The 288358-nt window shown below is 37.2% G+C and overlaps 2 protein-coding genes across 3 annotated transcripts; both read left to right on the top strand.

Annotated features, from left to right (window-relative positions):
• The first annotated feature begins 25760 nt into the window (after positions 1-25760).
• On the top strand, positions 25761-142805 carry LRRIQ1 (leucine rich repeats and IQ motif containing 1). Its single transcript, XM_088141859.1, has 27 exons — positions 25761-25800; positions 26697-26836; positions 28173-28284; positions 29250-29344; positions 31510-31630; positions 32294-32523; positions 34177-34251; positions 36282-37694; positions 38735-38887; positions 41130-41280; positions 45935-46128; positions 47535-47662; positions 58957-59030; positions 60110-60203; positions 64849-65031; positions 71631-72092; positions 79712-79910; positions 81477-81596; positions 88560-88649; positions 90643-90758; positions 91318-91413; positions 92013-92098; positions 102403-102504; positions 122956-123085; positions 126330-126390; positions 131872-131992; positions 142582-142805. The coding sequence occupies exons 2-27, from the start codon at positions 26702-26704 to the stop codon at positions 142713-142715; spliced, it is 4875 nt and encodes a 1624-aa protein (XP_087997985.1). The 5' UTR covers positions 25761-25800; positions 26697-26701; the 3' UTR covers positions 142716-142805.
• Positions 142806-164635: 21830 nt separating this feature from the next.
• ALX1 (ALX homeobox 1) lies at positions 164636-199301 on the top strand. Of its 2 annotated transcripts, XM_088141539.1 has the most exons (5): positions 164636-165084; positions 165835-165841; positions 170178-170513; positions 182937-183065; positions 198750-199301. In XM_088141539.1, the coding sequence occupies exons 1-5, from the start codon at positions 164858-164860 to the stop codon at positions 199062-199064; spliced, it is 1014 nt and encodes a 337-aa protein (XP_087997665.1). In that variant the 5' UTR covers positions 164636-164857; the 3' UTR covers positions 199065-199301. The 2 variants fall into 2 exon arrangements, with proteins under 2 accessions (XP_087997665.1, XP_007430897.2); XM_007430835.3 differs by lacking the exon at positions 165835-165841 and having other exon boundaries at positions 164636-165080; positions 170209-170513.
• The last annotated feature ends 89057 nt before the right edge of the window (positions 199302-288358 follow it).

The raw sequence follows: 288358 nt of genomic DNA on the forward strand, positions 1-288358 counted from the left end.
TTTCTACCTGGTGTAGTAGAAAGTACGGGCAAATCAAAATTAAAGTGGAAGTTATTTTTCTGGTAAGAAGCATTCTATTGTACAATACTTGTAGCTGTTAGTGGTAGATCTGACCCAATGCCACATTAGCAACAAGAGATTCAATTCTTGCAGTTCTTCAGAACTCGTTCAACTCAGGAATTGCACTAATGACAAGGAAGCCTACACAGGTATAAGCACACTATCTATGTTGATGGAAAAAAATCGCTCATGCTCTCATTTGATACATACCAAATGTATCAAATACACACACACACACAATTCTATATATATTACAGTGACCATATTTTCTTGGAAAAAATAAAGGACAAACCTGAAAAATGGACAAAACTGAAAAAGGTTCATAAGGATTAAAAAAAAATTGTTATGTTCATAACTGCTTTACAAAGGGAACCAAGAAAATAAATAATTAAATTAAAGAAATCTAAAGGACAGCTTTCTGAAATAAAGGACTGTCTCTTATAATAAAAGACGCATGGTCACTGTAGTATATATTGGAAGGGGGATTCTTAAAGTTCACCTGATTTTTCCAGTTCTGTGTTCTAAAAATAAAATGCTGTTTCTGTGACTGTTTTAGAGATGCTTATACCAGATTATTTTTCTTTGTCAATCTCCAGAGCAAAACTTTGATCGTATGTCTCCATGAGTTTTCAAAATGTGAAACTCCAGTGACATTAAAGGAAAACTGAGATATAATCATGTTATTTAAACCAAGCCAAAATTAGTGGTGGGAAATCAAACATACAGGCTTTGTCCTTCAAATGACACTTCCTACACAGACTTTTTAAATCACTTTATTGTCAGAAGACATCAGTTCCATAACATTTGTGATCAAAGCACTGAACTAGACTAGAAAGTTGTGTCTGTAATGAAAAGGAACTCCCTGCTGTTGAAATGCTGGTTTCTGCCTCGGACCTGAAACTGAGATGACATAAAGCTGGTTATCTGCTTCTTTAGTTACAACAGAATCCTGTCTTTGCATGCCATTGAGTTCTACTGCAGGTTGGAAAGTATATTACTAGGAAATTTTAGTCATGATTTTGAATTTCCAAGATGTATTCCTTGTTTTCAGATCCTGTTCATGTCTTTATTTCTGCAAGGTTGTTCTCACTGACTTTCTGCAATCTTCTACCACTGCATGAATTTCAAAAAACCAAGCAGTTTATTCTCTCTTATTTTTGTTTTTATTAGATGGCTATCAATCCATTTTCCTAGGACTGCCAAGTTTGCTTCAAAACAACTGTCTTATTCTGTTGATTCCAAACCAGAAGAAAGGAAAATAAAATGAAACAAAATAAAACCTAAATCATATTCATTTCAGTAATTGACAGAATGGAAATAACTCTGGGATATAATTGTGTCATCTGGTTTCCTTGATTTGTTTCTGCAAATGAAGGCGCAAGTTGAATCTGGGGAGATATCCTCTTTCAGCCTTTGACGATCAAGGTTTTATGACTCATAAAATAATTTAAAACTCCCAAATAATATATGGCTTTCAAGTCTCTTTATTTCAATGCAGGATATCCTTATAACCATAGTTGCAAGTATTAAGCAGCACATAAGTTTCTCCCCATTGTCAGGTACAAGTACAAAAAGCTGTAGTTAAGAATCTTAACACAACTTTTTAAAAAATAAAAATTTCTTTAGCCTGAGGGGGAGAAAATTAACAATTCTGTCCTCCCTTGTGTCAGGACAGAACTCACTTTGTATTACTGTCCAGTTTACTGATTCTGTCAATGTTTAAAATAATCTTAGGAACAGCCCCAATGATTTCATTCTGGTATTTTTTTTTTTTTTAATTGTGGGCTATGAAGACAACTATTCTCTACAGGCTTTTTTTAGGTTGAAGTATTTGTTACCCAAGAATAATATTAACAAGGAGCTCTGTCTAGATTATCTACTCTGATGTGGCAATATTTGTTTCAGTTACAAAATGTTGCAGCACAGAGTGTTTTTTTTTCATAGTACAGTGGTACCTCGGGTTACGAATGCCTCTACTATCGAACATTTCGGGTTACGACCAGCTTCGGCAGGAAAAAATTACCTCGGGTTACGAACCAGATCCGCAGCCATTTTCCCTGCTGCCACGCGGTCGCGGCTTCCTGTGGGTGAGGTCACGGTAGCAAGGAGACGTTCGGTGAGGCTTGTGGTGTGTTTTGCGGTGTTTTGCGAAGGTTTTTGGTGTGCGTGTTAGCATGGCTTCAAAGAAAATGCAGAGCAGGCTTGGCGGGAGTAAGGCTCTGAAGAGAAAATTGCCTCGAGTTGCGACCAAATTCGGGTGGAGGGCAGAATGGATTAACCGGATTTACATTGAACCCTATGGGGAAATTTGCCTTGGGTTGCGACCAAATTTGGAGGGCGGAATGGATTAACCGGATTTACATTGAACCCTATGGGAAAATCTGCTTCGAGTTACAACCAACTCAGGATACGTCCAGAGTCACGGAACGGATTAAGTTCGTATCCCGAGGTACCACTGTACCAGCACTCAGTCATACCTTCTTCAGGGACATTCAGTCCCCCTCCCCACCTTCTTTTTTTTTTTTTTTTTGCTTTCAGTATAAATGTAGGGAAGGAAAACACAACATTTCTGGATGAATCACATTTGGTCTTTGGAACTGTATATAATGGGCTGCATTTCCAAAAGTACTACATGGAGTAAAGACAAATCTTAAACTAATTTAATTCTGCTTACGTTTAAATTGACAAAAATAATTAGCATTATTATTTGAAGTCATGTATTAATAATTTCCCATTATATCACATTAAATTTTATAAGTTAGTAATAGCTCTTGGAGGTGTCTTGGGATTGTATCCAAGTATTGGGGGGTGGGGAGGGAGTGCATACAACTGCATACTTGATTAATCATCAATTTATAGAAGACAAAATGAGAATGAAATAAGAATGAAATAAAACTACAAAAACAGAAAAGATTGATTTGGGCAAGAAAAATATAGAATTAAATATGTTATGTAGCTTATAACATAGCTATACATTTGCACAGACATAATAATGCCAAGCAAAACTATAAGCCAATTAAGAACTCCTATTGAGTCCTTCTTGTCTAATGAGGACATAACCAGTCCAGATGAGTGACGAGTCAATACAAAACATCATTATTAAAAAGCATACCACAGCTATAGTTCTGATTACTCTTTGCCAGTTGAAGCTCCTCTAATTTCTGAGAACTTTTACCTCTCAGTCACATGCTTCCTAAAAGAGAGGGAGCTTGATGTTTGAGAATTTGGACAAGTGCAACCACCACCACCCAAGCTGCTGTTAATTGCAGGATTTCTAGTTAAGACAAATGCTTGTGTTTCTGGTATTAAAACAGTCTCTCAGTATACTGAATGTATCTACTAGTTGTTGGGATGCAGGCAACACTAGGTAGACTTACACAGTAGTACAGTATATGCTGGCTAAAGTATACCATAATTGACTGATATTCTGTGCTTACAGTTAGCAGAAAATATTGCATGTGGCACAGTAACCCACTCAACTGTCTTTATATTAGTAAAAAGTGTTGTGTGAAAATTTGGCTGTCCAAAGCCATGATGGAGGTTCATGTGTCCATCTGTTGATAGTGATGGCTGATGGAAGATTGCAGTTTAGAATGTAAGAGAAGTTATGGTAAACAACATGAGGAAAGAAAAGGGAAAGGAAGCAGGATAACATGTTTGTTAACCTAAGAAAAAGAGGAAGGATATAAATATGAAGAATGAAGATTGTCTGATTTTGTGACTAGAACTGATGAACAGATGCATGGAAGTGGAAATTTAAGATTAATTATGAATTAAACGGCTAAAATGTAAGAATTGGTGTCTTTCAGGTTTTTGTGAATGGGTATGAAAGTAGAAATTCATGGGTTGGACACAATTACATTCCAGGAGATCTACATTTCACACTGAGTAATGAAGCCCTTATATCTCTCAAGAATTCTATCATATCTATCTGGCAATAAACCTGGGAGCTGAAGTAAAATACATGTAGGAGACTGCGCCAGGCTGCTGATTTATAGATTTGGTCCAACTATTGCACCAGCTGGTTTGTTATCTAGTTTAAATGGTTAATCGTACTGGTCTACTTGGTTCTTGTTAGAGCAAGGTGTTCAGTGGTCAACCCTGTGGCAAGATGGTCTAGAAGATCAAAAGAAATTTTGCCTCTTTTGTAAAGGGAGTAGGTGAGTCACTGGAACTTAATGTCAGTTTTCTCCTGGCAAACTCAACTAGCAATAGATAAATAGGCACTCAAGTATATAGAAACTTCTGGTAAGTAGATTTATTATTAAAAAAAACAAAAACTAAACAAGCCATTACAAAAAATTCTAGTGACAGCTGTGTTTCAAATGCATTTGAAATTCAGTATACATACTGAATTTGATTTGATTTCAATATACATACTGAAATTAGGGTTCAAATTCTTGAATCTGTTTCTCTCACCCTACAACATAACAGACTAAAAGCCATTCTGTTTAGGAAAGGAGGGATATTTTCCATCTATTTGTTGTTTTGGTAACGGACTGAGTTTGTATCAGGTATTTGGTTGTGTCCATCTGCAAACTGGCTTTCACAGATGGGGAAAACAAGACAAGCGAGTAATTGGACCATTTGGAGATCCAAGAATGAATGAGAACACTGTTTTTTGAAGGGTAGAATTAAAATGAATTCTATACTTATTAGTATCCAACAAAAAATAATGAAAATAAAATCATAAAAGCTGCGAGAATATAGAAAAAAGGTAGAACGGTGGGTGCATACGGTATAACTGAAGAAATGTTAAAATGTGGATGTGGTCTGCTTATGGAGCGGCTCTGCAACTTGTTTAACATGTATGAAGACTACATCTGTGCCTGGTATTTGGAAGAATGTGGTTATCGTTCATTATACATGAAAAGATAATAAAGGTGAAGGCAAAAGCTACAATTTGTTAAGTGTGCCCGGGAAGGTATTTGGCAGAAATCTGATTGAAAGGATATGACAGTGAGCAATATCTGGGAAGTGCAGTGTGACTTTTTGCCATGCAGGCTATGCAGACCATATTTTTGCTTTCCACCAGATCTCTGAAAATTGTGTGAAGGCAAGAAAGGAAGTTTATTGTCCATTTGCTGATTTAAATAAAGCATATGATAAAATGAATAGTTAAGTTATGAATACTGTGTACAAATATGTAGTTAAAGGTTGGCTGCTGAATGAGGTAAGATGAGTATGTCTGCATGCAATTTAATTTCTTACAAGTGGTATGATGCAGCAATATATTTTTGGCTGTATTTATTCTCATTGACCATATCAAGCTACATGTGAATTAAGCCTTCTTTGAGAGACAGAAGGTATTCACTTCTGACATGCAGAGATACATGAACAGGAATAATTGTTCTCATATTAGCTATCTTGCACTTTTATTTTAGCTAAACCAGAAAGTTATAGTTATTTTTCCCTTAAAATGTAAAACATTATACTTATAGATCTACTGTTATACTACATACAGTCAGTTAATATTAAAGATCAATCAATCATATACATATGAGATTAAAAACAATGCCTTTGAATATAAGTCATTTAGGACTTCATGAAGAATGCCCATAATGGTTCATAACACATTCATGCATACAGTTTAAACAGCATATATTGTTTGCTAATTTGTGGGCAAAATCACGTTCTTCCTCATTATCGTGAACAGGCTTGCTGTTGCTACCAACTGGAAAACCTAAAAAGACGGCAAAAATTGGAGAAAAGATTTTTGTGTTGAATGATTGCACAATGGCACAATTCCTTTAATACCTAAGATAGTAGAACTCCCCAAAACCAAAATAAATGACCGACCCTTAAGCAAGTGAAATAAGTAATCCTGCACATATTTTATACATACTTAGAATGTTGATCCTATCTGTTCAACTAATAAATAATTCCTTTCTGGCTGCCAGTCCAGACCGTTTTTTTAAACCAGAATCAATAGCTAACATATTTTAAATTCTTTGGAATTTATTTTAACTATTACTAATTCTATTGGAAGTACTAAAATATTCACTAAATCAGAGAAGGATAACCATTATGTACAGGGCACAAATCTTCTTTTTATGACCCCAGAAGATCCTGCCATCAAAATTCAGATATAAATCACTGAACATTATTGAGATTTCTTTTCAATGTTTGGTTGGAAGCAGAAGAAAACAGAAAATAACTCACCTATTAAGCTTTGGATTGCCTTACCATTACAAACTCATATAATACACCCCAGAATAGCTTAAAACAGCCACAACCATTTCTTTAAAAAAAAAACCCAGATAAAGAAAATAATAATAATAATAATAATAATAATAATAATAATAATAATAATAATTCCTCAACTCTTGGCTTTAAATTATAATATTTGTCTAATCTATGTTTTTCTCTCTATGTATATCTGGCATGGAACCACAGTGAGTTCCAAAAGGGTATTGTTTAAAACACTTGACTGAAAATGTGTGGGCACTATATATGCATAATGCTATTATTTTACTATATGTAAAATAAAAAGTATATAGTATCAAGGTAATATATGTACTGAAAAATACCTTGACATTCATTATAATTTCAAAAGAAAATATTAATCTTACTTCCACTAATAGCAGTCCTGTATGAATTGAAATTAATAGCCAAATATTTTCTTCATACCATATCCTGATGTCTTTTGTACATCCCTGAGAAACAAACACAGATTAAATGAAAGCGATTTTTATTCCTTGATCAGCATTCCTTCATCAGAACCTGGTATTGAAAAATAACAGGGGAGGGAGAAGAAGATTCCAAAGGGAATACACAATGTTCCAATGAAATAGGATAATGTTTTCTACATGTATGGTTACCACCAATATTGACTCTTCCTAGTGACAGCGATGGGAAGTACCCACTGACAAGATTTGTGCGGGGAAAGCCATACGGCCACCAGTACTGCAAAAAGCTGAGTAGAGGCCCTCTATCACCAAGGGCAGGCAACATGTTGACAGGGAAAGTCATGGAGGATGGAAACTCCAAACCTATATCTTCCTCAAACCTAGCAAGTTGCATGGAGGAACCATCCACCCAAATTGCTATGACCAACCAACAGACAGTCCAGGGTACTGCCTTTAGAGGGACATTCTGATGGACTTGGAAAACCTGTTGAAGTTGTCACTTTGGATATCAGCACTATTCAGATGAATATGACAATAACGTGATAGAGGGAGGGAGGGAGATAAATAGATATTTATTCAAAAAACAAACTGTAAGTAAGGAATACTAAAATGGAATTAAAGTCTGCAGGGTTTTTTAAAAAAAAAATATTTAGAACCCTTTTATGGAGCAAAAAAAATGCAAAAAGGGGGGGGGGAACGCACCAGAGAACAGACAAAAAGCAAGCAGAAGCAAAACTTGGGTTAGATGTTTCAGCTATGAAGTATATACAGCTGGAATTCCATCTCAGGATGAGAACTATGGACTGGCTACGTTGGTTGAATTCTAATAGCGGTAGGTGTTATCAATATTGTATTACCTCCGGCATTCACAGACAATAAAAATGGATGTTCCTGCCCAGCTATTAAACTGTCTCCTATCAAAGAGCTTATTAAGTTTCTCCCATGTTAGGAAAATCACTGTATGAAATGGTCTATGCATTAAATTAATATAACCATGGAAAGATGCTAAGAAATGAAATATTTTTCAGACTAGAAGTATCACTGTAGGTTCTCTAACAACAGGTACATAATAGAAAAGCCTTCCAATTCTCACTATCATATCTGAAGCACCTTAGAACACTCTGGTCCTGATTCCACACCTGCAGTTAAAGTTACCACACTAATCACGTCTACTGCTGAGAATTTAGTATATGATAAACACTGATATCCATAATACTCCTGTTAGGAAATGACCAGTGAGATGTGCTTTTAAATAAACATACATGGGAAAGTACCATTCCCTCAACAGATTTGTTCCATTATTCCTAACATAGGTGATTCAACAATGGCACTGAATAATAACTTGGGAAAAGGCAGGTAAGTTAAGTTTAGAGAAGGAAACTATGTGTTTGTTTAATTAAAAATTTCAACTAAAGATATTTTTGAAAAATTATTCACTGTAATCTCTCCTGGTTGCTGTTTTGTTTAGTTTTAAATATTGAATTATAATGGTGCTGATCCAATAGGGCCAAACGAGATCAATTATCAAAATGTCCAACATTTAATAACAGCTCTAGAAAAATAGGTGCTATTGCAGTGATAGCATTAGCAGGGGAGGTGACTTAACTCTTCAGAGAAAAAACTAATTAGGTTAATTAAAGCCTTCCTTATGAAATTTCAGAGTGGAAAGGGTGATGGAAGAAACTTACCCTGGTATATATTGCATCTTGCACAGGATCACAAAACCATTTCATTGTGTTCAGTGTTGTGCAGGAACATGGTATCTGATCTACATGTTCTTTATGCTCATTTACTTTCCAATCTGTGAAATTATGTTGTCCACAACAGTGCAGCTGAAACAGGAGGAAAGAAAGCAACATCCTCAAAATCTTGACTCAACTAAAAGATGTTCAAGTCAATTATTCTATCATAATAAAGAAACAATCAGGTTTTCTGCATATTGTTTAAAACTCTCCTATTCCACTATTGATAAGACATAACCTATAATAGTTGGCAGGGATGGCCACAAGATGCCTATTTCATCCCCTGATCTCATGCCCCACACTAAACAGAACAAAATAGCATAGTGAGAACTATGGAAACTTTTATCAATCCTTTGAGATTATATGAGATCACCAAAATCATGCGGCAGAGGTAGCCCTTACGCAATGGTATTCAGAGCCAGAAAAGCTTATCAACCTCTGGTACTGAATTTAGTTTCCTATAAATGAGAAGGAGAAAGGGAGGCACATTGGAGAATTGATGCCTTTCTAACCTACTGCTTTTCAGGTTTTCAAACAGCATATTGGAAGCCAACAAGATTGGCTCAAAGCATTTTATTGGGCAAGATGGCTCCTTTCCCCTATTCACAGTAGACAAGTAAATTTTTAACACTGGAGATGAATAATGAGGGCAGAAACTTGCTTAGGGAGCCCATAGCATCACTGTCCTCTAACATCTTGACGCTTCTTGTTACTATGCAGCATTGTTGCCTGGGCAACTACCTCATTCTGCCTAATACTAGAGCTAGTTGTAAACAATGTAGACTCCCCCACCCTCCATAAAGTCATACAATTATAGCCCAAAGAATTGTGGCTCCCCAACACTAACTATTTATCTATCACCAACTTCAGCTAAAACATCCCAGCTTCTTTTTCAACATCCAGTTTCAAACCAGCTTTACATGATTTTTCAGACTTCTCACAGGTGTTGATCCTTGATAAAATAGTCTAATCTAATCCATTAAACTCCAACTGCTACACCCATCTTTCAGTTTTAGGTGCTAAACTCTATTTTAAACACACACACACACACACACACACACACACACACTCCTTTCAAGATATGGGCATCTCATTTGGTACAACAGGCATAAATGTAGCCATTGTTACTCACCATACGCTGGAAAACATCCAGAATATTCCACTGTTCTGTTTCAATTAGATGTTTATTCCCATAGTTAGAAATAAGTTGATCCATCTTAGCTTTCCAGCGGAGACTAATCTGTTAACAGAGGGTGCTTTGTATTGGGGTATGCTTGTTAATAGTCTGTTTTCATTGTAAATAGACTATAAAAAACATTCATAGCGTGGGTCTGTTAGACTGTATAGAATCTCTCTCACTCACTCACACCCTCACACACACATACACACACACATACAGTATTCACTTACAGGAGACATGGTGGTGATATGACGACATCACTGGAAGTGGTCAGGATATGTACTATTTATTTATTTGTTTGTTTTTATTTCAATTTGTATGGCCTCCCACTTGATATGTGACTGTGCAGTCAACAATCCATCAAAAATAACCATAAATAATTTTAAAAATGATTAAAAGCATTGCTTTAAGAGTGACTCCAAGGTGCCCAATAATGTCCCCAGAGACAAGTTCATCCAACAGACTGTTCCACTGCCTGGGAGAAGAACAAGGTTTTCAGTGGCTTACGAAAGATCAGCAAGGTGGGGCCAGTCAAACCTCAGGGATATGGTGTTCCACAGGACAGGTGCCACAAAAGAGAGGAACCATGCTTTCTGGATCCCATCTGATCACATTACAAGGGATCCAGAGCATGCCCACCTTGTCATATGTCATGGGAGGGGCAGATATAATTGGAGATAGGCAGTCCCACTTTTTGCTTTTGAAGTGTATGGAAGGGTTTAAAATAAAAACTCAAAATAAAGTGGTACTTTAAGCTTATTGAAAGATTAACAAAGCTAGTTTGCTTAATTTTTTTTTTCTTCAAGCAACTGAGAAATTATACTGCCAAATTTCACTGGCTTGACTGACAAGTGAGTGGGTTTCATGAGTCTCAAAGTGGGGCTACAGTTAATCTATGCTACAGACCAGGCTTCCCTCCAAATATGTGGACTTAAACTCCCAGAAGCCTTAACACTGACCATGGTTATCTGTGTATTCTGAGAATCCAAATCCACATATGGAATATGTCTAGGCTAGGAAAGACTGCTATAGACTCTTGCTATAGTCAATAGCATGGATTCTAAAATTCCTTGAGAATACTAGAATATGGCTGATTCCGATTAAGTGTGTGTGTCATTCAACAGTCCCAGGAGCTTCTGTCTTCCCTTATAATCTTTCCAAGTTATCTCTATTTTTCCTTGTCATTTTCTTTGAACAAAATTGGTTGAGAATGAAAAAGGGGATTATTTACACCATGTTGTTTGACTGGTATCAGTAGAAACCATCGCTTTGGAATTATCTTTAGCACTAGGCTTCTCTTTCTTTTTTTCTTCTGACTTGGGGACCTTCTTTTATATCACTCACAAAGTTAAGAGCCAGTATGGCATATGCAAAGTGTGCTGGACTAGGCTGGACTCCTACTAATGGAAAGTCAAATGAGAACAAGATGCCTTCAGAAAAGAGAAATAGGATTTTTGCATGCCAAGACCAAACTGCAAAATACAAAATGTGGTGACTTCTTATAGTGGGCAAAGCATTACATTCTATGCCGTGCTGAAACCTGGCTCATCAGAGACAGGAAGCGAGTGCACAAAATTACCAAATAGTTACATGTGGCTTCCTGGTGATGTAATCCAGCCAATCTCCGGGAAAAACAATACAATTTCTCTATACTGCTTACTGTCAGACCCTTTCGTTTTCAAGGAGGCGGCGGCGGCGGCGGCGGCTCCAAAAATGATTTTCTCTATTTTTATGTTTCTCTCATACCTATCTTGTGCTTCCTCTTTCTTAGCCACTAACCTGCTTTCCTCCAAGGGGACATTGTGAACAATTCAATCTGAACTCCTTCCTGTCAATAAACAGTGGCAGCTACATGATTTACCCAAAAGGTCAAAACACAAATGGCAGTGTGCATGTGACTTATGCGTCTTTAAAACATTTTCACATCACCCCCATTGTGCATATATCCTAAATGTATACACTTCTACAGAAAGGGATACCCCATAGGGAGCCACCTTAAATTAAGGCAGATCCATAGTGTCAGTACTGACAGGTTGCAGTAATGTAGGGGGTTTATCTCTTTCTAATCTCATCTGAAAACGCTAAGCCTGTTACCACTTTTTAGCAAATCACGTAATCCGCTACCACTGCAGCCCATCTATCCTTTGTTAATATCTACAATTATAGGTGCAACATAGCCAAAGCCAAATATCTTTCAATTCACACACTACATGTAATAATTCAGAGTCAGATAAACAGCTCTGCCAGTTTATCCATGCATATTTTTGCTGGATCAAGAACTGGCTGTAGCCATCTATTGGATGTGCACCCAAATATATTTAGGTAGGGCTCCCTCTGAAAATAGTTTAGAAACTGCCATTAGTTCAGAATATGGTAGTGAGATTGCACTAAAGGGCTGGTTGGTTCAAACATCATGTGCAAGTGGTTGTACCAGCACTGACTACCTCTTCATTTCTAGGCTCAATTCATAAATGTTGATTTTCAACTTTATGGCCCTTTTAACAGCTTAAGACCAGGTTCCCTGGAGGAGTTCTATAGTTTGCTAACGTGGGCTTTGAAGTGGTGGTGGTTGGGTTTTTTTTTTTTTTTTTTTTTTTTGGAGATATTCTTTTGTGGTATAATGCATGCTACAGAAAACAAAGTATTTTCAATAATGGCACTCTGATCATGGAATAATATCCTTAAAATTCATAATGGCTGTTAAATTTTCGGCACCAGATTATAAAGCCAGCCACTTTAAAACCTACCTCAAGCACTTAAAGAGTGCAGTTTTGCCTGTTATTCTCCATTGTGTGTATTTTACTTTAACAGTTAATTTTACATTGTAAATTGTTACAACCAGAATGATCAAAATAACTCTTTAATTCCTCTACTTCACCCCACTCCCCACTTTAGCTTTCCAGATACATGTACAGACACGATAGAAAAATAATATGTGATCTAAATAAATGGGGTTACATATGAACTGCATTAGGATATTCAAATTTGGAATACTACCAGAATTTCTCCCCTAGTCCTGTGCATTGCAACACAGTATATCTTTTCATAAAAATAGATACCTACCATATCCTTTCCAGTATACAGTAGCACAATTACAGCAGCTTGGATAATAATAATAAGTATAAGGAAGCCCATGTGCTGAAAAAAATAGCAATTTGTTTTTGTATTTACAGCAAAGTTGAGGACAGTGCACTATATCGTTCGTAAGTTCAGAAATTCTACAGGCAGTTAATACAGGCAGAGATTTCAGTTACAAGAAATGTTGGTTCCAGCAGCAAGAAACCTATTTGTTTGGAACATTAAGACCCTTAACAGTTTGGAACTACGTAGACCAGTGTTGTCCAAACTTGGCCACTTTAAGATGAGTTGACTTCAACTCCCAGAATTCCCCAGCCATGCTGGCTGGGGAATTCTGGGAGTTGGTCCACTCATCTTAAAGTGGCCAAGTTTGGACAACACTGACATAGAGTGGGAGCAGCTGTAGTTTTAAGCAGTAATGGAAAAACAAGTTCAAGCTCATTCTCAATGAACAGAAAGACTGAATTATTCAGGTTCTGTCAACATGTTCCAACAAGCAGTTCAAATTGCACAATGCTTGTGATCCCCAAGTGTCTGTCTATTTCACTGAACTAGTGGCTAGGACAAATTATTACAAGCCACTCTAGCAGGAGAATTTTAATTTCTCTCCCCCACCCCATCAATTACAAAACCAATGTTATGAATACTAACAATCTGCATATATTTCTAGTTTTACATGATAATCTTCCAAAGATAAAAATATATGCCTTAATTTTCAGAACTGTGAACCCAATTATTAGTGAAAATTAAGATGTTCTGGGATTTTATTACAGTCTTCTTTCTTTGAAAATAGAGAAAGAATGGTAGAAGGTGTCACAACACTTGTTTAAAAAGAAAAACAATATTTTATTTGAAACAGACATTTGACATGAGCAGAAATCTACCTTTTTTAGACATAGGAAGTTCAGGTATCATGCTTAGACTTCTTTCATCATCTTAAAGACTCTTTAAAGAGTTTGAGCTATGACAAGACAGTTTGAAGTAACAGATTGCCCTTTTAGTATTATTGTTAAATGTTTTTCCAGACTTTCAGTTTATAAAGAGATAATGATACAGTTGCTATTCATTGGTCATTGATTTATTGCATTTATTTAATTAAAACATTTTTACAGCCACCCATCTTAAAACTAAACTGGGTGGCTTACAACTCAACAATAAAAACAGAAACAGAAAAAACAGAAGCTCTTCTGCTTTGATGAAAGTACTTCTTAACACTCAACTTCAATCTTGAATTTAAAAATGTGGTTATCTATTATGTCATTGTAATTAAGATAAATATCCTAAAAGGCATATGGTTTCATACATATCACAAAAACTCACTAACCAAGTGAGTGTAACCAATATTGGCTTCATAAAACATGTGCGGCTGGCACATGAAACACAAAGCCAAAAACCACAACAGAGTGGCATAGTGATTAAGGTATTGGAGTAAGACTGTGATGAGATTAGATAGACAGATAGATAGATAGAACACACACACAAATAAAATGATTTGGAAGAAGTGCTTCAGACCTTGCACAAGCACAGCACTTCTTAATACACTAAAGCAGTCTGATTGTTTTTTCCAGGCATCCTTCCTGCTTTAAGGAGGCCACTCATTAAACTTAATAGGACTTATAAAGCAGCTAAATTTTATTTTCACCCTTACAGATTCAGCTGAAAAAAAGAAAAAAGAGATTGCTTTAAAGAACAGGAGAGGGGTGCTAATGTCTCCATTCACGTGAGATCCAAAGCACTTCTTCCTTTCTTCTGAATGTATGTGCACAATCTGTCTGCTTGTCTATTTATCTATCTATCAGGGTGTCCAAATCAAGATAGTGGCTGCACCCACATGATCAAAACTCGGTCCCCCTTTTATGTGCATCACATAGATGTCACATTTTGACTTTTTCGACCCCTCTCACACATGATCCTGCTATCTATCTACATTTGCTTTCCTCCAGCCTTCTGGAACCTGGCCAGTCTGCCAGGACTTCACTTAGTGAATTCACTGTCTGGGAACTGGGTTCCTTATATGCTCTGTTGAGCTGCCTCAACTAGACCAGCAAGAGCCATGTTATAGCCAGGCACAATGGGCAATCACCAGCACTCAGAGAATTATTAGCAATCAATAACACTCTGGAAATTGTCAGCAGCAGTTAGGAGTCAATCTTCAAGTGCTCCAAATGATCAGCAGTCTCTTCCTGGTTGCTGTATAGATTTTGTTTTATTTTATAGACTTCACTTTCTAATCACTTTCAGAAATTGCCTATTAACTATTCTAAAGCTGTTAGAGACCTTCAGAATTACAGGTTTGAAAAGTCTTCATTGGGTGAGTTTATCTTCAACTCTGAACAAAAGATAAAATGAATTACAAGCTTAAGAACTTAAAGAATTTGAAATAAACAGCAAAAAGCTAAATAAGATGTTGATCTAAGAAAGTTATAAATAGATTAAGAGTCCAAATAAATTTGGAATATTGACTAAGATTTTGGGATTAACTATAAAAAATAAACAACTTCTTGTGGGAAATAGACTTATTTTGTTATCCTGACAATTGCAAGTCTTACAAGATAAGTGATGATTTTAGAAACTGGACACTAGAGGAGACTAAAGATTTCAGGCAAATGAAGGGAAAAAAAACACATACACGAGCCTGATGTCAGTTAATACTAGGACTTACAGAATGATAGAAATTGTTATAACATTGGAAATACTAAAAGGAGATTGTTGAAGAATGGAGCCAGAAATTAGTAACTACAATATCAACACTGTCAGTAATGATGTCTGCTTCTACGGATAGACTATGTCCAAAAGATTTTAATGAAGGAATGACAGATGTGGAACAAATTTTATTTGAAAAGATAAAGTACAGAATGAGAAACTACAAATGACAGACCAAAAGAATGATTTGGAAAAGGACGCTTGACTGGATATACAAAAGAACCTGGATGAAATTTTAAAAATAAAAAGGGAAACACAAATGAGAAATCAAGAGAATGGCAATGGGATAAAGAAGAACTGATTTTTTTTTTCTTCCTAGTGTTTTTCTCGCAGGCTCAGGATCCGCTTTTTTTCAGGTCAACCAAATGTTGATCTGTTGGTTACGACAGGAATTGACCAACTGGCTTGTTGCCCAAGGCTGACATTGTAGGGTGAGACAGAGTGACTGGCCCAAAGTCACCCAGCTGGCTTTCATGCCTAAGGCGGGACTAGAACTCACAGTCTCCTGGTTTCTAGCCTGGTGCCTTAACCACTAGACCACACTGTCTCTCAACTGAAATCAAATCCTATGACAATATTTGGTTGAATTAAAGATTAAGACTGTTAGAAGTAAAAGGAGGGAATATAAAGTTCGTTTACTTGATCAAGGTTAAAATAAGACTTTTTTTTTTTTTTTTGCAATCTTCTAGCAACCATTTATGGACTTTTTGCTGACACCAGGATTGAAAAATTGATGTTACATGGATTTGCTTATAAATATGGGATGAGATATGGGATGGAGAGATATCTGTTCACTGGAGGTGAAGAGTTATTAAACCTGTATTTGTTGTGATGAAGGTTGGAAGTCACTTCTTTATATATTTCTTTTCTTTTTCTTTATTATATTTTTTTCTTCTTTTTCTTTTTTCCTGAATTTTATTCTTTCTTTCCATTCTCTTCTCTTTCTGTAAGTTTAGTTTGTATTAGTTTTTATTACTGTAATTGAAATTCTAAATAAAAATGTATTTTTTTAGAAAAAGAAAACAATTATTCACACACACACACACACACACACACACACACTTTTTTCCTCCAGCTTTGTTATACATAATGATTTCAATTCTAATGAATGAGAGGTGTTCATTCTGGTTAAGAAGTCTAAGCTTTACAACATGCCTCCATGACAGGTCAGATTACTGAAAGAAGGGAGTTGCCACTTATCTCCTTCCTGCTAAATCAGTGGCAGAAAGGATTTCTCTGGAATAAGGCTGGTGGTAGGTTATTCAGTTAGCCTTCCCCAGGAGTTGCAGGGAAAATGCAACTGGGGTATAGGAGGAGGGTTTAGAGAACCCTTATGAGAATCAGTGATGTTTCAAGGCACTATATCCCCTATTGCATGCATGCACACCATAACATGATTCACATACATTTAGGAGTTCTACTTACCATAAACATTAACCATCGGATTTCTTGAACACTTCCTAAGCATCCCAAGAGGCCAGTAAAAATAATTACAGAACCACTCACAAGTAGCACATGAGAAACAGTAGTTATCAGAGAATATTCTCCTGTAGATACTAATAGAAAATTCATTCATATTTTAATTACCAAATATGTGACATTAAAACCATCATACTTGCTAGCTTGTTTATATTGTAATGATTAGTGGACTAGTATAATTGGTCATGTGACTGCATGAAATAAGGAGATTTGCACACTGAAATTCCTTACTTTATATTGAGGGTAGCAATTCTAGAGGCTTCTAAACAAGGATTGCTATCTTGGAAAAATTAGATCTTTGTGCAAAACTAAACTTTCTGCTTGTTCCATTGCAAATATGGGCCACTCACAGCTCCTTGAGCACAGAAATGGATGCTGTCATCTTCGTCCCACTTCCAGCCTGTTTAAATGCATCCCGTGCCTGTCTTTTACAGCTACAATTCAAACCTGCTGTTTTCTGGCTTGAACAGTCTTAAGCCCTTCAGAGTGGTCTCCAGCTCTTTGTTCTACTCCATCAGCCCCGGTTCTAACTGGCTGTAGTGTCTGGCACATCCCTCCCATCCGGCATCTGATCATTCCAACATACAGCCATTTTGTCCTGGGCTACTGGGTAACTATGGTCTCTGGTAGTTGGCGGTTGCTTACTTTCTTTCTAAATAATCTTGCAGTTGATCCAATGACAGCTTATTAAGTCATTGAACTGTCCTCAATCCTAGAAGTTCCTGCTCCATCCAACCCTCATATCTTTTAGTAGACACTCTTTGGGTTTCTGCTCTGGCTGGGTGAAGCATCCTCCCCTTGCTTTCCAACCCCCTGCCAACAGTTCCGCAAAATTACTTTCCCTTTCATTTTTTCTAAAAAAAAAAAAAAAAGCTTCTTTAAGTTGTAACATAAGAGTGTTGCTACTTTGTTTCCATGAAGTTGAACAATCAGTTATTCCTTGCTACCAAGTTTCCTTGGACCTACAGAGGATCCTAGGAATGAAAGAACAATCTCCTCTCCATACCTTTGATTGTTGTAACATAAGAACAGATGCTAGAACGAGGAGAAAAAGAAAAAAAGGATCTGATTTATTATCAAAGGAAATAATCTGGGAAAGGGGTGTGCGAAGGCATCCGCGTGTGCAAATACCTGAGAAAGCAAAGGAAAGGCATGGGGCTAGTAAGGAGGGAGCAAACCCGAAAAGAAAAAGGCAAATGCCACCACCCAGGAGCCAGCCAGTAAGGTTTGCCTCTACTGCAAGGATGAGAAGAGCAAGAAGCAGAAGAAGACCAATCAGGTCTTGCAGTGGACATAGTCCGGACTGAGCCCCAGCCCAGGCCAATCCGCTGCAATCCGCTGCAATCCGGACTGGAATTTCTGAGATTTGCTCAAGAAACAGCAGCCGTGGGAGCAACCATGGGAGACAATGTAGAATTGCCCTATACATGCAAATAATTCCTAAAGTATTTCATAGCATATGCATTCCACATTTACTAAGACTACATTTCATTCTACCAGTGGGACCTATTACTTAGTTTTTAAATTTAATATTTAATCTAATATTTTTAAGCTTGTAGCATTCATCTCATGCTTTTGAATGCATATGGTTCATTCAGAGGCAATTTATTCTCAGTGGAACTGTCAGCTCCACCCTGCTCTTGCTTAAACAATCATTTCTCTTAGGATGAAAGAAAAATTAAGCAAGGGTATGTGATCCTGTCTGGACTAGCAAACACTCAGTGTCTGATTCATTCTTTGAAGTTATAAACAAATGAAAGGTGGGATAATTCAAGTCTAATTTCATAGGATAACCAATAATATAATAATAGGTCCATTATAATGTAGTCATGTAACATGGGTTGGATCCATGTTCTATCAAAATAGTGACTTGCTCCAGCCAAACAAACTTTTTAAAAAGTCTCATAAGCTTTATAACTAATTAAAGTTGTCCTTTCACAAGCATCTCAATGAAAATTAAGGTCAAAACAATAAGCACTGATTAAAACTGTGAAGCTGTAACAAAGTCATTCTGCAAAATTTTGTTTTGATCCCTCACTCTAAAAGAAAAAGAGAAAAAGGTGCTTTAAAACTCTTTAATCACCTTTAATCACTGCAGCATAGTGATCAAAATACCAGATTTGGACTAGAGAGACTGAGAATCTCTTGGATCAGTACTCTCAGCCCAGCCTATCTCACAAGGCAAAGTGAACTGCCCTAACCTCTCTGAGCCAAGGCAAATATAAATTAAATTTATTGGACTTTACTCATTTAAGAGGTTAGCACAAGACATTTGTTTCTATGTGCAATGTTGTATATGAAAAAAACATATACTGAAAACATTTGGTTTAATAACAAGTAAGATTCTGTTAAGCATTTCCTCCACTTGCCTTACTCATGCACACGGACACACACACTTGTGTGCATTTCTGGTTCCTGGAAAAACCATCTAAACCACCTGTGAGCCCTGCTGCTGTCATCTATCCATGGTCCAGGTTCTATCTATTAAACCATGTCACCTGGAGGAACCCAGGAGTCATGTCTTTTCTGTTGCTGTGCTTGCCTTGTGGAACAGCATCTTTCTGGAGATCCAGATGGCACTGACTCTACTGGCCTTTCACAGGGCATTAAAGACCTCAGTGTTCACCCAGGCTTTGGGCCAGGTGGTTAACTGTATGATTTTTTTGTCTTAGAACGGGAATTGTTCTTCAGTCCCAAGCATGCATTATAGCAATGTTTCTTAAAGTATAGTCCTAGGATCCCTGGGGATCCCTCAAGATCCTCTCAGGGCTCCTCAAAATCAAAATTATTTGCCAGCCTATGTAATACAATATTAAAATCCCATCAAACAATTGAGAGAAGCAGTAGCGGCAGCGAATGCACCAATTTTGAATTTTAATATGGCAAATAACAATAAAAATAACCCATGCAAAAGCTCTTTTGGGGTCCTCCATAATTTTTAAAAGTGGGAAGGGGTCCTGAGAGAAAAAAATTTAAGAAACACTGCATTATAGCATTAGGTTTAAAGCTTTATTTTATATTCTTTGCTATTGTTTTGGGGAGGAACTCAATCTCTGTACACTGTCACCTTCGTGAGATGGGCTGCTACATAAATACATACATACACACATTTTCAGGGGTAGAGCAGAAGGCTGAGATAACATCATGCACTGATTTCCTGATAGTTTTATGCTGTCCATTATTTCCTGTCACTTCAGAAGTTAGGTCAAAAAAGGATATGCAAATTTGAATACTATCAATACAGAATATGTCCATCATTGAGGGGAGGGACGAGGATTGATTATTTCATAATTTTCTCCATGGAAACTTCAGACAAAGGGGTGTCAAAGATGAGGACTGGGGACACGCCAGGTTTTTAGGATGCCCAGCTGAGCTTGTGCAGCCCCGCTGCATATTTCAAATGATCCACTGAACCAACTTCAGGGCCATAAGCCAGTTGTCTTTATAGGACAAAAGGCAAGTCATCCCCCAAATAAACCACCAGTTGTTGCTATTAAGTTACAGCAGACCTTGGAATTCTCTAAATGTGTTGGGGTTGCAACTCACAGAATTTCCCATCAATATGGCCAAAGAAATTCTGGAAGCTGCAGTCCCCATACATCTGAAGAGATCCAAGTTGGGGAAAGCTGAGTTAGCGCATCTCCCTTTTCCTCTAAATTAGATGTGGAATAAAGCACAGTGCATCAGTTCAGGGAGGAATTACCACTGCTTCTAAGAAAAAAGAAATACTGACATGAATGTTGGGCATCTGCTGAGTGGCTAGGCTATCTAACGTTGCTACTATTCATTATAGTCCATCATGAAACTGCCTTCTGGTCGTTCAGATAGTATTGATTTTCTTCTTTGAGACCTACAATAAGAGTCAGTATGCTGCCTGGAATTGCTATATAAGGAGCACCATAAAATAAGCCCAGTAGCTGCTACAGCATGAGAAAATTGCCCAGAACTTACGATGAGCCAATGGACATACATAGCTTGCAGTTTAAAATGATTTAAAACAAAGCCTGCATAAAATCATAACAAGTATACCAGCCTACAGGGCTCTCACTTGCTTTCTTTAAAAAATGGTTTATACTATTTAAATATTGTAACAGCAAATCATTCATACATTAAAGCTTGATATATTAGTAGATAGTGAAGCCAATGGGACTAAAATGTTGTAATCTAACTATGCTGGTTTTACAGTCCTCTAGTTAAAGCAGCCTGCTTTCTTTCATTGATTCTGAAAACAAGTTTACATGATGAAGGACATCATACAGTAACAACAAAGCTGGTAATTGCAGTTTTTTTTTTAATGTGACATACATTGTAACACAATGCTGCCACCTTGTGGGAGGTCAATATTGTGATTGTTCATGAAAAATGGAGCATAATTTTTGTCTTTTATTATATAGATTAAAAAATACACATATAAACACTTGTACTCACACAAAAGAGTAAAAAACTTGTTTCTATCAAGTGAAATCCAAAGAGTGAATATTAGAAGCATAAGACCTAATACCTGAAAATGAAAACAACATGTCTGAGTGATACTACAAGCAAAACGTATCATTCAATATTTGATCATCTGTTTTATAACATGCAACTGCTTCTTACCAGGAAAATGCCAATGAAGATATTTAAGAAATATTTTAGTATGAAGAGTTTGTCTCTTCTCTTTTTCATTTTTCTTTAAATGGCACCTGAAAATAGCAGTTAAACAGTATGTTACTGGTGCTTGCAACAAAACTGAATTGTGCCATACATTCAGGGTACTCTGAAAAATTGATACTTTAGTGTAATGTATCATATTTTTCAAACAAGTTTAAAACATTTTTTCAGTAAAATGTATCTGTGTTTTAATCAGAGCAAAAAATAAGTAAAAGGATCATATTTAATTCAAAAGCTTTTTTTCATTTACCTTTCTTAATTATGCTACAAAATTCAAAATATATTATCAAAAGACCTGACTAATTAAACAGATTTTTGGAAGGGGAGCAGTGGTGATAAGAGATCTACATGTTCCTGCTGTGTCCATCCTTCCTATCCAACGGCAAATATAATGATAAGTATTCTTTACAAATAAACTTTTGTAATTATTTCATGCCAATAATGGAAAGTTAAGCTTTGAAACGATATAAAAGCATTACATTAAGCTCAGAACATCTTTCAAAAATAGTGTAAATATTTGTAGTACTTTTTATATAATTAAATGTAAAGATGTACTGAACTTAAAATTCTAAAGTTTTAACAACACTGTTTTTAAAAGCAAATAATTAAGGGTCTAGTTCTACTAACTTCGAAGCAAGTTTCCTGAGATCAGTGGGACTAAATTCTAAGTATACTGTACTTTCATAGGAGAGCATTCAGAGTACTTTGTTGTCAATGTAACATTTACCATAGGATTATGTGTGATACAAACATTTGTGATACCGAAGCATCTTATTTGAGTTCTAATAGAAATTCTCTTTTTTATTGCTTTTCAGTTAATCAACAACAGTTTATTGTTGTTTATTAAGTATGTGGGATATTTTCCACATGGGAGTAACCACAATTATTCAACAATTATATTGCAACATATTTTATACAAAATATATCTATATAATTTATTTCTTATTGCTGCATAATTAGAATATAGCAAGATTCAATTAGTATTTGATTAGTATCAGTACTAATGTAGGTTCAGGTTACATGTCAGGAGGAACTTCGTCACTGTATGAGCCATCAGCCTGGGGAGCAATCACGTTAAGTGATGAGTTCTCCTTCATTGGAGGTCTTCAACAGAGGCATTGAAAAATGACATTGAATTTAAGAAAATTTAGTGACATTAAATGTAAGAAAATTCCCTGCACCCCAAAGGTAGATTAGACTGGGGGGGGGGAACCTCTCTGGCTCTCTAAGATGACTCTCCCCTCTTATTTTACATGACTGGCTGAGAGGCATACAGCACCATATTTCACATGTTTCAGCAGTGAGCCAATTCTATGACTTTTACCAGACTGCAATGAGGTGAAGTGAGGAAGGAACTGGGTGAGACAAAGGGAGCTTAATAGTACCAAAACATAATCAGGTAGTCATAGGATAGTCTTAATTACAACATTGTAATAGAATCATAGAGATAGGATAGACCTTAAAAGTTATCTAGCTAACCCCCCTGTTCAGCAGAGGATCCACTAGAACATCTTGGGCAAATGACCATCCAGCCTCTGTTTGAAGACCTCCAATTAAGGAGAACTCATCACTTAATGTAGCAGATTGCTCCCCAGGCTGATGGCTCATATAGTCATGAAGTTCCTCCTGACATGTAACCTGATCCTACTCCCTTTTAGTTTTAACCATTTGGTTCTAGTCCTGCTCTTTCCTATATGGCAATCCTTCGGATATTTGAAGACAATTACCATATCGCCCCTCAATCATCTCTTCTATAGGCTAAAGACAGATCTTTTAACCATTTTGCAAAGGACTTGGTTTCCAGACCCTTGGACACCCATCTCTGAAGTCACTTTTTGAACTAGGCACAGTATTCCAAATGGGACTTGACTAGGGAAGAATAGAAGGATTGCTTTTCATGATTTGAATTCCACATATTTCCCTTAATGCAATCCAAAATAGCAATGCACTTTTTAGCAGATATATTACACTGCTGGATATTGTTCACTTTTGGTCCTTTTCACATGTACTACTGCCAAGCAAGATCTTCCCCATCCTATAGTTGTGACTTTCAAGTTTTCTACCCAGTTGCAGAACTTTACATTTCTTGCTGTTAAATTCTATCCTTTTTGCTTCAATCCACTGCTTGTTTTGAATTTCCCCCTCCCCCACCTTCTAAAGCAAATGTCCTAGATCTGCATTATTTGCAAAATTGGTCAGCATTTTCCCAGTTCCCTCATCCAAGTCATTGATTAAAATGTTGAATAGCACAGGGTCCAGGAGAGAGCCTGTGGTACTCCACTCAATACTTTCCTCCAAGTTGGAGCTATTAATGAGGATTGTTAGAGTCCATCTAGCATAGTATCATTAAACCCATGCTTAATCAATTAACATAATTCACTAATTTCATAATATATCAGATTTCAAATATTTTTTCCTCACCTGCAAGGATACAAACTAAGGATATGGTGCTGCACAGGTGCTCTAGGTTTAATGTTCATTACAATATCTATGTTTAATACTGTCACAATCTATTACTTGTGTTGACTAGAATCACTTCCTTGTAACTATGTACATATCTATGGATATTTGTCTTTCAATACATTCATCCTCGCCTCCACACCCTCTTAGTTTAAAAAGAGAAAAAGAAAACAAACAAAAACTTAAAATGCTAATAAATTTACTTATGTGCCCCCAAAGAGAACATAGCAAATTAAAGTGTATGGCTTTCATTTCCATATCATACAATCAGTAAACATGTTCTATGTAGTTTTAGATATTGTACTTGTTTACAATTAAGCATGCATGCATCCATAATTTCTCTTGACCTTTTGGTCTCCAATGTTCTTACTGTGAGCATCATAGGAACATGATGTTTGAATCAATGTTTGATAAAATTTATGTTCTGAAATGATACTAGACCCTTATACAGATTATCATAAACCGCTGGCAGGAGACACGCTTCGAAAACATCATTAAACAGTTTAGAAATTGTTATGCTGTAGTTTAATTTAGGAAAAATATAAGGCAAAGAATTTAGAGATACCATGGAGGAAAAGAATTAACAATGTTCTTCGGTAATCATACTCATATCAGATAAATTGGTTACTTATTCATGTCACTTGCTGCAATCCTTATAGAATAATTAGAATCACATAACCCCTTAAGATAAAATAGCATATAGTAATAATTACACATATTATTTGCTTGGTTTATCATTGTCCAAACATTCAATATTATTTAAGTCCATTAGTTTCAATGGATTTAGAATACATTTGTGGGGGAAAAGGCCATGTATAACTGATAAACATTCAAGAATTCAAGAAAAAACTGATCACTCTCTGGAGAGAGGGAGAGAGAGAGGGAGAGAGAGATTTCTGAGCACTAGTAGGTTCAAGCTCAAATGGCTGGAAAAGCCACTGATGCTTTAAAACAAAGGAGGTGAAGTCTTTTATTGCACTTATATAACGCATTTTGGAAACCAGGGAGAAACACAGTGGCCTGGTTTGCACATCACAACAAATCAGTTTGTTGACCAAGTCCCAATTGGCTGGATTTTCATAATTGTTAAACTAATAACAATTGTCTTCATTTTCATTCTGAACTTCTTGATGTTATTGCTGTATGTTTGCTATTTAATATTACTGTTTTAAGCCACCTTGAGTACTCTTATAAGTAGAAAAGTGGGGTATAAATTTAACAATGTTTTGTTTGGGCTGTCTTGTACAAACTCAGAAAATGGTGGGTTATTCAATAAATTATAGCTTCAACCAACCAACCGCAATGCAACGGGGGAAGGGAACGAGTGGCTAACTGCTGGTCCCACCTCCGCAGCCCCACTACCTGGGGCTCGTAGGAGCTTGAATTAAGCAACAAATAGAAGGCAACAGATTCCCCTTTCCTGCTGAGAGTTACGACATTACGGTATTATTTATTATACAATTGTTGCTATGAGATTGTTTCTTAGCAGCCCAACTATGGCTGGCTGTTTTTCAGCAGGGAAGGGAGAGGGAGTCGAAAATCGGGGTAATGTTTCTGTACATGAAAGAACACGAAATTGCACAACAAATATGTATTTTGATTAGCAAAAAGGAGAAAAAAATTCTCCAAAAGTACAGCGCCGCTCAGCCCCAACGAACCAGTCGCTGCATACTCCACCACCTGCCTCTTCGCTTTCCTTCTGTTCCGCTCCATTTGGGCTTCCGTAGCAAAGGCGTATCCGCCCATGTCTCCTGTCACTATGGTTACACTTCCTGTAACAGTGGAGCTCTTTGCTCGGGAGTCTTGCATTTTGAGCCAGGTTGGTGTTTAGCGACGTCGGAAATAAGTAGAGATCAAGGGTTTCTGGATAACGAGGATAGGGATTTATTCTAATCTTCAAATCAAAGAACGTCATGGAATACTTTTTAAGCATCGTGATGGAACGGGACAGTCGTTACTTGAAAACATAGTCAAAACTATAACTCCCGGCATTCAACAGGATACTTCCAAATAAGCTTTTAAGGATTGCTTTTCAAATGCACCATGGAACTTGTAGTCCGTATGCACTTAGAAAAAAGCGGAGCTCTATGGGCAGGGTAGGCACGAGTTAATTGAAAATCTGAGATAGAGAAATAGAGATTGGATAGATAGATAATTCCATCTATCTATCTATGCCTCTGTAATAGTTACAGCGAGAAATAATAATTCCTTTCTGTCTGTTCATTTTTAACTGAATTGTGCGCATGCCGCCCCAAACCTGGATAGCCTGAGGTTGGATACGTTGTTGTTACTTTAATGTAAACTTGAATGCGTTGCCTCTATTTTTTAATAGATGGGAGTTGCAACTACACACACACACACACACACACACACAATGAGAGGAGATGAACTAACGAGCAGTTTACAGGTTATTAAATTAATGACTGGATAAATAAATATTCAGGCGGGGACTATCCCCTCCCAAATTTCGGTTTTTGCTTATTTAATTATTTTTCCTACCATTACATTCACTATTTTTCCATTTGTCTTGAGACATGTTCTTTTTATTTTAATACTGTTTTTTGTAATTAAAGGCATAATGACAACAGTAAATATAAAATTCAATAATTTTATATAAATAGTTATAGATTTTATATTATATATCCATATGGATATAGATAGATGTATGCACAAACATTTATATATATATTTGTTGCTTTTACTATGTTGCAATAGAAAGAATGGGGGAAGATTATGATGATGTACAAATTGAAGAAGAAATAGAACTTGAGTTGAGGAAAATTAGCTTTTCTTCATCTGAAGCAGATGATTGTGACACTGATTTATCAGCAGATTCTTCAAGTGATAGTGAAACAGTAAGTATTCCAGAAGAATAGGAGCAATAAGAGGATTTTACTATGTAAAACAAGATAATCTCTCATGTTTTATATGTGAGCATCGTTCCTAGGCTGACTGTTGAAAAATGAATGTTTACAGAGCATTGTGTGTCTGTGTATTGAGACATCTACAGCAAATCTTACAGATATTTAAATCCATATTTAAGATTCTTCCCCCCCCCACCCCGTGGGAGAGGTAGAATATCCTTGTTTTTAAAATTCAGAATAAGTGATATTTTTTAGGCAAAGAGAATCAGTGATGATTCTAAATAGTCATCAGTGATCTGTGATGGGAGAGGACAGTTGGGGCTGGGGTACATGACAATGTTTTCACACTGCTTCCCTGTCTCATTTTCTTCCCCGGAAGAATCTTATTCTCCTTTCAGAAATACAACTGATATTCTGCATATCAGAGAAGAAATGAGTGGTGGAGCTGGGGAACATAAATTTAGTAGGAAAGGCAATTGATAGGAAAGGCTTGGATATCATGGTAGGCTCTACAGAGGCCTTCCGCACACTTTGGCTATCTGTATATGAATTTAATACAGAATTCTGAGTAAATATACAGTACATAGATCACATATTTGGGACTTTGTAGATCAAATGGTCAATTACAGTTTTACCTAAAAGTGCACTGTTACAAAAAGTTTAGTTATACTTCCTTCAGTAATTTCTTTTATCTTAAAAAGTGAGAAAATCAAAAATATCTTTGAACTATCAGCATAGATAGGGCTAATTCAACTTTTCTTCCTTCCTCACTCTAAAATTACTATTCTATGTATCAGAGCTACTACATTTCAGCTGCAAAAATCTGAACAACTGGATGAAAGCAAAATGAGTTTTCTGAACGTTTGTTTCCATCTAATTGTGGTCTGGATTTTTGCATTGTAGGGTTCTCCTTCACTGAGGTGTGGCTGGATAGACATGGGTCAGAGATGCTCTAGTGGATAATGAGCAGGGAGTTGAGCTAGATGATTTCTGAGGTGACTTCTAGGCTATGATTTGTAACCTAGTAATTTCAGTTACATGGTAGTCTAGATAGGATCAGTAATATATACATCTTGGCTATTTTCCATTACATTCTGTATCTTGTGTCTTATGTTATTTTCAGTTGTTAACTATCCTTTAATAAATTGGAAAAAAAGGTATATCCACATTACACTGGATATTATAACTGATGAGCCCCCCCCCCCCGGCATTTCTCTATGTTTCATTAGTTCTAGCTTGCACATGTAGAGATAGATTGAAGAAAAACCTGATTTGAAAGTAATGATAGTAACTGTCAATTTTACAATAATGTAAAATCTACCTCTAGATTCCAGAAGAATTACCAGAATCAGTACTCCAGTATTTAAATTTTGTGAGAAGCAGAAGTCAAAATGCAGAAAGGCTTATGTTGCAAGATTTGGAAAATGTTGAAATCTCAAGTAAGTAGTGATTTAGTAAAGTGTTTTTTGATATGCTTCTGCCAATGTATTCTATAAAATTTCTTCAAGATACTATTTTGGGTTAGTATCTATATTCAACTATTGTAGCATATATTTCTAAAATATTAATTAGACCACTATTTTTATTCTGAAGCAGTATATTCTGAGGCAGAGTAATAGATTACTGTGTAATTTCTGCTGAATTGTCTACTCCCCCATTTGTTAGAACATACCTTACTTTCCCTGTAATTGGGTTTCAGGGAGAAAACTGCTGGTGAGTGTGTGTGGGCAGGGAGGAGGAATAATATTTAACCAACTTATCTTCTTAAGAGACAACACTGCAAATATCTTAGTGTTGCTGTTTTGTGTGAGATGAAAATAATTGTGAATTTTCTTCTTCTTAGTATCTCTTTCTGAAGTGTTTGTGTTATTTTTATATGTGTTTTAAAGAGGGAAACTTATTTGGCGTGGAGTATTATAATCTTTAATATGATGGAGATAGGAGGAATAATACTTTCAGGTAAACTGGCTATTACAGCAAAATAGGGAGAATAGGGTGGTGTTCTCCCTTTTTCTTGTTCGTCAGTGGATGAAAGTCCTGGGAGATTTTTGGCAATCCTACAGTTTGAAGTGATGATTTTGACTGACAGATCAGTGAATGGCAAGTTAATGATTAGCCAAGTGATAAAAAATAAAAATGAAACTGTTTCAAGATTAATGTGTTAACACTGTCACCCTAATCCTAAACATGCCTACGTGAAAGAAGGTGCTAAGTAGGTTGCACCTGCCTGAAGATGTCTGAAGTATTTCAGTTTTGTTTAATTGTGTTGTCTTTGAGTATAGAATTATGCTCACCAGAAATCTAACTTGCAAGGACAGAGATATTTCATCTGAATGTTCAAGAATAGAATGTCACACTAAAATTAGTGTTCTCAAAGTCTGAGTAAACGTTTCTTCATTTGCAGGTGATATTTATCGTATTGTTCCTAACAATGCTTCTGAATGTTTAGCTGAATTAGCTTCTCAATATAATGAAGATCCAGAAGAACTCAAAAGAAGGGTATTATATACAATTTTAATCCATGTATTTGATTTGATTTATATAAGATATAAACCCTGCACCATTTTATAGCACTTTAATATACTTTACTAGGTGAAATTGCAATAATTTCAGCGACAGCAACTTTTGCAGTCCTGTAATCAAATTATGTTGGTGACAAAGGAAACATTCAGCTGAATCTGAACAAGTAAACTGTTATGAGCTATTGCTTGAAACAGTGCATGAAACAGGTATATGAGGCTTTCAGGTATTGAACAGATGTTTTAATGGCTAATAATCTTTGCATAATACATCTTTAGAGTTTTTCTTTTTACTTGAAATTAAATTATGGTATTAATAGATAGCTAACCTCTCTTTGTTTGCTAAAAAGAGTTTAACTTAGTTTGGTGGGAATTAACTGCCTGATAAGCATGCATTGGATAGATTCTTTTTTTGTTTTTTAGACATTTGGGGCTAGATCATTTAAATCTTCATTCTCCCCCATCATCTAAATCTTCATCTTCATTTTCCAAGAAGTATGTTTTATTCACATAATCATAACAATACAGAATATTTTTCTGATATAATTTTCCCACACAATTTTAATTAGGAATTGAGTATAGAAAGCTATCTTAGATAATTGTCTCCTTCCATGTGTGGACCTCAACCTCATTCGTCAACCAGAATGACCATTAGCAAGAATTCTGGGAGCTCAGGTCCATATATTTAGAGCATTTAGGTTGGAGAAGACTATTATATCAATGAGATTCTTTGTTCATATAGTGATCTATTGGTGATAACAATTGTAGTGCAGTAGAGATGGGAACAGTCAGCCATTAAGCTATTATCTGTACCTAAAATAAAATTATATAAATTAGTTTTTATATTTAATCTTCAAACAATTAAATGAAAATATTTAAACTGACAAGTATCAGCCTAAGATCATTGAGTAGAATGCATAAGTAATGAGATTTTGATTTTATATTGTCTTTATTTATTTAATGGTATATTCTGTAATAACCTTTATTTGGAAACAAGGATACAGATAATAGAATTTTAAAATTTAAAATTATTTACATTATTAAAGGTTGTTTAGAGTTGTAAAACCTGTATGTATATTTTTTATCTTTAAATATGCCCACTTTTTATGACTTTCTCATAACACTAAGCCAGAGGTTGGTAATCTGTGACCTCTAAGTCCCTTTTTAGTGGCTCCCAGAACCCTCTCTGTTCATGTCTGTTGAAAACTGAAGCTATAGTTTCCTGGCATTTTAGGATGTAACACAGAGTTGTACAAGGGGTAAAATAGGTGTATCACAGTTAAAAAAGCTAATAATGCTCCAGTGTTCCACCCTGAAACCCAGTGTCACCAACATGTTTGATAGATCCCTCAGCCCCTCCTCAAAATGCTGATGTGGCCCTTAGCCACCAAAAGTCTTCCAATGACCGTACTAAGCCCTATTCTGATTGCTTAGCCCGAATCAGATACATATTTAATTTGGTTTACTTCTGAAACGGATGTATAGGATTGCACATATATTTAGAAATCTCTGTGTGAGAGAAAGTATTATACATATACATCAGCTCCTTATAATTATCCTTTTTATTATTTCAGCAATACTTTTTTTTAAAAAATGTAGTTGATTTCCTTTTGGTTAAAAGTTGTCACAGACTCAAAATAAATATTCCTATTTAGAAAAAGTAAAGGGATAAGATAAATTTTGACAGTTACAACAAGAATAGTGTATCATGTCATGATACCATAAATGTTTTGGTAACATCTTTTACATTTACATGTTTGAATATATCTTCATTAAACAGATACCACTATCTGGATAAGAAATCTTAAATAACAATGCTGCATTGCCTATGCATTTTCTTTCCCACATCCAGCTGTTGTGGTTGCACACAAAAATCCCTGTGAGAAAATTAGTGATATCTCTGACCAAACAAGAGTAAGGGAGCTGAATCCAGCTCTTTTTCCTACCAAACAACTGATCCATAAGAGCGCTACTTTTCTAACAGCTTTTTGTACATACATATTTGGATTGTGGCTGATACAGGTGCTCCAGAACTTTTCTTTTATAACAAACAACACTTTTTAAAAACATTTTTGATACAGTGAAAATCCTTTTATGTAGTAGTTTCATGATTTTAAGAAGTTCAAAATATTTGCTGGTTTTTAGGTATTATCTGAAATAGAAGATGAGGAGCAGCAGATGAGTGAGGCTCCAGACAATACTATTGAGTTAAAAAACAATCAGGATATTTCTTCTAACAAGATAGCTAATGGCTATTCTTTGACAGGTAAACAAACATGCAGTCAAGTTCTAACTGCATTAAAGTTGTCTTAAATCAGAATTAGGGAACATCTGTCTGTCTGTCTGTCTGTCTGTCTGTCTGTCTGTCTGTCTGTCTCAGAAGCCTATTTTTTCTCCCTCAGAGACTTAGATGGAATAGCAATCCCATGATTCTTTTCAGAATGGGTATCATTAAAAACTTACAGTATTGATTGAGGTGGAGGACAGTGCTTTCTATATCACCTTGCCCCATCTTAAATAAGCTTGTTCTTTCTTTAGTGTTGCTTTAATTGTCTGATGTGATGATAAACTTTTACTTAGCTCTTTTTTTAAAAAAAAGGTTGGTATATTAATAAATGTATAATTAACAATTGTCATATAATCATATTTAAGGGTAAAGGATTGTGGGATTAGAACTCTAGTTCCTTGCTATTAGCCATGCTGGTGGGCACCAAATTAGCTTATCCTAGTTAATATTTATATTTAGTATTGCAAATAACATAGCCTTTAGGGAAATGTTAAAATGGATTAACACAGACAGAAATAAGTGTCTATTTTTAATATCATGTAAATCCCATAAAATCATCATGCATTAATGACATAATTTTACTGAAAAAATGTTTTCAGTGCTATGTAATTTACATACATACATATATATATATTCTTCTAGATTCTGATGACATACCCATCAGCTTTAGTTTCCAAGAAGTTGAAGAAAAATGCAAACAGGAATATCAGTGTTGGCTGGAAAAGCAAAAAGTACTAGAGCTTGAAAAAATGAATCAATTGAAAGCTAAGAAGGACATGGAAATCTCTCAAAATGAAGAAGAGAAGAGAAGGAGACAACTACGTCAAGAAGAGCTTGAAGCTGAACGATTGAAGTTAGAAATGTTTCATGCGGTAATATATTAAGAATAAAGTAACAATATCTGTGGGTCATATTATGCAAAATATAGCATAACAACTGAATTTTGCAATGAACTGTTGCCGTGTAAAGTGTTCCTTTTAGCATATATAATTTCCTTATTTTTTTCTGCTCTTTCCTTGAACGGTCAGGACTCTGTACCCACCGAGTCCTTATTTGAATTTTGAAGATGTTTATCCCTTTGGGTTTTTGTTTTTGCAAGTTCTTGGATTTCTTGAGCCTGCCAACAATTTGTTCATATATGTAGATACTACCAATTTAGCTTCATAAGGATCAGCACACAGTATACTGAGGATACTGTTAGTAGCAAGCCTACATGCAACTTTTGTAGGTGATTTGATTCTTCACAATATGTTAGTCATTAATTCTTGCTTCTTTGTCAGCATTAACCTAATTTATTTATTTTAATACTGACTCACCTTTTATAATACTGACCTTTTGAGGTCAAGGTGTTGAGTTCCTCCTACTTTGCCCATAACAACTTTCGGCTGAGAGAAAATGACTGGCCGACAGTCACCCAATGAACATCTGTGGCTGAGGGTGGACTAGATCTTGGGTCTCCCTGCTCATAGTTCAATACCTTAACCTCTATACTGCTGTGGCTCTTAAGTGAAAATGATAACTTTAAAATGGTTTACAGGAAGGCAGTCAGACTGGCAACCATCTTTTTGATAAGTACAAAAGAGATCTTATTTATCTTTGGTAACTTCACAAATCAGAATTAAATAATCTAATTTTCAGAAATGTTATTTAAAGTATTAACAGCCAGAAGACTAGATTTATTTATTTGCCCATCTCACAAATAAAGTGACTTTGGGCAGCATACAAAGAATATCTGGAAAGACATCAGAATTTTGTAAACACTTCAGCTTCTGCTACTTTCAATTCTTTTCCAGCTTTCCCTCTTCCATTTCAATTTGTATAATGGCATAAATATATTTATAGTCATCTGAACTGACGGATGGGCATTTAAATATTCTAGAAGTTACAGTTTTTCCATTGGAAGTACCCATACGATATCTGTAAATGCCTTTGAAAAGCATTTTGAGGAAATGCTGTTTCTGATCTTATAACTTGGTTTTTTGAAAAATGGGCCCTGCAATATTTAAGTGTATAATTTGAGGCTCAGGAGTCCTACTCATATACATACCTGCCCTTTCTGGAGTAGTTCTTCTATTAATTTGTAAATGAAACCCATTCCTCATTCATTCATTCATTCATTCATTCATTCATTCATTCATTGAATGCAGAAATAGAATCCCTTCACTGAAATTGTGGGATTCTATTCACATAAGTTATTTTTAGTTGCTTATTAGCCTGGACTGCAAAATCTGTGTTTCTACTTGAAAATAGCATTAAATATAATCCTATAAGACTTATTAGAAATAGTCTGGGAAGAAATTAACTATATATTTTATTCTTCCCACTAAACATAATCCTGATATTTCAATATGGTTTTGATATGGGGAAGAGGGAAAAATGTTATTTTTCTTCTCTTGAAATAAATGGGAATACTGTAAATGTATTCCACTGTAGTGGGACCACATAGTGTATTGAATCCAAAGAATAACTAATTAGATCCCAATATTAATTAAAATAATGACAACAAAAGTCTATACTCTGTACAGCAACAACAGGCTATAATGGAAGAAGAACTGCTAAAGGAAGAACAGACTTGGAAAGAACAACTGAAAGAACATCAGGTAATTTAGATTCAGTTGAATGCTGACAACTGCTTATATTGGACATGCAATCCTATAATCTGCATGGTTTGGTTTATAGGTAATTTTAAAATCAAACTTTGAATGATTTGGAAGATGAAATCATAACAATGAGCGTATAGATTCCATCCTCCTCTTCTTATGTACCCCCTTTCCTTCCTAACTGATTGATTCTCAGTTTACTAACTGAGTAAGTTAGTAAACTTAAAGTTAGCAAACAATAGTAAAATTAGTTTACAATAGCAAGAAAATAGTAAACTGTGGTTTCTGCAAACTATAAGGCAGATGGCAGTCAGAATTTCAAACTCAAACTAGGGTCCAAACTATAATTCGAATTCTGATTTGTAGACATACTGTGGTTTGCTATGAACTATAAACTCAAGAGTATAAATCGGAGCACATTAGGGGAAGAATCTCCACATCGGTATCATTTCATATGAATGGGTTATAATTTTAAATCCTAATATATTTAAATGATATTTCAGCATTTGAAAATACGTTAACATTTTCACTTTTATAAAAATTTAGAGCTGTTTACTTTTTTACTTGCAAATAAACCTCTATGCTGAACAAATCATTCTGGATGTTAGCTTGATAATACAATTTGATGCATTTTCACCATATTGCATGATAGCCTTGGAGAAGTTATGTCAGTGACTGTTTTTTAGCTTGAATGTAATTTTTTTTTTTTAATCATGCTACTACTTTCCCCTGCTCCATGAAAAACTGGGCTGAATCTAAAAGAAGTTATTGGTAAGGTCAAGGCAGAATAGATTTAGCAATCCTATTAAGTCGGAAACTGGAGAAGAGTTTTAATCCAAATAATAAGCACAGAATAGGGAAGAGGCAAGAACATAGAGTTAAAATAAATGCTGATCGTTTGCCAACAGGTTTTTTTTATATCATAAAATCTTTGTGTAGCTGATATAATTTTCCTAATATCAACAATAAATTGCATTTTGGAATCAGTATTGGTAGAGTTACAAATTTTGTGTTTATTTTTATCATCATTGATTAAATGTATATGCTGTCCAACTCCCAGTGACTGGGTGGTTTACAAATTACTTAAAACATGAAACATGACAATAAAAACAACAAGAAACAAAAAGGGATAGAAATGGCAGAATAACAAACTGGATGGAAACAAGAGAAAGCAACCCATGTTAAAAGGAGGCTGAAGTCATCCTCACCAAAAGCTTAGGTAAAGAGCCAGGTCTTCAGGCCCCTTTGAAACACCAGCAGGGTGGGGGCTGTTCGAATCTTAGGGGGAACCTCATTCCAGAGGCAGGTACTGCTGCAGAGAAGGCACACTTCTGGGGTCCTGATGACACTGTTTAATTGAAGGAACTTGGAGCATGCCAACCCTGCCAGATTGAATTGGCCAGGCAGATACTATAGGAGGTAGGCAGTCCCTCAAGTAACCAGGTCCTATGCCACACAGGGTTTTATAGGTGACAACCAGCACCTTGAATCGCACCCAGAAGCAAACTGTGGCAACCAAAGCATGCCCATCACTGTTCACACTGCTGCATTCTGAACCAGTTGAAGCTTCTGGGTGGTCTTCTAGGGCAGCCCCACATAGACCACATTGCAGTAATCAAGCCATGAAGTGACCAGGGCATGAGTGACTGTTCATTTTGTTCCTCTTCCTCTTCCCCTCCTCCTCCTCCTCCTCTTCGTCCTCCTCCTCCTCCTTTAAAAAAAATCTAAAGTAGCTAACAGGGAAAATACTTATTTGAAAAGTTGATTTCTAACATAATTTTTCAAACTTTAAAAAAGAAACTCAAGAACACAATACAATATTAGGATATAAACAGCAAACATGGAGTGTAAATAGAAAATATGGTGTATATGTCCATATGTATACATAGACAACTTTCATTTTTTATCTTCAAGAATCCAGTGAGATTTGCACATGAGTAGATTCATCAGAGAAATAGTTTTAATGTTTAGCTATCCAAGTTATAGATGTGGTATTTCTTATAAAAGCGTCCTGTCTTGTTTGAATACAGGAATTAATTAACAAATTACACATACAAATAGAAGAAGAAAAAAGGGCTTTTGAAGAACAGAAAGCAAGAGAAAGGCAACATTTGGTGGAACAGCAGAATAATGCAGCTATAAAAATTCAGACAACATTTAGAGCTTTCATGGTGTACAAAAGATTTGGTCCTGTCTTGAAAAACAAGAGAGCAGAACGAGAAAAGGAAAGGGAAATGAAAGAAATAATGGAAAAGGAAATGAAAGAAAAGGAGGAAAGATGGAAGAGGAGGGATTTAGAAAAAATGGAACAAAAGGAGGAAGAAAGAAAGAGGAGAGAAGAAAAAGAGAAGGAAGAAAATGAAGCAAAGATTAAAAGGCTTGAAGAATATGTAAAAAAGAAAGAAATTGTGCGACTTCAACGAGAATTAATGATTGGAGAATTGAACAATGAAAAAAATGAACTAAAATTTGTGATAGCAAAGAATACTGAGTCTCAAAATATAACTGAAGATATTGAACAAAGTAAGAAGGAACAAGAAATAGAAAAAGAAAAAGAAGTTAATACAACTGAAAAAATCGAGAGAGGAGATGAACTTGAAAATGCAGTTAACAAAATAGAATCAAGAAAGGAAGGAAAAACCCTTGAAAATGCGAAAGAAAAAAAGGAAGGAGGAGCTGCAAAATTACTAAGTGGAATGGTACCCTCAAATATAGATATAGCTTTAGAAATAACAAATAAAGAAAAAGAAACGAAAAAGTTAAAAGAACAAGAAGATAGTAGTGACAAAAGAAAGCTAATTATGGAAAAGAAACATTCAAAACAAACACCAGACAAAAAGTACAAGGAACAAAATGAACATGAAACACATGAATTGATGAATGACGAATTATGCTATGATATTGGAAGAAGTAAAGATGAAGAGTTAAAATCAGGAAAGGAAGAACATCATAATGAAATAAATAATGAAGAATCATTGGAGAATAATGTAAAAAAAGGTTTAGAAACTGCAGAATTTCAGAAAAATAGCAACACAAATGCTCTTAGTGTTGAAACTAATATAACAGTTAATCAGGAAAGTATCATACATTACATTCATGTTCAGTTAGATTCTGGGGACACTGGAAAAATAGCTAGCTCTTATGCCTCAGAAAATAGTAAAATAGAGCTTGCGCCAAAAAAAATTCATGAGGAGGTTAATAATCAATGGGCCAAAGATGAGCACTTGGACAATTTCTTTGAACAACCACTTGTATCTGATTCTGTTGAAGCTAAAAGATTGGCCTGGATGAAATCATATAAATCCTGGTCTAGAGTTTATCAGGAACACCAGAAGAAGAAAACGGTTGAAAGAAACAAACCACGGAAATACTTATCCGACCAGATGCCTCCGTTGAATGCTGATACGATAATCCAGGCAGGCCCTTGGAATTCTCTACAACAGGTAAATCAATGCTAGAAAGTTATAAAATGCCTTGTAAATATTGTTAGTATTTCTGTATGGTGACTTTTGAAAGCTCTTAATAGCAACTTAGGGTTGTTCTAGTTGTTGCCAGAAAGTTATGCATATAGAAGGTTACAGGATTAATCTGCAGGTAGGCCTGGGATCTTCCATCTGAATGTTCTGGAGGGTCTCCTGTGCTCAGTATAGAGTTTTTTTTTTAATCTGCGCTCAGTCGTTACCGACTCTGCAGTGACTGCTTGGACGAGTCCTTGCAGTTTTCAAGGCAATTGTTTCGGAAGTGGTTTGCCAGAGCCTCCTTCCTAGAGCAGAGCCCAGCTGGTGAGCGCAGGAGGTGGGGTTTCCGTTGCTTCGCGCCCTTTTTGGGTGCACGCGGTTTTTCGCGCTTACCGGCAACTGCTCCCGACTCCTTTTTTGCAAGGCGCCGCCAGCATTTTTCCTCCCACCGGAGTGAGAGTCCCCATTTATCTACTCACGTAAGTTTTCGAACTGTTGGGTTTACAGGAACTGGGGAGGAAACAGGAGCTCACCCTGTTTAACACGAAGGCTGGACTCGAACTGCTGAAGCGTCGACCATTTCTGGCCGGCAACTTTCAGCGTCATTAAGCCGCTGCGCCACTGCGTCCCCCCAGTATAGAGTAGTTTTCAGTAAATGGGTCAGAATCTTCAATTAGATTGCAGTATATTTTAAGCTGATGAACAACATAGTGTCATATAAATATATTATTAGCCATATAGAAGTGAGTGCCTGAATGATTGATTAAAGACAGGTTCCAAAACTCAGGGGTAGGCAATATTGAATTAGGTGGGCAAATGGCCTGACTTGGTATAAATGCAATTTCATGTATTTTGAGTATTATTGTCTGCTTGATCAAAGTTAGAAATAATTTTTTCCACAAGTATGATTTTAATTTTTTCCTAACTATTTGTTCAGAAAACATGTTTGGCTGTGTAGAATTGCCATTTTTATTTTTGTACAATTCAAATGTTATCAGAATATATTTCCTATTGCATGTATGTAGGTGACCACAGTTATCTTTCAAGATTTGCCTGGTTGCAGTCTGTCCACATTATCACAATGTGAAAGGCTTCAGTTCTTGAGTCTTAGACGCTGTGGATTACTTGCCTTGGAAGGACTCAGCAGCTGCAAGGATTTGAAGTATATAGATGTAGAGGTACCATGTATTTTACTGTATGTTGAAGTGACCTATTTTAAATTATAACAGTCTACTCTAAATGCAGTGATTGAGCTGTAAATCTGATGTTTGCAGACTATAATTGGGTTAGCAATTACTTTTTATTTTTTAATATTTTAAAATTCATTTTAACATATATTTAAAAGTGCAACCAAGAAAAAAAGAAGAAAAATCAGAAAAAGAAAGGGAGAAAAAAGAAATAAAAGAGAAATTTACAAGCTGCTGTTTCAAAGTAACATTAGATTATTACTGGTGATCTTATATCAATTTAGCACTTTAATACCATGGTCAGTATCAAATAATAATTAATAAAGGCAGCTACGATAATAAGAATCATCAATCAGAATTAATAAAAGGAGTTTCTTTCTAATTTGAGAAAGCCTGTTCTTGTTATAACAAATCAGTCAAGCTCTAATATTTTAAAGCCTTATATCAAGAAAACTCAACTTTGGATGTGCTTCAAGTCGATGCACAGAATTATAATCTGTAAATGGTTTCCAGGTAAAATTAAATTCAGTAGTAGACTTATTTTTTAATACTCCCAGCTATTACTTTTTAAATCATGCTTTCAGTATGCATAACTTGAGAAATTATAATGCTTCCTAGTGTGCAGATCTCCAATTTTTACAGTATTTGAAGAGAATACGAGGCTCACTTTTCTATTAAAAAATAACACTGGCATTAGGACTTAGAAACTGAGAATTAACTATGAGATCATGCTTCTTCCCCCTCCACCCAAACCATTTCCCCTGAACTGGAGAACAATGTTGTATGTAACTGTGGTGATAATACTAGTTTAAAAAAATACCAGAAACATTCCCAAGCTTACTTTGAGAATCTTTATTTAAAACATCTAATACTAGAGCCAGAAAGAAGGGATTTGTATAAACATGATTTTACGGCCTGCCTCCGATCATTAAATTATTCTTGTTGTCTGAACTGGAACAAATCAGTAATGTTTATTGCAGCATGACTTAAAACACTGGCTGCTGGGAACAAGAGCGGAATGGGACTATTGTTTCTTCTATCAGTTTGTGATGTTCCCAAATGCATTGCATGCTGGACTAGATCAGCCTATGGCTCTAGTAACTCAACAGTTTTGGATGGAACTAGGTGAAAATAAGTTAACTTCTTTCCAGTGTTTTTTCCTAGTTTCACCTCATATTTCTCCAAAAAGAGAATGCTATCAGCAGTATCTGGTGAATTACATCTTGGGTGAGATTTATTTTTTCCAACCCAATGGGAATGTTGGAATGGAATTATGTAAAGGAGATCAGGACTCAATATGTCTGTCCATCAGTGCAATAACTCTAAAAATGGAACTAAATGTAACTAAGTTAATGTGTGGGAGAAGATGGCAATCCAAGAAGCATGGATCGGATTGGGGGCAGTGGAGAGAAAAAGAATTCAGAAAAAGCTTCTGATTCATTCCTATGAAAGAAGCACTTGGACAGTGACTCAAAATATAGCAGATTCTTCCATTTTAAGTCCCCCCCTCTCTCTCCCAGTCACAGGACACAGAGCAAAGCTATTATTGGAAAGAATTCTAGAAGCCACGCTCTGTTTGCATTCCCTACCTTGTTTTTATACTTTATTATTTGCTGCTTCAAAGCTACGATACACATATTAGAAATCAGAGTAATGTAGACAGTGCAATTTTTATAGCCTAAATTGATCAGATGCCAGAAGAATCCTATGAAGCATGTAAAATGTAATCATTGTCCTATAACTCATAGCAATTTTTTCAGAAATACTTATGTAAAGAACTCACAGTTGCACAACAAAAACAATAGTACTGCTTCAAATATTTTGCTATATTGTAGCAATCAATACATGAATATATTTAAATACATTTGAAATGTGAAAATTATGGCTGGAGACTTAAATATGTTTGCATCAGTGTTCTAATTTGAGAAGAATGTTTAATGTGAAAGTAGCACAATTCTGAAAGACACGCTACTATGTCTAAATATTTCTGTAAGATTATTATTGTAGTCAGCCTGATTTTAATGACATTTTATCTGTTTCATTGTAAATTAGAAACTGTCATCCTAAACCTGCTGACATAGGAATCAACTATACTTAACTCAGTGAAACTTAATTCTGAGCAGATGCTCATAGGATTGAAGCATACAATACTTTTTGTTTATTTGGAAATTCAAAGGGAAAAAAAAATAGTGTCCTTTATGCATTTGTTTTGCTTTATTTTTTCCCTAAATAGGAGAACAACATTCAGGTGATTAATTGTGAGAATCTAGAAAATCTCTGCATTCTAATTCTGAATAAAAATAATATTTCATCACTCCATGGTTTATATGGCTGCAATAATCTCTTGAATCTTGAACTTTCCCATAATAAAATAACCCGAATTGGTAAGATATTAATTATAAATAATAGAGCTGCAACCTTTAACATATTAATTCATGTAATTAAAATATTTTGTGTGTTATTAAAAATTAAATCCTATTACTTGTTGAAATCTGTAGACTCTTCGTAGCATGTTTTTTTTTTTTAAGATATATATATATATTGAATAGGTAGGAATCATTTAGTGATACTGAGTTCTCAAGTTTGGTCATGAATCTCTCCAAATTAATAATTTATTATGATGAAGGAAGAAGGGATTGCCATGTAATATTACAGGAACTCTGAGTAGTGGTGGCGGAGGGGCTCTATTCTGACACATATATTTTTTAATAGAAGATATGTTTGTCTTCATTTAGGTTTTAAGAGCGTGTTCTAGGGAATTTGGTAGCTTAATAAGTATAGCAGGCTTTGTTTATGAGATCTGTAAAGGCAAACAAAATACAGAAATCAATTTGCTCACTGCTGCAGACTATTATTACTATTTCTTTAGGGTATATAGCTCTGGACAAACTTAAATGTTAAATAGGGCTGAATGTGTTACCTACTGGGCACCTTGTGATTCTTCAGGTGGTAGAGCCCAGCTTACAACATTCCCATCCAGCTTGACCAGTGATCAGGAAAGATACAAGCTGAAATCATCAACATTTGAAGGCCAAGCAGTTACTGCTGTTACAGGAAGTTTTTTAAAAAGTGCTAACACCTGGCGAATATCTTCTCCAAATAATTTGGGCTGTTCCATGGCAAATTCATAAATATGGAAAGGACCCTGAAAGTATGAAGCTTAAGAAGTTCAACAATAGTTTCCAGTGTGAGCACATAGCTAGTCCATTCCCACAATTCACCATCAGCTGTTTCTTTTTGATAAAAGTGCATGGCAAGTTCTTTCCTATGATGAAGCAAGGAGAGTATCTTAAGTATTCATGGAGGAGGAGGAACTGTTTTTTATTATATTTGTTGGTCGCACAGTCAGCCAATTCTTTAGACTGGATTTGGCAATTTTATCCACCTATCAAGTCCTTCCCAAGGACCTCTAATAGGCAGATGTTGCTGTTTGATGGTGTTAAAGGTATTGTCACAGGATGTAAGCTGTTCCAAGTAAAGCTGCTTTCTGCAATTGACTGATGGTGATTTTGTTGATGCCAGTGGTGTGCCAGTGGTGCTCCAGATGTTTCAGTATTGCACCCAAGGTGCCTATTACTATTCGTACTATCTCTGCTTTCTTTTGCCACAGTCCTTATTATTATTATTATTATTTAAACTTGTATGCTGCCCAATTCCCAACAACTGTGGCATTGACTGAAAAAAACTTAGTTTTCAGTATTCCACCCACTCCTGTCTTTCTGTAATGTTCTCTGCTTTGTCCTTTTGAAATCCTCAAATCCCAATCTGCATGGATGGGATTTTAATGGCAGCTGTTGAAAATATTTGATTCCAGCTCTGAGTCTTTTTTTGATTATATAGAATAATATATGCATCTAATTTGTTAGTGTAAATCTGCCAATGTAGATGTGATCAGTCACAGTCAGAACATGCTCTATATCATCCCCCAACAATACCAAAAAAAAAAAAAAAATCCACACATAGATTAAGCGTATATGCAACAGACATAAAACTCAGACAAAACATGTACCACACATCCCAAGCAAAACACCAAAACAAACCAAACTAAAACACAGTAAGTAGAACGTTTTTTATTGATCCTTGCTACTCTAATTTTGAATTATTCTTTTGAGAGTTAGCCATGGTTCATATTATGCCTCAGTATCTAACTTTTATTTTTAAGTATGATTGTGTTTCAAACAGTCAACAGAGTCTCTTGAATTTAAGTTGTAAAGGGTGGTGTTTTGCCTTGTACATGCTAGACTTTGCATTATTTTTAATTCTTTAAAATACAACTTAAAGAACAATAAGAAAGGGCATAAGTTCTGATAGGCACTAAAGAAATGTTTTAATTGCCACAGGAACGCTCACAAGAATGCAGGTTAAACAATATTGGTTTTTTAATTATTTATTTAAATTATTTATATGGCCACCCATCTCATAGCAATTACTCTGATTTCTCAACATAATTCAGCTATAAGAATATTTAACACAAATGCATTGTGTTTATAAAGAATTCAGCCAATAAACTAGACGAATATGAGATTTTCACATAATAAAAAGGAAGCTGTGAATTAGAGATAAAATTTCAGTCTTCCTTCTATACAAAGTCTCAAGTACCCTTCTGTGTAATATTGTATCAAAATAGATGAATGCATCTGTCAAAAATACTTTTTATGTGAGAAGATGCTACATTTTCTGTAGTATGTGAAAGACTGTAGAGTTCAAAGGTTATAAAAAAGTTCTGGTGTTTAGTGAGTATATTAACCTTGAGAATTAGATCCTTTAAATTTTTAAAAAAATAACCATTATGCAGCCAATTCCACTTGCTATGATTTTGATTATTACTCATGTTAAAATGACATAGTTTTCTTGGCCACAAGCTTCTAATGAATGTTGGTGTTCATTAAATGTCAAATATCAGTAATCCAAGGTAAACCAACAACATGGAATTTGGGAGCAGAAATGATGGAGTCTACATTCAATCTGTCTTCAGTGCCAGCAGTGCTGTAAGGGATTTCTTGTTTCAGATAGATTTCCTTAGGTAGAGTATCTGAAAGGTTAATGTGAAAGTGGCATAATACGGATTAATGAGTCTTGGCTATGAAGACTACAGAGCCAACAGTGTAAAAGCCTCTTGTCCTGTCTGTATATACAATGAAAGCACTGTGCTTATACATGAGATGAGTCTGAGTAAGAAAGTAGATGTTCAAGAAAACCACTTCGTGACTGCTTTTCTGTCTTCATCAGCTGCTTTGAGGAGGTCTGCTTAGTAAGCTGTGTGGCTTATATTTCATGTTACACAGTAATATATTGATTGTTTTAGAAATGTTGAATCACACAAAGATATACTTGTGTTTCACTTCTTTCATGTCTAAGTCCTGTAGAATTTCCCAAAGGTATATTGGAAATTCTGAAGCTGTCACTTTAAAATAAAGCTTAGTAATATCTTAGTCACTTACTAATTTTTAATATTTCTTTTATTTTCTGCATCCTCTGAAACTAGAGAGCACCTTAGAAAACTGATAAAAATGTGTTTGTTAAGAAAACCTATTTGTTTTCCTGTCAGGACACCTTCAATTTCTAAAGAAAGTCTATATATAATATTAAGTATGTGATGAATCTGTCAGTTGTACTTTAAATAGAATAAACTTTTTTAAACTAGATTATGTGAGGGTACTGGATTTCTTCAGAATCAGTAACATTTTATCAGCTGATTTTCATCAATACCAAAGAGGATCAAATTTTCCTTCTGAAGACACCCCCCGAAGGCTGTTAGCTGCAGAGAACAAATGCCACATGGTTGAATAGAGCACACCTGTACACCCACATTTAATGATTTCGAGAGGCAATTTTCTTTTGTGCTAGGGCAACAATTGAAAGTGCTCTCAATGTCTTTTATTAATTATTTATAATAATGTAAAATCTTACCTACTTTGATTTTTGTAGTAAGACTTGGGGAGTGTCTCATTTTGTTGTAGAAATCCAAACCAATGCATAAGACAGGAAGATAATTGTTGTGGTAACATCTCAGGAGGTGTCCATGTAGGTGTGGGTGGACGTGCATTTGTGTGTATTTCTTTTCAAAGCGGAAGTTCAGATGAAATGGTTGAGCAGACTTTTCCAAAAGAAAAGGAAATATGCACAAATATGCACAAAGTGACTATTGGTTTTATTGTATTTTATGAATCCACTAGATGGTGCTGGTTAGCTTTTGAGGCCATTTTCATTTCAGAAAAAAATTAACGTGCAGTTTTTTGGATAAAATTAGCAGCATATCTAAAATGATTTCCCCATAAGTGAAGTGGGGAAAATTAAAATATAATCAATATTTTAGTTTTTACCTTCAATAATAGATTTTTTTCTCTGTTAAGAAAAGAAAAAAACTTTGAAATTTTTACAGTGCAGTGCAGCATGTTTAGTCAATAACACACAGGTTGGTGTCTTCACTTTTAACATTTTTCCCCTCTCTTTGTTCAGCACTGAGCTGAACAAATCAATCAATGTACACACATATAACATCCATTATAAATACCTTTTCCCCATCTTTTAAAATACATTATATTGTGTTGTGATATAATGACTGTGTGGTGGATTTCTTCTCATATAGTCATGCACAGTCATCAAGGCTAATGTGATTAGGATGTACCTGTCTGAAGGGTTTATGCAGACAAAATACAGATAACAGAAAGCATACTGATTCTCTTTACTGCTGTCAATTTTGGTAAGTTTTAGCCATGCAAGCTGGCATAAGAATTGGTTGAGGGATAAAATATAAATGCTAAACAAATGCATTTGTTTTCAAATTCATGAATAATATATTAGGGTATCATTCAAAAAATAGAAAATGAAACACATTGTGTGCAGGTACTAAGCTACTATTTGTTAATGGTTTCAAGAGAATTTGAATAATGATCATAGTATAGAAGATAGGATTTCTATAGACTAAACTTTTTGATAAAAATATTTAAACAATAGTACACCATTATAAATCAATCTATTTATAAATTCAATTAACTTTAATATGCTATACAATATTATTTTTTGTTTGGTTTTTAGGAGGGTTGGAGACATTGAAAAAACTCCAGCGACTGGTTGTGGATCACAATCAATTGATCAGTTCAAAAGGGCTCTCTGCTACTCCAACTCTACTATATATAGATTGCTCTTTTAACCATCTTACTCATATTGAAGGCATTGAAAACTGTGGTCTTCTTCAGATTCTGAAATTACAGGGAAATAACCTCAATGAGGTAAAAACCTGATGTTCTATGGTAAAACTATATGCCTAATTAAAGAAATCTAAACATTATTAAATATTAACTAAATATTAACTAATTTATTATAAATAAATATATTTTAGCTTATTGAATGTGTTTATGAGTAAATCCAATAACTCCAAATCAAAAAGCACTCATCCTTTGTTTTTGGATAATAAATTTTCATTTTGGACAAATTCTTTCCGGCTCAGAAAAGAAGGCATGTTTTTTTCAACGTTTGGGGTGTTTTATCATCTTGAAAAGGATTTGAACGTTTTCATCATTCAAGTACTCTAACATTTTATATTTAGTATTTGAAAAGGAATGTATAATTCAGAGTTCCATTTTATGTCCTGATTTATGTCCACAGCAGCCCTTTTAATGAAGCTGCATGAGTGAAAATTATCTGTGTTCATTGCACTTAATGATGTAAGCAGATATGTGGGGAAAAAGAATTTTGGACAGATATATATTATAGACACAGACATACATCTATATAGAGAAATACACACACACAAATATATGCACAGTACATGGACTATGCTTTCATTAGCTACTGTTGCCAAAGGGCTCACTGATTTTCTTTATACATGTTTGAGTATATCATGCGAATTTCACAGTGAGCAAAAAGAGGACTGAATATCAAATTGCCTATATGGTAATGTCCTTATATGCGCATCAGGTGTGATATTTAAAATACAATCTGTATTTTTGATTAAGTGTCTCAGAAGTATACCAGAGAGCCAAACAAGTTATGAGAAAGAGCAACTATAAGATGAAAACTAAAGAGTGTTCCCCTGTGAGAAAAGATTGCAGTAGCTGGGAGTTTGTAGCTTGGAGAGAAGAAATTTCAGCTTTCTTAAGGGAGGATTTTTAAGCTTAATTAGAACTATATGAAATAGATATATGACTTTAAATTATTTTCACCCCATCGTTTCCATTTTTCACATGTGTTATTTGTATATACAGTATAGTAATCTGTTTATCAACTGGGTATAATATTTATGGATCTGATTCAGTAAATTCAGTTCTTGCATCATACCTAAATGTTAATATGTCTCAAAACTGTGCTTGTGGTAACCAAAGTAACTTGGCTACCTTTCTCTGGAATTTGATGTAAGTAGTACAGTACTAGTGTAATGAAACACGTTCCCATTCCCTCACTTCACCTTTATATCAGAGACTTTCAGGGCAATCCTACGCAGGTTTACACAGACATAAGTCCCTATGAATTTGATAGCTTTTTGCTGTAATAATTGTATTTAGGATTGCTGCCATAGTAATTATAGCTGGTCTACAATGGTTTGTATTAAATAAAGTAGTAAGTAAAGATTATTTATGGAGAAAGAATTCAGCTACTCTTGCACTGTTTTGTTAATATATTACTAATTTATATTTAGTTCCCCAACTTGGACAATCATGTTTTGCTAAGAGAATTATATTTGGAAGACAATAACATCTCCACATTGGGAAAACTTCTTGTGTACTGGCTGCCTTTGCTACAGATACTGTTTATCTCACAAAACAGGTAAAACTAAGCATTTTATTGGCAGAAGGGAGTCACTGATCTATTTTTTAACAAAAGGAGGTGGGAAAAAACTAATACACTGCATTTTCCCCACTGATTGCCAGCATGAAACTGCAAGTTAATGACATCTTAGCAGTCACTTAACAAACAAACAAACTACCAAGTGAGCTGGCAGAAGAGTGGTGGAAATTGTTAGCTGGATTTCAGTGATTAGTATATAAGGCAGGAAAATACCAATTATCTTGGACTGAAGGCCACACTTAGCTTTGAATGAATTTTGGAACTTCGTATAACTCTGGGACATCAGATTTTGATGTAAACCGAAAGGATTGGCAGAATCTCAGTCTGATTTTTCATCTGCAAGAATTTATTTTCTACTAATGGCAACTGAGTAAGTTAAATGTAGGGCTGGTTTAGCCAAGATGTTGAAATACCATAAAAGCTAATTGAATAGTAAGAAATGTGGTAAGGGGAACTCATCTATCACAAAGCAATGTGATATATCCATTACTAAGTGATTTCTGTTAATGTTAATTATGGAGTTGTGATTCCATAATTGCCTGGGATAAAATGAAAAATGAAATGCAAATCTGGAATTTTTTTTTTTTAGCCAGGCATCTTTGGCAAGAATAGAAGTATCAAGTATTCACTGATTTTAAAATAAGAATTGTTTGGTTGGAAATATAAGTTAGTTACCTTTTTTAGCACTTGAATTTTTTATGTGCAAAAACAAACAAAAACCAAAACTCTACCTGGTTGATTAAACAGGGAGTCTTATAGAAATTAAATCTCCATTATTGTAAATAAATTGTCCTTCATGTTACTTTTTCATTTATTTACTACTAACATCCTTACCACAGTAACAGGATTTTATAATTTAAATTAGTAAATGTGTCATAACCAAAATTGTATTGCTATGGGTACACCCAAATCTTTTATTGTAAATACTGTACCTGCACTCTTGTAGCCTTAGAATTCTCTACACTGTAGTATTCAAACTACATATTGTAGGTACTGTGTTTTTAAAACAAATTAATGACACAGTACCCTACATTTAATTAATTTTTAGAGCTAAAGAATCTGTGATGAATTGATGGAAGACAAGCTCTGTCATTCCATGCAAATTCACAGCACAAACATAAGCATCGCTATTCATAAATCCAATTGTGTGCAATGTAACTTACTTTCAAGTAAGTGTGCATAGGACTGCAGCTTACATGTTTACTCAGAAGTAAATCTAAGTTAATTCAAAAGGATTTACTCTCAAAAAAGCAGAATACGATTGCAGTCTGAGTCTCAAAAAACCTTTGAAACAGGTGGGTTCTAATTAGGATTTTTTATTTTTTTAAATTTTTGTATTGAACATTATTGAACCCCTTTCATATTTATCTACTTCATTTTTTTCTGGTCTGAACAAAAGATCCTTCTAAGAAAAGAAGCAGATCTGGATGCATCTTTCTGACAGGGATATTTTCCAGATCTGCTTCTTTTTCAGACTTTCTTTTAAAGCTGGAAATATAAAAGCTTAAGCCCAGGATCTTCTGCATATAAATTATATGCTATACTACCAAGCTTTAGGCTGTCGTATATATTTCAGCCCCTGATACTCTCCCATACCCCCCTTAACCACTCTTTTTGATGCTCTGTGTTACAGTTGACAGCTGGTGAAGTGCTTCCTGTTGTGTGGAAGGAAGCACTTTGTCATAATAACTGAGCAGATATCTGGCTGACATTTCTAGTAGCAAAAACTTCCCCTAAGTCTGCTATATGTGTCAACATCTTTAACATAAATCATTTGGCCAAAAGTGAGAATGAGGACAAAGTGAATAGCCATGACTGTAAATATAGCTAGAATGGATGACAGTATCAGCAAAATGTTGATTAAAGCAGTAAAAAAGTAATATATCAGTAGCTGATATTTGTAGTTTCTTTATCAATATAACTATGTTCTAAGCAACTCCATATGCTTTTGCTATGGCATAAGTGATTGGATGTTCTATACAGAAAGGACTGAATGTAATGAAATAAGCTGTTGAAAGAAAAGCTGTTCTTTTGCTTTTATCCTACAGTTGAGGCAGTTGTGTGATTTCTTCCTGAGAGTGTGCACTGAGTGTTATTTCCTCTTTTGTTGATTTCAGGAAGCCCTTATGAATGTTAGGATTGTGAATCCATATATTTGTTAGGACTAAAGGTCCAAATAGGAAAGTCTAATTTGCAAGTGATAAATAAAAAACAAGTCTTCATCTTTAGTTTAGGAAGAATTCATTTTAAAGGTAAACTTTAATGCTGAATAAAGTTTAATTCTCAGAATTTTGATAGGTAATGCCTAAATATTTTTAGAGACATTGCTCGCATTCCAAATATGTATTTGAATGCAAACATTTGGGCAATGTGTCCATTTGACATCACTATCATTGTTAGAAAATTAAGAATTAATTCTAGAGGGATTTTTTCTTCCAAATTTCTGTAAATAATAGTTTACAGAACTAATTTGTACAGTTTCTAGTACAGAAATTATGGTTATGTTTACATATCATATTAAAGTATAATATTGTTTGCTTACTTGCTGGCTTTTGATTTAGCATGTTGTATAATCCCCCCAAATACTGCTTTATATTATGTGTAAACCAGACTATTATCAGCAAATCCTGGCTTAGTAATATATGTAACTCAGCAGGCAACTGGGTACACATAGTATATACAGTCAGGGTTTTCTAAGCTTGGTTGTTGAATAAGTCTAAATTGTCTGGCTTCACACAGCATACTAAGCCAGAAAGAAACAAACCTTTTGAGTGCTACAGGTAATTCCAGTTTCTAAGACTGAAAGAACTACGATTCTACTCAGAGAGTAGTATATGTTAGCCACAAATAAATAAGAATTGCACATATCAATTTTTGTCAACAAAAAGCAGGATCTTTTCATTGGAGTTTCTCAGTGATAGAGGATTCTCTGTGCATATAATTAATTTAAGCACCTAGTTCTCATCTTTCAGCATGCCATGTTTTTCAATTCTTTTGCAGTAACAGTTAATTTTGCTAAACAAGCTCATGTCTAAGAAATTAATGGCTTGTCAGAATTCTTATAAATATACCAGAATAACCTATTTTTGTAATAGATTTAAAATCTTATATCCCTAGCGAAGGCATCAGCAGGATCCATTGTTTTTGTCAAAATGATAAAAATAGTATCACACTGTCATAGTGTATGTTCCACCTCTTTGTATGTGCAAATGATGTCATGATACATATACAAAAGAAGCACAGTTTGCATCACAATGGCACCACACGGCTCTCATCATTTCCTTCCCTTGACACCTCTGCAGACACCTCTGATCACTAGTTATCCATTTTTCGAAGTCCTCCCTATGTTTTAATGATTTCCTCTCTTACACATTTTTTTCATTAGATTCTATTGTTGTTGTTGTTCAGTCGTTAAGTCGTGTCCGACTCTTCGTGACCCCATGAACCATATCGCGCCACGCCTTCCTGTCCTTCACTGCCTCCCTGAGTTTGCTCAGTTTCATGCTCATTGCTTCGGTGATGCTATCTAACCATCTCATCCTCTGCCGTCCCCTTCTCCGTTTGCCTTCAATCTTTCCCAGCGTCAGGGTCTTTTGCAAAGAGTCCTCTCTTTGCATTAGGTGACCAAAGTATCTGAGCTTGAGCTTTATTATCAATCCTTCCAATGAGCAATCAGGGTTGATTTCCTTTAAGATTGACTGGTTTGACCTCCTAGCAGTCCAGGGGACTCTTAGGAGTCTTCTCCAGCACCACAGTTCAAAGGCATCAATTCTTCGGCACTCAGCCTTCTTTATGGTCCAGCTCTCACAGCCATACATTACTACTGGAAAAACCATAGCTTTGACTATGTGGATCTTTGTCGGCAAGGTGATGTCTCTGCTTTTTAATATGCTGTCTAGGTTTGCCATAGCTTTCCTCCAAAGGAGCAAGTGTCTTTTAATTTCATGGCTACAGTCTCCATCTGCGGTGATCTTGGAACTCAAATAAATGAAGTCTGTTATTGCTTCCATTTCTACCCCTCCTATTTGCCAGGAATTGATGGGTCCAGATGCCATGATCTTAGTTTTTTTAATGTTGAGTTTCAAGCCAGCTTTTGCACTCTCCTCTTTCACCCTCATCAAGAGGCTCTTTAGTTCTTCTTCACTTTCTGCCATTGTAGATTCTATTACTTACATTTAATTACTGTTTCTTAGAGAAAGTAACGTATACATATTTTATATTATTAGCCCTGTTATCAGTTTCTGAAACAGGAGGTGCAGCAGTGCTGCTATCACCTGACTGAATCAGAACGTAGCCTAATCATTACTAGCTTACCACATAGCAGGTACTTTGTAGCCTGCAGCTCTCAGAACTGCTTATATGCTAGTATTTGTCATGCAAGAGCAAATCTTATATACCATATGTTTCTGTTGAGAAGGAGAGTTTTCTAACAACATCACCAGTAGGCGGAAAAATCTGAAGTGTTAAATATCTCACACTGAACCCAGCTAATACTGGTTTAGTCTGAAATTAAGAAATTAATTCCTATTAAGAGAAGTTGAAGGAATTCAGTATATTTAGCCAGAGAAGACTAAAGTGGGATATGATAGCATTCTTCAGATATATGTAGTGTTGTCCCACAGTAGGAGTGATACATAGGAGAAAGAGAGTAGAAGCAGAAAAAGTGCAAGGCAGAAGGTTCAGGCTAGGCAGCAGGAGGAAATTCCTGGCTGTCAGCCAGTGGAACATGCTGCCACCTGAGGCTGTGAGTTCTCCTTAACTAGGTCTGCAAACACAAAGTGGATGGTTATTTATTAGAAGTGCTTTAGTACAGCCTTTCTCAACTGGTTTCCACAAGAGATCGTGATTGTGGAAAAAAAATGTTTTAACTTCGTGCGCTGCACAATGCACTGCACTTTGCAGTGATAAGACTTTTTATACATGCAACCCAGCTGCTATCCTACCATTTTGCTGCTGTTATAAATGTTGTAAAATGTGGATTATGTAGGTGAGAAGTGAATTGTGTTGTGAAGTTTTCATATCTTTTGCAACTCTTATGCAATTATTTCAGAATTCTTTCAGGGTAAAAAAGTTGAGACAAGCTGCTTTAGTGGATCCTGTACTGAGCTGGGAGATAGACTGCATAACCTCAGTAGTGGATGCCCAGAGAAGTACAATATTAGTGGGTGACCCTCCTGGCCATGACTTTGGCACTGCCTCCTTCCTCCTCGGATGCATGGTGCACCTTCTAGCTGTGGATTAGGCAACATTTCCACTGGCACCACCTATCTTCTTGGAGGAAGGAAATGCTTTGACCTAAGCCTTACCACGTTAACATCGGATTGCAAGAGAGATGTGTCTTTCACAGCCTATGCAACTTACTCATAAACTGGGTATAATAAGGGTAATAGAAAACCTACTCTGTGGTGTTACTTCCTGTCCTAATAGCTTTGAGGAATGTGGCCAAAGAACAGCAGCCTTGGCTCCTTTGAGGATATCAGAACAAATGCATCACTCTTACAATTTAAGAATTGAGCTTTATTAAAAATAAAAAAGGTAAAATAAAATGTTTGTTTAGTTTGTGTAGCCAAATACCCAAACAATTACGGCTGGGTGGAATACGGCATTAGCAATCAAGCAGTGTTTCATATATCAGTCTCTCATAGCATGCTGTAGGGAGAAAGGACTCAGATCTGATGGGCAGGATCACAGCTAAGATAGTTGCAGATGGTACAAAACTTACAAGACTTGGGTTAGCCTAAAATCAATAACCTTCTGATATAAAAATCAGAGTCAGATTCTGAAACACATTCCAAATATCAGAATCCATAAAGTAAACTATCACACTTGAAAATAAAACAATGTAAATGCAAAATTGTAGGATTAAGACTTTTATTTTATCAGGAGGAAGGTTTTCCCTAGCTTGCTTCTGACTACTCCGATTCCCATAGATTGCAGCTCTTCAATACAAGTTTTAAAAGCACTTCCTCTTAACTCATGTTGACTCCCTAGAGTTGTCTAATTCATGATTTGCCACCACCTCTCCCCTCCAGCCAAGAGACAGTTAGCTCTGCTCTTCTGCAGGACTTGAGTTGTCCAATACCTATACCTAGAGTCTCTGCCTTCTCCCTGTGCTAAGCAGACCAAATTCCCTGAAGATTTTTCTCTTTACAAGAGAAAACCCTCCTCTACCTCCAGTCCCCAGAGAAGTTCAGCTTCACTCCTAACATAGTTCCCCCTGCTCAAGCATTGGTTCGTTCTCTGCCTCTTCTTGAAAGTAGCTTAGTAAGGCTATGTGGTTGTTTCCAGTTGCCATCTTGCTTATATTTTTCCAGCAATTTCTCTTTCTTATTCCTCCAAGTATTCTTTCTCCTTATTCTTCCCAGATGATTTCCCTCCCTTTTGTTTCAAGAAAAAGCTTTTTTGCCAGCACGGGTGGGAAGGAGGACCTGTTGGGTAAGCCCGGGCATGCCTGTTTAATGGTTGTCTGGTTGAATGGGGAAAGAAAGGTTTGCCTTGTCCCTCCTCAGTGAATGAAGGATTATTACCTCCTCCTCAGTGAATGGAGGATTATTAACTACACAACAGCCTCCAAGCTCCATTCTAATTCTCTGATTCTATAGTTCTATGAAATACCTGAAAGGATATCCAAAGAAGGTCACAATCTGCTCTTTTTTATTCCATAGAACATATATTTAAGTTACAGGAAGGCTGATTCCAATTGAATATGGGGGTGGGTGGGGGGCTTTATTGAGCAAGAATCAATTAACCAGAGAGATGTGTTCAAGAAACAATAGCCTGGTCTATTTTTGATCTCACGTTGAAGCCTTAACCATGTGTTAGAATTTGAACTAAAATATTCCTTTGAATTGAGGTGTTGCCCTCCTGAATATTTTGCAAAATGTACTTGCATGAACTATAATAGATTTTAGTTTATTCCTTTTTATAAATGAAAAGTTTATTGTCTTTTACATTTTATAAACTGTCCTATTCATATATCTTTACTTCATTGTTGAAAATAGATATGCTGTCATTATAAATAATCTAACAAGTCAATTCAAAGATCTAATGCTTAAACTTAGCTTTCTGGAAGAAAAATTTGTTGGCATCATAGAGAAGCTGCCTGCATCAATCAGGCAAATAGTAATTTTATTTTGGATTAAGGACATGTTTAATATGTTTATTGTAGACTTCGAGAATCTTTGTTCTTTTTCTGTTCTGCATATGTGTAATTTCAAGTTTATTTCAATTTTACTTTTTTTATACATGTATCTCTACTTGTCTTTGTCCTGGTTTTGTGACTGCTTTGGGTTTAAATGATACCAGAAAAAGGAAGCTATTGGATTCTTAAAAAATATCTTTTGCTTTTGTGTCGTCTTTGTAATTTATATCCTTTTAAAGCCCAGGGCTAGTGGGACAAGGTCAAGTGGTATTAAGTTTTCTGTAATGTCCTTTGTTTTTCTGGTTTGAATTTTCTTTTTTTAAAAAAAGGAAAAAGAAAAGGACAAAGACCGCCAGTGTAAAGGAAACTATAGAATGACAGACTGAAAAGGATCTTATTATTTAAAGTAGAATATACAATATGAATTTTAGATTTTTAAAAAAACAAGTTAAATATTGAATTCTCTACAACATACCACTCTAAATGCCAATATTAAAAAGTAATGTATGATGTGAAATTTACTAAGCAGAAAGTTACTCAAATTAAGTTATACTATTTTACCTTGGTCTATAATTTTACTGCATAGTCAATACTTATATTACTAAGCTAATTAAAAAAATAGCAGTACAGTCACCAGAAAATATGTTTGAATTGTAGATTAGGAATACCATGAAATCAAAATTCGACTTGACTGCTGCCAAACTGCTCCAAGTAATCTAACCTCTGTAATTCATGATGGCCATAATTTAGGTTTTTAGTAACAGAAGTGCTTGATTAAACACTTTGCTGAATATTACTGTTAATTCTTCTGTCTAAAATTACAAACTATCAGTCTGCAATTTTGAGCTCTGGTGAAGCATACATAACATTTGGAAAGAAAGGATAAATTGACCTGTATCTGAAGCACCTTACAAATTAACCATAGCCTATCATCGAAAAAATCTTTTAAATATTTGATAATATTTTTATTCTTAGTAATGACTTTTTATATTTTTATAATAACTATTTTTATGTATTTGTATTTGCATGTATTTGTTGTTTTATTGATTGTTGTATGCCGCCCAGAGTTGCTTTTTGCGAGATGGGCAGCCATATAAATGTGATAAATAAATAAATAAATAAATAAATAAATAAATAAATAAATAAATTCTATCTTCCATCATTACAGTTTTCTATTTATATTCGTTTATCTTTTTACAAATTTGGGAAAGGTAATAACATTTATCAAAAATAAATATCAATTTAAAATATTGAGCCATATGCAATGTATTTTGCCTCACCCCAAAGTCTACTTTGCAGAGTTCACAATTACACATAAAAATAGAATTTAAATACACTTTAAGCAGATAATTCATTACTGAGTTATTTTAATTGAGAAAAGCAGGGAAGGATTAGCAGAAAATCAGAACCTCAAAGGAAACTGATTTTAATCTTTATGTAATACCTGCAAATTGGAGGTAACAGAAAGTTATATTGCATTTAACTAAAACTTACTTAGAAATAATGGATTAGATATACTCCTTTTCATCATTGGAATACTTTCAGTAACCTTTTTCTGATGAAATTTCATGTACTTGAAATAAACAAAATGCAGTTTTTAATATTTAATACTTGCTATACTGTTCAATGAGATTTAGAACAAATCGATAATATGACACCAATATAGAACAAACAGAAGCATAAAGACAAAGGAGAATTAAGGGTTTGTGATGTTCAATCCAGCATATTTTCAGTTAATGAAACTTATTCCGAGACATTGATAAGCAAAGAAGAATCCTATATTGTGACATCTAAGCAACACAAACATTTTTTTAAAAAAAACTAAATACATTCAGTACACTACATTTTCAATGCATTTCATTTCTTTCTTTCTTTGCAAAAATAGCTACTTTGTAGTTATCTTACAGTTCAAAAATCTTCCAGATTGGAAAGAGTATATAATAATGCCTACATTCAGGCTTAAAATGTAAAAGACTTGATACAGAAGGAAAAGGGGCAGGGTAGGAGGAATAAAAACAAACTCAGGACCCATTTTCAATATATAGTTCTTATAATGATCTGCTGTGAGAAACAATCAAGTAACCTGTGGGAGCATCAGGCAGCAAAGATTCAAATGAAGGACTGGCAAATGTGGCTGAAGAAACAGTGGAATGTCTTCACTCTTTTTCTCCAGCTGCTTTGCAGCCTGTTCGGGTAACTATTCCTTGGAGAGGCATGAGTTTGCCTATAGTAATAGTTGTCTCTTCCATAGATTTGTCAAATGAAAATAAATAGTAATATTGTATAATTTTCTTATGTAGTATTATAAATGTTTTTAAAGCCTACCTTAAATTGAGCTTGACCCCTGTTGATTACACAGATACATCTACATTAATCATGTTCTCATCTACATTGTTTTCTTAGCAAAATATAGATGTAATTTGACATTTTGTTCTTCCAGCATGCTTTTTCAACTCCCCAGTCTAGTCTTCAGCCCTGGGATGCCCTGGTGTTCTCCCACTCAAGTACTAACCAAGTCTGACCCTATTTGGTTTTTTGGAGATCAGTCAAGATTAGATAGGAGCTGCCACCTGTTGTGATGTTTTCTTTGTTATCTGCTTTTCTTTAGACTGTGGAATTTAGCATTTCTTCATGATGTCTCTGCTTCAGATTTAAAAATGCTGTACTCAGTTGAAATGTTTTAAAGTGTTTTTATAATGTTATCGATTTTCATTTTCAGATAGGTATGCATGTAAAAGGGGTAGCTTTAACTGTCATAACAAAACTGTGTCCCCCTCTGAATTAGTTAAATTCTACTCTGTTTTACTTGTGGGGAGTATTTTTTTTTAATTATTATTCAGTTTTTGTCATCACCTCTTCAGGTGTTCCTCAGTGCCTCAAGCCATTTGGTACATAGGTATGGAGAGATTCATTGTAGAACAGATTAAAAACATATGTATTTACTCCCCAAAGATTTTATTAAATATCTTGGAAGCCTATTTGTGGGTTAGTAGAACAGAAGAAATATGTAACACAAGTATTGAGGCCTCTTGCTGACTATTACTTTTACTAAACATGTATATTGTATAGCTTTTAACTTTTATAAGAATAACATTAAGTGTAACATTCAACAGGAGGAACTGTAGCTCTGAGGTAAAGTGTGATTTGCATACAGATGTTCCCAGATTAAATTCCTGGGATTTCCAAAGATTGGGTCCCAGAAAGCTTCTTTTTGAAGGACTACTGCGAATAATAGCCAAATGGAGAAATAGAATATAAAATAGATTAAATCAAATGAATGTATACTGGAGCCTTATTTCATAAGATTCAGTTATCCTTTGTGTGTCTTCCTAAAAAATACTGGTATGTCAGGAAAGCCATTTACTCATTTAGTATGATGAAACCAATCAATAGTAAATTATGATGAAGTTATATTTTAGGAAAAGAATACACAAGGAGTTGGGATGTTATTTTGTTTAAAAACTTCCACTGGAAAAAAAATTCTAAACTCTTCAGGTACTACTACAATGTACATTTTTTAAAAAACATTTTTTAAAAAAAGGTACATAAAGATCTAGGTATCTAAATTACAGATTACTCACAGTAAGCTTTGGTGGTTGTTTTTCAATATTAAGCTTCCCATAAGTCTAATTGTGGGAGGGAGAGAGAGTAGCTAGTTCCAACAGATGTGAACATTCTTATTATATTTTTGGGCTGGACTAATTAAAAAAAGGAGACAACTTCAGGAAAGATGATACACAGAAACCTAGGTAGGGCGCATAATCAAGGATTTTACCATTCTTACTTGCTCTGACTATCCAGATAAAACAAAACCATTATAATGCTTGGCACTGCTTTTTCTAGTTAAGAAATCCCCCCCCCCCCAATCCATGGAGCTTCTTTATTCATCTGTAAGGAAATTACTCCATTACTTTGAATTCTGCAGCTTTTATACAATTGTTTAGACCCTGAAAAGTGTTACTTTGATATTAAAAGAGAAATGGCCACAATTTCAGATAGTGAATCTAGAAGTTGCTAACAAATGATGAATCATTGCCTGACTTTTAGCTGTGCTTGGCCTTTTATATGCCCAGTACCCAGAGGGTAGGTTTAACACAAATATCTATAAAACTGTTGGTTGTTTTTCTTCTAGTTTGACAGAACTTGTGCCTCTTTCTTCATATGTGTCATTGGAAAAACTAAACATGAGCAACAACTGCTTGCTAGGTAAGTTTACAAGATAAATAGGAAAAATTGTTTTCTGTTTCCAGTCCACTTTATAACTCGTACATGAGTTTGGTTGTTAATGTGTATATCAAAAAAGTCTGTAAAAGTTTGTTTTTCTCTTCTGGTTATATATGGAGTTCAGATTTAGCAGCTAGATTTAATATGTTCCTCATTTTTTAACACTGAGAACAGCATGCATTCCTGTTAGCTTTAACCATGGCTAAGGTTTGCATTATTCTATACTGTCTAATATTTATGGTTAAAAGGATTTGAGCCAAGTGTTTAATCCTTTTTAACATTGTATTTATCAGTAGACCTTGTATATCATGAATTACAGATGAAATTTAATCTTATTTAAGAATATTTAAAAAGTGAGAAAAAAGCATTTTGATGATTCCAAATTAGTTCTTCAACCCATAATCATATTAAAATATGTTATTTTTCAGCTTAGAAGACCTTTCCCTGTATTTCTAAGTTTAATTATCCATTCTGATGTAGATTAAATCATGTTTCTTTGGTTAAGCCACCTGCCTAAAATTATGTTGTACACCTATTTTGCTAATAATTGTTACATAAATGCTGTTGTATATACAATTGTTTGATTAGTTATTTATATGTTCAGGTGTTTTCACATAAAATTCACCAAAATTGGATGAATGACATATGTGTCAGTTGAAGAAAAAAGTCTGATGAAGCAACATTCAGTATACCAAAGATAAATGGTATACTCAAAGCATTCATGTCCAACCAGGATTCCAACAGATTTTAAAAAGAATATTTAATGGGATGTTAAAAAGAATAAAAAAATATCCCCAAATTAGGACCTAGAACCATCCACTGTCATTTGTTGCATTATGACACTGCACCAAAGTAATCCCAATGATTGTAGAATAATTAGAATGGAGTACACTAAATTAAAATTTAGGGATTTCACTTCATTGTCCACTAAAGATGCTTGGAAGAGTGTTCCCAGACATAAAAACTTCATTTTATTCAATATTAATTTGACAGTTTTTTGCTGTAATCCCTATTAATATATTTATAACTATTTATATTTGTTTTGTCCTTAACAAATGCAGATCTGAAGAGTGTCATTCAATGTCTTGAAAGCTGTGATAGCCTAAGAGAACTATCCCTACTTGGAAATCCTCTTCTTCAAGAAGAGAGCTGGAGGTAAGGAGAGAAGAGAAAGAGGGTATGAGATTTATGATTATTAATATGTGGATAGCTTTGTTATGTAGCATTTAATAAATTATTACTAATAATGTTAATAGAACAATATAATATGAGGAACGACTCTTGTATTTGGAACTGATTAAATTATAGGATAAAGTTAATAATTAGCAAAGTCTTTTCATGTTCCCCAATATTTTCTCTTGTCAGATATTTTATAGAAGTGAGTTTGATCAGGGGTTTTCAAACTTTTTCAAGCCGTGGAACCTGTTGGTTCAAAAAATAACTCTTGGAACTCTTGATCCTCAAAATGGCAACCATGATGTTTTTTCACAGGAAAATAAGCCCTGCCCTTTCCTCTATATCTTAGAAAAATTGCTATGGATCCCCCGACTGTGTTTGAGTAAACTTTTTTTTCATCCTTAGTCATTCACAGAGCCCCATCAAATTCTCATGGAACTCTAAGATTCCACAGAACATAGTTTGAAACATCCTAGTTTAAATGAAAGGGAAATGAGATGAAGATAAAGGTAAAAGCATGATGATCTGACAGAGCAACAGCATTTGTCTGGAGAAGTTTGTGATAAAAAGATAACGGTCTGTTCCCAGCTGTGTTGGTTACAATAATTATCACAAACCAAGGCAGTTCTGTAGGATGGAAGAAATATTAGTTACACTTACTCTTAATCGAAATGAGCATTCCTTAATGACAAATCAGCAATGCTTAATGACAAAGTTATCCTATTAGTTTCAGTTGAAATTAATTAATCTCTTTTCAAAACTCTTTCACTGGTAGCATAAAATAATTCAGAAGTGTTGAGAGCAGATTAATTCAAGTAATTCTTAGAACTTTTGACGGTTTAGAATTATCTGTTGATAGTTTAGAATTACCAACATGTGCAAAGTTCAAAAAAGCCAGGGGCTTTGTTTTGCTTCATTTTGTTTTATTTGCTAGCTGACTATATTAAATAGTTAATGATAGATTATATGGAAGTATTTACATTTGCCCTCTTTAGAAACTATTTCTTGACTTCTTATCACCAGCATTAACATTTGTATTGTTTTGTTTTCATACTAAATATATTTTATTCATTTCTGTTAATCAGAAAGTTGAAGCAACTTATATCTGAGCTCTGCTTAGGAGGATATTTTAAACAAACTAAGTTTAAATTGTATTAAATATGTATAGAAAAATTCAATTTCCTTTATACATTTATTTTCCAATAGTTTTGTTTCTTAAGCTTTAAAAAATTAGCCTATTTTAAACATATATTGATATTCTATAAATTCATTTATTCATAACTGGGGTGTTAATTTTCTTTTCAGTTATACATAATATTAATCTAAGCTTTGTTAATACATTCCCAATATCTCACTGTCCTGAAAGGCCTTTCATAATAAAATATTGACAATATGTACCCTGTTAGGTTCTTAGTTTATTTTATAAATCCAGCAATTTCTATTTATTTATTCATCTTTCCATACAGAAGTTTTTTTCTCAGTTTATCCCTACAACAATAAATCGGTGAGATCACTGGATTCAAAAATAATGACTGGCCCATAGTCACATTGGTTTCCTTCTAAGTGTATTGTATTCAGCGCTAGAATTCACCAGCTAATATGGCCCAATGAAATGTCTGCAAGCAAACAACCAAGCTTAGAGAGCACCAAGGACTCCACAGTTCAACCCTGAGCTACATATATTCTCTTCTATTGAAAACCATTGTTTCTTTTGTCATACTTGAACTAATTCAACTCCACATCATAATCTACTCTGCTTGATATCCTAATATACCTTTGTTTACTTTGTACATGTTAACATATTTGCAGTTAATATATTTATTTCTCCTGCATGTAATAATTTTCCTTATATGTCACAGAGAATACTACAATTCAGTAAAAATTTTTAGAGAAGCTCTGAGTGCTGCATTCAAAACTGAGGGTAACGTGCAGCAGTAGAGTTTCAAATTATGCATCTTTGCTTTATTCTGTATTTTAGTTTAGTTTACCTTAGCCTAATCTGATAGCTGTCCAATGTAATCTTTATTGGAATAATCATACATTTGTCTTTTTCAACAACTCATTATTATTTACTTCCTTTGCCCCCCCCCCTTGGGAGGGGATGCTATGCTAACTGTAGAAGGTAGAAAACAGGAAGTAGAAATCAACTCACTTTGTTTTTGAAGGCTTAGAACTTCCATTTCTGCTTTTCCACAACAATAACCTTCTTCTATATTGTTTCTGTCTAGTTCAGTATTAACTAGTAAGAGTGAAATAGGAATTGCCAGATGATCAGCAGCTTGAGTTTACAAACTACTTATGTGGAAGCATTAGTAATCATAGATAAAATCTATTCTTAATAATTTCCCTTGTATTCCATTTCCTGTTTATTTTCCTTTTGATTTTTCAAATAATTCAGTTCTTTTTTTGCAGCTGGATTGGTCTTCTGCCATTTTCATCATTTAGCTGTACAGTTTGTTTATACTTATACTTCCAACCTTTTCAGATTATTTTTCCATTATCTCTTTTTCCCATTGACCTTGGCTAACTCTAATTTCTATTACTGCTAATTTCCTGCAGGTAACAAAGAAAGAGGAGTGTGGGGGGGTAATTTTTAATCGGTATATTGTTCTTACTTTGGTGTACTTTTAATAGGTGATAAGTGTATAATTGCTATTCCACCTAAATTCAGTTTAAAATAAATCTTGAAATTCCAGAGTCATCAAGATCCTCCTACGCTGCTTGGCCATTTGAGCTTTCATGATCGGAGAAGAGATTAATTTATCTAATGGGATACTATAAAGTATGGATTTGTTGAATTCAGCATTGACTATAATTTCGAGCAATATGTTTCAATGAACTTTACATAACCCCTTGATACCAACAAAGGAATTACTTGTAAAATTTCCCAATTGGTTTCTTACTTTCATGTCCAGCCAGTGATAACACTGAAGAAGCTGAAGTACTGAGAAATCACTTTTTGGAAATTAAACCCTAAGATCTGTTTGAGCATTCCTAGGGGGAATATGTTTCATTGCAGTAATGATTAATAGAACCTCTTAAGTGACAGAATATTCACCAGGAAGTTTTCACTAAATGAAATATTGATTCAGCCGTCACTAGCAGAAACCCAGCTGGAAAAACTAGTGCTAAGATCCCATGGCTCTAAGAAACCATAGTTTCCAACATTAATCAACTTGATATGGCACCTTTTGAATATCTCATTATTCAGCATTGTCTCTAATATCTCCAGACGGCATATTCAGTTATTCGTTTAACATTACCATCTGACATGTATGCACTTGTGAAAAGGAAATACAGATTTTATATTTAATTTTTTTATTCAGATATAAATTGGAATTATGATTCTAATGATATATATTGAAACAAGGTATATGAGTCAGCCAGAATTTGAATCCATCACGTTCACTTGCTGGGGCTTAAATATGTGCTTATTTTTCTGTTCAAGTCTGTGGAATGTCTTTATTCTTGGCTAGATAGTCTAAATTTTCTGTGATAATTGATTGTAAAATCTGGCATAAGGGTCTATATTCAAGTTTAACCTGGAGGTAAGGAGGATTTAGTTTCAAGAGAGTATTCCATAATCTGTAAATCCTCTTCATGAAATATATTGACAAATACCAGTTTTTTCCATTTACATTTTCTGAATGGAGTTCTCCTATAGATGCTGTGAGGAAGATTGTTTTTACTTAATCCTCACAGAATCATCATTAGAAAGCGTTCTACAGGTAGTCCTTGACTTACGACCACAATTGGGACCAAAATGTCCATTGCTGAGTGATGCGATTGTTAAGTAAATTGTGCCCAATTTTATGACCTTTTTTGTCATGGTCGTTAAGCAAATCCAGCTTCCCCCACTTTGTTTGTCAGAAGCCAACTGGGAAGGTCGCAAATGGTGATAACATGACCCTGGGACACTGCAACCATTGTAAATACATGCGGTTGCCAAGTGCCCAAATTTTGATCACATGACCACAGGGATGCTGTGACGGTTGTAAGTGCGAGGACCAATTGTAAATCACTTTTTTTAGTGCCATCATAACTTCAAACAGTTGTTAAACAAATGGTCGTAAGTCAAGGACTACCTATATAGACCATCAAGTCCAACTCACTGTGGACCGAGTGCAAGAATCCAAAGTAAAGCATCTTCAACAAATGTCTAACTAGCATCTGCTTGAACACATCCAATGAAGGGGAGCCCGTCATCTTCTTAGTTAATTGGTTCCATTATTAAACTGTTTTTTGCTATTAGGAAAATGTTCAATTAGATTCTGTTTTCCTTTAACTTTAGGCATTATCTCATTTCCTGCAATCTGAGATGATAGAGAACATATTGTATTTTTCTTCTGTGTGACATCTCTTCAGTTGACAAAAATCTCATAAATAAGCAAGGGTTTATTTAATAACGGGACTAGCTCAAACATCAAAGTGCCAGTTTCAACTGGAGAAGCAAGCATTACCTGCAATGTTTAACCCTATAATGCTTCTCCTATTGAAATGTCAAATTCTGTTTGGGCAAAACATTGCTGCATTTGTGTTTTGAGGTTGCAGTCATGGATGTTCTATGTAACATGTTTCTTAAAGCTAACCTGTGCTAATGTTATGTTTTTCTGTCATTTTAAAGATGCTCCTTACTCAAAAATTTGCCCACTTTGAAAATACTTAATGATGAGAATGTAAGTTGTAATACAGAAATTTTTTTTGAAAGAAGTAAAAAAACCTTGAAGTCAGGAAGTTTTGCAGCATTTTGTCAAGCTCAGATTCAAGAAATTGTCTCAGTCAACAAAAAAGCTACAACTAGATTAACGTAAGTATTTACAATTCATTTCAAGAAATTATTTTTTCAAGCTTTTCTTTGTTCCTTATTGCTTATTATTGATCTAACAATATATACATTGGAATAACAGTATGGTAGAAAATTGATGAAAGTCTGTTTTAAGTTTTCATTGATCATGAATAGTTTCTGACCCCTTTTAGAAATCTTATCAGATGGATATAGCCTTCACAAGCTTACATGAAATAAAGTAACCTTTCTTCATTTCTACTTTCTTTATTTACACTAACCCATTAGAATTAATTACACTGAATTAAAGAATCCTAATGAAGGCCTGTGCAATCTAAGCTGCAACAATATCTAGAAGACCCATAGATATTAGGAAATAGATGGGCTGTAATCTTTTGCTCCCCTTCATGGATCACTGCCTTGTCGTGGCGAAGGGGCTTGCGTAACTCAGTGAAGCCATGAGCTATACCGTGCAGGGCCACCCAAGACGGACAGGTCATGACAGAGAGTTCTGACAAAATGTGGTCCACTGGAGAAGGAAATGGCAACCCACTCCAGTATCCTTGCCAAGAAAACCCCATGGACAATGTTAAAAGGCTAAAAGATATGACGCCGGAAGATGAGCCCCTCAGGTCGGAAGGTGTCCAATATGCTACTGGGGAAGAGCGGAGGGCAATTCCAAGTAGCTCCAGAAAGAGTGAAGCGGCTGGGCCAAAGCCGAAAGGACGTTCAGCTGTGGATGTATCTGGAAGCGAAAAGAAGGTCCGATGCTGTAAAGAACAATATTGTATAGGTACCTGGAATGTAAGATCTATGAACCAAGGCAAGCTGGATGTGGTCAAACATGAGATGACAAGATTGAACGTCGACATCTTGGGAATCAGCGAACTGAAATGGACGGGAATGGGTGAATTTAATTCGGGTGACCATTATATCTACTACTGTGGGCAAGAAACCCTTAGAAGAAATGGAGTTGCACTCATAGTGAATAAGAGAGTGGGAAAGGCAGTAATGGGGTACAACCTCAAAAACGACAGAATGATCTCAGTGCGTATCCAAGGCAAACCATTCAATATCACAGTCATCCAAGTCTATGCCCCAACCACTGATGCTGAAGAAGCTGAAGTTGACCGCTTCTATGAAGACCTACAACACCTTCTAGAACTAGCACCAAAAAGATGTCCTTTTCATCATAGGGGATTGGAATGCTAAAGTAGGAAGTCAAGGAGTAATCGGAATAACAGGCAAATTTGGCCTTGGAGTACAAAATGAAGCAGGGCAAAGGCTAATAGAGTTCTGTCAAGAGAACAAGCTAGTCATAGCAAACACTCTTTTCCAACAACACAAGAGACGACTCTACACATGGACATCACCAGATGGTCAATACCGAAACCAGATTGATTATATACTTTGCAGCCAAAGATGGAGAAGCTCTATACAGACAGCAAAAACAAGACCAGGAGCTGACTGTGGCTCAGATCATGAGCTTCTTACTGCAAAATTTAGGCTTAAATTGAAGAATGTAGGGAAAACCACTAGACCACTCAGGTATGACTTAGATCATATTCCTTGTGAGTACACAGTGAAGGTGATGAATAGATTTAGAGGATTAGATTTGGTAGACAGAGTGCCTGAAGAACTATGGACGGAGGTCCGTAACATTGTACAGGAGGCAGCAACTAAAACCATCCCAAAGAAAAAGAAATGCAAGAAAGCAAAATGGCTGTCTGATGAGGCTTTACAAATAGCTGTGGAAAGAAGGAATGCGAAAAGCAAGGGTGAAAGGGAAAGATATAAGCAATTGAATGCAGATTTCCAGAGAATAGCCAGGAGAGATAAGAAGGCCTTCTTAAATGAACAATGCAAAGAAATTGAGGAAAACAATAGAATGGGGAAGACTACAGATCTCTACAAGAAAATTGGAGATATGAAAGGAACGTTTAGTGCAAAGATGGGCATGATAAAGGACAAAAAAGGCAGGGACCTAACAGAAGCAGAAGAGATTAAGAAGAGGTGGCAAGAATACACAGAAGAACTATACAAGAAAGATCTTAATGTCCCTGATGTCCACGCTGGTGTGATCACTGACCTTGAGCCAGACATCCTAGAGAGTGAAGTCAAGTGGGCCTTAGGAAGCATTGCTAACAACAAAGCTAGTGGAGATGACAGTATTCCAGCTGAGTTATTTAAAATACTAAAAGATGATGGTGTTAAAGTGCTGCACTCAATATGCCAGCAAGTTTGGAAAACGCAACAGTGGCCACGGGATTGGAAAAGGTCAGTTTACGTTCCAATTCCAAAGAAGGGCAACGCCAAAGAATGCTCAAACTATCGCACAATTGCACTCATTTCACATGCTAGCAAGGTTATGCTCAAAATCCTACAAGCTAGGCTTCAGCAATACATGAACCGAGAACTACCGGATGTACAAGCTGGGTTTTGAAGAGGCAGAGGAACTAGAGATCAAATCGCCAACATTCGCTGGATCATGGAGAAAGCACGAGAGTTCCAGAAAAATATCTACTTCTGCTTCATTGACTATGCAAAAGCCTTTGATTGTGTGGATCACAACAAACTGTGGCAAATTCTTAAAGAGATGGGAATTCCAGACCACCTTACCTGTCTCCTGAGAAATCTGTATGCGGGCCAAGAAGCAACAGTTAGAACCGGTCATGGAACAACCGATTGGTTCAAAATAGGGAAAGGTGTACGACAAGGCTGTATACTGTCACCCTGCTTATTTAACCTATATGCAGAGTACATCATGAGAAATGCCAGGCTGGAAGAATCACAAGCCGGAATTAAGATTGCAGGGAGAATCATCAACAACCTCAGATATGCGGACGATACCACCCTAATGGCAGAAAGTGAAGAAGAACTAAAGAGCCTCTTGATGAGGGTGAAAGAGGAGAGTGCAAAAGCTGGCTTGAAACTCAACATTAAAAAAACTAAGATCATGGCATCTGGACCCATCAATTCCTGGCAAATAGAAGGGGTAGAAATGGAAGCAGTAACAGACTTCATTTATTTGGGCTCCAAGATCACCGCAGACGGAGACTGCAGCCATGAAATTAAAAGACGCTTGCTCCTTGGGAGGAAAGCTATGGCAAGCCTAGATAGCATATTAAAAAGCAGAGACGTCACCTTGCCGACAAAGATCCGCATAGTCAAAGCTATGGTTTTTCCAGTAGTAATGTATGGCTGTGAGAGCTGGACCATAAAAAGGCCGAGCGCCGAAGAATTGATGCCTTTGAACTGTGGTGCTGGAGAAGACTCTTGAGAGTCCCCTGGACTGCTAGGAGGTCAAACCAGTCAATCTTAAAGGAAATCAACCCTGATTGCTCATTGGAAGGATCGATAATGAAGCTCAAGCTCAGATATTTTGGTCACCTAATGCGAAGAGAGATCTCTTTGGAGAAGACCCTGATGCTGGGAAAGATTGAAGGCAAAAGGAGAAGAGGACGGCAGAGGATGAGATGGTTAGATAGCATCACTGAAGCAATGAGCATGAAACTGAGCAAACTCAGGGAGGCAGTGAAGGACAGGAAGGCCTGGCGCAATATGGTTCATGTGGTCACGAAGAGTCGGACACGACTTAACGACTAAACAACAACAACAACAATCTTTTGCTAATATCTGGTGGTCATCTGGATTTTTGCAGCCTAGATCTAGTAACTCTACTTAAGGAGCTTAATTAGTGCTGAATCTGTATTAGGACAAAAGTAGTATATTAAATGATACAAAAGGTCATGACATTATTTTCCTTCTGAAAAATATTGCAATATGTACCACTGCTATATGTGTGTTGCATATCATAGGTATGAAATACCCATATGTTCAATTATATAAGTGTAACTGTACTGTGCCTATGTAGAGGACACATGGGTAAGGGTACAAAATGAATGAAAACAAGCTGAATAATTGTTGAAAATTCTATAAAACAAACCTGCAAAGTGATTACTTAAAACATTTCAGTCATTTTGTAATATCATCTGTCTGCATAAGAATACTCTGTATTGTAAAGAAACCATAGTTATAGAGGAGAGAAGTAATGGCCTTGACGGACAGGAGGAAGAGCCGCTCCCCAGCCAAGAATGTAATGTAGTAAACATCTCAGACAAACCCCTCCTTAATTCACACAAAGATAAACAGAGGGACATGGGAAGCTCATTCAGACTTGCAAGATTCTGTTACTAAAGCTTTACAATGAAAGTAGTACTGACCTACATGACATTGGTTTCCTAGTCTGCTCTACCTTGAAGGGCTGACAGTAGTAGATGGGAATTTCAGTAAGGGAGATGTTGTTTTATGTGGCAGTCTGGTAATAAGAAGCTATTTATGCAGTTTAAATGTTATTCTAGCATTTTTCTTTAGCCCAGTTTTTGTGGTATGTCATATAAGAACTGCCAGTTTTTTTAATACACACACACAATTTTGAAGCTCATTGTATGTGTTAATTGCAAATCTTTGTTATAAATAGTATTAAAATGTTAAGGTATTTAGACATTAGGAGAATTCTACAAAATATTTGCACTTATGCAAAAATTTGACTAAGATTACTTATTTTTGTATATTTTTCAAAGCTGTACTCAAATTTGCTCTTAAGAGCAAATAAGAAATAAGAAGCAAATAAGAAAGATTAAGGCTATGATCCTAAACATACTTTCCTAGGAATAAGCTCCACTGAACATAGTAGTATGTACTTCTGAGTATCTGCTTTTGCTAAGTATCAGATTGGATCTCACTATAAAATTTAAAACTTTAAATTAAAAATATTTATCAAAATGTACCATTCCACAAATTAAATTAAGAAAAATATTTAAAAAATGCTTTATAAAGTATCAGGCTGTTAGTCCATCTAGCTCATTATAATGAACATTAACCACTGGTGGCTTTTACATTTTAGACATGAGTCTTTCCCTGTTCTCATAGAATTATGTATAAAATATGCTGAATTATAGAGCACTGGGTGTTCAGTTTTCTTGTGTTGTACATATTTTGAAAAAAGAAAATTGAGACAGTTTACATTCAATTAATACCCTTAACCATTATCTACTTTCTGTAAACTAAATGACTAGCAAAAAAAATGGACTTGTATATTTATATGAAATATGCTCGCCACCTTGATTTATATATATAAAAAAGCGGGATTAAAAAAAGCATCATCATCATCATCATCATCATTTCCATAGGGCACAATGGAGCTTTTTTCCCAAGAAGAGTCCATAGGATTGTAGCCTTAATATAATATTCCTAAAGAACAGTAGAAAACCCAGCAAGCTTTTTGGCTATTTGACATTTAATTAAGTAATGAAGCCCTGTAGATACAACCTGAAGTAAGTAAGCTGCCACATGTAATAATTGCCATGTTTCCTAATCCATTTTTCTACAACAGAGCCGTTCAGCTAAATTGTCTGGGATGTTCCATCCTGATTTCACATAAAGTGTGCTTACTCATGTTTAAGAATTATATGCTTTTTAAAATTAATTACTCTGCTCTAATAAAGGTCTGTCAGTTAATCTTTTGACACCTACTTGAAAGTAGCTATACAAAAATGTACTTCTGTTTCAATGTTTTGGCTTTCAACAGGCTCTTCTACAGAGGCTTGGAAATAAAAGACGCTAATGGAAGTTGAAACCCATTTAAACAGTCATAGTTTAAACAGGTGAAAGTGACATAAAAGGCTTCTAAAAGGAATTGAAACTGAAGAAATATAAACATTAAAACTCTTTATGAAGTTTAAAGGCCTTTTACAAGAAAGAGAGAGCAATAAGAATATTAGCAGATACACCAAGTTATATAGAATTACATAATATTACTGTATTATTTATTTGTCATGTCTTTTATTCTTTATGGAGATACATATATTTTCAATTCTTGAGTGTTCTTGTCTGCAAAGCATTCTGCTCAAAAGACAATCATTTGTCATCTCTTAAGTTGGAGAACACAATATAGTAGATAGTATTTAACTTTAAGTTGCTCATGCTTTCCTGTTAAATGCATATATGCTCTTTTGTTCAAAATAAGACAATTATCTAATTCACATAAAAGAATATTTAATGCTAAATTTTAGTATCAGACCATGTTCATGCTGCCTAGACATCGGTGGCACTTATGAGGGGCGGGGGAAAAAGAAGGGCAGACCTCAGCAGCATTGTAGCATCTCAGTGCAAACCCCAGCTTTTTTTTCTATATGTGTTGTGATGTCACACAGATGCCTCAAAGTGGCAGAGTTTGCAGTGAAAGGTTACAATGCCACTTTCAACAGAATGACACAAACAGCAAGTTCTTGTGGACACTACTTCTAGACGTTGTCAAAGCCTTACTTACTGGCCCACCAAGAACAGCAATCATTCTGGCTTGTCTAGGATATAAGGCTTTATCAGTAAAGCTCCCTAGGGTGATATATATGATTTCACCACAGTTGTATTTTAAGATATATTGATTTTTAAAATTATTTTAAGATACTTCTAGAAAAACCATTAGCTGGTGTATGCATAATGCATTTTCACATTATGTGCAATCTTGTAAAGCACTTTGGGAGAACAATATGCCTGAAAGGCAGGTTCAATGTTATTTAAAGTAAATAATAATAGATATGTTTTAACTATTCCTTCTCCAGAGATAAATTCTCAGAAGACTCTGTACAGCTCCAGTGTTGGTATTTAAGGAAGCTGATGAAACTTAGTATTGAACACCGCAATGCACATGAAAATGGAGTTCTAAACACTACGAAGGCAGAAGAACCAGAAAAACAGGCAGATCATTTGACTCAAGAAGCTGTTAAATTCATAAAGAAAAATAACTTCTTTATCTCTGGTGTAAAAGAAAATAAGCAGGGCTCATTGAATATGCCTGAAAGATGGATTACTTCTGGCCATACTCATGCTGAGCCTGTTAACTCCTTCGTGCCAGTGCCAGGAATAGAAGAAAATCAAGTATGCAGACAAAAGAATATTCAGTATTCTACAAATGACAGCAGGGAAAGCAATGCATTAATCAGTCCTAAGAGAAACAAATTCAACAAGCAAATTACAACCAATGAAAGAGGAAATTACCTTCAACATTCTGACAATTCACAAAAGTAAGATCAAAGGATCAAACTGTTTTTTTATGGAAACATAACTATATCTCTGGGTAATCTTAAAGCAGACAACATCATCACTGTAGGCATTTATGCCTACTTTAACAGCACATCAGTAATAATGGAAACACTTTAGCAGCACACCACCAGCAAGAAAAAGCAACTATCATGTTGCCTTCTATTTCTATTCTTTCTGTATTCTGTATAAACATAATTACATTATTCTACTAAGAATTGCAAATCATTATTTCATAAAGCTTATTAGCATAAGTAAATCACCTCTCCTTGAAACATTAAGGGAGCTGCATCTCTTGATTTGTAGGGTTGTTGCAAAATCTGTCCCTAGCACTTCACTTTTTTGGTGATCCCAATGGAACAGATGTCTGTACATGCATGCACAGAAAACCAGAGAGCCTTTAGCATCATGTTTGTATATTTATTTCTTCTATCTCAGTATTACTTCCTTCTTATCCCAAACTATCCTGAGAAAGAGAATAGTCTCTAGCCAACTGCTTTCTAATTCATTTTGCCCTAGATATTATTCTTATATTTTTAAAAACTGAATGAAATGAACATAACTGTCTGAAAGGGAAAAGCATGTTGAGTAACATTTTCAAAATAACTGAAATATAAAATAAGTATAGTTAATGAAACTGAGCAATATTCAGTAATTTTACCTGCACAACAAATTCCAGACTCCCACCCGCAAAATATGTTATATTATAGGACAATAGATTCAGTGATCTAAAGTGTCCATCTAACTGCCAGATAATGTCATTGCTGAATTTACCAATTTTAAAGGACCATCTTCTATACTATTGGCTGCAATGATGGCATGAAACTTATTGGCATTAAATGGTTTCAAGAACTCTTCTGGTTTATCTATTAGTAATGGAACAAGAAAAAATAAATGTCAGTGTTTTCTCTTTATTTTGTATATTGCCTTTTGTTTATTTGGTATTTTACTTGAAATATTTTTCACAAATATATAAATATCCTTCATAGGTGACTTGTTTATGGTGAATTTGTGCTGATGTCAATTTTTGTAAAGCAGTTATTTGGAGCAGATTTAAGTAATGTAATATGAATACTGTAGCGCACTGCTATTAGTCATTCTGCTCCTCAGCCTGAAGGGCTCTCCTTGTCTCTATGACTGCCCTCTTTGTTGCTTTCCTGGTAATGCCTATACCATAATGGTGAGCTATGTGGTTTCACTGTATCCATAATCTTCATAAGGTTGCTGGTGATATAAAACTGCAGAAATTAAGCTGGTTGATTGGTGAAATAGCATTTCAGAGAATTCATGGGTATTAACATGGACGTTTTCAGGAGGAGGGTAGATGGGCTGGCAAGGCTACAGTCTATGGTCTGATAGTCAGTTGTGGGGATAGTTCATACTACTGTTAATACATTTGTGCATGCTTTGTTGCTCAGTGTGGTAGTTCATGACAGAAAAATTGCACAGCAATCTTTAAAAAGTTTTGGATATGTTTTGACAACACCTTTTAAATTATGTGACAATTTCACATGATTTATTATGAAAAGAGTCCCATGTTTTATAGCTGATGTATGTGAAGTTGCTTTATATTAAATCTGAACGTAGGTCCACTTACCTCAGTATTATATACACTGATTAACAGCAGCACTCCAAAATTTCCAAATGAATTTTTTTCACATCCATCTAGAAAGGCCAAGGATTAAATGAGGGACAGCATGTATGCCAAACAGAGGCAGCTGTTTGGCATGCATGCTTTCATCTTTCCATTCATTTCTGAATTGAACATTCTGTAAAGAAATATATCTTTTCCAGTGTGGATAGGAAGAAATGGATGCACTTAGCCAAGATTTGGAGCTCATTTACTTAGTTGTTCAGGCATGTTTTCCAATCAGCTAATATAATTTTTGCAATATGTGAATTGAATATTAAATTCAATTTTACATTAAAAATAATTGTACATTAAAAATAATCTGATGGTGAGAGCATCTAAGGCCACATCTATTATTTCTGTTAGTTCTCATGAGTGAACGTCACATACAGAGCAGGTCTATCAAAATAGATTGAATTAAATTTGAGAAAAATGTATACCAGTCTACTTATTTTTTTCCAGTATGTAAGCCTATTTCACCTGTGATTAAAACCCTCAGGGGCTAAAAATCAAGGGAGATGTTTAAATCTTAAAATATCATCTGTTATCAGCCATAAAGAAAAACAAACTGCTACTTAATTCAGATCAAACAGACCCCCCTGATCAGTCAAAAGTCAGTATTTTGCTGACCCCTGCTCTAAGCGTATCAATCAACCCAAGATTCTACTTTATAGGTAATACACAAAATATTCTGGTATATTCTTTTGTTTATAAATATCTGTCAAATTTATGGTCGGGCACAGCCATAATCACCCCTTTTTCAGAAACTAACTAAGAGCACAAACTTCAAGGACTTGGTACTGCTAGATAAGCTGCTTTACATAGACAGAAGCTCAACATGCTGTAGAACACAGAAATCAAATCTTATATCCATATGTCAACCCCATAGTTTAAATCCTAAGCCTTTTTCTTCAGTCCTTTCAAGTCAATGAACTCTTAGCTGTTCTTTTCTCCACCTTGAGACTGGAATGCACCTGCTTAGTGTTTAAACAATGGCTCTCTCAAGTCTCAACAGTGCTGGTTGTTGTATCGCCAGCTTTAGCCTTTATAATAGCGTTTGAGTGTCATATGCCATAGAAGAAGGCCTGGTATAAGTAGAAGGGATACCGCCTAAGAGGAAAAATCGTGTAACCTTGCTTACTTAACACTGTGGATGAATACCCTAGAATCCTTCCAGTCTTATTAAATTCCATTCCTACTACAGATGATTGTAAAACATCCCTATGTGCATACACACACACACACATGAAATTTCCTTTAAAAAGAGCTCCAAAATAGAAGAAACTTCCTTTGCAAGGTTTTCATACCACATTGGCAAAACTCATAGCCATACTCGTCCTGTTTATTTAACATCTATGTAACAATAATGGAGTTTATCTGCATGCCTTGATAAGATAACATAAAATATTTAAAAACAGAAAAATATCAATTTCTAAAAATAAGATAGGATGTTGAAATATTATAAACTCCTAATTTGCTTTCTTTTGTTTTTCAGTAAATGCCATGTTGCTCACAGTTATATTAAAAGCTTGCATTTTAATTTTTTTCAGCAGTCAACACTTCCCATGAAGGAAGCTTCTTAGTTTTAATGAACCAGGAACTTCCTTCTTCAGTGGCTGTACATATACCAATCATTCTAGGACTGTTCATTCATTAGCTAAATGTATAACAAAGTTTCCCTTAAGTCAAGTTCTTTATCCATGGAGTCTTCTTAGCAGCATTATGTAAGCGATTTGCCACTGCTGCCTTCGGGGATATGTTTTCGACTTTCTACTCTACTTATCAGCCATGGAATTCCCAAGTCCCCTGTCCAAGTACTAACAAATAGGAATGTGCAGCATTTCTGATATAAAGACAAAAGGGTGCCACAGAGTGCATGGGGACATGAATTCCTTGCACCAAATATGACTTTTCCTGGGATCACATGGCAGCTGCAGAGAATAGACTTTTGATCCTGGGAAAGGAAGCAGATGCTTTCAGAATTTACACACAGGTGCTGTGTTCTTCCTCCTGCATACTCTGAAGTGCCCTTTCGCCTTCACATCTGAAGGGCTCCACAGCCCTATCAGTCAGCCTCCAAGATCATCCAGATGGCTAAGTGCTACAATATCTACAGAGACTTCAAGCTCAAAATGGTGCTTCAAGCTCAAAATGGAGAATTTTGAACTTTGAAAAAAACAGTGTTCTGAGAATTTTGTCCTAGGTTTGACAAATAATATCTAAGACTAGGAAAATAAGCAGCAGCCGTTATTTAAGCATGTACACAGAGGCTATTGTTGCTGGGCCACTCAACTCATCTGGGGTGAATAGGGTATGTATCAGCAGTCAGATGATTCTAGATCACCAATCCCAAACTTAAGAACTGATGGACTGCTCTCACCTGCCTTCTTACCTGATAGTTTACTGCTGAACAAACAACCAAAAAGATCCTTTGGTGTAGTGGTTAAGGTATCAGTCTAGAAACGGTGAGTTCTAGTCCCATCTTAGACACAAAGCCAGCTAGGTGACTTTGGGCCAGTTACTTTACCTCAGCCCTAGGAAGGAGGCAATGGCAAACAACTTCCAAAAATGCTGCCAAGAAAACTGCAGGGACTAATCCAGGCATTTGCCAGGAGTCAACGCTGATTCAAAGGCATAGAAACAATATTTTTTTTAAAAATGGGGAGATTAGAGATCCTGGCTGCATTTGAATATATTGTTGCATTTTATGCTTTGTGTTTTTTGCAAGCAGATAACTATTGATCCGAGCAAAGACCTATTTTTGTGCACAGTGCATTACACAAGAATTGCTAATAAGGAACTTAGAGTGTTCATGTTGTAAATTGTGAAATGTAAAGATTGTTCTTTTGCTTTTTGAGCTTTAGTGAGTGCACTCTCTGCATGTTCTTATTGATATTGAGGCTACATGTTATTGCAAAAGCTGTTTATTGAGTGGTGCAGAAGTGGAACAGAGATAAGCTTCAGGCTGATAGTGAGAGAAGTGTACTTTTTTTTTTTCCTTCTGATATTGGTATTAAAAACAAATCACATCATGGGTTAATTTTTTCTGGATTTCTCTGACTGAACAGGCTGAAAAAAAAAGTCATATCAACTCAAGTTTGATTCCTGGAGGCTGCATGGACAAAGGCTGCCATTTCAATCTTTTCTGAGCAATAATCTGTCACTCTTCCACAGATGTTACAATGTTCTCCTTCATCCCACCCATCCACTTTATCTGCTATCTTCACTTTCCTCTACTAGAATAGTATTTCTAGTCTGTCATTCATTTACATCACTTGAGTTCCTGCTTGTTGCCTCAAAAGAGCAGTTGGTCTTTATGTGGTTCAGGACCAATTACTTAATTCTTCTTGCAGTTCATAGTATCCATAGCAACCATCTTCAAATTCATAATTCAGAGGCATCTGTCTTCTCTCTCTGACTCTTTCTGAACATCCACCTTTCATAGCTGGACATTTCCACTGCAAAAATCAGTGCTTTGACTACTCTGATCTTTGTTGTCATCGAAATTATCTACATTCTCCATATGATTGTTTTCCTGATTACTTCTCTTCCATCTTGAGTCCAATAATGCAAAACTAATCTTCATTCCTTTGATGTCAGCTGTCAGTTCATTAAGCATGCTGGTTGACATTACTTTTGTTTTAATATTAACAAACCAGTTTTTTTCATTTTTCATTTTTACTTTTATAATGTAAAGTCATTACTTTCATGTAAAAAAAGTGTTATCTGGTTATCTGAAATTATTAATATTTGAACCACCAATTCTGACTCTAATGACAGAAACAGAAGTGATTGTTCAAATGCTAATAATTTCTGATTCTGATTAGAATTCATCATATCTTCCAATTCTGACATTCTTATATTTGCTGTTAAATAAGTTTAACAAATATGGGGATAATATGCATCGTTCCTTCACCCTTTTATATTCTGAAATATGCTGTTTCTCCAAACTCCATTGGTATCTGCAAGAGAAGCAAATGATGCATGCATAATGATATAATCATGCAAATGCTATGATTTAGGTATTTTAATCTGATTTCTAATATTTAATTATGGTATTTGCATGTTTACATCATGCCACATGTATTGTCATGTTGGCATCATCATAGTTTGCTGAAGACTTTACTTTACAACTCTTTTTAGCATATATTTACAATTTCCTTAAAATGGCCCATTTACAGAAGTTCACCAAGTCCAGTACTTCTTAAAATATCCAGTTTAGCACATTGAATTTCCACTTTATCAATATCAACTTTTCTTTCATTCATGCTTCTCACCTCTCACGTTCAATTATATGTGTCCTTTAACATTATGAATTCCTCTGTCAATAGTGACCCCATCAGTGATTAGACCTCCTTGTTGGAGCTTTGGTCTAGTCATGTCTTTGATCTGTTTCTGAAAGTTCAGGGCTTTTTCCAAGTAATAAAAAGAGTGCTTTCCAACTATGGAATGGTACCAAACTCATTTAACTGTTACAGTCATGCCAATACAATCTTCATGACGTCAATATACAAGTAGTTTGTTATTGCCTTTTTCCAGGGTTTATTTTGGAGTTCCTTCTAGGTGGATTAGTTTCCACCTAAAAGCCCTATTGTTCTCATCTTGGTTTTGGACTCCCCTTCCAACCTTCCCAGCAAGAGTGATCCTACCAGGAGCTGCCAAAATCACTCTCAGAGTCATTTAAGCTGCTGAGCCTTCCAGAGGCATCAGAGTGGTAATGACCTGACAGCTGGGGGGGGGGGAGAAGGATACTTAAATGGTTGTTTCTACTGTTTCCTTTGAAAAGTTAAACATGTTTTTAAACCCTTTTTTTTTTTTTTTTTTAACCTTTTCTGTAGGTCGGGAGATAAGTAACAGTGGACACAGGCTATTAACTCATTTGGATAAGGATTTTTTTTTAATTCCCTTTGTTCTGTATAGCCAAAACATATACTGTTCCAAGTGTTGTTCTGTATGGAGTACAGAACACTGGCATTTCCTTCACAGCCAGCATGAAATACTGAAAATACGCTGTTCCAAATTCAAAACAAAACAGTGTTCTGATTCTTACAACCCTTACTTTTTTTGAAATAAAATGAGCAAAACAGTAGACCACACTTTTGCATTATTTTTATGCTTGTAGAAGACCTAGGTACTAACTTTCTATGACAGCATGCTTAGGTATACAGTACCTATGTATATATTTATACTGGCCAACATTGTCAGGGGATTGTGAACATTAAAGTTGATCTTGGGATTATGGAGGGGAGAGGGAAATGGTCCCCAGCTGCCTCTGGTGGATACCCATGGGCAAATTGTTCACAATCCCCTGACTATGTTGGCCAGTATAAATATATACATATGTACTGTATACCCAAGCATGCTATCATAGAATGAATATAGCGTACTTAAAGAATGTTGTATACACTTGTCAGAGATTTTTGTATATTTCTATTACTGGTAACTATGTTAAAATTATTGTGAATGGAAGAAGCAGTTATGCCCATGGAATGCATTTTACATGCATGAATTTGAAATTTGCAATGCCAATTTATTTCTAGTTAACAATTAATTTACATTTGTAATGTACATCCATCTCCAACGTCAGTATCAACAATTATTTGGCATTAAACAAAATAGCATTATTGTAAAATGCCTGGAAAATAGTCCCATCACTCTTCCTCATCCTCTCTACTTCTTCCTTCAGCTTTGCATGAAGTAATTCTCTAACATCAAAGCTTTCTCCCATTCAATAGTCTTCTGTCTCAGGATAGGGAAGATTCTCTCCCAAGAGAGTATACATGGGGAAAAGGACTACACTGGGCTTTCTTTGCCAGTGTTCAATTCTTCCTTGGTTTCCAGTAAAGGCACATTTATATTTCTTAGATCTAATCTCTATTTAGTCCACAAATAGTATCCCATGTAAAAAAACAGCAACATAGATTTATTGGCAGAGCCTACATTTTTAATGTAATGTTTTTCTTTTATTTATAGCTCAGCAGCTACAATTATCCAGTCATATTGGCGAGGTTATAGAGTTCGTAAAGAGATCAATTTTTATACAAGGCTACATCTGGCAGCCACTGTCATCCAGTCTGCTTGGCGGGGCTACTGCATCAGAAGAAAGATTGTCAGCTGTGAAGAACAAAATAATCATTTCATGGATAGGCATAAAGCTGCTACTATACTTCAGGTTAGTGAGCTATGGTTGGTAATGTGTGCCCTCTCACCTCCATTTTGGGAACTCAGATAGCTTAAACAAATGCCAGTATAAATGGATTTAAAGGCATTTATTCAAAGAAATAGTAATTAGCTGTTGAATTTATGCGAACTGAAATATAAAGTTGCATTCATGGTAAGTCATTTTGGATAGCCCTCCTGTGGCCTTTCAGTAACACAAGTAGTTGGCTTGTGTAGCTCAAGTCTCTTTTGAGTGCTTCCTGATGGGTTCTTAGATTGTAAGAGCAAGCATCATTCACAGAGATTTCTACAAACCAGAGTCTTGAGTCATTGTGCTAAGTCTTTAAGCAGGGTTTCTCAGACTCAGCAACTTTAAGATGTGTGGACTTCAACTCCCAGAATTTCCCAGCCAGCATGCTGGCTGGGGAATTCTGGGAGTTGAAGTCCACACATCTTAAAGTTGCTGAGTCTGAGAAACTCTTTTTTAAAGTGTACAAGACTCTTCTTTTATCATTGTAGCAACAGACCACAGATTATCTTACCTAATCATACTCTATACATACAAATATAAATTTATTATTATTCAGTATATGGATTTTTCTAGCAAACTTAATTAGTTATTTGGAGGAGCAATTCTAAGTGTGGCAAACCAGCCCTGTCAATAACAGGAACAGTAGGATTACGACTTCAGTGTTTCATTTTTAATTTAATTTTACAATATATTGGGTTCCAATGATATTAATTTAATTAGAAATATTCTCAAATGCAGTTCCTAAGAGCTTTATGCTAGAAAGCAAATTACTAGGAATAGATGGGGGGGGGGGCTGTTATTAAAAGTAAATATTTGCACAAATGTTTAAATGTATTGGAGATTTTAAAAATTTTATTGGGAAATTTATTTGAAAAGTCTGCTAGTAGCAGAAATTCTTTAAACTATACAAAATTTATAAAAGTAGTAATAAAATTAATGCATATATTTATGGGATGTTTATTGTAAATCACTATTCCTGATTTCCCCTCCATGTAGGTTTTGTTGTATTTTATTTTTCAGTAGAGTGACAGAATTACTGTAAGCCTTTCCTGTAAAATAAATTGTAACTCTGAAAAACTATAAGTTGATAGTGAAGGTGAAAATGACTGGGCTAAGTTAATTACTGACATGCCCATATGTTGTAAGGTGTAATCTGTGTTTTTTTTTTTTTTTTAAGATTGGTCTTGGTAATATGAAAGTTATCACTTCATTCATATATATCTTCTTCCCCTAAACTTGCAGTGGGTCCTGAAGGAATTGTCAAATAATTAATTAGTTGACCTTGGTTTATAGTTGAGGGAGTTTTAGGATTCCATTCTGCTTGCTTGAGCCAAACCTCCAGAGTATTCTGAGCTCTAGGCATGTGCTGATATTTAATTTGTCTTCTAGTTTTAAATGTCACATAAAGTTCAAAAAACAGATCATGGAGCTATTGCTAGGGGAAAAAAAGAGTCTAAAATGTTTTATCTTTCTAATGGGATAACATAGAGAATCTGGATGTGGATTTGATCTATGGCCTCATATAACATGCTTTACATTTTTGTTTAGGCCCTTTGGAAAGGTTTCCATCTGAGGAAGAAACTGGCTAGTGCTTTGGCAGCTGTTAAAAATGATGAAGTTGAGGATGACTATAAAGAAGTCAATGTGGATGAATTTATTTTTAATGAAGTAAGTAGGGTAATTGAATATTAATTTCTGATTATGAGTCCTTTAATTAGTACATGTTTAAAAATAGGTTTCAGGTGCAAAAAAAGATGTAACATATATTTAAGTCATGTTGTTTAAATAATTAGAGAAATTACATTTCATATATTCATGTTAATATGCTCCTTCCTGTATCTTTCACTAAAAACTGATTCTTTTCTTCTCTCTAAACTATCTATCAGGGTAAGATTCAGACTGCTACCATAGTACAATTTATCTTAGCTCTTTTCATACATAGGCTCATTCCAGACACTTGTTTTTGGAAATGAAAAAGTATTTATTTCTTCAAACAACTGTCTCTGTTTTTGTTCCTTTTTAAACACAAACTCTTTCCATGGATGATATTGGTCTATTATAATGATAATTAATATATAGGGTATCCCAAAACTCTTAGTGAAATTTTAAGCTTTTAAAGCTTAAAACTGCACTAAGAGTTTTGGGACACCCTGTATTTAGATACTGTTTTTTTATTTAAATCATCCTATTATGTAAATAGGATTTTTTTTTTTTTTTTTTTTAAGTCATCCTATTATGTAAATCCCCTTCATGGATCACTGCCTTGTCGTGGCGAAGGGGCTTGCATAACTCAGTGAAGCCATGAGCTATACCGTGCAGGGCCACCCAAGACGGACAGGTCATGACAGAGAGTTCTGACAAAATGTGGTCCACTGGAGAAGGAAATGGCAACCCACTCCAGTATCCTTGCCAAGAAAACCCCATGGACAATGTCAAAAGGCTAAAAGATGTGACGCCGGAAGATGAGCCCCTCAGGTCGGAAGGTGTCCAATATGCTACTGGGGAAGAGCGGAGGGCATTTCCAAGTAGCTCCAGAAAGAGTGAAGCGGCTGGGCCAAAGCCGAAAGGACGTTCAGCTGTGGATGTATCTGGAAGCGAAAAGAAGGTCCGATGCTGTAAAGAACAATATTGTATAGGTACCTGGAATGTAAGATCTATGAACCAAGGCAAGCTGGATGTGGTCAAACATGAGATGACAAGATTGAACGTCGATATCTTGGGAATCAGCGAACTGAAATGGACGGGAATGGGTGAATTTAATTCGGGTGACCATTATATCTACTACTGTGGGCAAGAAACCCTTAGAAGAAATGGAGTTGCACTCATAGTGAATAAGAGAGTGGGAAAGGCAGTAATGGGGTACAACCTCAAAAACGACAGAATGATCTCAGTGCGTATCCAAGGCAAACCATTCAATATCACAGTCATCCAAGTCTATGCCCCAACCACTGATGCTGAAGAAGCTGAAGTTGACCGCTTCTATGAAGACCTACAACACCTTCTAGAACTAGCACCAAAAAAAGATGTCCTTTTCATCATAGGGGATTGGAATGCTAAAGTAGGAAGTCAAGGAGTAATCGGAATAACAGGCAAATTTGGCCTTGGAGTACAAAATGAAGCAGGGCAAAGGCTAATAGAGTTCTGTCAAGAGAACAAGCTAGTCATAGCAAACACTCTTTTCCAACAACACAAGAGACGACTCTACACATGGACGTCACCAGATGGTCAATACCGAAACCAGATTGATTATATACTTTGCAGCCAAAGATGGAGAAGCTCTATACAGACAGCAAAAACAAGACCAGGAGCTGACTGTGGCTCAGATCATGAGCTTCTTACTGCAAAATTTAGGCTTAAATTGAAGAATGTAGGGAAAACCACTAGACCACTCAGGTATGACTTAGATCATATTCCTTGTGAGTACACAGTGAAGGTGATGAATAGATTTAGAGGATTAGATTTGGTAGACAGAGTGCCTGAAGAACTATGGACGGAGGTCCGTAACATTGTACAGGAGGCAGCAACTAAAACCATCCCAAAGAAAAAGAAATGTAAGAAAGCAAAATGGCTGTCTGATGAGGCTTTACAAATAGCTGTGGAAAGAAGGAATGCGAAAAGCAAGGGTGAAAGGGAAAGATATAAGCAACTGAATGCAGATTTCCAGAGAATAGCAAGGAGAGATAAGAAGGCCTTCTTAAATGAACAATGCAAAGAAATTGAGGAAAACAATAGAATGGGGAAGACTAGAGATCTCTACAAGAAAATTGGAGATATGAAAGGAACGTTTAGTGCAAAGATGGGCATGATAAAGGACAAAAAGGCAGGGACCTAACAGAAGCAGAAGAGATTAAGAAGAGGTGGCAAGAATACACAGAAGAACTATACAAGAAAGATCTTAATGTCCCTGATGTCCACGCTGGTGTGATCACTGACCTTGAGCCAGACATCCTAGAGAGTGAAGTCAAGTGGGCCTTAGGAAGCATTGCTAACAACAAAGCTAGTGGAGATGACAGTATTCCAGCTGAGTTATTTAAAATACTAAAAGATGATGGTGTTAAAGTGCTGCACTCAATATGCCAGCAAGTTTGGAAAACGCAACAGTGGCCACGGGATTGGAAAAGGTCAGTTTACGTTCCAATTCCAAAGAAGGGCAACGCCAAAGAATGCTCAAACTATCGCACAATTGCACTCATTTCACATGCTAGCAAGGTTATGCTCAAAATCCTACAAGCTAGGCTTCAGCAATACATGAACCGAGAACTACCGGATGTACAAGCTGGGTTTCGAAGAGGCAGAGGAACTAGAGATCAAATCGCCAACATTCGCTGGATCATGGAGAAAGCACGAGAGTTCCAGAAAAATATCTACTTCTGCTTCATTGACTATGCAAAAGCCTTTGATTGTGTGGATCACAACAAACTGTGGCAAATTCTTAAAGAGATGGGAATACCAGACCACCTTACCTATCTCCTGAGAAATCTGTATGCGGGCCAAGAAGCAACAGTTAGAACCGGTCATGGAACAACCGATTGGTTCAAAATAGGGAAAGGTGTACGACAAGGCTGTATACTGTCACCCTGCTTATTTAACCTATATGCAGAGTACATCATGAGAAATGCCAGGCTGGAAGAATCACAAGCCGGAATTAAGATTGCAGGGAGAATCATCAACAACCTCAGATATGCGGACGATACCACCCTAATGGCAGAAAGTGAAGAAGAACTAAAGAGCCTCTTGATGAGGGTGAAAGAGGAGAGTGCAAAAGCTGGCTTGAAACTCAACATTAAAAAAACTAAGATCATGGCATCTGGACCCATCAATTCCTGGCAAATAGAAGGGGTAGAAATGGAAGCAGTAACAGACTTCATTTATTTGGGCTCCAAGATCACCGCAGACGGAGACTGCAGCCATGAAATTAAAAGACGCTTGCTCCTTGGGAGGAAAGCTATGGCAAGCCTAGATAGCATATTAAAAAGCAGAGACGTCACCTTGCCGACAAAGATCCGCATAGTCAAAGCTATGGTTTTTCCAGTAGTAATGTATGGCTGTGAGAGCTGGACCATAAAGAAGGCCGAGCGCCGAAGAATTGATGCCTTTGAACTGTGGTGCTGGAGAAGACTCTTGAGAGTCCCCTGGACTGCTAGGAGGTCAAACCAGTCAATCTTAAAGGAAATCAACCCTGATTGCTCATTGGAAGGATTGATAATGAAGCTCAAGCTCAGATATTTTGGTCACCTAATGCGAAGAGAGATCTCTTTGGAGAAGACCCTGATGCTGGGAAAGATTGAAGGCAAAAGGAGAAGAGGACGGCAGAGGATGAGATGGTTAGATAGCATCACTGAAGCAATGAGCATGAAATTGAGCAAACTCAGGGAGGCAGTGAAGAACAGGAAGGCCTGGCGCAATATGGTTCATGGGGTCACGAAGAGTCGGACACGACTTAACGACTGAACAACAACAATTATGTAAATACAAGGTCTCTTTTGAGTCATCTTTTCTATTGGTGATTTCATGGGTTTCTTAGTAGTCTTCCATCCATATACTAATCAGGACCAACCCTGTTTAGATTTTAAGATCAGCCAGTGTCAGCTAGCTATTAGTATCTAGCTGAGCATCCTTTTATGTATTCTTTTTAACATAAATTTATTTATTAATTAAACCAATTTATATAGCCACCCATCTCACCACAGGCGACTCTAGGCGCAGTGTACAACAAAGCTAAAAGCAGTCAATAAATACATTAAAAATATAAAAATAAAACAAAGAATAAAAGGATGTTAAAAATAAGGCAGCCACCTCACTAATTCCCCTGTCCCTGGGGTCCCCAGGCCTGCTGGCATATCATGTAATTTATATCATAAATATCATATAATTTGTAAGGTCCTTCATATAAGGTGAGATAAACTCCCATACTGCTGATTTTATTGTTTTTGGCCATCCAGAGTCATATGTTAGATGGGTGGACATGTAAATTGAATGAAATAGATAAATAATTTTAACTATGAAAAAAAAAATTAAGAATTTGTTAATTGTGTGTCAATATTAACTTTCATATTTTGTTTTTTAAATTTTAAAATCCAAATGCATACTCACTATCGGTGAGTATGCTTAACTATTATGCTTAACTATTCTGACAGTATAATTGTAGCATGTTGTAGATACCATCCTCCTTAAAGAAAAGAGTAAGAAATCGTTGTGCTTAAAGAAACAAACTCCACATATGCAGTGGAGCTGGAAGACTGAATTTTCTGTGCTTCAGATAATTTCCTACCTTCCCATAAGAATTGTCCTTGTTCATTCATGTTTCTGATCTGTTTTGTTACTTAATGTAATCTAATTTGTCAAGGAAAGGTCCTTTCCAGATATTGTGCTTCAAGGTGATAGAAGTACAACAAAATGCAAAATATTTATATAATGTAAGGTCAGAGCTGTATATATACATATGAGCTATCCTTTTAGTCTATGCCAGAGATTTAATAATATAATGCAGGGCAAAGCCACATTCCCTGTGCTGAGAAAGCTACTTAAATATGATGAAAACAAACAAAATGTTGGGTGGTTGTTGTTGGGTTTTGCTGTGGTAATCGTTGTTTTGGTCTCCTGGTTGTCATCGTTAGGAAAAAAGAGAAATTTTTTTTGTGTCACAATGAAAACATGGAAGCCTTTCTCTGAGCAGTATATTTCCATAACTTGCAGATGTCTAATATTTTTCCCTGCTGATGTTGAATATCATAAAACAAATGAGTTGTCCACCCACTGCAGCTGGCTGCGACTGGAATTAAATAACAAATAACTGTCTACAAGTTGGAACATTCAGGTCAAGAATAGTCTTATGAGTGGGTAGTTCTGTAAAAATTAGGAACCTGATCCAAAGTCAGTTTCAAGTAAGAGAGTGCATTAAGGGCAGAGTTTGGCTGCAGACCTTGGCTCAGTACTGGTCACACTTCATCTGAGGTGCTCCAGAAAATCTTTTCAAGGGTTACATTACCTTGTCATTAGAACTGACCAGTGAGCTAGATTAGGCAAAATGATATTCCCTAAGACTGACTTCTGATTGCTTTACAGACACCTCCATGTGATTATCTTAGCAATAATACAGAAGAAGTGGCTTGCCGCTGCCTTCTTCCAGAATGTTTTTCACTTCCCAGGCTAGTCAGGAGTCTTGGAGTTCTCTGGTCATGTCCCATTCAATATCAAGTACACCTGAATCTGCTTAATTTATGAGCTCAATCACTACTAGCACTGCCACTTGATATGTCAGTGATAGGGTAGCATTAATTAGTTCTGTATCTTATACATTTTACTATTAATTAGGCTACTGGCTAAAGAATATTCCTATCTAGAGGACCTTTTCACCTAAAATGTGGGCAAATTTATTCTTTTCTGAAATTGCCAAGAGCACCTTCCATACAGTCAGTATTAGTGTGGAAATCCTGGGCAGATGGAAAAGATTGAGTTGCTGTACTATGCTGTTTCAGCACCACCACTTTCAATGAATTTATAAAGTCTTGCTGTACTTTGTCAGAGTGCCCTAAACACTCTGGCTGGATGGGTTTCCGATTTGAGTGGCTGATTTGAGAGGCTGTTGTAAGTCTAGCATTGCCTGACTGGATGTGTGTGCTTCTATGCTTTGATAATACTTGCTCAGCTTTTACGTTGTAAACAAACATTATTACAAACATATCCAGTGCTCCTTCTTTTGAGATGATAATTTCAAAGGTATAGAAAAGGTAATACATGGAACTGTAACTTATTATGTACTTCTCTGGCTTTGCTATTTAACTGAAAATGGAGAAAGGGGGAAAGTATACATACTTCAGGGTACAAAACTGGAATTCTTTCAGGGTAAATGGTCTCCAAAGTCAATCATTGTAATATTTCACAGCTGTAAATTTCAAGTCCTAAACCTTGAAAGTAAGTTCAATAGTGAAGTAAATTCAAAATATGAATACTAAAAATCTGGCTTTTTTCTTAGGCATTGGGGCCACAATGATTAGAGTTTCTGTCCAGAGTGAAGTAGGAAGGTGGGCCTCTATTTGCCTAGGAATGTCTGTTGGATTTTAATTGAGACTGTTTATCTTGTTTTGTTTTTCTTTTTTTCTTTACTGTACACCTCCCAGAATTGCAGTGTTCAAATTGGGCAACCATATACATTCTTTAAACTAATCAATCAATCAATCAATCAATCAATCAATCCTCCTGGCAATATTTCTATAAGAATCATGTTTTTGTTCTTTTGTTTTTTCCTGTGTAATTCTACGTTTCACAAAATCCCAGAGTGAAATTACACATAGAAAAACCTGTAATATGCAGGAGATAATTTTCTGAGTTAAGTCTTGGCTCTGGCAATGTCTGAGGCTAAATACGAATGAAGAACAATTTAGAACCTAGATTACTCCCATTAGTATTACTATCAATCAACAGTAAATGTTTAAGTATATCCTTACTCCAAAATGATTCCTTATAGCTTCATTGAGTTTGACTGCCTGATAGGTGACATTTCTAATTTATGATCTAAGAACACTGAAAATCTCATGCAACATAGTCAAAATGCTGCTTGATTAAAGTTATCAAAATGAATTGATATTATGCTTGCACTATTAACTTCACTGACTTTTTTTTTTTAACCAGGCTGTCATAGAGAAAGAATGGCCAGCTTTGGATCCCACCCACTTCCTTTCACAAACATGGCTGTTCTCAGACCAGTTGCCCTCGCCAAAGGTAACATGTCACGGAAACTTTCTTCATCTTTGGCCTTTGTTCGTTCCTTTAGGAACTTGCTATACTTGGTATGATTAATATCACAATTTATTGACTGAAAAAACATAATTACTTTTAGAAGCCTTTAACTTCCTCCTCATCCCCAGATGTAATTTTTCATGTAGCTTTTCTTTGATTTGCTTAATTTTTTCCCCTTTATTTTGGATTTCTTTCAACACTTTACTTCACAGTAGCAAAAAAAAAAAAAAATGACGTGCCTCAGCTGCACATTTGGCAGTGGATTAAAAATTGCTAGTTGACAAAGCGCTTTAAAAAAATACTGAAGTGTACATTATAGAGCAACAGCTGAGGTTTTTCAAAGCATCTAAAAATCATTGAACTGTAATGTGTGTTAGTTATTTGATAAACTGAAGTGTCAACTTTCTTTATGTTCTTCTTAAAGTGTGTCTTAGCTTTATGTGTAGTGTGTTCCCAACAATACTTGTGCTCCAGTAGTCAGAGAATGATCATAAGCTGCAGACAGTAGTGCTTCGTATCCATTATTTTTTCTCTTACAAGAGCAATCAAGTTTTGCATCCTATTCTAAACACATGCCTTTGAGTGAATTCATTGATTTTAGGTGGGATTCCTATCCCAGTAAATGTAAATCTAAAAACACTGTAAAATGTATTTATAGTGTCTACTGGTGTTTTAAGACTGGAGCTTTAATTTAAATTTATGATACAGAAGCAGTTTAAACTGTGAGCAGTTTAAATCTGCTCACATCATAGGTATATTGGGATAATTCAGTGCATTCCAGATTGTAGTAAAATGACTGGATCCTGTTAAAGTCTGTGGCTGTGATCCAACAAAAGAGAATATGGGTATAGGAGAATGTTCCACAATGCCGGATGTTTCTTTGAAGTTTTCAGTTGGGCTGCTTCTACTGCAACAGAGGCCATTGTTTCATTAAAAATTTAAAATGCATCCTGCCTTTGCAAGATGCAGCTGTTATAAAAACCTCAAGCCTCTGACTTCACAGGGTTTTCTCTACATACACACATAACTTACTCATGTCAGATCCTAATAGAAGAGCAAACTGAAACATCATATTTTCATACCATGCCACTTTAGTGTGCTTACTTGCCTTCTCTTCCATATAAATTTTGCAATATCTTGTTCTTCCATAGATTTACTATTGTGTGAAAAGTTGATTTAACAGTGCTACATATTCCCAAAAGCATAATTTATAGGTGAAGAAATTTTCTAAATGATCTAAAAGATTTATATAGCAGGCTGCGTTAATTATGGCACCCAGATAAAGAAACTCACCATGTAAGAACACGTTCTGGAAATAACTTAACAGTGTGAGGTTACTTTGAATATAACCTGGAAGTTTCAGCTAATGAAAAAATGTAACTGCTGATCAATAAGTATTTTGGCTATGTTACATAATTGGATCTGGCTGGTCTGCATTTCTGGACCAAATTAAAAGTTGTAGTTTTACTCTTGAAAGTCTTTTTACTGTATGAGACCCCATATCTTAGAGGCCTCCTCTTAATTATATTCCCCATCAGGCCTTACTATCTATTCCACTACTGCAAGCTCAATTTTTAGGAGCAGTCCTTTACAGTAATTACCCCAAGGCAAGTGATTGCTTCCATTAGTGCAACATCACAACTCCAATTGGCTCAGAAAGAGCATTGCTACTTCCGTTTCAGTTTCTGTTTCAACTGATTGATTCAGTTAAGTTTTGATTGTCTTGAATTTATCTGTGGGGGTATTGGTTTCATTCTTAGAAATGGTTGAAGCTTTTTTCCCTATTGTAGGCTTATTGATATTAGTATTTTCTTTAATTATTAATTTGTTTGTGGACTATATTGGCCTAAAGTAGCCTATAAAAGCTTTAAATAAATGAAGGTGGTAGGTAAGTCAGCCCTTCTTTCATGTTTGTTTCATGTTCAAGCAAAAGTAAGATAACTATTGATTTAAATATTTTTTCTCTCTTTACAAGTACAACGAACCAGCAGGAAGTGAGGACAGCTCACTTCATTTAAAACATCCTCCCCATAAAATCTGGCAATTTAGGAAAGGACCAACATTGTCAGAAAACACCCAGATTAGCAATTGGTAAGTCAAATAAATTGCTTCATATGTTGTTGTATGCAGTTAATTGCACACTGACAACAGCCAGAATGAGCACTGGAAGAATAATTGAAAACTTCTAGATGCTTAGCTATTTTAATTCCTGCAATTAATTAAATTTAGAGTGCATGTGCTCATAACTAAAATGGAACACACAAAGTTCAGAATTCTAACTTTTCAGTGAGCCATCCTTTATTCATTAAGAAAAAGAAGCATAACAGTATTAAATTCTAAAATCCTAAAATTTCAAGAAACTAATTGAATAGACCTTAAATGCAGATATCTAATATAGAGAAAGCTTTGCTACACACTGTATTTCTTTGTAGAATTATCCTGAAATATGTTTGAAGTAATTGAAATATAAATATTTCATACAGATGTCTAACTCTTATTATTCTCTAGCATAAAGTTTTTCAGGAGCATTAGTATAGATTCTGTTTCTTAACTTCAGAAGATAATGGGAATTGGTAGCACAGCAAATGCTACAGAGATTTTAATCTGTTGTTGGACTAGCTTTTCAATATCTTTATCTTGCTCTCCTTAGGTCAGAGAAAAGCACTGCCTCACAGCTTTCTGATTTGAAGTCCCCCCAAAAGTTATCACTGAGATCTGAAAAAGAGGAAAAAATTTCAGAAGAATGGTATGTTTGGTTCATCTTAGCTAGTTTTTAATCATAAATGGTGGAATTAAAAGTATACAGTATGTTTAGATGAACAATTTGTACCTGTTGATGTTCTGATATAAAATAGTTATGCTATTCGGTTCTGCAGGATTGTCTATCTTCTTTGCATATGATGGCCAAACCATGAGATATTCTGAGTTTTCATCAGCGTTCCTAATAGTAACCATATTGTGAGGACTTATATGCATAGTTCAGGCCTCTGTGTTTATAAAATATGGTTTGAGTATCCATAAAATCAGAATTATGTTCTGTAGGTAGCATTGAAATATATGCAGCACGTTTATGTATTTCGCTGTCATGGACAGGGGAAATATATCGAATCCAAGAGCCACATGAATTTTCTTTCTGTGTACTTAACATTTTCTTTGCTTAGCTCCTGACTTTTTGTCTCATTGAAAAGCCACTCCTGAAGGTCACAAGACTGCCCAGAGCCATATTCAGTGTAGCAAAAGGGCTGTTGTTAGCATTCAGGAGTTGGCATTCAGGAGTTACTAGCCTGCATGCTTATTAAACAAACACCTATGTTTGCACATGGAGAATAATCTTCTTTCCTCTAGGGGTTTTAAAGACATTTCTACTGCACAGCTGATGCTAAAAAGAGCACATAAGATGAAAGCAAAGAAATCTAATGCTAAAAAAGTTGGTGAGTATTTATATAATCATCCTAATTATATAAATTGTGCATATTGACTTGCCTGCTTCTTATTTAAAATCAGCCTATTAAAATGTGGCATCTGCTAAGATGATTAATAAGAAAGAAAGTTCTGCTTAATTGTTGTTGATTTTAAAGAGACTTTACATAGCTAAATCTTGGTATTGCAGCCAGTTCACAAAACTGTGCAGAGAACAGAATACACAGTGACCTCACACTAACATTTTTTTCTCAATTTAGTGATGGTCAGTTGGATTATTTGTTGACTTTAAATATATAATTCAGCAGGCAATAATTAATTCTCAGTAGAATATGTTTTGGAGACTCTTAAGTAATACAAATATATATTTTTAATCTACTCCAAAATTACGGAGTTGAATGTTCTTCATCACTATCTGAATCTATAGGAATGGTTATAGTCCTGCTTTTTCTACTCAAGCAATCTATTTTCAGATTATTTCTACATCTTTTGTTCTCAAAATAGTATTTTTATGTTTTATTAATTTTAGAAATCCCAATTAAGTAATACTGGGTGATGGTTGATTGGAAAAATATTCAAGGACTGTTATCACCTATTCTTAAATATTTATCATACAAATCAGCCATGGTGTAATAACCCAGGATGGCACCTGGAAGAGTCACTGTATTTATGGAGTTGAGTTTTAATTAGAATGTATTTGGTGTGACTGACTGACTTTTGATTAATTTAAATGACATTGTAAGGAAGAATGAGCAGCCACCAAATAAGTTTAAAGATCTTATATTTCCCTCACCTGGAAGTGGTCCTAGTGGCAATGGTGATCAGCTTCGAGGGAACAGCAGCTGGAAACAAATTACAGTTGGGAGGCCAAAATGAGGCTGGTGGAGTGAGTCCTGATGGCTAGCAATACCAGGCTCTCGACATGGCTCTTATAGTAGTTTCATTTGGTTCTTGATTCTGCCCTCAGAGTTGGATAGATGTTTAGTTTTCCCATGTGAATGCTGACAGTTTGTGGAGAAGAGATATGACTAGTTTTTTTCTTTCCATCCACATGAATGTGGCAGACGTGGATGTGTTCTAGGGCCTGGGAAGGGGGTGAGGAGGGTAGGGTGGGGTGGAGTCAAGGGAGAAGAAGGGACAAGCAGTTCCATCAAGATCATAACAGGCAAAAAAAATATGATGGGAAGCTGAGGGTAGGCTGTTCTTAAGGATGATGGGACTGGTGTTTGAGACCTGTCCTACCTTACAGCCCTCAGCCTTCAAACTTGAGGCCAGGTTATTGGATCCTTGGTAGGCCTGGACTCTGATTGTTGCTTTTGAAAACCAGGTTGGTGTGCAATAAGGCCATCCTCATCTATAACCTTATTGTGGATGAGACAGCTGACCTGCTGTGTATAACTAAACCTGGGGTCCCCCTCATGGAGATATGTCCACTTGGGTTTCATGTGAGGCAGCAGCCACAAGTCTAGGCTGGAGGGTGAGGTGACAGTTGTCCATCTGGAGGTCTTGATGGCTTGCAGAGGCTCTGCTGCACAGATAACCAAATGTGAGACCATTTGGTTAAAGTTGAGCTCTACCAAGCAGTTGAGTTTGTTGCTGCTGTACCAGCCAACTTACTCACTGCAACATCCCTGCCTGAACTACTAGATTCCATCATCAGGTTGACAGTGGAGTCTGCAAGATTTATAATTTTAGTGACTTCAACCACCCCCCAGGTGGCATTGAGTCTGGGACAGCTCAGGAGTTCATGGTCACCATGGCAACTATGGACATGATCCAAGTCATTAAGAATCTGGCACACACTGGAGGTCACACACTAGATCCATTTTTTGTCTTGAGACATTTGTCACAATGGAGGACATTACCATTAGTGCGTTGCCATGGGCAGATCATTTCCTGATTGCTTTTCAGTTTGCTGGTGCTGCCCTCTGCCCCTCCTCACCCGAAGGAGATGGGATTTATTAGTTCATTCTGCCCCAGACAACCATGGCTCTGAGGGGTTCCAGAGGGAAATCTGGGGCTTTTCCAAGGATCTAATGGCAGGTTCATATGAAGCCTTGGTGGCTGCCGAGAATGGGCACATAACAAGGACCTTGGACTAGATGGAGTATAGGGACTCTCTTTGTGTTGATCCTGGGGTGCTCCTTGGTTTTTTTTATTAACTTCAGGAAATGAAATGCCAGAAGAGACCCCTAGAAAGCTATTGGAGGAAGATGAAGAGTGAATCCAACGAAGCACAAGTAACAGCCCATATCAGAGATTACATTGTGGTGACAATAGCATCAAAACATAGACATTTTTCTGCTCTTATGTCCACAGTCATCCAGCAGCCCTTTTTAGAGTAACTTGTTCCTTGCTGGGGAGGGACAAGCCACAGGATCACCTGAAAAACATTGAGAAATATTCTAGGCATCTGGCAGATAGAATAATACAGTTTCATTTGGAATGACTGGGCAAATCTTGTCAAAGTGTCAGAAGCAAGGTCTTGTGTGATTAGCTGGTACAGGTTTAAGCCTGTAACTCCTGAGGAGGACAGGATCCTGAGATCTACTAACTCAGTCACTTGTTTATTAGACCCATTCCTCTCCTGGTTGGTGAAGGTCACCTGCAAGGTGGTATGTGGTTACACCCATGCAGTAGTATCTGCTTTGCTGAGGGAAGGGATGGTCTGAGCTGCCTTGAAAGCGATGGTGGTGTACCCCTTCCTCAGTGGTTTAGCCAATGCTAAACCAAACAGTCTTGAACAATTTTGGTCCAGTTGCCAGTCTTTAGGAAAGGTTGTCAAGAAGTTGGCTGGTCTGCAGTTTCAGGGGGCCTTGGAAGAAACTGATTATCTAGACCCCTTCCAGTCAGGTTTTAGACCAGTACATAGTACTGAGACAGCATTGGCTGCATTTGTTGATGACCTCTGGTGGAGCTGGAATGGGAGTAGTACAATATCCTGGTTTTTCATGATCTCACAGTAGTTTTCAATACCATTGACCATGGTAGCCTTCTGAATCACTTGTGGGAATTAGGAGTGGGGGGCATGGTGTTGCAGTGGCTCCCCTTTCTTTGTAGTCAAGTCCAGTTGGTTTTGGCAGCAGAGAAGAGGTCAAGCTCAAGGCTCCTGATTTGTGGAGTGCCCTAGAGTTCAACATTCTTGCTCCTTCTGTTTGACACCTACATGAGCCCAGTGACTGAGGTCATATGTTGATTTGAGGTACCATGAGTACACTGATAATACCCAGTTGTACCCCTCAGCCCCAGGCCAACTGGATGATTTTGTCAAAGTCTTCTTCCAGTGTCTGGAGGCTTTGGGGGCCTAGATGGGGAGAACAGACTCAAGGTGAACTGTGACAAGACTGAGAAGCTGTGATTTGGACCTCCCAGGACCAGAGATAGTCCATCTTTAGTCTTGAACAGGGCTGTGCTTCCCCCTTCAGAACTAGTGTGCAATTTGGCAGTGTTCTTGGACTCAAAGCTCCTATTCAAGGAGCAGGTGGTAGATGTGACCAGGAAGACCTTTGCATAAATTTATGTTGTGCACCAATTGCACCCTTATCTGGATTGGGAAGCCCTTTGGCGAGACATGCTTTGGTCAGTTTGTGTGTAGATTATCGCTGTGTGCTCTATGTGAGGTTGCTTTTGAAAGCCATTCAGAAGCTGCAGCTGGTCCAGAATGCAGCAGCACTGGCAGTTATGGGCAGGCCCATGTAACACCTCTGCTTTGTGAGCTTCACTGGTTATCAGTAGGCTTCCAGGTGCTGGTTATTACCTGTAAAGTCCTTCATATCATAGTGCCTGGTTATCTGAAGGACTGTCTGTCTTTCATAGTTCTGCCATACAAGCAGGCAGAGTTGGCCTGCTCCAGGTCCCATCCATTAAGTATTGTCATCAGGTGGGACTCAGGAAGCTTGTCTTCTCTATTTCAGCGCCTGTCCCCTGGAAAAAACATTCCCCCAGAGATTCATTTGGCCTGCCACTGTGGCCTTATTTAAAAGAGTCCTTAAAACCTGGCTTTCCACCCTGATGGCTTGGGCTAGAGTGGATGGCAAGCCCCATGTGTGCTATGTCGCTCTTTTTAAAGATATGTATGTTTTTTTTTCTGGATGCTCATTGTTCTTTTCTCTATATTTTTACATTGTTTTAATATTGTACACTGCCAGAGTCATAAGGGAATTGGGTGGCCTTATAAATTTAATGAATAAATGAATGAAATACAATACTAGCCTTTCCATAACAAGTATTTTTAAAAGAGTAAGCAATTCCTGTGCCAGATAATCATATTTCCTCATAAGTGTTAGCCGTTATTGCCTTAATAGGGTTAGGGAAGTGTTTCATATTAATAATATATCAATCCCCTAGTCATACATATTAACTCAGAAATGTGTTCTAATTTTTTGTTCCTATAAAGCAAGTGCCTATAAAAACATTTACTTAAATTATTCTACTTTTTATACTTTTTTTTTAACTGGAAAATGTTGAGTGTTAGGTTGAATTGTAATTTCAAGTTTTTTAGTAACTCAGGGTCATTAGGTTGGGTCCACCCTCAAAAGACTATATAGATAAACACTCATCATCTTGACCTGTGCCCAGTCTTTTCCAACTGTTACAGGTTTCTGCAAATTGTTCCATTCCCTCCTTCTTCTAGACCATGCAAATCTGGCCCTTTTGGTGTGGTCCAGCAATTTTCTGGAAAGAAATCTTCGTGAACAGGGAGTGATTTATAATCATGTTCTAGATGTGTCCTGAAAGCCATTTGGACCTTTGGATCTTTTGAAAGCCTCTTTGAAATCCAGCCTTTTCCTGCTATTTGTTTGTTTGAATCTATTGTAAGCTGCCTATTCTGTTTATTGTAGGCATTTTTTTCCTAATGTCTCTTCTCTTCCCATAATTTCTCAAGATCTCTTTTGTATAAGTTAACTTTACTGATTTTTTTCATTCACTGATTTTATATTCTGACCAAACATCTTCCACACCATTCACGTAGGTATTCTGGGTATACCTACTCTCTTTAATTTTCTAAGTTTAACCTGTATATTTAGCATCAGTAAATCATGTTCCACTTCACAAAATGTACCTAGAAATGTCCTGGCTGATTGAATTCACTTCTCCATCTTTGTTTTTCTGTTATATAGTTAATTTGATTCCACTGTTGTTCATCCAAGTTTAGAATGTGCATTTATGTTGCATGAAGCAGGTGAACAACCACAAAACTCTATTAACTTGTTTCCAGCATTATTGTATTTTCCTAATCCAAATCTTCCTATAATTCCAGGTTCTTATATTTCTCTAACTTTTGCATTCCAGCCCCCCATTAGTAGTACTACATCCTTTCTAGATATTGTAGTTCTCATCTCCTGCAATTTGCTATAGAATATCTCAGTATCCTTCATCTTTGTGTCTGTAGTAGATACATACTTTTTAATATTAATAGTCACTGGATATACAGTAATCTTGTCATTTATTGGGTTATAGCTGAATATCACTGCCACTCCATTTCTTTATTGTGTAATATTGAAAATGGCCCATTCCAGTTCACCTGATAATATGCTCCTAAAACATCCACTTCAGTGTGCTTCATTTTCACTTTGATATTTTCAAGGTTTCCTTGATTAATGCCTTTCACATTCTACATTCCAGTTGTTTGTGGCCTTATAAGGCAAAGAATTCATGTTTCAGTACTGGTCCCATCAGTGACCAGATTTCCTTGCTGCTTTTATCTGGCTGTCATCACATCGCTCTTCCCCAGTAACCAAAGAAATGCCTTCCAAACTGGAGATATCTTCATCTACACCCAAACTCACCTAAATGTTACAGTCATGTCCACAGAGTTTCCTTGCCAATTATGAAGAAGTGATTGGCATATCCTTCTTCCAAGTTTGATTTTGAAGTTCATTCTCTAGGAGGGTTGATTTCTATCACTCCTACAGAGATTTGTCTCACCTCCCCTTGGTCCTGTTGTAGGTTACCCTTAGCTTCATTGCTCCCTTTTCAGTGGTGTAACAAGGGTAACCCCACTAGGAGCTCTCACACCCACTGGCATCAGAGTCATTTATGATACTGAGTCCTCTTATCACAATGGTTATCCCCTGCAAATGTTTACTTAGAGTGATTGATTGATCATGTGCCATCAAGTCATTTTCAACTCCTAGCAACCACATGGATAGATTTTCTCCATGATTACTTAGAGTAGGCTGAAACAAATAAATCTATGTTGAGAATGAGATTACTTGGATTCAAGCAATGCTAGAATGACATTGTATATACCTTTTGTGACTGAAGTACAGCAAAGATGAGGATACTCATTTTAGCATTTGGGTATTAAATATTTAATCCATTATCTCTAGTGTATACAGTAATCACCAAGAGCAAAGAACTAACTGTATGAAGATATTGGGCAGGTGAAGGAGGGATTTAAAATAGTACTTAAAAAGTACTATTTCCAGTACTGTTTTATGACCAGTTGTATGACTAGGCTTTACGCCTTTCAGAAATGTAATTTAAAACCTTGACATGTGACAAAAGAAAATTGTCTAGCCCCAAAATATGGCATAAAAAAATAGTGATTCTCATGGCCTCCTACCCTGTTCTATCACACTATTTAGAAAAGAAGAGAGAGGAAGAGAGAGAGTCCAGTTGAATCTTTCACATATGTACAACTTGGTGGCCTACATATCATTGGAGTGCATCATCTTTTCTCCATATGTGATCTGTTTTATGTTACTAGTGACTAATCCAGTCATAAATAGTTTTTTTCTTAAAGCATACCAAAGTCAGCTATTTTGTTTTTGTCATCTAGAAGGGGACTTCTGGATTTCTTAATATTAACAATACTGGCAGTACTTTTCTTGTATGTTTTCCTACTAAAAAGAGTTAACTTCACAAGTAGATGAGAATGTAATTAATATATAAACAGAGAGCAGCTGTAGCACAACAGTTAAAGAGCATCAGACATGAGCTGCCTAGAAATTACAGGTTCACATTTAAGTACAGTTCAAATAACCACTCACTGAGTGGTAGTCTCACCCATAATATGGAACTAATCATGCAGGTCATGTTAAAAGGATTACTGAGCAATAATACAAAATATATTTTAAGTACTTAAGAAAAGTTGTATATAAATAAGCTTGATTTGCATTAAAAAAACCAACCGACGAAAATAGGAGAGTTATAATGTAATCTTAATGATTCTATTATTTTATACAAGTAGCTAAAAATGATATATCAGGCAATTTCAGGTCTGTATAAGTTTTGGCTTAGATAGCAAGCCAAGGACATCTCTCTTCAAAATACATTTTTATAATTATCAGTAACTTAATCCAAGAATGGGGAATGTATGACCTTTTGTTGTACTTCACATCACATTAGCCCTAGCTAGAAAGGCCAGTAGTCATAGGTAATGAGAATTATACCTAAAAATGTAAAAAAAAATTTAGTACCTATTTATTTACTTATTTACTTATTTATTTATTTATTTACGTTATTTATGTACCACTTTAGCCTTTATTGACTTAGGCTAAATAACAGCAACAATAATTCATATATTATTAAAAATTCAATAACAATCTAACAGTTAATAATGAATAATACAAATATATTTAACCACTTGTGTATGTATGTGTCTATATATGCACATAAACATATGCATATGTATATGTTTTGGTGTGTGTTTTATATATATAGTGTGTGTTTTTATATATATATATATATATATATATAGTGTGTTATACACACACACACACGCACACACATTTATATGCTGCCTGACTCGCAAAGACTCTGGGCCTGTGGCTTACAGATCTGCCAGTATAGACATATACAAGATTATTACAAAATGAGCATATTAAGTGAAGTTAAGTACAAAAACGAAAGCAGATATTTGTGGGTGGGTGTTTTTAATACTTTGCAGAGCATTTGAATGGAATAATAAGTTAATACTTGCAACGTGACACAAACTAGATTTGGATTGATATATATACCTAGCTGTAGCCAACAGAATGTAGAGGGTCACAGATTCTGAAGCTCCCTATCTCAGCTTCTAGTCTTTTCTCATGAATCCAGCCAGACATAATTTCCACTCCAATCAATTGGTGGCTAAGTGTTAACTTCCACTGATTTTGTTTAGATTTTCTTGGGATTATATCTTTTTATCTGGACATTCTGCATTAAAACATTTCCAGTACAAATTATAATCTCTGTGTGGGAAATTACATATATGGTACATCTTAATTTATGAGTATAACCACATGTTCATGTCAGAGAAATCCAAAGTGGTGGCAGGTTTCCCAAAAATGGATATAGACAAGACAGATACTTATGCAATAATCATTTGCAGAATATGTAAAGGATATGCTGTTTCTTAATTCACAGTTTTCTCTCTAGGACTTTTATGCATTTCAGGCTTCAGAACTTAGTTTTAGATTTTCTTCTGTTTTTAAAATATATTCACATCCTTTCTATGATGTTCAAAATTACTTTCAAGAAACAGACCAAAATAAAACCAGCATTTTAAACATTCATCTTCATATATCAACCTACTCCCAAAATCACTTGGGGAGACTTAATTTACTGTTCCAGTCTCTGGTATAATGACTAGTACAAGCATAGCATGAATTAGTAGATAAAAAACTTTTTTGTGGATATAAAACGAAGAACTTCCCTTCTACCTCGAACCAATACATTTGCCTGGCAGCTCTAAGGACTGACAAGCTACAATTTAAATTAAATGCTTATAGTTTGTTGATATTGAATACATCTTTGACAACATTTTTTAATTTCAGTGAGAAATAAAGCAGTTGTTCACATTGAATGCAGAGTATTAACTTGAGTGAAAAATAGAATTAAAGTGACCAAGACCATTTGCATGCCACATTATTTTACTCAGTATGTATTTATCAATGTCTGAAAGCTTGCATGAAGGAAAATTAAATTCTGGCAAATATAAAGGTTGTGTGGCTTTTATCAAATGAAAGGGCTCCAGGTTTGCTTTCCATGCAAGTTGTAGTCATCTGACGGCTGAGTATATGCTTGTGGGCCAGTGCTGTTAGGTAATAGCTCAGAGGGCTGTTCTCCTTTAATCCATTACAGTTATGAATGTTTGTTGAAGTAGTTAAATAAGTTGTGACCACAGTTTAACCATACCAAATGTGTGCTGTGATTTATTCATCTACTGCATCCACTCCAACTACTTTTCTCTAATAAGAGATAATAGAAAAGGTGTTGGCATCATACCAGAACATTTCTAACCAAGAAGACTGGCAAAATATCAAATATTCTTTAAGTATAAAGAATGCCCAACTCTAATCAAGCAGTAGTGCATAATGCAACTCTTTGGCCTTAAACACCCATTATTATTAGCCATGACATATTTTATTTTTTAGCTTCTGAATTCCACTAATTCAGTCAGAGTAATTTTGAAGTTCGATTGGGAAGAGGAGCAGAAACTGTTTCAAGTTAAGCTCCTCACAAAAGGTGTGAGGAAGCAGCTTTTTAAAAACTCTGGTTGGACAAAAATTACTATGCTGCTATTGAACTGTTTCCAACTCTTGTGGAGTTGTGTTAGAGAAACAAAAGAGGCATAGATTCCTGTGGATTGTGGGCCGCTCCCCACGTATCCCAAGCCATCCTATTTTCAGCATCACAGCTAGTTGGATAATCCTAACAAACACTGAGAGGAAACCCTAGTATTTTGGAAAGAGGCTGCGCATGAAGACAAATTGAAAGACAGTGGAAAGTAGTCTATGAAGCAGCCATGCAAACTTGTATTGTATTGTTTCTTTAGCTTTAGCATCAGATGATAAGATATTTAGATTTTTAAATTTCAAATTAGGCCCCTTGATTCAACATAGCAGCAACCTTAATTAGTTGATTCCCTTAGGCTATAATCCTGTTCCTACTTACATGAGAGAAAGTCCCACTGAACTCATTGATTTTATTTTATTTTATTTTTAGTAAATGAGGGTAAGAACATCTGTAACTGAGTGTATATTTTGCACTTTTTTAACTTAGTAGAAAATACATGTTCAAACCGGAACACTCAACTATTAACTCAAATATATGTATTTTTATTACAGTTTTGTTTTATGATAGTAGTTTTCATATAACAGCCAAATTACAGAATAATTGTTTTAAGATACATGATTGAAATGGAGGTGCTTTAACTTTAATTCTTTAACTCTTTAATGTTAGAAATAGTATATTTTCCTTCCTAATGTAAAACCTACAAAGATATTCTGTTTCTCTTAATAAATGGCTAAAAGGCGAATACTTCTTTCAGGGAACGAATGAGCAAGATCTGACCTTTTGATTTTAACTTGTTCTTGTCGTCTAGACCCAGCTGTGCGCCTGGCGTTGTTCAAAAACAATGAAAATAAACATCCCCCTGTGAAACCACCAAAGAAGCCACAGACTACAAAAACTGGTTACCTTCAAGGTATGCAAAGAAGTTTCATTCTATTTATCTTTTTTGCTCAGATCTTCCAAAATCATGAAAGGCATACCAATATATGGATCAATTTCCTTAAAATACTTTGTTTTAGTTAACAGGAAGAAAAGCTTTAATGCAGACAATTTAAATCTGCTAATGATGCTGGTATACGTATACACATAATGTTCAGGTAGAAATTTTAAACTCTAATATCTCAGGAGACCCACTGAAGAGATAGCTTCATTCAAAATATATTTCTTTTATTTCTTGAAAGTTAGAAATAGAGAGTGGAATTTAACACCATCAGCAAGTACACATATGTTATCCGTTAAAAGGGTTGCTAGTTTGGAAAGGGTATGCCCTAGGAAGTGAAACAATTAGATTTTTTTAAATGTGTTGTTACACTGGAATATATCACCATAATGAAAAATCATAAGACATCTGAATATATGGCATGTTTCCTGAGTGATTCTTCTTTCAGTCTCTTTAACTGATCCTAATTTCGATGCTGTGGTAAGAACATATGACTAATTTATTTAATTAAACATGTTTTCATACTGCAGATTTTCTGGATTTAAATATTCTGCATTGAGTAATGTATGTCATAGTAAGAAATAAAATTGTTCATATACTATTAAAATATCACTGAAAAATAAAATGAACAGCTAACATTTTATTATCATTTTAATAATTATGTCCCTGTTTTGTTGTGGAAAGATATTTCAGTTCCCTTGATCCTTGAACAACTACACGGTGATTGACCTTTTCCCATGTATTTTTATATGAATATAATTGATCCCATTATTACAGTAACAAAAAATACTTAATAAGGGAAATAGTCAAAACTTTGTTTTCTGGAAATGTAGCATCAATCACATAGATGCATGTTATACTTCAGGAAAGTGAACAGATTCTGAGAAAAAAACAATGGAGCATATAAAATGTATTATACCAGGTAGAGAAAAAAATTGTTTTACGTTAAAAATGGTACCTACAGTTTTAATCTGTTTAGTGAATAGGAGGAGGAGATACATGTCTGTCCCACATCAGTCACCTAGTTGAATCCTTGAAAAGAAAACAATAATATTAGGATGTTCTAGTCATGATGACTAGAACATCCTAATTTTATTGTTTTCTTTTCAAGTATCAGTTTTTCTTCTCTTCATTTTTTCTTCTTCTTATCTTTTGTTTTATCCTGAGTGGAATGGGCAATACTTTGTCCATGGTTGCTATATTTTATTAATTATGCAAACCATTTTAAAGTACATTAAACAGCTAACAAATGTCCTTTTTTTTTTTTTTTTTTTTGCATTTCCTTTTGCTTTCAACAGTTAGGTAGATGGTGGCAAATAAGATGAGGACTTTCCATTTGTAGCACACTGACTCTGTATCGCTGGCTGGTGTCTTTATTGGTCCAGGCATTACAAATCCTTAAAACTCATATCCATGTAGTAGTAGTAGTGTTATTTAACTATTGCTGATCTGCTTAGTTTTTAATTAGCTGGATCCAGAGTTAGTCATGCTTATAGTAACTCCAGTTAAATCAGTGATAATTGTTAATTATGACTTTGCCATTGATTTCAGTGGATCGTCTTGTAAGCATGACTTTTTCTGGAATGGTTCTAATTATTCTGAATTCATCTTTATATTGTATTGTTTTAAATTGTCTATAGGCTACTCTGGCAGCTCTTCATATACCTGCTTAAAACAAATTGATGAATACATTACATTTTTTTAAAAAAACCCTCAACCTTAATGAATTGAAAGATTACAGAAAAAGGTTCTGTTATAGATGGACATATTGATAAGAAGAACTCCAGAAGGGAAATACAATTTTTGCATAGTCCTTTTGAGGGATTCTTTTTTTATTCAGTGGGGGGAGGATTAGTGGTTATTTGGTACATAATCCTAAAAATTAAGTAAATATATGTATGTATACTCTATGTAATGGAATATGAATGTTAGTGAATATGAACATTTAGTACGATATACCGTATTATGCAGCATTGTGCGTTTGTTAGAATGAGGAAGTATTTTCCCATTCCTCTCTCCTTTCTCTCTCTCTCTCTCTCACTCACTCACTCACACACTCGCACACAAGCACTTCTGACAAACCCCAGTCTTCTACTTTAGCAGCACACACACTGTTCTTGAAATAATGCACCAGTGGCTCAGTAATAGCTAGAGATAAATGCCAAGTCATACTACTGTAGTGTTTATCTTACACTGTTACAGTGTATATAGTAAGATAGCAAAACTGCCACATGGGGTGTGATGCAAAATGTGCAGGTCATATGAATTATAGGAATCCCATATTTTTGCCAGACGTTCATACAATAAAGGAACATAGTGATCTCATAATGAAACCTCATGTTTCACCCTCTTACCAGAACTGTTGCTACTCCATCTGAAGCTTTACCTCCAGATTTTGTCATTAAGCTCTGTTTTCTATGATACCTCTGTACATCAGTGCTTGATTTGTCTGGGTACCTGGTTCTTATCATAATACTTTGGCTTTGGCTTGGTCTTGGTCTTGGGTTTGAGTTTTAAACTAATTAGAGCAATTCTGGCTAACTTAAACTGTTATTTTAAAAAGTCTGGATCAAACATTGATTATTTTCACTTGTTCATCAAATCATAATTTCAACCAACTTGCATTCCTTAAATTCAGTTGTTAGAGGGAAATCTGGTTAATTTAAAAACAGACATAGATGCTTCTAGTTCCCTTGCTGCCATGTCAGAAGAAAAGCATGCAGAAGGAACCCATGAAGTTCTGCGTGCTCATATACATGTAGCGGTAGAACATCATTTAGGATTACCTCCTAACTGAACCAATTATGCAGACTTTTTAGAAAGATGAAACCAAACTAAAGATTGTGTATTAGGCTCCAAATTCTTTGAAAGAAGGACAAGATAAAAGTGCTCTAAATAAACAGATTCATATTTATACAGTCAATATGTGAATTAATAGTAAATTGGAAAGTGCCTTTGAGCATGTTTAGATGGGCTCTGTTTTATATTCACATGTCTCAGATTAGCCCTTTTATTTTGGATATTATACTGAAACAGGTTTGCATTTCTTTTGAACTAAGTAGCAACCTACTCTTTTCCCTGATCTAACACTATTAGAATCCTAAACTCTCTTTAGAATAGAATAGAATAGAATAGAATAGAATAGAATAGAATAGAATAGAAAGAATAGAATAGAATAGAATAGAATAGAATAGAATAGAATAGAATAGAATAGAATAGAATAGAATAGAATAGAATAGAATAGAATAGAATAGCTTTATTGGCCAAGTATGATTAGACATACAAGGAATTTGACTTCAGTGCAAAGAGCTCTCAGTGTATTTGCATAGCATCAGGAAATAAAGAATAATAAAAAATAGCGTTATATACTAAAACTATGCAGTCAGAAGAGGAGAATTGGAGAATAATAATACTGCAGCTATTGACTAACATATATTCATTTTTAAAAGGAGAAGCTATTATCCAACATATATTCACATTTAACAGAGCATTATCAGTCACATCTTAGCAGTCATATCTTATGCAGTGTCAATTGGTATGTCATGCTGCATTAATTAGGTGTTCAACAGACCAATGGCACGAGGGAAAAAATTGTTCCAGTGTCTAGATGTTTTAACATACGGTGCTCTGTAGCGCCATCCTGAGGGAAGAAGTTGAAACAATTTATGTCCAGGATGAGAGGGATCTGCAGATATCTTCTCCGCCCTCGTTTTAACCCTCACGGTATATAGATCTTCTATAGAAGGAAGCGGATTGCAATTATTCTTTCTGCAGACTTAACTATCCATTGGAGTCTGTATCTGTCTTGTTTGGTTATGGAGTCAAACCAAACAGTTATAGAGGAACAGATAACAGACTCAATGATTCCTCTGTAAAACTGTACCAAAAGCTCCTGAGGTAATTTAAACTTCCTAAGTTGATGCAGGAAGAACATCCTTTGTTGTGTCTTTTTGATGATGGTTCTGATGTTAAGCGTCCATTTCAGGTCTTGGGAGATTATAGGACCCAAGAACTTGAAGGACTCTACTACTGATACTGGGCTGTCGAGTATAGTAAGGAGAAGGGAATTAGAAGCGTTCTTCCTAAACTCCATAATCATCTCCACAGTTTTGAGTGTATTCAGTCTCAAGTTGTTATGATTGCACCACAAGACCAGTTGTTGAATCTCCTGTCTATATGCTGACTCATCACCATTTCGAATGAGACCAATGACAGTTGTATCATCTGCGAATTTCAGAACTTTGACAGAAGCGTCTTTTGAGGTGCAGTCATTGGTGTAGAGGGAGAAAAGCAACGGGGAGAGCACACATCCCTGAGGGGCGCCTGTACTGATTAACCGGGTACTTATTTATTTTGTTAAATATAGTCCATAGAAATAAAGTAATTTCCATAAATCCTCCAGAATACATACAATGTATAGTTTGAGTAAAATTTGCAGTATATGCATATTATCGGTAGCTTTGCCATTTTCCCTCTTCTGTTGGAATCTAAGTCATTAGCGTATTCCTTGATTTGTCTAAATTCCATTTTGTGTTATATAGAAAGTAACACGAACTGATGAGTGGCAATAAAAGTATCATGAATTGAATTTAACTGTATGCAATCTCTGTAAGTATCAGGTCTGTGTGTGTGTGTGTTAATATAAAGGTTTGGAGACTATACAGAGAGACTCTAACATATTTTTAAGTCATCTGGAACAAAGATTATGCTGTAGTCTAATGTTTCTATTATATCAAAAGGCTGATAAAGTTTTATCACATTCATAATTCCTCTGAAAGTAGAGCCTGCTTATGAATCTTCAAAATTAATTTCACTTAAAGATGATTTACCAACACTATGAAACAATATTAGCTTTTGGAAACCACAATATACTTTTTGGTTTATTAGTTTAGATGCTGCATTATTTTTAACTGGCTGGTGTAATGTCTCATCAATTATTATTACAGCTATAAAGCCTAAGATCACTGTCTCCTGATTATTAAAAACATTTTTAAAAAGATTTCAAGACAGAAAGGAATCTTTCACTCAAGTATCATAATCCTATAGCTTGTTTCTTATTATCTAGTGTGAGCTCACAGAATTGCACATTGAAATATTTTAAGGAATTAATGGCTCTCCACCAGTCCTTTAACATGTAAAATGAGTAGGTTACTTGTGTCCAGTACATCCAAAAAGAGCCAGGATAAAATAAACATAAAGAGTTAGATATCTTGGAAAAAATCTGTCATGGGTTTGGGTTAATCATCTCCAGAAGAAATTCAACTTGATGCCTGAAATGTAAGACTTCTTGGAGAACTCAGCAAAGCCTGAGGCAGTGTTGATCTGAAGGAGTGCTCTCCATGGGTCAGAGCTGCTTTGCTGGCAGAGTGCAAACCCAGTTCACAACAGCAGTGCTCTGAAAAGCTGTAAGACAGCAGGGCCCTTACATGTATTTGTTGAAGCTTCAGTTACATCGTTGAAATTGTCTGCTTTCTCATTGTTTAAAAGGGGAGGGGTGGTGGTTGCTCAAGTAAAACCTGTATCTCATTTTCTAATGCCCCATGAATAACAAGTAGAAATTGAAAGAGAGAGAAAGAAAAAGAATGGTGAGGAATGAAATAGTGTATAACTATAGCATCAGATTAAAATGTCAATTAATCAAACACTTTCATGAAACATTAGAGGTGATAAAATAAGACAGCATAGTAAGAGTGCTTTAATTAGCTTCCTAATATGTGCTTTTATTATCTGATGCTATATGGAGTGCTATTTCTTTGTTCCTTTCCCACTCCAGCTGTAGGTTCTCTTGACTTTGAACAATAGTCATTACTCTGCAGAGATATTAAATAGCTACTCAGCAAAGTAATGAAGGGTAGAAGGATTCAACAGATAAGGTCTATCTTAACAACATTAGGATTATATGGGAAGGAACATTTGTAGCTAGTGTCATCAAAATTCTACTATAACTCTCATTTTCTTCAAGCTCAGAGATGACACCTCCAGACCCCAGAAGATGGAGTTTTTATTTATATCAGGGGTTGAACTTCAGGATTCAGAAGATACATATGCTCTGGATGGGGTTGCATTCCCACGTAAGAAACAAATGCACAGTCTGCAGATCTTTCTAGATACAGTGCTGATATATTCAGCTTCAGATGATAAAGCAATCTACCTGGAGGAAGAGAGATATGGTTTAGGTAACTTTCAGGGCAGAACTATTGCAATGATCTGTTTTGGGAAGGCCCTTGAATAACAAGAAATTTAGCTGGCCTAGTATGTGGCTGCATGAACAGTTGCTGGAACATCCTTAAAGCCCTTCATTATTTCTCCTATTTAATCAACTTTGCTGGTTCCCAGTTGCCTTCTGAGCCCAAATCAAGAAAAAAAAATGGCAAACTGCTTGCAAAGCTCAGTGAATATAGCAATATAATTTTGGCATGTGACAAACTGATAGCCCAAGTTTTACATGGAACTATCTATAACATACAGTACAGACATTTACATTTGGTAATTTCTCTGAAAAAAAGAAATGCAACACACAAAGAACACAAGGAACAACAACATTACATTTAAGTCCATGAATGTTTAATTTCTCTATCACAAAGAATTTAAAAACTGCAATATATTTATTTACCGGGCAGGCAGCAGGCTTTTTCTTGTGTCCAGCTGATAGAATTTCTGGAGTCACTTACATTTCAGCACCATGTGGCCTCAGGCCCATGCACGTCATGTCACCCAAATAAGGCAGTAACTAGATCCAGCAGCATCTACATTAGCTGTGGATTTCTATCTGGATTATTAGTGGGTGGCTGTGACAGAAGATGCTAACTGTGAGTGAGCCTCCACTGGTGTACACTAAATGTGTGTACCCAGCAAGTAAATTACCCTCAAACAAGAAAATGTAAAGGAGGGGAACTTTTTGGCAGGAGAGAGGGAGATGTAGACTAGCAATGTCAGGTAGGAAAATATGTTTACCTCCATCACTCCACTTTATTTTTAACCAGTCTCAGCTACTTAACTAACCAATTAAAAGCACACAGTATTATTAACTGTGGGGAATGAGAGGAAGGCAGACTGGGTAGATAATGTTTGATTCAGCAGTGAATCTAATCTTTATAGTTGACTGTGATTTCCAATATGGTACCTAATACATAAATATGAGCCTAAATGACTCTCCCCCACTCCTATACCCTCAAGTGACCAACCAATGGCACCTGGGAAGAATCTGTGCTTTTTTCTTTTATTATTCTTTAATGCTTGTAAGATTTTTTTTTTAAGTTGGTCACAAAATATGAGTACATTCAAAAGAGCATTGGTTCAAGTTTGGGACAACACTTTAGAACATGGATTGTTTTGCTCCTAGCCAGGAACATGAAATGACTGTTCAAAGGTTAGAATATTCTGTGCTCAGAATATTTGCACACTCCTCTAAATTTTAGGCTAAACAGTTATCTCTGTCTATTATCTGGCATATATTCATAAACCTGAACATGTTTACACTGAATCCAGTGGGACTTCATAATAACTCTGATGTAGACATGCAGGTTGCTTACTTTTTGGATTCAACTATTAGACATTTGTGTTTTAAAAACAAATGCCTATTGAATTCATATTAATTTATTATTTTTTATTGCCTATAAAATTAAAGAGGAATTTACAGTCTTTATCAGATCATATACATGTGGTAATATATCAATTATTTAAACTTTTAATTTTATGCCCCCGTCATCTGAAACTCTGTTAATTTTTCTATATCCCACATAAATAAATAGAAGGGAAAGAAGAATGTTGACATATTTTATAGTGCATAAGGCAGACATTTGGAAGAATAAATCTTGAGTGCTGAAGCATTTCAAATCCTTTTCATCTGACCAGTCAGTGACCTGATGACTATTTCCTCCCCCTAAGTAAGGTTGTGACCCAGGTCTTAGAGTGCAAAAGACAGATAATTTTAGTAACAACTTAAAATTCAAATAGATTTAGCTAACAGGAGAAGGAAAGGGACAGGTAAACAAGTAAGAGTGTTTGAAGAAATATTAAATAAGATAATGCTTTTACATCTAAAAATTCTTCAAAACAACAAATAAAAATGCCATACTTTATTTTTATCAGTCCATTAATTGTCTCAGTTTTTACTCCTGACATGCTTATTTTTTACTATTTATCTATTTATTGTTATTTTGAGCTTAGAAATGAAATCAGATACCATTTAAAAATGACTTTTAAAAGGAAATAGTATATGTCCATTTACCTATCACCTTATAGGAAAGCTTTATCATCTTCTGTCATTCTTCAGTCTCACTCTTAAGCAATACCAAACTAATCAGTTATGTGCTTTGGAAGAAAAGCTCCCATTTTCATTGATGGACATGTTTCTTCCAATGTAAATGGCAAATAAAGAGCCTCATTCTAGACTGGGATTAAGAATGTGAAGGATTTAAATGCTGTTATTCCAATTACCCAGTTATTCAGTTGCTAAATAACTGAATAAATGCCATTTTGTTTGCCCTCAGTATTCTTATTCAGTAAAATGTATACCATATTCTGCATTAAAAAAAATTAGGTTAGTTAATATTTACCTTGTAAAGTTTATTAACTATTATTTGTACTGTACTTACAAAGTTTGGCTAAATAGTCTACCCCTATTTTTTTCATGTATGGAATTCTGATGTGAATGTTCTTTCTGTAAATTACAGATGTATGTAATAAAGGATTTTGATTTGCATTGGTGATTTGAAAAATACAACCGGCATGTGGAATTACTCTAGAAAGGAAGATTGTGTTCTGTTGTGTAATTCCTTAACAAGTATATATTGAAAAACTGGCAGAATATAAATTATTTTACGAATATGGTGGCATATACAGAACAATGAATTTTCAGTAGCTGACATATTGTTTAGTTGTTTCCCCTCAGCAGAGATTTTTGCTGCTGAGATCATTATGACATTGTACTATTATCCCATTGCCTGCAGTTTTTACTCTCTGTCTTTGTGAATACAGAACCGAGTCTAATGGGTTTGCTCAGTTGGGCAAATTTTGTTTTAAGTTCACAAAGGAATATAAATACTTCTAGAAATGCCAGTAAACGTCTAACTTAGCAATTAAATTCAATATAAACCAAAGGACTAGGATATGGAAGATTCTTATAAGGACATTTTATTGATGTTATAATGTCATTGATTCTAAAGTTCTTAAATAGAAATTCCTAATTTTTCTATCCTGTGGATAGGAGCTAAAGATGAATTGTCCTAATAAGATCAAAGGTCTACCACACTTCAAAGCATCTATTTATAATATATTTATGAATATTCTCCTCTTTATTAAGAAACAACCATTTATTTATTTGTTAGATTTGTATCAAGCTGGCATATGTAACATTCCTTCATCTATTTTTCCCCAATGGCTGCAACACTGGACTTGAGACTTCTAGGTTCTAGTCCAACACCTTAATCACTACACCATATTGATTGTATCAGAATGCAAAATTTAGATATTGAAATGTGGTCAGATATATTTTACACTTTCCATAAAATCTGCATAAATAGAAAATAGCTACTATAGTTTAAGAAATATTTATGAGAAATTATACAGTTACAAATGATTCAGAAATCATTTGTAATAGGATTGTATAAAAATGTACCTCCTTTATATTTCTCTAATGAGTGTTAGAGAATGTGTTTTATATAGTGTATGTTCTTCTGTTTGATTCTTCACATTTGAATCCAGTTAAATGTGCACTATGAATATAGCCATGTGTACCAAAGAAACGAGTCAGATGGTATTTCAGCAATTTTTGACAACTACTCATAGATAATTGCATTTCTGCATATGCATGACCAAAAAACAGGGGACTATTGTAGTAGAATATTTTAGGGATACATTTGAACTGGAGACCAGGAAACATTACGTCGAAGCACACACTGGTTTATTGACAGCTGTAGAGGCAGAGGCAGGCATAAATAGGGATGAGGTTATAGTGCCTCTTTATAGACATGTCAATTAGAATATATATGTGATTGGATAGGGCAAACAGGTATTTCACTTAATGTGCCTAGCGAAGTCAGTAAAAAGATTAGATGTAACTCTGAGGTAATGGGACAGGACTACAAAGACAATGGGATTTTGAAAGAACAAAGAGGCCATTATTCCATGAACACAGTTTCTTTCTAGGCAGTTACTTGCATTTGCTTTCCAAGACCTCTGCTCACTTCCCAGTGTCTTTTCCCAGTTTATCAGCATTTCTTGGCCTTCTAAATGTTCTGTGCCTAAGCTGACAGTGCTATTTTCTCCAGAAAGATATATTTTGGTAAAGGTTTTAACTTGGCTCCACAAAATCACCGCACTATTAAGGTCAGCTTTGACAGGTTTTTCAAAGGTGGGAGAAGACAAGGAAGACCTGTACTGAATGTTCTTGTTCCCCAACTGCTGATAAGTATTGCCAGCATATAATGTATTAACCATCTGTAGCTTTGAATCAGTATGATTCATTTTGCATGAGAAGACAAATGAGTTAATCCACCCAACAGTTTTTGGAGAGTATTTTTAGGGTACCTATTTCCAGAAATGTGATTTTGATGTAGACTTTTTCTTTTATATGTGGACAAAATTTAGTGAATACAGCAAACTATCAATAAAACTCTCACATAACAAAGGGGATGTCAACAATATTAACTGCTCATGCTCGCTCTCTCGCTCTCTTTCTCTCAATTACAATGGCCTGTAGCTATTGATTTTTATTTATATAGTGCATTACAGTAGTACAGGATAATAAATACCATTATAATTAAGAAGTGTTTTTATGAAATGAATAAAATTCATTTATTACAAAATTACTCTGTACCACTCTTAAGTCAAAACTAAAGCAAAGAATGTTAATAAGAATCCATCTTGTAGGTAAGAAAACTAAATAATTAAATAAGGAATAAAGTGAATGTTAGCAAAAAAAAAAAATCTGATTTAACCTATAGATGACCTAGTGCTGTTTGTTCAGATGACAGCTCTAAAAGTGTACATGGAATATTCCCTTGTAATACAATGATTTGCCGCAAGCCCTGACCTCACTGACTGTTAGGGAGCAGGCCTGAATTGGCCCTTTCTCTGATATTGTGACACTGCTTCTGTTGCCTCGATTGTGACCTCTGATTGAAAGGAACTCCTGGGACTTCTGTATAATAAGCATGACTCCTGACTCTTAGCCAGGTCTGCCTTCATAGATTTTTGTCAGGTTTTTCTAGTAGGCCAAGCTATTGCTGAAATTTACTTGAGCTGTCACAGTGCTCTGTGCCTTTGGTGTGCTCTTTGAAATCTTTTTTGACTGCTGTTATGGTTTTAAAGACATGCATCTTGTAAATATAAAAATATCATACAGTTATATAAAGTATAAGCTACTTTCTTATTAAGAGTGTGTGTGTGTGTGTGAGAGAGAGAGAGACAAAGAGACATAAACAAAGAGATTTGTTTTACCATTCTTATAGGCTGGGAGTGCTAAGACTCCCAGCCATTTACAATATTTCCATTCAAACAATAAAACCAATATATAAAGCAACAGTAAATAAAAACCAGAAAACTCTCTGTGCCCATTAATAGTAATCGTCTATAAATGAAAAGTACTATGAAATATGGGTTATATTCACCACCTTCCTAAATGATAAAAGGGAGGACACCATGTGAATGTTCAGAGCTAAGAAATTCCAAAGGGACGGAACCATTATTATTAAGAAAAAATCTCCTCCCTCCCCCTCCCCCCAAATAGCCCAACCCTTCACATCCGGATGAGAGAGGCTGCTTCTCGTTCTGGTTTACTTTGGTTTTTTGTTGCTGTTGTGGGTTATTTTTTAAATACTGCTTATATTGAAATACTACATGTAACCAAAAAAAAAAGACACCAATTTAGCATCTTCCATCATTATTATCTATATTTTTTCCCTTTAATTCTTTCAGAAAAACAGATAAAGTAGATATTAGTGTGAGGGGAGAAGTTAAGTAGCTCTTAGGGGTGCAAAATGTCATTGACGTTTCTGGTCCCTCAAATCTCCCAAGAACATCTTTCTCTCAGGAATTAGTAAGCTGGAGCCTCTAAACTACTTTTTTTGCAGTCTCTGAACTCCTTTCTGTCCCCCCCCCCCAGTGTTTAGTTATTCGTCGTTTTAGGTCAATAAATAGGTTTCAAAATGATAAAATAATATTTTAATCTTCCCCTTTATAGCCCTCAGCCCTGAAAAAAAAATGCACATAAAAATAAGTGAATACTAAAAAAAAAAAAAAAAAAAGTATAATCCTTGGTCAGCAAGTGTTGCTACCATGTTTTTGTCAACCTAAATGCATATTGAAAGTTTTGCCACTATTAAAACATCTAGGAAGTAACACAATTGTTTTTGTTACTTCTACATATCTTACAATTGACATATGTGACGCTTAGGCTGGTTCAGACATACATTCCCAGTTTTTAAAATCTATTTTAGAAATTCAGAAATTAGTGTCCGTCCCATATGCTGCTGCTTTGCCTTACTTGGCTTTGTCTTCTCTCTTTCAAAAATGGCTTCATGCTTATTCTGGATGACTGTGCTATTCTCTGATATATTAGAAATGGATAAATGCAATTCAATTGCTATTTAGGATGATTTCAATGCACGGTTTTAAAATCTAGATAAATAAATCAACATCTCATATCTCAATCAGATTAGGGAGCATCTACACTTACGCCAGCAAAAATCAGTGAAGGGAGGCAGCAAAATGTGGACTTGTAGAGGTATTATTCAGTTCCAGCTTGCTAAACCATAATCAGGCCAGGAATATGTGTCTGAACTGGGCCATTTCATTCTGACACATATACTGTTTAATAAAGCCATTAAATTGTAGTCAGGCTTACCTTCCTATGCAATGTCTTACAGGTCAAAGCTTTTCTGGTCCTTTGGGATAGATTATGCTACATTGTTGACAAAATCATAGGCAAAAAGCCATTTTCAGCTGTAATAAGATCCAAGATCTCTGAAATTTCAAAAGAAATACTCAAGATTAGGCTCTATCGATAGATTAAAGTTATGAGTCCTCCTACAATAATCCTTTTTTTGTTCTTTCAGGCATAGTAATTATTGCTGAAAGTGCAAAAATGTGTACTGGTGCAAATTGGTTTGCCCTAATCATTTTATATATGCAATACACATATCCTGTTTATACTGTGTATATGTTATACATAGATGTGAAGATAGCTTTATTCTAAGTGTACTCATTTCCCAGTTTACAGTATTGACTCTGAATCATTGTTTTAGAGTGTAATGGTACAATAAAAAAAAAGATATTGGGTAGATGTGATTTTCCTATTTATTTTTTTAGATATATAAACACTTTCCTTAATGTAAACTTTGTTTTCAAAGTCTCCAATCACTATGAACAAAGTATAAACCACTTACTTTTATAAGTAAAAATCTCAATTACTATGCTTTGCTTTCAGACCACAAATGAGATTGTTGTGATACCTATCTTTTTTAATGCAACCTCAAGCAAGGTTTTGTTTTGGTTTTTGTTTTTTTTAAATTAAATATAGATCTGAATGTTGGCACAGTAGTACAAAGCTATGAAATTCAACCAGGATGTAGGAACCGAATAACTGAACAACTACTTTCTTTATTAATCTTACCCTGACAGCAGTAGCACTGATGTTTTGTGTGGGAGGTAAATTATTACTATAAATCAGAAAAGTTAAATAGCTCTTTAAATCTTATAATGTATGTAGTTTCCATATATGCACATTTTTATTTAGCCCTTCCCCCCACCCCACCTTTGTACAAAGACTTATTTGGATTTTTTTTTTAATTAGTTTAGTTTCAGGGAAGATTGTTGTACTGAAACATCCATATTAAATAACAGTGTTAATTAATATTAGAAAATATTTGTTGTCATGTTTGATACAGATCCTATCATTATATTCAATATACTGAAAGTGTTAAGATTAATGTATTTATAAAAAAGAAAACTTTGAATTCTAATTTCGTTGAAATTATTAACAGAACATGTAAAATTGTAGATTGATAGTACAATCCTATACATGTTTACTCAGATATAAGCTCCATTGAATTCAATGGGATTTATTCCCAAATCAATCCATGTGAGTAGCTGGGTGGTGTTTTCTTTGTTTGCTAGTGTTTCTAATTAGCGCTGTGCCTATATTGTATGTTAGAAAGGATCATCAAGCCTTTTTCTATGGTTGGATGAAATGGGGTGTTTTTAAATGTGGATTGGCATCCTGAGCAGCTGGCCAAGAGAAAACCAGTAGGGAGTACAAAGGAGGATTTTATGTCTGTAGGCCAGATTCTCAGAGTAGGTTGCTGTAGTCTTTCTGTACTGCTTCTATAATAAGTATATATCTAAAGAATTGCACCACTGTATGTGTTGATAAAATTTTGATTTTAAAAGGGTATTTTTTCTAAAAAAGTGAATATGCTCCATTGAGTGCTATAGAACTTAACTCCAAATAGATGTACATATGATTGCACTTTAAATATGGATTACTAATGTACTCTTGATTTAATAATTATACCATATACTAATTCCTTAAATAAAAGGATTATTTTCTCCTGGTGTAAAAGTTAGATATGCTATTATTCAGTGTGGTTAGGATACCATATGAATATGATAAATTAAAACGCATTTTCTAGTAGCTATTTGTATGCTTAGATATGTCCATTCAGGTCTGTTTTCATAGAATTAACTTCTGCATGAAGAAGGATAAAGTATTTAAATCACAGTTTTAGCTAATGATCACCCGTTCACTACTAGACACATTACTAAATAATAGTCTGGAAGGATGAACTGGGAGCAACTGGGGTTATGACTGGGATTTCACATACACATTAAAATAGTCACACAACCACTCAATAAGCAAACTACAGAACTCATGCTGTTTCTTCCTGCAGTTCTACTTTCATTCTTTTATTTCCCTTTTTTAGTTCCATGACAATGTTTTCCCAAGATCCACTCTTGACACTACCAAAAAATGGCCTATCCCACATTCAGAACTCTCATCATACTTGTATCCTTCACTAATTTTCTTAATCTTTCTTAATTGTCTTAAACAAACATACCACTTATGCTTTATATTTATACAGCCAAAGCCTTTGAAAGCCAAATCATGACTATCCTTGAGAATGATCTGTGTCTTTCTGAAAAATAAGCATGTTCTTTAGAAGTGCCATTTTTCTGTCTCCATATATCCATTAAAAATAAATTCTCCATCAAATCAAACAAATGTTTTGGGTAGCTTACCCTGATTCTTTATAACTTCCTTCTCCAATGTTCTATACAATTGTGGGTATAACACTCCATTCCAATCTCCCATCAGGCACCAATTTTCATAGGAAAAATTTGTCAGTTTTTTCCATAAGACCTTTAAAATTTTTTTCCTTATCTTAATTTGGAGCATAAAATCCCTAAATTAATTGTTTTAATTCCCTGTAGCTCAACTGTACTCCAGCAAATCTACCATGTTCATCAGCCAATACTAATTTTGGTTTTAATTGTGGATTAACATATAACACAACTCTATTAACTTTTTTTGAACCTGCCAAAATAAATTCTTGTCCCAAATTCTTATAAATCAAGTATTTTATGTCCCTTTTTCTAATATGAGATACATGTAAACAAGTTACATCTTAAGTTTTTTAAATGGAGAAACACTTCTCTTCTATGGAGCATTTGCTCCATTTATAATCCACGTTAGCCATTTGTAATCCATAATTAAGCCAGTAGTTTAGAAAAGTCTATACCTGTGGCACCCAATGCAGAATCCCCTTTCTTAATCTTCCTCTGGATATGTTTGGCTTTTAGATTGTCTGCTCATCCTCCTCCAGGTCTCCTTTAAATTTTTTCCAGAAATTCTTTGGCTTTATGAACAGAATTCAGTCAAAATCTTTTCTGTTTGAAAGTAAAAATCACGCCCCCCCCAGTTTATCCCAACAAAACAAAATCTTCTTCTGTTTCAATACCTCCGTCAAAAATATATATATATATTTCTCTTGCGTAAAATTCTGATGGAAATTTCTTTTAATATAATTATATCCACATTGTCAATCTTCAATCTGGTATTAAAATGCCATTGCAGAACTTGATCCCTGGTCCTTTTCTTTGCAAAATGTACTAATACATCTCTTGGTATGTGCATAATGTGAATTTACACAATACACCTTATCAATCTCATCTTCAGCTTTTTCTTCTTCACAATTTAAAAATTCTGTCAGTGCTTGAACTACCCTTCTTCTAATATCTTCTCCTGAAATTTCTGGAATAGCTCTGAATCTCAGGCAAAATTCCTTCTTCCATAACTCCAACAAAGCCACATTATCCAGTCCTTTCTCCAACTCAAGATCTCTGCTTTATTCTCCAACATTTCCATTCTTTCAGTAACCTGTTTCACTTCTCCAGAGATTTGTTTCATCTCTCCAGCTATTTGTTTCACATAACTGTCCATCTTATCTATTCTTTCTTCCATTTTTTTTCCCAAAGTTGCAAATTTAGCTCCTAATCCATCAAACATTGATTTTAGTCAACTTAAAGTGACCATCTTCTCCTCTAACGGTTGCTCTACAGAGCCTCATCTTTCTCTCATTTCTTTCACTGCTTTCCTGGTAGCCATGATCTTTTAATTTGTTTTTCCCTTTGCACAAGTAAAATGGCTAGCCATATAATTAAATACAAGAGAAAGTAAACAGACAGTTCACACCCTCTGGTGTCTTTCAAGCTGGAATTGCAGGCACATGTCCAAGGGAACACAACAAGGATCAACTTACAGTCTTCTGTTTTAGAAACCCAGCCGATTAACAAGCACCGTTCAGCACAACAAAAAACTTTCCCATGGAAAAAAACAAACCATGTTACTGCAAATGGAGTTTTGCAGAAAAATAAACTTCTAACAAATAAATCTTTCCATTTCACTGTAAATAACTTTTAAGTCTTTTTTTAAATTCCAATTTTCATCCAGCCTTTTGCCAATAAATCAGATTCAAATTAAAGCTCTATTTCTTCCTTTAAAAATAGAGTCCCAAAAATAAGGATAAGCCCCAAGAGAAGGACTTATCTGCTGTGAAGGAAGGACTCTCTTAAGTTAAAAAAATATTATATTTTTAGTGTTTAGAAATGAGGTTTGGTCGGCTCTAGTGTCCATAAAAGGTTGCACTGCAGCTGCAAACCAAGGTGGATCCCCCGCCTCCTGGCTGCTCAACCTGAAAGCCATTCACAGAGCCTTCTCCATGATTGGCTTTTGAAGAACAGCCATCCGCAGGGCCGATAGGTTGATTTCTTGCTTCCTCCTTGATATGGAGCAAGTAAACAGCCAGTGCTTGCTGCCAGCCACTGATCAGTTGCAATGTCATCTACAGCAGGCTTCCTCAACCTTGGCAACTTTAAGATGGGAGGACTTCAACTTGGGGAATTCTGGGAGTTGAAGTCCACCTGTCTTAGACACCTAAGCCGCTATTAATCCCCACTGGAAGTACTTACATTGCAAGTCTCAATCTTCTATGTGCTGTGATCATTATCAGATGGACCCCATAGATATTGACCCCCGCTGCACATCAAGGCTTTGGTCAACCTTTCACAGAAGGTTTTTTAGTAAGCTATACACCAGCCTCATGTATAGCATTCCCTGCAATCAGTTTTGGCATATTTTGGTCAAGGCACCACAATCACAATAAAAATCTAGTTTGCTATGGAGTACTTAGTCAAATCTTTTTTCAAATAAAGATATATTACCCCTATAGTTGTTCTATAGTCAACAAAAGAGGGTAACCAATTAAAAATGAAATAAGATTATTCTGCTAAGATTTGTTCTTGGCAAATTCATGTTTCTAATCACTAAGAATATGCAAAGTTCTCAAATTTGAAATAATTTGAGCTCAAAATGCCCTGTTTTGAGTTCAAAACAGATTTTTTTTCCAAGTCTGAAATGGGCTGTTCTGATCAATCTGGAATTGTTCCAAATTCAGAATGGCCCATTTCAAGCTCAGAACACTTCAGAAAAATTAGCACAGCCAGTTCCAAACTGGAAATAACAATTTCAAAATGCTTTGTACACCCATAGTAATTGTAGTTTTCAATGTACCTTCAGAATGTTCTCTTTATGATTTGTCTAGAATCTTCCCAGATTCATTTTCAGAATGGCTGATCTGTAGTTCACTGGATCTTCTTTTTCCCCCTTTTTCAAACCAGAGATAACATTTACCCTACTCCAATCATTTGGCTCTTCACGAGATCTCCAGAATTTCTCAAAGATAATACCATATTTCTTTATATGTAAGAAACAATTTTATCTACAGTATAAGCTTATTGTTGCTGATGGCAAGGGAAAAAAACAATTAAAAATGGCCAAAGTACAAAAAAAGTCTTCCTTATTTCTCTTGAGACTTGAAGTTTTAGTAAAGGGTACTTTTCCTTAGCATATAATCACATGAAGCGATTAAGTGCTCCTACAGACTGTCCTGAATAGATTTTAGGAAGCAGGTGCTAGACATGTTACTTGATTCTGAGCAATGATCTAAGTTTGCAGTATAAAAAATCAGGAATTAATTAGGATGTTCATTCCAACACCTTTCACTAAGTGTTTTTACACATTACACAGTTAGCCAGAGGATTCAAGTTTCCTGGACTGACAAAACAAGAAATAAAGGACTTACTGTACATGTATGCATATCTAGGATATAATATCACATATTCCAATGTGAATTTCTTCATTTTAAATTGAGTTTTACCAGCTGCTGCAAGCTGGTAAAGTAACTTTTGAATGTCTCCTGCATTTCTGAAGCAATGTCTGCATAGGAGATTACCTCATTTCTGTCTGATGCTATATTTGGTTCACACATGTTTAGATGTTCTCTTCCTTCTCATCCTTCTGTATTACAGATTCATTCTGTTGGATAGAAGTATCAAATTTGGCTAGGATTTGGTATGCGCTATACCTAGTTTTCTCCCTCCTTATTTTGTACATCATTAAAGAAAAGTATGCAATTGTAATAGCTTTTAAAGTTTTACTGTTACTGTAGCCCATTGCTTATCTCCTATATTCTCATTAACTGCCCATTCCAATTCTCTGTGTTGATTTGGCTATGGCTAAGATAGAAGTAAAAATGAAAAATGGTATGATTCAAGGCCCAGGAACACAAAGGGGAAAACCAGAAAATACAGGGATATCTTGAGGCCCGCTGAGAACAGAAGAGAGTGCAGAAGATGACTAAATGGCACCGTTAAGAATGCCACAGGTCCTTCCCTTGAAGCAGAAGTTAAATCTCAGCTGGTTAAAGCCATCATTAGGAGGGGAACTGCTCTCTCTTATGATCTAAGGGAAAATCTCTATGTATACAGTACGTAACATAAATGGTATTATAGAAGCAATTTATAGAAGCTGACTTATTTATGTATTTCTTTAACTTTTTCTATTATTTTCTATCCTTTACTATTTTCTTAAAGGCAATAGTAAGAAATAGTAAGAATTCTCCTTTAACTAATACATGCACAGATACCTTTTGAGCTTTGTTTCTACATGAAGGATCATTTTGTAAATCTACATTGTAGTAAGATAACAAAGAACTTACATGATCGATTGCAATGTGCTCTACATGCGGCTGCCCTTGAAGCTACAGCTAGTTCAGAATGCAGTGGTGCAAGCAGTAATGAGGGCCTCTCAGTGTGCCCATGTGTCACCACTGCTGTGTGAGCTGCATTGGCTGCCGCTTGACTACCAAGTGCAATTCAAGGTCTTAGTTATTACCTATAAAGCTGTGTATGGCATAGGATCTGGATACCTGAGAGGCCACTTTCTCCAATCGTTTCTGCCCACCCAGTATGTTCCAGCATAGTGGGTGTACTCCAGGTCCCCTCCATTAAATGTTGCCATCTTGTGGCACCTAGGAAACATACCTTCTCTGTTGGGGCCCCCACCCTATGAAACAACATCCCCCCAGAGATGAGGATGGTGCCATCTCTCCCAGGATTCCAGAAAGCTTTGAAAACCTGACTTTGGTCCCAGGCCTGGGGTTGATGTTTGTTATTTGTTTAATGGCCCCTGTTTTGTTTTGTGGATTTTGTTATTAGAGCATTTTAGTCCAGGCTGCCTGTTGATTTAATATTTTTAGCTGTCTTTATGTCTTTTTTAGTTTTGTGAGCTGCCCAGAGTCCACTGGAGTTGGGTGGCCAATGAATTTAGATAGATAGATAGATAGATAGATAGATAGATAGATAGATAGATAGATAGATAGATAGATAGATAAATCTCTAACTCTTTCTGTTTTATTATCTATTATTATTTAAGTCCTATCCTATGAATACTATTAATTATAAACAAATCCCTTTAAATCCAACGTGATAGATCCAACTATTCCATAACCATGCCCAGAATGTCCATTTTGTTTGTTGGACAAATAATTTTTACAGGTCAGTACTCAATATATTTCTCCTCCACAGGTAATGGAGAAGAATTTTCTCACACAGATTTCTCAACAGAGAGGATACAAAGAAGTAAAGAACGTACATGCCAATGGCTTTATACACAAGTTTGGGATTATGAAGGAGCTAGTCCCAGAAATGAAAAATGGTGAGATCATTGCTTTTGTTTGGATTTTTATAATATATCATGTAACACAAAACCCATCTTAATTGTTCTAAAAGAAATACACTTTTTCCCCCCAAGGGTACTATTGTCAAGTTCGAAATGTGCTCCTGTTAAGAATTAATTTAATAAAAATTTCTTCTCATTCTGCCACAGCTTTTAAGCTATTGCTATGACATGCCATCATGCAGTATCTCTTCAATATAACCATGAACATTTTTTTTTTCTGTCAGAAACTGAAACATTTTCATGAATAATGCAGGACAAAAATATTTTCCTATACTTTTCAAATTATGGAATGCATTTAAATTATTATAGCTTAATAGCTAACCAGATACACTAAGTGATGCATTGATATGCTAAAATGTGGCAGGTGATGTTTTTGAACTAAACATGGTCTAAGTAGGAGAGCCAGCACCAAAGTGAAGGACTACATTTAGGAGAAATATAAAGAAAAGGAGAATAGTTAGGTCAAAAATAGAAATATTTTTATTCCTTTAAAAATCCTGTGAGTATTCAGGTTTCTATAGCTGACAAACCACTTTTTATTTCTATTGCTTTTCTTTGTTTAGCTGTTGTGTTGTTGTTGTTTTTAAATTGGAAATAAAATACATGTAGTCCTCACTTAATGACTGCAATTGGGACCAGCAACTCTGTCACTTAGTGACACGGTTGTTAAGCAAGACATCACGTGACTGCAACAGACTTACAAACTCACTTCCACCGCAGTTGTTAAATGAAACATCACATGACCATGACTTGCGATTTTACTGGCAGCTTTTCCATTGACTCTGCTTGTTGGAAGCCAGCTGTGAAGTACACAAATGGTGATCATGTGACAGTAGAACACTGTAACAGTCATAAACGCCTGCTGGTTACAAAGCACCCAAACCTCAATCAGGTGACCGTTAGGAGGCTGTGACGGTCATAAGTGTGAAGACCATTCATAAAGTTACTTTTTCAGCACTGTCGCAACTTTGAACAGTTGCTAAACTGGGCAGTCGTTAAGCAAGGACTACCTGGTAGAAGGGTATATAACTTCAAGAGTATCAAATCTGGGCCTGGTCATTTGGGCCTTGAGTGAGAACTCTGTGTTGATTCACTCAATGATTCATTTGTTTGTTTTCTTGGCTGTCCATAGTGTTCTCAGCAGTGTTCTCAGCAGTGTTCTCCAACACCAAAGTTCAAAAGTGTCAACACTCTTCCATTCCTGCCTCTTCAAAGTCCAACTTTCACTTTCATAAAGTATCACAAGGAATAAACATGGCTTGCACAATTCTGTTCTTTGTTGGTATAGACACATCACAGCATTTGAATAACTTTTCCAAAAGTATTTATTAATAATGTCAACATGTTGGACACGCATTGCATTTTGGGTGTAATTAAGAAAGTTATTGAAGGAATTACAAACTACTGATGTTTACTACTTCTAAAATGGGAAATCATAGAGTTGGAAGAGATCACAAAGATCATCTAGACCAATCCTCTTCAGTGCTGTGCTTTACCAGTACTCAGGTTTAAAGTGAGCAGGTACTTAAAGTGACCATTTCAAATGGAAGGCAATACCAAATCCTAATTTTATTTGGGTTTCTTTGTTTAGAACATTTATGTACCACCTGCTAATGGTTTTGGGTAGCTGGCAAAAATACAATAAAAACAATAATAAAGGTATAATATATGTTTCTCTCCCTTTTCTCTCTTTCTCTCTCTCTCTCTCTCTCTCTCTCTCACACACACACACATTTGAAACAGTAAACTCATAACATTAAAATACAAATATATTAAAAAGCCTGTGTAAAGTATTTTTAAAGTTCCTCCTAAATTATAATAAGGAGGGGGCTTGTTTACAGAGGCAGCTTGTTCTAGTGGCAATAGTATGGACCCCACCATAAGAAAGCAGAATTAATCACTGATGCCAGATTTATCCCAGCAGAAGCACTACAGTTTTCCCATTGTTGATCTAAGGGTGTGTGGTGGATTCTATGGGCATAGGCAGTCCTGTAACTAGTATCAAGATTGTTGATTCTAAGCAAATATGTTTTGGCCTGAAATATCAGATCTTGTATGAATGTCTTAAAATGAGGTATAGTTAGATATTTTGACTGTGATCTGTAAAACGTAGAAAATCAACTTAGAACATTTTCAGCTACATTTTAAAGAATGGAAATTAAAACCATCAGTTAGTGGAGCATATCACTTTGATGAAAAATAATTGTTATGGTTATATGCTATTCTTCAAAACAAATGTTCTGATTTCTTGTATTGTCTTGCCTGAGTGTGTATTTCAGATGAGGAAATAAAATTCTAAATTAAAACTTTGTACTTTTTCATCCTTGCATTTAACTCTATTAACAGTGATGTAAATTGCATTTGAATCACTTGTTGGTATGCTGTTTTGTTTTTAATTTTTTAAAAAATCTAGAAAAAGATTATTCAAAAATAAGATATGCCCCTGATGCAATTTGAATGGTTTCTAAATTGTAATGAGTTACTTCTATAGACCTATGTGGCACATAAATAACTATAGTACCATGTATTAGGATAATTTATATGTTATAATGGATTCTATTATTTTGAATTTGTTTGCAAAGCACCTTATAGAAAAGGTTGTGGTCAAACAGCTGGTAAACTTATCTGACAAAATCCAAGATTATTGCAGCAGTGATATGCTTTCAATTAACTAGTAAATTTAATAAATTTGTAGTTATTCAATAAGTTACATTTTGAGAATTTTCTTATACTTACTAGCGGTAACCAATTACTTATTTGTTCTAATTAAATTGTTAAAAATATGTTTTTTAAACTCACTGAAAACAAGAGCCAAAATTGTTAATGATATTGACCTAAACATTTGATAACCAATATTTACCAAATAGAAGGAGTTTTACAGCCTATTTCTAAATGACTTTATCCAGACATAAATTCTACTGATTTATTTAAACTTACCAACAAGTAAACAAATGCAGGTTCCAAGAATTGTACAACTATTTTTGTGTGTGCCCAAGTAGGATTTAGATTTATGCATTATGCCATCCCTACATAAAGCTGACTACTTTTGAAATACAAAGAAGACTTAGAATAAGTTTCAGTTGGTTGCTAAAAAAATAGGCATACATTCCTAAATCTGTGAAGTTATTTAACTAGGGAGAGGAATATATCCCACTTTAATTAATTTGGATGCATGTTGGAGTGTCACTGATGTTATTCCTATTTTCTAATCACTATATAGCAAGCATTTCTTACCTGAGATAGATCCAGAAGTTCTCAAGGGAGGAAGAGTTCAGCTTGTGGTAAGATACTTTTTCCACAATAAAATGATAATATTGTAGTTCGCAATAAATGATTGAAATTATAGTCCTGTGCTTGCTTATCAGCACTAATAACAATTTTAAAAATTAGTTCTAAATGAAGATGCATAGGATTGTGTTGTAATAGTTCTGAAATATGTATATTTGGATTCTAAATTCTGTAATTTTATAACTTTTTACAGTTTTTAAGGCTCCAGCAAGTGAAATTTGTCACCCTTTGTGTAAATTGTATATTTAGATAAAGTGTAGTTTCTAATTTCAGGAAGACATACATGAACATTCCTATTGTAGCTGGCAGGGTTCTTAGGTCATGAAAAATGAGTATTATGGGCCCATCAGCAGAAAAGCAAATGCATAAATAGTAGGTCCTAGTATCTGTTTTCCAGCTTGTTTATCCATTTATGCTTGTACTTCTTAAACCTCTTTGAAAAAAAATCCATTTTACTGGCTTCCAAAAGCAGACACTTGATTAAAAATACATATATTGGGAGCTATCAGGCTGCACAATTTCATTTTCATTGTTTATTTATTATCTATGGATTCCTAGGATAAAGCATTGTGAAAATCCCCAAGAAGTGCCTAACTAAGAACCTGAAACTGAGCAGGAAAGGTTTTTTTCAGACAGCATAGAGGTAAAGCCAGGAGCCTTTGTAGAGCAAATAAATCACACTCCTTATACTTCTGCATTTTAAATCATGGTTGCAACTATGAATACCAAATTGGAAAATTTGTATATGTGTGTGCACAAATGCTTGCACAAACACTATAGATTCAAAGAAGGACTCTTGACCGCTGACCCTTGACCCTTTTTTTTGTACCTTGCTCATGGCAAAGTAATCATATTTGTTGCTTTCATGCCATATCACTGAACCGTGGTCAGCAAAACATAAAGTAAAGAATGGCGGTCACAAAATGAGAACTGTTGATTGGCATGAGGGTTTAATTATGCCTATTATTAATGACTTAGTGTAGACATCCCTAGTCTTTTCGGATTGGTGGACTCATCTGGAATGTTGAAAATATGACATTAGCTTCTTGGGGACTTGACTATTCACGAAATAAATGCTATGGGGAATATAACCAGTTATAAAGCTCCAATTTACCAAAAAGCTATCTGCCACAAATCTAACCAACCCTCCCCCCTGCCCCACACCGATAAGACCATCCATACTATTCTGATTACTTTTTCATTGGATGGGTACAGTTCTAGGGCATACATTTAAATTGTGCACTGGGCTGCAGTTGCTTATCATTTTTATTTTCTAAGAAAGCTTACTGGGCCTATTTGGACCAAGAAGCATTATCGGAAATAAAGTTGGTGGGTGGGGCTTTGCTTTGAAGTATGCCAGCTTCCCACTTCTTTTACACTTTACACTTTTGTTAAAATATAAAAATCAGATAAGGTAGAAGGGTGGCCATCAAAAGAGTTCTCTGCAAACATAATGGCAGCCTGAGCTCATCTTAGGAACCCCAGCCCTAGATGTTCATTTGATTGCTGGTCTGATAATTAATGAAGTTTGATAAAGAAGATAGATATTTTATTGATTCACAGTACTTTGGCTTTAGTGTAAACCCTTTTGCAGACATGCTATTCTGCCTGTTGTATGAACTTCAGTGCAAAATATAATAAAAATAATAATAATGGCTATTCTGGACTTGGGATGAGCAGCCTTTTGGTGGGCAAAAGCCACATTTCAGATATTTCAATAGGGCAAAAACCATGATGGATAGAGTAACAATGGGTCTACATTATTCAGGGAGGCAAGGATTGGGACATTCTGGATTTTTGATTATTTCCTTAGTGGCTTGTTTATGCCTACTTTACAGATAAAAGTATTTCTTTAATCATTCATGCAAATTATATGGATTAGAAGAGTTTAAAAATACATCATCCACAAGAACTCTTGGTGATTAACATTAACAATTAATAATATACCTAAAATTGTTAAAACATTCATAGTAAACAATAATAAACATTACATTAAGTTAAAGTTTAAAATGGAGCAACACCAACTAACCAAAAAACCACAGCAGCATCGAAATGAAGATTTCCTCCAGAAGAGCTATTTTAACCAACTTCCAGAAGGATGCCAGTTAAGGATTAATCTAACATATAGAAGCAAGCTATTCCAGAGAACAGATGCTGCTACTGAAAAACAGTGAGCCCTCCTCACCTCACAAAAGTGAGGAAACTTCAGCAATTCTTCCTGGGAAGGACAGTTTGGATTGGTTAATTCTGTTTGGGAAGCTGCCGCCGCTGCCGCCACCACCGCTGCTTCTGCTGCTGCTGCTCCTCCTCCTCCTCCTCCTCCTTCTAATTTATTATGGCTGCCCACTCCAAAAGACTTTGGGTGGCTTACAACATTAGAATATACAATAAAAACAGTTAAAAACATAACAACAAAATATAACAGCCCAGATTAAAAATCAACAATAACAATAAAAACATAACAGAAGCTCCACAAACATACCAACCCAAGACCTGGTACAGGGCCAGGTCTTAAGGGTCTTCCAGAACCCCAGGACGGTGGGTGCCATATGTAACTGTTGGGGGAATGCAGGGACAGTGACAGTACCTAGGCTTCAACCTATGTAGGGTTTTATAGTTTAAAGTCAGCACTTCAAATTGTACTCAGAAACCTATCAGAAGCCAGTACAAGATGCATAGCACAGATCTAATATACTCATGGTAACAAATGCCAGCCAAAAAGAGGGCTGCTGTATTTTGCACCAATTGCAGTTTCTCAGTGATAGCTCCATGGAGACTACATTGCAGTAATCCAGAGAAGTCATGAGATACCATCACAAAATCTTTCTCCTTTAGGTAGGACCACAATTAGTTCACTAGCCAAAGCTGAGAAAAGGCCCTTCTGGCATAGTCGCTTCCTATCCATGCAGCAATACCTGTAAATCCAAAAGGATCTCCTCAAGAGAAAACACCACAGCCAACAAAAATCTTGATGAACAAATGGTAACTTTGTCTTGCTTCAGTTCAGCTTTTTGTTTCATCCCTTAAAGATAGCTTACAGTTGCTTCATCCCAACAGCCTATAGATACCAGACAAGATTTCCACAGCCTCTTAAGCACTGCATGGGCTGGTTATGTACCCTGAGTATCATCAGTATACTGATGAATCAGTGGATGACCTTTCCCAGCCCTGCAGCACCTCACAAGGGAACAGCCACCAAACTGACTGTTACCAAAATGACAAGGGGTAAAACATATTGTAAGTCCACAATAGACAGAAAATATGTGGAAGAGACTCAGACAAACTATAAGAAAGAAGGAGGTATAGCACAGTCAGACTTGCAAGATTCTGTTATGGCCGCTCTCAATAAAAGTAGTTTTCGCCTTCCTATGGAATTGATTTCTGGTCTGGTCTACCTGATGGGGCTGACATCAGTCCTACAAGTCTGGTTGTGCTATACCTCTTCCCCTTCTTATATCCATATGAATTAGGGAAGTGTCTGTCTGAGCCATTTCCACATACTTTCTGTTTGCTTTGGCTCTAAGGTATGTTTTTCACCTTATCACTTTGATAATGGATCTCACCTATCTCTGTCAAGGTCATCCTTAATCTCTACAGAAAGTGACTAGCTGAAAGTTACCCTTTGGCTTCTGTGCTTAAAGCAGGACTAGAACTCATGGTCTCCTGGCTTCTAGCATGGTGCCATTCACCACTACATCAAACTATAGATATAACTAACCATATATCCTTTGGGAGCACTGACTGAAGAACCACCACCAAGCAGACCCTATCTCTGGTCCCTACCACCCTAGTTGATGAAATGCTGGATCTTTGATTGAGGACTCCTGAAGTTGGGAGATTTGCATAATTACAAGTGGTCCATTATAATTATTCAGAGTTAAGCACTTATGACTAAGTAATCTGGTTATACACAGTTATAACTATTTTTGATCCAGCTTAATTCCATAACAAAGAATAACATAATAAACAAGCAAAACTGTCTAGGAGGCTGGTTAATCCCTAAATTTGGATTAAGAAATGAATTTTGGATTACAATCTAAATGGCTAACTGTCCAAAAGGTTGGTTTCTTCAAGTTCCCAAAAAGCTGAAAACCACTTCACTAAAATGGTTTCATTAAGCCAGTGGGACACTACTCTCACCACATATATTTTTCTTATTTAGTTAAAATATGTATGTTATGGATTTCAGAGCTCGAGATGTTACAGAATAAAGCTATAAAATAAGTTAAAAACAGTTATCAGTACAATAGAACCCAGGAATAGTGTCCACGTAGCAGTAATGTGTTTCTGTAGCAAGTCACAAGAACATCACATCTTCGAATCTAATCAGAGAGATGATTCCACTGTCACAGAATAAAATGAGATAAAAATCTTGCTAATTATATGATATCACTTTATAAAATATGAACTTGTAGGCTAGGAATTGCCTTGTGGAACTTAAGCAGTGGGCCTGCACAATTACAGCATCATTATCCCTAAAGTATGAGATTGCAAACTGTTAAAAAAAAAAAATCAAACATTTTGAACTGGCACTGTTCTTTTTTGGTAACAGATTAAATATGTTTCCAAAATTAGTCTTTCCAAAGAAACATACTGGTAGTATTGAAACATTCAGTTCTCAGTCTCAGAGTTATACACTTAGAGATCAACATAATAAGATCTCTCTTCTCCATCAAAAGACTTAGCTGCAGTAACTTGGGGTGGGGGTGGGGTGGGGGGAGTTAATTAGCCAGTTAGCTCCTATTTATATCAATAGGCTTCACATGTAGTTTTTATAGTTGCACTGATTTTGCCATAAATATCAGTCCCTATGTAAATTGCTATTTATTGATATCTATATATGCACACATACAGATTTCATAAATATTACATTTGCAGTGTTCATTGTAGAAATCAAATTAAATGCACTTTTTAGTTTCAAAAGCTATGATCCTTATGTGAAAGTAATCCTTTTCTTACTTAAAATATAAATGTGCTTATAGTTGAAGTGCATGCATACCAATAATTCTATCTATCTATAGTGAAGATGAAATAATTTACTAGTTGTTTGACTGATAGAACAGATACTTACATAGGATTAAATGGAAATATGACAAAAAAAATAAATATAACATTTCTGGCATTCAGCTCCAACTTTAAATTATAGGCTACTCAGTAAATGATCTTAAGCTGTTTAAGGTTTCATCAGTTGTCTGCAAGATTTATTTTCTTCAAAATTACAGTACTAAAATGTTGTCTTTTGTTGCTGCACTGATTCTGATCACAAACCACAATTTTAAGATCGCCTCCTATTTACAAAAATGCTTTGACATAGTGCATTTGTTCAGAATGGGCAGCAATAAAGGATTGTGGGATCATTCTGAAGAAGATTGTTTGACAGAGCTGGCTTGTTTATTTGAGAGTAATGTGAGCTGCATTCAGAAAATGTCATATTTTGTTTCTTGATTGTGTACATTCTCTCTCACTGATTCCAGACAAGCCCTGTAAGGAGAGAAGATACGGATTTAGAGCTTGTTTGCATGGCCAGTGGAAGTACTTTGACTCAGAACAGAGAAAAAGGTAATCAGCCACACAGACACACTGCAGAATCTTCAAGTAAGCTGGGTTTTTTTTTTTTCCTTTTAATAATAGTAGATAAAATTCAAATCACCTGACTAGGTTCGTTACAATTGTTCTTAGTAGATGGCCAATTTATTGCTTTGGATTCTGTCCTCCTTTGAAATGTTATTCTCGACACATCTAAAATGTATAGACTTAAAAAAGCTTTTATATCTGCATCTCTCTCTCTAGTTCGTGTGTGTACAGCTAGCTAATTAAATATATCTAGAAAAAGGGGAAATCTCGTATGTTTATGTTTATGTGTGCATGTATATTGCCTTATAAATTCAATCATGTGAAAAATTAGAATCATCAGTGATTTTGTTTAACTGAAACCTGTAATTTAATTACTTATTCCTGTAGGCCTTACCAAACCCTTGATGTTTCATTTCCTAAGGACAGGTACTTATCTCATTTTTAGGCCCCAGTCCTAAAACCATTTGCTTTTTGGTAGCTTTCACTTAAATGAATGGCACATTCTCATGCGCTTAGGGGTTATTAATGTTTTAAATAATCATTATTTATGAATAAAGAGGAAGATTGCTTTTATTTATTTATTTTTAACAATGGTAATTTCTACAGAGCATAATGGAGTGGGCAGCGATAACAAATTTAAGACATTAAATTTAATTACTTATTTCAATTCTATTCTTTTTCAAAACTTCCTCTAATTTTGATTTGTACGTGAGGGCCCAAACAATTACATTAGGAGCACTGGAGAGCATGCATAAATCCTGTGATTTTGTTTCAAATTACACACACACACACACACACACACACACAGTGACAGAAAGACATTACTTCAGTGATTATCCTGTTTAAAAAAAATCACTGTGTCATTGGGAGCTAATTGATAAGAAATATAAATTCAGATCTTTGGAATAGTATTAAATTGTTAAGACTACATCCTAGGTACACTGCTGGTAAAGCTTGAAGACCAGAGTGGATTTACTTCTGAATAATTATGGCAAGTATCACACTACATGGAATAGTTCTTTCCAAAACATTTTTATAATAATATAAAATAATATAGTACTTTATTTGTTTTGCTTCTGCCACTGTAAAGTAATTGCAATTATTATCAAGGCAAATAGTACTCATTTTACTTGGATCCATAGAAAATCATATGTATTATGTTTAATGAGACATACTGAAGTTTTGGGTGTTCAAATTCTTCTCTTTTTTTAAGGTAAATCTAGTATCCTCTTTCCTATTGGTGTTTTCAAACTGCCTCTTTATTAGATTAAGGGATTGTGAGGGCTGGAATTTGTTCAGAGGAATAATTTCGTATGAGTTTGATTCTCTGCTATTAATGTTTGCATGCCTGTAGTTGTCTTAACTAATTTACAGTTGTAACTTTTCTTTAACAATATTTTCATACACAATAGTTTCACTTACTGTTATTATTATTCATGAACATTTAATTATTAAAATTGTATGTCCAAACTTGGAATAAAGAATTATTATGGACCCAAGGAACAATATGTTAAAAATTGTTAAAAATAGTGATTTCTTCTGAAACCTATTCAATTTATTTTGTAGAATTTCAAGTTGATGATAAAGAATTTTACTGCTTTGTTCTGATCAGTTTCATTAGACTGGAAGCACCTTTTCCAACTAACAAATTTTACTAAAAGGCATAGGTTATGCCTTTTAATAAAAGTTGTTAGTTAAAGGAGGTGCTACTGGACTCCTGGTTTTTTTCTATCTCTATGCTGTATTTTTTGGTAAACAATATCATATGATAAAGGATTTGATATAAATTATAAATCAAGGCACAGTGTACTATATGTGCCAGTGAAATTCTATGGTATCTTAATACTTTGTGACATGTCAATCCAGAAAGATTTGCAAAATCTTTCTCTCTCTTTTCCATAAACTCCTTCCATTCCTTTCCCTTTATTAAAGATTCCAAGTATTTCCACATAGTGTTACTTATCAAAAACAGAGTATATGTCAGTTTGATACCTAGTAAGGAATATATATTCTTTCTCTTTAGATCATATTTTGTAAAGAATAGAGGATTTAATCAGGAGAGAGGTAGAACAGAACAGAACAAATAATTAGCAAAGAAAACAGATCAAAATAATTATTTGGAAAAATAAGCAGTCATTTCCAGTTTTAAGAAGTCTTTCAGCAGATACTGAATTCATCAGTTGTTTTGTATGTTCAAGCTCTTTCAGAAATCTGGACCAGTTACAGAAGAAAATAACCATCTGTCAATGCCTGAATGATTAGCAAGCCTTTCTTCTCCTAACAGTCACAAATATTAAACATGGATGTTGAAAGTAAATTCTAATTATTTTAATAAGTTCCAACCATCTTAGAATTTGTCAGGGTGTTTGTGAACATTTGAGATGTAATGAAATTCCAGCCTTAGGAAATTCTGAATCAGTAGCTTCAGTTTGAAGTAGTTATGAAAAGAGATCCAAGAAAATTCAGACCAGTCCTCTAAATTCTAGAGCAGGCTATGGACATCCAGAGGCATGTACCAAGGTCTCTGTGCTGGCAATAAAATATTTCTTACTCACTTGGTGTCTCAGAAAATGCAAGTATATATTCAAACTTTATTAAGCTTCATGTTGTTACACCAGTGAGGCTGTAATAATGTCTTTCACCCCTTACAGTACTGCAACTGAAACTTTGTAACATTTGCAGACAGACCTAGTTGTGTTAACTCCACCATTTATGCCAGGGATGCACCATCTCCAGCCTATGGGCTCCATGCATAGCCTCCTTGTTTGCAGACTCAAATCCCCCCAAATTATGCTACTGAAAGGTATGCTGTGTCTCCAACAGAAACCAGTCATTGATCACCATAAATATCTTCTGTTTTCTTAATGAAGCATTAAAAGCAATTCCAACACCCAGGTAACTTGTGTAAGAAGTAAATTTTATTACTTCCCCAGTGTAGTTTAGACTGGTATTTTGGAGGTAGAGAAAATAGTGTGATGCATAATATAAAATTTAAAATGTAGATAGTAGGTATTTTAAATATATAGGTATTAATGGCATTGCAAAAACTAAACGTTTTTATGTTTTTAACCCAAATAAAGCTTTTTTTCTATCCTGTTGTCTAATTAGAATCCATATCAATACTAATGCAAATTTTTGAATGAAATCCAGCAGGATTCTCTCCTTTCAAAGTGATACTAGACTAAATAGGAGCCTGTTGGGAGCATAACTGTGCTCTTGCACAATTATCTTTCATTTCAGTATCTTTTTTGGAGATGTCTTCATGAGTTATATCTTGTGATTTTAGATTTACATGGTTATCTTGTAGCTCTTGAGGACAGACAATGTTTATTTTTGTTATTTCTTTTCTTTTATAAATGGAAACACTTCTAACTTTATCCAGAGGATAGGAACTAATTAGTGTAATAAAGATGGACAAAGAAATAATTCATAGCTATATAACATTTGGAACAGTAGCAACCTGTAGTGAAAAATATGGGATTCACATGTTATGCAGAAATAGTAGCCTTGAGGTTTTTTTAAGACTAAACCCTTTCACAAGAAAATATCATTTTCAAAATCCCCAATGCAGTTCCTCACTTTTCCAACAGAATTTGCCAAATTTAAAATTATGCCTTAAATTAATGAAACTGATGTAGTTATGTTTTCTCACTTGGCATAATTAGAAACCTCATCAAAGACATTACTCAATATCAGCATTTTACACTGCTGATTGGCTCTTTCAATGAAGTTTCCTGTCTGGTTCTTATGATTTCAATGAAGAGTTCACTGTATATCCAGAGCTGTTCCGACTGACATTCTGCTGCATTACAAACATTTTCAGTGCCTTAGAATTAATTTCAATGTTTCTTTGTATTAACAGTGATAATGGCCAAACCCCACAAAGAGTTAGCAGCAATGTTAAAAATCCTAGAATGGAAAATAGAATCTGTTTGGGGCTTAGTTACTTGGAAGATTTATCCCATAAGTAGACCAGGGTTTACAGACACATAGTTCAGCTTTTTATAAAGATGAAAACCAGGTATTGAGTGAACTGTATTGCTTGCAGCTATTGCATATCAAGTTTATTTTAAAGGTAACATGGGGAGGTGATATTCGTACAGATGCAATTTGGAAACCAAATACAGCACATGGTATCTATGGAAAACTCTTGTGCCACCTAACAAGTTCACCTCCCGCCTGATTTTTTTTTTCAATTAAAAGAAATTAAATGGGAAGCTGGCATGCTGCAATCTCTAACACCATCTTTATTTATAGTAATGCTTCTGGATAGCTCACTAACCCATTGCCTGTTCTCTATCTGTCCTGCAACCTCTCCTCCCCCAGCAAACAAAGTTTTTTCAGGCAGTCACCACTGAAAAGCATGGAGAAGAATGAGAAGAAGAAACAGTAATCACTATGAGGAGGCCAGTAGATACTGAGAGACAGACAAACAGGTGTATATACCACTTTGGAGTCATGAGCATAGAATGGCCTTAAAAAATGCAATAGCCAACAAACTCCATAGATCCACTGACTTCTGAGTTTATTTTCCTGTTTTTCTCATGTCCCTTGCTGCTGCTTCCTATAGTCTTCCATATTTAATGGATATTCTATCCTGAAAAGGATAAGTTTAGGCAGGAGGGATGGATGGATGGATGGATGGATGGATGGATGGATGGATGGGCTATGTGGTTTGTGTGAATTGGGGGAGGTGGATGGGTACATGCTTTGAACAGGATGCATGTACATAAAAGGTCTGTGGAAGGGAAGTTACAATAAATAATTGTGTGCTAAGTGGAAATTGCCACACCCACAAGCTGAGAACATTGGAGTTGTTGGAAGCTGGGTGTGCCAAGAGGTTCCAAGGCTGGAGGAATGGGTCAGAGCTGAGATTGCAGGTTGGGGCTGGAGCAAGTGCCACCAGAGCAAGGGTCAGAGCAAGGTGGCTGGAGCAAGTGCTGCTGTGTTTTTTGGGCCACAGTAGAAGGCTTGGATTGTGACCTGGCTGCCATGGGATATTTGGTGGTGGATGGAGCTAGCTGGAGGATGGGCCAGCAAAACAGTCAGTGGAACAGGCTAGAAGATAGTCCACGCCCATGGCTGATATGTTTGCTCTGCTTTTGGCCCTCTGCTGGCATTAACAATGCCTGGAGCCCAGAGGAGGGTTGAGGACAGACTGGGGTTGTGCCAGGATTGTGGTCGTGTTGGCCACTTTTTTTGGACCTGGCACAGGTTGCCTCCATTGTGCTGTGCTACATTTCCATCTTTTTGTTGCCGGCGTCTCTCACCATGTGGATGATTGTATGGGGCCTTCCATCCAACTTCCACAGTTTGGAGCCTGGGGTTTTTGGCAGTGACTGGGGGTGGGTGGGTGGGGAGTGGAATAGCATCAAAGTGGCAGTCTGCTGTGAACCCTTTCCCCCTCTAGAGCCATTCCCTCTGTTAGCTCCAAAGAGAGGGAGGAGTGCTTTTGTTTGCATGTTCCCCCGCCCCCAGGATGAGAGCCTGAGGAGGGTGTTGGTTGGGTGGGGATGAATGGAAAGGGAACCCGTAACCAGTGGGTTAGAGCAGCTGCAAGTGGGTTCCTGTAGATGCTAGTGTGAGTGTGTCTGTGTATGTTTGTGGGTGTTTGTGTGTAGAGTGGGGGGAGTGCTGGGTGCCCCAATGGCACTGAGAGCCAACCAAGCTAAAGTGCCTCAGGGTGCCTGGCTTCCCCTCCCTGGGATGGATGCAATTGGTCACTATGGAAGGTCTCCAGCCTTGGGAATTGGGGCGCCTGGAGGGGAGGATGATGTGGCCTTTTGGGGGAAATGGGCAGGCCATTATGGTGGTGACGGGCATGGGGAGCTATGATGGGAGGCAAGGAGTGGGCCACTCCTGGGGAACATGGGACCAATGTTTTATACCAGTTTTGCATTCCAGCTCCTTGATCTCAGCCCCTTTACCCAGACAACAAATCATCAGAGGCCCTGGCTTCCAGCTGCTGCTCTTAAATGCCAGGTCAGTTTATAATAAAGCCTCCCTCATCTGCAGTTCGATCATGGATGCAAGGGCCAACCTGGCATGTATTATCAAGACCTGGCTGGGCCCGGAATGGAGGGTGGCCCTTTTGTAGATGTGCCTGGCCGGGTTTCAAGTGGAGCACCAGCTGAGAACCCATGGCAGGGGTGGTGGTATGGCAATTGTCATCCAAGAATCACAGCTTTCAGGGATGCTGTTCCATAGGTCACTGGATGTGAGACCCTGTTCATTAAGCTGGGCTCTAGGGATCAGTTGGGATTGTTGCTGTTGTACCAGCCTCCCTGCTGCATAGCAGCCTTCCTGCCTGAGCTCCTTGATTCCATCTCCGGATTGGCTGTGGAGTTCTCCAGACCTCTCCAGACTTATGGTCTTGGGGGACTTCAATTTCTCTTCCCTGGGAGTGGGTTCTGAGGTAGCTCAGGAGTTCATGACCACCATGATGGCTATGGGCCTATCCCAGGTCATCCAGAGCCCAACACGGGACTCTAGTTTTCCTGTTGGAGCAGTGGCTATGTGATCTGCAATTGGAGGAGCTTTTGGTGTCCCCCTTGTCATGGTCAGATCACATCCTGATTGTCATGGTATTCTCTGGCACTGCTATCTACTGCAGGGAGGTGGGACCCATTAGATTAGTCTGCCCCTGGTGACTGATGGACCCAGAGGGGTTTTAGAAAGACCTGGGGGTTGTTCCTGATGGTCTGCTGCATGGTCAGTCCAAAGCCTTGGTTGCTATTTGGAATAAAGGAGCAGCTGAGGCCTTGGATTGGATCACGCCTATGCGACCTCTCCCCTCTTGGGGATTCCCCACTCCCCATGGTTTATGAGGGAGCTGAGGGAGACGAAACAAGAGAAGAGACATCTAGAGCATCACTGGTGCTCAACTAAGGACGAACTGAACCGAACATGGGTTAGAGCCGCTATTAAGGCCTACCTCATGATGGTAAGGGCGGTGAAGCAGCAGTACTTCTCCGCCAGTATTGTATCTGCAGATTGCCACCCCTCAGCCCTGTTTTAGGTGACACTAGCTCTCATGGGTAAAGGGGGCCCAGGGAACCTTTTGCAAGGATGTGCAGAGGAATTTGCTTAACATCTGCCAGACAAAATCACTCAGATTCGCTAGCAGTTGGTGCTGGCCTTGCGCAGATCTGGAGGAGATGCCTAGGGTGGAGTCTTGCCCAGTTATCTGGGATCGGTTTGAACCTATTGGACCTGAGGAAGTGGACAGGACTGTGAGCTCAGCCACCTTCTCTTTAGATCCATGCCCCTCCTGGCTTATGAAAGCAGCCAGGGGGATGTCATGCAAATGGTTTCTAAGCAGTGGTGAATTCTTCTTTGAGTGAGAGGGTGTTCTTTTACCTCTTAAGGAGGGCTTGGTTCGCCTGCTCCTCAAGAAGCCATCGCTGGTCCCCATGATACTGGACAATTTTCATCCAGTATCCAACCTCCCCTTTTTGGGGAAGATGATCGAGAAGGTGGCTGCACAACAGCTTCAGAGGACCTTGGATGAAGCTGATTATCTGGATCCTTTTCAGCCAGGATTCAGAACTGGGTATGGAATGGAAATGGCATTGGTTGCGCTTTTGGATGATCTCTGGCATGGGTGGGATGGTGGCTATGCTTCCACCCTTGCCTTACTTGACCTCTTGGTGGCTTTTGATACAATCGACCATGGTATCCTTCTGGATTGATACAAAGGATTGGGGGTGGGTGGCTTGGTGCTGTGCTGGTTCACCTCCTTTCTCTGGGGTTGATTCCAGTCAGTGGTATGCCACATGGGCCGAGGCTCTCTCCTCTCCTCTTCAACATCTATGTGAGACCGCTGGGTAGCTCATCTGTTGCCATGGGGTGAGGTATCATGAGTATGCTGATGACACCTAATTGTACATCTCAACCCCTGGCGAATTAGGCAGTGCTGTGAACACCTTACCCCAGTGTCTGGAGGCTGGGAGAGTCTGGATGGGGAACAACTGAATCCTGGCAAGACTGAGTGGCTTTGGGTTTTGAGGGTCTCCAGTTCCAGGACTACAGCATATTTAGTGTTGGCTGGGGTTGCACTGCCCCAAACAGACCATGTGCACAATCTGGGGATCCTCCTAGACTCAAGACTCCTGCTCGATGAGCAGGTGGCAGTTGTGGCTGGGAGGGTCGTTGCACAACTTCATATTGTGCGCCTGTTGTGCCCATTCCTAGATTGAGGAGTTCTACTCATGGTTATGCCCTGGTCAGCTCATGGTTGGACTACTGCAATGCGCTCTACACGGGCTGCCCTTGAAGAGTATCTGGAAACTTCAGCTAGTGCAGAATGCAGTGGCATGAGCAGTTACAGTATATGTGTTTCTGATAGAACACATGTTGCACCTCTGCTTCATGAGCTGCATTGGCTACCAATTTGTTTGTGGGTCCAATTCAAGGTGCTGGTGCTGATCTTTAAAGCCCTTTGTGGCATGGGACTGAGTTATTTGAGGGACTGCCTCTCCCCAATTTCATCGGCCCATCCCACCAGATCCACCAGAGAGGGCATGTTATGGATTCCTTCATCTAGGGAGGTACATTTGGTGGTCCCTAGGCAGCAGGCCTTTTCTGCTGTGGTGCCTGCATTGTAGAATCTTTTCCCTCCCGAGATGAGGTTGGCTCATCACTTCTGAGCTTCCGTAGGTCCTTCAAGACCTAGTTATACCAGCAGGCCTGGGGACCCCAGGGGACGGGTGAACTAGTGAGGTGGCTCATTATTATTAACATCCCTTTGTCTACTATTCTCTGTTTTAGGTTTTTTTAAATAGTTTTTACTGTTTTTTAATAATTAATAATAATTATAGTTTTAGATATCTATTAATTGTTTTAGCTTGTTGTACCCTGCCAGAGTAGCTTATTTTGTGAGATGGGCGGCTATATAAATTAGACAAATAAATAATTTTTTTTAGTATAACAAAAGAGAAAAAAAATACTTGTTTTTGCTGATGTCATTGTTGCTTGCATATATCTTCCAAATTAAATGATCAAGATCCTTATCTCCTAAACTGAAACCTTGGAATACCATCTTGAAATATTTTAGTTGAAATCTAATGTATATTACTTTGATCGTGTTTTTAAGCTGCACTGCTCTTCATATTTTCTCATCAGTAAACCATATTCGAAGTATGACATAGAATTGGAATGTGCCAACCTTACAGGAAACAAAGCTTTAGTAAAGTTGGAAAGCCTTCAGTGATGTATACATACATACATACATACATACATACATACATACATACATACATACATGAAAGTCCAAATTCCATAGCTTTACTGCAAAGCAATGTTATATCAATGGGATAACACTTATAGCAGCAATAGGCTATAAACAAGGAATTTCGATTGGTGGGGTCTAGACAGAGGGCCTTTTCTGCTGTGGCTCCCACCCTATGGAACATCTTGCCTCCCAAGGTCCAGTGTGCCCCCTCCCTCTTGGCCTTCAGAAAAGGGGTTAAATCCTGGCTCTGCCAGAAGGCCTGGGGGCCGGATGGGGGCTCGCATCTGTGGAGATGGCTGGTGGGGTGATGGGTTTGGTTCCCCCCCCCCAGCATCTTGAAGGTTTTAAGGCTAAAAATGTTTCATGTATGTTTCTATTTTAATTATTTATGGATTTTAGCCATTGTTGGAAGGATTGGAGTTTTTTCTTTGTTTGTTATTGTGAGCTGCCCAGAGTCACCCATTGGGGGAGATGGGCGGCATACAAGTTTAACAATAAATAAGTAAATAAATGAAATAGGCCAAGATACTTCTTTCCTCACTAGTCATCCACAACATCTCTGCTGACACAGTTTTTTTTTTCTTTTCACTAAAGAGAAAAGTATCATTTACTTTAGGACTGAGCATTAAATGTGGAAAGTCTCAATTTGATATGTATTCACCCTGCTTTATGCAGTATGTCTTACTTATATTACCTGGAATTTTCTTCATGAGTTAAAAAATATCAAAAGCTATGAAAATGTCTCCATGACATTTATATGTACAAGAAATAACTGTATGCAAATTGCAAAAAAATGTATACAATCTTTTTTAAAAGACCATAAATTATATGTTTATTTAATTTTTCAGTTTGTTTATATTTAGCTAATCCTGAACATTTTGAGTTCCACTAAAACTATCAAAAAGTCATTATGTATTGGGAAGTAGCATGTAAATGGTAAGAATTATCAAGGCAATTTATGTATGATTAAATAATTGTTTAAAGTAGCTATATTTATGCTGTTATGTAAAAGTGTTCAGTGTTGAGTAAATTATTATTATCCTGCATTTTTCTTTTTTTCAATATGTCAAATAGATCCATTATGTTGATGGAAGGAGATGGGCGGCATATAAATTTAGTAAATAGATAAATAAATTCAGTAAAAAAGAAATGTGTACAGTATATACATGCACTTGTAGTAAATATTCAGAAATCAGCATTGTGATTAAAGTTTTATAATCAATGAATGATTTAAATGTGGTTTAGATATCCTGATGAAACCTCACTGAGTAACAAAATCAAAGCATTCTGGGAAGCTGCTGTTTTTCCATTAAACTTAAAAAAAAAAGTTGACTGGATTCAAGCAATGTCATTTTAATATCAATTTCTGCTTCTGTAGAAAAGGATGCACCTTCACCTGAGAAATCACAACTGGGCCCCACCCATAAAGAGAGGATATCATTTCGAGACCATCCAGTTCAATTCAGTGGTGGATGGGGAAGTGGCAAAAAGAAAACAAAACTATTGAAATAGTAACTGGACCCTCAGCATATAAAACATATGGAGTTTCTTCTCAGTTGGCCTATGAATTATCATCATGTTTGAATGTCCCAGATGCAAGAATCTTAAGTATTGTGCATGCTGTATTTTATTTCACTGTGTGATTTTCCAACTTTTCGTTTTTTGGCAAAGAGGTATTTATAAATGTTAAAGAATAATATTTGTATCTGAAATTTATTTTTGCAATCCAGTTTAAAGTTGAAAAACACATCTGCAATTATAAACAAGTGATATATAATTGGAAGAATAAATTTGGAGGAAGGAGTACAATAATGGGTGTATGATTTTATTATAGTCTACTATTGAGATGGCTTGAATAAAATATTTGTATTTAGATTCATTCACTCAAGTTTCATCTCAATTAAAAAAAAAAATATAGTTAAAAGTGGCCCCCAAGTCTAGATATTTTGCTTGGCTTCTGTGTAAATTGGAATATATAACTATTAGGAATATGTATTTGTAAAGAATGAAATGTGAAATTGTCATATCTCTCCAGACATATGAATGCTATAAATATGTTTTGTGTACAGAATTATCCAGAATTTACACATCGTACAACACATCCTGATAAGGCTGAATGAGTGCGTACTTATAACACATTTAAATTCAGCAATGCTAAGTTTTATTTCATATTGATAAATTATGTTCATTCTGTGGTACTCTGGCAGTCTTTTTAGTGTTTGCTTCCTATTCTCCAGAAATAAACTGTACCTGTTAAACACCACACAATGATTTTGGCCTACTCTGCTGATTATTTGTATTTGTAAAAATCTTGGTTTTCAGTCTCATAATGGGTTTTCCACTGCCGTGAACCACTGAAGTTAATATTGTTTGCAACTGAAAATACATAATCCTAACTGAAACAATATCTTGGTTAGTGCAACAGAAATTAGTGATTGAAACTGAGGAAGATTATATATTTGCTTTTATATTATTGCATTCTATTGCTCAAAATTACTATCAAAATGAAAAAAGTAAGGATGACCAAAGAATCTGGTCAATAAATAGGGTATGTTATTCATACATTATAGCTGTATTTAAAATCTACAGTACATTTCTTGACATATCCCTATCATGTTATCTGTTTTCATTAATGTCTTCAAATTAATATGAATTGAATATGGTTTCTTTGAGAACATCAGAAGAAGAACATCGCAACAATAGAGATACTAAGGGGCATCAGACATGTTATGAGTGAGCTATAGAAAAATACACATTTGTCTTCCCAGCAGCTTACCATTTAGAAAATTATTGCTATGGAATTAAGCTCTGTATTTTAAAATGCTCATGTCATTGTACATTTTTTTAAATGATAATGCAGCTAAACAATTTCATCTTCCTAGATTTACTTCTCCACTTCTTTGATTTCAGAATACCAAATCCTAAAAGCAAGTCATTTGAAAGTAAATTTAATTGAAAACTAGTTGTACAAATGATTGGGGTGTAAATTGGTTAATTTCCAGGTACACCCAGATTTCAGATCTTCACTATTCAAATCATAATCTGATTTATGGAATGCAATTCTAGGTGATTTTTTACTTTTCACTTTCCACTTGTGATTTAATGTAGTACTATTAAACTTTAAATATGAAGTCCCAAATTCATTTGTACTGCAGCACAAGTACAAATACGTACTCGCGTCCCAGTACACAATCTATTTCATAGATGTGTGAAAGCATAAAAAGAATGGTTCTTTTGCTGCTTTTAGAAATTAGGATAGGTTAAGAACCAACTGTCTGTTGTATGAGTGAATTTTACTTAATGAAAACTGTGACTATATAAATGATAACATGATTATCATCATCAACTCATAAGGTTGTCATCTTAAGCATACTAATTTGAAAATTGAACTCTTCATATTTATGGATAAGGCATTGCTTGAAAAACAGTATATTTGATACCAGTGAAAACTTCTTGCAAATAAGTTATTGTTTTGCCTATTATTTGCTCCTTAGAGGAAAAAAGTTTTGGATCTCCTGAAAAATTGAAATTTCTGATGCTTTAGAATTATTTTTGTTTCAAAATGCTAGAACAAGGGGGACAGATTGGAAATAATGGACTAAAAAGGATATAATTATTCTTAATCAGTTAATACATAATGATATTTTAAAAACTTTTGAAAAACCACAGAAAGAATATAATTTTTTAAAAACAGCCAAATAGCAATGTATTGATTTAAAATACCTATTATGTTTGGCTATATTTTTAGCAGCCTCTGAAATTCCAGAAGTTTTGTCTGCATCGGTGAAGGTTTTTACAGAATCTAAACCTAGAATTCATTATTACAAAATCTAAGAAATACTATTACAGTAAGATGAATTTAAATAATACACAAATAATTTAGAATACACAGTTGGAGAATCTTTTATTGCAATTATAAATACTTCAAGTTTTAAGAAATGTGAATATGTTTCTTATTTAAAAACTCAGATGATGATGATGATGATGATCAGGTATTTTGGACACTATAATGTTTGAAAAAAAATGACTGTCGTCTCTTTTATTCTGTAGATGTAAAAAATTTTGAGGGACATTAGTATCTATGCTTTGGATGTGTCTACTGGTAGTTTCTTACTGGCTAGAGATAAATTCCATGGTGGAGCAGATTCTTGCAAGTAAATTAAGGTTTCAGGACATAAGTTATATTTGCAAAATTTAGAACCTACCCACATCAAATGGTTTGGATATATTATGCCTGGATGGTTGTAAAAAAGATGATTTAAAAAAAAAATCTTGGAAAGATGTGTGAATACCAGATTTTAAAGTGTAATTCAGTGAAAGCTGTCAGCTCTCAACCTTTAGATGGCTTTGTATCAACAAACAAGATCAGACAATATGATTCCACATTATCTATGTTTAATTTGTTGTTTGAAAACTGAATACCACAACAGCCAAAATTGGTTTCTATCTCTCCTTTTTCTATTCTTTTTACTTGTCATTGTTTTATCACCTTTTTCTTCTGTTCACTAATACAGTTTTTGTGATATTAATTTAAATTAAATGAACTCTAGTCAAGAAACAACAAAAAAAATGCCTATGAATATAACTGTTTCAAATTTAATTACAGTGATGATGATGTGTGAGTATGAACATGTGTGTATGCCTGGCCTTATTGCCAGTTTCCTCTGTGCAACTCCAAAACATACAGTTAATTAAAATTGGCAGTTGAGCTACAGGATTACATTTACAGTCATAGCTATTTTTTTTTATCAGCTTTTTGAAGCTTGTTTGCAGCATAAAGATATCTGGCATGCCAGCTCCCACTCTTCCAGAACTTGATTATTCTTTTTTAAAAATTATTATTATTATTATTATTATTATTATTATTATTATTATTTTAAATCAATTTATGCTAGAATATAAAACCTAAGAATAATCAGTAGGATTTGGTTCAGAGTACAGAATTGAAAGAAGTGTCTCTAGCTGCCAGAGTTTTAAAAATATCCCAGTTTGTCTGTTATAGAAAAGAGGAGGAGCATTAAAGATGAGCATTGTCACATCTCTGTATTGGTAGAAGTGGGAGGGAATTCCCATTAGTTTCCCCACAGTCTGCATCTTAATGAAGTCAGGAGCAGGTGCTGGGGTAGGGGAGTGGGGGCAGTTCCCATTGCAGGACAAGCCAGCATACCTTGCAAACTCACTGAAATGCACTCTATCACCCCCCCCTTCCTTCATAGTGCAAAACAGATTGAAAGACCATTTTTTCTTTCACATCCTATCAAGCCCAAATCTGCAAGATTAACCTAGCATATTTTCTCTCTGTTGAATTGCTGCATCTTCAAGCTTTCCCCAGCTATCATGGAGGCAATGTAAAGCCTGTCCTCAACTATTAAATTAGCACAAAGACAGCTGGATTTTAAGATACTATGTCACTAGTAGGGAAATGGCCTAGGAAATATTAGTAATTATACAAATAGATAAAAAGGACTAGTCCTCAAGTGCCTTACTCATACCTTATTGGAGGGTGCTGGATTCCTAAAACTCTGAGATTCTCTCCCATTTATCTTCAGTCCAGTGGAAGGACAAGCTTCCTATTGCTTACAAAGTGCCTGTCGGATTAGAACTCTTAGCATTTTCTATTATTTTGGTTACGAATTAGACTTCATATATCACGGATTACCTAGATCTCTCAGAGATTTATAATGAAAAACAGAAATAGGATGCTAAACTAGTTTTAAGCAAAAAATGATTCTTTCCTCAAAGTATCCCATATTTGTTTCTTAACCTGGGATCTAGTTTAATTCAGGCTGAAGGTACAAAATGGGTGGCTTGAACCAAACCCAGAAACAACAAGGCTAAGGCATTTTCTCCACCACCTGCGAGCCTGCCATAGCCCTTTGGTAGAAGTTATGGTGATGTCACACATGCCATACTGTCATCTGGCAAATGTCAAGAATCATGTGGTCTGCATTATTTGTGCCATGACGTCATGAGATGCCTGGTGTCACTTTTCTTCTGCAGACACCAAGTCTGCACACATGGTCCCCATGAAAATTAGGTAATCCAGGGACATTGTTTCTGGTATCTCTAGTAGTTGCTCCTAAATAAATCAAATTTAGGTATTCAAACTCAAAAGCAGCTAAGCTGTAAGTAGGCTGGATCAGATATATGCCAAAGGAGAGTTTCTTTCTCACTAATCTGTAGGCAATCTATCTGATCAGTGCACTGAGAGTGTTCTTTGATTGTTGTATGGAGGCACATTTGATTCCACTGGAACACATTTTATTTTGTTAGACTGAATTTCACAGACTTCCCTTCATGTCAGAAGGAGATTTGCTTGGAAAAGCAAGGTCCCTTCCCTGGGAGTGGCTGCTTCTGTCCTCAATATGTCTCTAGAGAAGTGGCTCCTCTGGGCTGAACAAAGCCAGCCCGCTTTGTACGCAATTCCCCATAAACCCCGCGCAGTGCCCAGTCCCCCCAGTTCGAGCAAGGGCTTTAACACAAGCCTTGGGTGGGGATTTCAGGGACAGAGCAGATAGTGGCACAGTTCCGACACTTGTCTATCTCCGGGGCTTCTTGTTGAATGAGCAATTTCTATTGGCTCCAACCATGGGAATGATGGGAGATGTGGTCTGATACAATGGATGGGTGCCAGGTTAGAGAAGGATCTTCTAAATGTTTGTTCAGAAGTACTCCCGGCAGGAAAGGTGGACAGGCACTTTGGCCTTAAAAGCTCACAGTCCTAGAAGGCTCCTTCTGTGTGAGCCCCAATGCTCTACTGAGACCTTTTTTTCTCTCTTTTTTCCCGGGGAGCCTTCACACTCTGGACCCAAAACGATCTTCAACAAGTCAGTTTAAAATGAATGAATGAATGAATGAATGAATGAATGAATGAATGAATGAATGAAAACAACCAGTCACCACCGGCCATCACACACTAATTTTCCTTTACATGTTTGTGTGGCAGCATTGCCGATGGCCTTTTTACACCCGAAAGAAGAAGGACAGCGAGTATCGGAAGACACTTTCCTAAAATTCAAGATGGGGACAAAGCTGACATCCGCCCGGCTTCATTTACCCTGGGAGTTCATCCACGCAACGCAATCCCAAGCATCTTTATCCGTAAGGAAGGCCAATTTACTGGGGAGGATTTGCTGCCAAATGAGTACGGGTGAATAGGATTGCATCTCCTGTACTTCTTTCTCATTCAGGGCAAAACAGGGTCATTTTAAAAAACTCCCCCATACAGAAATTTAAATAGCGGTCCCTTTCCTTTCCTTTCCTTTCCTTTCCTTTCCTTTCCTTTCCTTTCCTTTCCTTTCCTTTCCTTTCCTTTCCTTTCCTTTCCTTTCCTTTCCTTTCCTTTCCTTCCCTTTCCTTCCCTTCCCTTCCCTTCCCTTCCCTTCCCTTCCCTTCCCTTCCCTTCCCTTCCCTTCCCTTCCCTTCCCTATGGACTACAAGAAAACTTAGGCTCTTGTTTCAATCATGAACTGGGCCAAGAAAATCTCTCTTGCTTATTTACGGGGCTGAGGGGAGGATGTCTAATTTAATTCCCAGTATTGCCATCTTTTCTACTTCACCTGTAGCCGTCCTAAAGTGGCTTCTCCTCACTCCCCCAGAGACTCCTGGCTGACCTCCGTTTTGCACTTAGAAGCCAATGAAGGAGAACTGATGCTCTGCTGCCACGTGGAAATGGACAGAAGGGAAAAGCAGCCACTCTGGAAGTAGGGAAATCGCTTCCACAGAAGCTGAGGAGGCTAAGCCAGCTGAGACCAGGTTAGCTGAGGCATGGTACCGCCAGCGGCTGAACAAGATGTTCTTCAGGGTGTCCAGACACACAAGCTCCCCAGTCACTCCTTCGCCCAAGAAGGGGCGACAGGAGAGGAAAGCAAGACCCAGGCAGAGCAGGTGGGGTGGGAAAGGAAAAGATGCTGGTAGTCCTGAATGTGGCTCCCAACAGGCTGTGGGGCCTTGGACCCGAACAAGTCAAGATAACCATACCCTGAGGACACCCCTGAAACCGAGGCTGGAGTCACGATCCACCAGTTTTCTGTTCCTCAACAATTTACACGACAACTTGGGTTTCAAGGAAACTGGCTTCCAAGGAAGCAGATTCAAAGGAAGCAGATTCAAATCTGAGTTTATGGATGTCTGCTGGAAAGAGTGAAAGAACTTGATTTTTGATCAGTTACAGGATAAAAGCACAGGCAGGAAGGCTGCCCACCCCCTTGCCCTTTGTGTCAGTGGCACTGCACAGGAAAGTTGGCTTCGACCTGGTATTCTGCCTCAGTCCTTTCTTTATGCATGACAGTGCTTAGTTTTTAGAGCAGTAACAGTTGGAAAAGATTTGGCAAGAGCCACGCTCTCCAATCCTATGCCTGTTTGTTCGGAAGTATGCTCTGCAAGCAACAGGAGGGAAACTCCTGCTCATTTTAATTCTGATCAGAATGTAAAACATTTGTTACTCTAACAAAATAAAAACAAAGAGGAGGAGGAGGAGGAAGAAACAGCAGCTAATTTCTGAAATCCCAGTCCTACCACATTTAGTTATTTATAGATGTATTCTGTCATAAGTCATGATGCTATCAGACACACTGCCTCCGATGCGATGTTTTGCATATTTGAAAGTGTCAGGGAATGTAATATTTTGCAAAGAGATTTAATTCCAAACCAAAACTCTCAGGAGAAAGAGTAGTGACATCTGCAAGTCTAAAGCTACAATCTTATGCTTGTTAACCCGTGAGTAAGCTACACAGGCTGGGCTGTATTACTGTCATTTTAGAATTCTTACTGGAGATGAAAACAGCAGCAGCAGCGTTTTGTGACAAATTAAAGACTAGCACACACCTATACAAATATGTATCTGTATTCCAAGGAAATTGAATTAATTATGAGCCATCGTTTTTGTGCTGGTCGTTTGCTTATTGCTGGCAAAAGACTCAGCTACCCCGTTGGAAACTTTTACCTGGGAGATAAAACCGAAAGGTTTTATTTCTTATATTTAACTATTATTAGGTTGAGTTATCCCTGACGTACACTGTGCGATCCTGCTATCACGTCAGCTCAATAAACGTTGAATCAAAAGAAGCAATACAGTCTGGGGAAATGAAATTAGAAATATAATTTAGGGAAAAAAATGGGATAAATGATTGCTGTGTCGTGTGCAATTTCTATGTAAGAGATCTCCATAGATACCCCACCACAACCAGATTAGGAATCATCATGTTTCTCCTTTTGGTGCCACATCATTAGGAAGCCACAGGCAAACGCCTGTGTCTCGCGTAACTCTCCGTCTCTGGAAGGAAACGCTTGGCCATTGGGGACTCTCACTTTGCAAAATCTCCTTACTAACAGGATACTCTCACCCCAGCCTCCGAATTCGAGCTGATTTTCATTTCATTGAAATTCTGATCCAGGACGTTTTTTCTTTAAGGACAAATTGATACCTCTTCCCCTGTTTCTCAAGGGATACTCCCCTTCCTCGAGAAATACTCAGACACGAAGGTTCAGGAGGGCGAATCAAGTCCGCCCTGTCCGACCGCTTCTTTGCCTGATCGGCTGGCTGCTAAACCAAGCGCTCACGTCCCCTCCGAAGGGACGATTCCACCGGAGCAAACGAGAGGCGAGCGACTGCGATTTCGCCGCCGAACTTGTCTGACAGTCACAGGGGCCACTGTGTTCTCTTCAAGGTAGCTTGGTTACACTTGCTCTGCTTGTTGGGAAGTTGGACACCCCCCCCCCCCGCTCCTCCGCCCGATTCTGCGTCACGGGACTTCGGGCGGAAAAGTCAAAACAAGCCAACGCGGGAACAGTGGGCTTGTAAATAGCACGTGAGGTCAGGGCGCTCGCTCGAGTTTCTGGGCAAGCCGGATCAGAATTATACTTCGCAGAAGGCGATCCGGCCAGCAACTGTTTCCTAATATCAGCTCCTGCTTGGGATGTATGGGGCAGTCTCCCTGGTTTACCCTGCACGAAGCCCTAGAACCGAACTAGCAAACTGCATTGACTCCTTAAAGGTTTGAACGCAGATAAGGGGTGGCTCGTTCTTTAGACAAGCAATTGTGTCTCCCGTGGCGGTCTCTCGCACTCAAGGAATTGGCTTTTAACAAGTGAGAATGCTTAAGGCCGCTTGCTTCCGCGTTCTAAGTCACATGCAGGAAACGGGATGCCCGCCAGATCCCACCAGGCGCTGGGCTGCCTACCCGTGCCTACCCCAGTCGCACTGGCTTTGGATAAAAGTCTTCAGCGAGCAAGCCTCGTGGCAGCAGAGTACTGGGGGGCCGGGGGGCGGGAGAGAGCGACAGATGCCTTTGAAGAAGCTTTGTGGTACGGATCTAAAGACACCCTGCGGAATTAGCAAGAAGTTCCACATTTTTGAAGTAAATGCAATTTCCGTCATAAAATTGTTGTCCAGGAGCTGAAACTCCATCGGGTAGAGCGAAGGACTAAACTTTGTCCTGCCCGTTCACGCAAGAGGACGTTTTTAAGGGAGGAGGGCGCTTACTTGAAGAGATGCTGATTGATATGGCTCTTAATGCTTTGATCGACTTTGTAAAATTCAGAACACTAGTTGCCCCTGAGGTCGCAAGCTAGGATACCCCTTCAGGCGACAAAGAGTTCTCGAATCCTTTCTCTGCTTTAACTGAGGAGCTAAAACGCCCGGCTGAAGTAGGACCAGAAGGTCGAGGAGCCTTTTCCCCTGCGGAGCTTTCGGTTACGTTGAGCCCGACCCATTCCGACCCCTAGGCCAAGATTCGGCTTTCTTACCCGCTTTCAGAGAAGAAAGCCACCCTTCGGTTCTGTGGGCCTTCAGCCTGGGCGCCGCTGCAGTCTGGGCTTAGCTTAAGCGGAAACCCAGGTGGAATCCCCTTCCCAGTAAACCGGGGGGGGGGGGGGAGTGCGCGTGTGTCTGCAGGCCCAGGCTCCAAGGTCCGGCAGGGTATCAGTCAGGAAATGCTGATTCCCGACGGCTCTCGTTTCCGTAGGGCAGAAAAGGCCGAGCTCTCAGACCGCTTCGTTGCCAAGCTGCTCTGTAACCTGAGCGCGCCTACCTTGAAACCTGGCCGTGGCTGGAGGGTTTAGATCCAGCCAGGGCAGGACAGCCGGCCTATCTTCTTTGCCAAGAGCCGAAAAGGACTTCCTCCCGCCCCTTGAGCGGATTGTGGGACCTTCTCCGAGGCCTGTAAGGGACCAGTCTTGGGTGATTCGCCCGAGGCCCGGAAGGCCTTTTTAACCTGGCAGCCGGATGACAAGGGCAGGGCGTGCCTCTGTAGGGGTAATATTGAGCAGGTTCCCCCTGCCCCCCCCCCCGGAATGCGGCGCGGAAAAGCGAAAAGAGTCGCAATTGGTGGCGGGGGGGGGGGGGGAGAACATCTCAGCAATCTTGTTGATCAACCGGCCCTTTCCGGTTCTCTCCTCGGCGCTTGAACGGGCGCGTCTAGGGGCTGACTCTGCTTATTATGGGGCTGAACGCCGCCCGCTCAGAAGCAGATTTCTGCCTCAAACCCACAGGATGCGATCGCTCCGGCATTTCCCCCCCCAAATTTTAGTTTTATTTAGCAGCAGAAATAGCACCATCCAACCAGCCTTTGCTGAAATCAGGCAAGTTTACTCAGGATTAACTGCACGTCGCCTCCTGGTCACATTGGCTGCAGCCATGCCATTTATTTCTAGCCTTGGACAGCGGAGCTCTGATGGAGCGGATTGTCAATTACAAATCAGACCATTTAACCAGCGTTGCCCCTAGATAAAGTTCACTTCGCTCTCTCCTGCCTGTAAGTCGGCTTGACTGATGCAGGTAAATTTTGAGCAGTAAATATGGATCGAAAAAGCGGCTGAGATACATATTGTACATTCTTCTTGGTGGGATGTGAACAGCCTCATATATTCTGCAGCTAAACTCTGAAGATCAACGACTTTGGATCCCAACTATTTTTGGTTACCCCACATGTTAGTATGTAACATTTTAATGCATTTGTGGAAGTAGGACTGAATAGCAATCATATTTTCCTTTCCTCTCCAAGAAGAAAAAAAAAATCTGAGAAGTGAAACAATGACATATTACATGTTCTATTTAAGGAGGGAACATAAAATTCAAATATGGGAACAAAAATGCAGTGCAAAACAGAAACTACTTCCTGTGCATCATAGGAAGGAGCCTGTGGTATTTACTGCTAGCAATGAATATGGTAATTTAAAACAAAAAACAAGGAAAGGTGGAGGGGCAGGAGGTCAATGTCTTGGCTTTATGATTTTTGGTTTAAAATGCCGCAGGTTTTGAATAGAGAACTATAGTTTGCTAAATAAATTAAAAAATCACATTTCTACATAAAGCTTAATTACAGATCTCTCTCAGGAGAAACCAGTTTAGCCTAATCCACAAAAGGTTATTTTGATGTGCAGAAACTCATTCATTGCACAAGTTTGCAGTCCTTCGCACAATAACTTTCTTGGGATCTTGTCACTTTCAAAACTAACAAGAATCAGCAATATAGATTGAATTGCACAGTGTTTTGCACCAGAGTGCTTTGCTTTAAGTAGAGTTCACTCACACACTAATTTTCAGAACTTTAGAGAAACTGAAAAGGCACCATCCGGGGGAACAAAATCAAAGAAAAATGTAATGCCTGAAACATATAGTCCAGTTTTGGCTCCAGAAGTGATAATGAGTCCTCTGGTTGTGATGCTGCAAAGAATACTGCATATCCAGTCCTGTCTGACACTTGCTGGAGACTGACATAAGGCCTCTAGCTGGTAACAGGATCTCCAGGTAAAGAGGAGTAAGGCCTATGGAAGTTAAGGGGACTCTCTTCCAGGTAGACATGTGCAGATTCTCCCTCTCAGGCTGTAATCCCACGAAATGAAGCAAAACTGGATGGCTTATCTAGGTCAATTAAAGAGTTAGCAGCTACATTTCTATATGTTAAACTTGGTTAGTTTTAACCTTGGTTAAACTCTTTTTGGTAACTTAGCATTGCTGTAGAAACCCATCTCTTTTGATTACTTCATGATTCAGTGTAGTGTACAAACCCAGGAAACGAGATTAATTCAGAAACTAAATTAAGTGTGTTGTGAAAATCCAGTTAATAAGACTTATTCTGCATCAGGTTTCTTAGGCTTCTCCTTCAGAGTTGTGATTTTGTGTGCACTTTATTGCAAATACTGAAGTAAGAACATGTAGGGCAGGCTACATGACTGAAATCTTGGACATGTTTCCCTGGGAGGAAGATCCTACATGACTAACCATAATGTGGTTTGGTTGGATTTCTTTTAGCATGTCATGTGAACCCAGCCATACTTTATGGCTTAGGGTATTTATATCACCTCAACAAATTGTCATTTGTTCAAGAAACCATGGTTAAGTAAGGGGTGCCTGGTTGTGAATTTGTGTGTGTGTGTGTGTGCCATGTGTGAACAATGTTGTCAAGGCAGCATAGGCCAGTAATACTCAACAGAGTGCAGTTTCTCACCAAGTGGCAGGTCTGCCTTGTAAGTAAGAGACTGATGAACACCGGGCAGGTCCACTGGAGACTAAGACTGGTTTCAAGAGCTTGGTGGGCCTACCTCTAGTCTCCATCCAGGGTATGCTGGGTCCAAGGGAATGGATACCTGATGCTGTTTGAATTAAGAGGAGGATGCCAGGTCCAAATTGAGCCAGGCTCAATCCACATCTGGGATCTCATATTTTCTTATTTGTTTAGAGCCAGCTTTAGGTTCCTTGGAGAAATATCAAGGGTGGGGGATTGTGTCATCCAAATACAAACTTGTTTTTAAATAAAGTCAGCTTTTTCACCCAAAACAGTGAGAAGAGGGGTTGCACTCAAAGCCCCCATCTTGAGCATCCCTTGCACTTGTTGCTCTTGGAGCAGGACAGGGACAGTTTTCCAGGTACTCCAAGACCTCCTCCATCAGTGCCAGAATCAGCTACACCATTTTTTAATATTAGGAAAAAAACCATCATGACTTTTCCTTGACTTCGTTTTTTTTCCCCCCTAAGGCACATGCCATCAAAGGCTGGCATGTGCCTTTCAGTAGAAAAGGCAGACTTTTCTACTGAAATCAAGTGGAAGTCGTCCACAGTTTGGGTAGGTACCAGCAGCCTAGGTTTAGGGCCTTTGGAGTGGGCACCAGGGCAATTGAGCTCCCCCATGTAGAGCAGGCCCAGTATGGTTCAATATCTGCAGCAATCAGCTATAGTCATTTTTTTTTTTTAATTTGAGGTGGTAAAACTAGTTGGCTAAAATATTCTAGTTATTTCAGTTTTCTGCACACCAACTGAGATACTGGCCATTGGTTTCAGCTGACACAAAGCAACAGAGAAATACATTTGCATAGACAGGGGCATGGAGTGAGACTAAAACCTTGCATGGTGTATGCATGGCCCCAGTGGAATATTCTGTTCCTGAGCTTCCCCAAATGGTAAAAAGATTCTGTTGGTGCTGCTGAGTTGCTTTATCTGGGGCTCCTTCTCCAACCAAAAATGTGGGGAGACGTTATTGTCTTGAGTATAGGTTTATTTTCCTTCCTTTCCACTGCACAGGATTCTGATGCAGTCATCCCCTGCAAGTACAACTGGGAGTAAACTGCATTAAATTAGTAGAGCTAAGACCTATTTGAGTTTCTGAATTATCTTTTGAACACCACACTTCACACATTTTGTTCTCCTTATATTCCAAATCAACATAATTCTTTATTGGACAAGATCTTGGTGCTTGGTGATTTTATTTTAACCTATTACTTTGACCATCTTGAATGAAAAAGATCAATCCATCTGCTGCTTTGAAAAACTGATCTATACCTTACATGGTGCTTTCTCCTGATGTGCAGCCTGGGGCAGTTTCTCCTGGTACCCTTCCAAAAGGACTAAACAGGGATTTATGTCAAGGGAAACATTCACATTTCCATTCCATTAAAAATCCAAGGGGGTTGTACCCTCTGTGCAAAAGAGATTGGAAAGTGCATTGCCTCAATTTGGACTGGATCCTGCTCCAAATCTATACTGGGACTTTGTCAGTGTTATTTCAAATTACATCTCCCCCTTCCAACATGAGCACATGTTTTTCAGGACAGAGCCCACTTTCACTGCTCACAAATAAAACTTCATAGATACAGCTTATATTGTGTCTGGAACAGCATAGATTCCAGCTGGATACCTTCAAGCTATGCTGGAACAGATTCCTATAATCCTTAACTACAAGGACCAATGATGTTAGGTGTTCCAGCTCAGAACGTCTGGAGGGTATCAGGTTGAGGAAAGCACTGGTAATCTTAAAAGTAGATTCATTTTCTTAGGTTAAGGTTTAAGAATTCTATTCTAGCACCACTTCTCCAGGAGCAAATCTCACAGAATTAAATAGAGCTTAATTTGGAGTAAACCTGTGTAGAACCAAGTTGCAGTTTAGTGCCCCCTGGTCAGAGAAGATCCCACCTGATCTCACTGGGATTTTGAAGTAATTGTGTTGCAAACCTCTGTAAAGGCGATTAGGCAAATAAATAAATGGCAGACCCACCAACGGATCCTCCGTGAACAGCAATAGTATACCCCCAGATTCTGGAAACAAATGCTGACAGGGGCAGGGAAGAAGATGAAGTTCATGCCCTTCATGTGAACTTTTCAGCGCATCTGGAGAACTGCTGTTGGGAAGAAAATGTAGAATGGGGGCTCCAGCCCTCGTCAAGCTAACTTGGCATTAAATCCTGTCCAACTCCGTCGTGGGATTTTCCGACAACACGTTCATAGGACGGACTTTGGTCTGGATCCAAAGGGCGATTGTGTTTCTTTAGCCCCGCTCCTGAGCACAGCGAGGTTGCTTAAGAGATTAAAGTAAGGTTGACCTTCACCGTTTCTGTGAAGGATGCCTGCCCGTTCAGACAGAGACAAAACTGCTCCCCGCGCCCGCCTCTAATTCGAGAAGGAATTGAAGACCGTAAACCCGAGGGATGCATTTCGACTTTATGAAAGACGATACGTCAAGTTAAACAGTTATGAAGAGTTTTCCTGCAGCCCCTGCTGAGCCAAGGGAGGCAAGAAAGGTGCCAGAGTCTTTTAGATGGCTTAGGCAGGCAGCCAAGCCTTGACAACCGCCCCCAAGTCGTTTCTTGGGCGCTGAGGGCTCCAAAGCGCGACCTGCTACTTCTTTGCCCGCTTCCCCCCTCTCAAAGCGGTGGGGCTCCTGCTTCAGGAAGGAAGAGGCTGATGAATATCCCCGCCGCGAATGGACTTTGGGTCCCTGTTCCTTGGTGCCTCCTTCACACTGGGCACCTGAACAGGCAATCAGCTTAGGACCAGACGGCAAGGAGGGCTCTAAATAATGCTGTGGCAATTCAGCCGATTTTCTTTCCCTTCCGAGACCAAGGAGAGATGCAGCGCCTTTAGGCGCCCTCAGTCTTGAAGGGTTGGGCCGGGTCTCTTCTGTCTAAACCATGGGCGGGGCTAGGAATGACATGAATAGCATTTTCCCTTAAATTGCTTCTAAAATCACCAAATGCGGCTGGGCTGCTGTGTCACTTTGAAAACATAAGATGAGCAGAGAAATTTTGGCAGGCACTCTGGGGAGACACATTCAAGATTTAAGGGGATGCTAAGACTCTTCCCCTCTGCCCTCTGGAGTCATACCGCTGACTCCACCCGAATTCGATTGTTTTAATTTATTTTTGAAAGAGAGAATTTCATATCAGGATGCTGTGCACTCCAGGTCGGAACTCTTCAGACACATTAGTTGCTCCCCCCCCAGCCCCCCTTCCACCACGTTTGAATTCTCTTTTCAAGCTCATCGCTGAGGGAGCTTGTCCAAACCTTATACAGGAATGTGGAGGGAAAAGTTGGGGAGCGGACAGGGATCTGCCCCGAAGGCTTGGGATAATCCTCTGTCCAACGGGGCGACTTACACCCTACCAATCAATTGGAAATTAAACCATGTGCTTACTACCATTTCTTTCTCTGATGGGATGTGTAGTAAACTTAAATCTTATTTTCAGGAGAATTTATTTTTATTTAAACTCCATTGGCATCCATTTTGGAGCAGTGGAGTGTGGACGATTTGTTGAAATGTATGTGTGCGTGTGTATCACACACACACCACTAAAAATAACTATACTGAACTCAACGAGGTTTACTTGAGTGGCCAAGTAGAATTAGAGTGGCACGTTCGAGAGTTAGACTCATCCAGCTCAAGAAGACGTGTTGTATATGAACTACACAAAGGCAATGAGTGAGCTCGCAAAGCCTGAAGTTCGCTAGTCCCAGGTTATTGGCATGTGTCTTGGCCCAACAGTGGGATCTTTACTGGGCTGGAGTTTAAGATGTTGCAAAATCGGATCTTGTGGTAAAGTAGACCGACAGATCTAAGCACAGTTGTCACATATTCCCCAGATGTTTATTTCATCCTTAAAATGTAATAGCCTACAGCTCAATGTCACGGAGTACTTCAGAAAGCACTATTTTCCTTACAGGGGGATCCTTGAGATGAAGGGAACTTTTTTTTCCCCTTGAAGTGTGGAGAACTGCACCCTAAATCATCCTGTGTATACATTTTTTCATTAGTTCAGCACCTTCCCAGCTTTTGCTGTACCCTAGGTAAACTTCCTTTCCTTTAGAGGTGTTTGGTTGGCTTTGATCCATAATATCACTAGAGGAACTCAGGTTGAATAGCATATTTTTAATTATTTATAAAAAATATTATTACCATAATGATAAGAGATCCTTGCAATGAAATCTGGACAAGGCAGAAAAAAGACACACACACCCCTTTTTCCCCCAAGGGATAACCTACCTGAATCTGGAGACCATATAATAAGCAATGCATAGAAAAATTGAGGTAGGAACATTTTGTTCTTATCTACACAACACGAATCAGTGGAATAGGTGGTTCCGCTTCTTTCTGCCCCACCTGTCTAGAATTGAAACATTTAAAAATATCCCTCATTCTGGTCAGGCGTCTTAGTGAATAATCGTGGGTTTATATTCCCAAAAACCCGAGGAGAAGGGTCCAGAGAGAAATCTCTTTCTGAGCAAGTCCGTGCTTTCCTCTGCCGCTCACTTTCAAGGGAACTGGAAAACCTGGATGTGGTGCCCGATTTTCTTCCACAAATATGCGCCGCTTTGCAAGGCAGGCAACAAAATCGATGCCTTGTCTGCAAGACAGAACGCAATACGAAGGCCAGCTCTAAACTTTAGCCGCGGTGTTCTTCTGAATGCTGGGTTGGGAGGGGGGGAGCGTGGAGGACGGGACTGGAGGAACAAATGCCATTGAAACACAGGAGGGTTGGGAGACCGTCTTTGAAATTAACGCGGACTTTGAAATTGACAAAGCTGAACCCAATCCGTGAGGTGTTCCTTGTAGGTGATTTCAAAAGGCGATTCTTTGAAGAGCTAGAACTTGGGGGAGGAGAGAAGGGGGAAACTCCCAATCTGCCAAGAATTGATGTGGAGGGAGGGTGGGTGGGGGGATGATTTAAGGAAAAAGGTAAGAGAACCAGGAAGAAAGTGGGCAGTGTAAGCAAGTAGTAAGGGTGGAATAATGGGGGAGCGGAGTTGACCATTTAATATATGAGTAGAAGAGTCAAGTGATCTTTCTCTTACAGTAACATTCTCTTCGTAGCTCCCTCTGGATCAAGGGGAAGAACTCGCGCAAACCTTAGGAGATTCTAGTGAGTATGTCGAAGTTTATCAGGGCGAGCCTGGATCCTGTGAAACGGGGTGGAAAGGAAAACGTGAGCCGAGCGGCGGCGCTAACCAGAAAGCAGGGCTTTCGACGAGCGGGCTCCCATTTTTCCTCCCCGTTGATGAGCTGACAGGGAAGCAGATATTTGGTGGTTGTTTTTAAAAGGCTTAATTGCATGGCACTAAGAACATCATAATATTTGAACGGAAGCTTTTAAATCAAGTAATTGGTCCTTAATTGTAAGGACCGTTTAAAATTATTTGAGAATATACTAAAAGAGACAAATGTTTGTTTTTTTCTTTTTCTGCATAATATTTCTCCCACCTTTTTTTGTTCTTTTCTGTGGAAGATAGTTATCTTAAATCCACAATTGTTTTCTTTTCGAGTAAATCAGGTTGTTGTTCTTAGCAGAGGCAGATGATGAACGCCCCCCCCCTGCAAAAATACACAGTGCTGCCCCCTTCCTTCCTTCCTTCCTTCCTTCCTTCCTTCCTTCCTTCCTTCCTTCCTTCCTTCCTTCCTTCCTTCCTTCCTTCCTTCCTTCCTTCCTTCCTTCCTTCCCCCACCTTTTCTTCCAGCAACTTGCTGGCCGCACGACTCTCTTCCTCCTCCTCCTCCTCCACCCGCTCCTTATGCGAATCGCGAGGTGTCCTTTGCTCCTGCAGCTCATTAGCTCCCCCAGTCACCCTCTGAAGGGCGAACAATCGGGGCCGACCCGACTTTGAAGGCTGACGCAGCTCGTCAGCTGCACTTTTCAGCACCGTCCGTCAACAGGCGGACTCCTCGCCGCCGCCCCGGCTGCGGGGAGGCAGTTTGCCCGGGAAGGCTCCCGAGGTTATCTCAGGAACTGTTTCCCTCCTCTTGCACACACCCCCTCCCGCCAAGAACCGTCTCCCCATCCAGCTGACACCCTCCTGCAGCCGGTCCGGGGAACGCTGCATTTCTGGAAACACAGCCCCACATCTGCCTCCCGGCCGCTGGAGAAGCCTGACCGTCTGGCCGTCCTTCAGGAAGATGCTCTTCAGAGCGATTGCGCCTCGGACTCGTCGAAGCGGGCGGGGTGAGGTGGGGGAAGATAAGAGAGGGCAGGAAGGGAAGGGAAGGGAAAGCAGTCGAGCCCCAGGCCTCTTTTCCAAGCATCTTCTGGCGGGGTCTGTTTTGCGCTTTTCCCGGCTTTGAAGATGCGAAAGGCCGCAACAAGGAACAAAGCAGTGCACTAAAGGTAACCCAGAAATAGCTGCGAAGAAAGATTTCCGTGGGGCTTCGTGTCTCCCGATCCAGCAGAGAGCAGAACCTTTCCTTTCCTTTCCTTTCCTTTCCTTTCCTTTCCTTTCCTTTCCTTTCCTTTCCTTTCCTTTCCTTTCCTTTCCTTTCCTTTCCTTTCCTTTCCTTTCCTTTCCTTTCCTTTCCTTTCCTTTCCTTTCCTTTCCGTCTCTCTCCCCCCCCCCCCGCGCCCTTTGGGAAAGGATTCTGCTGGTCCGCCTCCCTCGTCCCTCCCCGGGCTCGATCTTATCAGAGCCAAGGCTTATAAATCACAGGAGCCTGTCTGGTGAGGGGTCACTTCGCCTCCCTAAATCTAGGGCAAAGCCCGTGGAGTGAATGCAAAGCACACGGGAAGAAGACAAGGGGATCCTCCAAATTCCCAGCAGCTTCCAAGAGAAGAGGCCGGGTGGAACAGGGTATTTGGCCTGCCCAGCACTCCCGGGGAAAGGGAGGAAGGGCGAGGCGGGGGCTCCTTCTTACTCTCCCCCCTTCATTCTTTCCTCGTGTCGGCTGCCTTTGATGGTGAGGAGGGGGGCACACATGACTTTCATTTCACAGATACGGCTGATGAAGGCTGGAGAGGGAGGGAGGGAGGGAGGGAGAGGGATGGAACTCGGGAGAAGGTTATCCTAAGGTCCTGTGACGATTTTCAAGGCTACAACCCAGAAGGACTGAATTTTAGACACCTTTTCCTTTTCTGCATTGGTCCCTTGCTAAACGTAATCCCATCCCAGTTGTTAATATAGTAAGTTGCTTCAGGCCTGAAATCCTCCCAATCTTCCTCCCATGTCAAAATTTGTGATTGGGCAGAGGAAGACTGTCATCTCACCCCCGACCTTCATCAGAAGTTCAATGGAAACTGATTCTCAGTCACATGTATTTCTGGTCGCAGCCAGGATTTTATGCCTGAGACCAGCGTGCGAAAGACGGTTGTTTTTTAGGCGAGCCCACCAAGCCAGCAAACAGTCTCCAATCGCGCATCCTTTACTTTGTGGCAGAACTCTTTACACCTATAATCCAATCCGACTTCTAGACAATTTTGGATAGACTGTTCGAACAAGCTTAGGACGACTTTTGTGACTGATGGATTCTGACCAGCTCCCGCAAAAACCTGGTTCTTCCGACTGAAATAGTTCGGGATTGACCTGGGAATCTCGTGGTCAGCTCCGGGAAATTGCTACTCATTGATGCGCAATTTAGGGGGTCGTCAGTGACAGAAACACTCGTATTGCTTGGGATTCTATAGAGAGGAACATCACCCACGCGTCTTTTACTCAAAGCCCCTGCCTGGAGTGAGCAGAATGCGGCGAACGCAGACGATTCCGCAGGCAGAGGGTGGCCTGTGCACAGATATTCGCCTAGCGCATATTTCTCTCCAAACGAATCTGGCTCTCACCTTAAGTAAATAATAATAATAATAATAATAATAATAATAATAATATCATCCCGAAGTCTGAGGGTTTGAAGGTGCATGTTCTGTTGTACTTCAGTTTTAGAAAGAAAAAAAAAATTCAGGAGCTCCTCTTTTCCCGTGGTTTCCAATATTCATCAAGAAGCATCAGGAGCATCCGGGGGAGAAGGAGGAGGCAGAGTTTTGGAGCATAAGACAGGCTGCAGTGAAATGCCTAGCAAAATGCTCAGTGATTTCAAAGTCTTGGAGAACTGGCCTACCGAATCGCCTTATATCCTTCGTCTCAAGATCCGCTCTCCCGGGGCATCCACCAACAGCTGTTTCCGAAAACTCTCCTCTGCAACGAAGGGAGGTTCTAATAGGGGAAAATAGCACCAACGTTTTACGAGTTTCTGTTATTCATGTAATAAAAAACAAGCAACCTCACCCCCACCCCGTACTTTCATAGGAGGCAAGGGAGGCTTCAGAATTTTTTTTTTCCTTCCTGTTTCTCTTATCCCTAGAATTGCAAAGCTCAGAGTCAAGGGAAGAATACGATGAGGAGGGGAGAGATATGGTGCAATACCAGTACAAGAAATGTTCTGGGCCAAGAGCGATACCAAAGCGAAACATGTCTACTCTGCGCACGATTCCGACGATCGTTGGAAACGGAGGGGGAAATCTAAGAACATAAAAGATTGCCTCTGTAGGGAACTGGGAAATTTCCTCCAAGGAGTTTTCGTAATATTAGGTCGCCATGGAAGATGCAAGAAGGGTAAAGATGAGAATGGGTTCAGCATTCCAGGCGCATTTCCCTGGAATGAAAGAATTAACATCAGATAAGGGTTTGGGTTCGGCTGTATTGTTTTCTTGACAACAAACCAAGCTTAGCACGATCGCCACACTTATGCACGAGGCAGGTTTGCGTTAAACAAGCAGCGCGAGTTCTGTAGTCTCTTAAAGATTAACATTTTGAAGATGCGGGGGGAGGGAAAGGAAGAAGGACTTTCCTCATTCCTGAGTTACGGTCCACGTGCTCACGTAGCCAAAACTCATTAACCTTCAAGATGCTACAGAATTTGACTTTTCTGTAATTTGACTTTTCAGTTAAAAACAGCTAAAACTGTTATTTTATCATCATAGTCGTCGTCGTCATAATCATCAACGCCTTTTCCAAAAGGCTTCACAATGTATAGCTCCTTTCTCTGCCATTCCTTGCCACAAATCCACACAGACACATCCTTCTACATCCGCTTGAAGTATTAAGCAGCCGAATGCTTCGATTGAAACGGCAAGACATCGAACATCTCTCTGTGTATTTTGGTGGGAGGGACTGTCATCTTATGATTTACTTGGCAATACCTGTGCCCTCCTCGAGTCCAGCGGGCTTCTGAGATCCCGAGAGCTCACGCAAGGAGACGCGCGTTTTCGTGGAGGCGAGTCCCCTGGGCTGCGAGTCGATTTAAGCGGAGCAGCGCTGCTTCTGGCGGTAAAAAGGCTCCTCGAAAATAAACGCACTTTGAAACCAGGGACGCTCTGGAATCCTACCCAGCCAGCCACACTCCTGAGTTTGTTTTGGGTCCGGAGTGAGGAATCCGGATCCACAAGGCACTAAGAAGACCCCTTGCTTCCAGACAAGAGCGTGCTGAATGCGGCTGGACCAAGAGACGGATTTCCATCCGCTCCTTTGAAATTCCTAGCAGCAGCAGCAGCAGCAGCAGCAGCAGCAGCAGCAGCAGCAGCAGCAGCAGCAGCAGCAGCAGCTGTTTTCCACGCCGGCCTGGCAGCGTGCTCATTTTTGCTGGCCTCCGCAAGCCACTTCCTCCGAAGAGGGCCAGAGAAGTCTCCCGGGCGATTTCGGAGTCGCGCTCTCTTCCCGGCTCAGCCAGGGCTTTGAAGCTCGCGCGACAGCTCAGCAGCCGCCACCCTCGTCGCAGCCCCCGCTCCTCGGTCCTTTGTCTTTCTCCTCCGGTTTACCGGAGCCGAAGCTAAATCCTCGGGTCGAGACGGCGTCGCTGGGGAAAGGGAGGCGGGGAGGGGGCAGGACTCCTCTTGGCGGGGAAGAATCCGGGCCGAAATGTGAGTCGGTTGCGGTCGACGAGGAACTCTTTCCAGCCGCTCCCCCTCCCCTTGGCCAGTGTACCCTCCGCTGTGGGCCGAGGCTTTGAGGAGAGGGGGAGGGGGCCAGGAGGCTGGGTGGAGCCAACGGAGGCTGCGACGCGGGGAGGGTTGCGCAAGAAGCCCCTGCCGCGCTTCAAGGTATAAAAAGCGCCGTCGGGGCGCCTCCGTCGCGGCAGCCAGCGAGCAGGACGGCGGCCGGGCAGGCAGCAGCTGGGGCGAGTGCAGCTCCGTCGAGGATTATGGAATTCCTGAGCGACAAATTCGGCCTCAAGAGCCCCCCGGCGGCGGCAGGCAAAAGCGGAGATTTCTACCTGGCCTCCGGAGCCCCTTTGGAGCACGTCATGGAAGCACTAGACGGCGGCGAAGCCTTCTATGGCAAAGGTGGAGGCAAATGCGTGGGCCAAGCTGCCTACACTCCCCACGGCCGGCTGGATAGGACCTCCCCGGCTAGGGATGGCTCCGGTAAGTGAGGCACGGGGGGCCGCGGGCGGGTGGGTGTCACGAGACCCGGGCCAGGGTCCTGGTTTCCGAGGAAACGCCGCGCCAGTGGAACCGAGCTGGCTTCTGAGAACGGAAAGCTGCAGAGCGGTGGAGTTGGGGGAAAATCTTTGGCAGTTCTTCTCCCTCCCCCAAACGCACAAACAGGCCGGCTCCGGACAACAAATTTAACCCCTAATTTACTCAGTTCATCAAATTGCCTGGCTTTGCACAACACAGTGAATCGTAAAATATCAGCAGAGTTGAGAAAACACAACAGGCCAGGCAAAAATGCGGTTGGCTAGTTTTGGCTTCATGCTGTGATTGGCACCCTGTGGGCTCGATCCACCTAGAATTTCCCTGACGCCTTTTGATCCCAGTTCGCTTTAGTCAGGAGCCGCAGTGAAGAAGTTGGGGGCGGGGGAGGCTCTCAGAGGCCTTTGACAGATTCACATTACTTATTGGCAGCGGGATTGGGGGAGGGAACCCCTAGAATTCTTGAAATCAACAAGCGTGACTCAGGGGAAAGGAAAAAAAAAACACATTTAGGATCTGATGCCATAATTGTGAATTAAAGGAAATCCACACTCTTCAAAAATCGAGAAAATACAAGGTGTACCTCTCTCCGCCTGCCGTTTTATTTTAAAGTAGTTGACAATTTCTGATCAATGCTTGCAGTTAAGTTTCGGGCACACTGGTTTTACACACACACACGCACAATACAGTCTTTCCACAGAAGAAGCTTGGTCTGGAAAGCGCCCGGGAATATTTGAACTTTCCGACTGTCCCTGGACGAATTCCTCTGGATGCTCTTTCTCTACGTTCCTCTGGGAAGAACATACTTTAGGAAATCCTTTGAAAACTTGGAGGCTGGTTTGAATTAAAACATACGCACGCGCACACACAAGTTGGTCCATATGCTCGAAATTGTGCCCTTTGTAGGTTTTCTGGGTTCATGTACTCATCGATCTTGTACGGAGGAAACACCAACCGCCTTTATGTTGTATACATCAACACCGCATCTTCCTCTTCCTTAAGAAAACGAAAGTGAATCCCCAAAGGTTCTGCAGGCAGAGTCCGAGATGCTAAACTTAGAATTATTGACGGGGGGCGGGGGGGGAGGGAGGAGAAACAGGATGGCAGAAAGCAGCAGTTGTTTGGGGGTGAACTGGCGCACCGTGGCTTCATTTTACTTTTCATTTTCACCCGCTATTTCAGCTGTCATACCGCCGTGACTCGTATGGTAATACACAAGTCAGCTCAACTTTTACGACTAAATATCTGATTGTAGATCCCACCCCAGTATAACAGCCCAAGAGACTTGTGTGTTTGTATGGGGGGGAATAAGAGCAGTCCATGAACAGCTATTAGGCAGAACGAAATAAGGCGATAACTGAAGGACCAGATAACTTTTAAATATGGTTGGGGGAGCTGTGTTCTGATTTTGAGCTTCTTTTGGACATGGTCAACCGGTCAGTCTCTGAATGCTCTTTCTTTCTTTCTTTCTTTCTTTCTTTCTTTCTTTCTTTCTTTCTTTCTTTCTTTCTTTCTTTCTTTCTTTCTTTCTTTCTTTCTTTCTTCCTTCCTTCCTCCCTCTCTTTCTTTCTTTCTTTCTTCCTCCCTCTCTTTCTTTCTTTCTTTCTTTCTTTCTTTCTTTCTTTCTTTCTTTCTTTCTTTCTTTCTTTCCCTCATCCCTCTTTTCTTCTTTCCCTCTTTCCCTCTTTCCCTCTTCCTGCTAGCTGGGGATGATGGGAGATGTCCAAAACGTACAGAAGGCACCATTCGGGCGAAGGCTCCATTTATAGAGGCATCGGTCAACACGATTAAATTGAATGATTTTTTAAAATCTTTGTTGCTTTGCAGATACGTTTGTCTTTGTCTTTCTCCACTATTTTCTTTCCTTAGCAAATAGTTTCTTTAAATTTCATTTCGTTTTCTCCCTAAGATAAATTAAATTAAAGGGAAAACAAACGATTGCGTAGCTAAGTAGTGGTCCTGCTACTTCCTTCCTCTCTCTCCCAAACTAGCAGCTGCCCTTTGGGTTAATTTTATGTTGTCCGGAAGCGCTGCGTAGGTTCGCTGCTCTGCCTGCCGGCTCGAGGTTGAAGAAACTCTCACAGTCCAGCACAATGAAATGCTGGAAACCAGAAACCCGGAGTTCAGCTATCAGGACTTAAAACTACCCAAACGGTCAGACCCTGTTCTCTTTCTTTCACCCGTAACACAGCAGCAGTAATGGTGGCAGAAGCGATTAGCAGTAGTAGCAGTAAGGCAGACTCTTACAGAAAGGAAATCCTTGGTTTGCAGTTAGATTCCCATACTTATCTATTGAAAAGTGAGTATTCAATGGGGTTTCCTCCCGAGGCAACTGTGCATTGGACTGAAGCTTTCTCCGTGGCCAGGCGCGCCTATTAACATATTTCCAGCCTGGAAAGTGGTTGGAACTTCCCGACGGAGAAACCCCTTGTCTTTGAGAAGCTTCGCTCTTATACTTTTTTCATCCGAAAAAATAGGCTGTCACACAGACACACACTTCACCCTTTCCAACTGATAAGAGTAGGTTGGAATCAGCTCGTTGGGAGATTTCTAGGGAAAAAATCCTTGACTAAATACCCAACAGTTTCAAAGTAACCTCAAGGGTCGTCCAAAAACCCTAAACAAGGACATCACAAAACATCTCTTACTCCTTCTAACTTGCAGATTTGCCTCTTAAACCAGGAAGCTCTTTCCCCTAGGTCTCCCACTTCTACCTCTTACCTACCTCGTTTTTCAAACCTGACAAACCAAGGGAAGAAGAAGGGCTTTGTTACAGAGCCATTTAGTTTCACGAGGTTGGAGTTCTCTCCCGTTATATGACTAGTGCAAAAACTTGTCAATTAACAAAACAAACAACCCAAGGCTGGCCTAAAACATCTAGTAAAAAAACCACTTTCTGGAATTCGTTAGCATTTCTGTTCTTTAAATGCTACATTTATTTTCTCGTTTGCAGTGTGTTCTCTGCCACAGAACTCACAACAGAAATTTGATTTGCTCTCTAACTTTAGACTCAGCCTTGGTCAACGGGTTACACTGTCTGTAAAAAGTAAAAGTTGTCAACATTTTGACTTTATAGCACAGTATTTGTAACAATTTTTAAAGAATATAAATGTGAAAAAGTGATCCTTTTTACAAATATCTAATTTCTAACTAAATAAACCTACTATGTTCAGTGATTATCATCACTTGGTAAGTTTAATTATGAATCATAACATAATTTCCCTTATTATTAGAATAAAGGATTTATCCAATCATTTAAAAAATTCCCAGTGTTCAGTGCAACTTAAGAATAAGCTCAAGTGATTTCAGTAGGAATCACTTCTCAGCCCACACACACACACACACACACCCATATACATATGGAGAAATGCAACATCTAATGTATCTACCGATTTCATAAAATTATTTGATTAGTTTGCTATTTTGTTTAAGTAATGTTTACTATTTTGCCACTATTTATGCATATTTTGTTCTTGTTTGAATTCAAGGAGAGTGCTAGAAGATGGCATGACATTTTTACCAGGAAATGAACATTGTTGGCAGAGTTTAAGTCATTGTAGCCCACCTTGCTTAAATTATATACTTTTAGTGTGTGTGTGTGTGTGTATGTATACACTCTTTTGTCATATATATATAACAAAAGAGTGACTCTAATCCTAATTTATAAGTAAAAACATAAATATATTTGATCAGTAGGACTTTCCACTAAATTTGCTTGGAATCTCACCTATTGGTAAGGGCACTACTCTAGAATGCAGACCATGTCTGGTTAAAATTATACCCAATGAACAGGCAGAACAGTGTCATGAAAGTGCTGGGAGTGACAGAGAACATTAAAAACACGGTTAAAATGGCAAGTTAGGTTCCATTCATTGTAATGCTTACTGCTATGGATAGATGGAATCACTCTTTCCTCTCAAACTTGTTAAAAAAAAAATCTCCAAACTTCTAACATCAATTATCTTAGAAATGTGACATTTCAAGAGGGGAGGGGGAATCCTGGGAATTTGTTCAGAAGCTAAAGGGGGGAAAATACTTTAAGCCTTATCTTGGACAGTGAGTGTTTTTGAGAAGATAAATGGTTCTTGTAGGACTGGTGCAAAATATAGGAAATAATCATTTTGACTGAGTTATGATTTTGAAGACCCCCCCCCCCCAGTTTGCAGTAATAAAGAAACTAATTGGAAACAAAGCCACTCTGCTACGAACCAAGAACATTATTTTTCTGTGTAATATTTTCATTTCCTACTGTTCTTGACTCAGTAGTGCTCTGTTGTTTAATGAATCCTTGTAATGGATACTCCCCTAATAATTTTCATTACTAAACAATCTGCAAAACAAAATAACTGGACATAATCCATCCAAAGCAAAGCATTTTTAAAGTCTCATTGATTTTTTTTTCCCAAATGGAATGTGTTCAGCCTGTTCCTCTGCATATTCTTTGCTCAGCAATAAATTTCATTATCCCCAACTGATCTTACTCTGAGTAAATTTGGTTATGATTATGCTTGATAGTCTACCTGCAAATAAGGCCCTTTGACTGCTTTGTGAATGAAAGTATACATGCATAGGCTTCATGATATAGCTGACCCTTTAGAGGTACTTAATGGAGAATAAGCCCCATTGAATAGACTAAGACTTGTTCTAAATAAACAGACTTACTACAAAATAACTTCCCATGAATACAACAGGATTTACTGCTAAGAAGACTGTGCCACATGTTTGTACTATATTGATCTGATTTTCCATTCTAAGTATGAATCAATTTACTTACAGTGGAAAAAAAGAATTAGCACTGGTGCAAAAGTGCATTTTCCTTTGAAGCAAATCACACTGAAATCTTGGTGAGACTAAATTCATAATCTGTAAGAATCTCATTTTATAATTTCTAGACATTCAGTTAGGAGGAAGTGTGAACATAGCAAGTCTTACCCATGAGTAGACCATATTCCTATAAACAATCTTTATTCACACTGTGTTCTTACAAGCAATGCATGGTTTTTCACCCACTTTTTAAAATGCTTATAAACTTAACATGAATTCAAGCCAACCTCATTTATTTTCTTCTGCTGCACAGTGAACTTTGGGATTACGAAGGTTGAGGGTCAACCACTGCACTCTGAGATGGGCAGACCACTGGACAATTGCAGCAACCTTCGAATGTCTCCTGTGAAAGGGATTCCAGAGAAAAGAGAGTTGGATGAACTTGGAGATAAGTGTGACAGCAATGTGTCCAGCAGTAAGAAGAGAAGACACCGGACCACTTTTACCAGTTTACAGCTGGAAGAACTGGAGAAAGTGTTCCAGAAGACACATTACCCTGATGTTTATGTCAGAGAGCAGCTGGCTCTGAGAACAGAACTCACTGAAGCTCGAGTTCAGGTAGGTGCCTCAGTTCCATCCAAAACAGAGCAACATAATCTAAACAATGTTTCTCAAATGTGGCAACTAAGTTGTGTGGACTTCATGCTGGCTGGGGAGTTTTGGGAGTTGAAGTCCACACATCTTAAAGTTGCTAAGTTTGACAAACACTGAACTAGAGGTTAAAAGAAGCAGATGAAGCAGTAGGGCCCTGGGTATAAACTATCTGTCAGACAAAAGAAAATATGATATTTAGGGCTGATGCTAGGGTCTTTACTATTTGCTAGCAGGGCATACCATCCATCTAACATTGAGCAATTATAGAGATATCTTTCCCTGGCCCCCAAGTTCTTCACTTCATGATCTCAAGAGTTCTTCTCTTATCCCCTTCAGCCAGAAATGATGAAGCCATAGCATCTTACCTAGGAACATCTGGTACCATAATGGATTATGGACTGAGGACTGTTGGGGTTCAACCAGACCTGTGGCAGCATAAGCCCTTGCTGCTAACAGCAATCACGAAAACATGATGAAATGTGTGTTATGATATCACAACTCAGTCCTTGTTGTGTACTTTTCTGTACTTGCATCTCAATGTTGTAAGCCATGGGGGTTGCATCATGATGTTATTTTGTCATTTGCTCCACTTTCCCCTTTCACTCTTGGATCCCTATCTGTGGCAGAAAATGGTTCTGTTGGACAGCTTTAACTATGTTTCATTAAAGTGCCTTTGTACCTCCCTTGCATGATTTGCATTTTAGACCTAAATCTTGTTAATGAGGGACATAGAACAGAAGAAGCCATGTTTTCAATAAAAATAATTACATAGTCCAATTCCTATGTAATGCATTCAAATTAGGGACTCTGGAAATATAAAGCTGATGTAAACATGATAGAATTACTTTAACATTGTGATTACAAAATGGCAAGATGTGCAGGGAGTTAAAGGAATATATCTGCATTCTAAGGTGGGAATGACCTTTCGTCTGTTGAGGAAAATGATAACTTGCTTTAAAAATAAATTAAAAAATAGCAAAAGGACTCTCTGTAGTGAATCTAATTACCTGTTGATTCTGAAATGTTTTTAGAGAGAAGTATAAGGAAAGAATAATACTGAACAGTGTCAACCACATTAGTTCCTAGCATACTCATAGCAGTTGAGGTCTTTTTGGTACCACTATAACTACCCAGCTGGATCCTCCTGAGCTGTGAAATCTTGGACCTGGGCCCTGAGGTCCAGACCTAACTGTACTACCATCTGGAAATCTCCTATATAATTCCAGGAACCTTATCTGGCTTTCTACTGCAGTGTGACGCCAACACTTTATTGCATACTCTGTGAGTCAATAACATCATTATCATTGACAGATTTTGAGAAGTACAGGTTCTGGATCTTCTACTAGAAACACTGGAATTCTGTTTATAGAGTCTGCTATATTAAACTATTGAGGTTAGTGTAGACAGTGATGATGAAGGGACAGTGTTCCGCTAATAGTTGCATTCAATATTCTTGTGCTTCCTCATTGCAAGTGTAGGCAATCAGTTAAATCTGTTTCAGATTATTGTGTATCTATACCCCCCTCCTCATTATTACAAGCATGATTTTTATGATGTTTTAAGCATATACCTAAACATACACATGGTAAACAACAAATGTATGGTATGCTTGTATTTGCAAGTGCATGTATCTCACACAGAACTACTCATACAACTGGGTTGGGAGCTCATATTCCTGCAAAACTGACAGTATCTAGTTGAACTTTATATAGTCTGCAATATATTGTACTGGTAATCTGTAGTTGGTGAAGGGTCTGAAATAGTTAATATTATCCTATTCGGTTCCCATTCCTGGAAGCTACTCCCACTGAAATCAGTGGATGCCTGGTTATTCCTGGGCCACTAGAAGCTTGAAAACTTCCTACATACTGATGGCATTGAAGAAATCAGGATATGTTTTGGTGTTACTTCATCAAATAGATTCTGCCCTGAACAGAATTTATCCTTCCTCAATCGGTATCCTCCAGATGTGTCAGATTACAATTATTATTGTCACCCAGCAGACTAGAGATTATGGGATTTGTAATCTAACACATCTGAAGGGGTTGTCAGATTAAGGGAGGCTGCATTAATTCATATGCACAGTAAAATCCCGTAACCCTTATGAGTGTGCTAGAGGAGACTAGCTGGACACAGGTATTAATATTGTAATCTTAAATGTATTTCTTATGAATTAAATGCCTGTGGAACAAACTCATCAAAAATCCTGCTGGCTGAAGCAAATCTCAATGAACACAGTAGGCTTAAAATGAAACGTAGTTAATACACTGGGAAATAGCTAATAATGGATATATCAACAAATCTGAAAATATCATTTAAACAACTGTAGATAAGTCCAATAAACAAATATAAAGATACCTTGGATCCAGACCTAATCACCCTTAAAACCCCCCATTGATTTAAATCCTTCTGGTTTCAATAAGACTAACTCAAAGTATGCTTAAATCTGGACTAACTGGAGTAATTCTACTGATTTGAATTAATCTAAATATGATTAATGCTATATTTTCTCCAATGACTGCATGCATTAATATATTCTTTCTTTATGGTCTTCCTTCTGCTAAACTCTCCCATGAAATTTTTTAAACAAGTTGTAAAAATGCAGTGAAAGATAACATACATAAAACACTATGTTCAATGAAGAAACAGTCACCTACTGATTGTACTCCTTAATGTTTCATGGTATTTTGGTAGGACATTTAGTAAAACAGTCTAGGGAAAAGTTTGTAACTTAAAGAAGCATAAATATTAAATAGAACAAAAATGGGGTCATGGTTTTCCTTATGGGGAAAAGCTATTGGCCCTATATTTATGAAAAGAATAATCTTAGGCTTTTTAAAAGTGAAAATAACATACTATTTAAAAAACTGTATTAAAATGGTAGGGATTGAAAGAAGGGATGAGTTTATGGCTTTTCTAGAACACTTCTTAGTGTAATTAAATATTGTCTGATTTAAGCAAATTAAAGCTATACCCTCTCAATCCTACTAATTTCAGAATATTTATCAATTCTTTAGCACCCAAAGCATCCTATTTCTTAAAACAAAATAAATTAGTGTCAAAAGCAAATATTTTTGAAAACCATGTCTCTAAGTCAAAATTTGCTGGACATGATTTTCAGAATTAGATTAAGGTTTTGCTTTTGCACTTGAAGAAACTGCTGTACCTCTCATTTTTGCCTATGTTCACATCATATTTTACTGTTTGAGAGGAATAACAAGATTGGGTCTAATTCATATGGCAGCCGCTTAGGTTTTGCTAAGGCTTCTCAAGTCATTATGACAGATAAAAGAGTGGCAGAGCCAGATCTACCTAATTTGTAGGAGGCAGCATAAAGAGAGGGCGGGCAGTTATGGCTTGTATATATTATATACTCTCCTTGGAACAAAATTGCTGGTTTCATTTTTTTTTTCCTGAGAATGTTTATTCTACTCTTTGTGTACATAGAGATTTCCGTGCTTATTGAAGTAAATGCCCTAGATTTTTGCATCTCTGATCAGCCTACTGAGAAAGGCCAATGTAAGAAAATGGTGATCATAATTTCACTGAGCGGCAATAGTATTCCATCATGATATTAAGCAATTTTCAAAGGCCTTACATCATTAGAGACCAGCATCTGGTTAGGCAGGGATAACAAGCAGCAGATTGTTGCTTCGATTTCTATAGGCAATGGTTACTTTATCTTTGCCAAAAGTCGGCTTTGAGTAAATCGATGTAAACAGAAACATTTTGGGGGAGTGTCAGTGTTAAAAAATGTGGGTTTCTTTCCCCATCAGTTCCTTTAAAATTCAAGCAAATTGTTTGATTTAATTTAGCCAAATGATTGGCTGAATATATGCACTGCACATCTCCCTTCTCTAACATTTCATCAAGATCCAATTTAAATTTCATCCTGCTTACATACCGAAAGAATCTGCTTGAACCTAATTTATTGAAGTGGTTTTCTTTTTCTGTTGCATGTCAGTGGAGTAACTGGCACCCAGCCTAAGGAGATGGTCAAGAACTTTGCAATGACTGGGGCCTAAATAATAAATTCCCATTATGAGTTATTTGCCTCTACTGCAGAGACAGCAGGGAGGCAAAAAAAAAAAAAATTTTTTTTTCCTAGAGTCCCCATAGAGTACCAATTTATCAACAAAATATTTATTCCTGCAATTGGTTATGCAGCTGGGTAAATCTTATTGACTAGTGGTTGCTATGCATGACCATGATATACTTATTGTGTTTCTGCTTTTGATGGTTTGGGGGCACTTTTCAAAATTGTTCTGTTAAATTCGCAAGAGGGCCTGTGGAACTTTAATTCTCTCACTGGTGTTTCAGCATGGCAGCCAAGTTCCTGTTCTGCTATTAGGTGAAAACAATTTCGAGTGGTTTGTTTCTTAATTGGCTAACCTTTAACTGCCCTGAAGGAGTGTTCGGATTTGTTATTGTGTAAAGCTGACTATGAATGTGGTGGAGTACAACAAATTTGGCAACACTAGAATATATTCATTCATTCAGTTCAAAGGAACAAATATGAAATAAATTATCTGTGCAACTTGACATGCTAATATGCCTCTTGCAAGAATAACTTTGGAAAGTCACATAATTATGCAGCAACCAAATTTCATGACTTGCTATGGGGATAGCAGCTCCAATGGATTGAAGCAACCATTCCAGTTTATATTTCTTTCAGAGTTTCAGATAAGCCTTTTCACTGATACTCCAAAATACAAAAGTGCAGAAGTTCCATCTGCTTCATATCAACTAGTTGCTATATACTCGGCCTGGTTGGGCTGCTTTTGGAAACTTCAGTTAGTTCAAAAAAACCCCATTGTACTTCTTTTATTTAATTTAGCTCAATAATTGACTGGATCAGCAAGTCTTTAGAATCAGCATGGAAGAATGTGAAAATGGGGATTGCAACAAAACAGTGCAAAGACATTGTGCTCTGTCCAGAGTTTTTACCAAGTGTTTTCCTTCAAGCTGTTTTCTTTTTTTCTTTTTTTACCTCCCTATTTTTATTTTCCTACTGTTCTTTACTTCTGTGGCTACTGATATACTTAATCATCATTGGGCTGCTTTTTACATTTAACAAATGAAAATAACAAAAACAAAACAGAATGAAAAGAAAATGACAGAGGTGAGGATTGAGTTGCAAAACACAATGTCATTCTTTTGAAGCCAGTACCTAACTTCCGAAAACAAACTAATACAACCCAGAGACAAGAGTTTGTCCAAGGTACTAAATAAAAGTAAGAGTGGGGGTTAAGTCCCAGATACAAAATTGTGGATTTGTCCACCAAAGCACATCAGAACACCCATGTCACAGAAAGTAAACTGACAATGGTCAGAGAAACACATACACCCAAAGTTGCATAGAAACATACTTCATATTAAACCTCATATGCAACCAAAATAAAACCAGTTAGAAGAAGAAGAAAAGCAGAGCACACCCTGCACACATGCCCTCCAGGTCAAAGTTGTACCATGTTAAAAGAAACCATATAAAATGTACATCCCCAAGAAGGAAAATACACAGGCATGTCCTGGGCATGGGCAAAGAATTCTCCTCATTCCCTTAAAACTTCCTCTAGTTCCTTTGGATGTTCTTTACTATTGCCATTTTACACCATAGCCTGCCATTATTATGTCCAGATGATGCTTGCATAAGTAAATAAGATGCTGGAGTCAGTAATTTTATCCTACAGCTTGCCAGTTTCCAATTATTATTCTAAGGGGGGGGGGGTCGGGGTCGAGAGGGAGAAAGAGAGAGACAGAGTAAAGGAGATTTCTACTGCCACTGGGGTGACCATAACGAGCACTTGGTGATTCCAATCTTATATTATACTATTTCATTCATTGTTCATTTTAATATAAAAAGTACACTTTGAAAGCCCTTTATAGCTTACTCCTGAAGGAACAAGCAAAGAAAGAGAGAAACAGGGCAAGAAAACTCAGATGGGATTAAGCAGTATTCATCTTGACTCCATCTGAGGTATCTTGCTCTGTTCCCCTGCTCTCTTCCTTTGCCTTTTCCCTTCAAGGGTATGAGGGATAGAGTCTTCTCCTGTGTTGTCCCATCTCTGGCTGACCTTTGGCAGACAGAATTTTGCTGTAAAGTTTGCTTTTACAAATGCCTTTTAGTTGATGAAGCTATATTTTAAATGATGTACCCCCCAACATAGTGTTTTGGTTGTGCTGATATTTTAGACCAGGAGCAGACAATGCAGGGCCTACTTCATCAGTGTGCTTATGGACACTTTTGCTGGTACCCACTGGGCTCCTAGCCTTGCCTGACTTTACTTTTTTTTTAAAAAAAATTATTTTAATTTTTAAAAATGGAAAGCTGGCATAGTGCAAAATAGCCTCTAGCATCATCTTTATTTTCAAGGTTGCTTCTGGAGCCCTATATTGGTCTCATAATTATTCTTAAATATGGTGGATGAAGACAGCCCTCAGATCTGTTAGGAAGTGTGCCCTCCTTCTTCTTTTGGAGTTAGAAAGAATGGCAGTGGACAACCTCACTAGTTTGCTTCTGGTAAACAGGTGTTGCATAACAGGCCACTTGCCCCAAAACATATCCTGCCTATTCTTAGTTTAAACCAGTGTTTCTCAAACTTGGCAACTTTAAGGTGTGTGGACATTGGTATTTTTTGTTTTATTTACCACTTTCAACATATTTAAAATAAATGAAAATGCTTGAAAGTGGTAGAGATCTAGTTACAAAAGGTTATGCAGAACAAAATACTTCTGATTTCAGTAGCCTTAATATATGTGTCTGTGTGTGTGTGTGTATGTGTATATGTATACATATACATACATGCATACATACAGTGCATACATATGTACATATATAATGAATAATTATAATGATAAATATTTTACATACCAATTTAAATCCTTTGAAATAAACACAGTGAAAATAATAGAACTGAAATTAAAGCCATTCAATATAAAACGAAGTAGGTATATTTATAGACTAGTGCTTATCAATCTTGGCTCCTCAGATATTGGAGTTCTATCAGATGTAGGATCATATCCTTGTTGGTAAATTTATATGTCTATTTTGCTGAAGGCTATGAAAACTCCCCAATCCACTGGCCCAAAACATATTATGGGAACTTAATCATGAGGCCTTTTTCATGAAAAAATCTCTTTAAATTGGCTTGATGCCTGGGTTGTTGAAAGGTGTAGGTCAATAACATCTGAGGACCTAAAGTTAGAAAACATTGTTAATTTTAGACATGCAGAAAAGATATCATGGAACTATATTTCAGAATTCTCCAAAAAGTTTTAGTGTAACAGGATGTAATTTACTAGGGTCATCTGTTGCTCTCATGCAATGGGTTAGCATCAGAGACGCACAGAAATCCTACTGAAAATATTGCTATGAAACCATTTCTAAAACATTCATGGGATAATTCTTTTTGGTGTGATGACAGGTTCTTAAAATATCCTGAGGTATCAAAAATGCATATTGGAAGTGAGATGCATCACATGCTAATTCAGACTATGACATTTGAACTGAGGAATGACATATGGAATTGTTACCTTAGCATATGCCTAAATGTATCAAAGCATTCAGATAGATGATATTTGCATTAGAAATCCTTCCTTTCTGAACTCCAGCCTGATTATTTGAAAAGAACTTTTGAAATTATCCTGAGGGTTGCATGACATTAAACTAAAATCTACATAAAGCCCAAGAGTCATTGGTTGCCAAACCTGTATTAGTATATGAAAAGCAGTTTTATGGATTTGGACTTGGACCATAGCTCACCTATCTTGGTACTTTCTTATTCTGTCTTCATAAAGAGTCTCCACTAAGAAGTCCTTCATCTCTCTGCCACTAACAACTTCAGCTGCATGTGTTAGGGATAGCTTATGATAGCCTATCAAGATCAGAATACTGTTAGGCTCTAAGATTTCATAAAAACCTAAAACAGTGTAAAGGACGGACAAAAGGCTAATCTCTTATCTGCAAAGGGCCCTAAATTTAAAGATGACTCTCAACTCAAGAACTAAATTTGACATTGTTTTTCTTCAATTCTTTGGATCAAGGGTTGTATTTAGTTTTTGAATACTGTAGTGAATAAGATGATGGAGATGTATAGCAGAGCAAAGAAACAGGTAGGACCAACAAAACCTTTACTTTCTTTTAAACTGAATTGATTAAATATAATTAATTTGATTACCCCCATGAATTTAATATGACTCATCTGTCACATTAAATATTATGAATTACCATTTTTATTGCTTGCAGCAAAAGCAATAGTTAAACAATCACTCAAGAGTAAAACAATTTTTATGAACAACAGAATAAAGACCACCATTAAAAAAAAATGAGAAAAAGTATACATCCCCAAAACATAAAACATTTAAGAAAACAGCCCCTATCTGATGAGGGTAATCCTTCTTTCAGAACACTTGTGATCTTGCTCAACTAATGAGCATGTAACTTTCTTACTGAAACAGCAAATTGGACCGTTTGATAAATGGAAAAGAGTTTCTATCTGCCAAAATGTTGAGGTAGGCCCAACTCTTGTACTAAAATATTGTTCCATTCTTGGGTAAAACAAAACAACTATTCTGGGCTCATATACATCCTACATAAAATTAGATTAGATAATGAGAAAATATATCTAGTAATTATGCTTTCACAAATAATTGAATGGACATTCAGAGTATTTTAGAAATAACTTTAATCAGTGATTGCTGAGGGCATTATCTGTAGTCTTAACATGTGTCCTTCTCAACATGGGAAACATTTTTTATTTGTAAATTATTTGTATGGCCACCCAACTTGCAAAATGCAAATTAATTTAACAGTTAATTCTATTATGATTTTTAAAAATAGAAACATCATCTGCTTGCAAATAGTTGATTATTTCTATGTCTGTGTTAAGTCATAACTGTATGTATGAATCCACAAGTTGACTTTTACTGTTAGTGATAGGGAAGATTCTATGATATGTAAATATCCCCCAATTCTTGTTTTGAAACTGCCAGTTGCTTAATTGCCATTCTGTGATAAGTTCATTTTGCTCAAACACTTAAGGGGACATTTTTGTGCTATCCATAACCATTTGTGGATCTTTAAACTTATGCCAAAGATAAGCAGTTTTGCCTTTGATAGCTTATTGTTAATTTCTCTTATTGGCAGTACTCTTGAAAGTTTTCAGGTCTAACTTTGTAAGAGAGGGGGGGGGAAAACCTCTGCATACATGAGAAGTGGAATTTTCTGACTTTATATTGTTAATGAAAAAAAAAGTGAAATAGGTTTTGATACAAAATACATGTTAAAAACAACAACAACCTGAATCAAAGTACATCCATCTTCAATCACTCTGCCAATATTTATCTCCTTTGAGGAAGATCCATTTGCCTCCAGCTTCATCCTAATTCAGTTGTCAAATTGCAATTTCTGAACTATGTTCAGCACTTTTTGGCTCAAAACAGTTTGGCTTACAATCTTGGTCTATCCACTGGCTGAAATATGGATGATAAATCCTCTACAGCAGCATCTAAATTTGTATGGAAAATCCTGGTGTATCTTATAGCAAGACTCTGCAAGAAGAAGTATGGTTCTAGCTTGTTCTTTCTGAAAAAAGTTATTCTTTCTTTTTCCTAATTTATACATGTTATATACATGTTAAATACTACATATAATAAATAGGCCTGAAATATTTCAATTCAGTTTTATTGCCTTTTAATGCATTGGGACAATTGTACTCCATTTCCAGCCTGAAGAAATAATGTTGACAGTATCTGTATACGTAAACAACTGAACAAATACTGGAGTACACCATTCTAGTGCCAATTTAGAAATTTCTGGCAGAAACCTATTTTCTTTTGTAGTTTTATAGAACCTGAAGGATAATTTGTAAGTATTTGCTGAAATAATAAGAGGCCATTCCAAGAGGGTTTTTTCCCCTAAGAATGGATGATTTTTAGTTGGGATTAGCTACTGAAAAACTTGAAATGCTGAATCTGTAGCTCACATTCCATTTGTTTGGAGTGGCTTATTAAAACTGAATGTATTCATCTCTCAATATTTTTGCTCACCTTTCATAAGAAATCCCAAGACTGTTTTTCCCAATATCTTGTATGATATTCAAGTTTCTTTTGCTTCCATAAATCATAATTTTGCAGCATTGCTTCCTCTGCTCTTTTTTTCTTTTTATCTTCTAACAAGTATTCAACTCATGAAATTATTGCTAAATGTTTTCAGTGGAACTTCCAACAAGACTGAATATGATCTAAAGCTCCTAGAAATCACTGGAAGTGGGATATTTACTTCAGCAGATGAAAGGCAATACTACATATTACAATTGTGGGAGCAATATCAGTAGGCTATTAATTCATTTCCAAGTCATAAAGAATGGAAATAAAGCATATGGATGCCCTTATCTTTATATGCATGGCATGGGTCCAGGTTACCGAGAGACCATCTCACCCCCATTACATCGACCTGTCCCACCTGGTCTGGCAAAGAAGGCATGTTACTGTCATGAGCAAGGCAAGAAAATGTCAACTGGCAGGTCTCAGGAGGAGAGCCTTCTCTGCCGTTGCCCCTGCCCTACGGAATACTCTCCCCCCAGAGTTGAAGCAGGCCCCTACCCTCTCAATTATCTGGGAGGAATTGGACCTGCCTCTGCCAACTTGCATGGGGTGAGAAGAGAATACAACCAATCCTGGAGGTGGCTGGCACCTTGAAGATGCTCCCCAAATTTATTAACACCTAATTAACATCAGCCTCTTGGAAGTATTATACAGGAAGTTTGTTGTTGTAGTGTATTTTAATTAATTAATTAATATTTATTTATTTTAATTAATATTTATTCTGTTTTTACTGTAGATCACCCAGAGTCGCTCTGTAGTGAGATGGGTGGTGACAAATTTGAAATATAAATAAATAAATAAATATCCCTGCCCATATTAAAATGGTGGCTACTTGTACCATGTCTTTTATTCCTGATATTTATTTGGACATAATTAGATCTATTTTAAATAATTTACACAATCAGAGGTGTTTCTTGATGTCTTATTGCAATATCATAGTTGATTTCTCTATAGCTAGATACAAACCATGAGTGCCATTTACATCAGTGTTGGTTACCACAGCGACCAATACACATAATCTTTGAAGGCCTTTTCTGAGGCTGGCTGTAGGTAGCTCCCCCCTACTGCTTATGCCATCAATTCCTACTCTCTGACTGTGCAGGTAAAGGAAACAGGAAGAGAATATTTCTAGTAGTTTCATTGGGGAACAGTCCCTGAGAGCTACAAATCGTTTGTACTAAATCAATAGGTCTCACATTTCAAAAAGAATTTAAGAGGAACTCTGTTCCAAATAGCTCCACCACAGTCTGATAATCAGAGTTTATTTGACAGATTCAGCTTGATTAAGATGTGCAAACATGCAGGATCTTTTCTTCCAACTGTAACCCTGAACAGTACATGGTGAAACTGGGCTGAACTGGTTCTGCTGAATGTACCTTCACATATATAATATTAAACTGGCTACCAAAGTTTGGATTTGAAAAGGAAAAAAGAAAAGAAAAGACAATGAAGTCAACATCAGTAGCTAAATGGGTCTTCATTATTTTCTTGGAATTAATCACTTAGAATGTGAGGATGGATCTTTACTCTTTTTCCCCATCCCTTCTGTTTTTGTCTCATTTTTGGGGAATCCCCTCTTTCAAAATACTCCTTTGATTTACTGTGCAAGATTACTGTAGAACCATTCTATCTCCCATTTTGAATTTAGCATTTACTCAGAACCAAAAGCTTATGGAAGGTAAAAATGAAATAAATATATTGGGATAAATTTTCCCACTGCTATTCAGTGATAGATGTTGCAAAGCAGATTATATACAAGGTCTCTCTAATGCCATTCCAGAGGAAGTGTCTTCTTAAGACATTTCTAAGGTGTGTTAAGACATGGATTTTCTTTGGAGAATCAGAAGAAGGAATCCCATGGCTGTAATCAGCTTTTCTTATTATATTTCTATCTTCATTTGGTAGTAATTTCAAGCAAAAATGCTTCTGGGGCCAGCACACACAACATGTGGGGCCTGTGGTCCAGAAAGTAGTGAGTGAGCCAAGATACCTTATCTCTATATATGAAAATTTAATTTATATTTATTAAATGAAATTAAAATGTAATACAGCTCGTATTACTTTCTGATTATGCATATAACACTTTCTCCTTCTGTCACATTAATATTTACAATATGGTCATAATTTGTCAACGTGGGAGATGCATGTAAGGCTTTCAGGGGTCAGCTGCAATCCTGGGACTTAAGCAGTTTGCCACTAAGCTATGGGCTGGCAAAGTAATTAAGTGGGAGGGCAGCAGACGTGGTCTTTTGGACATTCTAATAATGTTCTTATTTGACACAGGTCTGGTTCCAAAACCGAAGAGCAAAATGGAGAAAGAGAGAACGGTATGGGCAAATCCAACAAGCAAAAAGTCATTTTGCTGCCACCTATGACATATCTGTTCTACCACGGACTGATAGCTACCCCCAGGTATTGAATATACTGAATATTTATTTTTTTGTTTCTTTTCTCTGCAAGACAAAAGCATATAATTCATGTTTATCATACACACACATACACATTGCAGGTGGCACAATGACTACATAATTGCTTATGCAATAAACTTTTTTTTTTTTCTTCATAATTTGCATCTCAGTAGAGGATTTTTTGTGCCACAAGGAGCACTTGTCTAGAAGTATTTCATGCTGAGTGAAGAATCAGGATTCTGAGTACAAGAAAACCTCTTTTGTCTCCTCTGCCTCATCTGAAATTGTGAATCAGTCTGCAGGCAGCAGAGTTAACTGGGCAACCCTTACCCAGGGAAAAACATGGGAGTTCTCCCAGTTGGGAGACATTTCAGCACCGGGATGCCTGCTTCCAGTAGATTTTGTTTAGCTATGATGCATGGAAGACATTCTAAGTGGAAGTTCTAGATGAAAGCTCATAAACTCATAAAATTACTTAGTTTTGACCAAATTACTATAGAATTTGCTCTTTAAGTTCTGTGCATTTGTTAACTATTAAAAGAAATCTGCCCTTGCAAAGCATGATATGACAATGCTTGGGGACTTTTTTGGCAATCTGTAACCTGCTTGAACAAGAATTTTATAAAAACAGTAATGCAGCCAACCATCTGTTTTCTTTTTATTCCATTCTGTGAATTGTTAATTGTGTAATTTTATTTTCCTTAAAACACATTTTGGAGAGGTTTTTTTCCCTTTGCCTTCCATAAACGTCAGGAAGCATTGTAATCAGAGCAACTGAAGTGTTTACAAAGATAAATAATTAGCTGTTGGAATATTGTGTGAAAAGAGAGTCAGAGAAAACGTCTTTCAACTCTTTCCAGAGTCCCAAAGCTGGCTTCCTAGCAAAATGTCAGGCACTAATCTTTTGTCTGGAAATTCTACGATTTTTTTTTTGTTTTGACAATCTGGTGGAGTCTTCTAGATGATTTAGAGTCCTTGCACATGTCATAAAACCAGCTGTAATTATGCTAAAACAAGAGTTTTTCCTTTGTCAATGTTGTGCCATAATAAAACTAACGTAGGTGCTTTAGTATCTCCATTTCTCTGAAAGTAGGAAAAGCATGGGATGAACTTCCAAGTAAAAGTATTTAGAATGGAGATTCCAGTGCAAGAAGGTAACACAACTGCCCATATTATTTTTATGATATCAAAGCTATTTACCTCTTGACTAGGTACGGTTAGAGATAGAGTTTACTGATTTTGTAATATGTCTGTTTGCTGAAGTCTTCCTCATGCTGGTGCCTTCCAGCTGTTTAGGGTACATCATCTCTGACCATTGGTTATGCTGCTTGGAGCGGATGAAAGTTGTAGTCTGAAACCCATGTTTGCATATTCTGGGTTGAGAAGGAGACCTAGAAAATCTGAGTGATTATATGTTTATAGATAATTATATAAATCTTTCCTTCCTGTGCTTTCAGTAAACATATGGAATGAAATCTCCTATGGTCACATATAGTAAAGACTATAAGCCATGAGCCACTTTCAATATTTTAGTTATTTATTTATTTAGGCTAATAAGCTGCTTCATTCATAAATGACTCCAAGCAGTATGCATTCCAATGGAGTAGAAATGTTAAAGCAATAAATAATAATACAGTACAAAAGCAAGCAAATAGCAGTAACCTTCACCTCCATCATACCACGGAATATCACTCTTGCTAACATTACAATTATAAAGGAGCACCTGCAAGGCTGAACGACAAAAAAGTCAAGATAGTGGCCATGAGTGTGTGATCAAAACAAATATAAAAGGACAGGGCTTTGGTTGTGCACCCTTGCAGATGCCCCTGCAATCATGTACTGTAGAGGGGAAAATCCCTAAAAGCTTTCTGAAATAGCCTGGTGTTAGTGGGTATTCTAAATGCCAAAGAGTTGGTGCTAGCAGCAGTGTTCCAAAGGAGAGGGGGAGCAATGGAAAAGGTCCACCCTCATGGTCCTTGATGAAGAAAGATGTTCTAGGTCTTGTGGGATGAGCAGAAGCTGATGGGAGCAGGCAGGACTAAATACATGCAAGTCCTGAGCCATGTGTCAAGCTCCCTTCAAACATCACAAATTCATTTCAAGTTCATTATAACATGACAGTACATGGAATTGCTTGTCACAAATATTGATGAGATCATGATATTTGATTGCATGCAATGTTTACAAAAGCAAAGATTTTTTTGTTTTTTTTAAAAAAGAGTAACCTGAAGATCATTAGAGAGGTACTGTACTCTGCATTTATAAAGAATCAAGTCCCCCCCCCCCCTCATAATGGGTGCAGTCCCACAATACAGAAGACCATATGATTTGTTGGCTTCTTTGGCTTTTCTTCATCCCGCTCAGCCTCCCCTACTTTTTCATGCTGTCTGGGAAGTTCCCTTTAGCTTCATGGAATTGGAAACTGGCAAGCATGCTTCTATTACTAGAGACATCCAGTGGCTCCAAAGCCCTCCCTGAGTGCAGCTGCAGAATTGGATCCTATTCAGTTTTTTAGAGTGGCTTAACTTTTACAAGCTTAAACTATTTATACAAATGAAAACATGATTAAAGGGAGGTGCTGGAATGTTTGTCTCCTAACTGGGCATGTTGTCTTCTATATTGTTTTCTAAAAATTATATTGAAACATTGAACAGCCTTAGGAAATTCACAGTCATTGGGACAATTATGAAACATTTAAAATTTCCAAAGATGTGCTCTTTAGGAAGGGGCAGACAATTTTTCTCAGCAGGGAACTGTATTTTATTTTTATTCCTCTGTCTCTAAGGGACATTTATTTATCTATATTTAATGAAATAGATCATTAAAAATTGCCTAAATCTATACAGACTCTGGCATCATGCAACAGTTCAGAATATAATATTATTTAAAAAAATCAATCAATCAATCAATCAATCAATCAATCATCATCATCATCATCATCATCAACTCAGTCGATCTCTTCCTTATATTGCTATTGTAGATGTTCTAACTATTACTGTGTGTGTCCCCTAGAGTCATTCTGGAGATTGAGGTGACTAATAAACTGATTTGAATAAATAAACAAACTAACTAGGATCACCACTCAGCAAAGCTATTGGCCAAAAGCTCATTGGAACAGTACTGCTTCAACTTGCTTCCAGAAAGCAGAGAGTCAGAGCTGCCTGTCCTCCAAGATGATGCTGTTCCATCAGGTGGGTGTCACCACCAAGAAGCCTGTCACCTGGTTCATTATCTTGTATACTTCACAAGTGGAGAGGAATCTTCACAGACCTCAACCAGATGTCCTAGACAGATGGGCAGATTCTATTTGGGCAAGATGTTGCCCTGTGAAGGGCTTTAGTGATACACCAGCATTTTGAATTGGAAACTTACTAGCAGCCAATACAGCAACTTCAAAACTGGAGTTATTTATTTATTCAGATTTGTTATAGTTATTCAGCTCCAACAAACTCTGGGCAGTGTCTCCTTCTCCTTCTCCTTCTCCTTCTCCTTCTCCTTCTCCTTCTCCTTCTCCTCCTCCTTCTCCTCCTCCTTCTCCTCCTCTGCATTTTCCTGTGGCGCAGGCTCTGCTTTTCAGATCAACAAATGCCATTTCAGTGTCCTGCCACAACATTGTATATGGCTTTTGATCCATTGGTTGAAACAGGAATTAACCAATCAGCTTGTCACCTGATTGGTTTGGTCTGTGTTCAGCTCAGTGTCACCCTTGGGGGAGGGCAGTTTCCAGTGGCAACAATGAGGAAGAACGGACCTTGCCACCAGACTCTGGGCAGTGTAAAAGCCAAAATGTCATAAAAACAATTAAAAGCTAAAACCACAAAGACACCCCAGACTAAAAACAATCTTAAAGACAACACAGATCACATCCCCCCACCCCCCAAATATATTAATACATTAACACCAGGCCTAGGAGCAAAGCAAAGTGTGAAGAGCTTTCTAGAACCCCAGGAGAGAGGGTGCTGTCCTTATCTCTGGTGGGGGGGGGGGATGCTGTTCCAGAGGGTGGGAACCTTATATACTGATAAGGTTGCAGTTTTTAGGCATGTCCAAAGGCAGTCCCATATAGAGCATTTTACAGTAGTCTAACTGAATAGTGATCAGGGCATGAGTAACTTATTAAATTACCTCAACAATGGCTGGGCGATGCTACAAGACTCTATAAATCACTGGTGAGGAAACTTGTTTGATGCTACTTCTTCTGGTCTAGATCAATAGCCAGATCTAGGTGGGTCGGTTAAGCTGTAATATCCGATATTTTAAATAAAAAGAAACAGAAAAAAAGTGACGGAAAAGATTATTAAAAAGCAACTGCCAGTTAGATTATGGCTAGAAGGATAGTCTGATTTGAAATAAGGAAACTTCCCCTGTTAGCTCATTGGATTTCTTTGTAGCGTAATAATCACTTGAAAAGATAGCAGTTTTTGTATAACTAGGATTCATACGGGAAGAGATGTATTCCTTTTTTTCTGCCATCTCATCGTATGTTTTGAAATGCCTTAGCATTAGGCTTTTAACTCCAGTCTCATGAAGTCTACTTGTCTTTCTTTTTTCTCTTTTCATGATTCCTCATCACCATACTTTATAACAATTTTCAGGAAGATACTTAGCTAATCTGTTGCAACAAAACAGATATATAAAATATAACTTTTTATACTTTAAAGCAGTGTTGTCCAAACTTGGCCACTTTAAGATGAGTGGACTTCAACTCCCAGAATTCCCCAGCCAGCCATGGGGAATGCTGGCTGGGGAATTCTGGGAGTTGAAGTCCACTCATCTTAAAGTGGCCAAGTTTGGACAACACTGCTTTAAACAATACAAAAAATATGACTTTTGGAAGTTTCATTTTGCCTGTTACATGCTTTACCAATGGTATACTGAAAATCCTGACATTAGAGGAAAACTGAGAAGATGTATTAACATCTCAAAAGGTTTCATGCATATGACGTGGGAATTTCTGATTCTTATTTAGTTCATCCTGGCAAGCTGTGGTCTTCTTGATCATAATGATTACCTGTCACTCTTTCCACTAAATACCCAAGGAACACCTATCATAGAAAGTATTTAAAAACTAAAGTAAGGAGATCAAGTGGGTGTATTTCATATTGTTCCTGTCTTTCATTCTCAAAATGCTATTGAATGTCAGAATACTAAAGAGTTCTAGATGTCCAAAATGCAAGATATATTATTCTGTATGAATATAGTAGAACCTTCTCAAAATGTCAAATTATAGTGTCTACGCTAAATGTTCTCCTATAAAATCACTGCTACCACCACCACCACTTCTTCCTAAGGGAGATTGTTGGTTTTATGTAACCCTGTTCAGTCCCATTCAAGCTGTCCAAGATGGTTATCCAGCGAGATCAATGCATGCACACATATCAGTTGTCAAGTTGGAATGAGTCTCAAAAGCCAACCAGGGTAAATCAGCTAAATGAAGATGTAGGGAATTAATTGTTGTTGCATCCCTGGGTCTCCACTTAGTGATGTAAGCAGGTGGCTGCAAGGGAGAACTCTGCAGTGGAACTTAATGGGTATTTTCTTCAAGAGAGGCATTATGGATCACAGTGTCTTTTGGGTGCTAGGTGAAATTACTTCTCTTTTTCTCAGCCATTTTCTTTCTGTTGTTTTTGAAGTATGATTTTAAGTGACTGCATTAACTTTGTTGTGTTTTTATCTTTCCTGAGCACTTTTTAAAATTGTTTCTACTGATTTTAAGTAATGCAATTTGCCCAGAGAACTTTGGATATCAAGTGAAATGAGGATGAGGATGAGGATGAGGATAATTCCAGTTTCCTATTAGAAACATCTAAGAAAGGGGACTTTTGACACTTTATGTTGTACTTTTGAACAGCTCTTATCGAGTATCCCAGATAAATTGATGGAAACATTATGTGCTATCAAATCCATGCTGACTCTTAGTGACCCCATAGGTAGATTTTCATCATGATGATCTGTCCCCAACCTGGTCTTTCAGGTCTTCCAATGGTCCAGCCATCAGAGTATCACAGAACTGGGTTCAAATTCCTCCTTCCTCAAGTAGATCCTGGATGGTTTCTAGCCAGCCATTATATCTCACCATAACCTATTTGCTATGTTGCGTAAACTGTTAGTGATAGTTGAAGAGAGAACTATGTGTGGAGTACCTTGAGCATTTTTGAGAAAAAAATGGGATATACATTTAATCAGTGCATAAAGTTGTGCTTTATGCTGAAGGCTAGATCTCAGTGGGGAGCTTTATACTAAATTCCACTTAGAAGTAAATGTAAGGCAGCAATACGTGCTAGAAATCACTTCAGAAATTACTACTGTACTCCCTTATTCTCTTTCAGACAGGCAATACTGAGGCATATGAAAACAAACAAACAAAAAAGGGTTTAGCATGTGGTTAGCCTTCTATTTTTCAATAACAATAGCAAGAACAAACGTAATTGCTGAGAGGTAGACTAGTTGGCCTTACGTAATCATAGAATGGTGAGGTAGTCCATTGGAGGAAATGTGTTTCATTTATCTCAATCTTCCTCCCAGTGGGAATTCGTAAAACTACATGATTCTACTTTGCGAGCCAAGGGTGTGAGGAAATCTATAAATATGCACATGCTGTTTGTTAAAGCGTGCATCTTAATTTCACATCAGAGTCCTTTATGACCATAGCATACATGGACAACTTCCATTAGCAATAATCAGAGTTATATGCTCCAATTAAACACTCCATATGGTCTCTATTACATACCACATGGCATTTGACTAAAAGTTGTTTTGTTCTATGTAAGCTGACAAATATCAGAAAGCTCCCAGTCCTTCTTAAAGTCAGTAATTCACATTCATTGACCATGACTTTTTACTCTTAGTGGGATAAATGATATTCCCCTTAAGGAATACTTACCTACATTATATTTAACTTAGCAAGAGGGAAATGGTGATTATGACTGTTTCTATTGTAATTTCCAATTATTAACTGTATAATCCACTATGTTGTCTTTGGATCATTAGAGGGCCCTTCCACACAGGGTTTGGCACTCATCCCAGATCTGCACCACATCCCAGCTTTCACACACCAACTTCTTTGGGCAGCTGAGCTGAGTGGCCCAGCTCAAACTGCAAAACGTTTGTTTTTAATTTGAAATGCTGGAGCTTGATGGGGCTTGGGACAGCCTAGTTTCCTATCAGAACTCCCACCAGCTTGGTCTTCCGGACTTCATGGCATTCGCTGCCCTTGCAGATGCAAAATCTGTAGAATTCCCTGATGCCCTTACACCAGGTTTTAGGTTTTTTTGCTGGCTGACCCATTTTTGTTTTTCTTCTTTGCCCCCTTGCCCCTCAGAAATTATGGGAGGCTGCAAATTTCTGAGCTTATCCATTTGTCAGTTAGAGGAAATGCTGGTCAGTTCTGAAGCTGAAATGGCAGGATAACTCTATTTTGGAGAACTTTGGTATATGTGAAATTAGTTGTTATGTAGAAGTGCCCAAATTCTCACACCAGTCTTATTAGGAAGATACTCTTGGAAATTTGGGAAGCAAACATTTATCTAAGGCTTAGTGAAAATGGCCTCTCAAAATTCACCATCTTGTTATTGGATGATAAAATTGAGCTACCACATTTTCTTGAATAACCTTAGGATCTGGGTGTTCCATAGGAACTGTTAGGTAGCCTAAAATGTCAGCAGTCCAACGGAGCATCTAGCAAGAACATTTCATAATGTTCTCTTTAGATAAATATAGAATGGTTTAGTAATGCATGAAAGGTAAGCCCTTTCACATGCTCCTTGAAAGGTACAAGGCAAAGAGGAAGAACAACAGCCTACACATGCTATTTTACTTCCTCACTTTCAGAATTTGCTACAGCAAGAGAAAAAAAAATCTGAAAAGAGTTTCTACTCATTTTGAATGTACCTTAAAATCTCCTAGTAATTTCTTTCTTTACTCTGTAAAGTAATGCTTACAACTTATCTTACTACTTACTATTCATCCTCAACAAATGCAAATAGAAATAAATTTACTTATTTAAATCCTTACTGATTTTCTTGCTCAAACTCTGAGAAGTGGGATGAGTGCATTGTATGGGGAAAGTACATGGCTGTGTTGTTCTACCCATTCTGAATGCTTCCATTTTGTAAAATCATATAAAATGAATATAAAATGGGTTGTATTGCTAGTTCATATTGGTAAATGATGGAAACAATAGGCAAAGGTAAGATTACTAAATGGAGCAGGGTCAGCTCCACTGCTTAATTGTATAATCTTTTCACATGCTAGTATTTTAAGGCTATTATAAGGCTAGGCTATTATAAGGCTAAGGAAAAGTTTAGTTCTCTCCCTTTCCCTCTCCTTGCATGTCAAGAAGGAAGAGGAGAAACTATGATTTAATTTCACTGCACCCAGGTTTTGGTTTGTTATGAATAAATCAAAAACAGTAACTTAAACATAACTGATGTCAATTGCTAAACAATAATAAAGCTTGGATTCCCTTGCTGTTTGGGTTACTACATTTGTGTTTTAAACTATGATTCTGAGTTCCTATAAAACTGCAGTCTAGGAATCAAGGGAAGTGAAACTAAATATAATAATAAGGAGCAGGGGTGTTGTCTTGAAAGCAAATATGGTGGAGGTAGGTGAGGGACACAGGAGGAGATGGAGGCAATGGTTGATGTGGGGTCAATTGGGGATGTGGGGGTAATTGGGGTGATACAAGAGTCTCTCCCTGGTTGTGGTGACAGACAAACAATAGAATATAGCAAGGCACATCATTCCAAAGGTTCTTGCTTTGAAAGGGTGCCTATTTTTGGATATTCTGCAAAAACTGGGGTTAAAGATGGGCTAATTACATTGAGAAAAAAGTCTTTTACCTTGTAAAAAAAATGCATGCCCTCTCCCTCTTTGCACTTGTCTAGGGATCTTCACAAACTGCAAATTTGGGAGTCTGGGAAGTAGTTTTTAAGTCCCTGAAAGAGGAACAGATTGATGGCAGGGATCTCTTAACCTTTAGCACTTTAAAGCTGAGAATGCAAGTAAAGCCATGTAGATATAATATAGTCAGAATTTTTTTTTTTTAAACCCTCCCCATGTGCTGTGGTCCTCCAAAACAGGGACTTAAGTAGCTGCTTCTTCTGAAAAAGAAAACTGCTAGAGCCATCCTTTCTTTTAAAACCCCTAAACCTGTATATGATGCGGGTTGACTGTGTGTTGCATGGAATAATGGCCAGTAGGAACATAATTAACTTTCTACAAACCATCACTTCAAGTTGAATATTGTGTGATCTAGGGTGTCATGACTAGATCTTTTACAGGTAGTCCTCAACTTACAACCATTCATTTAATGACCATTCAAAGTTATGATGATGCTGAAAAAAACAACTTACTCGCAGCATCCCCATGGTCATGTGATCAGAATTCAGGTGCTTGGCAACTGGCATGCATTTATGATGGTTGCAACATCCTGGGGTTACGTGATCACCATTTGTAACCTTCTAGGGGGCTTCTGACAATCAAAATCGACAGGGGAAGCTGGATTCGCTTAATGACTGTGTGATTCACTTAACAACCACAGCAAAAAAGGTTGTAAAATCAGGCACAACTCACTTAATGACTGCATCATTTAGCAACAGAAGTTCTGGTCCCAATTGTGGTTGTAAGTCGAGGACTATCTATACTTTCCTGATTCTTGAAATAGTTCAATTTATGATTCTAGGAGAGACCCCTTTCTTAGATTTCTTTACACAGCAAGAGAGATAGAGGAACAGGAAAGACAGAATGAACTTACTATGACATATAATAATTATTATGACTTGTTTAGCAGGACCAAAGTTACCATGGCCATGGACTTCATTAGTAGTCCTACTATCTTTCAGTGCAACCTATCTCACATGTACAAGGAAGGCAGAATATAAATGTAATCCTAATATGAATAAATAAAAAGGCAGCTCCTTCCTGTTCCTTATTCAAATATTGCTTTTTTTTTTTTTTTTTTTTGGTGCAGTAGAGTTGTCCTACCTGTCTTTTAGATGTGTTGTTACTGCAACTTCCAGAATTTCAAGTCACCCTGCTCAACACATCTGGTGGGCACTAAGTCAGGGAAGTATGCTGAAGAGTATCTTTTCAGCACAGCCTTTCTCTCATGCTTTAGTCCTCTCAGCTAATACAAAGGAGGCTAGGAGCCCACCTCTCCTCTCCACACTTCTTGGAGTTACTAATGGCTTTAATATTAATGGAGTTAGAGTCACAGAAGACAAGGGGTATTTTTGCAGTGTGTGTGTGTGTGTATAATATATCTCCTCTCAAGGGATTAAAACAGGAAAGGAGGAATATTGCTTCTCTTTGTATTACGGTGGGCATAAAAACAAAAATGGCCACAGAGACTGAGACTAGGTATAGTCTCAGTCATACATATCAGAAGGGACAGATCCCCTTCTGATATTTAGCTTTTATGCATAACATGGGGGATTTAGTTGACTGGGTAGAGTTAATTTAACTCTAAACAGGACTGGGTCTTTGGGGGCTAAATAGGTTTTGGGTTAGTTGATTGGATTAATTGGCCTTTTTGATGTTCCCATGAAATGCTAGTCCCCAGTGGCCCAGTTAAATGTGTTGTGGGGACTGCAGGTAACTTTGCAAAACTGCCTGTTGATTGTGCTGACATTGCCTATTTGGTGGAATCATTTGACTGACACACAGCTTTAAATGTCATAAACCTGAGGTTTTGGCTTAAGTTTCAAGTTATGATATTCTGTGCCTGGTGTCCTCCTAACTTTTATCAATATTGGTATAAAATGGGAATGATGGTCAATTAGACTAAGCAGCATACATTGACTTACAATGATAAATTACTGAGGTTCATTTTCATAGTTTGTTTGTTTATAATTATTTTTACAATTCTTATAATCTAGTCAAAAGATATCAGATATGAAATTGTAAAAAAGAAAGAAAATCTAATAGCTCATAACCACCAGAACATTACATTAGATGGTATCTGGACCAGCTAGAGCAGTGTTTCTCAACCTTGGCGCTTTAAGCAGTGTGGACTTCAACTCCCAGAAGAAACCGATGCTGGCTGGGGAATTCTGGGAGTTGAAGTTCACACAGCTTAAAGCAGCCAAGGTTGAGAAACACTGAGCCAGAGTCAGAAAGACTGTTAGGCCACACAATATTGCATATCAACTTCTTATTTTCAGCAGCGTTGAGACATGAGATAACTATTGTTCTTTTGATTTAGATTTTGATATCAACTGGCATGATATGCCGCTCCTCTCCTCCTCCATTTAACATGGAGTTGTAAAATTCATGAAGTTCTTGGAATATTTCTAGAGTCCCTTAGTTTGCAGGGCATCTGTTATTTGGTTGTAGTTATATATCTCACTTCCCTCTTGTTCTTCAATCGATCTTATATTGCTGCATACTAATACTGTAAGTCATGGGTTAAGAAAATTAAACAGTCCAGAAATTACTTGGAGGGGTAGGGCTTGGTATTTCTACCTAGCAAATAGTGGGGCTGCTAGTTAATTAAAGGATATTTTAAACTGATTAATAATCTGCATTTGCACTGATTGTAACCCAATGCATTTAAATAAATGTGAGTGTTACAGCAACATGGGGATCTCTAAGATTGTAAAGGATCTAGTCTTTAGTTTGATTTTTAGTAGCAGGATAGCTTACCAGAGCTAAAATGACTTCAAATTAAATATGTCTATTTATCCTGGAGCAGATCTCATAGATTAAAGTTATCTTCACCTATTAATCAGTTAAACTGTAGTTGATGCACAGATGAGTTCAACTGCTTGAATCTTACAAACCCTATGTAACACACTCAGACATAAACACATACATATACATTAAAGGATACTTTGGTGATTTCATGGTAACCACAAGAGAAAAACTTAAAAAGTTTGTGATGTAACAGAAACCAGAGGTGAGATCTATGTATAGGCTTATTCAGAAACTCCCTGAATTACCTTTTATATGCTGCACACATCACAGAAGATTTAAAAAGGAATAAATATTTTTTATATTCAAGGACTGTCTCCTTTCCTTCCCATGTGCCTGAATTTTCTACTTATTGTAAAGCAGAGGTTGTATTTATTTTCAATTCTAACATAAATTTTAGTTTTAGGGTTTTATTTTGCGATACTTACAGTATATACCTTGCTAAGTAAAGAGTCTCCAGTATGCATTCTACTTAAAAAAGCAGAACAGATGAAACTCACAGTACCGTAACTTAAAAAATTTTTTTGTTTTAATCTCACATTTCTTATTTTTATAAATAACTCAAGACAGCAAACATACCTAATACTCCTTCCTCCTCCTAGTTTCCCCACAACAACAACCCTGTGAGGTGATTGGGCTGAGAGAGAGTGACTGGCCCAAAGACACCCAGCCAGGTTTCATGCCTAAGGCGGGACTAGAACTCAGACTCCTGCTTTCTGGCCTGGTGCCTTAACCACTAGACCAGACTGGCTCTCCTTTTAAAATGCAACTTTTAAAATGTTTATTAAAACGATTTATTTTTTAAACTTTTTATTAAAATATTTATTTATTATGTTTATTTTATTGTGTTATTGCTTTGTTTTATGTTTTAATTTATTTTATTTATTTAGAAAGTTTATTAACATTTTAAAAACGTTTAAAATGCAACTAGATTCATGATCCAAGCAGTAAGTGTTCTGTTGGGCATCATGATGCTTGTATTATCTAATTTGTATTTTAGATTCTCTCCACTAAAGAAAACCTTCACAACTTGCTTGCCAGCTTTATAAATTCTTAATGTATTTGTCTGACATAAACTTTGTGGCTAAATTCTCAAGTTTCAGAGCAAATTAAAGTGATATGTGTACAATAAAACATGGGAAACATTTGCTGCCTGCTCTTAAACCATGTGTTGCTAGAGGGATTTCAGGCTCTGTATTTGCCATATAAATCACAAAGTCACGAATTCAATTTTTGCCCATTTCCCATGTGTTTTAAACATCCTTCCAATGCTCTTTGGGAGTTCAGATACCCACCTTGATAAAATGTGAGATCAATGGCAAATGGTAAATCATAAGTCGGAGATTCACTTTATTGTTGTAGACACCATTTAAGCCAGGATCCATTAGATATTAAGAAAGTTTGGATGACACTCTAAATTAAAATTTACTAGCTCTGCGAAAGCAAAGAGGAACATATCCATTTACAGTTTGTTAGCTACTCCCATTTATGGAAATTGCTGAGGGTATAATTTGAACAGGGTGTTGCAAGCAAGATGCTTTTTTAAAAAAAAACTATGCCAGCATTTTGGAAAACCTAATCCAGTTTTTACTTGTCTTGAATGTTTATATGCAATATACTGATATTAATAATAGACTGTTAAGTGAAAGTCTAATGTAATTATCGATATAACAGTCAACATGTGGATTGTTATTATCTTGAGCAATATTAAGTGAAACGTAACAGTGGCCAAATGTTTTTTGAAAAGGATGGATTTTGTTTAGGCTTTCCTAGAAGTTTTGAGCTCTTTGGAACCCTAATGTTATGAATTTAATTACTGTAAATACTACCAATGGTCCTGCATATATGTTAAGAGCAGAAGTGTTCCAGGTGGTGGTCTGATTTAAATATGTCCAATAAGTAAGCACCATGGTTGGCAGTATTGTGACCTTTGGGGCTGTGTAGACAGATATGAGTGGGTCTGGGATGGAAATGTTTGCTTTGTATGACATCCCTGGGGCAAGTGGGGCAGCTTACCTTCAGCCACATTAATATAAACCTAAATCCCACGTGGCCAAACCATGGGCTAGTAAGTTATTTTCATGAGATGATATGGTGACCTCATAGCAACCATAAAGGTGGTCCTTGCTAGACATAAGGAATGCCAGTATGACTTCTCTGACATTCCAGAAGTGCTCCATTGGATGTTGGAACATCTGTACAAGAGGATTTTTGAGGAATGGAATGTATGGAAAGAGGGAAGGATGCTAAGAACCATGTGAGTAAGGAGCACTTTGTATTCTCATTCTTGCCATTCAAATGATGCTACGAATCAATCAGGAAAAAGAGCAGAAATACACTCCAGACCTCAGAAATGTACAACCACATATATATGTACAATCACACTTGTAGACTCTATAAAGCTTAGGCTGTGCCAGTGTTTTCTGATTAAGCCTGCAGGTCCTATGCAGATGCAGTTTTATATGTGCAAAAGCCATACTCAAACATGTGGGAATGGGTAGAATGCAATACTGTTTCCATTTTGTTCATTTAGTCACCTGAGAGTTTGATGGGGAAGATTAGGATGACAGAGTTTGGCTTTTCCTCAGTTACTTTGGCTCCAGCTTGCAATTGTTTTAAGATATCTCCATAAACAAAGGCTTCAAGGCATGGCACTATTTCCCCCACCGCAGCTGAAATGAATCTATCCTTTTGTTTTCAGACAATAGTAGTTGGTATACTGATTCTTTCTTTGGTCCAGATCCAAGGTCAGATGAGAGGGTTAAGCTGTCTCTACATGTTGGGGTTTACTTTTACAGCTTGCTCACATTAATGCAGTGGTTCTCAGGAGCAGATTATATGTTTGCTGCTGCACACATAGCTGATTTCAAACTAAGGAATGAATCTACAGCTGTGCACAAATGTCTCCTACAAATCCTTCACATTTCCCATGGGCAGAAGGCTTCGGTGATCATTTTACTGCATTTCTCTAGGGAGAGAAGAAATTCTCCAACAGATTTTTGAGGGTGATGCTTACCTTACCCAATGGCACTCCCAGCAGTAACTATTGGCTGTCAGGCCATTATGTAGCATCCTCCACATGCTCTGGATCTAATTCTATCTCGGGTATTCGGAGGAGATTTTGTAAACTGTAGGAAGAACAAAACTCTCAGAAAGGTTTAGAAGAGCATCACTGAGACTGAGCCCTCCACTCCATCCTATCAGTAAGAAATTAATAGTATCAACAGTTGTGAACAGTTACCAAAAGAAGTAAAAGTTTCTAAATCTACTAGATATTGCTTTATTTTCAAGGTTGAAATGAAATATAGAGCTTATGAAATTTAACTCTAGGTATCCTTCTTTTTCAAGTTGTTTCACTATTAATATATAAGCCAGACTTATAAACCAGAGTTGCCCAGAAAACATTTCTTTATACATTTACTTTCATGCATTGTTGCAGGAGAATCATCATGTTGGCATCTCAGTCTTCCTGCAAAAATATAACACACGCTTGCTCACAGACACTGACTAAGGGTTTCTGTTAAAACTATACCTAAATCTATTGTGAAGGGACTTATAAGCAAGATGCCGATATCCTCAGAAAAGACAGGCCCTACTCTTAGGTATAATAAGACAAGTGCTTCTACATTCCATGAATGGACTACCAACTATTTCATCAAATGTATTAGTGTTACATTCATTGTTGAGTTTTACTTTTGGGAAGATGGTTGTGATCAAATATGACCAAAGCTATTTTCTAGCCTGAGGTAAATCAGCAAATGATACCTGGTTCCCTAGTGAAAGATAGAATATCCAAGATCAACCATGTTACTCTGTCAAATGCTTCTGAAAATTACAGTACTCATTTGGACTTCTATTTTTCATTTGCTTAAACTTAATATTATACTACTGCCAGATATGCTGTACTGACAACAGATTTAATGAAAAATGAAATTAGAGGAAGAAAAAGGTGTTTAAAATGTACATTTAATCTTGTTTTGTTTATATGTTCCAGATTCAGAATAATTTGTGGGCAGGAAATGCAGCTAGCAGTTCAGTGACTTCCTGCATGCTTCCGCGGGATACTTCCTCTTGTATGACCCCTTATTCCCATTCGCCTCGGACAGATTCCGGGTACTCAGGCTTTTCAAATCATCAGAGCCAATTCAGCCACGTTCCCCTCAATAACTTTTTTACTGACTCTTTACTTTCTGGAACTAATGGACATGCATTTGAAACCAAGCCGGAATTTGAACGGAGGTCTTCCAGCATTGCAGTTTTACGAATGAAAGCCAAGGAACATACTGCTAATATTTCCTGGGCTATGTAACATAACAGACTCTCTTTCCATTTCAAGGTCAGGCATAAAAAAAGCTCTTCTCCTCCACCCACCATTCTTATTTCCTATATTTAAAGGACTCGACAATAAGCTGCTGTGTGAAGAATTGCTAGTGATCCGGATGTACAAAGAAGCCTGCTTGAGTAAATACCCGATATGCTATTTAACATTTAAGCGTCAATGTATATGAGGACTAAATGGAACCACCACCAATCTCCAAAAGCCCTCTTAAAATAGCCAGATATGTTTTGTTGTACCAGTTGATGAAATATGATTGTAAAACCTGCAAAAAGAATAAACCTATTAAAGAAGTACATCTGCTACATTTTGCTTGATGTCAATGCTGCATACAAGGTGGATGCCTTACACACTCATAAGCAGGACTTTGACAGAGAAAAAAGCATTTGTTATGTCAATGCTCTAAAGGAAAACTTTTAACAAGTGGTCTGTGTTGAATGAAATGCTTTCCCCTGTTTAACAAATGGAAGATTTTACTTATTTATTTACATCATTTACAAATGATGGAAGATTTTACTTATTTATGGGAAGGCTGTGCATTTATTTATTTGATAATGGATCCTTCTTAAAAACTATTTCCCATGAACACAATTTTGCTGGAATTTTAAAAGCTATCTGCTTTAGAGGGTACAAAATTTCACAATTGTTGGCATATAGTACAAAGGCACCACTAGGGTAATTATTACTTCTTCAGATTTGCCATCCTGCTATTTCAGATGGGCTAACTGTACAGACCCCCAAACAGCTGCAACTTATAATACCAAATTCCTTATTTGCTATAAACAGTCTACATTTACGGCATGACAGTAAGAATTCTTGTGGACCATGATAGGTAAATAAAGATAGATCTTCATGAAATACTTCACATAAAACATATTTATGTATACAAGGGTGTACATCAAACTACATGTGTGTGTAAATGTGCATATGAACATAAAATATGCAGCAAAATATTTCATATGTAGTATTTGGGCCACCTTACCAGGCAGACATGCTTCCTATTCCTTTTAGGATATTCAGGTCACTTCTTCTACCCTAGCACCAAGGGCCAATTGTGGCACAAACCATGCCCTGCTGTTTTTTATATGACTCATCTCCACTAAACAGATGAGGTATTTTCAAAATCGTCTTTAGTTGTAGTGTTTTGCCTCTTTTCGTGGCAAAATGTTGGCCTTGGATATGATCTACAGTGCCTCCTAGATTTTGATGATGACCCACTTAAGGGCTGAAATCTGCCCAGCTCCTATTGGCCACTTTAGGCTACTGCAGGCAGCTCTCCATGACCAGTTGGCCTGGGCTCAGAAGAGATGGGAAACTGGCTTCCAAAGAGGCAACTGTACACGTGATGCCTGATCAGGGCTTTTCAAAGTCCAAACAGGGTTAGTCCACTTTTGAAAGAGTACTGCCTCTATTGTTTTTCAAAAATATGGTTTCAGTAGACAAAGAACCTAGGCTTAAAAAGCAGGACTACCTCTCTTCAGATAATGCTAGTCCTGTGCTTCACAAAAGGCTGGTTTAAAACCTAGGAAGAGAGTTGGGTTCTGTCAGGTGGATGTTGCTGGTTCTGTCACCATTGATCGGCTTACATGTTTTTGACTGCTTCTGCCAAAAAGGGAAATACCGTGTGGCTTTAACTTCTTCCTATTCTTCTGGAAGGTGGTCAGTTTGCTATTTCAGGGGTTCTTTTCAGATGCTGTTGAGCATGGGCACTTGCTACCAGTACTGCCCTTCTCTTGCTGCGCTAGATGAGAATGGAGAGCACTCATCAATCACTCCCTCCTGCTTCACCCTTCACCTCTCCTCCATGCCTGTGGCCTGTCAGTCAAGCTATTTTTGGACACAGGTTTAGAGCTCTTTCAGAGGAACACTGGACCTGTATTTAAAGAACAGGCTAGTGCTGAGAAATTGACCAGCTGACAGGTCACAGGCACAGAATACCTTTGTTCACTGGGCACACTGGCAGGAGGCTAAACACACCACTCCAAGTCTCTTTCTCCACTTGCCCCACTCAGGTTAGGGAGAGCAACTAGCTGTGGTTTCCTGCTGGCAGATGATGTGTAGTAGGAGGGGAAACAAAGCCAAAGGAATGCATCAATTGCTTCCCTTACCTGTTCCACATTAAAACTGTAAGGCAGTACCCGTTGCTTCTGTTGATGCCAAGTATAGCTCAGGCAAATTTTATGCTGGTATACTTTTCTGCCTGCCAAGGAATAATGGATAGTATTTTAGCACAGCTGTGTTAGCCATCATGCTCAACCCATTTGGCTGTTGAATTCCCCCTTCCACTCCTTGCAGTCCTCCCAATAATGTTTATTTTTGGATATTTCTCCAGATTGTGGATAGAAGATATCACTTCAGCTACAAAAAGGATACACAGACAGAGCTACGATTAATATACAAAAAGAAGGTACAGTCCTATGTGAGGCAGCATCAGTAGTGACAAAGGGGAGACATCAACAGGAAAAAGGGAAGCGTGAGGGAAGCAAGAAGAACAGATGCAGAAGCCAGATTACATGTTTACTGGCTTTGCTTCTTAGGTGTGAAGACTAAGACTGGGCAGAAAGAAAGAATTGGATGCTTTTTAATACTGAGATTGCATTCTGCCCAGTTGGCCCAAGTTATTGATCAAACGCATCAAATATTATTATAGATGTTTCATATTGAGCATCTTGTGGTCTGAGGAATTAGGAAGTGGTAGTCTCTATAGCAAACTTATCTACAGAAGATTTTTTTCCTTAATAGGCCTTCTACTTGAGCCCGTACTTCAACACGTGAAGAAACATGGCTGCTTGGCTGTTGTTGTTGTTTTTAAATATTCCATTGAATCTAGGTTCTGCTAATTTTGGTGGCTGTAACACGTGGTCAGTCTGGTGAAAGTAAAATTCTTCTCCAGTTATTTAATGAGAGTCAGGACAGGTTGATGGTCTAAAATGACCAGCACTTTCATAAGATATTTGAGGACAGTTGTATAAAACACTATAGTAACTGAGTTTTATGTTTCAATATATATTTAATAGCAATCAAAACCAGACATTTTTATTATAACATTCCATTCACTTGTGATGTGCTAATGACAACTGAAAAGTACATTTTAAAGTGAACCTATAAATTATCTCTTATTTGGATTATGTGGATGATTACACAATGAAAGATGAGATATTCATACATATTCCTTGGCTATCTTGTACATAAATACCACATTCTATCATGAATTTTTTTTTCTGAAATTCCTATCTTCATTTTTGTAAAAATGTATGAGAACTAGTAGAAAAAAATATGCAGGAGGATATCTTTCTGATACTGTGTAAATCTGACAAATGTGTTTACAAATATGCTGGTGTAGGATTTACAGTGGTACCTCGGGATACGAACGCCTCTACTTACGAACTTTTCGGGTTACGACCAGCTCCGGCCGCAAAAATTTACCTCGATGTGCGAACTCTGCCTCGGGGTACGGTCATTTTTCCGCCCTGATACGTGGTCTGCGGCCATTTTTGCGCCCCTGACACGTAGTCTGTGGCCATTTTTGCGCCCCTGACATGTGGTCCGTGGCCATTTTTCCGCCGTGCCGTGCGGCGCCCGGCCGTTTTCCCACCGCACCACACCCAGCCGTTTTCCCGCTCCTGACGTGTGGTCCGCGGACACCAGAATGGATTAACGGTAATTACATTGAACCTTATGGGAAAATTTGCTTTGGGGTGTGACCAAATTCGGGTGGAGGGCGGAACAGATTAATCATATTTACATTGAACCCTATGGGGAAATTTCCTTCGGGTTACGACCAACTCGGGATACGCCCAGAGTCACGGAACGGATTAAGTTCGTATCCCGAGGTACCACTGTATCTTTAATCAACATGGATTGGCCCATTAATAGTTATTCTCCAATTGTGGGACATGTTTCTTTAAGAAAATTGAGAAAAGGATTTCCCATACTTTTTCTCAGTGGGATCTTGAAGCCAGAAATTAAGCAGGTCTCTCTTAAAATTCTAATATACCTTCAAAAAACATTATGGCTATTTATTTTGCTATCAAGAGTTGTGTCTTTGCCGAATTATTGGGATGAGATTAGAAATTAGGATGAAAGCAAAAATGAAATGATTAAAATATTTCCAGGGATTATGTGATTTAAGGAGTGAATGAAAAACTGTCAGCCCATATAAGGCCCATTGGAATAAATTAGAGCTAAATAAAAGCACAGAAATGGGACCTATACAAAAAGGAACAAACTTTCTAGGACGTTCTGTTCAATCTTTCATACTTTTGCCCACTGTTACTCCTTTTCCCCTCTTTTCTCTCATTTACACATTTATATGGCTTCTAATTCATGTTTGGTGGTTTGCTCATTTTTAAAGCTACTGGATTTAAAAACATTTTAGGACCAATTTCAGAACTCAGAGTGAGTCCATGTATAACATTATGAACACTCTCAGCATCTGTAGAAATTGTGATTTTTCCATTCACAATACTGTACATGCCAATAGTACCTGGGCAAAGATGTGGTTTTAAAGACAATTCCTTCTCTTTCCTGCACAAAATCTAAATCCAAGGTAGTCTTTTTATGTATGCTTCTCATCCCAAAGAGGTTTGTGGGCCACAACCCCTGGAAGATAGAAGAGGGGAGAGGAGTTTTGTCTACTCCCCTATTCCCTGCAGCCTCCTGTACCATCTCTAGACTGTTGTAGGCGGTGGGGGCAGGGAGCGCTCTATGAGTGGAACTCTGCTCACAGGCTCTCTGAATCCAGTTCATCATTCACTATTTACTAACCCTTTGGCTATATATTTTGTGCTTGGGAGTTATTCTTCAATACTAAAGGCATTTTGATGAAGTGACTCAAAACTCTCAGGAATCCCTTTTTCTTCTGCATCCTAAGGCAAGGTAGGGAATGCAGGCAGTGCTGCCATTTCCAGACTGTTACCAAGCTGAAAAATGGATTTGCAAAGTTGGAAGAAGATCTACAATAGTTCAAACTGAGTTGAACCTTCAAACCGACTGCAGTCCATCTTAGTCGGAGTTTGTCTGTGCGGTATGTTGAGTTGCAGATGATTCAAGGCAAAACTCCCCCTGGCTTTTCAGCAGGAGCGAGACAAAACTGCTGCTCCTTTACAGGATGTCAGTGCCTCTGTTATATGAAGGAATTAAATTGTCAGCAAACATTCTGAAACTTCTGGTAGGAGAGAAAAAACAAGGCATGTGTGTGTTGGGATGAAGGGAGGGAAGAGGGAAGAGGGAGGGGGCAATGAAGAAAAATACTTTACATCTGGTGAATTGCTATCTGCTTTGATTTACTTCTCCTCCCTTTCCCCTGTCACATTCCGGACTCCTTCAGATGAACAAAATATTCACTTCTTTGAAAGAAACATTCTCCCAAGTTCAGAAAGGCAAACACAACTTAATTGAAATAAAGGAACACTTGAGATTGGGCCTGAGTAGAACAGGATACAGGCCAGCCTCTGCTCATTCTTGCTTTTTTTCTCACAACCCCTGAACTTCAGACAGGAAGGGAAGGCAATCTCTTTGCAGAAAGAAAATCTGAGCAATAAAATTACAAGAGGACAAGAGGAGACACCTCATCAAAGGCTGCTGACTACCACATTATGGTACAGTAGTTCTTTCTACTATTAATGTACGGTAAACCAAGTATTAGGTATTCAAATTGCCATTGCATACTTCCTACTAGGATGGCATATATGCACCTTCACATCAGTTTATCTATACGCCTATTTAGAAAATCCATATAGCACCCACCACTTATTGGTTCTGAGTGGCTTGCAAAAATACAATAAAAACATTCATAAAAAACAACATTAAAAGCATGTTAAGTATAAAATACAAAGCTAAAACAATAACGTTAACAAGGCTGAATTTTTTTAAAAAATATGGTTTGTTTCAATTCCAATGAAACTTCATTTCATAAGACGAACCACAATACTGTGAGTTACTGGGGGCTGTTGAAAACAGATATCAATACTCCCAATATAAATAATCTATTCCAAAACTAAGGCTATCTCATTGCCAAATTCAAGTAGAACCAAGACTGGAAAGGATAAAAATGATCCATTTCATCTCAGAACTCCTGGAACTGGAACACTACAATTTCTTTACCATCTCGCCAAACATGGAATATTGGACATAGGTTCATCATTTTTTAAATGAACTGGGTCCAAAGACAATGCCTAAAGCAAAACTTTCAGTTTTGCGTAACGTCTTTTAAGTTTTTGGGGAACTCTGCCTGGAAGAAAAAAAAAAGAAAAATGTGTGTGTGTGTGTGTGTGTCTGTTAATGATATTCTATTCTTTGGTAGGATGGAATTCTTAAGGACCCTTGTAAGCCAAGCTGTATAAAGGCATCAAATATGCAAATATGGGTGAAAACAAATCCAAGGGCCTTATCTATTTTCTCAGGAGGGAAGTAATAAATCTGATTCAAAAATATATTATTTAATGAGGTGATGGACAAACTAGGTATGGTACTGCGCAAAGTGACACAAAGCCCAGATGAACTTTAGAAGTTGTGTTTGTAAGTATCTGCCTAAACTGTTTACAGTGGAGCTCAGTGATAATAAGGTGCTGGCTAGAATTACTGCAGGCTAGAATATCTTCCACACCCCCCCAAGAACTCTGTTCTTGGTCTGTTTTCAGGTCTGTTTTCCTGAATGCAGCCAATGCAACCATTGAGGACACACCTCACTTCTTCCTGATTGCCATGGCATATCTTATAATGATGCTTTTTCTGCATTTGATTGGATATGCCTCTGGTTCTGTGTTATTGTATTCAAACTGGCTGTTCTCACATCTGGAAGCCTCTTGGTAATCAGTGCAGTGACCTCAAAATGGGTTTATCCTGAATTGGTAGGATTGCCCTGCCACCCAATTCATGTTGCAGTCTAATTGCAATTTCTAAATTATCTCCAAAGGCTACCCCATGTGTACTGGAGCATCCAAGGGTATGAATGCTGCTCACCCATCATTATATACTGGAAACTGAATTCAGGTAGGAGTACAACCACCACAGAATGGTGCTTCCAATTCCCAACCTTTCTAGATGGTCCAGCAAGATAGCATGGTTGATTGTACTAAAAGCTGCTAAGAGGTCCAAGAGAACCAAGGGGGACACACTCCCCTAAGTGCTGACAAAGATAATCTACCAGACAAACTAAGACGAAAGATTATTAGGTTAAATTCTTACTTTCAGAGATCTAGATAATCTATTTTATCTGTACTTGGATTCATACCATCTTCTCAAAAAACTGGGAGAGATGGAATCTGGACAAAACTTGTCAAAAACACTTGGACCCATGAGGGCATATTTGGAGAGGGTGCATTACCATGATATTATTCCCTCTCTCATAAAGGGATTGATTATCTCCCAGGTTTAGTGTTCACATCTCTCCTGGCCACCTGAAGGACCCAGGAGGGACATGCATTTAATCTACAAGTGGCAAAGTCATAACTCAGAGAATCCTATCACTTCCTCGGGCTCTACAAGCTCAAAAACTGCCAGATAATAACTCAAATTCCCACTTTGCTCATCACTGTGGACTCTGCCATCCACACTGGTGTCCAATCCAGAACAGATATGGGTGACTTTATCTACCAAGAAATCCATACTTGGTCCTGCCCATCTTTCCTCAAAAGGTCCAGGTAATTCTGAACAGAACTGCTAAGTAGGAATCTATGATCACAGCAATTGCAGATAAGAATTAATGCTTTGATGTTCTTATTGTAAATGTGCACTCTTAGAGGTGAGTGCTTAAAGTGCTCAGTCACATCTACTACTGATTTTCCTCCATTGACACCATTTTCAATTGCTTCTATTCAATTGCTTCATCTTTCTCCTTGGTAAACAAGGAACCACTTAGGACTACTAATTAGGTAGAGACCTCACAGGAGGACCTCATACACATTCCAGTGATCAGATGTATCATGGAACTACCCTACAAATTGTGGCTAAACTGCCAATCTTCCTCTGGAATTCATCTGGATCAGTAGAAGATATCTGGGGCAGATCATCGTAAGGCTGCCACTGCCCACAAAGAGAGCTGGGGTGACCAAGAAGTGTGGTTTGATGAAGAAGTGGTTTCCTCAGAAATTTTAAAAAACAAGACCAGGTTGAGCATGTGGCTGCCCATATATGTTAGGATAATCATTACCTGTGACATGCCTAAGGTTGCTATGAAGGCCATGAACTCATGAGGTACAACAGACTACTCCCCCAAGGCATGGAGGTTGAAATCTTCTGAGACAAAAGCCCTGGGAATTCTAACAGCAGAAGATGGCTTTCAGGAGCTTATGGAGGGCTGCTAAAAGCAGGAGTCAATACACAAGCAGAAGCTTAAGCTTTCCTTTGCAACCTAATTCCACACAAAAGTACTTTGAGCCACCTCCAAGGCAGTGCTCCTTGACATTGCCTCATGCACCACCACAGCGACTTCTCCTCTGGGGTTGCAAGCACTGAAATCTAGATGGGCAGATTTCCAACAAGACCATTTCCCTATTACTGCCGAACTAGATCTCAGTAATACATGCCAGATCAGCATGCTCATCCACCACCGTCTTTGATGGACGGTCTTCTTGAACTCTGATCTGATATTCACCACCAGCAGCTGGAGATCTCAGTTTAACAATTTGGCAACTGTCTTAGAAGCTCCTCTTTATGCCAAATGAACTAAGAATTTCAACTCTGTTGTAATTTCTCCCACTCATTTCAGCAAAGACAATAAGACCTGAAGCTCAGTGGAGGGCTCCAGACCCCACCCTTTTGTTTTTGTTTTTTGTTTTCCATGCCCTTCCAGCTGGTAATGGCAACTGGCATATTTCTTTGTCCTCCTCCTGTGATCAGTTAGGACGGTGTCTGTGTGTGTTTGCATTCACACCTTACCCCTGCTGATGTCTTTACTGCAGTCTGAGGACACAACCTTCTCCAGCTCAGACTTTGTCCTTTCCTCTCTTCAGTAGATCAGCTAAATATGCCACTTTGAACCTACTTGATTTAACAAATATTTTTATGTCTTACTTATTTAGCTTCCAGTACCTTTGTACAGAGAACGCCAGAGGAAATTGAGCTCAAAATTAATGTAACCAACCACTATCATCACCACATGCTAGTAAGAGCAGGAAAAAAATTGCAGAACAGGGATGTAGGCCTGGGGCCTCATTTACATCTTCAATGGTATGCCAGGGCCACACTTAAAAAATGTAGTGAGTAGGGTCAGAAAAAAAAATGACCGGATTATATTAGCATTTAAACGTAAGTAAAATTCAATTTGTTCTCCATCATGTCTATAATGTTCTTCTTCTGTCACATTAAGGTTGGTGATAACTTTTAGAAGTCTATGAAGGCTGCACTCAAGGTTTTTTTGTGTACATGTGGGGCCCTTGGGGGTTCAAATCCTGCAGGTCTATCCTACAGAATAGATGATTTGTTTGTTAAATTTACTTGTTGCCTTTCCTCCAGAACCTCAAGGTGGTAAACAAATCCCCATTATTTCAATAAACAACCCCCATGGGGCAACTGAAGTTGAAAAATAACAACTGAATAAAAGTCACTTATTAAGTATATGGTTGAGTGGGAGATGCCATATCAAATCTAGAAGAAGGGTTATATGTACTGAATCCTTGTCATGGCTTTTTATTCCCCGATACTTGCAGTAGCTATTGAAATCAGAAAAAAACTAATATAAAAATCTGTAAAGATAGACTAAAAATGTAAAGGATCAGAATAATAAGATATTTTGATTGATTGATTGATTGACTGATTGATTGATTATGTGCTAGGAAGTCGTTTTCAACTCCTAGTGACCACATAGATAGATTTTCTCCATGACAATTTATCCCTAACTTGGTCTTTCAGGTCTTCCAATGGGTCACTCATTGCCAATGTCACTGAGTCCATCCACCTTGCTGCTGGGCATCCTCCTCTCTTTCCTTCCACATTTCCCAGCATTACAGCCTTTTCCAGGGAGTTGGGGATATTTTGGGGATGTGCTAAACATATGCAAACCTATGAAACAACCCGATGCCTTGAATATGCTGACGATGGAGCACAGCTGTTGAGAATTCTCTGTCACTGGCAGTAATTTAGAACCCAACATCTATGTACACTTCACAATATAACAAAAAATTATGTTGGGTAAGCTAATCATTGCTAGGTAAGTGAATATCAGAAAAGCCATTTGCACCTAAAAATAATGGATGGTAGATTTCATTTTTTCCTTAAATGTTTAGCTGTCAGTTGCTACTGTACTTCAGAAAATGCTAGCGCATGGCGTTCACAATAATTCAAAGAGATTCTAAACTTTAAAGAAGATCTTATGAATGTTGCAGATTACATACTTCTTTTTGACAAAACAAACAAACAAACAAAACAAGTGGGGAACTTGTTTTACTGAAAAATTACTGGTCAGGATTTTTGTGGGGAGAAGCTCGCTCAATCTTCAGAGGGATAGTGCTTTGATGAAACAATTACACCAAACCTTATCTGTGCCCATTGGCTTGAAAAACTGAACATATAGTCAGAGAAGTATAGTGTAATATAGTATACTAGGGAAGAATACTATTGAAAAGCACACAAACTGTGTCTGGTGGTGGATTTTTATTCAAAATGGTTCAACGTAGTTTATTGGAATAGTATATAGATTATGAGATTTATGGATCACGTTGTCTTTAGAGATCTCTATGAAGTTTCTTGTTCCAGACCTAGCAATGAACTTTTCAGTCACTGAATTCTTCTCAGAATGACAGATGTAGAGAGCAGAACAAGGAATCTGCTTATCTTCTACTGATGTGTACTTTTGTTCCTACTGATTCAGGGGAAGGGAAGGGAAGGGAAGGGAAGGGAAGGGAAGGGAAGGGAAGGGAAGGGAAGGGAAGGGAAGGGAAGGGAAGGGAAGGGAAGGAAGAAATTTGGTTATAGGATGGCTTAAGGCTGGGTAGATGGGGGACAAGGGAGCAGGGTCAGGATAATTTTCTGACCCCATAAACTGACTTGGAAAAAATATCCAAGTGCTGATTTTTTTTTAAGAGCAAGGACTCCAATAATTTCTTAAGTGATATGATGCAAGCTTAGGGGACCTTGCTTATTAAATATTAATACTTAACATTTCCAGCCCTATTTGTATAGTGGAAGTTGTTCAAAGGTGAGGTATAAATAGTTACCATGGGCATAGAAATCTGTTTATTAAATCTGTATTCCACCTGGCAACTTCAAAGTTATATTCTGTCTAGGGAATAACTGATTAGTCACCTCTTTCATGAGGAAAGCTTGAGCTGTTTTAATTTTTTCAAAAAACAGTAAATTAAAATAATGTTAAAATTACTCATTTATAGTGCACTTTAAATGAGTTTTTATAGCACCATTTATTCATCAGGAGAGATTATTGTCTCTGCTTACAATTTTAAACTCAATATTGGTATGCTTTTTTCAAATCATTTGCTGATTACCACCTTGTTTCTTTCAAAAGCATGTCTACAGTTACTTTGCAGAAGTGGGAAAGGTGGGGAAGGAGAGAAAAAAAAACCCCTTCAAGATTAGCAGTTTATAAAATTACTTCTTTTTTAAAAAAATAAAATAAAATTTCAGAATTTAGTGAAAATTATGGTGTTTTGATATTGCAGTGGAGAGAATGATTACTATGAAGTGGTGCCACTGAGCTATAAATCCAAATATTTCTGTGAATTCGTTGGTGAGAACTTTCTCATGCACTGAGGAAAATAAGGAGAAAATAAGAAAGAGAAAGCATAAGCGTTTTGCAATTAAGTAGCAAAATTCTCTTCTTGAAAAGTGTTTTTAATTTTTTAGAAAATTTCCACACATCTTGTTCAAGGTATAGCATGCCTACTAAATTTCCAAATAATTTTTATTAGCATTATTAATAGGAGAGCAAGATTTCTTTGCCAATGTCTCCTCTGTTTTAAAGTCAGAATCTAGTCATTCCCAGGAATTTTTACTTATTACTAGCATTATTAATGATGATGAAGTACAAAGCAATCTTGGTAAGCTCTGAACTGCAAAGTTCCTACCAATAGACAGCAGAACTGGAGAATTTGCAGCCAATCAACCATTGTGTAAAATTACTTCAACTGGAGGGGAAGAGGGTGTGGATGCAAATTTCCTGCCATTTCTAACTAATTGGAAAGACTGTGTTTAAATTAAACTTTCCCTCACTATGTTTATGGTGGAAATTATTCTGGTTACATACTGCAGGCATTCCCTGATGCAGTTAGACAAGCAGGTATTCACGATCTTGCTGGAACAGAGGCGTGATGAGATGCAGACACTGCTTTAAACTTGTCATGCCTCTGCACACAGCTTCATAGCTGCAATGAATGAAAGTCTATCGAGGCAGCTTTCCACATGATGAATGGGGAACCAGATAACCCATGTCAGTTTGGAGCCATTAGATTGCAAAGTTATGTTAGATTAGTCTTTATGGCCTTAAAGAGTCATAAGACAAGAATCACATTTTTGAATCAAATCACTGATACAATATGTGCTTGAGTGTCTCATTCACTGATCTGGGGACTTAGATATGGAACACTTGCCTGATTGTAAGAACGGTGGGATATTTTTTCGACATGTGACTAACCTCATCGTGTTTGAATGTGATGGTGGCTGTTTACATTTTAAAATAATGACAGCTGATGCATCTAGCAGTTAAGATTTCAAAAAGGTGGCATTTTAATAAAACACATTTATTGTATAAAAATGATTTCACCCTTCCAAGCAAAATTTCCCATAAATCAGAATATAATGTAAGCAATATTGTCAAATCTACCACAAGGTCCTTCCATAAGGATTTTTTTAAAACATGGCAAAAAATGAGGATTTCATGATTTTCCACTAGAGAAAATACCATAATTTCATCGGTTTTGCAGTCTTATCCTGTTCCAGGAATAGCTATTTAAAATGGCGATGATTGACTTGTAAAAAATATAGTTTTCTTCCATTCTTTTGATGCTAGTGATGATAGAATTAAAATAGTTTGTCTATAAATCTCTGGATGGTATGCAACATTTAGCTAAATACATATGTTCAAAACTGGCAGTGACTGCACTTTAAGATTTGTATTTTCTCATAGAGAGCAAATAAGGCTGACTTTTAATGCATCTTTAATAGTACATAACCCAAGATGCTACTTTATTGAGCGTTCTGATATAGACTCAACTGAAGTCGGTGAAGAATATGAGCCTCTATTGATCTACACTGATGACAGTTTGGCCCACACATTTCTCATGAAAAGCATCCCATGGGGCCAGGAAAACTGAATTGCAATGCCAATGCCACTAGCAAGTTAAGGCACCAGGCCAGAAAGCAGGAGATGATGAGTTCCAGTCCTGCCTGAAGCATGAAAGCCATCTGGGTGACTTTGGGCCAGTCACTCTCTCTCAGCCCAACTCACCTCACAGGGTTGTTGTGGGGAAAATAGGAGGAGGAAGGAGTACTGTATTAGGTATGTTCGCCACCTTGAGTTATTTATAAAAATAATAAAGATGGGGTAAAAAAAAAAATCCTGTTGCATTCACAAAACAAGTTCCCTAGTTTGACTTTCCTCTCCTTCAATTTGCTCACACATACAGCACAAGTCTATACTGCTTTCATTGCCCTTTTAGGAGATATCAAGTGAGTATGTACTTTATGGGAGGGAAGCTGAGATGATAATGGAAATCCTTTCCTCTGACTTTGAAAAAAGAAACATGTAAAGTTTTGCTTTGATGAGAGACATTCTGTTGGACCATTTCTGCCTGTGAGGAGAGAACTAATTACTCTTGGAACCACACTGTCCTTTATTTCTGTTGCCTCAGGATGCTCCAAACTCCCACAGAATTTTCCATTGGTAACTAAACTCCAAAATATGGTTAGTCAGAACATGCAGAAGTAACATTTCAACAGTAGAAGCTGATCTATAGTTTACAAATAACACAAATTGAGAGGTATAGACAAAGAGATAGAGAATGGGATAGAAGTAGAAGCTTGTTACATTCATATCCTGCATTCTCCAGGAGCTCAAGGGGATGTATGTAGTACAGTCCTGTGAGATATGTGAAATTTTACATACAGTATCTCAGTTTACATATCATAATAAGCAATTGTTTGCTTTATTGAAAACTACAGATGTCTGGGTATACTCAACAGACTATATAATAAGCTATCATTGAAAAATCATAATTCTGAATTCATACAATATATTAAACAAAACCAAACTAAAATGATTTATGGTGCACTGTGTGAACCAGGCAGTGACCAATCCCAAATCATTCACTGAGCTTCATTACTAAGTGGGTATTTTGAATCTGGATTTTCCCGGTGCTAGTCCAATATTATGCCTTGCTGGTCACTGGATGTATCCTAATAGTGAAAAGTTAATTGGAAACATGCTCAGATCTTTCCACTGTCACTGTTTCCTTGATACTCCAACTATCATGGTATTTTTGTTGGTGGTGATGCTATAAAATTTACAGAAAAAATAGCTCTGTAACCAATTATGCTAATGTTTTAGCATCTGTCAGCTCAGAGACTTGTAGTTACAATTACTGCCTTTTATATTCTTTATCTGTATAGTGAAATATGACTGTTATCTCCTGTGTAGAAACTTCCCATTCTCAACACAATTCGTAGTCTAACCAGGGTATCAATGAATATGTAGGATATCTTCCCAATAGCTTTAATAACACAATAAAAAGCATGTACTTGAGGTGGAGACTCAGTGAACTGGATAAATAATAACCTTCCAAATAATAATTCAGCACTGTTATATAAATGTGATAGAGACAAGGCTTGGGTGAAAGTCTACTATAACACATTTAACAGTCAGGACCAGCACAAAAAAATCTACCATCTACTAGAAGAGGAAAAGTCCCAAATGCCATATACACTATTGAGTATTTAAGAGCATAAAAAGTACATTTAAGAACATAAGAACCTAACAATAGCTCCACTGAATCAGGCCAAGGTCTATCTTAATCCAGAATTTTATTACTCATGGTGGCCAGCCACATTTCTCTGCAGTGTTCCCAAGCAAGAGATAGAGATCTATTCCTTTCCTGCCATTATTCTGTTGCAGAGAATATTCTTTCAGAGGCATGGTGTTCCCAACCCAGAGGTAATATTGATTCTCAGGATTAATTGTTCTTGAAGATTGATCCTCTATGAATTCATCCAATCCGCTTCCAAAACAACCAAAGTTACAGTCTTCACCACATCTTATGGTAATGAATTCTACATATTGATTACGTGCTATGGCCTTTAATTCTCTCTTTAATATGTATCAGGGAATTATCTTCTTGAACTCTTTGAATGCCCCTCACTTACAAATGCTCAATGGTCATATGCAGTGTTATAATATTTTACTGGGAAAATGTTACATTTGATTATTTCTTGAGACTAAATAAGAGTACACACTGACCCTGGCAAAAATGTGTTTTTGCCAGGGTCAACAGCCATTTGCAGGTTTTTTAAAATGAGAAAAACAAAGGTCTGTAGGATGACTTCTCTAATTCCAGTCTTCCTATATTGATGGAGAAGATCTTAGGCTTGATACAATTATATTAACCCTCCACAAAAGGGTTTCCATGTATTCTAACCTGGTTATATCTTCCAAGTAGAATTTTTCTGTAAATATAAGATCAGAAGGGGAGGGTTTTTTTTTTAGCACATGTCACTATCTTCATACTTTTTTGAATAACAAAAGAAGCTAATACTCCATGAATGAAGAACTCGTGGTCTTCCAGTTACTGCTGAACTGCAACTCCTAGCATTCATTTTTAATTACATTGGCCATTACTGCTGAGATGATAATCAGGCATGAAAAGTGAGAGAAGATAAGCCCATTGGGCACAAGTTGATCAACAGAGAATGATACAAATTTACTTAGATAAATGGGACTAATTATATGTTTTGCACTGCACAATCCATAACCATTGGATATGATACCTGGCGCTTAAAGGATTTGTAATGTAAATAATCTGGAATGCACTAGAATTCTCTCCCTTTTAAAGTGACTGTAGAGCTTCTTTATCAGTGGCCCAATAGCTATTTTGCTTTCCCCATAATGATCTTATGAAGAGCAGCATCCTGGGACATTGGAGAGAAAAAAAGTGGTTATTACAGAAAAATGATGGCATCCATTCTATGAACTGAGGCGAAAATCAGAATAGCATCTGGGCCATCAACATAGTGCTCTTTTCTTGCTAGGGTAGCAATACATTCAATAAAAAATAAAAGTAAGGCACTGCCATTGCATTGTTGAATCCCTCAGCATATGAAAAATGTTTCCCTGAAAGCCACCATGCCCCTTAGTTTTAGTACCCTTCTTTTCCCCCAGATTCAAGGTAAAGTTTCCTAAGAGAAAGCTTTTGGCTCACCTTGAATATGGAAGTTAATTTTAAGAAAAATGGTCAGGAAGCGACACATCTTTCCTCCTCCCTTTCACTAACTGTCTTAGCTTGATTAGGGTTTATTTTCATGAGATTTTATGAAAGTTTTCCTCCCGTACAAAGAATGTTTTTGTTTTTCTACCTCATTCCCCAGGAGACTAGAATTTCTCTTAAACTTCTTTTGTTGCGAAGCTTACTTTAACATTGCAAAATAAGGATGAGAGCTGGTGCTGCTGCGTCTTGTTGCACATTCTGCAACTTCCTATACTTCTTCTTGATCTGGAAGTCAGTTCCAAGTGAGGTCTTCCTTTGGAATTTCACTGAGGCACAGGAAGCCAGAGAGGCTGCCAGCTATGAGAGAAATGAATTCAGACACACTCACACAAGGACTGTGCAATGAAAGAAACTCATACTCAACCCTTGGCTATGTCGTTACAGGGAAAAATGGAAGAATCCACACCTCACTAGTGAGAACTGAATCAATTTGTGTGTGTGTTTGATTTGGTTTTTAGAAATAATTTATTTTAATACGTTAAGATATCAATACCTTTCTAGTACAGCATTAAGTTATAATTTATTTGGCCTCATGTAGTTCAATCATTCTGATTGATTGATTACATGCCATCAAGTTGGTGTTGACTCTTAGTGACTAGATAAAGTAGGATAATTTGAGCCCAGTCATTTGTGCCTTGAGAGAGAACTCTGGGTTGATTTTTCAATGACTCATTGGTTTGTTTTCTTGGCTGTCCACAGTGTTCTCAGGAGTCTTCTTCAAAGCCAAAGTTCAAAGGCATCAATACTGTTCCTATCTTGCTTCTTCAAATTCTAACCGTTCAATCATATATCTTACTAAATTAAAACTTGCAAATTAATTGCTGACCATATTTTCTACTCTTGTTATGGTTTATCAATTAGTATGCATTTACTATAAGAAGAATCTCCTAATTAAAAACAAAACAAAACAAAAAAACTATTCTGAGAGAGAAGATCAACTTTGCAAATAATCATTTTCTATATCCCCTGAGCTTTTGGACTGGAAGCCAGCATGAAATATTATATACATTAATTGGCCTATTTCTCCTCTGGACTGTCAGCAAAGGATATAACAAAGATACTCAGAGAACCACTTAAACCTCTGTATTTATCTACACTTCCTATTTATACTACTAAATGTTTAAAACAACACTGACTCATTCATTTGCTCTTTCTTTCAAATTCCTTTGGCAGGGCTGTATGTTTTGAGGGTGTCACTGGGCCTCCTCTCAAATAAATAAGGGCTGTGAAGAAGAAGAAGGAGAAGAAGAGAACAAAATCTGCAGTTACAAAGTAGTTTGGACCCATTAAATGCAGATGGCCCACAAGGGGGGGTTAATTATAAGGGAGAGAACACACATCATGCTGAAATATAGCACTGCTTTCTATCACTTGTTACCATTTGACTGTCTGTCTCAGGAAAGTGAATTTAATATATCTTCTTGGCCATCAGTTGCCCTTTTGGTTACTCCTTTTCCCTCTGATGTAGCTAGATTTTCTTATAGGACATACAGAGATGAATGAGCTCTTACAACACGTAGAAGTGAAAGAAAACATTTCTTTCTGCACCAGAACAGATGAGATTCATCATTAAAAGAATGGATTTGACCTTGTCAAGTGGACCAAAGCAATTTATAAATAAACTCTTTTTTTGGGTGGGGGGACTACTTTCCATCAAGTACTAAGTTAGCAGAGATATAGTGATGTCCATGACTACCTTGCAGTGAGTCAAATCCAGCTTGTATTCTGTTTAGAGTAGCTTATTGAAATCAATGGAAGTAGTCATGATTAACTTAAATCCCATAAATTTAAAAGGGTTTATCCTTGGATCTAAGTTAATCATTATATGAGTAAGATAATTGCCTGAAATATATAATGTTAAATTGTTTTTTATTGCATTGTTAAAGAAGTATTCAGAATGAGAAACTGCAAATAGTTGGAATGCCAATAGGGGCATTTCAGGAATGCTGAAGCATATGGGACTCGTGGGCCAAATTTGAATGCTACTGCTATTCAATGCATCTTATTCCCAGTGCTGGACGTAGTCCTTCATATTTACATATTTATATATAAATAGAGTTATATTCTTTTTACTCATTGCTAGAATGCTTTGTTTTTACTAGTAAGTAAATCCAAAGAGTATTATTTTCTCATTTACCACATTTCCATGCCAGGACAAGAAAGAATGGATTGAATTTATGTGTTGCATGAAAGATATCCAGGGCCAAATTAAGGCCAAATGATGACATAAGAACAATCTAACAATGATGCCTCTCGATGGAAGTGAAACTCTCATACCATGAGATGGAAATAAATGTGATATCACCTTCAAACCAAACTTTCAAAGTTTAGTCACTCGCCATGCCAAATAAAACATTTTTTTAACAATACAGATTAAAGTTGAACACGGCAGATAAGGACAATTACAAGAAGTTTGACTAAAGTTGAGCATGGCAGTGAAAGAGTTAAGGATATGATAGCTAGGGGGAAGAACTCTGTGGTGCCTCCCCTTTCCTTGGTTTCCTAAGCATCTGCTTATTTTGCTTAATGGTTAATCCAGGGCTGAAGAACTACTGAAACTGAAGAATCAGTCAGTATTTATCTGCTATTTGTCATTGATCCAGCACTTTGAATATACTTATTGCTTTGATTATTTTTATTACATGCAATCGTAAACATGGTGGATTGTGGTTATTTTAAAACTGAGCTATCTCAAATATACAGTAGATCTTGAATCCAGGTTTTCCCTCTATGAAAGAAAATTAAAGTAGAATTTTAAAACAGGTAACACAGTAATCATAACTACTTTATGAATAATGAAGATTTTACTGTGCAATAGATAAACAAGTTTAACCTGCAGTTACTCCATAAGAATGTTATATATTCATTGATTGTTAAAATACCAGTCTCAATGGAGAGGGTAGGAGTAAGAAGAGGTGACCCCTATTCTTTGTTGCCGGAATGTTGCAAATAAACAGCCCACTTTAATGTCAAACTTCAAAAAAATCTTGAGTACAGTGGACCATCTGTGAAGTTTGTAGAAAAGATAGACTCTGAACTCTGCTGCGTGACCACAAAATGAGATTATTGACTCCCCGTCATCAATTAGGACTGGAACATGACCAAAAGAGAATTTCTCAAGCAGTTACAAAAAGACCACACTGCAACTGTTCATAGCTCTTTAGCAGATTTATGTTTTAATTCATTAATGGGTCATATTATCAAGTGCAGTCCTACTAAGGCAAAAAGGCTGGGAGAAAAATATCTGCTGCAGATCTACATTGCTGTATTATGACTCATGGATTTATAAGCTATGCTAAGCAGTTTAAAGCAGAATATTCAGACTTCACCATTATTTAATAATTGCCTTGTTAGATCAAAATAAAGTGGAAATACAACACACTATTTCCATCATCAGCTAAATTGGATGCCATTAGAAGTCCCAAGATGAAGTGGCATCCTCTGTTATATGTACCACTTTCATGTCCAAAAGAAGCATATCTTTGAATCTACCACTTTTGGACATGAGTGTGCTATTTAACTATAATAATTAGCAGTAGCTCTAGTCTTCTTCATTCTGCCTATTTACATTTTAAAGCCTCCTAGAGACAATGATTGCATCTTTATGAAATCACATACTAATGGAGTTGGAAAAATCATATGAAACCCTCTAGTGTAACTCTTTGCTCAGTGTAAAATCCAAACTGAAGGATGCAAATTTAGTAGCTTTGCCAGATGCCTGTCCGGCTTCCTCTATATCACCTGTGAAGGAGTCATCTTCCACCTCTGAGAGCATCTGTATTCCTGTATCTGTATTCCTGCCAGTAGAATGGAGTGTGTGTGGTGTGTGTGTGTGTGTGTCTGTACAATTTCTCTGCCATTTCAGTTCAATTGTTCCATTTCCCAATCCTTTTTTCTGAAGCAAGAAAAACAAGTCTATTCCATCCATCCTCTGTATGACAGCTCTTCAGGTATTTGAAGGCTGCTATAATCCCACTGTTCATCTTTCCTGCATGGTAAACATACTCAGCCAATTGTTCCTCGGTGAATGAGTTTCCAAATGCCTATCTTCTTAGTCACCTATTTTTAGGCATGATTTTGGATTGTTGGGGTTGTTCTTGAAACATGTTCAACTCAGCATCTTGCAGTACTGATTTCACAAGTTATTCTGTCTGTCTTGAGTATGGTGACAATCAACTTCTGCACTGGGTGGGGATTGTGAAATCCTGTAGAGCAACCATTAAAAAAAGATCTCTCTCTATTGCCTTCTCCATTCATGTTTTCTAGGGCATATTCTCTTGCAAATCACTTTGCCCTACTCAAAACTATGTTATTGTATTCCTAATAATAGCAGCAAGTGAATATTTCCCTAAAAAGTAAACCAAATCTGTTCTTTGATAAAATAAGAATGAAATCATCCTATGTACTTCTGACTGAATATGCAGAAAATTGGACTAGATAAGCATCTATAAACTGAATATAACAACAACAACAATACATATGTTTAGCAAAGGAAATGTGTGATACAGTTCAGTAAAGGGAAATATTTTAAAGCAAACACACAAAAAAAACTATTTTTTTCCATGCCAGGAACCACTTGATATAATGACACATTTTATTCAGTAACTGGACAAAGTTTTAGTCCATTGCAGGCCAAATAATGGCTTTCCATTTAATGCTGCTGTCAGAAGTGATTGTCATAGGTAGAGAGTATTGTCCATCATATGAAAAGTGACCATGGGACCATTCTAATTGGAATGATAAACCATGATGAGCATGCCTACTGGTCCTTTCCATTAGACATATTGTGGGCAGAGCTATCCTTAAATAAACAAACACACCACAAAACAGTCTACTATCTGAGGGAGGAGCCTGCAGGCTTGATTAGAATAATATATACTATAGTACAGTTTGTGGCATCATTCAGACCCAGACCACATCTCTTCACAATATGGATAAGAATATCGTCCTGCATCCAAACCTTGCATTAAGTGGAGAAAAGTAAAATGCCCACTTAGTGAAAAAAGAGTGTCATTATAATAAAATGTCTTGCAATGAAATTGCAAGATTTAGCATTTAATAGATATGTGAGACATGTTACAAGTCAGTTATAATTTCTGGATGATATAAGTAAGTGGTGTGTAACCCATAACTGAGAGGTTTCGTGCCATCAGGCCCACCCAGCCTTAGAAGATTTCCCTCTTTTTTTCAGAGTGTAACATATTCTCAAGCTATGATTACCCATCAAATCACAAACAAAAGCAAGGATAGAATCATAGTAGGCACTCATGAGAAGGTATCTGGGACCAAAAGCACATTGAAATAGTATAGGTTTAACCTGTTTATCAGACTGAAGTAAGATGATGCTGCATCTGTATGCAAGATGATGATGCTTGAGGGAATGTATTATACAAGGTAGGGGCTCTTCCAGGAAGGCCAGCTGTTTTACCCATGCCATGCAAACCTCACAATGGCAGGGAAGTTTCAGCAGGCCCTTTCTCAATGATCAAAGATCCGGTTCTGTCAAGGCACTGCTATACCCCATGTAATTTTTCCTAACATATGTATTTTGCAAGGGATTTTCCCAAGTTTGCCCTAATAGATACTTTTTTTGGAATGCAATGTTTTAAAAATGCATTTTAAACTTTTCAAATGTATACTTTTTTTGTCCTCAGCTTCCCCAGTTTTACATGTGTTCAAATTTTTGTACATAATTTTTGAGCTGAGAAATATTTAGACACAGATCATGTGCTATGATGTATTCTATTTTGGTAGATTTTGCTTACTTGCTCACTTACTTGTCTGCTATTTATTTTCAGGTAGAAACCTCTTATGCTTTAGTAACCAAAAACCTTACCTTACCTTCAGCCAAGTTATCTACTTCTACATAGTTAAACTATGGAATTCTCTGCTATCGTATGTGGTGATGGCCACCTGTTTAGGTGGTTTCAAAAGGAGGTTAGAGACATCCACTGAAGTTTGAGTTATGTCCTAGCCTGGAGGCGGTATATTATCTCTGCTAAATTACAAGGAACATACTTTAAATATAATCTACTAGGGAACAATCAGGGAAGAAAGTTATTGTTCTTCTGATCATCCTTGTGGGCTTCTGAATTGGCTAGCTAATGTGTGAAACAGATTGTGAGATCCACTGAGCCTTTGTTCTTACACAGCAAAATTCTTCTTATGTTTTAAGAAAGAATAGATAGTGAAGCATCTAGTGAAAATTTTAGGAAATAAATCTATAACCTGAAAATTTAGGCACTGGGAAACAGATAATATGCTTCACAAGGATGACACTGATGTATTATTTGTCCAGGAACAACCGTTTATTTTATTTATTAGATTTCTATCCTGCCTTTCATTCAGGAGCCCAAGGAGGCACGCACAGTGATCCCTTTTCTGATTTTACCCCACAACAACAACCTTGTGGAGTTGGCTGGGCTAAGAAAGAGAAGAGTCCAAAGTCTCTCAGTGAACTTGAATGATTAAGAGTAGGACAGAACCGAGTTTCTCCTGGGCTAGTCCAACATCTTTAACTACTCCACCGTAGTACTGATTCTCAGGTGATGGTACTTTATAAAGAGTGAAAGCAGAGACAGAGTCTGACCCACAGAGATTAACATCTCAATTTCTGTGGAATAGGGTGGAGGGTGAGGGGGTGACAAGAAAAGGAACTTCTCTGTTTCCCTTTTCTTCAATTAGTAAGAAATTCCAGGGCAGCATTAATTAGAGATTGGTTTCCTTTGGGAGCAGAAGTCACTGAAGCCTTTGCAACCTTTAAAATATTTCATGCATTTGCAAATATATAAATAAAGCATTAGTTTCAGCAAACAGCTTTCAGATTCATAACAAAGCAAATTACTATTGCCACTCCAAAGGTGCTTTCAGGTTTCACAGCCTGCTCTCCACCCCTCTCTCTATTCACTTCAAAACTGCAATTGCGTGTGTTCCTTTCTTCTATGCACGTAGATACGTTTTACCAGTCCTTCCACTCAGCCAGAAAATTTCCTCCTCAGAGCTGATGAAATTCTCCAGTCAGAACATTTCAAGCAAACCTCCCACTGTTTTGGATCCCCTGAAACATTAAGTATTTATTTGCTTAAGGAAAGATATATACAGACTCATAACTTTAATGGATGAATATGTATTGCTTGGTTCTGCAGTTTATGATTTAAATACATTGAGAATAAGGACTAAGTGCAATTTTTCCTATTTTGCAACACACACACACACACACACACACACACACACACATTTCAAACAAAAGCAAATGTATCCAATGTTATAATACAGAAGATGGATATTTTGTAGTACTAGTAAAGCAAGTTTGGAAAATTCAAATAATTAATAGCAGAGGTTGAAATACAGTAACTGGTGGTAGAAAACTCCATCAGAATCATAGATTTCAATGTATCTTTTTTGTTATAAAAAGAGATGGGCTGGAATCTGTTATCTCTGCTTTAGTGGAAAAGAGTCAAAGAAGGAGCAGCATGTATATCAATGAACATTTCTGAGTATAGGTTGTTTAGCATGTGGAGGAAGCTTCCTTCTTCTCCTCCCCAGAACAGTTTGCAGATGTTTTGATGGCTATTTATTCTTTTGTGTTATTCTATGATCCTCACTCCCAATGAGCCCATCTTCCTTCCTTCCTTCCTTCCTTCCTTCCTTCCTTCCTTCCTTCCTTCCTTCCTTCCTTCCTTCCTTCCTTCCTTCCTTCCTTCCTTCCTTCCTTCCATCCTTCCTTCCTTCCTTCCTCCCTCCCTCCCTGTCATTCTCTCTTTCTCTTTCTTAGTCAAATGTTGCTTTTTTCAGAGCCTTTGATCTTGAGCTGTAACTCCTGTAACAACAAACTCCACATTGCTGTTATGCCTTTACTTCACCTGTGGAATCTCCTAGGATGATCAAGCATGTTGCCTTTTCCATCCCCATTTCCTCCTGGCTGTTGCTGCAACAAAAGGCACAGGAGAATTATTTCTCTCCTTATCAGTATCAAATCTCAGATATGTGACAGTGTAGGAGGCAATATAGCCAGCTTTCAGCAGAGAAACATATGGGTGAATAGTTAAATAGTGGATGGGACGGATATTCTGCAAAAAAAAAAAAAGCTTGTGTGTGTGAATGGCTCCTTCTTTTCTAGCTTTGGATCCAGGGATGACTTTTCTTAGTGATCCAGACAATCTATTGCATTTTTAAGAAGCCTGAGCTATAAGCGTGTTCAGCCAAAAGGCAACATACACAAAACCCAATTTTCAGGCTTACTCTTGCCCCTACCTCTGTAATCAAGTACAGTGGTACCTTGGGTTATGAACTTAATCCGTTCCGTGACTCTGGTCGCAACCTGAATTGGTCGCAACCCGAAGCAAATTTCCCCATAAGGTTCAATGTAAATACGGTTAATCCGTTCCGCCCTCCGAATTTGGTCGCAACCCGAAGCAAATTTCCCCATAAGGTTCAATGTAAATACGGTTAATCCATTCTGAAACATATGCATTTTATTTTTAAACCACAAAAACATGAAAAAAAAGTACAGTACAGCACAGTATGAAGAGGGAGAATGGGGTGGGGAGGCAGTTATTGTTTGGAGGGAGAGTCCCCCTCCAAAAGGACATCAGGGAGATCTCCTTCAGTAGTTTCCTCTCTTCTTTGCCTCTTAGCTGCAGGCTCAGTTCTGGGGAAAAACCTGTCTAAAGTCAGTTGTTTTTTCCTGCGCTGCATAACCTTCCGGAAATGAGAGAACACGTTATCATTCATCATATTCAACACTCTGTTTGTCACAGTTCTGTTGGGGTGGTGCTTCTCAAGGAAATCCTGGCACTCACTCCATTTCGCCATTATGGATTGTATTACTTCACTGCTCACCTCCTCCCCATCCTCCTCTTCCTCAGTGGAATGCTCCTCGCCAAGTGCTTTCTGTTGCTCACTCTGGAGCTCAGCAAGTTCTTCCGTCGTCAGCTCCTCCTTATGGTCCTCAACAAGCTCCTCTATGTCTGCATCATCGACAACCAGACCCATGCTCTTGCCCATGGACACAATCTCCTCCACTACCTCTGCATCAGACCCTTCAAAGTCACGTTCAGCGACACATTCTGGCCACAGTTTCCTCCAGGCTGAGTTTAAGGTCCGGCAGGTGACATCTTCCCAGGCTTTGTCAATGAGGCTGATGCAGTGGAGGACATTGAAATGTTTCTTCCAAAACTCTTTCAGAGTCAAGGATGTTTCCTCAGTGACATTGAAACACCTGGTGAAGAGCGCCTTTGTGTAGAGCTTCTTAAAGTTGCAGATCACTTGCTGGTCCATGGGCTGCAGAAGAGGTGTCGTGTTGGGGGGGAGGAACTTGACCTTTATGAAGTCGTATTCGGCGTCCATATCATCCACCAAGGCTGGAGGGTGTGCCGGGGCATTGTCCATCAGAAGAAGGCACCTTTCAGGCAGCTGGTTGTCAGACAGGTATTTTTTAACGCTGGGTGCAAACACCTCGTGCAGCCATTCCATGAACAACTGCCTTGTGACCCACGCTCTCGCATTGGCCCTCCACATGACAGGCAGTCTGGCCTTGTTCACACTGTGTTCCCTGAATGCATGAGGGGTCTGGGAATGGTACACCAGCAGTGGCTTAATCTTCAGGTCGCCGCTTGTGTTCGCACACAGCAAAAGGGTCAATCTGTCCTTCATGGGCTTGTGCCCTGGCAGTGCCTTTTCCTCCTGCATGATGTAGGTTCTGTTTGGCATCTTCTTCCAGAAGAGCCCTGTCTCGTCGCAGTTGAACACTTGCTGAGCGACATATCCTTCCGCCTTCATGAAGTCCTCAAATTCTTTCTTGTAGGCTTCTGCAGCAGCCTTGTCAGAACTGGAAGCCTCACCATGTCTTGCCACACTGTGGATGCCACTTCTCTTGCGGAATTTATCAAACCAGCCTCTGCTGGCTTTAAATTCCTCACTTGCTGCGCTGGTAGAGGGGTTTGTCCGCAGTAAATCACTGTGCAGTTTCCTGGCTTTTTCACAGATGATAGCTTCACTCACGCTATCACCTGCCAGCTGTTTCTCATTCAGCCACACTAACAACAGCTTTTCCACCTCTTCCAGCACTTGTGTCCTCTGCCTTGTTAAGATCGTTACTCCTTTTGCCACATCAGCTCCTCTGATGGCATCTTTATTCTTCAAAATAGTCGAGATGGTTGACTTCGCCATCTTGTACTCCGAGGCCAGATCAGTCACACGAATACCACGATTGTGCTTTTCTATAATGTCCTTCTTCAGTTCGATCGTCACTTTTTTCTTCAAAGCCTTATTCTTGCCAAGCCTGCTCTGCATTTTCTTTGGAGCCATGCTGACAAGCACACCAAAAACCTTCCAAAACGCCACAAAGCACCCCACAAGCCTCACCGAATGTCTCCTTGCTACCGCGATCTCGCCCACAGGAAGCCGCGACCGCGTGGCAGCAGGGAAAATGGCCGCGGATCCGGTTCGTAACCCTAGGCAGAGTTTGCAAACCGAGGTAAATTTTTGTGGCCAGAGCTGGTCGTAACCCGAAAAGTCCGTTAACAGAGGCATTCGTAACCCGAGGTACCACTGTATACGTTTTATATGGAGAAATAGGAAAAGCCTGTTCACATATTTTAAAGCTGTTTTGCAGTTTGTCCTTTTATTAAGTTTATGCAAAATATTAATTGATGTTAAAATTTGTCTTGTGTCTACTAGCTAGGAGAAATTAAAATTATTTTGAAACATTTGAAGTAAATGACAATAGTTGGCCAAGTGGCCTAAATGTCTTCAGCAAACCCATTGCATGAGATTTCTTAACCATAATTGTAAAGGAGTGAGAGATTATGACAGAATGGTTTTCATAAAGTTTAAGCTGTTTTCTTTTATTCAGTCTATCCCACTGTATTGACCTGCCCAATAACCAGCATTCTCTGGGCAGATTACAATTAAAAGCATTAATAGCAGATTAAAGATAAAATAGATGAGCTAAACTAGTCCATCTGCTGTGAAATCCTTGTAAGTTCCTGAGGATTCAAGGATTCATTGAGTTCATAATTTCTTACATTTTTCTAAAAAGGATGAAAAAGGATTCTGAATTTCACTCCTAATGGTTGTTCAACTCCCCCACTGGAAGTGCACGCAGAGGAAAATGAATTTCATTCAGTCAAGGTGGATTCTCTGATTACCCCTCTAAGACACCTGCAGTCTTTTAATACAGTCTTGTCACAAGGTCTAAGACCTTTTGAGTAGACTCCGATATTTTCTTCTACTAGACATCTGGGCAGCCCAATAGATTCACAGAGATGCCATTTCAAAAGCATAGACTCAGCCCACTATAGGAATAAGTTTATGTTAGCCCATCAGAGGAAAAGAAGTCACTCTGTCTCTCTCTTGATCTATTTGTGTGCAGGTTTCTAGTTTTGTTATATGTAGAACTTGGCATTTCATTTCCTGTGACATAATTCAAATCAATGAGAAAGCCAATTCACACATTCACTTAAAGGTTTTTGCTGTAATACATAATGCCTTATCTGTCTCAATTTATGTGCCAGCATCAGCACAGCTATGGCTGAGAAACTAGCAGTTCTGTCTACTATCAGGTTGCATTTTTAATACGCATCATGTTGTAGCTGAGCATGATAGATGAAGTGTGAGCTTATGAGCAGCTCTTTGAAAGCTACAGTTGCCCTTACATCAGAACTGATGTCAACTGGCCTAGTAGTTTAATTCAAGGAAAAGCATCTAGAACTCCTGCCTCACAAAAAAGACGGAGAGCTATATTGCTTACCAGAGGCAATGTGCAATACAGTTTAACAAAGGAAAATATTTTTAAGCCAATGTATGTTATCATTTTAAGTCAAATTGCTCACGCTATTAAAAAAAATGTTTTTAAAGGATATAACAATATTTTATGTTTGGTAACTAGACAAAATGTCAGTCCATTTCATAAAAAAAAGATCATGTTCTTCATTAAATGCTACTTTCAAAAGTAACAGAGATGGGTGGAAGTTACTGTCCATCTTATCAAAAGCAATCATGGGTCAATTTGGTCTTGATAATGAACTGTTTTATATCTTATTGATCAATGCATCCGATGATCCTGCAACATTTGATGATAAACCATTATGATTTGTTCTATCATTCAGACATGGTCCATGATACTTTCTAATAAGGAATTTATTTACTTCACAATTTTTAATACTGCCCCAATTTATAGCCATTCCTAAAATTGACAGGAACAGCTGTCTACTTCCTAAAACTTGCTCATTTTGTCTGCTTAATGGAAAAAAAAGTGTATTCTAAATAGTTTCATATCATGAAAGAGTCAAATTTAGCATTTATGGAGACTTACACACCATATAGACTGTTAAGCAAATATCAGTGCCTTGGACTACATAATAATAATGCAACATTTAATTATATTATTCTAAGTAAGGGTAAGGATTCTTTTGTTGGAAGAAAAAGAAAAAAAACTTGAAGTGTTTCAGATTTCATTACCAGTTCATATTATGCCAGCTACCAAATTAACACAAAATATATACAAATATAGATTTTTTTAAAAAAATTGAGGCGCTGTATTAAAATTACTAGTTATAAAAAAATGTAACAGAACTTCAGATGGCCACTAATGGCAAAAGAGGATGATATGTATTAAGCATGTATATAAAAATTTAAATAAGTAAATCTGCAGTTAGAAAGTCTTACTGCAATTTAATGGAAAATACAGTACGTGTCTTCATTGTAAAAAACTGTGCCCAGGTGATCTGTGTTCAGTCTGCTATTCAGGTCCTAGGCAACTTAATGGGCAACTTCAAGGATACCCAGTTTTTCCTGAATATGACTCTTTACCATATAAAGACATGATAAAGAATCACATGAAGGACTTCATTTGGATAGCTGTTTAATTCATAGATAGCTTCAATTATACTTACTGGTTATGATTGATTGTATGCCATCAAATTGTTTTTGACTCCCAGTGACCACACAATGATCTATCCCTAAATCAGATAGCAATTCAAATACAAGAGAATGAAAAGGCTATATGCAATTAGCTATCCGTGTACAGAGAAGTTCTGGTTAGCTTCAAGGGTCACCAAATATAACTCTTAGAAACCTCCATGGACTTGCTTTTAAAACTGAGATCTTCAAGGTGATTCTGGCTAGCCTCCAGCCATTATCTTTCTTTCCAAGAATACCAGCAGAACCCAAGTAGAGCTGTAAATTTTCTTAGAAATAAGAAAGATGAAGTGGCTATAGTGCAATGCTTTTTTTTTTTTTAATGTTACCTGTTCAGAGAAAAGGATAAGGTAGGCAAATGTAGCTGGAATCATTCTCCAGGGATGGGGCTAGAAGAGATGTTAGGTTAAATTTTGATGAATCAGTGCTTTGTAACTGTTAGGTTTTTCATAGAAGCCTCCCTTTTTTTTCTAAGATCACACATGTCAAACGTGCCAATCAATCCCACAAAATGAGGATTTTTGGTTGAAATAATCTCTGGCATTATGATAGGCAAAAAGGAAGAAGGAAGCCTCTTAGAAGATTCATAGAAACCACTGAATTTCTTTTTTTGTTTATAAATTACTGTTTGCTTTGAAGGTGCCTATTTATTTGTAGTTACATCCACTCAATGTGATTTGGAAAGTTGCACAATGCCCATTACTCAAAAGGAAAAGCCCAATTTCATGGGCAAAAATATTATCCTAGCCAGATGTCCAAGAATTCCCCCAGGAGTGTATTTTAAGGAAACCTGCAGCTTACAACAAACCAAATAATTGTCATGTTTGTAGGATTTATTTTATAGCAAACCATGTGATTGTTATATTTGTAAATAAAATATGGTCTTGGCAAAGCTTTATTTTATTCTTGCAGAAATGAATCAAGATCTGCTTCGCTGCAGCAATTATAAATGAAGGGGGAGTGAATGTTTGCATTTCAGTTTCTTTGGCCAATGTAAGCTAGACAACAAGGCAGCCATTGATCTCCAAGGATTATCACAAAACAAATTTGCTTTGCTTTGGGGTTACCATTTATCATTCCAGACAAAAACCTGATTGTGTGATTATATATATATATATTTGAAATTTGGAAGGGGAGGAGAGAAATGGAATGGTATAATTCCTGTGCATGAGAAGAGGCCAATTTCTACTAGATCATAAGGCACTGTGATTGAGGCAGTACAGTATATGCATCAGCTATGGATTTGCCTTTCTTTTTCTTTTCTGTCTCTTTTCAGATGTTTCTTTGTTGCGTCCCACTTTCCAATCTCTCACTTAAAACTGTGATAATAATTTTAGTTATTGATTGCACATTCATTTTGATGAATAGAAAGAGAGAGATGGAAAGAGAAAGCTCTCTTGCTATTATTCTCTTGCTTTCATTTATCTAAATTGGCCCATCCAATATGTTCTTCCCGACAGAATCTTTTAGTTATACCCTGTTTCTGTGAGATAAGGGGAAAGGAACCTAGGAAGCTCAGTTGCTGCTCAAGCCTTATGGAACAGGTCCTTTTAGCATGAAGATTTGCCCCATCTCTTTCAGTGTTCGGGAAGTTGCTCAAGACTGAACTTTTCCACAGAATGTTTAGAGATAAACTGACTGTTGCCACCTTATCCTATTTTCATTTTCAAATTAATTTGTTTCATTTTTGTGTTTGTATATTCAGTATACAATTTACAATGGTTGTTGTTATTTTCTATTTTCTGTAATTGTTGATTTCTTAATTTTTTATCATGAACATTTTAATGGTATGATGGTTCATCTTTATGGCTGTAAATGACAATGAGTCTTTATTGATTCAGTGGTATTTAAGTAGAATGAATGAATGAATAATTCCCAGTGGAGATTGCATTCCATAAAATTTTCAGTTACCACACTTACCTTTAATTGTACAATTCAGGCAACCTTATGTTCATTAAGGCCTGGTGACATAACCAGGTCTTGAGGGACTTCCGGAACAATAATATACTGTAGTATATTCATTGAAATGATCATCCAATGCAGTTTAGAGCTCTACATGGGAATAGAGATGCCAGATGTTCAAGCTGGCTTTGGGAAAGGCCAAGGAACACAAGACATTATTGCTGATACATGCTGGATAAATGAAAAAGCCAAAGAATATCAAAAAGAAGTCAGTATGTGCTTCATCAATGATAAAAAAGCCTTTGATTGTGTTGATCATGTCAAGCTGTGGAAAGTGCTCAGAAAAATGGGAATCCCAAAACATCTCATTGTCCTCATGAGAAAGTTACACACAGATCAGGAAGCCACAGTTCAGACAGAACATGGTGAAACAGACTGGCTCCAAGAAGTGTGACAAGGATGCATACTCTCCCCTTATTTATTCAACCTATATGTGGAATATATATTAAGGGAATCTGGACTGGAAAAAGATGAGCATGGTTTTAAAATTGGAAGAAGAAATATCAATAACCTGTGCTATGTGATAACACTACCCTGAAAAATGCAAAGGATCTGCAAGCCCTAGTACTAAAATCAAAGAGCACAGTGGGAAAAAAAATGGAACTAAAATTAAATATTAAGAAGACCAAATTAATGACAACAGGTAGAATAACCAGCCTTAGAACTGACAATGAAAATATTGAAGTGGTGCGTAGCTTCTGCCTTTTAGGATCAACTATCAACAGTAAAGGAACAAGTAGTCAAGAAATATGCTGCAGACTAGCACTGGGTAGAGCAGCCATGAAGGCCTTGGAAAAGATATTCAAATGCCATGTTGTGTCTATACCTACAAATATGAGAATTGTGTAAGCCATGGTATTCTCTGTGACAGTCTATGGAAGTGAAAGTTGGACTTTAAAGAAGCAGGATAGGGAGAGTATTGATCCTTTTGAACTTTGGTGTTGGAGAAGACTCCTGAGAATATGGTGGGAAGCCAAGAAAACAAACCAATGGGTCATTGAAAAATCAAGCCAGTATTCTCACTCAAGGCACAAATGACCAGGTTCAAATTATCCTACTTTGGTTATATTATGTGAAGACCCAGCTCTCAGAAAAGAGAGAAAAGTAGAAGGAAAAAGAAGAAGAAGATAACTAGCAGCAAGGTGGATGGACTCAGTTACAGAGGCAATAAGGGCTTTGTTGGGAGACATACTGTATAAGAACAATTTAGGGATAGATTGCCTTGGAGAAAATCTATCTGTGTGGACTTGATGGCACATAATCAATCACAATTCTTTGTAATATTGATAAAATAGATAGAATGAGTGGTGAAATCAAATGTCTTCTCCCTAAACTGTAGCAATGTAAGCCTTTTCATGAACATGTGATTGCTACGTCCAACTATTCCCAGTCAATTTATGAGGATTATACTCTGTAACTTCTCAGCTATTTCTTCCAGCTGCTTCCTGTCAAATCATCTCACATATACTAAATGTTTTCCCTCAAGAGTAGATATTTGATCTTAGGGTCAAAGGATTTTGGCTCTTGACTAATACACCACATTATATGAGAAAAGTAAAATCTTTTCCGCAGTATAAACATTATGAGCTAAGATATATTATATACATTTTCATCCCATTTGACAAGTACTTTAGTTAAAATACATCCATACGTACCCATCACAGTATTCCCATTAAGGGTAAGCAATGTTATGCAAAGTGCAGAAAGGGATTAAGAAATAGTAAATCAAAGAAATCAAGGGCGTAGGAAAGAAAAGAAGGAAAATATAGCTAAACTAGGTATAAAGCATCTTGTTTCCACCACAACCATAGGTTCACAGGTTGTCTTTTCTTCTTATTTGCTTTTTGAGGATTTCTAACCACACTTTCTCCATCTTTCTGCTTCCCCATGAACAATTTGCTGTTCTTCATATATCTGTTTGGCAGTTCAGTCCTCATTCATTCTGTCTATATGATCAAACCACTTCTTTCATACACATTGCTCACTTTTGTATTTGATCCATATTCATTCAACACCCTTTCAGTCTTGAACTATCTGTCTTTATTTTTCCACACATAGTTCTTAAGTGCCCCATTCCCACCACATGCAATATATTTTTATGTTTCTTCTGACATACTACTCATCTTCATATAACAAAGTGAGCAGAAACATGTTCTTATACAGAAATATTTTCACTTCTTTCAACAAGCATTCCTTCTTCATAACACACTTTATACCCACCAACATTCTACCAGCTTTTGCATGTCGTCCAACTTTTTCATCCATTTCTCCATCTTCAATAAACATTTTATTTAGGTACACAAATTCATCTTCTTCCTCTAGTTTTTTGCCATTTATATATAACTTGCAATCACCCAGTCCATTTATTCTGTCAAATATAAATAGCTTGATCTTTGATGTATTAATTTTCAGACCTCTCCTCCTCAATGCGTCATGCAATCTGTCTAATATTTACTGCAAATCATTTGGGTTCTTAGCCAACAATATGGTATCATCTCTATAACACTGAGCAGGGACTAAGATAACAATGTGTAATGTCCCCCTTAATTGTGTAATGTATTTCTGGATACATGTATATGGAATTCTTTTGGTGACAAAGATCTGTTGGTCCTACCATGAGGCAGAGTGAAGCAACCACCTCAGGCAGGGGAGGCAGAAATGATGGTAAGGTGTCAGAGAATAGAAGTATATGTGCTACATGGCCTGCTCTGTTTATCTGAAATTAGCTTGCAGTAAGTAGAATGTTGTTCCACACTGAAAAGTTAATTGTAAGTCTAGTTGGCTGCTGTACATGAAACAGAAGATACCATTTCTACTTGGCCAATTAATGTAAATGTCTTTGGTTACTATTTTCCTCTTATCTTTCCCTTTCACTCCCCTTTCTAATGCACCGTATGTGTTTATTTATTTATTTATTTAAAATAAGGAGTTAGGGAATGATAGGGAACATATTCCCTCCTTTTTAAATGTGGCAAAGTAAGTTCAATGGTTCAATGACTTGATGGCCAGTTCTTTCTGAAAGTGTGTTACATTCAGAAGTAGCATCTAGCTCAAATGCAGATGCTGTTTTTAACTGAATACATGAAGAAGATTTGCAATAAAACCTACGTTAATATCCAGAGCACAAATCAGAGAGCCCAGTGATTTATGCTTTCCTCTTTGGTCTTGAAATTTTAATGCATGTGACTTATGGAACTGGGCAGTCTGTTAGTTACTTCATGCATACTTTTGACTTTATAAAACTTTACCTTCCAGTGTGCCGAAACTCACTCAAATGGCATAGTTAGGACCCACACAATTTTACCAATGCTAAAAATGAAAAGAGACTGTAATGGCTTCCAGGGAAGAAGGAAGAAGAGTTTATTAACTGTCAAATTATCATCTGTAGACTTTTATATTATTTTTTGGACCTCAGAGGGATTTGAAGGTCATCTATTTTAACGATTGTACAAAAACAAAGTTATGTATTCAGAACAGTGGTTTTCAAACTGTGGATGCCCTCCATTACTATCTTCCCCTGTAATGCATCATGTATGTAATGCAACCTCTGTTTACATACATCATGTGCATAGTTCAGATCCTGTGGCTATATGTCCCACTCTGCAGATGAAAGTTCTTTATCTGGGGGCAAATCTTCTACTTGAAAACATACTTGATTTGAAGATACGTCCAGTATAACACTGAAGTGAAGATTAAAAAACCATAAAAATGTAGAAAAGGGATATAGTAGTTGTCCATCAACAGTGAGGATTAGGTAGGTCTTAGCATGAGTATTACTTTATTTCTATTTAAATATAATCTGTATGAGATATGTGTCTGTGTGTCTGTGTGTGTATATATAATGCAAGTATGGGTGTATGTGTGTGTGTGTGTTTGTGTGTGTATTGCAAGCCTATATCTGCTTTGATCTTTCTTCCTCCAATTTTCCCCCAAGGGAAAATTGAAAGTAAATCTTATGGTTTCTTTTGTTATATCATTTCAAATTATTTCTGCCAGTTCTAGATCCTTGAAGTGGGTAGGGGAAATAAGATCAGTGTGGTCAACATGCCTTCACTTCTGTTTTCACATGCTCCAACAATCTCTCTTTTCTGGCACTGGATTCTGATAAACAACTGTCCCCTTTTTGCTTTAGGGGCATATTTTTAAAGGCAGAATTCTTTGCATATGCCCAGTTCAATATGGGAGCACTCACAGTTAACAGAAACCACAGTAGGAATAGGACATCAAAAGGGAAGTTTACATTATTCAAAGCAGCAGGAGTTGAAGTTGAGGAAACATCAAACTCTCCATTCTGATAATATAAGAATCTGGCCAAATATATACAATGGGTTCCATGCCTCTCACACTTGCTATCAACTCTCTAATGTGACACTTTCTTTAAAGTTTTTGTGGGGTTTTTTCTTTCTATGTTTGATGATTTTATTCTTGATTGTTCTTCCATATACTATTCTGGGCTGACTTGGGAAGAAGACTGGTGTAAAACCAGAACAAAAGAAATAAACAACAACAGTGATTTTGTGATATATAAACATCTGAAGACAGTTTTTGACTTGGCCTTTTGTCCTAGAGTAAAAGTTACAGTCTAAAGATTTTAACTGCTACCCTCCAGAAAGTGTGTTATTAGATATATTTCCTCTTTAAACTCAACTGGTGGGGGAAACCCTAAAAGGCCCATTGAAACAGAACAGCTTAGGCTTTAAAGAGCTATGATCATGGAAAGGTTATTAAGAGTAGTCAAGATTGCATTATTCTTGTCTCATGAAACAAGGCTTAGGGTGCAGAGTCATTTTTCAAATGTTATTAATAGATAAAAAGTAATCCACAAGTAAATGATTCCAGACTATAGCTACTGTGTGTATCTAGGCTAGACATATATATCTCTACATATTGTTTTTCTAGTCTGACTAATTGTCTTTGTTTTTAATGACTCTCCTTGATATGTCTGTTTTATGTTTCACAAATATTTAATCATGGCATTCTTTGTCACCAAGAGTTTCATCCATTCATGTGAGAGGTTGAAACTGGCAATTCTACATCAAACAGAGTATTGATCACATTCTGAGCTGAGTGAGTGTACATACAGTTGTGTGAACTACCACATACACAGTCACTGTTTAAAATAGCCCCCTGCAAAAGGAATATGTAAGATAACATTAACACTCTTGTAGGGAGGATGAGACTGACCCCAAATATACTCCATGAGTATCTTTGAAGTCAGAATGGCAGACTGAAGCTTTGACTGGAATACAACTATATCCCTCTTGCAATCTGGATTTGGGCCTGAAAGACTAAGGAAAGTTGAGTAAGTTCAAACAAGCACAGTCTGTGACATTGCACAAAATTGGGCACATCTGTTATGTCAACAGTTTTAGCTTCCCATTGCCTGGATTTGTGATGCTTAAGCCAACATGAGATAATGTTAATTGTGAAAATTGCTTTTTATCATTGAATATTCATAATGATTTAGAAACAAGTAGGAATTTTCTCAGAAGCACAACCCTATGCAAGACCTACTCAACATAGAGTTCCATCTAGCGCTTTTTTAATTATCTGAGAAAAAACCAAGAGCAGAACACTTTCAAATTTTCTTCTCATTGCCTCCTCTTTTGGCGTATTTCTTTTTTTCCCCACTGGTCCATTGAAGTCAAAGTCCATTATCTAGGATGTGTGAGGGGAAAAAGAAATGAAGCAATTGTTACAATTGGGCAGCGTTGAGCTTCAGGGTTTATAATTGTTTCAATTACATTTTATTTGTTTGATCAGTTAATATGAAATTATTGATCTTCCTGATGATTCCACAGGGTAGGTGGGATGTGTGCCATTTGAACTTGAAGCAAACTGCAACCGCTGGGAATTATCAGTACCACCACTGTGTGGCTACTGTTGTGCTTGGCCTTGGCTTCTTCTTGCTGTAGTCATAAAGCTTTGTGCAAATGAGCAACCTCTTGACAGGTTATTGGGAAAGGAAGAGCTTTCTTGGGTTGAGACAATGCTTTGCCTATTGTGGGAAAGAATGCAAAGACATTACAACCTTCGAATTGGAGGTGGGGTGGGATTGGAGAAACTTCAGAAGGAGGAGTTTTAGACTGGCCAGGGGAAGACTTGAAAAATACAGTAGTATAATTTTAATCTGTTAGATTTCTCCTCTATCAGTCCATGGTGCTGAGATGTTTTAATAGGTGCTAATCTGTTTGCAATAAATCTTTGTTTTTAACCATGTTCTTTATTTCCTGAGGAAGCAGCCTCATCTTAGCTTCCCTCTTGAACTGGGAGAGCCTGACACTATAAAGGTCACTGCAGAGTAGAAAAGGATCTCAATGGTGTTTTCATGAGAGAGTCTTTATGTACTATTTTTTAAAGTGAGAAAGGATTTGTTTTCCAATGAAGGACTGGGTGAGATGCATCCAGTTAGTGGTACACTGGTTGGTTGTGCTATTTCCATGTTCATCTATTGGCCAATAACTGGCAAATTATGATATGTTCCCTGCTAGTGCTACAAACTGCCCATTCTCACAGACCCTGATAATTTAAATAATCAGAACAGTTTCCTGAAGCCCTACTTCATTTTAGTTGTGAGATCACAAAAATGGGGTATGGAAAGGTTGGGTATCTGGAAATGGCCTTAATCTAAACTGTTATTTGGATATAATTTCCCACTCCATTTGTGGTCCTAGAACAATTGTTCTAATTTCTCTATAAAAAGAGGTCTGGGTCATGCTGTTTATTTGATTTTTCTTAAAAACAAGCAATTATTCACTATCTAAAATTCCTTTACTGAATTTTAAACAAGCTTGCTTATTTTAATAGCAGCATGTCAAATATATTTTCCCTGATGAAAGAATAACTAATGGTTGGGATGGATACTAAAAAGGATACCAATCTATTTACATCTTACTATAAACAATATGTACAGATCAACAGTTTATGTATCTATGTTGTAATGTGTGTGAACTTTGCTATGACATCAGTGATGTGGCACTATTTTTCATATAAAAATATAAATAGAAACTAACAAGCTGGTGAATAGCTCCATTGTCCCCAGAATAACTGTACTTTTGTCCTTCTGACCCCCTTATAGAAAGTTTTCCATCCTCTTTGAAAGCTTTTCTTTTAGTTAACATTTTAAATATTTTTAACTTCATCTTCTACAATATTTTAAGCAAGGAGAAAAATAAAATTGCTGTTTTTTTTCCATGCTGTACCAAAACATATGTTCAGATTTGGAAGAATTTCAACAATGCTGTGTTGCATATTGTTGCAACAGATACATGATAAAAGAGCTAACCTCCTCCACGAGTCATATATTGGCTGTATAGTGAGTTCACTTCATCAGTCTTATATCTGACCTTTCAACTCTTGAAGTGCAGCACATTCACTTACAAGATCCACGTCTTTCATTTGATATGTTGGGCTCTGGGATTTTTTTCTTTGTTCATTTTATAGTTTCAAGGTCTTCATCTATTTCTCTTCTTGAGCATGTCCAATGGTTCCAGCATGTCATTATGAGTATTTGAAAAGTATTTGTTGTACGTGATATTTTTTAAAGAAAGTAATTAATATATGCACATCCATGGGGGAAAATGTAGTCTGTGTCTTTTTCAGTTACTTTTGTTAAGATGGTGGTGGCGGCTATCCTTGCTGCTGTGGCACAAATGGGAAATTTCCCTCTCCATTGACTCTTTTTTCTTGCACTACACCTCCTGACCGTATCTGTCCAAAGTAATTTGCATATAGAAGCATCCTTTCTGGACCAAGGATGCTAATCTAAACATGCTATATCTGAATGCTACCTACTTACCTGCACTACATTATTTTGAGTGCACTATGCAGTTACTTGAAGGTGCATTTGAAGGTGCATCCGAAATTATTTGTTTCTTTCACTGAAAGCAACACATTCAGACAGATTAAATCTGCAGACAGATATGAATTGGGTAGGCAAATGATTTATTCTTACATTGGGAAACACTCATGCCTTGTACTTCAAAAAGCTGCTAGTTAAAATATTGCTAACCTATCATTTGTATAATTTGTATCATTTGTATCATTTGTATAACCTCAACCAGCTTAGTCACTGAACAGCGTGACCATAAGGGAATGTATAGTTCCTGATGAGAATTCCTTCTCTCTTGTAAAGGGAGAAGGGTAGCTTTACCTCATAGTTAAAAGATTTATAGAAGATAAAACTTGGCTTACAGAATTTGCTCTCCCTACATGTTGTGGCAAGCTGAATGGAAACAAGGTTCCAGCCTTTCTTCTGTTCTAGCTGTAACTCCAGAAGTTAAAGGTTAGCCCTGCTCCAGTGGTCAGAGGAAGTCCTGGGACAAATGCTCTTTTTGGGCCTCAAGACCACGGAATTTACCAGGTGACTTGGGGCCAATCATTCTCTCACAGTCACCTTACCTCAAAAGGTTATTGTGAGTATAAAGTGAGAGCTGCTTTTTGCTCACAGAGAATATAAGTTGCTCTCAAAAAAAGTGTATCAGATCAATACAATTGCATTCCCTGATGCTTAGTCTTGCTTTCTTCAACCCATTTTCTCACCTTTTTAGAGGATCTTTCTCTTTCTTTCTCCATTCTGTTCTCCCTATGTTTCCACTGAGGCTGCAGTACTGCCATCTTTTATTTCTGTTATTAAATTTTTAAAAATGTTTGCATGTGGCATAGATCAAAGCTTAGAGTTTAAGGACTCACCTAACACCAACCTTTTTTTATTGTATAACAAATGTTACTCACTATGTTTGGTTAAAAGTGACTTGGGGAAAAAAATGCCTCCCTAGAATGATTAGGTCAGTGTTGTCCAAACTTGGCCACTTTAAGATGAGTGGACTTCAACTCCCAGAATTCCCCAGCCAGCATGGCTGGCTGGGGAATTCTGGGAGTTATGGTCCACTCATCTTAAAGTGGACAAGTTTGGACAACACTGGATTAGGTAAATTACCCTAAAATTCCAGAAAATTTCCCTTGCTCTGCTAGGATATTGACCTATTGACTAGTTATTATATATGTCTTTTCTCAGTTGAGTATAGTTGTATCATTTTCTCCAGTTGTAAAATTGCCATCTGCTGGCACCCAATCCAAGAAACTAATCAGAGAAACATTTTTTCTGCAATTAGTCTTCTTAATAATTAACATGGCTGTCACACTTTCTGATCATTCAAGCATTCTTCCTTTGACATTGAGAGGGAAGCTTTGGGGGAAAAAAATACGTGGCAGTATAGCAAATGTATTCAAGGCTCTTAACCACCTTGAGTATTCAATTAAACAAAGTTGACTTACAAATTGGATCAATTATGAATGACTAAATAGTAATCCTGTAGACCAACTTCAGTGGAACTTACTTCCCAAACTACAGCCTCATAGCAACAAAACAGTGTATGAAATGATACAACACACTATTATTTCTGGCTACCTGTCAGGCCTAGCCCAAGGAACTCCAAGAGACAATGCCAATTCAGTCCAGCTATGTTTATTAGCTACAACCTCTAGCAAGATCTTCCCAGACTAAAACCCCAGTTCCCAAAGTCCTCCAGCCACAACAGTGTGAATTCCTCAGGGAGGTGCCAGTCTCATCCTCTTGTTCCTCTCACACAGTTCTGGCAAGCTAAGAAAATGTTTATCTCCCTGAGCTTGGCCTTCATAATTCCATTCCATCACACTACCACTGCCATGACCCATAATGGCATTAGTAAAGTGGCTAAGAGTGCTATCACTTATCTCATCTCTGGCTACTATTGCTATATCCTTCTTTGTGTGTCATATCAAAGATACCTTGTGGGAAAGGAGCCCTACTCTGGGGAGCTGTTCCAGCTCTGCCTTACTTTCAGGAGACGGCATTAGTGTTCATATGTTCTCTGGAGAAATCACCTAGTTCTTTTGGTGTAAGTCATCCTCATAGCTAAACATTAGGGTTGTCAGAGCTCATACCTCCATCACTGCCTAACAAGGCGTTGTAAAGGATATCCTGTAAATTTGAAATATGGACCCTATGTATAGAGAAACCCACATTTTGGATATGTGGTAAAAATCCACGCATTAAGCTGTAGTTAAGGAATGATTTCCAGTTTGAAATGAATTCAGTATCAAGTTTACTTTTAAGATACAACATTATTCTACACATCAAAGCATACTTCATAATTTAGATAGCCATTCTTCCAATATGGAGATCAAATGACCTTTCCAGTAACTAAGTAATATCCTAAGATCTGCCTAGCAAGGTGGTTTTTGTAAATCTGTAGTTGATACTAAGGGGACGCGGTGGCGCAGCGGCTTAATGACGCTGAAAGTTGCCGGCCAGAAATGGTCGATGCTTCAGCGGTTCGAGTCCAGCCTTCAAGTTAACAGGGTGAGCTCCTGTTTCCTCCCCAGTTCCTGTCAACCCAACAGTTCGAAAACTCACGTGAGTAGATAAATGGGTACTCTCACTCCGGTGGGAGGAAAAATGCTGGCGGCGCCTTGCAAAAGGAGTCAGGAGCAGTTGCCGGTAGCGCGGAAGCCACGCTCGCCCGAAAAGGGCGCAAAGCAACGGAAACTCCGCCTCCTGCGCTTGCCAGCTGGGCTCTGCTCTAGGAAGGAGGCTCTGGCAAACCACTTCCGAAACACTTTGCCTTGAAAACTGCAAGGACTCATCCAAAAGCAGTCACTGCAGAGTCGGTAACGACTGAGCGCGGATAAAAAAAAAGAAAAGTTGATACTGCCAAAATATTTAAATCTGAAATGCTTGTCTTTGCTCTAGATATTCAAAGACCTCAATGCAAGTGAGTTGTTGAAGCCAGAATCATTTCCTAGGAGATAGTAAATTAAACACTGGCTCAGCCTTAGTTGGTTGGTGAAATGATTGACCACTCTGCCACCAAGCTTTACTTGTTCTATTGCCACAACAGTCTTGCCTAGGAAACCACATCTGCCAATTGTTATTGGTTTTCATGGTAAAATTGAGAAAAGGCAAACAGACTAATCCCCAAATGTTTAACATGCTCATTATATATATACATATATGTAATAAAATTTTGTGATCAAATTTTTAATTAAAAATGGCCAGGTGTTGACTTCTTTGCATATTTTTTGAAAGATCCTCATATTTCGTTTCAAGGGTAAGTAACAATATAAACACATGCGCATGCACACACACACACACAAAATCATAGCTTCACACAGTTAACTGAAGCTAAAAAGAAACAAGAACTCTTTCTGGGAGAATTTTTTTAAAAAATATAATTATAAGCTATTCTTTTATATTTTAATTTTGCAGTTGTAGGATATTTTGAAATTGGATAAAATGTGCCCCATTGCCTAAACAGAATATATCTCCTGGACAGCAGGCCAAAAAGTTTGTTCTATTTAATTTAGATCTGGTTTCCTTGGATCCATATTTCTCTTTTCAGGTTTCCTGTGCCTTCATTAAATACTATATATGAGTCACAAAGAGCACACTGTTGCCAGTGACTAATACTATAAATTTGTGACACTCAAGAAAACCAACAAATATAGTATCAAGTTTTGTTCTTGGCTAATTGTTGCAACAGAAACAGAAACCTTTGGCAATAGGATGGAGAATGAAAACTGATTAGAAACACATCACTGAATCCTGTGATCAAGTTATGATGTCCTCACCTAATTTACAATCCAGCTGAACTGTGCTTATGAGAAATAACCTCATTATATCAGAATTACAGTTAATGATTCTTTCTAATTACTCTGTGTGTGTTGTGTGTGTGTGTGTGCATACATATACATATGTACATGCAGACAGACATATATGGATACTCACACACAGATGTATATACACAAATATAAATATCCAGTTTATAAATTAAAAAACAGTGTGATTTATTAGTCCCGTAGACAATCTTTTTGTGGTCCAGAATTTCCAAAGAACCAGAGAATTTCCAAGCATATGCTTTTAGGTCAGAATTATTTGATCTTTCTGTTATGTTCTCTCCTTCTCTAAGGATGAAGGCAAAAATGAGAAATATAAAGCCACATGAGGTGAGAGTATAGAATGAAGAAAATTCTCCAATAGGGAATGCCAATTTTAGAGAACAAGACTGTCAGTCAGTCTTCTTCCTTCTCTTTTTCCATGCTGTGATCAGACTGTTTTCTACAAGCATTTCATATTGGTGTACACAAAACCCCATTGCTTCTTCTGCCAACCTTCAATTCTCCCTTTCATCTCCTTAGATATTTTCATACATGCATGCACCTCGTATCATTTATCTGTATTTGATCAGTGGTAGCTGAAACCAGCAGTATGAATGAACTCTGCTGAACAGAATAACACTTGAAGCAATATGACTTTTAATGTTGTACTTGCCAATTTTCTGTCTCTAAGTTTTCTTCCAAGTAGAAATGATGACCAAAGTCTCCTATACACATTATCATAAAACTAGATAAGACGAAGGACAATAACTGACCAAGGATAATGAGTAAACTTCATAAAGGAGACAGAATATGAGTGTAGCTTTACATGGTCCTAATCCATCATTTGAACTTCTATACCAGGCCTTCAGAACTCCTCCAAAAAGTGCTCCTGAATTGTAATATTTAATATGAACAAAAGGTGAAGGTATTAAATATATGGGGAATAATCATATAAAAACCTCTAATTAGTTTAAAAGAGTCAATTTTTAAAATCAGATTATTCAGTTTATTTCAAAATGAGGGAAACCAGGGGCCTCACTTTCTTACTAGACATGAATACCTGGAAATGGAATGTGAATGGAGGCCACTTATTGTTTGGACTTTTATCTAAAGTCAAATAATAATCCCAGCTGCCTTGATATGTATTGGTCTTCAGTCCCAGCTGGTCCTGGTTTCTACAAGAGGAGGAAATGGAGGGTGCTAAGGAGGAACATAGGGAATGGACTTGAGAGCCAAGAGCACTCTAGGTGATTCTTGGAGTCTGTTCAATAATCCTGAAATGTAATCCTGTGGTGAAGAAGGTTGAATAGTTAACTCAAAGAGGACTTGATTCTTGATATATTCAGTATGGGGAAGAACAAAGAAATCGCTTGTTTTACTCTACAGATTGAGGAAAACTTGTTTTGGATTCTTGGCTACCTGACTAAACTGAAACTCAACTAACAGAATATATGCCCTTGAGAAAGTAGCTAGAGGTACTTAAAAGAGGAAACAATATCATGAGGGATGCCTAACTACTGTTAAAATCTACTGGTCTATTCTGAACACTTCAACATTTGATTCTGTTTCCTGTTAAGATTCTAGACTGCTCCCTTTAAAAATATAATTGTGGATTGTCATACTAGAGTGATGATTTAATTGTCAGGAAAGTGTCTACATGTATCTGGAGTGTCCAAGCTTTGCATATTTCAGCAGAAGAACTTTCACTAAGCTTTTATAAAGGACACATAGATTGATGGAATATAAAATTTGAAAATAAAGCCAGGCAACTAAAAAGGCATATTAGGACCTTCCTGATCTTAGTGAGCATGATCCTATAATCCATGTGCAGCCTTTACCAGAACAAAAGACATATTCATGAAGGTGGGAATTTGTCATTGATAGTTCAGCCTGAACTATAATTCCTAGCATCCCTCTTCATTAGCCATTCATCAACACCTAGAGAGATACAAGTCTCTACCTGCTATATTAGGGTCATGCTAAATGTACACAAAATCCCCCCCCCCAAATACTTGTAGAACCTCTCAGAAACTCTCATGCACATATGCATAAATGCAACTAGCTAACCAGCCAATAAGAATAAATGGAACCCTCAAAACCATATTACAGATAACTAGCCCATCAAAGTCAGTTTAAGGTAACAAGGCTAATAAAAATCTGTGTCTATCAACCAACCAGAAGATTAGGAATAGACTGGCTAAATGCAAAAATCTGCCCCAGAGCAACTTCCATAAGATTCTGGAATAGCAGTGAATGAATCATCTGGAGCCCAAGGGACTGTAATTCCTATTACCACAACATGCATTCACTTTTCCAGACCAATTGATCATTCTATTTCATTTGAGTACATATGAATTCAATGGTCCCAAATTCTTATTACAGATGGAATCTGTCATTATATTAACTACAGTGGTTGCTTTCCAGCTAAATCCCTTATTGTAGGTTACTCAATATCTGCAGTTACAAGACTATATATGAAATTCCACCAACAACAATCTTTCTTAATTTTATAGCATTTAGACTGATTAAAGCTGTAGGAACTGCAGATATCCAGAGACCAACTACAGGCATGTCAATGCAAAAACATCATTTAAGCATGTAAAAGTATTTGGGCACATGCCATGGGAATTTAGAATTATTATCTTTTCATTCAGTGGCATACATAATTCTACATGACCACCTATTTTTGAGTCCAATCATCTGCAAATATGTTTTGCTCTGGACTATATAGGAGCTGCTTTGTAAAAAGCCCTTGGAAATATGGCATTAATTGTTTGATTTTTAAAATTTTCCTCTTACAAGTAATATGTTACAATATTATATCACTCCTTAACTGATACAGTGCAGAATGTTTTGGTTCTACATTCATTTTGAGTCTTACCCAACCATATGATAATGGATGGTGATTTCAGTGCCAGAATGGGACCAAGTGGTGTGGTTCTGTATTTTAAAGTATGTCAGCATCTTCCAGTTCAGTGGAAGAATCTGCCTAGTAGATTATCATCCTAAAGACTAAAAAAAAAAAAAAATGCTGGCCTAAATCTCACTCAGGCATTTAGAACTTAGATTTATTAAGCTTAAATGTGTTATAAGAGCAGATTATTTTAGGGCATGAATCTCTCCCTCTCCCTCTCCCTCTCTCTCTCTCTCTCATCTCCATCTTTCTCTCTAGCCTAACAAAAAGCCCTGGTTTGATCATGAATTTGTTAAAACCAAGAAAGATTGGGTAGCACTATACCACCTGTAAGGCTAACATAACTTTAAGCTGCTGTGCAGTCAGTGCTAATATATGGCAATGATAGGTTCACTGCATCATTTGTGTATACTTACATGTTACATGTCTATCTTCAATATTTGGTGAATGAAATTCTATTTTAGTTAAATTACCAAACATAGAATTAATGTAAATGTTAAATAACAGCAGGGTAATAGTGCAATCTTGTTTAACCACTCTTTTAATAGAGACCACATCAGAATGTTGGCTTGATGCATTACATTTTCCCTTGATTGTTTTTCTCATACATCTTATAGATACTAGTAAGCACATAATGATCAATTGTTATACCTCTAAGCTTTCTGCACAATTTTGTTCTAGATTTTGAGCACGCAGGGCAGGTGTGATAGAATCATCGGCCTGTGTTTTTCTGTACTATTTCTTCTTTAGAGACTTCTGTAACACCCCAATATTATCCTTAATAGTGAAATGTTCCAGATGATTTTTGGGTAAACTATTTACTTCCAGACTGAGATTCCCAAATCACATAGCCTGTAGAAAAAATTCTGTTTGTAATTCTGCATGGTATAATGCTGGTGCCTAAAAAAGCAGACAGTGCAGGAAGACAGAAATCCATGTTTTCCTTTTTGTTGTTACATATTGTACTTTACATTGCTTTTATCTAATTTTATATAACACTCTGCATATTCCTGTTACTGTCATTTGAAGCATTGGAATGAAACTTTGACACTTCTGTGACAGCATAATACAGGTAGTCTTCACTTACTGACTACCTTGTTAAGCAACTGTTTGAAGTTACGACAGTTGAAAAAAAAAACAGCTTTGCAACCAATCTTCGCATTTATGGCTGTCGCAGCATCTGTGGTCATCCTGCACAGTTGTGAAGTGCAGCAGCCCGCACTTCACAACTGACTTCCAACAAGCAGAATTAATGGAGAACACAGAAGTGAAATCGCAAGTTGTGGTCACGTGATGTCTTGCTTAATGATTGTGGTCATTTGCTTAGCAACAGAAGCAGAAATGACATTGTAAGTCCAGTGCGGTCTTGTGATTTTTTGCTTAGTGACTGCGGTGCTTAGTGTCAGAATTGCCAGTCCCAATGTGGTTGGTAAGCAAGGACTACCTGTAAAATTAATTGAGTCTTAATGAAACACATGTTAGGAGAATAAATGCCAACCTCTGGTCTTACAACTTTGTAGTGTTATAAATATTTGTTTCCAAATTATTTTGTTGATCATTATAATGATGTTAAAAATAGATAATCAAACATCAGCTCCATGGCTAGTATATTTATCTATTTGGGTTAGCAAAGTTAACATTCTGCATGTGCCAAAACCATCAGAAGCACAAGTTTATGCCAAGGACCACATAGTGCTTCTGTATAAATGAAGGTAGATGGAAAGAAGACAAAACATGTTTTGAAGATAAATAGCAGTGATGCAGGTATTGGTTAGAATAATAATGAAGAGTTTGAGAGTGTATGTGGTGGAATTTAAGATCATTATATGGCAGAATGCCCACAGACCTATGAAAAATAACAATATAAAAACATTTTTTTGGTGTTTGTAATTAGATAGCATATCCTAACTCTACTTTACCAGGAGACAAATTAGACTGTTGGGCAATGTTTCAAAAGGTTTCTAAAATCTGAGGAATGAAAACAGTGAAAAATAGGGTCAACTATAGACATTCCTCCAGACTCTTGATTTTTAAAATTATTGATTGATTGATTGATTATTTGAAAATGGCACTTATGTAAATGAAAGCATTTTGTCTGTCTGTACCTATATTGGATTTCTGATATTGTGGATTTTGAAGCTGCCATTTTCATTCTTTGATCTGCCTAGATAAAATATTCATCTGCAGTGAAGGATTTATTATAGAATGTAAAGAAGAAAAAAAGAAAAAAAAAATCCAAGCACGATCCCTGTCATCCCCAGGTTGGTCTGGGAAATACTCTCATCCAAAATCCTGAATTGTTGTGAGTAATCACTAGCAACAGTATTGAGCTACGTGACTGTTTCTTAATATTAATATAAACCATGTTTCTGTGCTTTGCTGCACAAGAATACAATGTAGTCCTCCTGCATCTGCAAAGTCACAAGATGTTAATCTCTAAGTCTCTCATTTAAAAATTTAGGGTTTTTCTCCACACATGAGGAAGACTTTCATAAAAAAAAAAGTTTATTTAGAAAGGGAAAGGAGGGGATTGCAATAATTGCAAAGAATTCCAAACACAATCAATGACCTCAATCTAACTTAGTTACATCTTATCTGTTTAGGTATACCTTGGGTGTCAGAGCACATGGAAAGTTCACTGCAGTGAAGATGATAATGCACCTTGGCCTCTTAGACCCAGACTAACAGCTAAGTCTCAAATTTTAATAGAACCCGTGATCCATAAGAGCTAAGAACGTAGTGGAGAAAGCTTTCTCAATAGCATGAAATGCTTCCTGACTTTTTTAAAAAAAAATGGGAAGTGGCATAAAAATATTTTAAATATATGTATGCATGTATGTTTCATCCTTAATGGCAACAATTAAGCCAGCAAATCAGAAACCACTTTCTTAACAATTCAACCCTCAAATAAAACAGCTGGCTAGCCTAGTTTAACCTAAACAAATAATTGTGGTAGAAAGCTTCGGTTTTTGGATGCATGTTGGAGACTAGAAGATAAGATCTGGCTATTCAAATGTCCCAGCAGGGTGCTAAGTTCCCAGAGATGTGGAAGGCATTGTTGAGCTACATAAAATGTGAAATTTTTAGAGATGAATATTTATAGGATGTGTATATGTGTGAGGGTGTGTTTGTGTGCATGTGTGTGTTTCCTCTATTCCCTCCTGCCACAGTTACAGACAATTTCTTTACTAGTAGAATTCTTGTAACAAAATACAAGAAGTTATCATTGTAATATGTATTCTGAGAATACTCTACCAGGATTTCATTTCTTTGAATGATGATATTGCATTTTTGCTATGCTTTCATTTTTAAGAAATCATTTTGATATAGCTAATCCTTAGAAAGACAAAAAGGCAGATGTTTGACTTGAAATGTATTGTTGGATCACTGTATATATGGCTGTTTACATTATCTAAATAAAGTATACTCCAAAAATAATTCATCCAAATCTAGTCAGGCAAAGAATACTGGTGGTTTCCCATATGAAGCTCAGCACATTCACATCCTGATGCAAAAATTGATTGGACTGGTGCACTCAACTGCATGTCTAAGTCCTGCTGATCTCACAAGAACTTGGCTGACATCTTCTGAATTTGATGGGAACTAGAGAAGTTGGTGCACATTTGGAGATACATGCAAATGTAATGTGAGAACTATAATTATAATAACTGTCATTGTTTTCTTTCTTTTTCTTAAAGGACCTCTGCATAACAAGCTAGAGTTCCAAAGATTATAGGTCTGTTATAAAAAGGCAGATATTTATACAGCAATTGGAACATTACACAAGTAATGTTTGCAGTCATCACTGTAATCTGGGTTGTATGTGGAGAAAATATCAAAGAACCTTCTGGTGTCTCATAAAGCTGAAAATCTTTATGGAATAAGCTTTGAGAATCTACAGTTCACTTTGTCAAATGTATCATTAGATACCTTAGGATATGATTAAGTGGGACACATGGAGGTTTACACTATCATACATATGTTAGCTTTTATTTTGACCCTACAATATGGCTACTCTGGAAACCATTAGTTCTGCTACAGGCCAAGTGTCATATCTGAAGTATGGTTTACCATAACTTATTAGAGATGATCCCAAGGTTTTATTCCAGAATATTCTACCGCAGAGCTGTATTGAAATAAAAAAAAAAAAAGGGGGGGACCACTTACACACTGTGATCAGTACAATTTGAGTTTGAGCAATTGAAAGCATACCTCCCAAATTCATAAACAACTTAACTGATAAAGAGCTGACATGTCTATAATTCATTTTGTTCCAGATGTTGTGCAGGCATCTTTCACCTCATTTCATCTTAATATTTGTAAGAATACATTTCTCATACTTGCTATCTGAGTGGATGTTCTAACTGTACTTGACACAGAATAGAACTGTATAACTTGACCCCCATTCTTTGTTTTGCTTTGGCTGAAAGTAATTAGAGGTCACAAATTAGTGTTTTCTTAGTGATTTAAGAGCAATGATAGTTTTTCCCTGTAACTAATCCTAATGGAAAGCCAGAGAAGAATATTAAGGCCAGCTGAGCTCAGGTAGTCACCCAGCAAATATTTGGGTACATTCCAGGATGGCCACTGAGCACTCAGCATGGCTTCCCACTTGAGAAAGGAGGTGCTAATGCTTTTAATCCAGTTTATAATTCTCATTAGCATGTATCTAATTGGCAGTTGATCTCTTGGAACAACAGGGATTCAGCAGCAAAATCAATTTAATTCTGCCCTTAAACGAGGTACCCAGCTCAAGGATTGTCTGAACACCTTATTTAGAAATTGTACACATGTTAAAAAATGGCAGTTTTTTCCCAAATTAGCAATTCAGACAGGCTCTTCCAATAACAAAATATGTAATAAAAGAGACATTAAAAGCATGAAACTTTGTTTAGCAAGATAATTTTTCCAGAACAAAAATTATGGGTTGAATCTAGCCTTAAGTAATCAAGTAATCATCCAGCCATTGTAATCAACATGATTTAAGTATGACTAATTTTGATCTTAATTTCGGTGAATCTATTCTTAATATGATTAAATCTGAATCTATCCCTATGTACAAACACACACAGATGATCTTCTGGTTCTTATAAGGGATTCACTACTATAATGAAACAAATCCAGCCTTAGAGAAACTATAGAAAAAATGTATCCCAAAGACTTGAGTTGGTATATTTGTCTAGGCTGCAGAAGTATCTCTCCTTTGATATTGGAATATGAATAATACATTATAGAGTACAGATAGTAACTGAATACAGAGATATTTATACAATGGAAACTAGAAACTGATAACACTGTGATGATTAAGATAAGTTAAACCTTTTAAGATTAAAAAAATATATAACAATGTTAAATTTGATTTCTAAGATGTTATTGAACATAAAGTTGCTTAAGTTGTGCAGTTAATGCCAAATATAACATTGATAGAGCTGCAAAGTGCATTAAATTATTTTATAATATGAAAAAGTTTAGTTCTTTGAGCTTTAAAAATTTTAAGTAGCAATCTGAGAAATTCCAGTCAGGATCAGAATGGCAGCACATAGAGATGGAAGTTTAGTGATGGGTGCCCTGATGAAAGACCTGAAGGACCAGGTTAGGGACAGATTGTCTTGGAGAAAGTCTATATTGTTCCTAGAAGTCAACACTGACTTAATGGTACAATCAACTCCCCAAAGTAAATCCCTCTTCTTCACCCATTTCACTATTCCCTCCTACCCACTTGGTACCAATGACAGCTGTCTTTTCCAGGCAAATATCAGTTTTAGGGCTGGGAGTGACATTAGTACCACAGTATAGGAGGAAAAGTTAAATCCATCTTTATGAGCTCAGTCAGAATTCTTCACTAGTTCACTTTAAATATTAAAAACAGATATGTGGAATACATTCATGCATTCCATGAAACTACTAGTTTGGCCAAAGGTAATGGAGCTTTTATTTTCTAAATAAGAAAATTTGAGTCAGCAGCTTTGCTGACTTGATAATTTTAGATATATTTTTGTAACTAGAAGAGTTATAGTAGTTAGGAAGATTTCTTCAGCCAGTGTCAGATTCTGTGCATTTCTGGGGATGTTGAAGTATACGTGTATATGTATATGTGTGTATCTACAAGTGTGTACAAGGAAAATCTAGCCAATCATTGTTTTGACATTTTGTGCCAGAATAGCTATTGTTCAAGCATTTCTTTCTTTTGCATAGATCTTAGGATAATTTGCTTGATTTGCTTGAACCCTAACCCTAACCTTTGTTCTCACTGGTATACAGGTTTCCTATTGATTCATCTACTTTGAGCTATAAAAACAAACTTTCTTTGCTGTTATGGCATTCAGTCTTATGTACAAACACTCTCACTTGTACTTATTTGTTCATTACAAGTGTATGCCTCTTCAATCAAGCAAACTGAAGTAGCTTGAAAAATCTATCTGACAATGAAATCTGCAAATATACTGTATATGTGTATGTCTGTGGGTATAGATATTTCAGCTTGAACTGTAATGACAATAAAAAGTACCCCAACACCCCGGGTGCATACCTCATCAACACCTCAATAGCTGAATGCCTGGCTAAAGAGCAAGGTTTTAACAGCTTTATAAGGAAGATGCTGATCCTATTTTGGGGGTAACTGATTCCACATGGGGGAGTTCTGGCAGAGAATGCTCACCTTTGAGTGCTCTCCCATCTTACTGCATGGGGAGGGAGACTCTCAAGGTTTTCTCCCTCTAGCAGCACTCCTTGGGTGGGCAAATTTCAGTTGGAGCAATCAGTATCACAGATGCCCAGCTCCTGAATCATACAAGACTTTATGAGCACTTTCATATTTTTTCATTATGCTCTTTTACTTTTGCAGAATTATTCTTATGAAACAGATTGCAGAAGTTGAGAATCACTGTGTGCAGCAATCAAAAGCCAGCTGCTTATAGGAAAAGCGTGAAATCATTTGTATTAGTTTTGCTGAATTGCCTCTTTATAAAACTAATTTACGGTTTTTCCAAAGACAGATGTTTCACTCTGCCCTGTTAAATGCTTCGGCTTTCAAATAGGATTTGCCAATTTACATGGTGCAGGTAGAGAAAAATCAGTAACTGGTGTTAAAATGTTTATAGTGGAAGCAGTGATGGACGGAAAAAAAAAATAACAAAACCATATTTGGATTTGATAAACAAACTTGCAGGTTGTTTAAAAATCATGGTTTTCTTTATCTGTGAAAATGGGGAAGTGCAACTAACCTCAAAAAGACAGCAAACATTGCTGAAACATTGGAAACATATACTGTTGTCGTCTGCTATAAATAAAGTTAAGCACTGTGGCTATTTAAAGGAATTTAAATTTTGATTTCTAATTTTTACTGTTGGGTCCAAGCTGGGTTTTTGTATTTTTGGCTTGAAGTATGGATATAATTGGCAAGAAAAATTTAATTTTGTTTTAGTTCTGTCTTCAGATAAACAGGAGTGTATAGTTGCAAATTCTGAAGAATTTAAAGGGCACACATATTTAGAAGAAAGAATTAGGTTTGATCTATACTGACTTATTCATCACATATGTGGAGAGCTTACTGAATTCCATTTTACACAGTTGTACCAATGTTTTGAAGGAGACATCTGGATAATTTTGGTGGAGATGTAGATATATCAATGTAGTTATGTCACAGCAGGGCAATCACACATCAAATACTGACACATCAAATCACAAGAATTCAATTTATTTATATACTGGGTCATAACTGTATCAGAGGCCCCCTTCATATATTCAGCATGTTTGAAGTTCAAAAGCTGTATTGCAAGTAGCTGACATGCAAAGTCACAATGCTGTATCTTTAAGCTTTGTGGAACATTATGACAGGGCCAGTGTGCTTTGACCAACTTTTGGTCAGTTGAAGCACCTGCTTGTATGAATTGATGGGGAGTGGGTATTCATGGCTTTATTTCAAAGCTGAACATTGTTTGAAGCTTCATTGAAACAAAGCGCCTATCCAAAGCCCACATACCATCAGACATACATCTTTTGGAATGTATACAGTAGGACTTGCCACAACTTGTCATTTGAAATTCTCTATTACACATTCTCTGTGGATAAAGAAATGGTAGAAATCATTTTTCTGAATAACTTCAGGGTAAGAAGAAATTCCTCAAAGGTAGGATTCTACCATAGTGAAGGCTGTACTGAAAAAGTCCACTAGGAGAATTTTAATGACTTGAATAGTTATTAAAGCATGGAAAGCTGGATAAGCTGCTGGAGAGATTATTATACCCCCCCCCCCAAATACTAGACATTTACACACATGTCTTGATGGCTATGAACTTAAAGAAAGTCAGGAACTCCATACTCAATGCATGAGATGTTCCCCTGCAGTCTCTTCTCATTTGTGAGAATTTCTGAACCAAATAGTCTTGTCAATTTAAAGACAGGTAAGGAAAAAAAAATGCAGAATTTATTTGCCAGGAACTAGTACAAATTAGTGATAAATTAACCACCAGATAGGAATACTTTGCTGCTTGGGGTAAAGGAAAGGTGGTATGTTTTTAATACAGCCTGACAATAGTACATTGTGCTCTACTTATTATATCTAAGAGTAGACCCTAACTGTGTCTTTTCCTCATTTATTAGCATCGGATGCCTAAAATACCACTTTTCTTTGCTTAATTGCAGGGTCTGCCCTGAATAAGAGCAAAGGGAGAAAAAATTGGTTCCTCAGAAGCACATTTCAAGTTGCAGCCTACTATCAGATGGGAAAGAAGATCTAGGATGTCTAAATCATTATTAATCCAACTCAGAAGATCTGGGATACCTGTTCCTTTACTCATAGAGCTCTTACTTATTAGATAAAGCTGCTGAATGGGAGACAGCAACAGCAGAATATTTTATCCTGTTCTTTCCAGACATTTTTCTATCAAAAGCAAACAGAAAATGAAAGAGAACCAGAATAGCGTTTTGAGGAAGCTAAGTCTCTTTTACAATTCTGAGAAGCCTAAAAACTAATTGCTCACTGGAAGCATGACACATCAATGTCATTTTTTGCTTCAGTAAGGAAAAATACACTTCAATATTCATCTACTCCTTTCAAGAACTTGCTATGCTTTATCTCTAAACCAATATTTTAACCTCCTCCCCACATTGAAAGACAACCCTCTCTTACAGGCACAGAATTTCCATGCAATGCATAACATTCATCTCTTAATATTTCATCAAGTAGTATAAATGTCAATAAAATTAAATAATACATTTTTTCCATAATGACAAATTGTATTCAGATTATTGTAAAAGTTACATTTTTTCTTCCATTTATGTTTCAGGTCATTTTTCTACATTATATTTGTGAGCTCGATTTAATAGGATTGAAAAGGAAAAAATGACAACAAAGAAGAAATGTAGTAGCATAAATTTATAGCCCCAACTGATGTGGTTTCGGTTCACGTGCATGCAAAATTTCAGTATATATCTTCTTCACCATTACCCTGAACCACATTTTACATCTAGAGTGGAAATAAATACTCATACATTTCAATTTCCAGACCACAAGTAATTCTTTGTGGGGAAGAGAGATAATATATATCATAAAGAAACTCTTAGGCTTCACCCTAGGTTCCTCGGGATGTACTCTCAGGGTGCTATAGGACATGTGTGATCATTCATTTATGACCTATAAACCTTCATCTTAACTGCAGTAGAAATTTCTGCAAGAGATTTTTTTTTTCTGAAGTCCAAGGGAAGAATCTCTTCCATGAACATGCTTGGAATATACCAGGTGAGATAGTGGGTTTATGTGATTTTCAGCCCACTCAGACCTCATACCTGTTCTCAGGCCAGAAGCAGTTCTATGCTATTCCAAAAATGGGTGTAGAATAATTACCTTTGATTGAATTCAGTAGGAGTGAAGGGTGAAAGAAGAAAAAATGCTATTGCTCCTTCCTATCTTTGTTTTCACAAGCCAAATAGGGCACTGAATTAAACCCTTACCCTACCTTTGTTTCCAATCTAACATTGGATCCTTCCTTTTGCCTTCAGAAGAGTTTTTTTCTGAGGTCTTAAGATATCAGGTTTCATAAAGCCCTAAAGCAGGATGCAAAGAGCTGAGAGATTTTTCAGTACTCCAGTTTGTAGCTAACAGGGTTTTAGGATTTGTTGGAGTTTCAAAGTAACAAAAGGATATATCTGTCAATTAGGTATAGTAAGTGAAGGATAAGGTATCATGAAATAATATAACTGGCTGTATCATTCAGACTCAGAACACAGAATTAAATACAGAAACAAAGGTGGAATTCCTTGCTTGCATTGTGTGAATACAAAGTTCTGGAGCTATTTTCACTGATGCACAATCCTTGGGTGTAAATGCTTTCTGTCTACCTATCTATCTACCCATTCATCCATCCATCCACCCGCCTATCCATAGCTATGTCTCTGTATGAATATGTATTATGTCTGAATCTTTCTGTTTTTATCTGTATAATCTTTTATAAACGTATGTTCAGTCTACAGATGTGTACAACTGAAGAACAAATGGTAAGTCAAACTGAAAATTTTGCTTGCATCAAATTATTTTATGTATGAACATTTTTGTCCCAGACTGAACATTTAGGCTGCCAGAAGCATTTTAATTATGATAGTCCTTTGCATGCAAAAAACCTCTCATCTCAAGTGAAATGAATGGATTAACATACACATTTTGTGGAGCATTGTTTTTATGTCAGCTATAAATCACTAGGCTGAGTGAAGATGGGGTACATCAACAGCTACCATTCACCACTCCACAGCAAATAGGAAGGTACAACCAAAATTATGACTGTACATATTCTGCTTTTCATAATTAGATGAATATAAGCAGTTGTTACCACATAAAAGTGTTGCAGCATTTCAAAACTCACACCATAGTTTGTCTGAGCTGACTTTTAATAAAGCTGTTTTATAATATATTGTGATCTTGGAAGAAAAGTTATAAACTTACTTTTTTCCCCACAGAATATCCCTGTTTTGAATTGAAACAAATAACCTTTTTTACCGGCTTTCCATTATCTTTAAATACTTTATTTTGGCTTCCCTAGATTTTCTTGAACAGTATTGGAAAGAAGGTATCTTCATGAATCTGAAATGCTATTCATAAAGACTTAAAGCTAGAAAACTGTGTGTCATTTATTCCCTGAAAATGATTAATGATGCAGAGAGTTTTGAAATATATTATTAAAACCAGAAGCCAATGGTTTCATTGTCTTTAACAATGACTTTGAACATGGGATCAGTACTGCTACTTTTAAAATTATTTGCAAGATTAAAAGAAAATAAAACAATTGCATTTTAGGGTCTTTATACACGCATAAAAAGCAGGACACACACATTTTCAGTATGGTTCTTCCAACATAATTTCACCTCATTCTGACAATGTTATGCTTAGAAAAGATATAGCCATCTGGAAAACACTCAGAATGAAATTTATCACAGGTTTTATATGCATACACATGGTTATAACATTACACAACATCTTAATTTTTTTATATTGATTGAGGAAGCTAGGAACATTTCTTAATTATTTTCTCATTTTTCTTGAAAAGTAAAATTCTTATGAATCAATATTAATGACCACAACTTAAATCTGAACATATGTAATATCATGTTTAAAGTGTTATAAGATGCAAATAGTTTTCATTGGAGTTCAGATAATATTCTGAAGAAGGTTGATCCATTGCTCTGCTTTTAACTTTTTAAGCAAATACTCAATCTGATCAAACTGAAAACTTTTAATGAAGCAAGTTTGAATTTATACCCAGACTACTAAATAAAAGTATCCCCCTTCCCTTCCCTTCCCTTCCCTTCCCTTCCCTTCCCTTCCCTTCCCTTCCCTTCCCTTCCCTTCCCTTCCCTTCCCTTCCCTTCCCTTCCCTTCCCTTCCCTTCCCTTCCCTTCCCTTCCCTTCCCTTCCCTGCTGAGTCCTTTCAGAGACTTGTTGCATCTTTCTAATGTTACAAACAATTAATGTGTTGTTGGAATTTGTTTGGAAAATTAAGTGAAAGGCAGACACTTGAGTTGTGGTTTCTTTCAGTTTGATATCATTGCCATTTGCATCTGGGGGAGGGGGAGAGAGAGAGAGAGAGAGAGAGAAAGAAAGAAAGAAAGAAAGAAAGAAAGAAAGAAAGAAAGAAAGAAAGAAAGAAAGAAAGAAAGAAAGAAAGAGCAAGCAAGCAGGTATCTGGTACTATAATGTCACAAGTTCTACACTGAAATACTGTAAGCTGGATTTAGAGTCATTTTTCAGCCAATCCTTCTTCCAGGAAATGTGATTATGTGAAGACAGACAGGACCGAGGAAAGAATCAGTCTGAAAACTATCTCATTCTATTACTAGATTTACCCTGTTACTGAAAAAATACTACATAGCCTTTGTTGCTTCAAAAAAAGTAGAATGATATGACAAAGCCAGGAAGTTATATTAACCAGAGCCTAACTACAAAGTCCATTATGAATCTGCATATTTTCCACTCCAGTTCTAATTAAACCTCTTTAGAAATCCATCCTCTTAGTTGATGCAATAAGCAGCCTCAAGTTGGGATGAAAATAAACTAGATCATTTGACAGCAAATTTAAATTAAATTCAACAACACATCCCCCAAACAAAGAATTTCTTAGCAGAGAACATCAGAGTATAAAGAAGACACTAAAGTGGTATTTTTTAAACTCGGCAACTTTCAGATGTGTGGACTTCAACTCCCAGAATTCCCCAGCCAGCATTCTGGCTGGGGAATTCTGAACGTGGAAGTCCACACATCTGAAAGTTGCCAAGTTCGAAAAACACTGATCTAAAGAATAAACAAAGGAATCAAGAAAGATACATGAGAAAGAGAGGGAGGGGGGACTGTCTGTATCCTAATATGCATACAAAGCTAATTACAAAAACAGTAATATAATAACAGGAAACAGAAGCTGCATCCCTTTTATCCATAAATGCAAACATGGAGTCCCATGAAGTACAATATAGATGAAAAGAAACTGATTTGCACAGTTATTGACTTGGATCCAGACTTAATCATAATATGCTGGTTGAACTCAGTAGGATTTAGACTAACAAATCCTATGGATTTTAGTGGGCCTACTCTGAGTAAGTCTACTTCTAACACATTGTATTCTTCTGAATATGTATTCAGAATACAAATGTATATTCAGAAATATTTTCTTCTGAACTTAATGGGGCTTACTCTTATGTTCTTTTTTTGTACAATAATAGAGCTGATTCTCTTTTGTAGTTATTTGATTTTGTTTCCTTTGCTACCAGCACATTGACTGAAATATTTTATATCTTTCTTTTTTTCTCCAAGAGCAAAAGAGAACCATTTCCTCCTCATAACTCTGTGAAGTAAGTTGGACTCAGAGATATTGACCTTTAGCTGAGCTTGGATTTTTCCAGTCCTAATATAAGAGCCTAATCGTTTCCTCAAAATATTGTCCTGCTTGCACCAATATTGGCAAGGAAGTGGGATAGCCTACCAATTATGTCTTCCCAAAGGCCTTACAACATTTGGTGTCAATAATGCCTTCATATAATTTAATATTACAATAATTAAACATTGGGAATACATTTTCAAGCAGTATATAAACATTTTTCTTAGATATGATAGGTATTACCAGCCAGTAACTTTGTTCACATCATTGATTCACCAACACAGAGTAGCCAAGCTTTTATCCATTTATTTTTATAGTTAGGGAAATATTGACAATTAAGAAGAAATAGAATAGAAAACCACAACTCAACTCCACATTTTAATAAATATGAAGACTACCTTGGGACATGTGGATACCATGAGATTCTGAAGAACAAGGGAAAAGAACAAATATGACTTGTATTAAAAACAAATATTCAGCTGTGAGTTGGTGTTTGGATTTTTTAAAAATAAAAATTGGTGTGAAAAGTATGGTTTCCAAACAACCATCAAAGGAATATTAATCATCATGGGTAACATTGGAAATAAGAAAACAGTTGAGATGTATATTTTTTTGGCTTGTGAAAATAAGAGGCATGAATAAGTTTTAGGTAGTTTCAGCATAACACCATATTCTGATGGTTGCAATTTTATTAAACTTTGAGGTTCTTAAAACAGTCAAGAAATGAAAGCAATGAAGAAAGGTTTTCATAGATTCTGGATACAGAGTAGAGGTACGGTACTGTTATATCTTGTAAATGTGCACCATGCACAATTTCAATTTAATATGAGAAATGATGCCGGCAGCTCAGATACAAAAGCATATGGTGTAGCTCATGCCTGTGGAATTTGCAAATATGCTGTTCATACAATTATTTCTTCTTGGTAGCAAGAAAATGGTGGAAGGCAGTATTCTTTGTAACATGGAGTTAAGTAAAAAACACCCTAGATGAATTTTTCATAAGTTTAAAATTTCTCATCCTTACTTTTTTTTTTTTAATTAATAGGTGAATGGGTAACAAAGCCTTGCTAACAAGATCTATTCATCTGGTGTATTTATGTGTTCTTGGCTTGTCATACAAGTTAATGAAATCAGGATGCAGATTATTTTCCAGAACCAAAGAGCTTGCACACTGAGCAATATAATCACAAATTAATGTATCAGTCCAAACAAGATGGTTCTTTCTATTCAGTTTTCTGGCATGTACAGTTTGCATTTGATCTGTTGGGTTCAAAACATATTTAGTAGATTGGTTGTAGAAAGGAAATAAATTGACTCAACTTTGCAAGGACATGGTTCTACCATTTACCATTCTATATCTTCTCTTTGATCTTTATGTCTGGCAATAGACTTTTTCACATGTATATGATATGTAGATAGGACACCTTGTTGGGTACTGGAATTTTTTCCTTTCTGACTGAGCAACTACAGAAGTCTAGCAATATGTGGTTCTTCAGATGCTGAACTCCAATTCTTGCCAACCCTAATCAGCATGGCTAATGGTAAGAAATGATGGGAATTGCAGTCCAACAATACTTGATGGACCTCTCAAAAGTTTCCTGGCAACAACAACAACAACAAAAAATGTATATGTGTATACACACAAACAAACATAATTTCAGTTTGGCTATTGAAAATGTGCTGACTTTTTGGCTACATAGTTGCTAAGATGGACATTAGCCTTTGTTATATAATAAGTGGATACAGCTGATTGACAGGGCTTCCTAGTGTGTTGCTGTATCAACTATTTGTCTTTAACTGATAGCTAGTGAAATGTAACTCCAACGCTGTCAGTTTTTTTTATTTTCAAGAATGTTTGTTGTGTAAACAGAAGGCACAAGTCACAACTTGCTTTGTGTGTTTGAGAGTGTGGGTGTGTTTCCACTTAATTTGAATTCTTAATTTGTCTCTTCTTACTTAGAAACAATTCCTGTTTCCAATTACCAAGTTTTTTTTTTTTAATGCTTGGTTTTCCTCTCCTCTTTCCCTTACCCTAAGAATGAAAGGGAGAAGAATGAAGAGAAAAGAAAAAGAAGGGTTTTTTGGGCAGTGGAAAGAAAGAAAGAAAGAAAGAAAGAAAGAAAGAAAGAAAGAAAGAAAGAAAGAAAGAAAGAAAGAAAATCAAATTATAGGGAAAAGGAATGATTATATCTACATTGCTAACATGTTTTCCTGGAAGTAAGTCTCATCGATTATGGTGGAACGTTTTCCCCAAGTAACCACTACAGTTTCAATTGTTTTTGCTATGTTCATAATAGTGGAACATAGTGAGTATCAAGACAAGATGTAAAGCATTTATATTCCCTAGTGTTAATGTGCTAGTTTACACATGTATATGTGTGCACATGCACATATGCAGATAAACAGAAAGAAAAAAGTATCTTTAGACAGGAAAACGGTAGTGTATTATTCTGTATGAAAATGGTTTAGTATTGTGATTTAATTTTGCATGTAATGATTGTTGAACCAATTTCCAAACGGTGTGGAACTGAAGAAGTATCAATCATTAGTGCCATTTTGGATATACTTGTACCAGAGCAGGGCAGTGACTTGCAGCTTTCCCCAGCCCATGTTTGTGGTCCCTACACTACTGGTTTGACAGACTGTGCTGTCAACATTTAGTGAAAAACTACCAAATTAGGATTAAACAAATGTTTGTATATGCTTAAACAGTATACATTAAGCGTCCAACAACTTATTTTTATTTTAATCCTTCCTCAAAAGATGAAAAAAGTGTGTCTAGGAAGTCCAGCTGTGCTCCCTTTGGTTCTGTCAATTCATCAGTGCCCCCCCCCCCCCCCCACCGCCATGGTGCTTGGAGGTGGAAAAAATAGTTTTAAAAAATATTGTCTCTGGGTCCCAAAATTGTGCCCATCCCTGTGCTAGAACTACCATCTGGTTCTTTGTACCAAAAAAAAAAACCAGAACAAAACTTGATATCAGTTTTCTTCTGCAATGTTCTATCAGGAGGTATATCATGTATGAATAAGGACACTTTTGTATTCAGTCACCTTTTTTTCCTTCTGTTTAATGCAGCTTGCCTCTCTGATCTACTCATTTCTACAGCTGCCCTGACCCTTTGGAACAGCCTCCTCACTGAGATTCAGAGCCCCCCCCCCAAGCCTTCCAGTGGTCTCTGAAAACCTGGGTCTTTGCTCAGGCACTGGGCTAGAATAAAAATGAAATAAGCAAATGCAGGTGTAAATGGAGAGTATATGGAAAATTGCGGCACTGTGGTTGGGATATATGGTGTTGTCATGGAGTTTGGTCAGTTTCATTTATTCTATTTTTACTGAATATTATTGTGAACCACCTAAGATATCATGTGTAAAAAAGATGGGCATAGAATTTTCTAAATAAATAAAATACATAAGTAAATAAATAATACTTAACTGGAAGATTTGGTCTCAAATTATAATAATGATATTTATATACATACTGTGACTGACTCCAAACACCTATTTCTTCTTTTCTTATATATTTAGTCTTTGACTGTAAATCAATAAAATAATAAAGTATATTCAGTGGAAGAGATCGTCGCCCCACTGAAGATAAGCAAATGCAAAGATGCTATCGTTTGCAGTGTGACTAGCTTCTGACATAAAATATGCTCCTGAATATTTTAGGGGACTGCAAACTCATTCCTGAATTAATTCAAACCTCCATTCATGCAGACTTCTCAACCCGCAATATCTATATTTTGTCTGAAATAACTTTGATCGTATTACTCAGATCCTTCCCAAACAGCTCCTTGACACACATTCAGAATTTCCATGGTCTTCACTTGAAGATGACTTTGAGAGAGGTCGTATTACAAACTATTCCATATTGATGTCATTTTAAACTGTACCTCTGAATCAGTGTTTCTTAACCATGGCAACTTGAAGATGTGTGGACTTCAACTCCCAGAATTCCCTAGCCAGCATGCTTCATTCCCATGTAAAGGAGTAATCCAATATATTATAAACATTTTAGTATTTCTAATTAGTCTATATTTGCTATGCTTGTTGTAGTACCTTTGTATTAAATCCAGTACTCACTCTTAATTCTTCCCATATCTTGAAACTTTAACAGGGAGCACATTTAATGCATTGTTCTCTTTTTCTGCTCTTTTTTGGATTATGAGACCTCAAGCAACAATAATGACACACAGCATGCAGTCTCATAAAAGATAATCAGAGAAGACTTCAGCTTGCAGATCAGAGGCATTTTTAAAAAATGATGAATCAGCATTCAAATTCAAACCAGTATTTGCTATCTATTGACATCACTTTTTAAAGGCAGTAGCTATTTAGCTGCCATATTATCTATTAAACATGCAAAAATACTTTTGTTATTTATCTTACTTGTGGAAAAAAAACGTTCATGTCTTATATATTGGCCAGGTGTGAGATTAGAATGTACTGGGGGAATCCAGTTGAGTGGAGTTTAAACTCAAATCATTCCATGGTTTTTCTACTTAATTCTTTACAAAACCAGAAGAACCAGTTGCTGGTATATGGAATATGGAATTTCCATATTTTTCCTATGCAACACATGACTCTAATTATTTTTCTCGACTGCTAAGATACCAAAACTCAATATATGTTATATACATTTTAAAACTCAACCCTAATACCTATTTAGTGCAACTTTTCTAAATGTATGTTAAATTGGATGAACTTCTGAGAAGAATGATGGATGGTACTGGACCCATTGTTGCTACCATGTGTGCCAAAGTAGTGTCTGTTTTGGCGAATCACAATTTGTTGGGCTAACAGTAAAACATCCTGCACTGCACTTGAGACAGGTGGGGTAGCTTAGGGCAAAGGCCAAGACATATAGTATACACTGTAGTACATACTAGCCCTGAGCCACTCCTCCCAACCCCTATGTATCTGCCATGTGAGAGTGCTATTTATTCTACCCAGTAGTATAGCTTGTTTAGGCTGTGAATCATCACTTTCTACTAAAAGTGTGTGGCATTTTATTTTGTTTAGTTTTCCTGATGATTGAACTTCCTTCATTAGATAATTCTACTTGTTCCCGAAGCTTCCCCATCATCTGCAAAATATGTCAGATGGGTGTACAACCCACCAGTGCAAGTTTTGGGAGTTCTGCAGAACAGACAGTTCTTGCTTCTCAGGACTTCTTGTCTCCAAGTAGACATTTTTGGGCTATAGTCCTGGGAAATCTTATCATTTACTGCAATTGAAACACGACTGGTTTCCAGATTTTCCTTGTACTTGCTTAATTAGAAGGTAAGAGCAATGGATTTTGGATCTGGACAAGTGATTTAAAACTTAGTCAACTGATGAGTTAATCTCCCTCTCATACACAAGCATGGAAACCAATAATTCTAATGGAAAACCTGCTTTCTGAAAGACATGCTGCTCTAAATTTCCTTGGCAGACAAGATGGTACTGTGCAACGTTACATGTGGTTAATGTTAGTCACATCCTTGATGTAACATAACAGAAAGTCGCAAAAGTAATGGGATGTGACATATGACAGCAGGGCAAATCAGTCTGGGAAGTTTCTTCTGGAATGTATATGAAATGTAGGCTTACTTCTACAGTGTTTACTGTGGTAACGGTTCCCTGCTATAGCTATTAGCTGCTAACTGGAGTTCTGTGCTGCACTGATTTAGAAATGGGGGAAATGCCCATTTGGAATATATAGTTTGGTTCCAGATGGCAAGATCAGACAAAGCTGTATTTGACAGGAAGGATAGAATGAACTCAGATAAAGTCTGCAATTTTACATTGCCTTTCACTGAAAGGATGGGATATATGAGAAAAGATCTTGGTTTGGAATTTGATAGGCAAAGCAGGCACACAAAGGCAAGTCACAATTATATGCAATTGGGTAGAGAAACCCTGATGACAAAAAGCATGTAGCACAGAGATCAATTATACTTAAGCAAATGTATTTACGTCTATATGTAAAATGCAGCTATTATCAACACTCATATTCATTAAGATCTCATAGAATTTGATTAATTCAGGATGATTCTTACAAGAAAATGTGGGACTGATTGATGGTGAGAAGGGAATGTAATATCACATCATGATATCCTGATCCTCCCTGTTATCCTGGCAAATATGTTTTCCTTCTCATGGATGGGGGGGGGAGGAAATTTTAAGTGCAATTGATTAATAACCAATTATCGTAGCCATTTATTTCCCAACTTCCCCCCTAGGAGACACACATCTCTCTGGGAATTTATTAATGAAAAATTAAGGTTGGTCGGGATACATAAACATATCTTTCTGAAAAAGGTTGTAATAAAAGTCAAATAAAGTTTACATACCATGGCTCTGTGTCAACTTAAGCAGGAAAAAAACTCTGCTTATTTTGAAATGCTGAAAGAATCAACATAACACTGTTTAAAATACTGGGCTGGGGACAAGCTAATGCTTATACTGCATGGTTGAAGGGGAACGTTGGAGTTTCCAGGGTGCTCAAGTGCTGATGTAGACTGCAATTTACAAAAAGCCTGTGTGTTTTATAGTGTATACACTTAACTGTTATTCTTTTGCTTTTTTAAAAAAAATCTCTATACTGTATTATGAGAATAAAGCTTTGACAGTTGTCATATACCGACACACAAATCAAATAAGAATTTGGGTCTATGACCCATAAATAACATTTGGTTTGATTTTGGTTTGATGCCCTGACCCTTCATGCCAGATTTGCTTCAGGCCTGTAGAGAAGCTGTACTTCTCTACAGCTCTCCCCTCTTAACCAAAAAGATCTGAAGAACTCTGTTAAATTAATGTAGCAGTAGATAATTGTGCACAGTTAAGGGTCCAATGGTAAAAATGTTAAACATGATTAATCTTGAGAACTTCTGGTTTAGTACACAAACCAAAGTTGGGTTGTGGGGACATAGCTAAGCACTCTTTGTGCTTATGGTTTTATATCAGTTATTTCCCCCAAAACAATTCATGTAGAATAAAAGGATTATATTAAATTAGCTAAGACTACGGAAATTGAGACAAACTGGTTGGGTTTTTGTTTTTGAGTTTATTTCTTTCTTTCTGGAGAAGATATCATCTTAAATTTCAGATAAATGTAGGAAATAATATACTGGCTCTGGATGCTCATGCTCTTGTTCCATGTCTTAGTTGGCTTATTCTTGTAGTATTCTACAGATTACGGAGAATTATATTTCATCCAGGATTATGATTTCAAACTGTGGAGAAACAGTAATGCCCCCAGTATGGTACAGCAGCTAAGGTTAGGACTAGAACTGGGGAGACCCTGGTTCAAGCCTAACCTCAGCCATGGAAGCTCACCAAGTGACTTCAGAAGTCACTCACCAAGTGACTTCAGAAGTCACTCACCAAGTGACTTCATTCCATCACTCTCTCTCAGTCCAACCTATTTCATAGGGATAAAATTGTGCGGGAAATTGAGAGGGAAATACATTTCCTTGAGCTCCTAAAGAAAAGGCAGGACATAACTCTAACAAATAGATAAAGAATAAGTTATCTTTATGTCCAGGAGAGACCAGCTGAGCCAACAAACTTTTAAAGCTATGGAAGCCTCATGGCATTCTCAAGACATAGGACATGTGGAAGGGGCCTAGATGCCTTGAAGTCTTTCTTCTGGTTAGGAATTTGATGACCAAGACATAGCAAGGAGGAAATCACTCAATTGGCTGTTCCAAAATCCTTTTGCTTGTAGAGCTCAAATGTCTGCTGCTGTCAATCTGGCTCCAAAATTTCCTGGAGAGCAGCCTCTGGAGCTTTCCTGTCTTTGGCAGGTGTTACAGCTTCTGCCTTCATTGAATCCAGACACTCTCCTTCAATCTCTAGCCTAGGCTATACTGTTGCTTTCCTTGCCCATGTTTGCCTCAGCCTGGACTGACCACACTGGCTGAATTGTTTTTACAGAATCCCAGTAGAACCTGGACTCTCTATCTCAGCCTTTGATCAATGACCTTCTATCATTTCCATATGAACCAGATCATTGACCTATATTTATGAGCCAATGACAATCAATAAAGCATTTATTAAATGGCTTATCAAAACTTGATCATGTTGATTCTTCAGGGCAATTAAAAACACAAGGAGTAGCTACAAATTCACCAACTGCAAACTACTGTAGTGTTATCACTGCAATTATGGTAGCTAGCAACATTGCAAGAGGTGACAGATGACAGGAATGACTGTATTCAAAGATATACTTTGAACTTTTAATTGTTCAGCTTTAATCTTAAATTCACAATAATATTATATTCTATAACACATTCTGTTTTAACAATCACCTAAAGTTTAAATAATACATTACCCCATTAGAGGTAAGTTGAATGCTACATTTGTCTGAGGTTGTCTTTTTCTTTGTGGTGAGAATTCTAGAGTGGCTATACTCAGGGGAACTTAATTGTAATATTTGAAACTTATGAGATGCTTATGAATATATCTTTGGGTGTCTGCTGAAAACCTATGATTCTATTACTTTATCTGAACCTGTCCTGTATGAGTGTTTGGCTTCATTTCTGCTTTTTCTACTTCCCCCACTTTTTAAACTTAACGTTGTTTTTATAGTGGTCTAATCCATCAATTCCCCTTCATGGATCACTGCCTTGTCGTGGCGAAGGGGCTTGCGTAACTCAGTGAAGCCATGAGCTATACCGTGCAGGGCCACCCAAGATGGACAGGTCATGACAGAGAGTTCTGACAAAATGTGGTCCACTGGAGAAGGAAATGGCAACCCACTCCAGTATCCTTGCCAAGAAAACCCCATGGACAATGTTAAAAGGCTAAAAGATATGATGCCGGAAGATGAGCCCCTCAGGTCGGAAGGTGTCCAATATGCTACTGGGGAAGAGCGGAGGGCATTTCCAAGTAGCTCCAGAAAGAGTGAAGCGGCTGGGCCAAAGCCGAAAGGACGTTCAGCTGTGGATGTATCTGGAAGCGAAAAGAAGGTCCGATGCTGTAAAGAACAATACTGTATAGGTACCTGGAATGTAAGATCTATGAACCAAGGCAAGCTGGATGTGGTCAAACATGAGATGACAAGATTGAACGTCGACATCTTGGGAATCAGCGAACTGAAATGGACGGGAATGGGTGAATTTAATTCGGGTGACCATTATATCTACTACTGTGGGCAAGAAACCCTTAGAAGAAATGGAGTTGCACTCATAGTGAATAAGAGAGTGGGAAAGGCAGTAATGGGGTACAACCTCAAAAACGACAGAATGATCTCAGTGCGTATCCAAGGCAAACCATTCAATATCACAGTCATCCAAGTCTATGCCCCAACCACTGATGCTGAAGAAGCTGAAGTTGATCGCTTCTATGAAGACCTACAACACCTTCTAGAACTAGCACCAAAAAGATGTCCTTTTCATCATAGGGGATTGGAATGCTAAAGTAGGAAGTCAAGGAGTAATCGGAATAACAGGCAAATTTGGCCTTGGAGTACAAAATGAAGCAGGGCAAAGGCTAATAGAGTTCTGTCAAGAGAACAAGCTAGTCATAGCAAACACTCTTTTCCAACAACACAAGAGACGACTCTACACATGGACATCACCAGATGGTCAATACCGAAACCAGATTGATTATATACTTTGCAGCCAAAGATGGAGAAGCTCTATACAGACAGCAAAAACAAGACCAGGAGCTGACTGTGGCTCAGATCATGAGCTTCTTACTGCAAAATTTAGGCTTAAATTGAAGAATGTAAGGAAAACCACTAGACCACTCAGGTATGACTTAGATCATATTCCTTGTGAGTACACAGTGAAGGTGATGAATAGATTTAGAGGATTAGATTTGGTAGACAGAGTGCCTGAAGAACTATGGACGGAGGTCCGTAACATTGTACAGGAGGCAGCAACTAAAACCATCCCAAGGAAAAAGAAATGCAAGAAAGCAAAATGGCTGTCTGATGAGGCATTACAAATAGCTGTGGAAAGAAGGAATGTGAAAAGCAAGGGTGAAAGGGAAAGATATAAGCAACTGAATGCAGATTCCCAGAGAATAGCAAGGAGAGATAAGAAGGCCTTCTTAAATGAACAATGCAAAGAAATCGAGGAAAACAATAGAATGGGGAAGACTAGAGATCTCTACAAGAAAATTGGAGATATGAAAGGAACGTTTAGTGCAAAGATGGGCATGATAAAGGACAAAAAAGGCAGGGACCTAACAGAAGCAGAAGAGATTAAGAAGAGGTGGCAAGAATACACAGAAGAACTATACAAGAAAGATCTTAATGTCCCTGATGTCCACGCTGGTGTGATCACTGACCTTGAGCCAGACATCCTAGAGAGTGAAGTCAAGTGGGCCTTAGGAAGCATTGCTAACAACAAAGCTAGTGGAGATGACAGTATTCCAGCTGAGTTATTTAAAATACTAAAAGATGATGGTGTTAAAGTGCTGCACTCAATATGCCAGCAAGTTTGGAAAACGCAACAGTGGCCACGGGATTGGAAAAGGTCAGTTTACGTTCCAATTCCAAAGAAGGGCAACGCCAAAGAATGCTCAAACTATCGCACAATTGCACTCATTTCACATGCTAGCAAGGTTATGCTCAAAATCCTACAAGCTAGGCTTCAGCAATACATGAACCGAGAACTACCGGATGTACAAGCTGGGTTTCGAAGAGGCAGAGGAACTAGAGATCAAATCGCCAACATTCGCTGGATCATGGAGAAAGCACGAGAGTTCCAGAAAAATATCTACTTCTGCTTCATTGACTATGCAAAAGCCTTTGATTGTGTGGATCACAACAAACTGTGGCAAATTCTTAAAAAGATGGGAATACCAGACCACCTTACCTGTCTCCTGAGAAATCTGTATGTGGGCCAAGAAGCAACAGTTAGAACCGGTCATGGAACAACCGATTGGTTCAAAATAGGGAAAGGTGTACGACAAGGCTGTATACTGTCACCCTGCTTATTTAACCTATATGCAGAGTATATCATGAGAAATGCCAGGCTGGAAGAATCACAAGCCGGAATTAAGATTGCAGGGAGAATCATCAACAACCTCAGATATGCGGACGATACCACCCTAATGGCAGAAAGTGAAGAAGAACTAAAGGGCCTCTTGATGAGGGTGAAGGAGGAGAGTGCAAAAGCTGGCTTGAAACTCAACATTAAAAAAACTAAGATCATGGCATCTGGACCCATCAATTCCTGGCAAATAGAAGGGGTAGAAATGGAAGCAGTAACAGACTTCATTTATTTGGGCTCCAAGATCACCGCAGACGGAGACTGCAGCCATGAAATTAAAAGACGCTTGCTCCTTGGGAGGAAAGCTATGGCAAGCCTAGATAGCATATTAAAAAGCAGAGACGTCACCTTGCCGACAAAGATCCGCATAGTCAAAGCTATGGTTTTTCCAGTAGTAATGTATGGCTGTGAGAGCTGGACCATAAAGAAGGCCGAGCGCCGAAGAATTGATGCCTTTGAACTGTGGTGCTGGAGAAGACTCTTAGGAGTCCCTTGGACTGCTAGGAGGTCAAACTGGTCAGTCTTAAAGGAAATCAACCCTGATTGCTCATTGGAAGGATCGATAATGAAGCTCAAGCTCAGATATTTTGGCCACCTAATGCGAAGAGAGATCTCTTTGGAGAAGACCCTGATGCTGGGAAAGATTGAAGGCAAAAGGAGAAGAGGACGGCAGAGGATGAGATGGTTAGATAGCATCACTGAAGCAATGAGCATGAAACTGAGCAAACTCAGGGAGGCAGTGAAGGACAGGAAGGCCTGGCGCAATATGGTTCATGGGGTCACGAAGAGTCGGACACGACTTAACGACTAAACAACAACAATCCATCAATTATATTTTGTACATAGATTGCAAACTGGTTCAATATTTACTATAATAGGAAGTGATGTGCAAATATATCAAATCATTCAATAGATAGTTTATTTCAGGTGTCTTGATTCTTTCTGGCTTCTTGAACTTTGAAGTGCAAAGGTGGTATAGCACTAGGAAACAAAAATCTCTCTGTGGACTTCCTGAGGACATCTTATTGCCTACTATGGAAACAGGATATTCAGGTAGATTAGGAGTGGATAACTTAAGGCACCAGTTGCCAAAATGTAGTTACTGAGCTCCTTTTTTTTGCAGGGCCACATTATCCTAAACTGGCAGCATAGGTTTCTCCCATGTTAAAGCAGAAAGCAATATGAACGCAATAGTGTAATGATTAATAGGATTAAAATAGTTAAGAAAATTCATAAAATTCCCTCCCCTCATAAAATGCCAGGAAATAGAAAATCTGGATCTCACTCATGTGTGTGACATGGACTTGCCATAATTATCCTACCTGTTCAAGCCCTCTTCCTTTATGGTGCCTGGGCTCTAAAGGTTTATTGCTTGGCTAGATGATCCATCCACCATGGACACAATAATAAACATGTGTATTAAAAATGCATGTAACATTTACTACAGGAATGCCAGCCAAAATGGCTTTTGGGGGATAAATTCTTCAACCAGTGCACCATGTACCATAATTTTATTTATTTTAGTCGCCCATCTCCAATGAACTCTGGGTGGCATACAAAATAAAAAATCCATAAAAACATATAAAACATCAAACCACACAGACAGCCCAGACTAAAACAATCCTATAAACAACAGAAAGCTAACAAAAGAAATACAGTAATACATTGATACATCAACCCCAGGCCTGGGACCAAAGCCAGGTTTTCAGAGCCTTCTGGAACCCTAGAAGAGAGGGCACTGTGCTTATCTCTGGGGGGATGCTGTTTCTAAGGGTTGGGGCCATGACAGAGAAGGCACACTTCCTCAGTCCCACAAGTTGGCAACATTTAATAGAGGGGACTTGGAGCATATCCACTCTGCCAGGCCTTACTGGGGAGGCAGAAACAATTGGAGACAAATGGTCCCTAAGATATCCAGACCTATACCATACAGGGCCTTATAAGTAACATCCAGCACCTTGACTGGGAGCCAATGCACCTTGCATAGCAGCGGTGACTCATGGGCACACTGAGAGGTGCCCATTACCGCTCATGCTGCTGTATTTCAATCAAGCTGTATTTTCTGGGTGGTCTTCAAGAGCAGCCCTATATACAGCACATTGCAATAATCCAGTTGTGAAGTGACCAGGGCATGAGTAACTGTCTGAAGGGCCTCCCAGCTGAGGAAGGGGCACAACTGGCACACAAGATGAACCTGTGCAAAGGCCCTCCTGGCCACAGCTGCCACTTGTTCTTTGAGCAGGTAATTAATAATTTACCAGATACAACTACATGTAAATTGTGGTAGTATGGCTTTCCATCTCTTTAGCACAACTCCATCAATTATTATACATGCTATCATAGTATTCAAATGGTAAATGTATAATATTCAACTTGGCCATGATGCAGAAAACTATGTATGGGAGTATAATAAGTACCCTGTAAAAATCCAGATAACCATTAGACAGCAGCAAAGGAACTCCAATACTTGGTTGCCATCAAAAATTTGCAGCCCATTTAGAATATTCCTAAGTATGCTCCTATAAAATTCTTATCTCATGGAGCCCATACACAAATGAAGGAATTAATGTTTCATTATACAACCCATCAGCAATAAAACTGCTTTATCAGTTCCAATGGAATATAAAGAGGTTTTAGGGTTACATCTACTGAATAGAATACTGGAGTTTCTCATGTCAAGACAACTATATTAAAACTGTACAAAGTAAATAAGTATTCCAGTTCAATTCTTAGCAGAATCATGACATTCTGTTATGTTTTAGAAATGAATTATCCAAGCTATTTTATTTTGTCTTATTCAGTATGCATTTCTATGAATTATTTCCAGTCCAAAACTCCATATGGAAGCAGAAAAATCATTATAAAAATGAAAATAAGATGGTTTGTATCACCTGCTTAACTTGCTTTATCTTCTGCCTTCAGGCTTTAAAAACCACTTCCCATTTTTTTTTCTTTTAAAATAATGTACATCTGTTTAATTTATTCCAGGTCTTGACAGAAGGATCTGATTTTAAGGATTTAATGTTGTATTTTTAAAACCAATTTTACACTATGGGGTGTTTTTAGAAATGGCACAGTGTTGGTAAAATGTCTTTTGAAGGTGAAGAACTCAGCAAAATCAAACTGCTGAACATGATACCCATATTTAATAACCAGCAAAGCTACCTAGCACTTGTGATGCCATCAACGTGTAGTTTGATTGATAATAATAGGAAGATACTTTATTGTTAAAAGAAGTATTTATAATTTTAAAGGGAAAAGAAAGCAGAAAGAGAGAGAGAGAGAGAGAGAGAGAAGGCCAATCCAAGGACCGTGTAGATTACAGGAGAGGAATATGGTCTCCTTAGGCCAGGGTTCCTCAACCTTGGCAACTTTAAGATGGGTGGACTTCAACTTCCAGCAAGGCTGGCTGGGGAATTCTGGGAGTTGAAGTCCACCCATCTTAAAGTTGCCAAGGTTGAGGAACCCTGCCTTAGGCCAATGACCTGTAGAAACCTTCTTTTAAGTAGACTTTTCCCCGTCAACATACAAATAATGATACATTTTCAGATCCTCTTGGGATTTGCATGGCATTAATTGGCTTTAAACTTACAGTGACATACGTTGCACATTAATCTACTTGCTACTCTTTCTTGATACAATAAATAATAATAATAGTAACATTTGTTCTCTTTCACTTTTGAAACAACAACAACAGAATGGATCCAGGAGTTGCAACTGCAAATAAAAGAGGTACCATATCTGGGCTGCAAAAAAAAAAAAAAAAAGATTGTAGCAAAGGGTTTACTTAAACATGCATTTGCTGTCTTCTAATACTCATCTGGATTTTTAGAAGCCAGTTAGGGCAGCCCTAGCAAATAGAAGGGCTTTCGTTTATTCACAGACATCTCTGTGACCAATGGTGCATTTCCAATGGCAAAACAGAGGAGCAGCAGATTCTTTTGCCATTGGGGTTTTTGTGCTGGCATCTCACTCGAGTCACTGGCAGCTTTTTTTGACATATTTGCCATGTCATAGATACATGATTGCTCATGAATATGTGAAAATCATCATGAAATGTTCCAGCTATTAAATGGTGTGCCAGCTTACTGCAGTCAGTTCTCCAACCTAAGTGTTCACTGTTTATTTTCAAAATCGACTGGCCAGCGATTTTTTTTTTTAAATCACACCACTTTAAATGCTTCCAAAAAAATGAATATTTTTCCTCAAAGAAGTAAGTCTATTTTTACAACAATAGTTTTAGAACTCAAATACATTAGAAGTCTATACCTTTATCAGCCATATACCTTTATCCATTAAGCCAGAATTTGATATATTTACATGTAGGTTTAGTAATAATTTCTTTGCCATCAGAGAGACCTGTTTTGTCATTTTGAGATATATAGATATGTATCAAAAAAGTTTGTTCTCTTTCACTTCCCTGTCCATTCTTGGCATCACAAATCCTTCCTTAGAAGTTGCCACATTTGGAATGAGGCCAAGAAATAATGGATGTGGAAATCGATTGTCTGAGTCCAGTAGCTGGTCTGTCTAGGTCAAGGGCCTGAAGCATTAGTGAGTTGCTGTGAAATGACACTCATTCTCAGTACCACAGTGATGGCACCTTGAGACCCCATGTATCAAATGTCTCTAACCATCATTACATTACTCCCTCTGTCCCCAAGGTAGATAGATAGAAAGATAGATAGATAGATAGATAGATAGATAGATAGATAGATAGAGATAGATAGATAGATAGATAGATAGATAGATAGATAGATAGATAGATAGATAGAGATAGATGATATAGATAGATAGATTAAAGGGTAGGGGTTAGGGATATGATATATGATATATGATATGTGATATAGATATATGATATCATATGATATATGATATGATGATATACATCTCAGCATGTGGAAATAGCAGAGAGAGCATCTACCTGACTGTGAAAAGAATGATAGCATACTCTTTGTCAGAGGAAACCTTCTCTGCTATATTGTCTTCCTGTTGGAAGGTATATGGAATGTAAAAATTCAAGCTCCTTTTAACAGAGCATGGTCAAAAATAAGCTGGATACATGATACTGACGCTGCTCTTGTGCTACCCATTTAAGTTATGTATCAAGTCTAAATTTAATCAAGGCCACATTTTATTTATACATTTCATGCATTAAACTCATTTAAAGTTCTAGTCAGATTTCATTAGGGGAAATACTACCGCGCACATCATGCAGTAGTAAAGCTAATGTGCTTCAGGAATTTGAAAGGATTTAGAGATCGGAGGGTCTGATTTCAAAAAAAAAATTTTTTTTCTTTAACTTTGTGCTTCTAGCCAGTCTGTGTGCTGTGCCCGATTTGTTTCCTAGGACACTAATACAGTCAGCATGCGCTCTACAAATGTGTAAACACAGACATTCCCTCTAATCAGTGAGTTTGGTGTCTTAAGGCAAGATTATGTTTTTTTAGGAAATGCAATTTATGTTCAGGATTAAATTTCTCCTGCCGACTGATAACGTCTGAGGTTGAGTGAGATGATAAGTATTGTGTCCTGGTTTCTTGTCATAACTGTTAAACCTTCAACCACCAGGCTATTATTTTATGTGAGTTTATTTTAGTGATGGAAGTGATGAGTTAGCCATCAGGAATATAAAAAAGAAATGGAGTTCTCATGGTAGAAAATAAGGAAGGACAAAGCCAGAGGACAGTTCTATAAAAATGACATATCTTAAATATTTTTTAACCAGATCCAGGAAGCACAGAGTTGTGTTTTGAAATGACAAAAGATGGAAATAATAAAATTCCATTGAACAATTGGAAGCAACTGCTCATGGAGGAGGGGCGAGGGAAACCATCAGGTATCACACTGCAGCACCAGAAGTAGTAATCAGCAGTAATTATTGCTATCACTCTTTCCTTGGCCACCTTCACCAGCCTACCACCACCCTAAAGAGCTGATTATCAGTAGTAATCAATCCTTCAGTTTTCCAGGAAAACTCATCCTTTACAGTTTAAGAATAAGCATCACTAGGTATGGACATACTATAAGACATATTATATCATGCATTGGTTGAAAACCTTGAAACAAACCTAGGAGAGGGAGAGGAAGTAAGCTGTGTTCCTCTTCACTCAATTTCTTAGCATATCCAGTAGTCAGAAGAAAACATCTGTGCTGCTAACTCTATCTGTAAACAACTTAACCCTCTGCAAGCAGAGAAGTAGATACTCAGGCTTGAAAGAGGTGCTAAGGTTATTTGAAATCTAACAATAAACACATGGATTTACAGCTTTTGGTTAGAATCCTTTTATAGGGACTACAGATGTGAGGACTTATATTCCTGGAATTCTTAGATATGTCCATACTGGTTGGAAAATTCCTTCCCAGGTAGGGGAAGGCTGCCTTTTATGTTGTAGCATGGCATAGGCTAGACACAATATTTTTGGGGATCCTGCTGCACAGTTTGGATTTAGCTTGGGCTATTTTGGAGGCTACTTAATTCATCTAGCAGACAACTAGAGAGAAATGTAGGGGAATCAGAAAAGGCTCTGATCAATTTGATGTTTGAAGAATTGGTGTTAGTAGCAGCTGTCTCTGAAGCCAAGGCAACAGAGACATCTCCCCAGCCAATAGAGCTGGTTATCAAGCCATTCTTGGAAGCCTTGTTTGAGAGGAAACTACAGAAGCAGCCTATGCCACTTCTACACCTCTCCCCAAAACTTTGGAAATTGAAGTAAAAAAGGACCTTGTAAACTTATTTTCTGGTTTTAAAATAAACCCTCAGTCATAAAACTACATTTTTTCCTCTTTTCCCTCTCTTTATCCTGATATTTTCTGTAAATGGAGCAGATGTATCAATTTTTGCAGACATATAGCTTGGGTCTGTTTTTGTGGGTCCATCACAAAAATGTGGGATGTCTCACATTTCCTATGTAGCAGTTTGATAGATCTGTTGCTTTGGTTTGGATGTGTGTGTGTGCCTTCGAGTCAATCTTGACTCCTGGCAACTGCCTGGACAAGTCCCTCTAGTTTTCTTGGCAAGATTTCAGAAGTGGTTTGCCATTGCCTCCTTCTTTGGGCTGAGAGAGAGTGACTGGTCCAAGGTCACCCAGCTGGGCTTTATGTCTAAGGCGGGACTAGAACTCACAATCTTCTAGTTTCTAGCCTGATGCTTTAACCACTACACCAGTCTGGCTCTATTTTTGGATAAATCCCTTTTTTCCTGAATTAATCCAGTGAAATTTTGTCTTACCTTAGCACCCCTAGGTGATGTGGTTTTAATAGATGTGAATGATGATCTAGACTGATAGTGATTCTAGGTATTCCTGTTTTCCTAGAGTGTATAGTTCATTGTGAGATAGCATTATTGAATTGTATTATGTAACCCAAATATGCAAAAAGAGCATTCAGGAGCATTATTACACCCAAATATTGGTGGGATATTGTTTAATCATAATTCAGTGGTTTGTTAGCCAGCTTGGCAAGTGGAATTTAAAATCTCCCCTGAGCTGAGTTCAGACAACATCCATGTTATTTTCTTGACAACAATATGCAAATGATTTGCCATTCCTTAAAAACTTCCAGACTAGTCCACAGCAGTGGGATGGAACAAAGAAAGAAAGAAACAAATCAACCAAACGAATCCTCTGACTCTTAATGAATCTTCTCAATGTATCTCAGACAAATCTACCACTTTTTTTCTTCATTCAAAATCCAAGTTAAGATTTTTATTCTGACCTTTGGTACAGAATGTATTTTATTTGAATTATGATCCTTCCTGCCCTCACCCCTTAATTTTTGTGAAGTGATGTTTTGGAAACCATTCAGTGAACCTGTCTCAAATTTGGGACTGGTAATTAAACTTGATATTATGGAAGCTCCTGAATTTAGCAAATTTAGTACAGTATATTAATTCCGATTTAACAATAGTGAATATGTGTTAAATGACTTTTTCCCACTAGGTGTCAGCATAAGGTAATAATATTGACTCTGGAAGTTATTTGAAAAGTAAAAGGGAATGTTTTAATTTAGTTCAAGAAAGACATGTAAAATAATTGCTAACCTTCACTCTTTTTGTTCCAGACCATTGTAAAAATAATTCAGACTTTCAAGGCATTTTTACAATTGATATTTAGAATGAACTTTTGTGAATGAAGATAAAAAATATAAAAACAACTGAATTTAAAAAGTATGGAATAATAGGCAAATTACATCTGAGCATCCTGGTCATTGAATAAATTCTATAAATTGTAGAAGTGAAGATATTGATTTAGCTATAATGTGTGAAGTTGCCTTTTAGAAATGAAATAAAGTATAAATATTATAGTTCATAACAGCTAGAATATACTGTATACTTGGAATGTGCCAGTTGGCCACTGGAAAGATATCTGAGAAAAACAGAATTCTCATGACAGGAATTGAGTATAATTCAACAAGAGGGTATTTCCCATATCATGTCAGGAAATAGCAAAATGAATGTAATTAAAATGCTATAGGTGCTATATAGAACTGCAACCACATGGAAGCAGTGAGCTAGACAAAAACTGTGTGATAGTTTAAGTGCATAATGTCAAATAGGTACTTCACTAGGATGAGCTACCTTCTGTTATTCCTGAACCATGAAGTCTAACAGAAGCCCCCTGATCTTTTTGGAGATCTATGGCAATTTTTTTATTTGTTTCATTTTAGTTTTACTCCGTTCAGCCCCAGTGCTAGCAAAAATTGACTGAAAAATATAAGCTGATAATTCCAAAACTGGTTCTTCTAGACTGAGTTGAAATTATTCTCAGAGCAATTAAAGAGACCCTAATAAAATTTGGTTTGAGCCAACAATTAAATCAACAAATATATGGAGTCCTTCCCAGATTCAAGTTAGAATATGTTTGAGACTCAACAAGGGGTTTGAAAAAAACTGTTGATGTTTTTAATTGGATGGTTTCCACTGGATTTTTGTAGGTGCCCACCTGAGATCAATATAATCCTTAAGAGAATTTGTTTGTTTGTTTATTTATTCAGGCTACCCATCGTGTTCTCATGACTCTGGGTAGATAGCAATTCATTAAACACCAAGATAGAAAACCCAAAAACAAAAATCAAAAGGTAGGAACAATGAACAGGGACAAAAACATTAAAACAACATGCAGTATACAATGTACCAGCACACACTAAAACATTTTAGTCGCTCAGCCAGACAAGTTGCGCTCACTTAGCATTTTGGCCCCAGCATCCTTAGTGTATGGGTCTAGGGCTAGACCAACATCACCCAGAACAAGCCTTGAAGGAAGAGGGCAACCACCACAAAATGGTGCTCCCAATTTTTGCTTTAAGGATCTTAATATTCACTTTCATATAATGTATTTTTCTTGAACAGGAAAAACTCAATTTAGCCTTAGCACTCCTATTAGCCCTTACAATAAATGAAAGAATTTGTTCTCTTCAAGATGCCAAGTAATAAAAAAGCAGTCTAAGGTATGAAGGACCTATTTGTTCTTTAAAGTTTCCATTTATTTACCAATAATGTTTATGGTGCTGGATCCCCTTCCAGAAAATAATGACCTTAGTTTTGGAGTAGGTAATAGCTTCTCCTTATCACAGGAGGTTGCTAAGGCCCCAAGGCTCTCCTGAGTCTAACCAATATAATACAAAGGACAGCTTCATCATCAGCTCAAAGAAGACAGCTATCTATCTTTTGCCCAGTCCAGGATGATGACACTTACATTTAGTTAAAGCCAGAATTATACACCTCGGATAAGTAGAACTTCTTTTCTGTATTAGGAGGCAGAAGAGTTATGGACATGCAAATAATAAATTCTAGGATGTTTATTTTTTATCAGTTTCTAATATTCTACTCTATTATAAACTGTGAAGGTCAACAACTGAACAAATTATGGAATATGATAGTGATTTGGAATGTGGCTACAGTATATTTTGCATAACAATCCAAGACTGTTTTTAGATTTTATTTACAATGATTGACTATTGCAATTAACAAACAGAAATACTACTGCTACTAGAATTATACTTTTGGAACATCTAAAATGGCACAGAATATAGGTAAAGAAAATATGGTTATTACCGGCACCCCCTGCTTACAGATTTAGAGTTATAGCACTCTGCTACTGAAAGATTGACATGCCAAGTCCTGTTTGGCAACACATTTGCAGAGTAAAAGAAGACAGCTGTATTCTCTCCTCCTCCTGTCTCATTATGATCAAGGGCAATGTCCCCCAACCCAGAACATACCAAAGAACTGAAAGGGTTTTGGTACTTTCAGATCCAAAACTGCTCTTATCTAACTCATCTGAGTCATTCTCCCATCAGATTTTTCTCAGCATTAGAAAAAGTTGGTCATAGAGACTGTTGAGGATACTAAAGACAGAATTTGGTCTTTGCGTCTAAGCCTTGTAGGGGAAATATTCAACAAATGCTAAATAAAGAATGCCCAAACACAAAAGAAAGAAGAACTTGGGGAAAAAGAGAGCCTACTGTATATTAAATCCTTATGAGTTCACCTACTTTATGGATGTCATGAATGGATATTATAATCTATGCTAGCATGAAACTTGCTGTTTAGAATATTGAAGCTAAGGTAGTTAAACAACTACCACCTTCGCTCCAAGAAATTATCTGAGACAGAGTAATTGTGTATAGAGGTATTAAAGCATACAGTGCAAGACATACTGATTTGATCCAAGTAATTAAGCTCCCTTTCTTCACTACAGTAATGCCACTGTCTAATGTAGTGGTGTTCTCAGCTACTGTATATGCAGCTTAATATCACCTGCTTAAGGGGGCTCTTGGGAAATGTATTTGTAGTTTAAAAAAATGACACAAAAAGGAAAAGTTGAAAATTGTAGCAGTGCATAAGAATCAGAAAAAAATATTTTGGTATATGGAAGGATCTGGAAGTGAGTGGTGTCAAATTCAGATATCCTATGGTGTGATTTCACAACAAAGAGAAATGGTTTAATTTGGATGCTTTATAATGTTATTAAAGCAGATTTTTTCCCCAGCTCCTTCAAAGGACAAGTTATTTTACAATCATTACTCTTTGGTCGTTGGCACAATTTAGCAATCTAGATTATTAGCGTCATTCTGCAACTTGATGCTAAACTATAGTAGGTTTTTCAGAGAGTGAAGATATGTAGTGGTGCTACCAAGATTAAGGGGTCTTTGGGAAAAGTGCCCCTTTACCCCTACTCCCAGGAACTTAAGCCCCTGGTGTATTTTTCTCCCAGTCTTCTGCCCTTAATGACTTATTCCCTTTCTCCTTCCCAGCAGGTATGTTTTCTTTTTAATTCCTTTAACTTTGAAAAGAGTCTGTATGCTCTGAAGAGCAAAGCTGAAGTTATACATAGCCTCCATGTTTCTGTAGGAGATGTCTATGGGAGAAAACAAGGAGGAAGCTGGACAGGACTTTTGTAGATATTTTTTTAAGTGCAGTGCTGAATTTAGGAGCTCTGAGGGGTGTGGGACCTATGCCCAATGAGCCTAGTGGCACCATTGGAGAGATACCATAGCAATTTCATCTCTAGCTTTGACACCCCAGGCTAAAATTTAGTCAACAGACTAAAATATTTACCCATATCCTTGACAACTGGCTAGAATTTTGAGGCAGTTTTGTTCTCACAGTAGTCTACTTAAAGCAGTTTATAAATGGGGGCTTAATATATCTCCATTATTAGCCCCTTACTGAAATCACATGTACATTATATACATCATTTGAGTCAGATCATCCAAGGCTAATTTTAAGCCCCTCTGCAGCAATTATAACCCTATAATTGGCTGCCATTCGTATTTGAGGTGAATGAACTTCGTAAGGTTCACATTATGAAGGTAACATAATCTTATCCCCAAAGGTCCATTCATGAGGACTGACAGAGAACTAGGCTCAGCTGCTTTGCTTTAACATCTGCATAACTGCAGAGGCAAAATGCTATGAGAAATCTAATACGTCTGCCAAAGGTCTTCAACTTGACCCTGGCCTCCAGTCTCTTAAATCTTAGTATTCCTCCATATATGTTTGCTGTTGAATACATTGCCAGGAAAGAAGATTCATGCTACAAGATGTAGGTGGTCTTTCTTCTTATGCAGTGTAACTCCAAATAGAAACCTTATCTTAAGCCAGCAAGCTGGTCTTTTCCAAATAGCTTGGAAATATGCTAGCCAGAAGTTTGTTAGTTAATTGTGATTATTGTTAGTACTAATATTTTTATTGCAGTAGCATGAAGAAAAATGCCTTCTTAGTTGAGACTTAACTTTTGGGATATGGTATTACCAACCATTAAGTAAAACAAATATTTTTGGTTTCTACTGATTTTTTAACTAGTGCTCTATGTAAAATTAATATCCAGTTTTCCTTATTCTTCCTACATCTTTATTTCTATTCTCTGCTTCATAATAGACTTGTATTCTTCAGTAAAACAGGATCTGAGAGCCAGTTTGGTGTAGTGGTTAAGGTTCTAGGCCCCCCTTAGGCATGAAAGTTGGCTGGGTGACTTTCGGGCAGTCACTCTCTCTCAGCTCAACCCACCTCACAGGGTTGTTGTTGTGGGAACAATAGGAGGCAGGAGTATTAGGTATGTTCATTGCCTTGAATTGACCAATATAGATAGATAGGATGAAATATACCAATACTAGTACTAATTTGTAGTATTGAAGGACTGGGTGCTGCAATTTATTTTCTCAACCTTCTGAAGAATTTTGCAAAACCATCTAGTTATGAAGGGATGTCACTGGAATGGCAAGTCTGATTGGTCTGCTTTTTAAAGAGGACATTAAAAGCAAAAGTAGGGGCAGGAGATTCTGGCAGGAACATTGCTCCCTAGGTGTTGTGGAAGGATTTAGGGCACTTAGGGATAGGAATGTGAACAGTCTTTGACATCCCCCCCCCCTTTATTTCTACCTTCTAAAAAAAGAACCAACCGTTTTTTTTTTTTATATATATATTTTGGTCCTAATTTGGTACCTAATATCTAATGAAACGTCTGCAAGCAAACAACCAAGCTCAGACAGCACCAAGAACTCCACAGGTCAATCCTGAGCTACAGATACTTTATTATCTTGGAACTTGGTAGATTAGCAACGAAGGCCTTGGAAAAGATATTCAGATGCTGTGACGTATCTATACCTACAAAGATCAGAAATGTGCAGACAATGGAAGCAAACATTTGAAAAAGCAGGATAGGAAAAAAAATGATGCTTTTGAACTTCTGTGTTGAAGAAAGCTCCTGAGAATACCATGGATGGCCAAGAAAACAAACAAATGGATTATAGAACAAATTAATCCAGAGTTCTCACTTGAGGCAAAAATGACCAGGCTCATATTATTACCTTTTGGACACATTACATGAAGACCTACTCTTCTGAGAACTGTATAATGCCAGGAAAGATGGAAGGAAAGAGAAGAGGATGACCATCAACAACGTGGATGGACTCAATTACAGCACCTATGGCAGTGTTGTCCAAACTTGGCCACTTTAAGATGAGTGGACTTCAACTCCCAGAATTCTCCAGCCAGCCATGCTGGTTGGGGAATTCTGGGAGTTGAAGTCCACTCATCTTAAAGTGGCCAAGTTTGGACAACACTGACCTATGGGAACACCTGAAGGACCAGATTTGTGATAGATCACCCTGGAGAAAATCTATCTATATGCTAAGAGTTGACACCAACTTGATGGCCCATCATCATCATCATCATCATCATCATCATCATCATCATCTTGCTTCACATGAAAGTTATCAAAGTAATTTATAATAAAGATGAGAACGATTAAACAGTATGTCGCTTTTAGTGAAATGGATGGCTATGTAAAGGCAATAAATAAATAAATAAACCAATTGATACTTTTTAAAAAAGACAAAAACGCTCAGAATGCAGCATATAATTTTTATTATGATTATGATTATTACATACAGCAAATACAGTGGTACCTTGGTTCACGAACTTAATTCGTTCCGAGACTCTGGTTGCGAACCGAATTGGTCGCGTCCCGAATCAAATTTCCCCATAAGGTTCAATGTAATTACGGTTAATCCGTTCTGAACCATATGTATTTTTTTTTTAAACCGCAAAAATATGAAACAAAATACAGTACGAAGAGAGAGAACGCTGACCTTGCTCGACGCGACTTCTGGTGTGGAGGACAGGAAGGTGGGTGGGGAGGCGGTTATTGCTTGGAGGGAGAGTCCCCCTCCCTACAGGAAGCCGCGACCACGTGTCACGGGAGGGAAAATGGCCGCGGATCCTGTTCGTCACCCGATCCGGCGTTTGCGAACGAAGGCAAAATTTTGCAAACAGAGCTGTTCGTGACCCGAATTGGTCGTGAACAGAAGCATTCGTGAACCGAGGTACCACTGTATATTATACCAGATGAAATGAACTATAAAATAAAAAATAAAACAATAACATGAATAATAAATTAGTCTGTAAAGAAGTTTTAAAAAATTACAGCAGGATATAATTCAACTCATTAGAAAGCCCAGAGAAATAAACAAACAAATAAGCCTTGCGTGGTACCAAAAAGACAAGACAGTATCAGGTATTTCACTGGGGAAAGTATTGCAGAGGGGCTACCACTGAATAGCTATCTTGGCTAGCTATTTGCTGCATGTCATACATTGTGGAGGATTTTATTGGTTCACCACCTTTTATTATAGCAAAAATTAATTAGAAGACATGAACATAAGGAATTGGCATGTTATATTCATTTCATTCCTGTTGTTCTCCTTGCCACAGTATTTTGTACTAAATGAAGTTTCTGAACAAACTTCAGGGGCCGCAACAGATATAATGCACTTCAGCAAGCTGAAGAGAAGTTACAGTATCTGGGCACAATTACCATTACTGTTGTTGTCATGGTCCATCAGGACAACTCTGATTCCTGGAGACTGCAAGAATAAGTCTATACAGGTTTTTTGGGCAATATTTTTCAGAAATGGCTTGCCAGTACCTTCTCTTCAGGGCTGTGAGAGGAGACCTGCCCAAAGTCACCCAGGTAGCTTTTGTGCCTAAGGCAGTGTTGTCCAAACTTGGCCACTTTAAGATGAGTGGACTTCAGCTGAAGTCCACTCATCTTAAAGTGGCCAAGTTTGGACAACACTGGCCTAAGGACTAGAACTCCCAGTTTTTTTAAATTAGTCTCCCAACTTATAATTCAACATCCTTAATCACTATACCAAACTGGCTCCCATAAATTACCATAGTAAAATTTTATCTACAAATAAGGCTGTAGCAGGTCTACCACATGAAATATATTTCATATCAGTGGTCATTCATATCTCTAATGTCAGAGATGAATCTTGAACACCTTTTTGGGGGGGAGGGGTGCAATTCAATCCACAGCAAGTTAAATACCATATCTGGACAGATAAACCATCTACTTTATCACTATATCATATATGCCCTTTCCGGACTGAATTTCAGTTTATTAGTTATTGTTCAGGTAGAAATTGATTTAGCAATTATGCTGCTTCACCTGGATCTGATGAAAAGGAGGGATAGAGATGATGAGAGACAGAGTAGGCTGCTGACACATTACTTTTGATTTCTGAATGATCTCACTCAGTGGTTTCTTATAAACATTAGACAGTATTGGGTATTAAAACTGAGTTTTGTGGAATGCCACATTATATAAACATCTTGGGGTCAAACAGAAATCCCCTATAATTATTTTTTGGAGATGTTCAACCAGGTATGAATAGCACTCTAACTTGGAAATCCTCCCCCCAAAAATGAATAGTCTACGGTATTGAAAACTGCCGAAAGCTCCAGGAGAATCAATGGAGTTGCACTCCCTTGCCTTGCTCCTGCCAAAGATCATCAACGAAGTTAGTTTTTAGTGCAAAAACTGGCCCTAAAAATCAACTGAAATGGAACTAGGAAGTCTATTTTCTCTAACAGTATCTGGATCTAATCAGCCACCAGATGCTTCAGTATCTTGTCCATGAGAGAGATGTTGGCCACTGGCCTAGAATTATTTAGATCTTCTGGTCCAATTATGTTTTTTAGTGGTAATCTCCAATCAAACCTACATTTTAAACTTTAAAAAAGCTGGATTAAGTGTATATAGAGTATAATAAATTGTCAATTCTTTCAGTATATATGTATATATGTATATATATATTAATATTAAAAATCTGAACAGGAATATATTAGGAATACAGCCACAGGAGGGCAGCACAAGACTTCGGTTTTAATGATTATAATTAAAATTTATAAATTTATAAATAAATAAATTTTAAAAATAGAATTATGTTTAAAAAAGTAGCACAGGGAATAATGCTAAAATATAAATATAATCAGTAAAGTTTCAACATTTTCAGGAATATCTACAGTTTTGTTACAAATGTGCATTTTAGTTGCAATCTTCATCATTATATTCAGGATGTTTCAGTTTGTGGATGGATTTAGGAAAAACATGTTATGGAAAAGTTCACGTTGATAATAACAAAACAAGTTTCTGCCTCATTACTAGACATACTACTTTCTGCATTTCCCCATCCACATTACTTGTTTGCAGTCAATTGCAGAATTATGCCTAATAAAAAAGTATAGCCTCAACATATCACAAGCACCAACTGCTCTTGATTGGCCATAGATGATCATCAAAAGTACTGAAGACATAGGAAAAAGATTCATAGCAAGTTTTTTGACTGTCAAAACTAATGTATTTTTTAAAATCTTGTGTCAGTATACCCAATGTTAAAGAATTGCTTACTTACCTAACATTTGTTCTTATTTTAGTCTTGATATGTCTTTGTTAGTATACTTGTTTTGTTTTTAAGTCAGTCAGGAATCCCTACGTATGTGTGTATGTGTGTGTGTGTGTGTGTTTAGTGATTATTATTATTATTTTTTATACAACCCATCCCAGTAATTTCTCTTGAAATTTGGTAAAGGTAGCTGTTGGTTTATGTCTGCTTGCAATCTGCTATGACTTCAAGGCAATGTTTAAGCCATTGTAATCGTCAGCTTCTCAGTGCAACAGCATTTGGTTTACATTGTAACTGGTCTCTTTCCTACAGAGAATTGATACTGGTTGCAATCCAAAGGGGCTATTTATATAAAGAAATAGACTGTACAATTGGGGCTTTCTTTGCAAGTTTCCATTACATCAGCAGCAAGCAAGTCAAACTGCTTTTTTAGATTATGACCACTGTCTGGTTCTGTAGTCAGAAAAGACGATTGATTATAGCAATATAGGAATTAATGTCATGTTATTTGTTCACATGAATCTATGAAATGGCTCTACATGTTTGTGGTCTATGTTTTTTCATATTGAAGTGTCCTATGTAAGATAATGTGTGGTCTCTCCTTTTCAGAATGCTTTAAATCTGCAGGCCACATTCAGAGTCTGTCTAAGCCAATCTGACTTGATTTCCTTAGATTTAACAGTCTTTCTGCTGATGGAAGGCGTGTCCAGGCCCCAGGAAACAGGGAAGCGCAAAACAAAATTTGTATTTGTTCCATGCATCAACTAGACATCATTACAATAATGAAACTGTAATGAATAATCTCTAGAAAGCAAATTAGGTCTAGATGATGCTTGGTAAATCAAGGACCCAGAATAATAAAGTACGACAGATGTTTTTACCAAAAATATTGGCTGAGGAGAGAAATCAGCACCTAAGTTATCATTTGATAGTTGACCAGAGTGACAAAACAGATCCAGACTTAGACTATGTTTTCAAATAATAAAAATGTGAGATGAACAGCAAGGGACTCCTTTGGTCAGTCCATCACACAGTTATCAGCTTAATTTTCCATGTAGGGTATGTATTCTTCTAAAGTACTTCTACTTAGAGTAATTTTTGATGCTTAATAAGGCCAATTCTCTCAAACATATTAGAACCGTACAGATTGGACCACATCTGTGATACACTAAACTTAATTGCCTCCTCAGAAAATCCCATTTGTATAGAATGTAGAGAACTTTTCACACACACCCCCCACACACTTCTGAGCCAAGAATATTATGTTGGTTTTGGCTCATGCTGTTCAGATCTCTATTTTCTCTTCGCTAATGGGAAAATGACAGTTTTGTGTACCTAAAAGGTGGAAAAGTAAATTCAATGAGAGCAAGAAGCAGCTTCAGACTAAATGGCACAAGATCCTCTATATACCAGGTATTAGCAACCATACCCTCCCAAGTTAAAAGGGAGGAACCATTCTTTTTTATTAAAAAAGCTTGTGAACCAGCTTCATCCGTAATCCAACTTGTTGCACACGTGCCATAGCAAAGTCAGGCCGTGATTTGCACCCATAAGTGCAGGAAAGCCCTTGAATAGTAAACGTACATTTCAGATTGGGATATTTTATGGGAAGTTAATGTCTTTAAGAAATTTAGAAATTCCTTTTATCGGCCAAAGCTTCAATCAGTCCATAACATGCTAGAGTTGACAGTTCGCACCCATCCCAACTTACAGGCATTTTGTTGCTTTGCAAGCAAGATAAGATCACCACCTAGTGGCATTGAACAGATAGAATGACTTTAATGCCGAAAATGGGAAACAAAAGGAAGCAAGTTGATTGTTGTTAACTGTTTGCTAGGATTGGGGGGAAGGCAGGATTGAGGGACAGGCAGCAAAAGTGGGGCAATGTCTTTAAAAGTAAAAACTGCTGTATGAATGTACATCAGGGAATGTAGCACCTTAAAAAAGGAAGTTATTTTGCCCCTGTTACACTGATCATATATAAGCCTATTTTTGGACTGCATATACATCCAGCTGGATATGCATGCTTCAGAGTTTTCTGATTACATCTGTACTTTACATTTTAAACATTTTTTCCATGTAAAGGACTTTTTTTCATTCGCTCAATTTGCATGCTTTTCTTTCTAGCCCTTTGTTAGTATCTAGGGAAGCACACATTCTCCTTCCCTTCCTACCTTACAATAGGCCTGTGAGTAGCTTAATAGGAAAAAATAATAGCCAGATCCAGGTCCACAAATAATATTGGTTGCTGAGCTGAGATTTGAACCTAGGTCTACCTCACTTAAATCCAGTCATTTGGAACCTGCTGTCCCCAAGAATTATATAAAATAGTATATTTGTTTTCCAGCATAATAATCAACATTCCTTGC

This window comes from Python bivittatus, unplaced genomic scaffold (assembly GCF_059951505.1).
Source record: "Python bivittatus isolate LINGU-HERP-01145 unplaced genomic scaffold, Pbiv_v1 ctg000330_np1212, whole genome shotgun sequence".
Classification (NCBI taxonomy): domain Eukaryota; kingdom Metazoa; phylum Chordata; class Lepidosauria; order Squamata; family Pythonidae; genus Python; species Python bivittatus.

Excerpts from the sequence above, each read along its gene's own strand:
- LRRIQ1 (XM_088141859.1), top strand. The coding sequence starts at position 26,702 with ATGGGGGAAGATTATGATGATGTACAAATTGAAGAAGAAATAGAACTT. Across the intron at positions 34,252-36,281 it reads AACAACTGAAAGAACATCAG|GAATTAATTAACAAATTACA; the intron begins GTAATTTAGATT and ends GTTTGAATACAG. Across the intron at positions 37,695-38,734 it reads CTTGGAATTCTCTACAACAG|GTGACCACAGTTATCTTTCA; the intron begins GTAAATCAATGC and ends GCATGTATGTAG.
- ALX1 (XM_088141539.1), top strand. The coding sequence starts at position 164,858 with ATGGAATTCCTGAGCGACAAATTCGGCCTCAAGAGCCCCCCGGCGGCG. Across the intron at positions 170,514-182,936 it reads TCACTGAAGCTCGAGTTCAG|GTCTGGTTCCAAAACCGAAG; the intron begins GTAGGTGCCTCA and ends TATTTGACACAG. Across the intron at positions 183,066-198,749 it reads GGACTGATAGCTACCCCCAG|ATTCAGAATAATTTGTGGGC; the intron begins GTATTGAATATA and ends TATATGTTCCAG.